The following is a 288,358-nucleotide window of genomic DNA, read 5'->3' on the forward strand; positions in this document are numbered from 1 at the left end:
AACTGTATTCCGCTGCCAATATAGTCCAGAACAATAGCAATCTTCATCTGGAACAGTATCGGCCAGGGCACAAACGGTCTTTTTCTTTGAATTTAAAAAACCTTCCATCAATCCACAGAGCGTAATAAATGAATTTTGAGACATTTGAGAGTTTTGTTTTCATGATTCTCCGTCCGTAAATTCCTTCGAGAAGACTCTCTCCCGCCGGTCTTTCTTTGCTTCAGACCTGCATCTGCTCCGATACATTCTTGGTAGTAGCGTCATGTTTGTAGCGCAATATAAGATCATTTCTTGATGCTGTTTGCTATTCAACATTAGCATAGCCATTAGAGATGTAATATTTCTAATATATGCCGATATTACAGCGGCTATCAGGTGCAACGGAGTTAAACTGTTTATTTATAAGGAGCCGCAGATGCCTGGTGTGACGTCATAGGTCAGGGGTCGGCAACCTTTACCACTCAAAGAGCCATTTTGACCAGTTTCACAAATTAAAGAAAACAATGGGAGCCACGAAAATCTTTTGAAATTTAAAATGAAATAACACTGCATACACTTTTTTTTTTTTGCTTTGTGCTATGTATAAACCAAGGGTCTCAGACACGCAGCCCACACCTTATTATGAAAATTGAATGTTAGTGCGGCCTGCGGGTTTTATATGAATGGCGCTTGACAGCGTCATACTGTTCAACCCTCCCGATTATTCCGGCAGACTACGAATTTCATGGCATCTATTCTCTCGAACGTGCCGTGATGGTACAGCATTTAGCGCCCACTACAACCAGCGTGCCGGCCCAGCCACACGTTGTATGGGGCTTCTGCTTGCTCACGTAAGTGACAGCAAAGCATACTTGGTCAACAACCACACAGGTTACACTGACGGTGGCGGTATAAAAAACTTTAACACTCTTACTAATAATGCGCCACACTGTGAACCCACACCAAACAAGAATGACAATCACATTTCGGGAGAACATCTGCACCGTAACACAACATAAACACAACAGAACAAATACCCAGAATCCCATGCAGCCCTAACTCTTCCGGGCTACATTATACACCCCCGCTACCAAACCCCGCTCACCTCAACCGATGCACGGGGGGGGTGTTGATGTGTGGGGGAGCAGGGTTGGGTGGGGGCGAGGTTTGGTGGTAGCAGGGGTGTATAATGTAGCCCGGAAGAGTCAGGGCTGCATGGGATTCTGGGTATTTGTTCTGTTGTGTTTATGTTGTGTTAAGGTGCAGATGTTCTCCCGAAATGTGTTTGTCATTCTTGTTTGGTTTTGGTTCAAAGTGTGGCGCATTATTAGTAAGAGTCTTAAAGTTGTTTTATATGGCCACCGTCAGTGTAACCTGTGTGGCTATTGACCAAGTATGCCTTGCTGTGCTGTCACTTGTGTGTGCAAGCAGAAGATGCATACAACAAAAGGCTGGGCTGGCATGCTGTTTGTACAGATTGTAGAGGCCGCTAAAAGCTGTACCATCATAGCACGCCCTTATTATTATTGTTAGGGTGAAAATCGGAGAATATTAATCCCGGGAGTTTTCTGCGAGAGGCACCGAAATCCGGAAATCTCCCGGGAAAATCGGGAGGGTCAGCAAGTATGCAGCTGAGCCGCATCAGAGTGATCAAAGAGCCGCATGCGGCTCCGGAGCCACGGGTTGCCGACCCCTGTCATAGGTCAACCGGAAAAGCAATACATTTATTACCTGTGGTTGTCTCTTTAATTGCCTGCATGGCTGCCAGCGTGATTTGAAAGTCAGCGGTTATCACACGTAAGAAGATGAGCAGCTGGGCGGTGTCACGTACATCACAGCTCTCATCCAAAGCCAGCGGAAAACAGTCAAAGTCTTCGGGCACATCAGCGCAACAGAGTCCAATAAGCTCTCCTTAATAAACTCTCCGTCAGAAAACGCCTTACTTTTTCTGGCGATTTTGTGAGAAATGACGAAACTTGTCCTGACGGCTGCATATCTGGGGGTGTGAAATATGGCAAAAATTCCTTGTTGGGTTTGCAGTTTTACCATCAACGCATCAGCCTCCCTTGCGCGCGCTTCATCGCGCGCTTCATCAGACAGATTCCGGTATTTTTCCTCGTGCTTCGTCGTGTAGTGGCGATTCAAATTATATTCTTTAAACACAGCAACCTGTCTACCACAAATTAAGCACACGGCTTTACCTTTAATTTCTGTAAAGAAATACTTGGCAGTCCATGTCTTGTTGGAAACACGGCATTCGTCATCAACTTTTCTTTTTTTAACGTGAGCTGACATTTCGGTGGTAACCGTGCATCACTTGTCGCTGTGCACCTTCACTCACAGGTTACACCCGGACATACGCCCATAAATAACAATTTTCAAAATAAAAGCAGCACAGTTGTATTGCACGCACGACATAGATGTTTTTTTAAATGTATTTTGTAATTTGTGATTGCTGCTGTTCACATTCACTCACAATCACACACGCGCATACGTCCACACGGAAGTAATACAAATAACGCTTTTCAAAACAAAAGCAGCACCGTTGTATTGCACACTCGACATAGATACTTTTTTCAATTTAGTTTGTAATTTATGATTGGCCTCACGCGGGCCGGACAGGGACGCACAAAGGGCCGGATGTGGCCCGCGGGCCGCGGAATGCCCAGGTCTGCTCTAAACAGTAATCCATCAAAAAGCCAGGCGGGACACACTGCCTCAACCCAGAGGTAGCTTCTATCAGTTTGGTCGGGCAGGAGGCCTCTCTTATGCGCCCCTCTGACAACAGTAAAGATCCTTTTGCAAGTTCACCTACACATATCTTGTTACGATTTGTACTTCCTTTAGTCTAGATAGTCAAGTTTGATTGTCTTCTCGCCGCTCCGCCAGAGCCAAAGGGACCGATCCAAGGACCTCACTAAACCATCTAATCTTTACTGTGTTTATTTGAATGTTTTAGCCTTTTTACTTAAAAGGGGAAAAAGGTTCAAATTAGATCTGTGTGTTGTCACATTACCAACGGCTTCCTAGATTTTATAGTTTTTGTTATTCCTGTAGCAGCTACGTCTAAATCCCTGTGATATTACTGACACCTAGTGAACAGTGTATAGTATTACATATCCAAATATGTAACTGTTTTTTTAATTTTTATTTTGGGCTACCCCATTAGCTGTGCTCTTTAAAAAATAAAAATAAAACTAATTGTCGATTATGGACAAAATCTAACGTATCAGTTTTGACTATGCAAAAGTCCTTCGTGCAACATGCAACATTGTTGAGTCACTGGTTTTGAAAACAGGAAGTAAACAAATGTGTTAGTAGTTGCTATGAAACAGAAAAGGGGTATGATTAAATAAGCTTTGCCTTTTCCTACTCCTTTTAAGACATGTTTTAAACTGGAAATATGTGATGTATCATATTGTAACTGTATACATGTTCGAAATAAACGTAAACCATAAAATGGTAGTGTTACTAGTGTACGTTTTGAGCCCTGAGATGGGGATAAAACAATGGCTTTAATTCCTAAATGGTAAATGTCACATTACAGTATTGTGAAATATAAGATGAGAGCCAAAAGTGTTCTATTCCAAATCCATTAGGGTGGTGAATAACGACAAAAGTCAAAACAACTCTTTCATTGGAACTCATACAAAATGTGAGTTCCAACGCTCCTAGCAACAGCAACGTAAACAAAGGATGGCAAGGATCGCGATAACATAGCTAAACACAAAACCAAGGAGAACAACCAACCGAAAACAAAACATGACCTAGCGTGAACAGACCATGACATGTATGGCTGTATTCCATGTAGTCCAACTACTGTAGTTTTGAGCCCCTGAACGTGTAAATATGCTGCATAAAATCCCTAAATAGTAATTTCAGAAAGTCTCCACTTCACTGCCATCTTGTTTTCTTTTCAGATCCATTGTGATGATGTAAAACTATTACTGTGCAAAAAGGCATAGCATGGCAAATAAAAGTAACAAAGTGGAAATTAGCAAACATGATTGAATTGCCAACCTGTTTCGATATCTCCCAAGGCCGAGTGACAGCACCCAAATCACAGGCTGTCATCAGCATGGATCTGTCAAAGGCATCAACTCTCATTAAAGCTATTTATTTCTGCACTGCACAATTTTATTTGGTACAAAATACCTGAGGACCTCTCTGTGTTTTTCGTCCGTCCAGCTGAATCTTCCAGCAAGAACACATTCAAAAAACTTGCTCCTGCGCCTTTCAAAGCAAAGACAGTCAAGGATGTTTGTGTTTGTGTGTGTGTGTAGGGAATAAAAAACCCTTTTCTACACAGCAAGACACGTGGAATAAAAGAATTGAATAGATAACTCAAGCTTTCCTGCCTCTGCAGTGAATTCATTGAATAGACTACTTACTCAAAGTGCAAAGTGAGGTCTGTGGAGAGAATGGCTTGCTTTAACAGTTGCATCAGGTTGCTGTATTCTTTAGAGCAGAGGTTTGCAAAGATATTGTGACCCTGAAAAATAAATAATGGAAATAAATATTAAATCCTATTGCAGGCAAGGATTAGTAACAGCAGCTAAAATGTCTGCTTAAAGCCAATGTATCAACAAAGTTGTCGCTCGCTGCCTAATCAAGTTGTGCTTTGTAATGTTAATTTGCAACAAAGACAGAGCGTTTCTGTGGTATGGTCAAATAAATCCATAGAGGACACTGCTCTTGATAATCAGACGTGAACTGGACATACAGCATCATTGGTGGTCACAGCCACATTTGACTCAAATGCACCTCAACCTCCAATTTAGACTTACTGACCCAATGACTGTCCATAATAAGAATACATTAGGACTCACTTTGTGCTGCTTAGTGTTCAATCTACACTAATGTACCCCAGGACAACAATTAATGGACTCCAATGATATTAGCTGTACCTTTTGCAGGGCCAGCCAGGTACAGATATGGTCCTACAATGCAACGGTCAAGGTAACCTAGACTGAAAACTTTTATGTTCACCTTAGCTTTCAGCTAAATCTTTTAATCTTTTAACGTCCGCACTGTTTTTATTTTTATTGTCTGCATTTTAATTTTGCTTTTATTTTCTTTCATTTCACTTTGTTGTCTGTGAAGCACTTTGAGTCTGCCTTGTGTATGAAAAGTGCTATACAAATAAAGTTGCCTTGCCTAAACACCCCTACAGACAAAGCATAGTACATCTGAAAGTCTGTTACCAGCTTGTGTCTGATTCATCACTAGATAGATATCATGTAAAAGAGAAGAATAACATTTACTCTAATTGCTGTCGATGCCCCTCTATGACTGGTTAACTGCTGTCAACATAAGCAGTTGTCGACATAACCAAAATGGAAACAGGAACTAGCCATTGCTTGCACATTTAGAGTGACGAGAGATTTAGGAGTGGCATAACAATTAAAACAGGGATGCTTTAAAAACACACCGGTCGCATGATAGGGCACTTACCCATCATGTACAAAAAACAAATCAACATTTTCAACATAAACAGTACATTATTTTGAAAAGTTGAAAATCAGGTCTGTACAGAGGAATGCATCTTTCGTATTTTTATCTAGATTAGCACCAAACTAAATTGGTCACTTCTCAGCACATCCTTCATTAAAAACTGGTGTTGTGTTGGCACAATCCAGAGAACAAGAGAGATTAGCACTATGAGATGTGTTGTTCAAATGTAAAGTGCAATATTACAATTATTGGTATTATTATTCTTAAGAGAGAGAAAATGCTATATTTTAGCCACAATTGGTATGCTATGTTATATTTTAGGGCAATTAATCCTGGAGCGTTTTCAACAGCTTGACAAATGTTGTTTTTTGTAGAGTGGTACCTCAAATTAAGAGTGCCCCAACTTAAGAGTGTTTTGAGATAAGAGCAGTCACTTAGCTAACTGTTATGCTTTAAGCCTCAAACATGTTTTTGTTACAAACATACTACATATTAATGATACATATTATTTATTTATTTTATTTAGAAGGACTTTTACTCTTCTTCTACTCAGTGGCCTAGTGGTTAGAGTGTCCGCCCAGAGATTGGTAGGTTGTGAGTTCAAACCCCGGCCGAGTCATACCAAAGACTATAAAAATGGGACCCATTACCTCCCTGCTTGGCACTCAGCATCAAGGGTTGGAATTGGGGGTTCAATCACCAAAATGAATCCCGGGCGTGGCCACCGCTGCTGCTCACTGCTCCCCTCACCTCCCAGGGGGTGAACAAGGGGATGGCTCAAATGCAGAGGACACATTTCACCACACCTAGTGTGTGTGTGACAATCATTGGTACTTAAACTTTAACTTAACTTTTGTAAAATTTCAAAGACACTTTACAGTAAGCATTACTTGGCGTAGCAAATGTTACAGTAAAACCCTTAATATCCACCCAAAACATCTGGTCTTACTCGCTAGCATTAGCTTACAGCTAGAAATGGACATAACTTTGTTTTTCTAGGTATTGGAAGGAAGAAAGTGAGAAGAAAAAGTAGATGATATTCATTGAATTAAAAAAAGAAATTTATGAAAAAACATGACTGAGCGTCTCAACAAACTGGCGAAGCAATTAGAGCGTATCACTGCCATACTGAAGCAGAATGAGTTGATAACGCCAGCTAAAAACGGCGGACATTTATCCATGAAAATGTGGAGAAGCTGCTGATGGTGTTTGACTGAGGAGCAGCTGGAAGGAGATACCGGAGAAGTGCACTGTCCAATGTCAATGTTGTACATTATTATTACATTACTTAAAAAACGTCTATTTATTAATAGTACATTCTATTATATTATTATTATACAAAATTTTTTATCTAAAAGTTAGTTTTTATTTTTTTAAAGGCAAAATTGTGCTGTTTTGGGGGGACAAGCACCAATTAATTAATTTCAATGAGAGACATTGATTTAAGATACAAGTGTTTCGAGTTAAGAGCGTCGTCACAGAACCAGTTCAGCTTATAAGTTGAGGTACTACTGTATATCCTACTGGTACAGTATTTGCATTTCAAGATTTCAAGCAAAGCGCATCTTATATTTACAGCTCATACCAAAAACGTGTCCCTTTGCCCTTCTTTATTATTGATTATCATTTCACAAATAAAGATGTTGGCCTCACCTCACTTTGGAGGATCATAACTGCATGATTGAAGTGATGGTGTTCCAGGGTCGCTGACGTGCCGTAGAGCAATGCCAAAGCAGAACCCGTCCTGACAAAACAGTAGAGTCATCAATATGGATATTTTGAAAAAACAAACATGGTCATAGTCATAGTCTTACTTGGCTTGAAATGCATTATTGGTGCCACGATGGTCCAAATCATGGCACAGACAGCCAACCATTAGAGCCAGAATCTCTGCTTCCGATAAAACGTCCTGGAAGCTGGCTGACTATGAACAAATACAATTAATAGATCCATTATTGTTTAATATTTCCATATATTTTATTATTTAATGTGACATATGACTTGTAGAAAGAAGAAGAGCAACGGAGCATGAGGAGAGACTGGAAGCAATAAAAACAAGATGGGGGCACAAGGGCAAACATCTCATGGGTCAGCTTAGGGTAAGCTTGACGCTGGAAGGTTGCACTGAATCTTAAAATATAGCAGTTTGGCTTGAGTGCATTTATGACTCACCAGTGAATAAGGCACACGGCTTCACATGCTGATTGATAAGTACAACATAATAAACCTGAGAAGATTTAAAGTCAAGTTGCATTGAACTCACTGTGATCATAGCAAACATGCACTGGGACACGTTGAAGGCGTGCCTCCAGTTATGATAGACCACAGTTCTGTAGTTCTTCCTCACAGTGAGAAGCCAGCGGCACAACACCTGAGAAAAAACAAGTTAGATTCACTATAAGTTGTTCATGCAACAGTTATAGACCCCATTTATCAGAGTAGATTATTATTTCATAGCAGAAATATGTGATGATTGATTGTGGCCAGAGTACAGTCTTGATGTGCTTCATGTAATTAATGGTGCCCATGTAAAACATCCAATAAATGATGCATAAAAACTTCACTATCTTCTTTCCACAGATTTGTTGCTACATGTGCTTTTTTATTTTTTTAAATCGCAAAGCAACTTAATGGACATCCTGCATTAACTTTAGCTTGAGCGAAAACTACACTAAGGGCCTGATCTACTAAAGGTTTGCATGTACTAAACATGTGCAAATCTGATCTACTAAGTTTGTGCGGAGAGGTTTGCGTCTCAAATTATCAAAATAACGAGCGCAATCCAGTCAGCGATCTGTCTTTATGTATACAGTATATGCAGAACATATGCTGATTATCAGACCACCTACTATACTGGGAGGAGATGCAAATATAATCATTCCGCACTCTCAATGTGATTTATCAAACTTAAAACTGTTCTTTGGCCGCTGTTTTGCTTCTATATTTAACACGTTTAAAGTGTGTGTGCAAATTGGTACCGTTATGCACAAACGGCTCAGAGAAAGGAGGCAATTGTGCTGCCAAGACAGATGTGGACAAATAATTCTCTGTCCTGCGTGAGTGTGTTGACATATTTGGACTAACAGAATTAAAAAAAAATCTAAGACATATCTGCTGGATGATTCAACAGGATGATTTAAACAAATTCAATTGATTTGTCTGCTGGCGTTATTTTTTTCTTGCAACATGCATTTTCATGCATTCTTGCATGCATTTCTGGATAATTCCAGATCCACTATCACAACACCGGCGCTAAACCAGAGTGCACCTTTGGCATGCTAAAAATAGGTTATTTTGTGTAGATCTCACATCAACAGTAATTCACCCTAAATGTGGTTACTTATATATATGTGAGCTGCATACTCCACAACATAACAAAACAGCATAGGTTGGACCATTGGAGCATATTCTCATCTACACCACTTCTGCATTTTTTATCAATTGCACACGCAGTCTTAGTAGATCACCCGCAACACGCCCATAAATAGTACAGTTTGCACATGCAGTTTAGTGCGTTGCACTTGGATCTTACACAATCAGGCCTAAACGCTAAAAGTTCCGAACTCTATGCGGAGTCGAGGAGCAAAGAAAGATTAACAAAACAAAAACAAAACAATTACAGTACCTGTATTATTTTCTTGTAAATAAACATACCCTCACCTCATAGTCTATTTTGAATGTTTGGACCACCCCAAGTTCCAGGAACATTCTAAGCGAGGCTGTGATCATAGCATCGTTGTCGAGAGAGAAGTCATTAAAATGAAACTCGTCAATTCCCAACTCACTGCTGAGGGGGATTTTGGCTGCCTTAAAAACAGGGGAAAGACAGCTGTCAGTCACAAGGTACCAGGCAAGAACTTGCATTTACATAAAAACATATAATAATATGCAAACAGGCATGTTGTGTGTCAACTGGAATTACCTTCAGTCTGTCAACCTCTACCTTGGAACATGTAGCGTGGTAGGATAACATCTGGAAAAACACATAATCTCAATGAATGCACAATAGATGTATTAAATATTTAATTTCAGCTTCAAACAGGATTAAATATGTGACTTTTGCTACTTTTTCCATCTTGTCCTCAACCAACACAAGGAATGATGTGACAGTAAGTTTAATGTGAGGTGAAGACACGAGCACATGTATTTATTATGAATTACTGACAAAATAGCTGATATATTTAGACAGGAGAGAAGCAGGTTCATGTTTTAGCTGAGGATAAATACAACATTTCAAATATAATCATGTTTCCGATAAACTCAAATGCTACTGTACGGCAATTATGCAATTATTATAGTCAAGCTAGTTTCTAAGTTTTATTTAAGCATTTAATAGAACTAAAGGTAATATTAAAAAAGAAACACTTGAAGAATGTAGACTAAATCTTTTTTTTTCATCACTGGTATTGAAATATTTATGTTTGTGACCAGTATGAGACCTTTTTTCCCTCTATAGTTTACTTTCACATTATTCTGCTGTCATACTCTTGGTCATAAACTGGAGATTATTGTGATTTATTCAGCACTACAGGGTGGCCATAACAACGTATTATTGTGATTGATTTACTGTACTATAATGGCTATATTTCTGCAGTGGTGCGAGACAAAAAAAGAAAGAAAAAATTGCAAAACAGGGGAGGGTTGGGAGCATGGAAACATATTTTAGGTCAAGAAACATGAACATGGATGAAGAGTATGCACTTTACGATGAACATTGTGTTAGCTGTGCTCACATCCAGTGCTACAGACTGCTTGGCCCACGTCTTCTTCACTTGATTGTACATCATAGTGTTGTTGATGCCCAGTCCACAGAAAATCACAAATGCCTTCAACCAAACAAAATGACAAAAAACACAAAGATATGATAGGTTTCACATTTTGTATGTGTTCAGTCTATCCAAAACTGTCAGTGATGTGCGGCCAAAGGATGCAGGTGAGGCAAAGCATTGTGAATATTTCTTTACTGACCTGTGCTATAAATATATTTAAAAATAAATATATTTTCGAAATGATTACATTTTTAACATTTAAGCAAAAACTTGTGCTGAATTTGCACATTTTTTCTGATCAAATACAAGACATAAACCCTTATCTCTGAATGTGCAACCCTTACAAACTCGCTTGCGATGCCCAGTGCACGTCTGATTCCCAGCATGTCGCCAATATAATGTTTGCAAGAAACATTTATAATACACCATGACTTTGTAATCTCTTTAATATAAGTGTGTCATTATTCTTGCTGATCTGATGATAAACTGAAGAGAGAAGTAATAATGTGAAGCAGACAATTAAAGGGGGTGTACTTTTAGATCTGAGTCAGTGCCTCACCCACCATGAAAACCACCGCACATCACTGACAACAATGTAGTGTGCAATCTATGTTTTTGTAGCAATGTTTGTTTGTTTTTTAAACCTCAAACAGTCTCTGATCTGCATCGTTGAAGGTGTTCCTGTCGAGGCGATTCAAAATTTGTGCAACCCCTGCAGAGGAAAATATATATTGTTATTCTATTTTTAAATACAACAAGAGACTTTGGATCAGACCATTTATTTTATGTTTTTTCCTGTTGCTGGGCAGAGTTTATTGGCCTCAATAATAAATGCCACCATTGAAAAAAGGACATACAATCAGGGAACAAATATATACATTGCTACAATAACAGTCTACAGTAATAAAGATTGTGGATAGCTAAATAAAAAAAAAACAATATATATATTTTTTAAATGTGTTAATTGTGGTGAATTTTGTCGTTCTAGCCATGTTGTGAATTCAGCTGTACTTGGCAGCAACCAGCAAAGAACGCTGTTGGTTCGGTCTCAACTATTTTGCTGGCTAAATAATGAATTACCACCAGCTTAGCCAGGTAAGACCCATTAGTTTATAACACATATAATTCACATCATAAAAAATGAAAAACTGCACAATCTTTTGTTTAAAGTGGGGGTAAAGACCTTAAAAATCAATTATGATCAAACTTACCTATTATCTGGTGAGTTCTATTCCAGATAGGCACACACAACACTGATCTAATATGAAATCCTGAAGCTTGATCTGCCTAGAAGCAGAATAAACTATCATAATGATAACCTACAGTTGAACAAACAAAATCACAATAACAGTACAACTATACCATTTTAGCAAAGTTTGACAAACCTCTGCATCAAAGCGTGGATCTTGGCACACGTCACTGATGTTAACTGGGAGTCCTGTGGAGGCCACCAACTCGGCGATGCTGTTATTAATCAGCCAATCAGAGCATGACAGCTTCTCCAGGCTAATATAAGGACACAGTGAGACAAAAAAAACATATTCAAACAATTATTGGTGGTGCCATAGTCACTTCATGTAATCTCAGGAATAATTAACTATTGATCCTTAATGACTGTTTTTTAAACTTTTTGTTCCATTTTGTATGTCACCTTATGTCACGAGACATGTTGCTCAAGGGGGACATAAGTTCAAACGTCTTGGAGAACTTCACAACCTCAACAGAGAGACACCGACGTCGTCATGGTAAGCAGACTGAGGTTAGTTTTTTTAAGTGTGTTTATTTGATGCTCAAGGCCTTACCGGTGAGTGGATATCCTCGAGGAGAAGCACGGAGCAGCGCTCGCACTGTAAGAGGGTGAGCGCTCGCTGCATGATCTTCCGCACAATCTTCTCCAAGTCGGTCTGCTCCTCAAACAGATCGTTGACCACCTCCAGTAAAGCCTGAGGAAGCAGTGGAAATCTGGAACTTATGTCACATTCACTCTCGTAAAAAACTTACATGTCTGCAGATAAATATTATTGGCTTTATGCAAATATGGTTGAAATATTCGCTCACCCTACTTCTTTCATACTCCTTGCGAGACTCAGAAAACAACTTGGCATTGGATATGGATATCCCACAGAAGGGTAGATACATCTGAAGCACCTGATTGTAAATAAAGAAAATTCCATGTATTATGATCAAATATTTAAAATTAATAATAATATATATTTTTTGTTATTGAGTGTGGAATAGCTAAACAGATTTAACTACTTAATGTCAAACAGATTCTCTAGTAAAGTATTTTTTCTAGGTACAATAATATACAATTTGGAGTAGAGATGCGCGGATAGGCAATTATTTCATCCGCAACCGCATCAGAAAGTCGTCAACCATCCGCCATCCACCCGATGTAACATTTGATCAGAACCGCACCCGCCCGCACCCGCCCGTTGTTATATATCTAATATAGACGATGCAAGGCATAAGTGAGGTTATAAAGCTTTTGCCTGTTAAAGAAAGGAGACTGATCCAATGCAGCACAGACATTCGCGTGCCACGCTGTCACGACCCAGACGCACACCAGTGCGCAATCATATGGGAGCCGCGCTGAGCGCACCTCCAAGCGCGTCTCGCTGCCGGCGACGGCCGGGTATGGGCCCGACACTCCAGCGCCATCCATTTTCAGGGCTAGTTGATTCGGCAGGTGGGTTGTTACACACTCCTTAGCGGGTTCCGACGTCCTGCTGTCTATATCAACCAGGGTGAGCCCCACCCCTTTCGTGAGCGCACTGCGCGCGCGGAGTGACCCCTGTTACGCGCCCCCGGCAACAGGGGTGGCGGGCAGGTAAGCTGCGCGGGCGGAGCGCGCGGAGTGACCCCTGTTACGAGCCCCCGGCCACGGGGGTGGCGGGCAGGTAAGCTGCTTACCTGCTGCACGTGACGCCGGCCGCGGCGAAGGCGGACGAGGCGGGGTGTCGGTGCGGTGGGCGCGGTGGTGACCCTGGACGTGCGTCGGGCCCTTCTCGCGGATCACCTCAGCTACGGCTCCCGGTGGGGCCCTCTCGGGGGAAGGGGCCTCGGTCCCGGACCCCGGCGAGGCGTCCCTTCTCCGCTCCGTAAAAGTGTCCATCTCTTTTATTTTTTTCTTCTGTTGTGGCATATGCAGCAGGTGCCTGCTCGTTTTTCGTATGTGGGTAACAACATTTAACTATGTATATATATTTCTGAATTGGTTTAACTGCCACCCGCCTGAATCTATTTAAAATCTAATTTTTTTTTATTTCAACCGCCCGACCCGACCCGACCCGACCCGCGGATAAAATCTAATTTTTTTTTATTTCATCCGCCCGATCCGCGGATAATCCGCGGACTCCGGGCAATATGGACTAAAATCTATATCGCGATATACATAATGATATATATCACAATATATTATTTTGTATATAAATGATCATAGAATAGTTTCAATACAGGTTACAACAGTTCCTAATTAGACTACTGACGTATGCAGTAACATATTGCGTCATTTCCAGTTGTATTATTTTCTCAAAACTATAATTAATCTACTTGTTCTCTCTATCGTCCTCAGACGAGCTTCAATTGGAGTCTAGCTTACTCAGTGGCCTAGTGGTTAGAGTGTCCGTCCTGAGATCGGTAGGTTGGGAGTTCAAATCCCGGCCGAGTCATACCAAAGACTATAAAAATGGGACCCATTACCTCCCTGCTTGGCACTCAGCATCAAGGGTTGGAATTGGGGGTTAAATCACCAAAATGATTCCCGGGCGCAGCCACCGCTGCTGCCCACTGCTCCCCTCACCTCCCAGGGGGTGATCAAGGGTGATGGGTCAAATGCAGAGAATAATTTCGCCACACCTAGTGTGTGTGTGACAATCATTGGTACTTTAACTTTTTAACTTAATCCTTCCGGTTCTCCATACATCCGGCCAGCTCCGAAGAGCTTTCAGCTCCAACATCTTTCTTCAGGATGTCCACGCGATCGATGCCTGTGCGTTGGTTCCCATAGAACCAGCCTGCTGGCTGGGAGATCCAGATGTCTGTGGCAGTGGCCGGCCAGCCTCATCCTCCAAGCTGCTACCTTCTTGCTGAGCCTCGGCAGTTGCCTGATAGGTCCTCGTTAGTGATGTGGATGCTCTCGTCCACATTCATAACAGCTCGTAACATTCTGGTGTAGCACCCATCTAGGGACTTCTGCAGGGTGTGTGTCAGGGTCCAGCTTTCGCGGCCATACAGAAGGACAGACTACACAGTGGCGTGGAATAGGCTCAGCTTTATGTGTCCGGGGAGATTCGAGCACCACACTCTTGACATACAGTGCCCTCCATGTTAGCGCCTTCCTGACCTTAAGGTCCTGTTTTGTGGAGTTCATCCAGGAACCCAAGTATTGGAAGTCATTGGTGGGTGGTTTATGTGTAAGTTATAGGTGATTACCTCAGTCTTCTTTGCATTCGGTCTGAGGCCAATCCTAGCACATTCCACCTCCACTCTGTTCAGGAGCTCCTGTGCCTTCTCTACACGGTCAGACATCAGGCAGATGTCATCTGCGTAGTCTAGGTCTGCCAGGGCTACAGCAGGGTTTATTCTAGACTTCCTTGGTGTAATTGTGAAGCCAATCTCTTGCTCCCACCTGTTGATGGCTTTCCTGAGGGTGTAGTCCAGTGCTTTGATAAAGAGGAAGGGGGCAAGATTGTCTCCCTGCTGCAACTCTGCTAGGATTTTGAACTCCTCGCTGATGCCATCTGGAGTTACCACCTTGGCTCTTGTGCCCTGGTACATGGCCTCTATGGCCTGGAGTAGATTCGGGGGGACACCGTAAGCCTTAATTAAGAATTTTCAGCATTATGCCTCTAATGTCTATTGAATCAAATGCCTTTTTGAAGTCAATGAAACACAGCACTGCTGTCAAGTTGTTCTTCTTCACCTCCTCAATGATTCTCCTCAAGGCCAGGATCTGGCCTACGGTGGTCCTTCCCTTTCTGAAGCCATTTTGGTTGTCCCTCAGGTGTGGGTCAATGGTGTCCTTAATCCGATTTAGAATCATGCGGTTGTACATCTTCGCTATGACACAGGTCAGGCTAATGCCACAATAGTTGTCTGTCTTAGACAGATCTCCAGATTTGGGAACCGGGATGATGTTAGAGAGGGACCATATGTCGGGCTTGATTTTATCTATCAGAGCCTGGTTGCAGATCTCCAGTATGATGTTGTCGGGATCGCAGTTTTTAGGGACTTCTGGTGGGATACCGTGCGGTCCAGGACTTTTTCCTTGCTTGAGGGTGGATTTCACTGTGGCAAACTCCGTAGCTGTAAAGGAGCCATCGTCAATTCCAAGATTTGTGAGGACTGCAGGTATCTCTTCCTCAGCGTTGTCCACTGTTGAGTGGGTGCCTAGGAGATCCCGGAAGTGGGTGAACCAGGAGGTCACTCTCTCTTCTGGGCTGCAGCCTGCCAGCTGTCCCTCTCTCGCCCTCTTGCGCCCACTCATCTTGTTTATGATCTTCTATGACTCCTTTTATTTCTGTTCGCCATGTTCTGCCTCCACCCTCTTAACCTTATCCAACATCTCCTCCCCTTTGATCCTGTCGTAAGTTTTGAACAGCTGTTGTTTGGTGCTGTTCAGCTCCTCCCAGCTCTCTGTGGTTCCCTCTCTCTCTCACAGTTTCTGCGTGCCTCTCACTGCCAACTGCGCCAGCACTCGGACAAATATTTTCAGCCATTTTGGGCGATAGTACAAATTTGGGTATTGATCTAATACCAAGTAGTTTCAGGGGCAGAAGTGGTCATACCGGTGATCATCCTTAAAATTGTTAAGATCATTGAATGATTACATTTTTTATCACAATTATAATCAAACAAAAACACAGATTTGTGATGTAACAAATAATTAAATGAATGCTTATTATCGGCTATGATTTCAATCCTTTAGTGTTTTCCCTTAAGGTTCTCCTGTGTCCACTGACACATTTTCTGAGTTTGTAAACAATAACAAAAACGACAAAAGATTTTGTGATAGTAAAAAATATTGATCTACTTGGTAGGTATCGTTACTGTTGATATTTGTATCAATCCGTTCACCTCTGTTTACGTTCAAGAGCTCTAGCTAAGCGGTTAGCATGGCTTATTGTATCCTCCTACTGTGTCTAGTGTAGCATTTTTAGATTTTCCTCATCCTTCAGTGATAATGGTAATTATAAGAAACATAGTTCTTTTAACACCTTGGAGGCGAGGATGGTTGACTTTGAAGCAGCTTCACACTGTGGTGGGGACTTTAGCTGCTAGCGAGGCTGCTACAGTGCGTCGAGGATGTGGTCGTTTGCTTGTTGCTGACCAATAAGCGGGGCACAGCTATTTCGTCAACCAAATGTATATTATATATCGTTTATATCGCCTAACTCTATTATCTATCTATGGCACATGTGACAACTGAATTCTGGCAGTTACTGGACAAACCCTTGTCGAGACAGGAGGTTACACTTTCTGGAGGGTCTGGAAACAGTTTTTTGCAAAAATAGAATACTCTTTGTTGTGTACTGGCCTTATACTCTATATTCAATAGGGATCTGTCAGGTTGTCATCAACAATAGTATGTATTGTAGGGACAGTATAAAGTATATATGCACTGTATATCTACGGTATTAGGAGCATTCATTTGTGTCTAGTGGAACCGAGGTGATGTCCTGCTAGGCATGTTTAATGTTCCATACATCATTATCTGACTGGCCCACAGGCACCGGATGTGCAAGAGAGTGAGCCTGCAGTGAGTTAGAGCCCACCTTCTCGTCATCTTCAGTGAAAGGCGTTCCGGTGGGATTTTTGTTGATTGCTTGTACAACACCAATGACCTCTCCATCACTGTTACAGATGGCCATACAGAGAATGGACTGGGTCTTGTAGCCTGTTAACTTGTCTATCTCGTCACTGAAGCGGTGGTCCTGGGAGGAAGGGCACACAGGTACATATCATGATGAACCGATCGGAACATAATCTTTAACCCATATATGGAGGACTGAGAGCCTTTATGACCCTTTACGATTGTGCAGTGCAGGCACACTGACATTACACACCACAATGAGCACAACTACTGAGCATGACAAAAATGTGGGTAATTACTTCAGTTATGTCAAAAATAAAGACACTCTACCTCTAGGACTGTAAAAACAAGCATTGAAAAAACTCTACGCAGCTCACCAGTAAGTTAAAGCGTTGCACAGCAACATGATTGTTAGAACATAATAATTGTCATATAATACAATATCATCTATGATACTAGATACATAATATGTTTAACTAAATAGGCTATACATAATTGGCGATACCTGCGATGAGGTGGCGACTTGTCCAGGGTGTACCCCGCCTTTCGCCCGATTGTAGCTGAGATAGGCTCCAGCGCCCCCCGCGACCCCAAAGGGAATAAGCGGTAGAAAATGGATGGATGGATAATTGGCGATACATAATATACATATATACTTTTGCATATACAAAGGACTGACATTTTCCACAGTCTGAACAAAAAAAAAACACAGTTTAGTTTTGTGTTATAGATCAAACAAATCAGCGTAATATCTAATCTAACACCCTGGAGGTATTTAATTTCTTATTGTTATTCATTACAAATAATATTATTATGCCATCTAAAACCTTTTCATGACAGGGCGCATGGAAATGAACAGAGAATATACACAGTAAAACTAAGGGCACCTAATGATTCAGTCTGATTCCGATTCTCAATTCAAACAGATTCTCGCAGCGTATTATTTTGTATAATAGTTATATGAAACTTTTTCAAAATGGGTTCAAGGTTAGAAAAGTTCCCTCTTGTTGCATGGAGATGGCCCAAAAACTTAATTTTAAAAAGTATATCTATTAAAAATAAATAAATAAATAAATATATATCTACACTATAATGTCAAAAGTATTTGGCCACCCATCCAAATGATGAGAATCAGGTGTCCTAATCACTTGGCCCGGCGACAGATGTATAAAATCAAGCACTTAGGCACAGAGACTGTTTCTACAAACATTTGTGAAATAATGGGTCGCTCTAAGGAGTTCAGTGATTCCCAGCAAAGGAACTGTCATAGGATGCCACCACAAATCCAGTCGTGAAATTTCCTCGCTCCTAAATATTCCAAAGTCAACTGTCGGCTTTATTAAAAGAAAATGGAAGAGTTTGGGAACAACAGCAACTCAGCCACCAAGTGGTAGGCCACGTAAACTGACATAGAGGGGTCAGCGGATTCTGAAGCGCATAGTGCAAAGATTTTGTGCACAGTCAGTTGCTACAGAGCTCCAAACTTCATGTGACTTTCCAATTAGCCCACGTACAGTACATAGAGAGCTTCATGGAATGGGTTTCCATGGCCAAGCAGCTGCATCTAAGCCATACATCACCAAGTCCAATGCAAAGCGTCGGAGATGCAGTGGTGTAAAGCACGTTGCCACTGGACTCTAGAGCAGTGGAGACGCCTTCTCTGGACTGATGAATCACGCTTTTCCATCTGGCAATCGGACGGACGAGTCTGGGTTTGGAGGTTGCCAGGAGAACGCTACATTTCGGACTGCATTGTGCCGAGTGTGAAATTTGGAGGAGGAGGAATTATGGTGTGGAGATGTTTTTCAGGAGTTGGGCTTGGCCCCTTAATTCCAGTGAAAGGAACGTTGAATGCTCCAGGATACCAAAACATTTTCTACAATTCCATGCTCCCAACCTTGTGGGAACAGTTTGGAGCGGGCCCCTTCCTCTTCCAACATGACTGTGCACCAGTGCACAAAGCAAGGTCCATAAAAACATGGATGACAGAGTCTGGTGTGGATGAACTTGACTGGCCTGCACAGAGTTCTGACCTGAACCCTATTGAACGACTTTGGGATGAATTAGAACGGAGACTGAGAGCCAGGCCTTCTCGACCAACATCAGTGTGTGATCTCACCAATGCGCTTTTGGAAGAATGGTGGAAAATTCATATAAACACACTCCGCAACCTTGTGGACAGCCTTCCCAGAAGAGTTGAAGCTGTAATAGCTGCAAAAGGTGGCTCGACATCATACTGAACCCTATGGGTTAGGAATGGGATGGCACTTCAAGTTCATATGTGAGTCAAGGCAGGTGGCAAATACTTTTCAATATAGTGTATATATGTCAAAAGATTAAAATATTGAATTGCGATAATTGCCTTTGTTTATAGTTAACTCAAAATTAATTGTGATTAATCGCAGAAAGATATAATTTTTCGTCATTAATAAGTGTATCCTAGACAGATCATTTTTAAGTTTTCAATACCATGACTGGACAATTAATTTGCTTTCATTAAATGTTTTTAAAAAAAAAACGTTTTTGAAACAGCTCAACATGAAAAGGATATAAACACATTTTTAAAGAGATTGAAAAATATCCTTGCAGTGCGTTGGTGTCTTGCTAGATTTTCTATTTTGTAGGAATACAGAATTTGTATTCCTGCTTTAGGAGCACTTGCACTTAGAGGAGAGGAGCTACACGTCCATGTTTAGATAGCAGTTTCACGCATTAATAACACAAAATGGGAACTATAACGATCATGCTTTGATTGTCAAAGATGCTAGGTGATCATTTTTTCTACTACTGTCAGAACGAGGACTTTGGCATGGTTTGTTTTCCCATGGTGCAAAGGAAAGTTGGGGCAAGGCGTGTATGTGAGTACATGTTTAATTTACAATAACAAAAAGAACAAATGAAAAGCGCGCACAAGGGCAGAAGTACAAAAAAACTTGGCTATGAAAACAAAAGACTAGCACAAAGGCAATTAACTAAGAGCGCGAAACAAAAACACTTACTGTGGCATGGCATGAAGTATGAATAACAAAGGTGGACATGAATATCATGGGTAGCATGGATGGATGGATAGATAATGTCACCAGGCCGACTGCCTGGCAACAACAAGCTTAAATACTGGTGACATGATTAGTGAAAACAGGTGTGTGACTCAAAATGAGAAAACATGAGACAGGTGCATGACATGAGGATGTGAACCAGGTGAAACTAATGGTTACTATGGTGACAAAGCAAGGGAGTGAAGACAATAACTAAAAAGTGTCCAAAAACCAAGTAAAACATAACTAAACAAAACATGATCACAGACATGACAACTACATGAATACATGTTTCTGATATTCTGTACTTTACATGTTTTACAAGTTAATAATAGTAGTTGTTTATTTTGGCCATGTTCAAAACAAAGCAAAAGAAAACAATTGAAAAAGGAAATAATTTTAATAACCTTACAGCAAGGTACAGAAATAGAAACAAATATTTCACAAAGAAAACACGAAAAAAATTAAAACAATACATAATTTATAAATCAAATAACTAGCTTTCTTATCATCATTATTATTATATACAATGATACATTTACCGGTCTTATTACAATATATTATCAAATATTATTTGACTCACTTTTCTTTGGCACAAAAATACCGTGCATACGTACAATATACACATACTGTATATAGTCACATAAATACAAGTACTAATTGATGGTTACACCAACCAGTAATAAGTAAATAACTACCCAAATAATTTGAATAATAATAATAATGTAAACACTTTGTGATTGTTAAAAACCCTCATTTTTGTACATATTGAAAATCATGTCTTTGTATGTTTTTTTTGTTTTTTTTAACAAAATTAAGGTTGGACATTCTATTAATTCCGCATTCAAACTGTTCCATAGTTTAACCCCACTTATTGAAAACAAAAGCTTATTTGTGTTATGCATACCTTCTTACCCTTACCCCTTAAATTATAGCCCCCTTCCCTTTCAGTGAAAAACTTTCGCATATTTCCAGGGAGTGAATTGTTTTTTGCGACATACAGTATGTCATTTCTACTGTTTGTAGTTCCACAAGATCTTTAAAGAAAAATTTATTTGTGTGATCTATATATCCTGCCTTATGAATGACACTTACTTGGTTTCTTCTGCAGGGTGATGAGTGGATATAGTGATTGCTCTAAACTTCTGCACAGTAATGCAAGTTAAAGGCCTACTGAAATGCGATTTTCTTATTTAAACGGGGATAGCAGGTCCATTCTATGTGTCATACTTGATCATTTCGCGATATTGCCATATTTTTGCTGAAAGGATTTAGTAGAGAACATCGACGATAAAGTTCGCAACTTTTGGTCGCTGATAAAAAAGCCTTGCCTCTACCGGAAGTAGCAGACGAGTAGCGTGACGTCACAGGTTGTGGAGCTCCTCACATCCGCACATTGTTTACAATCATGGCCACCAGCAGCGAGATAGATTCGGACCGAGAAAGCAACGATTTCCCCATTAATTTGAGCGAGGATGAAAGATTTGTGGAAGAGGAAATTGAGAGTGAAGGACTAGAGGGTAGTGGGAGCGATTCAGATAGGGAAGATGCTGTGAGAGGCGGGTGGGACCTGATATTCAGCTGGGAATGACTAAAACAGTAAATAAACACAAGACATATATATACTCTATTAGCCACAACACAACCAGGCTTATATTTAATATGCCACAAATTAATCCTGCATAACAAACACCTCCCCCCTCCCGTCCATATAACCCACCAATACAACTCAAACACCTGCACAACACACTCAATCCCACAGCCCAAAGTACTGTTCACCTCCCCAAAGTTCATACAGCACATATATTTCCCCAAAGTCCCCAAAGTTACGTACGTGACATGCACATAGCGGCACGCACGTCCGGGCAAGCGATCAAATGTTTGGAAGCGTACTCACGGTACCGTGTCTGCGTATCCAACTCAAAGTCCTCCTGGTAAGAGTCTCTGTTGTCCCAGTTCTCCACAGGCCAATGGTAAAGATTGACTGTCATCTTTCGGGAATGTAATCAATGAAACACCGGCCGTGTTTGTGTTGCTGAAATCGGCCGCAATACACCGCTTCCCACCTACAGCTTTCTTCTTTGCTGTCTCCATTGTTCATTGAACAAATTGCAAAAGATTCACCAACACAGATGTCCAAAATACTGTGGAATTTTGCGATGAAACAGACGACTTAATAGCTGGCCGCCATGCTGTCTCAAAATGTCCTCTACAATCCGTGACGTCACGCGCTGACGTCATCATACCGAGACGTTTTCAGCAGGATATGTCGCGCGAAATTTAAAATTGCACTTTAGTAAACTAACCCGGTCGTATTGGCATGTGTTGCAATGTTAAGATTTCATCATTGATATATAAACTATCAGACTGCGTGGTCGGTAGTAGTGGGTTTCAGTAGGCCTTTAATGGTATTCATATCTCTGCATGACAATATTTTAACCTTCTCTACTACTTATTAATAAAATGTAATTTTCAGCCTGTTACTGCGATGAGGTGGTGACTTGTCCAGGGTGTACCGCGCCTTCCGTCCGAATGCAGCTGAGATAGGCTCCAGCACCCCCCGCGACCCCAAAAGGGACAAGCGGTAGAAAATGGATGGATGAATGGATTCAGCCTGTTAAATATTCTGCAATTGCGGACTATCAATCAGAACATGTTATAAAAGAATATACCATTGCAACGGTATTATTGTGAAGCCGCCAGCCGGACGCGTGTGATTGATATGAGAAAAGACTTCACATGTGTTGACGAAAATCTCAGATAAAAGTGACTTTGGACTTCCTCTCTACTGTCTTTGTTTCTGCTGAGCTTGAATTCCATCTTACTAAAGCAGTTCAAGTAACAATCTACATTTTATGTTTTCAATGCACTTAACTGTAATCTAAACATGGACTTGAAGCTTCTCCTCACTCCGAGCAGCAAATGCACGCTCAGCGTTTGCTCCAATGATGTCATCTCACGGCGATTCAATGCAACAATCTCCTTGTCTTGTCCGGAGAACTACTTGCCATGGCTTTGGATCTGAAATTTCCATAAGGTAACCCTTTCTTTGTGCAGTACTGCTAGCTATTTTTGAGCCTGTCGCTCAACTGTAACTGGATGCCATTACACATTTTTCCAAGCTACGGAACGTGCCGAGGGTCAAAAACGTTAATCGTGCGTTAACAAAATGATCGCCATTAAATAGTTAACACGTTATCTTTGACAGCCCATGTATTGATTGTGAATCATGTTGTGCATCCCTAAGTAAGCTGCACAGGTCGTCGGCCATTTTTGTTTTTAGGGCCCATTTTAGGAAGGGGAAGGGGGATTTGGGCCTTTTCCAACCCTTTTTTCTCTTCAGTGATATATCTATTTTGTCTATAGATTGTGTCGCGGGTCAATACAAAATGAGCAATGGGGCGCAGTTTGGCTTTAGTGTCTCTTTTATGTTATTGTTTCTTACCTATTGGTACCTGTTTTTGTGTATTTGGGATCTGTGCAAGCCCTGAAAATGTAAAATCAAACCATAGAGGCATTGCGGAAACATTTATAAAACAATCTTACCTTCCTTCATGCTCCCTTCAAACAAGCATTTTGGCATTTGCCCAATTTGTTACGTTTTTCCCAAGTGTGACATCAGCGGATAGCTCCTGGAGGTTTACCCCAAAATCTTTGCGTCATTGTAGTCCGATGCTGTAGTCTGTAAGCTCCTTCTTTTTCTCTATCGTCTTGTTGTGGGGCAGACTGGCTCGTATATGCACATGCATCCTACTCGGTTGCCATTTGTCATACATAGTGGCGCATAATTCTAACTTATGATATTACAAACCCCGTTTCCATATGAGTTGGGAAATTGTGTTGGATGTAAATATAAACGGAATACAATGATTTGCAAATCCTTTTCAACCCATATTCAACTGAATGTACTACAAAGACAAGATATTCAAACTCAAACTTTTTTTTTTTTTTTGCAAATAATAATTAACTTAGAATTTCATGGCTGCAACACGTGCCAAAGTAGTTGGGAAAGGGCATGTTCACCACTGTGTTACATGGCCTTTCCTTTTAATAACACTCAGTAAACGTTTGGGAACTGAGGAGACACATTTTTTAAGCTTCTCAGGTGGAATTCTTTCCCATTCTTGCTTGATGAACAGCTTAAGTTGTTCATCAGTCCGGGGGTCTCCGTTGTGGTATTTTAGGCTTCCTAATGCGCCACACATTTTCAATGGGAGACAGGTCTGAACTACAGGCAGGCCAGTCTAGTACCCACACTCTTTTACTATGAAGCCACGTTGATGTGACACGTGGCTTGGCATTGTCTTGCTGAAATAAGCAGGGGAGTCCATGGTAACGTTGCTTGGATGGCAACATATGTTGCTCCAAAACCTGTATGTACCTTTCAGCATTAATGGCACCTTCACAGATGTGTAAGTTACCCATGTCTTGGGCACTAATACACCATCATACCATCACAGATGCTGGCTTTTTAACTTTGCGCCTATAACAATCCAGATGGTTCTTTTCCTCTTTGGTCCGGAGGACACGACGTCTACAGTTTCCAAAAACAATTTGAAATGTGGACTCGTCAGACCACAGAACACTTTTCCACTTTGTATCAGTCCATCTTAGATGAGCTCAGGCCCAACGAAGCCGACGGCGTTTCTGGGTGTTGTTGATAAACGGTTTTCACCTTGCATAGGAGAGTTTTAACTTGCACTTACAGATGTAGCGACCAACTGTAGTTACTGACAGTGGGTTTCTGAAGTGTTCCTGAGCCCATTTGGTGATATCCTTTACACACTGATGTCGCTTGTTGATGCTGTACAGCCTGAGGGATCGAAGGTCACGGGCTTAGCTGCTTATGTGTAGTGATTTCTCCTGATTCTCTGAACCCTTTGATGATATTACGGACCATAGATGGTAAAATCTCTAAATTCCTTGCAATAGCTGGTTGAGAAAGGTTTTTCTTAAACTGTTCAACAATTTGCTCACACATTTGTTGACAAAGTGGTGACCCTCGCCCCATCCTTGTTTGTGAATGACTGAGCATTTCATGGAATCTACTTTTATACCCATTCATGGCACCCACCTGTTCCCAATTTGCCTGTTCACCTGTGGGATGTTCCAAATAAGTGTTTGATGAGCATTCCTCAACTTTATCAGTATTTATTGCCACCTTTCCCAACTTCTTTGTCACGTATTTGCAAAAAAAAAAAATGTTTATCAGTTTGAACATCAAATATGTTGTCTTTGTAGCATATTCAACTGAATATGGGTTGAAAATGATTTGCAAATCATTGTATTCCGTTTATATTTACATCTAACACAATTTCCCAACACATATGGAAACGGGGTTTGTACAGTCGACTCCATATGGAAGCACTAAAAACTACAACATGGCTGGCGGGGGAAAGACGCTGTCAAAGTGGAGGCACGTAAATAAGACCGCCCACAAAACGGCGCATTCTGAAGAGATGGTCTGTAAAACATCATCTTTGCAAATTTTGACCAAAGAACCACCATTACATTTGATGTAGACCACAACGAAGTGTTTTAAATGTAGGGGAAAAACAATTATAATATGACAGTTTAAAATAAACTAACAGTGCCCTTTAACTGTAAAACATTGAAATTTAAACAACGCTATACTATGTAAATTATGTTTTGACAGAGATAACAATGCACATTTAGTGTCATGTTTCTTATTGTGGTTGTAGTTTGCATGGTGTATGCCAGGGGTGCTCATTACGTCGATCGCGAGCTACCGGTCGATCTCGGAGGGTGTGTCAGTCGATCACCAGCCAGGCATTAAAAAAATAGTCCTAAAAATGAGCGATCATAAATCTTCACTATGACGTCACTTTCGTCACTTGATTGACATTCACGGCACCCGAGGGTCTTCTGAGATGACGCTGGCTGCTGCCAGCTCATTAAAATTACCGACTGGAAGGCGAGAAACACTTTATTTCAACAGATTCTGGCGCTGTACCTGTTGTCAAAACTCCAAAGACCGACTGCACAGTTGCACAGTTGCGCTAACAAAATAAGAGTCTCAGAAAGCTGGCGTGCACAAGCTAGCAAGCTACGGAGTTTGCCGACAATGTATTTCTTGTAAAGTGTATACAAAGGAGTATGGAAGCTGGACAAATAAGATGCCAAAAACCAACCACTTTCATGTGGTATTGGACAGAAAGGAGGACTTTTTTCTCCTCCATTCGAAAATGCGGACGTTATCAGCACCACTGTCTGATTCCAATCAATGCAAGTCATCAGAATCAGGTAATACACCAACTTATATTCTTGTCTTCATGAAAGAAAGGAATCTATATGTGTTAAACATGCTTGTATTATCTTTAAACACCTTTAAGTTGTTAACAATATTAATTATATGTATTAAACATTCTTGTATTATCATTAAACACCTTTAATTTATTAACAATATTAACTATGTGTTAAACATGCTTGTATTATCATTAAACACTTTTAACTTGTTAACAATATTAACTATATGTGTTAAACATGCTTGCATTATCTTTAAACACCTTTAACTTGTTAACAATATTAACTATATGTATTAAACATACTTGTATTATCATTAAACACCTTTAATTTTTTAACAATATTAACTATATGTGTTAAACATGCTTGCATTATCATTAAACACCTTTAATTTGTTAACAAAAACATATATTTCATAAATAAGTAAATATAAATTATATATATGAATGAGGTAGATCCCCACGACTTGATCAATTGAAAAGTAGCTCGCCTGCAGAAAAAGTGTGAGCACCCCTGCTGTATGCACTGCACCAGCTGGGAGCTGTTTATAATATTTTGACCGATTAATAGCTAAATAAAAAAATATATAAGAAACTGCAGTCCCTCATAATAAATATCTTGAGCGTTATCATCTTAAAGCGCTTGCATTGGATCTCATTGGTTTAATGTTGTGGCAGGTTGGTGTAGATATTAAATATTGGGTCCTTTAGCAAAAAAATGTTTTTGATTTTTACCTGATATGCATTGGAAATGTTGACAGTCTCTCCGTGCTCTGCCACATACCCAATGATGCCCTTTCCCCAAGGTACCTGCACCTCGTTGGAGTTGAGTGTGCTGGAGGAAGGTCTGACCGTGGTTCCCAAGTGCACATCAAACAACTTGGACACCAGCGTCCTCTTGTGCGCTGGGCCCTCCACCAGGAAGAGGGAGCACCTGTCCGCGTCCACCAGGATGCACACGTTGATCAGGATCTTATAGCTCAGGTTGGTCAGGTCCAGATCATTCGAGATGTCCTTCACCAACTCCAGGAAGAACTCCCTCTCGTTGGTCTCTCTGAGCCGACACTTGTGGTCGGTGGCAGCGGATGCATACTGTGGCACGCTGACTCTGGACTCCAGCAGGGCGCTGAGAATGTGCGCCGTGGTTGGAGGCAGAGAGCTGGCTTTACGCAGGAGCGCGCGTCGCCTCATGCTGGACTGCGGGTCCTGCTGGCCGAAGCTGGCGTGCTCGTCACAGGTTCGGTGCGCCGCGGTGGCTTTGGACCGGGCGAAGTTGCGCCGAAGCTCCAAGTGAGACGACCTGCGCCGGAGAGCGTCCGGGTTGAGAGCGGGGTCCCTGGCTAATTGGACGCGTCTCTCCTCGGGGGTTGACACTTTCACTTTAGGGGCGAGCTGGTGCTCCCTCATCCACTTGCTAATGTGCTCACACTTGGCTTTTCGGACCAAATACTCCTCAAAGAGGTCCGGGTGTTCGTCCAAAAACGCCTCTATGTCAGAGAAGTCAGACGCCGTCATGATGAGAGATGCTGTGAGGAGCAAACGACGCGCTCGGATGCTGGAACATGAACGCAGCAGCTGAGAGGCTGACCTTCTAACGTGAAGCCATTCATGACTTAGGTGAACGCAATCTTCCACACAACACGAGGGGGCGGAGACGCCATTATTACAACAATATAGCAACACATTACGTTCACTCAAGAAAATAAGTTAAATAGCTTCATAAGGTGGATATACGCTTTTTCTACATTTGTATTTGTGTTTAATGCCGTAAAAAACGGCTTAATGAATTCCATTTGGTCAACGATATGACTTTAGACATTAAACAAATGATCAAATCGGAGGTGAGGAACCCGGAAATGGGGAAATAGTTTTGTTTTCTTTAGTTAATTGGCAGCAGCCAATGACATTGAAATGTACATTACCGTCATCTACAGGACAGGGGTGGAATAGTAAAAAAAAACAGTGGTGTCCAAACTGTGGCCCTAGGGCAGTGGTTCTAAATCTTGTTGGAGGTACCGAACCCCACCAGTTTCATATGCGCATTCACCAAACCCTTCTTTAGTGAAAAATAAAATGTTGTTTTTCTCCAAAATCAAGACAAAGTTATATGTTTTTGGTAACACTTTAGTATGGGGAACATATTCTAAGTAACAAAGACTTAATTTAGAGTTATTTGGTTAGGGTTAGGGTTAGGGTTAGAGCAGGTGTAGGGAACCTATGGCTCTCGAGCCAGATGTGGCTCTTTTTATGACTGCATCTGGCTCTCAGATAAATCTTAGCTGATATTGCTTAAACACAATAAGTAATGAATAATTCCGCTGGTAATCACAGTGTTAAAAATAACGTTCAAAATATAAAACATTCTCATGCATTTTAATCCATCCATCCGTTTTCTACCGCACCTATTTTATATATTATTGGTTAGCTTCAGAATAACAATGTTATTAAAGAGTAAGAGACTTATTATACTCTAAAAATGTTGGACTTTCTTAAAAATGCACTTATTTAGTTGTATTCATGGTTAAAAAATATTATATGGCTCTCACGGAAATACATTTTTAAATATTTGGCTTTCATGGCTCTCTCAGCCAAAAAGATTCCCGACCCCTGAGTTAGAAGGTTAGGGCCAGAGTTAGAGGATTAGGGTTATAGTAAGGCCATGCAGAATAAGGCATTAATAAGTACTTAATAATGACTAGTTAAGAGCCAATATGTTACTAATTTGTATGTTAATAAGCAACTAATTAATGGTGAATATGTTCCCCATACTAAAGTGTTACCATGTTTTTTTACTGGTGCACAAAATGAACCGTGCATGAACATCACCTTGTTCAAAGAACAAAACCAACACAGTGCATAAACTCACAACAAATTACACACCTGCAAATCAGTGTGACTTCTGCTGTTGTCGTATCCGTAATACGCCGATAGGGAGAAGTTTGTATTCACACGATGAGTCGGGTGTGTTTTGACCTCCACCGAACCCCTAGGGTTCGATCGAACCCAGGTTAAGAACCACTGCCCTAGGGCCATTTGCTATTTTATGCTCGTAGCTATTTTTAAAAAAAGCGGAATTAAAAGAGCAAACAGGTGAAATGTAACAAGAAAACGTTGCAATATTGATTCTAATAACACAAAGCTGCCATGCAGGCTCTGTCTCTTTTCTTTAAAACTGCCATTGCTCGAAAGATAATAATGAATCAAAGTCAATGTTATGAATTATTGACCTAGTCAAGGCTCCAAATATATCACATCAAATATTCCACTTTGAAAAACTTTGGGGGGGGGGGGAAATATTGCATAATTTGTGTGTTTGTTTTAAAAAACAATAAAAACTTAGAATTGACGGCTAGATTTGAAGTTGATCTAGGGACTTAAGCGTTAAACGTTTGTAAAAAGTGTGTGTGTATATATATATGTATATATGTATATCTAACCCTTTTATGATTGTGGCCCATTTGTATTCCTGAGAATTTTAGTGGGGCTTTTTTTAAACTGTCAATGCTCAAAAAATAATAATGAATTATTGACCTATTTAAAGATCCAGTTACTTTACATCAAATATTCTACTTTGAAATTTCTTGGGAGGGAAAATATTGCATATTTTGTGTTTTTGTGTAAATGACTTATTTTTATCATTTTTATGACTGAGACCCTTCCAGGTCCCTGGGGACCAAACTTTCCCGGCGCCCCAAAGGCAAAAGCAAAAATCCATATATTGTATTGGTTTTGAAAAAGAAAATTATCAAAATGGCCCCCGCATGCTTTAATTTTTCAGTGTGCGGCCCTCAGAGGAAAAAGTTTGGACACCTCTGGTTTGATTGATTGATTGAAACTTTTATTAGTAGATTGCACAGTACAGTACATATTTCGTACAATTGACCACTAAATGGTAACACCCGAATAAGTTTTTCAACTTGTTAACCACGTCAATTCATGGCAAATGGTATTGCTGGGATTTTACTGACGTCACGTCCGGCTCACGTCCCGTCCATTAATTATGCCTGCTGGTCAAGCTAGCTCTTTACTCTGCACTAAGAGCCATTTAGTCTTTCACGAAGAAAAAATGCCCTATGCTTGCGTTGTTTTCGACTGTACAAACTGTTTGAATTGCGAAAAGGATAAACATTTCTTCAAAGTCTTTGAAAGGTAATCAAGAAGGGCAGAAGAGTGCAAGATTTTACTTACAAAGACGAGAAAGGCATGCAGCTCACACTCCAGTCCAAGGGAGCACAGTCGAACAATGCATGAGTTTGCAGTGATCCCTTATTAAAGGTTTGTTTTATATACTTTTAACGTTTATTATTTCCCATTTGAGTATTATTGTGATATTATTTATAATTCTTAAACACACATTCTTAAGTGTTTCGAAAAGCCCCAACTCTGCTAGTTTAAATAAAAGAAAGCAAATGTGTAACCTGAAAGAGTTAAGTTTTTACCAAAGGCAACAATCATAATTGAAGCTTTCAGCACATACACATACACTCTATTGTTGTATTTTGAAACAGATGGGGAAAAACACACTACTCCTAAACAGCGCGTGCAACAGCAACAAACATGGCAATAGACATGAAAATGCAAACTTGTCTGAGCGAAAACGATGCAAATATACCCGGGAGAGTCTTGATACCAATTTCCTTGACCCAGCCACACACAAATAAGTTGTAGGCCTCCATTCTTTTCCAAGAACACAGAAGATTGCGTTCACCTGAGTTTCCACTAATTTCTACAACTAAAATTACTTTGTGATGGAGTGATTAGAGCACATACTTATTTGTCTCAAAAAGCATTCAGTTCGTTTATGAATTTATTATGGCTCTACTGAAAATGTGACCAAATCTGCTGGGTCAAAAGTATACATACAGCAATGTTAATATTATGTTACATGTCCCTTGGCACATTTCACTGCAATAAGGTGCTTTTGGTAGCCATCCACAAGCTTCTGGCAAGCTTCTGGTTGAATTTTTGACCACTCCTTTTGACAAAATTGGTGCAGTTCAGCTAAATTTGTTGGTTTTCTGACATGGACTTGTTTCTTCAACATTGTCCACACGTTTAAGTCAGACCTCTGAGAAGGCCATTCTAAAACCTTTATTCTAGCCTGATTTAGCCATTCCTTTACCACTTTTCATTTCCATTGTCCTGTTGGAACACCCAACCTCCGGGCTGATGATTTTAGGTTGTCCTGAAGAATTTGGAGTTAATCCTCCTTTTTCATTGTCCCATTTACTGTCTGTAAAGCACCGGTTCCATTGGCAGCAAAACAGGCCCAGAGCATAATACTACCACAAACAGCTACATTTTTGTTTCATCTGACCACAGAACTTTCCTCCAGAAGGTCTTATCTTTGTCCATGTGATGTCAGATGAAACAAAAATTGAGCTGTTTGGCCACAATACCCAGCAATATGTTTGGAGGAGAAAAGGTGAGGCCTTTAATCCCAGAAACACTACGCCTACTGTCAAGCATGATGGTAGTAGTATTATGCTCTGGGCCTGTTTTGCTGCCAATTGGACTGGTGCTTTACAGAGAGTAAATGGGACAATGAAAAAGGAGGATTACCTTCAAATTCTGCAAAACAACCTAAAATCATCAGCCCGGAGGTTGTGTCTTGGGCGCAGTTGGGTGTTCCAACAGCACAATGATTCCAAACACACGTCAAAAGTGAAAACGGAATGGCTAAATCAGGCTACAATTAAGGTTTTAGAATGGCCTTCCCAAAGTCCTGACTTAAACCTGTGGACAATGCTGAAGAAACAAGTCCATGTCAGAAAAGCAACAAATTTAGCTGAACTGCATACATTTTGTCAAAAATTTAACCAGAAGCTTGCCAGAAGCTTGTGGATGGCTACCAAAAGTGCCTTGTTGCAGTGAAACTTGCCAAGGGACATGTAACCAAATATTAACATTGCTGTATGTATACTTTTGACCCAGCAGATTTGGTCACATTTTCAGTAGACCCATAATAAATTCATAAAGAACCAAACTTCATGAATGTTTTTTGTGACCAACAAGTATGTACTGCAATCACTCTATCACAAAAAATTATAGAAATTATTGCAAACTCAAGACAGCAATGACATTATCTTCTTTACAAGTGTATGTAAAGTTTTGACCACAACTGTATATATATATACATGTATGTGTATGTGTATGTATATATATATATATATATATATATATATATGTATATATATATATATATATATATATATGTATATATATATATATGTATATGTATATATGTATATACAGGGACGTGCACATGATTATAGAGGGGCAGGGGCTCAAAGTCAGAAAAGGGCAGGAACATTTTTTTTGGTTCTTTGCACAATATGGAAATTAATGTAGAATTAAATTTGCTAATAGGAAGCTAACTACTTAGCTGTGTGTCCTTTGTAGGTAAAAGTGATTGCCACTTCTTTTGTGTCAACAAATTATTGTCATAATGAGTTAATTCACATTATCATAGGCTTGGAAGACATGAAAAGCAACAAAACACTGGTTTATTATTAGGCTATTTATTGTTAAAGATAAGCACTTTAATATTGAACATTGAACAGTGCAACATGAACTTTGAAAAAAAATACAAAAATAAATACTCAAATGTAAAAAAAATTCAATGAGAAAATCTGTCCTTCTTCCCTTAACTTGATGAAAACACCATCAAGTTGTAACTTATGGTCTTTCTCACTTAATGCTCAGTTTAAACAACTGAAACGCAATGCAGGCCCAAAAATATGGACCTTGGCCGGTAGAGGGCTGTAGAATGGAGGCCACCCACACCCAAATATGCTCCTCAATGTAAATTCAGGGCTTCCATGATGCTAGTACTTGGTTTTAGCCATGCATTAAGAGGTCTGCTACCCTTAGCTGCTTCCTGGCGCTCCTTCTCTTTCCTTTTCTGTATCCTTTCTTTTTTTGGCATTGTGCTGCAGGCATAATCAACATGAATCAAGTTTAAATACAGATGGTAATATTCCTAACAGATAACCTACATCTTATATCCCCAGAATGCTGAAATTATTATTATTAATAATAATAATAATCATTATTATTATTATTATTATTACTTTAATTATTATTATTATTACTTTAATTATTATTATTATTATCATTATCATTCTTCTTCTTATTATTATCATTATTATTATTATTATTTTGTTAACCCACACAGTAATAGCAAAGTCACAATAAACTTTATATCTAAACCTCTACTGTGAGAGAAATGTGATCCGCCGTAAACACAGTGCATATTATTTTGAAAATTAACCTGGTGTTTTATTTTGTATTTTGTACACTACTTCCTGTCCCGCACGATCCGCTCTGCTCTGTGCGGACTTGATGTGCCGTGCTCAATTGATGCGCCGTGCTCCGACGTCCGGCAAAAACAGAAACTGACACATTGAATAATACAGCGTTTTTCTGAAATATTACCCATATTAGATGCTGAATAAGTGGACGGCGACTAGACCATAACTCACTGGTTCAAGTTGCTCCACTGTCACGTGACGTCTCCTCAGGGGCGCAGTTGGCTCTCTCTCCTCTCACTTACTCACTCACTCGCCCTCTCTCTCCCTCTCTGGCGGAAGCGGCAGGGTCAAACAACCCGGTATTACAAGAAAACGTGGAGCTTTTGTACCGCTGTTTTTTTTTACATCCCTGACAGGAATTTATTAATGTTATTTAAAAAAAAACAAAAAAAAACACAAACAGGCAAAGGGCACTTTTTAAGACGAGGCGAAAAAGGGCAGGGGCTCAAGCACCCATAGGGCCCTATGTGTGCACGTGCCTGTGTATATATATATATATATATATATGTATATATATATATATATATATGTATATATATATATATATATATGTATATGTATATATATATATGTATATATATATGTATATGTATATGTATGTATATATATGTATGTATATATATGTATGTATGTGTATATATATGTATGTATGTATATGTACGTACGTGTATATATATACATACTTATATATGTATGTATGTATGTATATGTACGTACGTATATATATACATACTTATATATGTATGTATGTATGTATGTATGTATATATATATATATATATATATGTATGTATGAATTACTTTGTTCCAGAAGTTTTGAGGCTTGTCTCTGTGCTGTTAGGCGTAATGTAAGCGGGATACTTTGTGACATTTGCGCAGAAATGGCTTTTTATACACACACATTAATTAAAAACAAACAGGTCACAGGTGAGGATTGGAACCTTGATTAGCCATTCAAACCTGTTTGTGTCAACTTTTGTGCATGTTATCAGATCAAAGTCACTGGCGTATGTAAACTTTTGATCAGGGTCATTTGGGTACTTTCTTATGTATTTTGATTTAAAAAGAGTAAACACAGTTGTTTGCCAATAAATAGCTTCACACAACCATTAAGCATGAGTGGAAGAAAGGTTTTTGTGTTATCATTCATATTCTCTGAAGAATGGCCAAGAAATCATAAATTATCCCATGGTATGTAAACTTATGAGCACAACTGTATACATACATATTTTTGCTATTGTAACCTGTTTTGAGAAGGTTTTATTATACCTTTTATACCAAATAATATATTGCAAGAATCAATTTGAATAGAGAATCTTGTTGAATCAAAGAATTGAATCGTCACCCCAAAAATCAGAATCGACTTGAATGGTGAGTTATTGTAAGATTCATATTATTAGTATACAGTATATACAGTAGTAGATAAATAGATGGATGCAATGAAGGAAAAATGGCCAGTCGGAGACACTCTTCTTAATTGTTTTATTTTCTAATATCAGTCCAAGGAATTCAGATAATTAAAGTGAGATGAAAACGGTAAAATATGTTAACATCAACAGTGAATAAAAAAGTAAAATATTATCATCAATAGTAGTATAATGTTTATGGTTGCCCTGCTGCACATTATTCTGTTGCAGTTGCTGCTGCTACAAATTGCTTGCAATCAATCTCTTATGTACCATACATAACTATGCTGCACTATTGTTGTGGAAGACGAAAACACTGCAGGCTCTTCTCCACATTCCCTGTCAAATCCGCCCCATACTCACCATTTGATCTTAGGCTGCATTGTGTTGGAGATGACTGTTAGGTCACAACAACAAGCTACTGTACATACACGTGAGAATAAACCAATCCACCCTTGTAGATAAAAATATCCAGCTACAATAATTGTTTACTTTATTTTTAAAAATACAAACTTAACCCAAAAGAACCAATGTCACCAACACTTTAAATATGCTAAAATGGGCCCTCTACAACCCCGAATGGAATAAGCGGTAGAAAATGGATGGATGGATGGGCCCTCTACAGCTTTGTGCTGGACCGGTGGTTTTCAAACTTTTTTCACCAAGTACCACTGCAGAAAAAACTTGGTTCTCCAAGTACCACCATAATGACCAACATCAAAATACAGTAGCACAGTAGGCCTAGGTATTCGTTAAAAACAAGGTTTTTGTTTAACAAGTATATTTAATATGTTTGGCTACCGTAACATTACACACGGTAGCCATTACACACATATTCAAACACAGTAACACTGTGTTTGAATATTTGATCAAGTGATTTTTTTTGGGCGTACCACTATAAGTACGCCATTTTTAACCCTGTTGTAGTCATTGAGTTCATTCTTTTTCTCTATCCTCTTGTTGTGGGGCAGACTGGCTCGTACATGCACGTGCATGCTAAAATCCTCTGCTGTTGCCATTTTTAATAACAAGTTCCATAGAGTTCTAACTTATATCTGTCAGTGTCAGTGGACTCGATATGGAAGCACAAAAAAATTCAACATGGCTGACGGGGGTGGAGACGCATTTGAAAGGGGGCTTGGCCTCGAGGTCGCCCACAAAACGGCGCATTCTGAAGTAAAATGTTATGAAAACCACAATGAAGTGTTTTAAATGTAGTAAAAAAAACCATGATATAGTTGGCCTCTTTAACTCGCAAAGTCCCTAAAATGTTTACAAATAATTTTTGGGTGGTAGTCATGTGATTATCCCAGAATATTGCTCTCCCCAGCCACTTCGTCCAGCTCCTCCGGGTGATCACGAGGCGTTCCCAGGCCAGGCGGGAAACTTAGTCTTGCCAACATGTCCTGGGTCTTCCCCGTGGCCTCCTACCAGTCGGCCTTGCCCTAAACACCTCCCCAGAGAGGAGTCTGGGTGGCATTCTGACCAAATGCCCAAACCACCTCATTGTCATCACATTGGGTTGAGTTTTTTCTTGCCCTGATGTGGGATCTGAGCCGAGGATGTCATTGTGGCTTGTGCAGCCCTTTGAGACACTTGTGATTTAGGGCTACATAAGTAAACATTGATTGATTGATTGAGTGTCGTTGCTAATATGAGCGTTGAAGTCACACAGCAGAACACTCTCCAGTACTTTCTCGAGGGAATCCAAAAAGGGTGGGTAGTCTGAGCCACTGTTTGGTGCGTAAGCACAAACAACAGTCAGGACCCGTCCCCCCTTCCAGAAGGCAAAGGGAAGCTACCCTCTCGTCTACGTTCCAAAATCGTATTCTCTATATTTCTTCAATTAATTCATGTGATACAAGCTTGGGAAGTATTGCTGTGACATATACGTGACATCTGGCTTTCAGTGAGGATGGCTGAGACTGCAAATGTGGGCCAACGTGGTCTGTGGTAAATCCCCCATTACTCAGCAAAAAAGGGTCAGGGTTCTTATGGGTTAAATTAAATACTGTTAAATGAGTAGAATGTACCACAGAAAGATCTAAGTCTGTTGGAGATAAGCTGAAGACAACATTAAAAAAACATGAACTCCATGCTTAGCCCCAGTTTCTCCTACTACATGAGGGTTCTGATGAAATAGCAAAGCTGACAACTGATCATCAATGGGAAATCAAAGAGCTCCACAAAATGTACTTTGAATTTGTTATCGGTGACTTAAAGTATTTTGTTAGCACATCTGCATGTTGCTCGTGTGGGCTTAGGCTAGTTCCCACCATTCAGACACATGCATGTTAGGATAATTGGAGACTCTAAATAAGGGGTGTCCAAACCCTTTCTCCAGTGGGCCGCATACTGAAAAGTCCATGCATGCAGCGGCCATTTTGATATGTTTTTAAGTGCATTATATTTATATAGCGCTTTTTCTCTAGTGACTCAAAGCGCTTTATATAGTGAAACCCAATATCTAAGTTACATTTAAACAGTGTTGGGTTAGTTACTGAAAACCATTAACTAGTTACTAGTTACTTTATTTCAAAAGTAACTCAGTTACTAACTCAGTTACTTACACCAAAAAGTAATGTGTTACTGTGAAAAGTAACTATTTAGTTACTTCTTTTTTACTTCTTTTTTTTTAAAGCTCCCATTAATGCCCTTTTAGCCTTCATTTCAGTACTGTTATTGCACTGGAGAATAATACAATCTGTTGATCAACTTGACATGCATTTTTATTTTCCTTTTAACATAATTAATGAAAAACAGTGCAACATAAAAAGGCATTTCTCCTTTCTTTAAACTTGGACCAATGACCATTATTAAAAAACAACTTAAAGTGCAACATAAGAAGGCACATCATCTTCCTTGAAACATAGGTAGTGAAATAAAGCCTGACATCTGGAGTGATGCTGCTGTCTTCCACACTTGGAGCCATGGATTGTAGAATCATTGTTTTCAGTGGCAGGATCATTGACACAGATGGTGAAGTTTCAGTGCTCAGTAGAGATGTAACAGTTTTGAGGGGTTTAAGCACCTGGAGGACCTCCTCTGCCACTCTCACATCATCATCAGAGAGGGCGATGATGTCTTTGACATTTGTTTTCAGGGTCTTGTGGGTCAATGCAGAGTATGTAGCTGCCTGCTGCTCCAACATATCATAAGTGGAGTTCCACCTCGTTGTGTTACGGCTCAGGCTCCTGCCAACGCCGCTCATCCGTCTGTGCGCACCTCGGGACACGCCCACGGGTGCGCACATCCTTGCAGCAGCCACCAGCTGCAATCACTCGCTGGCAATCTTCACACCTGGAACTGATGAGGGCGAGCTGGTTAAAAGACCAGTGGACCCTAGGATCGGCGCGGGAACTTAGCTTTCTCATGGTGTACCTACCCTCCGTCGCCTGGAAAGTGAGATGTGCGTCTCATTTTCCCCTGGATCTCCCTCTGGACTCTGACTGCTTCCTTCGTTCCTCGACCTCTTGCTCGCCCCTGGATTCCGACGCCTCTCTCTCGCCCCGGATAACCTGCCTGCCCCATGGACTTCCTCGTATCTCGTTCAACACGTTGGTAACACTCACTTCAGTTAACTACACACATAGTCTTACACCACACACTCTTGTATTCTAGTTCACACTCCATTTCCTTAGTTTATTAAATTAGTATTGTTTGTTATTATTATATATATATTGAATATATATATATATATATAATAAATTGTACATACTGCCCCCTGGTGTCTGTTTGCCGTCATCTCCCCTTTAGTCTAAACACAACAGTAAGTTCCCGCCAAGATTAAGGACCTGACGGCACAGTTCTTTAGCCCCGCCCCCAGTGACTTTAGTTCCGCCCCTGTGAATTTTTTTTTTTCTGCCTCTTGCCCCATTCACCATGTCTTTTTCTTTTTTTCGCTCCACACCGGAGGAGTTGTCTTGTCCTGCCAAACTGTCGTGGAAAGGCATGTTTAGCAGTGATGTGAGCAAGGAGGAATTTACCCGTCGCCTGGACACCCTCCTCCCACCCTTAGTGACTGTTCCTCAGCCAGAAAGAAGCGTCTGGCATCCGCTTTCGGAGAGGGGGGATAGTACTGGTGGCTGTACTGATGGGGTGGCGCAGCTGCACCAAGACGGGCTACTCCCTGCCAGACTTATTCCACCTATATTTCGCTTTTCCCAGCCACAGCTACCAGCCCCCTGGCTAGCCTCTGAGCTAGCACCAGCCCCTCGGCTAGCGTCAGAGCTAGCACCAGTCCCGAGGATAGCGTCCGAGCTAGCTCCAGTCCCGAGGCTAGCGTCCGAGCTAGCTCCAGTCCCGAGGCTAGCGTCCGAACTAGCACCTGTCCCTCGGCTAGCGTCCGAGCTAGCACCTGTCCCTCGGCTAGCATCCGAGCTAGCACCTGTCCCTCGGCTAGCGTCCGAGCTAGCACCTGTCCCTCGGCTAGCGTCCGAGCTAGCACCTGTCCCTCGGCTAGCGTCCGAGCTAGCACCTGTCCCTTGGCTAGCGTCCGAGCTAGCACCTGTCCCTCGGCTAGCGTCCGAGCTAGCACCTGTCCCTCGGCTAGCGTCCGAGCTAGCACCTGTCCCTCGGCTAGCGTCCGAGCTAGCACCTGTCCCTCGGCTAGCGTCCGAGCTAGCACCTGTCCCTCGGCTAGCGTCCGAGCTAGCACCTGTCCCTCGGCTAGCGTCCGAGCTAGCACCAGTCCCTCGGCTAGCGTCCGAGCTAGCACCAGTCCCTCGGCTAGCGTCCGAGCTAGCACCAGCCCCTCGGCTAGCCTCCGAGCTAGCACCAGCCCCTCGGCTAGCCTCCGAGCTAGCACCAGCCCCTCGGCTAGCCTCCGAGCTAGCACCAGCCCCTCGGCTAGCCTCCGAGCTAGCACCAGTCCCCAGACTGGACCCCACGTCTCCACCAGCTCCCAGGCTGGACCCCACGTCTCCACCAGCTCCCAGGCTGGCCTCGACCTCTGCCCCTCGGCCGGCTCCGCCGACATCTGCCCCTCGGCCGGCTCCGCCGACCTCTGCCCCACGGCCTGCTCCGCCGACCTCAGCACCTCGGCTTGCTCCGCCGACCTCAGCGCCTCGGCCTGCTCCGCCGACTTCAGCACCTCGGCCTGCTCCGCCGACTTCAGCACCTCAGCTGCCCTCCTCGTCTCCGGCTTTGACGTCCGCTGCTTCCACGCCGATGACGACTTCCGCTGCTGCTTCCACGCCTCAGACGTCTCCTCGTTTCCGGCGAGACGCACCATTGCTCTACTCGCGTCTGCCTTCCCGACGGCCAAGATGGTGGCCGTTCCTTGGTCGCCCGCCTCGCCGGCCTCAGCGGCGTTCTACTCGCCGCCGCCACCAGACTCGTCCTCGGTGGATTCGGGGTCATTTGGGTCGGCGACCCACCACCAATTCACCCCTCCGCCCTCCCTTGATTTTTTTTCCTGTGCCTTTTGTGGTACAACCTGTAGGACATCTGGGAGCTGTCCATAAGGAGGGGGTACTGTTACGGCTCAGGCTCCTGCCAACGCCGCTCATCCGTCTGTGCGCACCTCGGGACACGCCCACGGGTGCGCACATCCACGGGTGCCGCCCTGCAGCAGCCACCAGCTGCAATCACTCGCTGGCAATTTTCACACCTGGAACTGATGAGGGCGAGCTGGTTAAAAGACCAGTGGACCCTAGGATCGGCGCGGGAACTTAGCTTTCTCATGGTGTACCTACCCTCCGTCGCCTGGAAAGTGAGCTGTGCGTCTCATTTTCCCCTGGATCTCCCTCTGGACTCTGACTGCTTCCTTCGTTCCTCGACCTCTTGCTCGCCCCTGGATTCCGACGCCTCTCTCTCGCCCCGGATAACCTGCCTGCCCCATGGACTTCCTTGTATCTCGTTCAACACGTTGGTAACACTCACTTCAGTTAACTACACACATAGTCTTACACCACACACTCTTGTATTCTAGTTCACACTCCATTTCCTTAGTTTATTAAATTAGTATTGTTTGTTATTATTATATATATATTGAATATATATATATATATATAATAAATTGTACATACTGCCCCCTGGTGTCTGTTTGCCGTCATCTCCCCTTTAGTCTAAACACAACAGTATGAGCTTTATGTGTAGTCAGCTTTAGCATTTCTTGCTTTGTCTTAAGCACATGAGCAGCTGTTGTGCTTGGGTGGAAGTAGGAAACCTCCTTCCTGATCCTCCCAAGGAGGATTGACTGAGATGTGATGCCAAATTCACTACATGTGCAAAGCACCTATTTGTGGTCCCAGTCCTGCCTCATTCACTGCATTTATTTGATTTTTGGCATTATCATGTGTGACTGGGATATCTTTATCTTCCATTCCTCCACTGCTTGTGTCAGTACCTGCGCAAGGTGACTCTCGTAGAGGGGGCGTGTCTTCTCATCTCCCAGTCTGCTGTGATGAAGTGAGCGCTTATCGTCACATAGTTCCCCTGGACGTCCACCAGTCTGTCGTGAGCGCAACAGATGATGCTCGGGATAGTTCATCCACAACTTTTTTCTTCTCCTGCTCATAAAGATCTGGCACAGTCTTATCACTGAAGTGGGTGCGCGACAGGATGTCGTAACGGGGCTCAAGCACGTTCAGCATGTGTTTAAAACCCTCGTTTTGCACAACGGAGTCTACACCTATAAACACATCGATTAAATGGCGCGGGGCGTTCAAGCTCCTCCGTTACTCCGCTTGCCATGACCACGCTGTGAGTGGACTGAACGTGCGAACAACTTTTTTTTTGTTTCATATATCAAACCGCGGATCACGCCTCTTATCTTCTCTCCGGCTTGTGACAGAGGAAGATTCAGAAGAACGACACCGCAGCGCTTCTATTTCTAGCCGATACTACATAAAAAATAACGTAAAATAACGCAGTAACGCATCATGTAGTAACGGTAACTGAGTTACTGGATATAAAAAATAACGCGTTAGATTACTAGTTACCGCCGAAACTAACGGCGTTACAGTAATGCGTTACTTTGTAACGCGTTAGTCCCAACACTGCATTTAAACCAGTGTGGGTGGCACTGGAAGCAGGTGGGTAAAGTGTCTTGCCCAAGGACACAACGGCAGTGACTAAGGGATCGAACCTGGAACCCTCAAGTTGCTGGCACAGCCACTCTACCAACCGATCTATATCACCCCTTTTGTTCTGTAAAAAAATGGTAAAAACAGAAATTATGCATTTTTAAATACTGCTTGTGTTGTTACAGGTGACAATATTAGTTATATACGATACCAATATTGGAGCCTTGAGTATTGGCCGATACTGATGACACATTGTTGGGAAAGGTTTGATCAAGTGAAATTACTCAAGCAAAGAACACTCATCTGATACGTTGTTGGGAAAGGTTTGATCAAGTGAAAGTACTCAAACAAAGAACAATCATAGGCATGGAAAAGCTCTTACCTATTTATTGTTAACCGTCTGAAATGATGTTTGCTGTCTTTAGGTTGAAGTAGAGTGGTAATTTTTTGGCGACACCTAGTGGCCACATAATGGCCCAACCATAATGAGGGGAGAAGTAGAAGCAGCCATAAAAAGCCTAAAACCTGGCAAGTCCCCTGGAGTGGATAACATTCCAGCAGAGCTGGTAAAGAGCGGAGGTGACGACACCATCAAAGCCCTAACAGAAATATGCCAACGTATATGGAAAGAAAAGAAATGGTCGGAGTAATGGACACAATCACTTGTTACCCCTTCCAAAGAGAGGAAACCTCAAAAAATGTGAGAACTATAGGACCATAAGCCTTATTAATCACCCAAGCAAAGTTATGCTATGAATAATTCTCAACCACCTCAAAGCAAAATCTGAAGAACTATTATCAGAAGAACAGGCAGGTTTCAGAGCAGGACACAGTACAGTGGAACAAATCTTCAACTGTAGGATACTCATGGAAAAACACATCGAACATCAGAGAGACCTGTTCCACAACTTCATTGATTTCAAAAAGGCATTCGAGCATGTATGGCACGAAGGGCTCTGGCACACACTAAAATAATTCAATATTGAAAATGGGCTCATACAAGTCACCCAGGCCCTCTAAGATAAAGCCACCAGCGCAGTCCTCCTTAACAACCAAATAGGACAGATCTTCCGAACCACAGTAGGTGTCAGGCAAGGATGTATTCTCTCCCCCACCTTGTTCAACCTATTCCTAGAGAGTATCATGCAGGAAGCCCTACACGAGCACCAGACTACAATATCAATAAACGGCAGGCCCATCTGCAATCTACGTTTTGCAGATGATATCGACCTCATGGCAGGCTCAAACTCCGAACTGCAGGACCTTACAAACAAATTATGCACAGCAGCTGGTGCCTATGGAATGGAGGTCAGCACAGCCAAATCAAAGGTACTGGTGAACACCTCAAAGAACTCAAGGGCCAACATAATGATGGATGGGGAACAACTGGAGGAAGTGTCCAGATTTAAATACCTGGGAGCAACACTGTCCAAAGATGCCACATGCGATGCAGATCGCCACAACAACAGCAGCAATGACCAAACTAAGCAAAATATGAAAAAGCAACATCAACTTCAAGACAAAGTTCAAACTTTACAGATCTCTAATAACATCAATATTAGTGTATGGATGGGAGACCTGGACACTCCTGGTAGAATCAGAACGAAAAATACAAGCCTTTGAAAACAAATGCCTCAGAAGAATACTCAAGATAACATACCACAAACACAATACCAATGAGTAAGGGCAAGGTGAAGTCTGAAAGACTCGTTGGTCACCAAGAACCCCTGCTCGCAACAGTCAAAAGAAGAAAATTAGCTTGGTTGGGCCACACATGCCGCCACGACACCCTGTGCGAGGCCACGGAAATCCTGGACAGACAACATCAAGATGGACCTGTCAACCCCAGAGCTATTAACGGCCACTAAGGTCCGTGGGAACTGCCGCAGACTGGCTGCTTTCTCAGCGCAGTTATCCCCCCGACAACTTGACAGTCATGGGAAAGACTAGAATAGACTAGACTAGTGGCCACATTAATTTATTAAGCTCATGCTTCTGACACGTTTGTTACTAAATATTTTCTAACATGCTTCTGCCTTGTGTGTCTGTATGTATGACATCCGATATCATTATTGGGTTAGAGGTTAGGGTTAGTGTTCGGGGTTAGAGAAAATATCGGAATGGGACACCCCTATTTATTGGTACCTATTTTTTCAGATACTTTATATAGTACTTTTTATTTGTTTATATTTTTTATTTGCCTTTAACAAAAAGCCAAACTAGGTTTCCGTAGCAACCCTGTGTTGCAGCGGTCTTCAATATGGGGTTTGAAAGGCCCAGGGGCTCTGCAGAGGGGCCGTGAAATTTTTGGTAGATTTTTAAAATATATTTTTTAATAATTCACACCGCAATTTTTTCACAAATGTAAATGTCTTTAAAATACACATGAACATTGAACCAACACACATTTTTTTCATTCAGTGTGAATAAATAACATAGAAAATGTATAAATATATATATATTATTACATTTCTGGTAGCATTTAAGTTAGCTGGTGATTAGCATTCTAGTTGCCAACTAGCGATTAGCATTTTAGTTGTCTGCTAGCGATTAACGCACCAGTAGCCAACTATTGATTATTGCGTTACATGTCAGATAGTGATTAGCACACTAGTTTCCAGCCAGCTATAAGAGGCGTAATACTGTTATTATTTGAATATCATTAGTATTGCACAATAACAAGGTTGTTTGGTTAAACTTTATTTCGAACATGTATACAGTTTCAATATGATACATCACATATTTCACATATTTTCATTTCTCTATACAACAGGTGTGAACTGGGGTAGGAAGAAGCAAAGCTTATTCAATCATTTTCCCTTTCCACTTCATAGGTATTAATAACACATATGTTCACTTCCTAGTCTCAATTTGTAACACAATTTACATCAATGGATTCTAAATACAACTGTTTTTCTTAATAAACAGTTAAGTCAGCTATGATTCACTTAATTAGATAATTAATATCTTATTTCCAATAACTTCAAGACATTTGTCATAATTATTCTTCCTTGTACTTTGTAAACACGTGTAGTTTAAACAGTTTGTTTAAGTGGATCATATTAGTACATTGTTTGACTTATTTGCTTATAATCCATTCCATAATTTAATTCCACATACAGATATACTAAAGGTCTTAAGTGTATGTGCATATATATATGTTTTAAATTAGATTTTCCCCTAAGGATATAGTTCTCTTCTTTAGTTCAGAAGAATTTTTGTACGTTCTTGGGTAGCAGGTTATAGTTTGCTTTGTACGTAATTTTAGCTGTTTGCAAATTCACCAAAATATTGAATTTCAATATTTTGATTCAATAAATAAAGTGTTTGTATGTTCTCTATATCCAACATTATGTATTGTTCTGACTGACCTTTTTTGTAATACAGTTAGTGAATGAACATACTTTTGTAGTTATTTGCCTATATTTCTACACAATAACTCAGATATGGTAACACTAGCGAGCAGTAGCGAATATGGAGGGATTGTTTTTGTCCAATACATATTTTTGCTGTATTTATTATAAAAATATTTCTTGCTATGTTGCATATTTTTGTATGAGATGTATTTTACGCTGTCAATATCTACTCCATCTATTTGTATTTGTGTTTGACTTTCTCTTCTACTGTTACTAAATAGGTTTAGTTTTACTAAAATTCAAGGATAGTCTCTATTTGTCAAACCATCTCTTTAATGTGTTTATTTATTCTGTGATTATTTGTATTATCTCCTGTGTGTTCTCTCCTGAACAGAACACTGCCGTGTCGTCTGCAAATGATACTAACGTTAAGTCCTTTGTAACTTTACAAATATCGTTTGTATGACGATTGAACAATTTTGGTCCCGGTATTGAACCCTGGGGTACGTGGCTATATAGCTCAAGCGCTGTTGACATATTTTCACCTATTATCCTCACATATTGCTTCATGTTGGTTAAGTAGCTTCTCAAGAACAATCCTCTGGTGCCAAGGTACCTCTAGGACCAGTTAAATGTAAAATACAATTTTTAATTCATACAAGATATATAAGGGGGGTGTCCCCACCCTTTCTCTCCATCAGTTTGGGGGTCCTTGGCCTGGAAAACGTTGAAGATCCCTGCTGTATACCTTTTGTACCAGTGGTACAAAGGTGTCACTACAAGTTAGCGTCAGCATCCTTGTAATGGCATAATCATAATCAGTCAATTTTACAGCAGATTTTCCCATCCAGATTGTGCAGAGCACTGTAGGCTACATGTTTTGTTGCATGAGTTCTATGGAGGGTTACCTGAGTAGCTTGCTTGGTCATGTACTCCATGCCCTGCCCTTTTTCGGGTGACATCATCCCCGCATGTTATTATACACTACTCCTGTGATTGAGTCAGCCGGGGTAATGCTCGAGCTCAGCCATCACCCTGAACAGGATACAAATTAGAAAAGTAGTGAATTAATATACTGTATTGTTCTCTTATAATTTTGTGAAGGGAACTATAACCACAGTAAAACTTTATTTTGATCCTCACCGAGCCTCTGGCTTAGCTTTAAGATAGTAAAACACGTCTTCAGGTCCAACTTTGGGAATTACTAAAGTTGAATCCCAGTTTGTTTACACAACCCTGTAGGGATTAAGCTTCATCCTCTCCCTATTTCCATACTGTATTATGAAACCACCGCAAGGTTTGGATGATTTATAGAGGACCGCAGCAGGAATTGAGAGAGTAGCCTTTTTCCCCCCAACTGGACCAAATTGATGGTTACTGCACTAGCGGACATTTGTATTGTACTAAGACTCCAGAGAATCCCAATTAAAAAGCCCAATTCTGCATTGCCTTGTGGGACAAACACAAGACTGCTAGAGTCCAAGGAGCGGCAGCAGCATCACTGATCCATGCAGGGATTGGAAAGCTGTTTGCTATGCACTGCTTTTTGCTCTCGATGTAATGACGTGTACACGTGTTCTACTATGATTGGAAAATGTCAAGTTTTGAATACTTTGAGAGATATTTAGCAGCACAATTAAGGAAAGTTAGTGCACCTTCCAATAAAAAATGATCTAAATAGTATGGTATAATTTATTTCGAATATCAATCAACCAATCAATCAACCAAAGTGTATTTATATAGCCCTTAATAACAGGTGCCTTGAACAACTGCAAAAAGGTACATCACATGTTTCCAGTTTCTCATTACAGCATGTCCGAACGGGAAGAGGCAGATCTTATTTAATCCTAACCCTTTTCTGTTGCACAGAAATGTCCAACACTTTTGTTTGTTCACTTCCTGTGCTCAATCTGTTACACAAACAAATAGATAAATGAGTAATGAAATAAATCAATAATTAATAAGGTTCACAATTAGCATAAATAAATAGTTAAGTAAGTTGTGATTGACATAATGAGACGAATAAGATTAACTCATTGTTTAATATGTTTGTCAGGATTCTTTTTCTTTGTACTTTATAAACATTTTTCTCTAACGTTATGTTTTTCCTCTTTTGTTTGGGTAGAACAGTTGTAATGTTCTTGGGTAGCAGGTTATAGTTTGCTTTAGTGTGTACATATTTTTTGCTGTTTGCAAATGCACCAAATCATTGAATTTAAATATTTTTTATTTGATAAATAAAGGGTTTTAATGTTCTTTATATCCAACATTACGTATTATTCTAACTGACCATTTGTATTACACAATTGGTGAATGAAACATACTTATGTAGTTATTTCCCCATATCTTTACACAATAGTTCAAATATGGTAACACTAGCAAGAAGTAGAGAATATTGAGTGATTTTTGGTCCGAAACATACAGTATTTTGCTTTGATTATTAGTGAAGTACTGAGAGGAGCCAGATGAGGTGGTTCGGGCATCTGGTCAGGATGCCACCCGAACACCTCCCTAGGGAAGTGTTTAGGGCACGTCCGACCGGTAGGAGGCCACAGGGGAGACCCAGGACACGTTGGGAAGACTGTCTCCCGGCTGGCCTGGGAACGCCTCGGGATCTTTCCGGGAAGTCCTGGACAAAGTGGCTGGGGAGAGGAAAGTCTGGGCTTCCCTGCTTAGGCTGCTACCCCCGCGACCCGACCTCGGTTAAGCGGAAGAAGTTGGATGGATGGATATTAGTGAAGTATTTCTTGCCACCTCATGGAATATATTTTTATATGAGATTTCCAGTACATCTATTATTACACCTAGAAATGTGATTTATTTTTACTCTGTCATTGTCGATGCCTGTTTATTTGTATTTTTCTGGTTTCCTAAGTTTTTGTAAGATTCGGTTTCCGATGAAAGTTATTGTCAAAAATATTTCTCGGTTTTTGTCGTGGTTATTGTGCGCCCAAACATTACGCCTATCAAACTGGACTGTTAGTTTACGAGTGGAGTGCCCAAACAAACAATCCCACACCTTGATGTGTTCAAAACCTTTCTTTATTACAAAATGTGTTAACCTGCTCACCAGAATGGGGTAAAATAAAGTTGCAAGTGAGAGCACTTTGATAAAGAAGGTGAGAAACACTTTTGAATTCAAAAAATAACTTTCCTCTCCGCTCATCGCTGTCTTCGCCAATAAGATTTCAATCAGGGTAAAAGTTAACTGTTTGTTTGTCTATTTCATTCATCATTTATATATACTTAATTGTTTTCTGCGCGTAAAACTATACAAATTCTCTATAAGATGTGTTTTTTGTTAATATTATTGGGTGTTTGGGATGCATTCAATAGATTTATGTCATTTATTATAGAAAATCGTACAATTCAGTCTTTGTCAAACCTTTAGAATGGATTAATAAGAAAAAACGAGGTCCAACAGTATTTTGTTTCAATGTTGCATTGCAATGGACACAGTGAAACCCAAACCATTGTAACCAAACACTTATAAGTGTCTGGTGTCAGAATGTGTCAACACCAGAGGTGGGTAGAGTAGCCAGAAATTGTACTCAAGTAAGAGTACTGTTACTTTAGAGATTTATTACGCAAGTAAAAGTAAGGAGTAGTCACCCAAATATTTACTTGAGTAAAAGTAAAAAGTATGTTGTGAAAAAACTACTCAAGTACTGAGTAACTGATGAGTAACATACACACACATATCATATATATATATATATATATATATATATATATATATTTATATATATATATATATATATATATATATATATATATATATATATATATATATACATATATACACACACACATATATATATACACACACACATATATATATATATACACACACACACATATATATATATACATATATATACACATATACATAATGTATATATATATACACACACACACATATATATATATATACATATATATACACTAGTGATGGGTCCGGCAACACCGATGCATCGGCGCATGCGTCGAGCTCATAGAGCGAAACCCTGTGTCGGTGCGCGTACCCCTTTTAGAAAGTCACGTGACCGATCATGAGCTGTTTTGGTCACGTGACCGATACGCGAACTGTGTCGCACTGACGCCTCCTCTGTGCCCTGTGAAAGGGTCTTTTCTACAGCCGGAGAAATAATAACTAAGAAGAGAAAGCGTCTAAAATTGAATACGTTGGAAAAACTGTTTTTAAAAAAAAATAAAAATGTGTAAAAAAAATAAAAAAATTCCAGGTCCACAAGCATCCTCATTCACAACACGTTCTCTTAGATTTCCATGTTATGATGCATGTTCACATTATTTATTGACTGTATCTAAAAAAGACAAAAAATATATTTTTATTTAAATGAAGTTATGAAATAATCCTAAATGAAATACAATGACTTGGTTTATATTATTGTATATATTAGGTCAGTGGTTCTCAACCTTTTTTCAGCAATGTACCCCCTGTGAATTTTTTTTTAATTCAAGTACCCCCTAATCAGAGCAAAGCATTTTTGGTTGAAAAAAAAAAAGATAAAGAAGTAAAATACAGCACTATGTCATCAGTTTCTGATTTATTAAATTGTATAACAGTGCAAAATATTGCTCATTTGTAGTGGTCTTTCTTGAACTATTTGGAAAAAAAGATATAAAAATAACTAAAAACTTGTTGAAAAATAAACAAGTGATTCAATTATAAATAAAGATTTCTACACATAAAAGTAATCATCAACTTAAAGTGCCCTCTTTGGGGATTGTATTAGAGCTCCATCTGGATTCATGAACTTAATTCTAAACATTTCTTCACAAAAAAAAAAATCTTTAACATCAATATTTATGGAACATGTCCACAAACAATCTAGCTGTCAACACTGAATATTGCATTGTTGCATTTCTTTTCACAGTTCTTTTTGACAGACATTTTAGTGACAAACCTGAGCTTGTGCTTCACTGAGTTTATGAACTTACATTCATATTTTGTTTAAGTATTATTCAATAAATATATTTATAAATGATTTTTGAATTGTTGCTATTTTTAGAATATTTTTAAAAAATCTCACGTACCCCTTGGCATACCTTCAAGTACCCCCAGGGGTACGCGTACCCCCATTTGAGAACCACTGTACTAGGTCATAAAATCAGTGTCAGTTGAGTCGGTCCATAGGTTGCCTGTAGGGATTTTTAATGTCCAGCAGATGTCAGTATTTAGTGACACAGTATCGACACAGTATCAATACAGTTTTGCAATGTGTTGAAACGCTTCATGACGCCTCATCAACCCATCACTATACACATATACATAATGTATATATATATATATATATATATACACACACACATATATATATATACATACATTGATATATACAGTATATAATTTATATTTATTTATTTTGCCGTTTTTGTTTACATATTAAAGGTGTTTTAATGAATATACATGCATGTTTAACACATATAGATTCCTTTCTTTCATGAAGACAAGAATATAAGTTGGTGTATTACCTGATTCTGATGACTTGCATTGATTGGAATCAGACAGTAGTGCTGATAACGTCCTCGTTTTCAAATGGAGGAGAAAAAAAGTTCCTCCTTTCTGTCTAATACCACATGAAAGTGGTTGGTTTTTGGTATCTTATTTGTCCAGCTTCCATATTCGTTTTTATACACTTTACAAGAAATACATTGGCGGCAAACTCCGTAGCTTGCTAGCTTGTTTGCGCTGGCTTTCGGAGACTCTTATTTTGAAAGCGCAGGCGCGATGGAGCGGCACTTTTATTGTGAAGACAGGAACTGTGCAGTCAGTCTTTAGGCTTTTGACGGGATGTACGGTTGAAATAAAAAAAGGATCTTTTTTCCTTCACACTTTTGATTGATTGATTGGAACTTTTATTAGTAGATTGCACAGTACAGTACATATTCCGTACAATTGACCACTAAATGGTAACACCTGAATACGTTTTTCAACTTGTTTAAGTCAGGTCATGTGACCGCCTGGCTCTGTTTGATTGGTCCAACGTCACCAGTGACTTCATCTGATTGGTGGAACGGAGTGAACGTCACCAGTGACTGTATTTGTTGAAACGCAGGCACTATGGAGGTCTGTTTGACAGACCAAAACAAACAAAGCGTGCATTAACAGATCGATAAAAATTAGTAGCGAGTAGCGAGCTGAATGTAGATAAAAGTAGCGGAGTAAAAGTAGCGTTTCTTCTCTATAAATATACTCAAGTAAAAGTAAAAGTATGTTGCATTAAAACTACTCTTAGAAGTACAATTTATCCCAAAAGTTACTCAAGTAGATGTAACGGAGTAAATGTAGCGCGTTACTACCCACCTCTGGTCAACACCTGCAGTTTAAGTTTCACTTGGCCACATATTGTGATTTCATCAATCTGTGGCGCTGCCTTATCATTAGGGTCACAGCTTTTTTTGACAACCTGCTGTATTCCGTGGATAACCTTCAGAACCCTGCCTGCCATTGTGTGTTTATCAGCTGCGCCTCATGCTGCAACCCTATCCATCACCTCTCATTCATGTGGACATTTGAAGACTCGCTGCCTCTACCTTGAAGTAACATTTGTGTAATTGCTTAATGTAAATCATATTGCCACTGTGCAGCATGATGCATAAGTATGTGTGCTTCAATCAATCAAATCAAAAATACAATATATTTTATTGTCCCTCTTAAGATAATTTGTTTTGGACTCAGTAAATGTGCCATAAATGCCAGAACTTTATCTTTATAGCACTTTCATTCACAGGTAAGTTGCAACACAAAGTGATTTACACCAATTTAAAAGTATGTAAAATATGAATACGCACGCATGCACACACAGCACCGCTGACAATATATAAGATATATATATATATATATATATATATATATATATATATATATATATATATATACAGGTAAAAGCCAGTAAATTAGAATATTTTGAAAAACTTGATTTATTTCAGTAATTGCATTCAAAAGGTGTAACTTGTACATTATATGTATTCATTGCACACAGACTGATGCATTCAAATGTTTATTTCATTTAATTTTGATGATTTGAAGTGGCAACAAATGAAAATCCAAAATTCCGTGTGTCACAAAATTAGAATATTGTGTAAGGCTAATACAAAAAAGGGATTTTTAGAAATGTTGGCCAACTGAAAAGTATGAAAATGAAAAATATGAGCATGTACAATACTCAATACTTGGTTGGAGCTCCTTTTGCCTCAATTACTGCGTTAATGCGGCGTGGCATGGAGTCGATGAGTTTCTGGCACTGCTCAGGTGTTATGAGAGCCCAGGTTGCTCTGATAGTGGCCTTCAACTCTTCTGCGTTTTTGGGTCTGGCATTCTGCATCTTCCTTTTCACAATACCCCACAGATTTTCTATGGGGCTAAGGTCAGGGGAGTTGGCGGGCCAATTTAGAACAGAAATACCATGGTCCGTAAACCAGGCACGGGTAGATTTTGCGCTGTGTGCAGGCGCCAAGTCCTGTTGGAACTTGAAATCTCCATCTCCATAGAGCAGGTCAGCAGCAGGAAGCATGAAGTGCTCTAAAACTTGCTGGTAGACGGCTGCGTTGACCCTGGATCTCAGGAAACAGAGTGGACCGACACCAGCAGATGACATGGCACCCCAAACCATCACTGATGGTGGAAACTTTACACTAGACTTCAGGCAACGTGGATCCTGTGCCTCTCCTGTCTTCCTCCAGACTCTGGGACCTCGATTTCCAAAGGAAATGCAAAATTTGCTTTCGTCAGAAAACATGACTTTGGACCACTCAGCAGCAGTCCAGCTGGTGTCGGTCCACTCTGTTTCCTGAGATCCAGGGTCAACGCAGCCGTCTACCAGCAAGTTTTAGAGCACTTCATGCTTCCTGCTGCTGACCTGCTCTATGGAGATGGAGATTTCAAGTTCCAACAGGACTTGGCGCCTGCACACAGCGCAAAATCTACCCGTGCCTGGTTTACGGACCATGGTATTTCTGTTCTAAATTGGCCCACCAACTCCCCTGACCTTAGCCCCATAGAAAATCTGTGGGGTATTGTGAAAAGGAAGATGCAGAATGCCAGACCCAAAAACGCAGAAGAGTTGAAGGCCACTATCAGAGCAACCTGGGCTCTCATAACACCTGAGCAGTGCCAGAAACTCATCGACTGCATGCCACGCCGCATTAACGCAGTAATTGAGGCAAAAGGAGCTCCAACCAAGTATTGAGTATTGTACATGCTCATATTTTTCATTTTCATACTTTTCAGTTGGCCAACATTTCTAAAAATCCCTTTTTTGTATTAGCCTTACACAATATTCTAATTTTGTGACACACGGAATTTTGGATTTTCATTTGTTGCCACTTCAAATCATCAAAATTAAATGAAATAAACATTTGAATGCATCAGTCTGTGTGCAATGAATAAATATAATGTACAAGTTACACCTTTTGAATGCAATTACTGAAATAAATCAAGTTTTTCAAAATATTCTAATTTACTGGCTTTTACCTGTGTATATATATATATATATATATATATATACACAGCCATCCATCCATCTATCCATTTTCTACCGATTGTCCCTCTCGGGGTTGCAGGGGTGGTTGGAGCCTATCCCAGCTGCATTCAGGTTACACCCTCAATCCTACACATATATACAATTAAAGTAATGTATAAATAAATAAATAATATAATAGATTATTAACAGAAAATAGTAAGACAACAGTGATAGTAATAATAGCAATAAATAAAACAGAAAATAAGAGAATAAAAATTAAGAACCTTATAAGAGTTTAAAATGTTCTGTAAAAAGTCTGATTAAAAAGGTGTGCCTTTAACCTTTTTTTTTTTTTTTTAATATATCATATTTTAATCTTTGGCCTTCAGGACCTACTGTCATGACCTGTCACAGCTGGTCTGACTTTAGTTTGTGTTTCCTTATTTTGCCATATTTGTATCCTTTCCAGCGCTCTTATTTTTATTCCACTTCCTGTTTGGTTCTACCATTCCTCTGTCTTGAGCGCTGTCACCCTCAGTTGTCTCTGAATGTCAACCTGGGCACACCTGTTCCGGGTTACCAATCAGGCGTTCTTTATGTTAGTAACTCTCGTTGTTTACTTTGCTGATTGCTCCGTATGCTTCCTTGCTGCATAGCGTGCCTGCATAACTTTATTTGCTTCCTGTGCACTTCTCTGTTGCACTATTGTTGAGGAATTATAATATTCTTACCTGCATGTTGTTTCCTGTCTCCGCATCTTGGGGTCACAGCTACAGCAGTAATACAAAACCATGACACCTATACGCTAAAACCTCTTTAGTCTTGGTTGAGCTGTAGGAAACACACTGTCATCAATGAGTTCCATCCATCCATGATGTCTGAAATGCAGTTAAAAAGGGTATCTATTGGGGACTACAGGAGGCATGGCAATGTGCAACTGTGTTTCATTAGCGTTACTGTGGAAAATGTCTGCTGGTTACATCTCCAAGAGGCAGCATGTAAAGATTAAAATGAGTGGGGCCTAAAATTGAGCCTTGAGGAACACTACACTTAGTCCATGCAGGGTTTCCCGTACATGGCGCACCACCACGCAAAAACAATAACTGCCACACCTTTTTGACATGAAAACATATTTTTGACATGAAAACAAGTTTAAATGATATATTTTATGAATGGATATACTGTATATAGTTTATTATTTATGTTTATATCATAAAAACGTTCTTTAATGCTTTATTTTGAAAGGAAAGAAAATGCATCTGAATCGTCTGTCAGCCGCACTGCAGCTGGCTGCGCATCTAAACGTTTAGGAAGCTAAATGTCACAGTCACACTTTTCTAGCAGATATATATTCTCTGATTTAACTCACTTTTTTCACATTTAACTCACTTTCCTCACATTTAGCTCATTTTAATCACATTGAAGTTTGAATTAAATGCTGACTCTAAATATGATATCTAAATGTTAAATCTGAGTCTAAATGTTAAATCTAAATCATAGATATAAGTCTTAAATCTAAATGTTAAATCTAAACCTAAATATTACATCTAAATAAAGATATTAAATCTAAATGTTAAATCTAATTGTTTAATTTAAACCTAATTGTTAAATCTAAGCCTAAATGTTAAATTTAAATCAAAATCTTGAATTTAAATCTAAATCTTTAATGTAAATCTAAATGTTAAAACTAAACCTATAGCTTGAATCTAAATAATACATATACATGTTAAATTTAAACCTAAAAGTTAAATCTAAGCGTAAATGTTGAATTTAAATCAAAATCAAAATTTTAAACCTGAATGTGAGAGCTATGTGTGAAATCCACACCTAAATGTTAAATCTAAACCTAAATGTTAAATGTAAATCTTAAATCTAAATCTAAATGTGAGCACTAAATGTTAAATCTAAACCTAAATGTTGAATCTAAATCTCAAATCTTAACCTAAATGTTAAATCTAAGCCTAAATGTTCAATTTAAATCTAAATCTTGAATTTAATTTAAATGTTGAATCTAATCGTAAATGCAAAATCTAAGCCTAAATATTGAATTTAAATCTAAATCTTGAATTTAAATCTAAATGTTGACTCGAAATCTAAAAATTAAATTTTAACCTAAATGTTGAATGTAAACCTAAATGTTACATCTAAATAAAGATATTAAATCTAAATGTTAAATTTAAATGTAAATGTTAAATCTAAGCCTAAATGTTAAATTTAAATCTAAATCTTGAATTTAAATCTAAATCTTGAATCTAAATCTAAATGTTAAAACTAAACCTTTCGGTTAAATCTAAATAATACATATAAATGTTAAATTTAAACCTAAATTTTAAATGCCAGCATAAATGTTGAATTTAAATCTAAATCTTGAATCTAAATCTAAATGTTGAATCAAAATCTAAAAATTAAATCCAAACCTAAATGTTAAATACAAATCTTAAATCTGAATGTGAGAGCTAAATGTTAAATCTAAATTTTAAATCTAAATCTAAATATTAAATCTAAATCTAAATGTGAGCGCTGAATCTCTCGCCAAGTGCAAAGATGAGTATTTATTAAATGTCAATATTCAACCAATCCGAGGCCTCTGAGCCACAAAGCCTCTCAGTGCACGACACTACATCTTTCTGACTTCGGAAAAAATAAATATTACAGATGCTTATTGACAAATAATGCCAATAAAGTTGTTTCCTTGCTCCTGATGGGTCGTGGTTTGGGCCTTGCATGGCAACTCCCGCCATCAGTGTGTGAATGTGTGTATGAATGTGTGAATGTGAAAATAGGGTCAAAGCGCTTTGAGTAACTTGAAGGTAGAAAAGTGCTATACAAGTATAACCCATTTACCATTTACATTTATTTTCCATTTTCCTCCCTGCAGACACAGCCCTGACGTCTAAATGATAGGCAGGCCTCGGCTCGCAGAGAAGCGTGTTTTAAAAGGAAGTAAGATGAAGAAGAGATGACTTTAATTCACACCCACTATAATCCTGTTTTTACAATTTAGCTCAAAATTTAGAAATATTCTTGTTGAAATAATTGTTTGTAAGTTATCACAAAAGAAACGTTGTATTATGAATGTTGTCTTTCGAGGCCTAACAAGAGGAAGAAGGCTCGTGAAACGCCACTGTGATTTCAACACGGACAGATGGCAGGATCTGCTCAACTCCCAGAGGAACTCTCTTTGAAGTGTTAAACGAACTCTCTTTGAAGTATTTCACAAACTCTCTTCCAACTATTTGGTAACTGAAGTCAACGCTATTTACGACCCGCTGCCCTCTTGAAGTCCCTGTGGTCAGGAGACGGGAGGGGTTATCCATTGTCCTCCAACACCTGCCCCAGCTGGATCCAGGAAGAGCCCAAGCCCGAGAAATCCTCTTCTTGGACTTCAAAGCGACCGAAAACAATGACTCTTTTACACACTTACCATTCCTGCTGTGACATATGTTGGTGCGTGAACATGGAACATCTGAATTAAAAGAGGAGACGAAAACCTTCTTCGTCAGAGCGTGGTGCAGGACTGTGCAGAGAGTGCAGTGGCCATGTCTCTCCTCAATATTGAGTCCAAATTGAATTCTGTCTCTGTTTGATTCCTTGCCTTTTGTCTTGTTTAATAGATGTCCTGTGTTTGAACGTGACATCTAATTGGTCCTTCGAGCCGGATTCCAACACGTCTGACGATTCCAGCATGAGTGAGTGAAACCAGAAAGACCATGGCATCCAAATCCTGATTGAGGAACTGCTTTTTCTTCATTTCGGGCTGGAATTGAAAGACTGACGGAAATCCAAGGACAAGAGGAAGGAAGGCAGAGAGCAGTGAGTACGTTTTGAATTACGAAGAAAGAAACGACTAAGAAAAAGCGTGTGACTGAGGGTTACGACGCATAGACAAACCCTGTAAATCCTAGGCTCTAACAGGTAAAAAGGCCAAATTAGAGGGACGTCGGAGTCCAACGTCCGTGAGTATTAAAATTTTAAATAAAAACTGAATTAAAATAAAAACTGAAGAGGCCAAAATACTGCAGGTAAACGGAACCGCGAAAACTGGAATCCGTAATATCCATAAACAAACATACTAGGGGGTGTCGGAGCCCACAATAATTTGAAATATCCGTGAACCATTATCCTGAGGACGACGGAGTCCAACAGATCTAAAATGGTCTATTCAGAATAAAAACTGAATTTGGCCGTAAAAAACAATAACCTGGAAGGCGACGGGGTCCTCATGTAATAAACATTGAAATTTCCGTAGATCAATATACTGAAAGGTGTGAATGTGAGAGTGTGTGGGAGTAATCGCCATTAGGCTATCACTCCATATTAAAGTTGTGAGAAGTAAATAGTGGGTTATTGTGGATGCTCTAGGCAAGACACCTCCACTGGGGAACCATCTCCAGTAGAAGCGACGTGTACCACAATAATAAATTAAACCACTATCTTACAACAAAGACAAAAGTAATCCTTATAAGTTCGGCTCTGTAGGGGACGACGGATTACTCCAAATTCTCAAAATGGAAAGAGGGACACAAAGAAACGCAGATCTAATATGGTCTATTACAATCTATTTAAACCAAAATAGAAGACAACAACCACGTCAGCGGTTACACCCGACTGCGTGTTGGCGTTGCAGCAGAGAAGGGCATTTTGCAAGAAACTGCCCTGAAAAAAAGAAAACATTTAAATAGGAGACATCCAAATCTCCAAAGACCACACGAAAAGACAAATAAATTGATAATAAGGACATACTAAATTATGAGGACTTAAGTAAAAAAAAAAAAACAGCGAGTAAATTAGAGATAATAATATAAATAAAGGGTAAAGAAATCAAATTTTTGTGTGACACCGGAGCATGTAAAAATTAAAGAAGTTAAAGTAGCAATGATTGTCACACACACACTAGGTGTGGCGAAATTATTCTCTGCATTTGACCCATCACCCTTGATCACACCCTGGGAGGTGAGGGGAGCATGTAGAGAATACAATGACTGTGCTAGGTTTAGTCATAGTATCAGATTATGAAGGAGGAATGAAAAATAGAAAAATAGATGGTAACATTGAGATTGAGTGTGGAGAGAGACAGAGAGAGAGAGAAAAATCAAATAGGAGAAAATCTCGAAAGTGCTAAAGTGAGAGAAAAGTAAAAATAAATGAAGAAATGGGGAAAAATCAATAATAAGAATTAATGCTAAATTAAATAAACTAATGTGAAAGACAGATAATGGGGGGTATTGAAATAAGAGATGAAGAAAAGGTAGACTGAAGATATACATGTATGTTTGGATATATAAAGAGCGCTTTTATATATACAAATATATATATGTATAATTAAATAATGGAACAAATAAAAACCTAGATTAATAACTATAATAAGAGTTGAGATGTATAGTATGATAAAATGATAAAGTGGGTTACATGGTTATTAGCTGAGGAAAGAAGAGAAAAAAAAAAGAAGAGAAATCTCTTCAAGTGTTGCTGACCTTTGCCCTTAAGAGTGCACTCACGCACTTACACATCACCGTGTGAGTGTGTGTGTGTGTGTGTGTGTGCGTGGCGCAGTGGGGGAGGTGTGAAAGTGAATTTATTACATGTAAATTTAAAGTAGGTTTAACTTTGAAGTGTAGTATAACATTCTTAAGTTAGATTATGTTTTAGACATTTGCAACACCATGCATCTGAGTGTTGAGCTAAGATAAGATAAGGACATAACATAGAATAAATAAGGAGGTATGGCAATCAGGAAAACTATCAGCTAGCGATAGACAACTGTTTGCCTTGAATATTATTGAATAGTAATTGCAAATAAAAAATATAAACTATGGGGAGAATGTAAATTCAGAGTTTAAAAGTATAGATTAAGTGGCATATAGACAGTTAAGTGAGTTTAAAACATTACTTAAAAAATGCATAAAGTAATATGTATAACATTTGAATTAGGAGGAAAAATAACATTAGCGTTATTAAATCATCTACATAGTGAAAGACACAAAATAAGCAAAATAAAAGTACAATTATGCAAAAGAGAAGTAAAGAATCTAGGACATTCTCTAAACAAAAATGGACGCACTATTATGGAAAATAGAAAAACTAAGTACGGCAAGTACAAAAACCACAAATAAAGAAGCAAATGATGTAATTTTCTAGGATTAACGAATTATTGTAGAAGTTGAATACCAAATTATGCTAAATAGTAGCTCCTTTAAGTAAATTAATGAAAAAATGAAATCATCTGTAGAGTGGAATTCAGAAGCTAAAGCAGCATTCTGTGAAATAAAAATAGAACAGAATGTGCGATTGTTACAGTAACGAAAATTTTTAAAGCTATCAAATGACCATCAAATTGCTCAATGCAAGCGGCAGAACTAGAAGCACTAATAGAAGCATGTAAAGTAATGAAAGATCAAAAGGTCACAATATATATAAAGATAGCCAAAATATAGGAATGATAAAGTCAACAGGAAAATCTGTAACACATTGGAGAACTGATAAAAAAAAAAGAGAGAAAAAAGAATTAGTAGAAGCAGTACAGCTACCAGCTAAAATAGCAATATGCAAATGTGTGACACACACCAAAAGGAACAGACACAGTATCAATAGGAAATGTGTTTGCTGACAAAACAGCAAAACAAGCAACAGAAAAGGAAATACATATTTCAAATTACAAACTAGTGCATGATATACCAGAGGTGGGACCAAGTCATTGTTTTACAAGTCACAAGTAAGTCTCAAGTCTTTGCCCTCAAGTCCGAGTCAAGTCCCGAGTCAAGACAGGCAAGCCCCGAGTCAAGTCCAAAGTCAAGACTGGAAAGTCTCAAGTCAAGTCCTAAGTCCTGCATTTTGAGTTTCGAGTCCTTTCAAGTCCTTTTAACCACAGACTAATATATTAACACAGATTGTGTATGCTTTTCAAACGCTGTATTTATTTATTAAAACAAGTGCATTTTAAATTGCAGGAAAGAAAATTGTGCTGACATTGCACTTTATAATAGCACTATTAACCAGTCATTTTAAACATTAACTCATTCCTTTACAGAACAAACACATTGAAAAATAAAGTGCAAATGTACTTATTTGTACAAAAGTGTTAACATTGAAAAAACATGACATATACGTGAACATAACAAAAAAGTTGTACTTTTTATATGTCAGGGCCCTATGCTGCATTGCATTTGCAAAAGACCAAATTAGCCAAGAGTCTGTCAGTCATTTGTGCACGATAGGGGCGTAGTATGATGCCACCATGGCTGAAAACTCGCTCCACTGGAGCACTGGAGGCAGGCACTACCAAGACTCTCATGGCCACTCGTAACAGTGAAGGAAGAGTCTTCATGTTCAATGCCCAGAACAAAAGGGGGGAGAGAGTTGTTTTGGGTTGGTGCACTACTTGTAAGTGTATCTTGTGTTTTTTATGTTGATTTAATTAAAAAAAGAGAAAAAAAAAAAAAAGGATTTCTTGTGCGGCCCGATACCAATCGATCCACGGACCAGTACCGGGCCGCGGCCCGGTGGTTGGGGACCGCTGAGGTAAACAACCAACAGTATGTCAGAAAGCTAGCTAAAACGGTACACATATTCATAATATAGTATACATTTTAACTGACCTTTATTTTACTATTTTTGTCTTTTTTTAGGTGGCTAAAATACACGGTGCTGCTGACCGCCGTCTAACGTTATGTGTGATATATTGACTTACGTAACCCTGCTTAAAAAAAATCACTGAACAAAAAGTATGAATAAGGTAGTGAACTGCAACAGATTCCCGTGTTTGCAATAACGTATAACGTTAGCAGTGAGTTTACAGCCTCACTGATTTAACTACACAGCAAATAAAAGTCACGTTACTTAGCCAATAAACGTTATCTTACATTCAAAACTTACCGTTCTTTGTGCAACTTCAAATGCCGGACGAAGTTGGAAGTTGTTGCCTCTCCATCAGTAATTTTCGAACCGCATGTGTTGCATACTGCAAACCGTTTTGTGTTGACCACCTCGTAATTTTTATACCCAAACAAAATTATTTTAGGTATCATTTTTTGTTCACTGGCGTGTGGTTTGGACATGTCTTCTTCGTTGGTTGTCCTGCAATTTGATTGGATGAATGCTGTGTGATGAAAACAAAGTAGATCTAATTTGATTGGCTGTTGTACTGAGACCACACCAGCTGACACACGCAACGCTGATAGACAAGTACACAATGATAAATACGGAGCGCTCCCGAATAACTTTTTCATCTTTGGGTTTTGGGGAAAGTAGCAAGTCATGTCAAGTCATGTCAATTCAAAAGGCTCAAGTCCAAGTGAAGTCACAAGTCATTGATGTTAAAGTCTAAGTCGAGTTGCAAGTCTTTTTACATTTTGTCAAGTCGAGTCTAAAGTCATCAAATTCATGACTCGAGTCTGACTCGAGTCCAAGTCATGTGACTCGAGTCCACACCTCTGTGATATACTAAAAGATATGCAACAACAAAGTACTCCAAAAGAAAAAGATAAATGGATAAAAAAACGGAGTCACGCTGATCAAAGAAGACATCTATGTATGTCCAGACAATAAACTAATCTTACTAAAAAATCTATATAAGTGGGTAGCAGTTTTGAGCCATGGTTGAACTCATGGCTCAACAGGAGGGATATGAATACCCTTGTAGATTCCTAATTAAGCCTTTAGCTTGACGCTCCTCTACTTTCTCCTGCTCCGCTTGCTGCGGCGACAACAAACAAAACTCCAGACGCTCCTCTTCGTTTTGTATCGTTTACTTAATAATTCAAAAACGTAAAACAATAACGATGTGGGAACAAATGAATGGCAAAATAAAGAGAGTTTGTTACAGTAGGTGTTAGAAAAAGCAAGACTAAGAAAAAGTAAGAGTGAGGTCAAAAAACTGTGTGGCTCAATTCCCCCGCACCTGACTGCCATTACCCATAATGCACTGTCCAAAAACCAACCTACCACACAGATCCTTCCGCCATATATGCAATTTACACAGTTACGTCATCAAACTGTTTAGACAAATGTAATAATTATTCTAAGCATGCAAATATATACATTTTCGTATTATGCAAATAAATAGTCCCATTTTGGCTGAATAAACATAAAGCACCTTCCATAAAAATGTAAATTAACTTAAACAGCATTTAGGCTCCTACATTACCGGCCCCTAATTGTTATCAATGTCTTTGAAACAATTACTTAAACATGTTAACTCAAATTCAAGGTGCCTAAATAACCTTAATACTTCTCAAAGAAGCCTGTAGTCCTTTGCCCCATTCAACTTGAGGTCTTTGCTTCGTCTCCATACTTTAATGATCTTCTGCTTCTTGAAGAAGACATAGCTTTGTAATAGGGCGACGAAGCGCGTTAGTCTTAGTTTTCACTTGAACTTGACGAACACGTCCGTCTCCACCAGGAAAAGTTTCTAGAATTCTTCCAAGTGGCCAGGAATTTCTGGGTGAAGTATCGTCCACGATCAGCACCACATCTCCAACACGAAAGTTTCTTCTAGGTGAAGACCATCGCTGACGTTCTTGAAATTGCGCTAGGTATTCCTTACACCAGCGTTTCCAGAAGATATCCGCAAGGTATTGTACTTGTCTCCATCTGCGACTGGCATATTGGTCGCACGGATGAAACACTCCTGGAGGTAGCTCAGGTTTGACCTTCAGCAATAACAGATGGTTGGGTGTGAGAGCCTCCAAGTCGTTGAGGTCTGAGGATGTCTTTGTGATGGGTCTGCCGTTTATGACTGCTTCGGCTTCACAAAACAAGGTATAAAGACCCTCTTCATCCAAAATTTGTTCCTTTACGGTAACACTCAGTATTTTTCTCACTGAACGGATTAGCCGCTCCCAGCTTCCTCCATGGTGAGATCCTGCTGGTGGATTGAAATGCCACTGGATACCTCTTTGTAGCAAGTGTTCGTAAATCTTCTTGGTGTTCCATTCTTTGATTGATTTCCTCATTTCAGCTGACCGAAAGTTGGTTCCATTGCCGGAATACATCTCTTTGACTAGTCCTCTTCTGGCGAGAAATCTTCTGATTGCATTAAGACATGCATCGGTGTCGAGTGAGGATGCGATTTCCAGATGTACGGCTCTTAAAGCAAGACACGTGAAGATGACGCCATACCTCTTTACATGTCCTCTTCCCCTCTTCACTTGGAACGGACCAAAGTAGTCCACACCGACTCTTGTGAAAGGTGGATCGTCAGGTAGGACCCTGCATGTTGGTAGATCTGCCATGAGTTGCTTTCCAGCGGCTCTGTGGAGTCTTTTACAGATGACACACCTGGACAAAAACCTTCTGATGGCTACAATGGCTCCGGGTATCCAAAATTTCTGACGTAGATTGGCCATCATGTGATTCCTTCCGGCGTGAGCTGTTAGGTCATGAATATGTCTCAACACAAGCCTTGTGATGTGTGAATCCTTAGGCAATATGGCTTGCTGCTTGGAGTAGTTAGGCATTGCTATACGGCTCAACCTTCCACCAACTCTCATAGCTCCATCTTGAAGAATTGGATTTAACTTGAAAAGTGAACTACTTTTCTTTACTCTTTGATTTTTCTCCAGCATCGCCCAATCTTCTTTGAAACTTTGTCTTTGACAGAACTTCACAATTTCTGTTTCTACTCTAGTCATGTCATCACAAGTCAGACACTTTCCTTCGACATCTTTCTTGAATTCAAGCATCTTACTTTCTTCTCCTGATGTTCTTAGTTCGTTTCTTTTTTCCTTCAGCTCTTTCAGCAGATCTTTGAATTTTAGAAACCAGGCAACAGCACGCTTCAATGCTGTCCAAGAGGAATAATGGTTCATCCACTGATCCACAAAATCTTTGGCTTCTTGTGTCTGAATGACGTATACATGAGTCACTCTTTTGACCTCTAGGTCGTCCATATCCAGCATTCCAGGATCTGGATTTTTAGGCCACTGGTCTTGTGAGCTGAGCAAGAAACTTGGTCCTGAGAGCCAGCTCTCATTTTTCAAAAATGCTTCCACGGTCTGTCCTCTTGAGACGTGATCAGCGGGATTCAGAGTGGTGTTAACATATCTCCACTGAGATGTCTGAGAGTGCTCCAGGATTGCCGTGACCCTGTTTGCAACAAACGTCTTGAATCGGGTACACTCACTGTTCAAGTACTTGAGCACTGCCGTGCTATCTGTCCAAAAGATAGACTCCTGAATCTCCAGTTCAAGCTCTTTTCTCAGAAGCTTATCCATTTTTATAGCAACTGTGGCTGCAGTCAATTCCATTCGAGGAATAGTTGGAGACTTTAGGGGCGCCACCCTTGTCTTTGCCATGATCAAGGTGGATTGAGCTTCACCTGTTGAAAAGCGCGTCAGCAAGTAGCTTGTGGTTCCGTAGGCATCTTCACTTGCATCAGCAAAGTGATGAAGCTGCGCAAAGGCTGGCACACCAAACTGCTTTAACTTGATGCATCTGTCAACTCCAAAATTTTCAAGCTGTGACAGACTTGAGATCCACTTTTTCCATCTCTCAATCACTGTGTCTGGCAGTTCTTGATCCCAACTATATTTCTGCCGACATAGATCTTGCAGAATTCTTTTAGCAGGCAATATTACTGGAGCCAGAAAGCCCAAAGGATCAAAAATTGAACTTACTATGGAAAGCAATCCTCTCCGAGTGTATGGTTTATCCTTGAGGTTGATCTTGAACTTGAATTGGTCTGATTCGGCACACCACTGGATGCCTAATGTTCTCTCCACTGGCAGGTAATCCTCATCCAAGTCCAGATCTTGAAAACCCTGTGCTTTTTCCTTTTCTGGGATCGAGTTAAGCAACTTCCTGCTGTTGCTTGACCATTTTGTCATCCGAAATCCTCCTTTTGCCAACATTTTTCTCAACTCGGCACACAGGGTAATGGCTGTATCTTCATCAGCAACTGACTTAAGACAGTCATCCACATAAAAATTATTGTTGACAGACCTTGCTGTTTCCTGTCCAAACTCGTCCGCAAAGTCTGTTGCACATTTTTGAAGTGCAAAGGTTGCAACACTTGGTGATGATGTTGCGCCGAAAATGTGAACCAACATCTTGTGTTCAACAAGATCCAGCTCGTAGTTTCCATCAGGCCACCAGAGAAACCTCAGGAGATCAGTGTCTTCGTCGCTTACTCCAACCTGATGGAACATGGCTTCCACGTCCGCCATAACCGCCACAGACTCCTGGCGAAATCTTATAAGGACCCCTATTAATGAGCTGGTGAGGTCAGGTCCCTGCAGAAGCTGTTGGTTTAGTGAAGTACCTTGAAAGCTTGCGCCGCAGTCGAAGACTACACGCAACTTCTGTTTGGTTGGATGTCTTACTCCATGGTGAGGCAGATACCATGTTCGCCCCTCAGTAGGTTTGCGCTCTTCACCTTCAAGCTTTACTGCATAACCTTTTCTTAAAAGGTCATCCATGAACGCCGCGTACTCTTGGTAAAACTTGACGTCTCTGGAAAATTTCTTCCGTAGGTTCAGTGCACGTTGCTCTGCAATTGCCCTGTTATTTGGCATACACAAAGGATTCTTCCTCACTGGAAGGCAAACATTGTAGTGGCCATATTTAATTACTGCAGTTTGAGACACCATACTGATAAACTGATGGTCGTCCTTGGACATCTCAATGTTTTCATTTTGTCCAGCATCAGGAAAGTCGTGCTTGAACTGCAGCTGCCAAAGCTCCTCAAGCTTCACCACTGAGATTCTATTAGCAGTAATTCCTGTCAATTTGTCCACTGCAGTTCTGTCACTTCCACCTCTGAGTGGTCCATTTACTGTCCAACCTAGCATTGTTCTCACAGCGTATGGTCCATTAGCCACACTTTTAACCACTTGCAGTGGCTCCATCGCTTTGGGAACGTTTACTCCGATGAGTAATCCAATCTTGGCTTTAATATTAGGTATTCTCACCTCCTTTAGGTGTGGCCATCTGTCAATATCCTCTTGTCGGGGAATATTGTCCTTAGAGACAGGAATGTCTTTCTGTGTATAAACTTCCTTTAGTTCCACAAACTCTTTTCCGTCCAAGCTGCTAATTTCCAAGCTAGTCACGATGCTTGTGTTCACGACTGTGTCGTTTCCCATTGTTCGCAGCGAGATGCTTACATTGCGTCCACTCACATTCAGTTGGTTTAGCAGTGACTCTGTGGCAAAAGTAGCTGAACTACCTGGGTCCAGGAAGGCATACGTGATCACTGTCTTGGTTCCTTTTTGTGCCTTGATGTACACGGGAAGGATCGAAAGAACACAATCTTCTCTACCGGCCCCAGTGACACCACGGGTTTCAGTTGTTTGTACAAGGGCACTTGATATTGATTGCTGTTCAAAATTGTCCTTTGTGGTTTCTTCTCTGGAGTCTTTATGACCAATGTGTAATAATGTGGGATGCTGTCTAGAGCATTCTTGACATTTAAGTTTTTGTTTGCAACTACCGTATTTTCCGCACTATAAGGCGCACCTAAAAACCACAAACTTTCTCAAAAGCTGACAGTGCGCCTTATAACCCGGTGCGCTTTATATATGGATAAATATTAAGATTCATTTTCATAAAGTTTAGGTCTCGCAACTACGGTAAACAGCCGCCATCTTTTTTCCCCGTAGAAGAAGCGCGCGGTACATGCTGGGATATGTGACGTTTCATTCCCATTTGTGTGTTTATGTAAAGACCCCAAAATGGCTCCTATTAAGTGTGTTGTCTGTCTAATTATAAATAATGCAGACGAGGCGTGTTAACTGAGTTCTCAACGTTTTCTCACAGCGTGCTCATAACCACATTCGAACTCCCAGCATACAACAACGCTTCTCAGGGCTACCGCGCATGCTCGTAACTATCGTTGCATGCTGGGTAGTGTAGTTGTTATATTTGCTAGCTCATAACAGCACATTGAGAGACACGCTTACGCGCTTAATTCAATACTCGCCGTCATTCCGGGTGGATTGACAAAAGACCTCCAGCCGCTAGATATTGGTGTCAACAGGGCATTCGAAGCTAGACTGCTAACTGCGTGGGAACTTCTCAGGGCTACCGCGCATGCTCGTAACTATCGTTGCATGCTGGGTAGTGTAGTTGTTATATTTGCTAGCTCATAACAGCACATTGAGAGACACGCTTACGCGCTTAATTCAATACTCGCCGTCATTCCGGGTGGATTGACAAAAGACCTCCAGCCGCTAGATATTGGTGTCAACAGGGCATTCGAAGCTAGACTGCTAACTGCGTGGGAACAATGGAAGACAGAAGGCGAACACACCTTCACTAAGACGAGGAGGCAGCGCCAGACGACGCCAACATCTGCCAGTGGATCGTAAATTTGCCCAACTTTTCACTTCGGACACCGAAGACGAAGGATTTACGAATGAAGAATAACTTCAGAAAGTGAGCGCTATGTTTATTTTGTGTGTTGTGACATTAACGTTCGAGCAACATTATGTTGCTATTGCTCTGCACTATTTTGAATTTTACTATGTTTGTGATTGCACATTTGCGTACATTTTGGGAGTGAACAGAGTTGTTAGAACGCTGGTTTTTAATATATTATTAAAGTTTGACTGACCTATCTGACTGTTTTTTTGACATTCCCTTTAGCGCAGCGTAGGCGCGGCTTATAGTCCGGGGCGGCTTATTGGTGGACAAAGTTATGAAATATGTAATTCATTGAAGGTGCGGCTAATAATCCGGTGCGCCTTATAGTGCGGAAAATACGGTACTACTCATATGTCCATGCTTTAAACATGCAAAACATACTCCTTTGCTTCTCAAGAAGTCAATCTTGTCTTTGTGTAGCTTGCTCTTGAATTTCTTGCAAACTGTAAGGCTGTGTTGCTCTCCGTTACAATAAACACAAGGTTTTCCAATAAAGTCCACCGAAATTGTGCGTGTTTTTGTTATGATGTGGTTATCATTTTCTGTCTTGGGGGGCACAACGACTGTTGTAAACACCTTTTTTGGTTTGAGGGTTTCTACATATTGTGGTTTTATTTTCTGTCTCACAGAATCTTTCGTGTTCATGGTGGTTTCTTTTATGTTCCCATAAAGCGGATTCAAAAGATACTTGACTTGCCGGTTTACAAAGTCCACAAAATCCTTAAACTTAACTCTTGTCTTTGTTCTTTCTTGCAAGTCGCATGCAAACTTCCTCCAAGGTTCCCTGAGTTTATATGGAAGTTTGTTTGTCAGTGCCTTTATATTAGCTGTGTTGTCCAAGTCCTCCATGTAGTTAATGTCTGTCATTGTGTTAGAGCAGCCTGTGAGGAATAATGCGAAGGACTGAAGGGCAACACCGTCTTCTGGCTTGATTGTTGGCCACTCCATGGCTTCTGTTATGTAGGCTTCGGCTATCTTAAAGTCATCACCAAAAAACTCCTTTAACATTTGTTTTGCTTTAGTGTAGCCTGTTGATGATTCCATATGGATGTAACTCTTAACCAACTCATGTGGTTGTCCACTTGTATACTGTAGCAAAAATTGAAGACGATCCCGGTTGTCACTAGTCCACGTTAGCATCCTCCTCCATTAAGTGCTCAATCTGCGTCATCAAGCAAGTCAATTGAGCCAGTGCGCTCCTGCGTGCCTGCATCTTTCTCGCCTTGTGCTCTTCTACAGCCTTCTCGGTCATTTTTACTGTCTTTTTTCCACTGTCTTGTGCATCCATAACAAGCCAATATTTCCACAACGAGTCAATAAAAAATGCCGATGTGCAGCAGCATCGCACCCGGACGAGCTTCTCTCTCTCTCTCTTTCAAGCAGCGTGCACTCACGTACCTGCTCGCGTCCTCTTGCAGGCTTGTTCCTCTGTTCCTTTTCAGTCAGGTGGTTCCACGTTCCTCTTAATCCACAAAGAGCAAGTTTTTTGACTAAAATGTAGATTCCTAATTAAGCCTTTAGCTTGACGCTCCTCTACTTTCTCCTGCTCCGCTTGCTGCGGCGACAACAAACACAACTCCAGACGCTCCTCTTCGTTTTGTATCGTTTACTTAATAATTCAAAAACGTAAAACAATAACGATGTGGGAACAAATGAATGGCAAAATAAAGAGAGTTTGTTACAGTAGGTGTTAGAAAAAGCAAGACTAAGAAAAAGTAAGAGTGAGGTCAAAAAACTGTGTGGCTCAATTCCCCCGCACCTGACTGCCATTACCCATAATGCACTGTCCAAAAACCAACCTACCACACAGATCCTTCCGCCATATATGCAATTTACACAGTTACGTCATCAAACTGTTTAGACAAATGTAATAATTATTCTAAGCATGCAAATATATACATTTTCGTATTATGCAAATAAATAGTCCCATTTTGGCTGAATAAACATAAAGCACCTTCCATAAAAATGTAAATTAACTTAAACAGCATTTAGGCTCCTACAACCCTTATACAGAAGTACTATACTTCCTATAGTTTAATTCTTATTAAAAAAAATTGTATAAAACATCTATGCAAGTAACTAAATAAGAGTGAAGGAAAACATTATTGTCTGGTCATAGTAGATGCATTTTCAAAGTAGGTAGAAATATTTCCTAAAGGAAAAGCAGATGTGCAAATATTTAGTAAAAATGTACATTAACATTACAAGTACAACAGGACTAACACCATTTGAAAGATAGTGGAAAGACCAACCTGGGTACACTTAGTACATTGTAAAAAGGTCATTTCTGTTGAATCATCCAATAAGGAAAGGGAAGCAAAGTCTGGTAATAGTGTGGACGCACACGATGACTAGAGTTGAGCCAAACCACTGACCTTGGTAGAGGAGTGAATCAGCAGAAATGACACCCCAATGGCTCAGACGGTCCATAACATATGGGTTAACGATATTGGTACTGGTCGGCCCTGCCCCCCTAATATGGTTCACTTGGGAATCTGAGGAAAATGTAGAACTCAGGAAACAAAATGATACTGCACCCATAGTAAACCCAAACCACTGGCAGAATCAAGAAGTAAAATACACTCACAGGGGAGGTCGTATTAGAAGACGGGCAATGGGAGGATTCGGAGTAACCCCATTAGTGGAAAAAATGCCAGAAAATCCTTGCCAGAAAAACAGTAATGGACAAAAGTATTCGGGTTTCTATTTGTGTTATCAAAGGGACATGTTCACCAGCACACTGCAAATTCCACTGTCACAATTAGAAATAGGAGGACACAGGGGGATTGAGTGGCAAAGCTATCCGTGGTACATAGGAGTGAGCGGATATACTTCTGATTGGGGATGGGTTTCTCATACCACCGACTCGTGGGACACATCCACTTATGGGTGGCAACCAGAGGCAATCAAATGGAAATCCCGATTTAAATTGACTAAAACAGGCAATAGTCTAGTAATGAAATTCAATACTACAGAGTCTCCACTCAACTCCACTCCACCTGTTAATAGACATGTTGCCCCTAAATGTTATCCTCTGGCTATTTGTGTCTACAAGACTGGTGAAGATCCCTGTGCTGTCATATCACTCTGCCCAAATGTGACCATTAAAGATAGAAGTAAACAATTTAGGAACCATATTGGGAAAACACACACAGGTCTAACAATAGGACCCCTGACCAAAAGCACTCTCAAGGTCCACATTGTCAATGGACCCTTATCAAAGGATGAATGGTTTACTATTACCACAGGAGTATCAGGGCAAAACAATAATTGGTTGCTCATGGCGGAGCAAGCGGGTAAGGCTGCTAAAATTGATTGTGTGGTATGCATGAGTCCTAGGCCATTACTCAAGATCATCCCGGCACCTATGAGTGAAAAATGTTTAATTGAAGTAATGAGCAAAACAACTCCTGAAAGGAATTGCACTACATGGGACAAAATCTACCCTGTAACTAAGGAAACAAAGCAGAAACCAATATTTGATAAACATGTGACAAAAGCTAATTACACCTGCATTAACATGCTAGGCTCTGGACAACAGTTAGGAAATTTATCATTGGATAACTGCTTACACATAGTAAATGTATCAATATTTGTACCAGTATCACGAGGAGATGTGTGGTGGTGGTGCGGTGAGGAAAGAATCTATAACCGATTACCGCAAAATGTAACAGGATATTGTGCTCTGATCACACTGCTCCTGCCCACCTCCATATACCCCACAACAGCACAAGAATTGTTAACACGCCTGAACAGTTTGATACCTAAACATTGGAAAATAACTAAACGTGATATGACCTGGCAAAGTGTTGGAGATCCAACTTATATTGATGCAATAGGTGTCCCAAGAGGTGTACCTGACAACTATAAATTGGTAAATCAAGTTGCAGCTGGATTTGAATCATCCGTCTGCTGGTGGTGTACGATTAACAAGCATGTTGACAGGATAAACTATGTCCACTACAACGTACAGAGATTGGGAAATTGGACACAGGCCGGACTTGAAGCAGTCGCTGATCAACTCGCCGCCACCTCCCTTATGGCCTTTCAAAACCGTATGGCGCTGGACATGTTGTTAGCGGAAAGAGGGGGTGTGTGCGCAATATTTGGTGAACAGTGTTGCACGTTCATACCAAACAACACCGACGCAGAAGGTAGCCTGACCAAAGCACTGGAAGGCCTTCGCACCCTCAACGGTAAAATGAAAGAGCACCCAGGCATAGATACATCTATGTGGGATGGGTGGATGGACGGTTTCGGCAAATACAAGTCTTTGGTATCATCAATTCTAGTATCTATGGCCGTGTTTGTAGCAATACTGACGTTGTGTGGATGTTGTTGTATTCCCTGTCTGCGTTCTCTGCTTAACCGTCTGATTACCACAGCGATTAGCCAGGCAGATGATAAAGCTGTTCAGATGCACCTCCTGGCGGACGATAAGGAAGATGAATCTGATGATGGGGATACCTACCTGGATGGTGTTCCTGATCTGTTTCCAGACCCGAGTAACGATGAGAAAAATTGATGTTGAACTCTGAGTGTAAACATAACTTGGCCCTAGGAAAATGAACCATTAACTGAAAATCTTAAGAAGAAGTTATTGGGGATGAAGAGAGTCTGGGGAAGTTTTTGCGATAAACAGGAGGGAAATGTTGGAATAATTGTTTGTAAGTTATCACAAAAGAAACGTTGTATTATGAATGCTGTCTTTCGAGGCCTAACAAGAGGAAGAAGGCTCGTGAAACACCACTGTGATTTCAACACGGACAGATGGCAGGATCTGCTCAACTCCCAGAGGAACTCTCTTTGAAGTGTTAAACGAACTCTCTTTGAAGTATTTCACAAACTCTCTTCCAACTATTTGGTAACTGAAGTCAACGCTATTTACGACCCGCTGCCCTCTTGAAGTCCCTGTGGTCAGGAGACGGGAGGGGTTATCCATTGTCCTCCAACACCTGCCCCAGCTGGATCCAGGAAGAGCCCAAGCCCGAGAAATCCTCTTCTTGGACTTCAAAGCGACCGAAAACAATGACTCTTTTACACACTTACCATTCCTGCTGTGACATATGTTGGTGCGTGAACATGGAACATCTGAATTAAAAGAGGAGACGAAAACCTTCTTCGTCAGAGCGTGGTGCAGGACTGTGCAGAGAGTGCAGTGGCCATGTCTCTCCTCAATATTGAGTCCAAATTGAATTCTGTCTCTGTTTGATTCCTTGCCTTTTGTCTTGTTTAATAGATGTCCTGTGTTTGAACGTGACAATTCTTCAGAACCGATTCAAAGCGAGTGTATCAACTGGCTGCTGAAGCAAACTTATATGACAGTGATCGTTTGTTTACATTGTTTACAGCAATGTAATGTTCATATGGGACACAATCATGAAGTAACAGCGCAGCTAAATGATAAAAGACACATATAAATAGAACCACGACCATCATCCCTCGCCTGTGACGGGAAGTAAACAAGCCAAACACGAGAGTCCGTGAACATTGCTCCAAAGTACGGATTTTGTGTTAATTTATTGTGCATAGGGCTGGACGATATGGCCTTTTTTTAATATCTCGATATTTTTAGGCCATATCACGATACACGATATATATCTCGATATTTTGCCTTAGTATATAGTTACAGGAATAAATCATCTAGTTTATTAAAACTATTTAGCAAGGTCTTTATACATTTGGTTTTATTCAAGTTTAGCGATCATTTATTTTTGTCAAACCAATATTTTAGTTTACATTTATTTGACCATTCCAAGAGCTACTGCAATTTTGCTGCAAGTTCTCCTTCGGAACAGAAAATATTTATGTCATCAGCAAACCACAAACTTCAATTAAATATACACCTTACAAATGTGCATAATCAATACTTTAGGACCCAATACTAGCCTATGTGGGACACCACAGATAATACGCAGTTAATTTTTACCAAAATTTAAAATGCCACAATAACACAAAAGAAGTAATAAGTCCACATTAATGTAGATAAATATTTGTTTAGAAAACTATAAAAAATGTTTGTTGACATAAAGATGTTAATCAAAGGTGTTTGATAAACACATTAAAGGGGCTGTTTGCTACTCCCTCAAACTCAAAATATAATAAGAACACCACCGACTAGTTTACATTACCATTAGTGGTTTAACAGAGCATATATATATATATATATATATATATATATATATATATATATTTTAAAGGTCTTTATTTTACACAAGTAAATTATAAATGATAAATGGGTTATACTTGTATAGCGCTTTTCACCTTAAAGGTACTCAAAGCGCTTTGACAGTATTACCACATTCACCCATTCACACACATTCACACACTGATGGCGGGAGCTGCCATGCAAGGCGCTAACCAGCAGCCATCAGGAGCAAGGGGTGAAGTGTCTTGCCCAAGGACACAACGGACGTGACTAGGATGGTAGAAGGTGGGGATTGAACCCCAGTAACCAGCAACACTCCGATTGCTGACACGGCCACTCTACCAACTTAAATGAGTCAAAATTACCCTTTGGAAAGTTGGCGCCCTCGGGGCAGCCTCATAAGTAGGGATGTCCGATAATATCGGACTATCGGACTGCCGATATTATCGGCCGATAAATGCTTTAAAATGTAATATCGGAAATTATCGGTATCGGTTCCAATAAGTAAAATTTATGACATTTTAAAATGCCGCTGTGTACACGACGTAGGGGGAAGTACAGAGCGCCAATTAACCTTAAAGGCACTGCCTTTGCGTGCCGGCCAAGTCACACAACATCTACGGTTTTTCACACACACAAGTGAATGCAATACATACTTGATCAACAGACATACAGGTCACACTGAGGGTGGCCGTATAAACAACTTTAACACTGTTACAAATATGCGCCACACTGTGAACCCACACCAAACAAGAATGACAAACACATTTCGGGAGAACATCAGCACCGTAACACAACATAAACACAACAGAACAAATACCCAAAATCCCTTGCAGCACTAACTCTTCCGGGACGCTACAATATACACCGCCCGCTACGGTGTCACCGTTTGTTTTTTACTTTCACTTTTTGTGACGATGTTGCAAAAAGTGCTGTTGATGTAATCCCAGGATGCAGAGAAGGCAAGCGATTTGCAACACAGGTGTAGCAGGAAATCAGACAGCAACAGAACACTTTAACATACAGGCCATAATGAACTAGCACTGAAAGACTGAAAAATGTGGAACTAAGGCCTTGTTCACACTGCATCTCAATTCCAATTTTTTTGCCCATACGTGACCTGTCTTTTTTCATGTCAGTGCAATTCCGAGTTTTTCATATGTGGATATAAATCTGATATGTATCCAATTTGACTGTAGTCCAGTGGTTCTTAACCTGGGTTCGATCGAACCTTAGGGGTTTGGTGAGTCGGCCTCAGGGGTTCGGCGGAGCCTCTGCCGCGGAGGTCAAGACACACCCGACTCATCGTGTAAATAAAAACTTCTCCCTATTGGCGTATTATGGATACCTCCAAAGAATGTTCCCTCTAATTTTCCATCTGATTTTCAGGCGTGTAATTTGTTGTGAGTTCATGCACTGTGTTGGTTTTGTTCTTTGAACATGGTGATGTTCATGCACGGTTCATTTTGTGCACCAGTAAAAAAAACATGTAACTTTATCTTGAATTTGAAAAAAACCCAACATTTTATTTTTCACTAAAGAAGGGTTCGGTGGATGCACATATGAAACTGGTGGGGTTCGGTACCTCCAACAAGGTTAAGAACCACTGCTGTAGTCTGAACAACCGGGTCACGGTCATCCGACCAATACGTCATTAAAAACCGACAAGCATCCAAAAATGGTTGACAAATGAGCAGAAAGCAGGGGAAAATAATTTTTTGGGAACTCATGTCAATGTTCCACCTCTCCTTTCTCCGACTGCTCGGCCACACGCTCTTCGGAGCAGACATCGAAGCAAATGTCCCACAAACTGCTAGAGACAAAATGCTTGCCTTCTAAATCTTTTACTCGCAATAATTCGCTTCAGAAAATGTTGACATTGATTGTACAAAATCCTTGATATTGCCACAAATGCGCCGCCAGGACTGAGAGACCAACTAGAATTGGAGCCATGTTTACTTCCGTACACACTGCATTACATGTGTCTGCATGCCTCGTCAGTTTACGTTTACATTAGACATCCCTTTTTTGTAATGTGAACAATTACATAAAAAGATGGGATTTAACAAAAAAAAAATTGAATTGGACATCGGACCCTGTAGTGTGAACGTAGCCTAAATAGAAGTAATTGAGAATGTGGAACAGGTGTGCTCGAAGGACAAGGAACAGAAAGTAAAGGTGCTGCAAAACACAGTCCAAACAGGAAACACTATAAAACAAGAGCACCAGGACTGGAAATGGTACTAAACACAGGAAAAGTCCAAACTGTCATGTCAGATCATGACACCTTTCCTGTTTTTACGGTCAATTGTATTTGTCACCGGACAGCAGAGTCATTTGCACGGCAAGTTTCTGGAATTTCCCCACCACTTTTTAATTTAATCGAACTAATTAGTGTGGTTGTTGTGGAAAAATCTGTTCTCCTGTTTGATATTCTCATCAATGTTTCTCATCAGATGGAGTCCCCCTATGCCTATCACATCATACCAAAGTGAGCATATGGACACACGACACACAAAATCAAATGAAGTAAAACTATCCTAATTATTGGATTCCTTTCCTCCTTTCACAGGGGAATTATGGGTCCCTGTGACATCAATGAGGTCACAAAGAAAAGTGATGCGCGCCTCAATGATCAGCTGTGGGTAACCTTGTTTGTGTTATTATTGTAACATAAAATGATGAAGATGATGATGTGTCTTTTCTCAGCGTACCAAAACCCACTGATGTAAATGTAGTGTGAGTATGGATATTAAGATGATTCCTTGTGTCGAAATATGTTTGCCCCTGACACACAACTTGAAAACTGAATGATCAGGGAGAAAGCAATAAAGACTGGCGCTCCAAGAGAACATCCCTATGCATCCCACATCTCCCGCTTTGCCATGTTCCCGTCCAGTCGGTCTTCAGGTGGTCCTGGGGTCACGGTGGCACCGTTCCCATTTGTCAGCCCCATTGTCCCAACTCTACCATGCAATGTTACTGTACGCAGCAAAACTAAAGGTACAGTGAAATCATTTGGAGACATAAAAGGCTCAGGGGACTCTGTCAATAAATTCCATGTCCTGATACAGGTGGTCCATATAGGCATGAGGTCTTGGAGACACCAACAAGGGAGAAGACAGCCAAATTGGCAATGCTGCCCAACCCCAAAGAGGTGGGGAATGTGACGTCATCTGAGCGGACCAACGACATGGTGAAAAGTTTGGATACAATGCGCTGGGTTACCTCTTATCAGATGCACTACAAAGGTAATTGCTTCATTTTTGTGCCTTGCAAGAAGCGGAAACAGACACTGAATTGCAACTATGACAGCACAGCGTCATAAATGTTAGCATCAAATTAATATACAAACCCCGTTTCCATATGAGTTGGGAAATTGTGTTAGATGTAAATATAAACGGAATACAATGATTTGCAAATCATTTTCAACCCATATTCAATTGAATGCACTACAAAGACAAGATATTTGATGTTCAAAGTCATAAACTTTTTTTTTTTTTTTTGCAAATAGTAATTAACTTAGAATTTCATGGCTGCAACACGTGCCAAAGTAGTTGGGAAAGGGCATGTTCACCACTGTGGTACATGGCCTTTCCTTTTAACAACACTCAGTAAACGTTTGGGAACTGAGGAGACACATTTTTTAAGCTTCTCAAGTGGAATTCTTTCCCATTCTTGCTTGATGTACAGCTCAAGTTGTTTAACAGTCCGGGGTCTCCGTTGTGGTATTTTAGGCTTCATAATGCGCCACACATTTTCAATGGGAGACAGGTCTGGACTACAGGCAGGCCAGTCTAGTACCCGCACTCTTTTACTATGAAGCCACGTTGAAGTAACACGTGGCTTGGCATTGTCTTGCTGAAAAAGCAGGGGCGTCCATGGTAACGTTGCTTGGATGGCAACATATGTTGCTCCAAAACCTGTATGTACCTTTCAGCATTAATGGCGCCTTCACAGATGTGTAAGTTACCCATGTCTTGGGCACTAATACACCCCCATACCATCACAGATGCTGGCTTTTCAACTTTGCGCCTATAACAATCCGGATGGTTCTTTTCCTCTTTGGTCCGGAGGACACGACGTCCACAGTTTCCAAAAACAGTTTGAAATGTGGACTCGTCAGACCACAGAACTCTTTTCCACTTTGTATCAGTCCATCTTAGATGAGCTCAGGCCCAGCGAAGCCGACAGCGTTTCTGGGTATTGTTGATAAACGGTTTTCGCCTTGCATAGGAGAGTTTTAACTTGCACTTACAGATGTAGCGACCAACTGTAGTTACTGACAGTGGGTTTCTGAAGTGTTCCTGAGCCCATGTGGTGATATCCTTTACACACTAATGTCGTTTGTTGATGCAGTACAGCCTGAGGGATCGAAGGTCACGGGCTTAGCTGCTTATGTGCAGGGATTTCTCCAGATTCTCTGAACCCTTTGATGATGTTACGGACCGTAGATGGTGAAATCCCTAAATTCCTTGCAATAGCTGGTTGAGAAAGGTTTTTCTTAAACTGTTCAACAATTTGCTCACGCATTTGTTGACAAAGTGGCAGAGGTGGGACCAAGTCATTGTTTTGCAAGTCACAAGTAAGTCTCAAGTCTTTGCCCTCAAGTCCGAGTCAAGTCCCGAGTCAAGACAGGCAAGTCTCAAGTCAAGTCCTAAGTCCTGCATTTTGAGTTTCGAGTCCTTTCAAGTCCTTTTAACCACAGACTAATATATTAACACAGATTGTGTATGCTTTTCAAACGCTGTATTTATTTATTAAAACAAGTGCATTTTAAATTGCAGGAAAGAAAATTGTGCTGACATTGCACTTTATAATAGCACTATTAACCAGTCATTTTAAACATTAACTCATTCCTTTACAGAACAAACACATTGAAAAATAAAGTGCAAATGTACTTATTTGTACAAAAGTGTTAACATTGAAAAAACATGACATATACGTGAACATAACAAGAAAGTTGTACTTTTTATATGTCAGGGCCCTATGCTGCATTGCATCTGCAAAAGACCAAATTAGCCAAGAGTCTGTCAGTCATTTGTGCACGATGGGGGCGTAGTATGATGCCACCATGGCTGAAAACTCGCTCCACTGGAGCACTGGAGGCAGGCACTGCCAAGACTCTCATGGCCACTCGGAACAGTGAAGGAAGAGTCTTCATGTTCAATGCCCAGAACAAAAGGGGGGAGAGAGTTGTTTTGGGTTGGTGCACTACTTGTAAGTGTATCTTGTGTTTTTTATGTTGATTTAATTAAAAAAAGAAAAAATATATATATTTCTTGTGCGGCCCGATACCAATCGATCCACGGACCAGTACCGGGCCGCGGCCCGGTGGTTGGGGACCACTGAGGTAAACAACCAACAGTATGTCAGAAAGCTAGCTAAAACTGTACACATATTCATAATATAGTATACATTTTAACTGACCTTTATTTTACTATTTTTGTCTTTTTTTAGGTGGCTAAAATACGCGGTGCTGCTGACCGCCGTCTAACGTTACGTGTGATATATTGACTAACGTAACCCTGCTTAAAAAAAATCACTGAACAAAAAGTATGAATTAGGTAGTGAACTGCAACAGATTCCCATGTTTGCAATAACGTTATAACGTTAGCAGTGAGTTTACAGCCTCACTGATTTAACTACACAGCAAATAAAAGTCACGTTACTTAGCCAATAAACGTTATCTTACATTCAAAACTTACCGTTCTTTGTGCAACTTCAAATGCCGGACGAAGTTGGAAGTTGTTGCCTCTCCATCAGTAATTTTCGAACCGCATGTGTTGCATACTGCAAACCGTTTTGTGTTGACCACCTCGTAATTTTTATACCCAAACAAAATTATTTTAGGTATCATTTTTTGTTCACTGGCGTGTGGTTTGGACATGTCTTCTTCGTTGGTTGTCCTGCAATTTGATTGGATGAATGCTGTGTGATGAAAACAAAGTAGATCTAATTTGATTGGCTGTTGTACTGAGACCACACCAGCTGACACACGCAACGCTTATAGACAAGTACACAATGAAAAATACGTAGCGCTCCCGAATAACTTTTTCATCTTTGGGTTTTGGGGAAAGTAGCAAGTCATGTCAAGTCATGTCAATTCAAAAGGCTCAAGTCCAAGTGAAGTCACAAGTCATTGATGTTAAAGTCTAAGTCGAGTTGCAAGTCTTTTTACATTTTGTCAAGTCGAGTCTAAAGTCATCAAATTCATGACTCGAGTCTGACTCGAGTCCAAGTCATGTGACTCGAGTCCACACCTCTGCAAAGTGGTGACCCTCGCCCCATCCTTGTTTGTGAATGACTGAGCATTTCATGGAATCTACTTTTATACCCAATCATGGCACCCACCTGTTCCCAATTTGCCTGTTCACCTGTGGGATGTTCCAAATAAGTGTTTGATTAGCATTCCTCAACTTTATCAGTATTTATTGCCACCTTTCCCAACTTCTTTGTCATGTGTTGCTGGCATCAAATTCTAAAGTTAAAAAACCCTCGACTAAAGTCAGAAACCGGAGCGTCAAAACCAGGGGGAGCCTTAACTCAGAGGAGATGCACTAATTATAATATAACATTATAATAATGCAGTATTGGCATGGTTGGTTTTATCCAATGTTGATAATCTTAAATGTATCAGTTAATCTTTACTTTACAGTCTGAAGGAAAGGGAAACTTGACAGATTTAAAATTACATTTTAGTGAATAATGACAGGTTTTATAATTATTGCAATTCAGAGTCTTACCACTTTATGTTGAATATGTTGTTGACTTTTTTTGTAGAAAAAAAAACACAACTTTTTTTTCAAAACAAAACCAAATTATTTATCTAGATACTTTACGTTCTTTAAAAAGATGATTTCATTCAAATCCATGCAATAATTTGTTTTTTAGTGCATGTAAACATATCAAGTGTGTATGGGGATTTTTAGCATAACACATATTAATTTAATACATTATAATAATGTTTTTTATATTATGATAAATAAAGATGTATAGCCAAGAACTCTCCACACTAATAATTGTTGCGTTCAGGTCGCATGAAAGCGATAGTTGTAATCCCAGATGCAGAAGATAATTGGACACAGCGTGCAGTGCAATGTATTTAATATAAACCAATACAAAAACAATAAAACACTTGTGCAGGGAGGTGCACGCCGAACAAACACTAGTGCATTTGGGAATGCACAAAAAACCTAGACTATGTGGGAACTAACTTACTTGGAAGTCTCAAATAAGCAAACAGTGTTCAGCAGCATACATCTGTATACAATGCCACGGCTCAACTTAAATAGTCTTAATTGTTCATTTGAAACATGTGTGTGGAGGGGTAAAGTGTACAGGAAGTACAAAACACAAAACCAGTTAAGTTGGCATGTTGTGTAAGTCGTAAATAAAAACAGAATACAATGATTTGCAAATCCTTTTCAACTTATATTCAATTGAATAGACTCCAAAAGACAAGATATTTAATGTTCGAACTGAGAAACTTGTTGTTGTTTTTTTGGAAATAATCATTAACTTAGAATTTAATGGCAGCAACCCATTGCAAAAAAGTTGGCAAAGGGGCATTTTTACCACTGTGTTACATGGCCTTTCCTTTTAACCACACTCAGTAAACGTTTGGAAACTGAGGAGACCAAGTTTTTAAGCTTTTCAGGTGGAATTCTTTCCCATTCTTGCTTTATGTACAGCTTAAGTTGTTCAACAGTCCGGGATCTCCGTTGTCGTATTTTACGGTTCTTAATGCGCCACACATTTTCAATGGGAGACAGGTCTGGACTCCAGGCAGGCCAATCTAGTACCCACACTCTTTTACTATGAAGCGACACTGTTGTAACACGTGGCTTGGCATTGTCTTGCTGAAATAAGCAGGGGCGTCCATGATAACGTTGCTTGGGTGGCAACATATGTTGCTCCAAAACCTGTATGTATTTTTCAGCATTAATGGCGCCTTCACAGATGTGTAAGTTACCCATGCCTTGTGCACTAACACCCCCCATACCATCACAGATGCTGGCTTTGGAACTTTGCGCCTAGAACAATCCCAATGGTTCTTTTCCTCTTTGGTCCGGAGGACACTTCACTGGTTTTGGGGTTTGTACAACCAAACTACAGTAAGAGTGCCAGACAGGAACTACAACACCAAACATAGGAAATGCGTGACAGAACCCCCTCCTTAAGGGACGGATTGCAGACGTCCCAAAACAAAAACAGAACAAGTCCAAAGTCACAGCAGGGAGGAGGGAGGATTAGGTGGTGGGTTGCCTGGTTGCGTGTCTTTGCAACCAGTGGGTAAGAGTCAGATGCCGGCGGCGAGTAAAACGGCAATGCAGCTGGCGAGGCGGGCATCCTCGAACCGCCCATATCTGTGGACGACGAGGAGGAAGACGAGCTACGCCGCGCTTGAGCTGTATTGGCTTTTAGCCCAAACCGTGAATTGTGAGGCAAAGTAGGAAATGGGATTACAATATTCGACCACAGTTGGAGAGGATCGGTGCGCGATTGATCCACCTACAGCAGAGGGACCTGAGCGGCTTGCGCGTCTTGCCGGTGTTTCTAAGCTGCCGGGGTCAACTTCCGCCTTCGTCTTCGCCGCGCAAGATAGGCACTCTGCCAAAAAGTATCGATCGGAGTCATCTGGCCCCCACGCCATAGTCTCCAATTCCTGCGGTGAGTACTGCTGGGCCTCTGCTTTCATCTCCTCAAACATTCTCCTCACAAACTCCCTCATTTCCTCCTCGCTTTATTGTTCTGCTGGTTCACTTCTTGGTCGGGACATTCTGTCGCGGTCAGGTCGCATGATAGCGATAGTTGGGATTCCAAGTTGGCTGTGAAACTCAAATGAAGGAGAGAGGCTGGGTGTTTCCCCCTCATAGCCCGCCTGAACAGGCGAGTCGCGCCGCGGGTGTAGGTAATGCCAACACTCTGTTCGCTATCTCTCAGGTGGTAGTGTGCGCAAAGCACCTTATGTGCGGGTCCAGCCAGTCGCACACGGCCAGAAGGATATGTAAAAAAATACTTCTGACTGCATTCTTCTTGCGAGACAGCTATTCTGTAAAAAAAAAATATATATATCCATGTTTTAATCTTGCGAGAATTTTTTTCCTTTTTTTTTCATTCAGTCAATATCAAATAAAATACCGGTAGTTTATACAAGACTAAAATAAATCATGAATGAAAAGGAACAGAAAGAAGTATTAACTAATAATATCCTCCGCCGAGTCACACAAATACAAAATTTGCTGTTGAACTCAGAAGACTTTTAAGGCTGTACTTGTTATGGTACAGGGGGAAGATGACGGCACAGAATGCAGGACGTCGTTTTAGCTTTATTTATTTATATATACAATAAGAAATGAAGTGTGAAACTAATCCAAATGTGTGTGGTGTGCGACTATGTATGGTGATTAGCTGTTGAGTGTTACAGGTAGTGTTGAGCGAGGTGTGGAAGTCCAAGGGGGCAAGACAAGCTCGGAGGTCCGTGAACAGGCGTGAGGTCGAGGGCAGGAGCGAGGCGTCAGAGTCCGTGTCCAGGCGGCAGGTCGAGATGCAAGAGGCAGCCAGGTTATTTAGAGGGGATACAGGGAGACGAGACACACAGCTCGTGACGCTGAAACGGAGGAATGCTGCTGGATAACGACAAGGGACACGAGACAAATGAACACGGTGGGGGAGAAACACAGAGAGAGAGTGTGCATAGAGCTAGAGATTTTCGGCTTACTGTACTGGAACAGGTCGCTACGTTCTGGCCAGGAACGCAGGTCTGCACTGGCTTAAGAAGCCCAGGGAGCTCATCAGCGACAGGTGTGAAGATTGCTGATTGATTGCAGCCGCTGGCTGCAGCAGGAGTGGCACGCGCAGGAGCTCACTTGGAGGTGCGCTCAGCGCAGCACACAGATGAATGCGCCCAGGCTGTGACAGTACTCCCCTCCTTATGGACAGCTTCCAGATGTCTTAGAACTGGAAACAGAAGGACACTGAGATCAAGAGTCAAGGGAGAGTGGAGGGGGTAATTGGTGGTGGGTCGCCGGCCCAAGTGTCCCTGAATCCACCGGGGACGAGTCTGGTGGCGGTAGTAGAACGCCGCTGCCCATGGACGCGAGTGGCGCCAGAACCACAGCAGCCTAATAGTTCCACCCCTATATCCTGGGCGTCGCTGCTGTAGGCGCAAAAAAGTGTGCGGGCGTCTGATGGCCCCCAGAGACGCAGTACAATCTGCCTTTTTTTAATTAAAAATGTTAATTTAATCCCACCTTCTAAACCCTTTACCCCCTAAGGTGTCTGTATATTTTTATAGCTTCTTGTTCTATGCTGTAGTGTTCACGTTTAGACCTTTTTGTGGAAGTGTTGAGATATAGCCATCCATCTTTCTTTTGTTTTTTTGTTTTTTTAAATTCCAAATGTTGTTTTTTTCGTTAAAGAGTGGATGGCAGAGGGGGGGTTAGAAAAAAGGCCTTCAGACTGTTAGCTGTTCAGCTAACAGTCTGAAGGCCGCCTGTGTGGCTGGCCAGCCAGAGGTCGCGGGAGCAAAGATGCTGGAGACGAGGGCGGCGTTGTGGTACAGCCCGCCGGAGACGAGGAGGATGACGTCGTCGGACTCAGAGAAGAGGAGGACGATGTCGTCGGAGCCAGAGATGAAGAAGCAGGCTGAGGAGCTGAAGCATGAACTGGCCGTGGTGCTGGCATGGGGACCAGTCTGGGTGCTGGTACGGGAACCAGTCTGAGTGCTGATACAGGGACCAGTCTGGGTGCTAGTACGGGAACCAGTCTGGGTGCTGGTATGGGAACCAGTCTGGATGCTGGTACGGGGACCAGTCTGGGTGCTGGTAGGGGGACCAGTCTGGGTGCTGGAATGGGACCAGCCATGGAGCAGGTGCTGGTACGGGGACCAGCCTTGGAGCTGGTTCTGGTACGGGGACCAGCCTTGGAGCGGGTGCTGGTACGGGGACCAGCCTAGGAGCAGGTGGTGGTGGTCTGGCTGGAGGTTGCGGATTGGTCTGCCGAAGACTAGGTGGTGGTGGTCTGGCTGAAGGTTGCGGCTTGGTATGCCGAAGGACAGGTGGTGGTGGTCGAGCAGGGGGTAGCCATTTTGCTAGTCGCAGCTATGCCACCCCACCAGCACAGCCATCAGTACCATCCCCCCCTCCGAAAGCGGACGCCAGACGCTTCCTGACAAATCTGGAACAGTCACAAAGGGTGGGAGGCGGGTAGATTCTTACTCCCCTCTAGATAGGCGGAACAGTCCATCCCTCTTTCCCACAGGAGACTGTCGAGGAGGACCAGAAAACATTTCCAAAGCGGTGGGCGGAGCAAGAGTTATTGGGGGTGGGGCCAATGTCACTGGGGGCGGGGCTAGAATCACTGGGAGTGGAGCTTGAATCATTGGGGACGGGGCGTGAGTCACTGGAGGCGGAACTAGTCACTGGGGGCGGGGATAGGGTCACTGGGGGCGTAGTCCTCTGACGAATGCCACGACGGCAACGAATCAGCCTTCAACTGTTCAAAAATCTTCTCTTTTTGACGGTTCGAGAGAGATATTCCACCTGGTCGGGTCAACTCACTGCGTCTCGGACGCATGGTGACAGGTAGGGAACCGTCGAAATCGAGAAAAGGGGCTGGGACTAAGGTCTACTGTGCCATCTGGTTCCTATTCTTTTGGCCAAAATGTACTGTTACGGTACAGAGGCAAGAAGACGGCACAAAATGCAGGACATCGTTTTAGCTGTATTTATTTATTAAACAATAAGAAATGAAGTGTGAAACTAATCCGCTGGCTGCAGCAGGAGTGCCGCGCGTAGGAACGCGCGTAGGAACGCGCGTAGGAACGCGCTTGGAGGTGTGCTCAGCGCAGCGCACAGATGAATGCGCACTGGAATGCGCCCGGGCTGTGACAATACTTCTATTTCGTATCATACTCTACAACCAAAATATCAGCCCACTCAAAGTCATATATTTTCATCATCATGATTTTTACATAATTTTTTAAATACAGAGAGATTTACATTGTTTTGCTCCAGTGTCACGTTTGTTCCATAAACTAACTTGTTTGACTGACATGTAGCTTTCCATTGTCACAGTTCTTAAGCTACATTTATTAAAAATTTCAGTTGTTCTTAAGGTTAAAAATAGCAAAAGTTATACCATTTATAAGTTTGGAGACAAAAAACAACTTACAAATTATAAACCTGTTTTCTTACTTACACAATTTTTTTTTTTGGGGGGGGGGAATTGTTTAACAACAGATTGGACTAATTCATAAATAAAAGAGGAACACTCGCTGACAACCAATACAGATACAGAGCTAACATTTCAACATGGATGGCATTAATCGATATAACTGAAAAAGATTACCAACACAATTGATGGTAAACAGTGTGCAGCAGCAGTGTTTATTAATCTAACAAAATCATTTGACACAAATAATCATAATATCCTAATGAACAAATCAGAGCTATATGGCATGAGAGGGTCTTTTTTTAAACTGGGTAAGAAGCTACAAACCCTGTTTCCATATGAGTTGGGAAATTGTGTTAGATGTAAATATAAACGGAATACAATGATTTGCAAATCATTTTCAACCAATATTGAATATGCTACAAAGACAACATATTTGATGTTCAAACTGATAAAAAAAAATTTTTTTTTTGCAAATAATCATTAACTTTAGAATTTGATGACAGCAACACGTGACAAAGAAGTTGGGAAAGGTGGCAATAAATACTGATAAAGTTGAGGAATGCTCATCAAACACTTATTTGGAACATCCCACAGGTGAACAGGCAAATTGGGAACAGGTGGGTGCCATGATTGGGTATAAAAGTAGATTCCATGAAATGCTCAGTCATTCACAAACAAGGATGGGGCGAGGGTCACCACTTTGTCAACAAATGCGTGAGCAAATTGTTGAACAGTTTAAGAAAAACCTTTCTCAACCAGCTATTGCAAGGAATTTAGGGATTTCACCATCTACGGTCCGTAATATCATCAAAGGGTTCAGAGAATCTGGAGAAATCACTGCACGTAAGCAGCTAAGCCTGTGACCTTCGATCCCTCAGGCTGTACTGCATCGACAAACAACATCAGTGTGTAAAGGATATCACCACATGGGCTCAGGAACACTTCAGAAACCCACTGTCAGTAACTACAGTCGGTAGCTACATCTGTAAGTGCAAGTTAAAACTCTCCTATGCAAGGCAAAAACCGTTTATCAACAACACCCAGAAACGCCGTCGGCTTCGCTGGGCCTGAGCTCATCTAAGATTGACTGATACAAAGTGGAAAAGTGTTCTGTGGTCTGACGAGTCCACATTTCAAATTGTTTTTGGAAACTGTGGACGTCGTGTCCTCCGGACCAAAGAGGAAAAGAACCAATCCGGAGTGTTATAGGCGCAAAGTTGAAAAGCCAGCATCTGTGATGGTATGGGGGTGTATTAGTGCCCAAGACATGGGTAACTTACACATCTGTGAAGGCGCCATTAATGCTGAAAGGTACATACAGGTTTTGGAGCAACATATGTTGCCATCCAAGCAACGTTACCATGGACGCCCCTGCTTATTTCAGCAAGACAATGCCAAGCCACGTGTTACATCAACGTGGCTTCATAGTAAAAGAATGTGGGTACTAGACTGGCCTGCCTGTAGTCCAGACCTGTCTCCCATTGAAAATGTGTGGCGCATTAGGAAGCCTAAAATAGCACAACGGAGACCCCCGGACTGTTGAACAACTTAAGCTGTACATCAAGCAAGAATGGGAAAGAATTCCACCTGAAAAGCTTAAAAAATGTGTCTCCTCAGTTCCCAAACGTTTACTGAGTGTTGTTAAAAGGAAAGGCCATGTAACACAGTGGTGAACATGCCCTTTCCCAACTACTTTGGCACGTGTTGCAGCCATGAAATTCTAAGTTACTTATTATTTGCAAAACAAAAATTAAGTTTACGAGTTTGAACATCAAGTATCTTGTCTTTGTAGTGCATTCAACTGAATATGGGTTGAAAATGATTTGCAAATCATTGTATTCCGTTTATATTTACATCTAACACAATTTCCCAACTCATATGGAAACGGGGTTTGTAATTAACCAACAGGAAGCATTACGTGAGGATAGGTGAACACACACCTACAACGCTGAATATACCTTGTGGCATACTCCAGGGATCAATACTGGGACCAAATTTGTTCAATCCTTATATAAACGACATTTGTAAAGTTACAAAGGACTTAAAGTTAGTATAATTTGCAGACGACACAACTGTGTTTTGTTCAGGAGCAAACACACAGAAGCTAATACAAATAATAACACAATAAATGAACAAATTAAAGGGATGGTTTGACAAAAACAGACTCTCTTTGAATCCCAGTAAAACTAAAATAATGTTATTCGGTAACAGTAAAAGACAGAGTCAAACACAGATACAAATAGATGGAGTGGACATTGAAAGGGTGAATGAAATCACATTTTTTGATGCAATAATAGATGATAAAATAAACTGAAAATCTCATACAAAAGTATACAACATAAAGTAGCAAGAAATACGTCAATAATGAATAAAGCAAAATATTTTTGTCGACCAAACGTCCCTTTATGTTCTGTACTGTTCTTGCTCCCTAGTGTTACCATGTCTCAGTTATTGTGTAGAAATATGTGGAAATAACTACAAAAGTACACTTCATTCACTAACAGTGTTTAAGAAAAGACCAGTTATAATAGCACATAATGTTGGATATAGAGAACATTCAAACCCTAACATTCAAACCCTATTTATTGAATCAAAAATATTGAAATTCAACGATATAGTGCACTTGCAAACAGCTAAAATTATGTAAAAAGCAAACTATAACCTGCTACCCAAGGATGTACAACATTTCTTCTCAACAAAAGAGGAAAAATATAATCTTTGATTATTTATTTTTTTTTAAACATTTATGTGCACGTACAACTCTTAAGAATGGATTTGGCAAAGAAGTCAAACAAAGTACTAACCTGATCCAGTTTTAAAAAATACTATTCAAATTTAAAGTGTTTACAAAGTACAATGAAGAAGAATCCTGATAGACATCTTAAACTTTATTAAAAAATGAGATAATCTTTTTCATCTGGTTGTGTGAATCACAACTTTACTTTATTCATAAGAACTTTATCGATTATTTATGTATTTTGTTTTGTTTGTGTTCTAAATTGGGCACAGAAAGTAAACATGTTGTGTTTATAAAATTGAAAAGGGGTAGAATTTGATAAGCGCTGCTTTTTTCTACCGGTACTCCTTTTCCAACATGTAATGAGAAACTATAACTATGTGATGAACCACATTGTAACTGTATGCATGTAAAATAAAACCTTAACCATAACCACTTTCTTTTAGGTTATAAATACTTTCTCTTTTGACAAATCTGTTTTGAATGTTGTTACCGGTATGCATCATTTTTAGAATATAGCACTCTACCATACCAGTTCAATAAATTTCAAAATGTTTACTGTTTAATCGCGTAATAATAATGCAACTCATTAATAATTAATGTATACTATTTGAAGAAAATGCCAAGAGTCAATAAAAACGAGTACTTTCCGAAATTTTTAGACACCCCTAACTTACAGCCTCAATTCTAGCAAAATAAAAATGCCAAATGAATCATGCTGCCACCACCACAGTCACTATGTTGTTTTATTCATTTTAAAGGACTGCAGATGGGTAGTAAATGTCCTAAAAGTGATGACTTCAGGGAAAATTTGAGCAACACCACTGGGAAGACTGCATATTTTGCACCACTAGTCACAGAGGTGAGCAAATATCCAGTAAAAGATGAAACACAAGAACTGAATTCCTCCTAATGGTGGTGTTTTCTTGCAGAGAGATAGGACCCGTCATGTGTATGTTCCCTCTAAAGTGAGACAAGTAATGAGAAGAAAACCGGAGAGAAACCTGAAGAGCACTTCTGCAGGCGTGTATTCAAACCCATATTCAGCTATGTACCAAGGATCTGCTAGAGGCCAGCACAGCGCTCGTATAATTACAGGCGGCCACGATGACACAACATGTTCGCACAATGTTGACCCTCATCCTTCTGTGCATCCTGCAGCCGAACATAGCAAGGTCTTGCACATAAAACTAAAGGCGGAGAATAGTTGTATTGATTATGACAGCAAAAAGGGAGGCAAAGTGCAGTTTGACGAAAGCCAAACACCGGCATCAACAAACAAACAAGACGTCAAACCTCCACAAAACCTGCCTCGCCCTCGTGTGCTGCCTGGGATTGCACCTGTTCGGAGAGCTGCTGGCAGTCAGCAGGGTGCAGCTGGCAGCCTTCTGGCCGTGCAACGTTCTTTTACACGGACAAAGGCCCATCAGAACTTCAACAACTCCATCACGTATGAGTCACTCGACCTGAGGGACAATGTGTTCACTGGCAAGAGACACAACTTCTTTGGAATCAACTGTAATTACATACACGGATGAACTACTGCAGTCGCCATCCACTTTGGCACTCCGTCATTGTCGGAAATACACTACAAAAACTACAATCAAGGCCCGAAACACTTTATTCTAGAGATGTGCCCGTGGATCAGCACCAATCCGTATCGGACGATTTTCGTAAAAAAAGTGTGCGATCACCATTGCTGATGAATGCCTTTGAAAGTTGGTCACAAACGTCAAAACTCTCTGGATGATATATTTTATTTTTTATTTTGTCTTGGGAAGTCAGAATTTCCGAGTTCCTATGCGGAAATGACCTCCCTGGGTCAGATGTTCTACTCAAAAAGTCAGAGAGTCCTCAACGCCCCCGCTAAATTGGCTTCAAAGATGGCTGCTCTGAGTGTAAACAATAATAGAATCTTCTTAATATTCCTTACTCGCACGTCTGACATTTTTTTGTCACACTAAATCAGCCGTATGTGTACAATGTATTGTTTGTAAAGACCAAAATGGGGTATAAGGAACATCCTATTTAGGTTGGACTAGTCCTCCCAGATTATTTTGTTCTACGGCTGTACAAAATGATGAGAGGTGACTAGAATTTAAGTTGAACAATTTTCTCTACAAAACAGGCGTCAGTACAAACAATTGCGATGGAGAGAGAGAACCGAGCTATATAAAGGCACAATTTCTTACCGCCATAACCACAACACCAGGGGGAGCTCCACTAACCACGTTAAACCCAGATTCCGATCTAACAAAGGTCTTAACTCATTCTCTTTCTATGCCACATCAATGTGGAATGCGCTCCCAGCAGGTATAAAAGAAAGGGCATCTCTATCCTCCTTCAAAACCGCAATAAAAGTACACCCCCCTCCACACCCCGAATTGTAAATAATTCAATGTATACACCCTGATGATTATCTTGTGTGATGACTGTATTATGATGATAGTATATATGATAGTATATATCTGTATCATGAATCAATTTAAGTGGACCCCGACTTAAACAAGTTGAAAAACTTATTCGGGTGTTACCATTTAGTGGTCAATTGTATGGAATATGTACTTCACTGTGCAACCTACTAATAAAAGTCTCAATCAATCAAATCAATCAAACTCTCAAATGGACACCCTCCTCATAGGCTTTTGTCCTTCTTGGTTGACTCGCCTCGGCAGGAATCGACACTGAAAGTTAACTTGACGTGTGTGCCCAGCGCACACACATTTTCCTCCTCTCTCTCTCTCTCCTGGCTGGTACTTTATGACACCATTAATAATAATAGATGTGTGTAAAAGTGCATATATAAAAACGGTACATTCATTGTGTTTGTCTTCTTCGAGCAGAACCAAGGCCAAAGCGAGTCATTTCTGTCCAATTTCCCAAAAGACAGAAAATATTCTCTTAAAAGGGGCCACAAACAAAACTTGTTTAGGGCCAAAAAGAGCTGTTTGAAGCAAATGAAAACAACACTATCTTACATAAGGTTTCCAGTGGCCTTAGCTGACTGCAGTGTTTGTCTTTATACAACTAACTCCTGCTGCAATAACCTTGTATCCTAACATTCTGATCGGGGAAAGAAAACATTTTTGTACACGCCACACTCACACTGCTGTATATTCTGCTGCTTTCAAACTGACACTGCGCAAATCACTGCTTTGTGACACAAAGTCCTTGAGGCCCCCGAGCTTCAGCTTTGAGTGGTGTAACAGTATGTGCTTTCAGAATAAAACACAAAACAGTCTGAGGTTGCAACATCTTTGAGGCTTCAACTTTTTAGACATCAATTTGTTTGCTTTTCACCTGAAACTGTTGCCAGCCTTTGTCTGTATACATACATGTATATTATATTTGAATTTGGCGCCATTCTGATATTTTTCATTTTCAAAACCATTACAATATATAATTTTTTTAACCTGTAGGGCTCCCCTCAAGTTTGGTCCAAGGAACCTGGAAGGGTCAAAGACTCTAAGTTACAAAAACCTTAAAAATGTGTCATGTATTATTTATTTTTGTCAATGCTTGAATATCTAGATTAGGGGTGTCAAACTCATTTTAGCTCAGGGGCTGCTTGGAGGAAAATCTGTGCACACACGGACTATTGAAATCATGGCATTGAAACTAAGAAACAAAGACAACTTTAGGTTGTTTTCTTTGTCTTACTTTGGCAAAAATACAACAAACACATTCTGATAATATTACAATAAAAATATAGAGAAAAATACAGGCAGCGGTAAAGTTTAGATCTATGAAGGAAAGAAGAAAGTGAACAAATGTTTATAACTGAATACATTTACATATGCATAAAAATGTGTTTTCTTTTGTATAATTTTTTACAATGAATTAAGTAACGTTTATGACAACCTTTTTCCAAAACACAATATAGAAGGTGAGATATAACAGCATAAGGCATACATTTATCATTTGTTTTCAAAACGGTTACAAAAAAGTGGGACCCCAAACATTTACTGTGGGACCCCATTGCAATGATTTGATGGGGTCCCTGCGACCCCATTTTTATGACTGACCATTTTGAAAATTCCTAGCGCCAACACTGATGGAGTATTGGTGCGTGCAAAACAGCAACAGGCGGCTGTGGCCTACGGGCCGTTTCTAATACTAATCAAATATCATCCCGGGGTCCATAGATAATTTATTCGCGGGCCGGATCTGGTCTGCGGGCCTTGATTTTGACACCCCTGCTCTAGATCAACTTCGGATCTATCTGTCGATATAAAGTTGACATTTTGTGCCCTTTTTTGTCAAAGGAAACTTTTTCCCCACCATCTTGAGGGTTCCAGGTTCGATTCCCGCACCATCCTAGTCACTGCTGTTGTGTCTTTGGGCAAGACACTTCACCCACCTGCTCCCAGTGCCACCCGCACTGATTTAAATGTAATTTAGATAATGAGTTTCATTATGTAAAGCACTGTGAGTCACTCGAGAAAAGTGCTATATAAATGTAATTCACTTCACTCGTTCTTTTAGTAGCAAAAACACAAAATATGCAACATTTGCCCCCCAAAATTGTCACAGTAGAATATTCAATGTGAAGCAACTTAAATAGATCAATAATTCATAATAATAACAACCAATCAATCAATTCCTTTATTGTCATTATCATAATAACACTTAAGTCATACATGAACAACAAGATTTTGTTTGAGCTTTGTCCAGCGGCATAGAAACTGCATTAATGTGCGCGTTGACAATAGTTTACATTTTAGCATTTTAGCATTGTCAGGAAGATGGCGAATAGAGGGACGTGGGGGTGGGAACAGTTAGATGTCTGATGGGTGTTATGTTGATGTTGCAGCAATGCAATGTCCAGAGCACAATTATTGAGGTGGTGAAGAGTGAGGTAATAAGATGGTCCGGGGCAGCAAAGGGGCAGGCTGTTCATTTAGCAGTCTCACAGCCTGGGGATACAGACTGTGAGACATTCTGGTGGTCCTGGCGCGAATCGATCTATACCTCCTTCCAGAGGGTAGCAGGTTGAAGAGGCCATGTGCTGGGTGGTATCTGTCCTTCAGGATGTTGTGTACTCGCTTTAGGCAGCGAGTTGTGTACATGGCACTCATCTCTGGGAGTATCGTCCTTGTAATTTTCTCCGCCGCTTTAACCACTCGCTGGAAGGTCTGTTGGTTCGCTTTAGTGCAGCTAGCAAACCACACTAAAAATCCGTAAGTGAGGACACTGCTGATGGCACAGTTGTAAAAGTTGACCATTGATTTAGTAGAGGGGAATTGCTTTTGATGCATTATTATATTTAACCAATGAAAATCCCTCTAAAATGATTTGAGATCCAAAAGGGTCCCACTCATAAGTGTTAAAAATAAGTCATACATTATTTATTTGTATTTATTTTTTCAACACTTAAATCTGTAGATCAATTTCAGATCAATTCGTTCATTTAAAAGTTGTCATTATTGTTTTATGGTTTCTTTTATTCCCTTTGTGTCATAGAAAACTTTTTTTATGGCAAGCACACACAATTTGCAATATTTTCCCGCCAAATATTTCAAAGTTAAAAAATTAGCTGCGGATCTGAAATGGCCCCCGGGCCATACTTTGGATACCCTTGTATTAGACTGGTTTTTTTTTTGTATTAAAACTGTTTCTAAAGTCAATAATTTTTTTGATTGATTGAAAGTTGTACTTGTAGATTGTACAGTACAGTACATATTCCGTACAGTTGACCACTAAATGGTAACACCCGAATAAGTTTTTCAACTTGTTTAAGTCGGGTCCAGAAAGGTCCTAAAAAAGTGCAGTGTAAACTCGGACCGCAATACTAAACATCTGTCCCACTCCCACCATGACTTTTATGTCACACGTTGTTATCATTGCAATATTAGAAATTGTGTTGCATTCAATTAGGTGTACCTAATGATGTGGCTATTCGCTGTTTTATGATTGGAAGTCAGCATTTGGAGTGTTTGTGTCTCTCAACTCTCATTACCAAGAGTAATTCATCACAAGTGGTACTACATGTATCAACTAAAATTACAGTATGAGATAGGCTCCAGCACCCCCCGCGACCCCAAAGGGGACAAGCGGTAGGAAATGGATGGATGGATGAATTACAGGATGAATACAGGGCATCCAGCATCTGCGATTCCGCAGTGTGGCCAGCAAAGGGCAGTATAACTTCATATTAGAGCCCCACTTTCATACGTCCAGCTCGCTCGTTTTTGTTACGCGCCCTTCCTCGTTAACAAGCCCACGAAGTACGAATACGTAAATTAATATTTAGACCAATTTAGCGATGGGAAAGTTTTAGTTGCCGTGTATTATAACCGTCATCCGGAGCCCCCAAAATACGTCACGAAACAACACCATCGAGTCCAGCCACAAGCCCCGCCTCTCTGACGTCACTGTAGTTCTTATTTCTAATTGGCTGCACGGGGCAGTGGGCAAATGAAGGGGTTTTTGTTTTTTTAAATGAGTAGAAGCTCGGTTTATATGTGCGAGTCACGCTTCATGAGTGAGTCGGTTGTAATTATTCCATTTTATTTCTCCAATGGCTGTCTGTCGCTCTTAAAAACGCAATTAGTAATTCCGAAAACGTTATCACCTGAAAATCAGATCTGTAACTGTCAAGGTGAGTACTGTATCCTCTTTTTTTTTTTTTTTTTTTTTTTTAATCTCGCGGCATTGCTTCCGGTTTAAAAAAGACAAGCACAAAGTTGATTATTGTGTCATTTTAGCAGACACACCGCACGTCTTATCACCACATCACGCCGAAGCTTCGAGTTAATTAAAGAGAGTGGTCGTGCTGAGATGCCCAGTTAAGTGAGTACACGTCACAGCCACTACTGGCACTACAGCTAAAGTCAGACATATTTCACGTCTCTTTGGATTAGTCACGTGCACACGCCATCTTTTTGTAGATGCTCTACACAACTTTTAAAGTCAGAACAGAAAGATCAGTGTTGGCCTGACTGACGTTCTCAGATGCTGGAATGTTATGTTTTTTGGGGGGGATGTAAAGTTGAACAGTGATGCCTTTCAGGTGGTGCTGGTCAGGTTCTGTTTACATGATATACCTGTGTGAAGTTGCTGGCTGCCTTATAATTGCAAATATGAAAATACCGCATTCGTTATTCCAAAATACAGTTTCGGACTAGTGACGTCATCCATGTCAAAATCACCCCAAACTTGTCCCATTCATTTGTGCTGCAAACATTTTTCGTCTAATTGTCCATCCATCCATCCATCCATCCATCTTCTTCCGCTTATCCGAGGTCGGGTCGCGGGGGCAGCAGCCTAAGCAGGGAAGCCCAGACTTCCCTCTCCCCAGCCACTTTGTCCAGCTCTTCCCGGGGGATCCCAAGGCGTTCCCAGGCCAGCCGGGAGACATAGTCTTCCCAACGTGTCCTGGGTAATTGTTATATTTTTTATTATTCAATCATAACCAGCCCCATAACATAAAAAGTATATAAACATTTTTTCCAAGCACAAACGTAGCGCAAACAATTGGGATGAGTTTGGAGAGAATTTGACAAGGGGTAGAGGTGGTCATGAATTATAACACGTTTATGACGTGCAAACCATGAAACGTTAGCAACAATAAAACTATAACATATTAGAGATGTCCGATAATGGCTTTTTTGCCGATATCCGATATTCCAGTATTGTCCAACTCTTAATTACCGATTCCGATATCAACCGATACTGATATATACAGTCGTGGAATTAACACATTATTATGCCTAATTTTGTTGTGATGCCCCGCTGGATGCATTAAACAATGTAACAAGGTTTTCCAAAATAAATCAACTCAAGTTATGGGAAAACAAATGCCAACATGGCACTGCCATATTTATTATTGAAGTCACAAAGTGCATTATTTTTTTTAACATGCCTCAAAACAGCAGCTTGGAATTTGGGACATGCTCTCCCTGAGAGAGCATGAGGAGGTTGAGGTGGGCAGGGTTGGTTGGGGGGGGGGTCACAGGGGGTGTATATTGTAGCGTCCCGGAAGAGTTAGTACTGCAAGGGGTTCTGGGTATTTGTTCTGTTGTGTTTATGTTGTGTTACAGTGCGGATGTTCTCCCGAAATGTGTTTGTCATTCTTGTTTGGTGTGGGTTCACAGTGTGGCGCATATTTGTAACAGTGTTGAAGTTGTTTATACGGCCACCCTCAGTGTGACCTGTATGGCTGTTGACCAAATATGCCTTGCATTAACTTGTGTGTGTGAAAATCTGTATGTATTATGTGATTGACCTACTGATCTACTCAGTGGCCTAGTGGTTAGAGTGTCCGTCCTGGGATCGGTAGGTTGGGAGTTCAAACCCCGGCCGAGTCATACCAAAGACTATAAAAATGGGACCCATTACCTCCCTGCTTGGCACTCAGCATCAAGGGTTGGAATTGGGGGTTAAATCACCAAAATGATTCCCGGGCGCGGCCACCGCTGCTGCCCACTGCTCCCCTCACCTCCCAGGGGGTGATCAAGGGTGATGGGTCAAATGCAGAGAATAATTTCGCCACACCTAGTGTGTGTGTGACAATCATTGGTACTTTAACTTTAACTTTTATTGGGCCGGCACGCAAAGGCAGTGCCTTTAAGGTTTATTGGCGCTCTATACTTCACCCTACGTCCGTGTACCACTCTGTACAGCGGCGTTTTAAAAAGTCATACATTTTACTTTTTGAAACTGATACCGATAATTTCCGATATGACATTTTAAAGCATTTATCGGCCGATAGTATCGGCAGCCCGATATTATCGGACATCTCTATAATAGACGATAAAAATTCTGCACAAATCAGAACAAACATACTGTAGCGCAAATGATTGGCACAGTTTTTAAGAGATTTTAGATTTTGAATTATAAATAAATGATCAATGGGTTATACTTGTATAGCGCTTTTCTACCTTCAAGGTACTCAAAGCGCTTTGACAGTATTTCCACATTCATCCATTCACACACACATTCACACACTGATGGCGGGAGCTGCCATGCAAGGCGCTAACCAGCAGCCATCAGGAGCAAGGGGTGAAGTGTCTTGCCCAAGGACACAACGGACGTGACTAGGATGGTAGAAGGTGGGGATTGAACCCTAGTAACCAGCAACCCTCCGATTGCTGGCACGGCCACTCTACCACGCCGTCCCCATAAAACATTGATATCATAAACCTGTAATAGTTAATGACATCCATCCATCCATTTTCTACCGCTTGTCCCTTTCGGGGTCGCGGGGGGTGCTGGAGCCTATCTCAGATGCATTCGGGCGGAAGGCGGGGTACACCCTGGACAAGTCGCCATCTCATCGCAGGGCCAACACAGACAACATTCACACTCACATTCACACACTAGGACCAATTTAGTGTTGCCAATCAACCTATGCCTGGTTGCATGTCTTTGGACGTGGGAGGAAGCTGGAGTACCCGGAGGGAACCCATGCAGTCACGGGTAGAACATGGAAACTCCATACAGAAAGATCCCGAGCCCTGTATTGAACCCAGGACCTTCTTATTGTGAGGCACACAAACTAACCCCTGTTCCACTGTGCTGCTCCAGTTAATGACAATTACAAACTATAATAGTTAACAACATGAACACTAAAATAGCTATCCCAAAAACTTGCAAAACAAACAAATGGAAAAAGTTTGGAGAGATTTTGACATAGGCCTGTTATAAATTAATTAAGTGGTAGTAACATAAAAAACGTAAAATGGTAATAACATCAAAATTATAATAGTTAGACAGACAAAATTGTTTAGCACAAACATAGTGCAAAACATTTGGGACAAGTTTGGGGAGATTCAGACATGTTTGAGGGGCTGGTAATGAATAATAACACAACAAACACGACAAAAAAAGGTTTGCAGCACAAACAATTGGGACGGATTTAGGGAGATTTTGACAATGTGGGGGTGCTGGTTAAAAATCATAAAACATTAGTAACATGAACACTAAAATAGTTAGACAAAAAATTTTGCAGCTCAAACCAGCACTATCGAATAGGATAGGTTTGAGGATATTTGGACATGGTTGGAGGGGCCATTCATGAATAAGTAAGCGATAACACACATAATGTAAAAACTATATAGTATATAAAAATAATTTGCAGTACAAACGAATGAGACAAGTTTGGGTAGATTTTGACATGGTGTGCGGGCTTGATGATGTCACTAGTCAGAAAATGTATTTCAGAATAACGTAAACATCCTAACTCAGAAACGAATAGCAGTGCTATTTCAAAATGTGTAATGTGAGTGGGGCCAACTTCACACAGGTTCTTTACCTGCATGTATGGTCTTCATTGATGCAGGATTTAACGTGAAGCCAGTTTCAGCCTAGAATGATGCAGAACTGGTTTGTCGTTTATCTATTTGGAAAGGGTTCTTGACAAGTTGTGTATTTAAAAGTAAGGTTTACTCTCATGAGGAATTAGAGATTAGCACCCATTCTCTAACTTCATTTGGTCCTTAGCAATTAATTCCGGTGGAGAAGATTAGTGGCTGCTGAAGATTAAGATGTGGAGATATTTTTGGTGTCTCCATCCTCAACACTAGAATAAATTTTTTTACATGAATAATGATTTTAGAGTGCATGAGAAAGTATATTGCACAACACAGCGACAATAGAGCCAATGTTTTAATAGCGTAGTGCTTCTCAATTATTTTCTGGTACGACCCCTTAGGAAAAAGAAAGCATTTCGCACTCCCCACCAATTCTGCGGCGCGTATCGTTTGTCTATAAAATTGTTGTAAATACACCTCTGCATAGCATTGTATCCTTATTAACATTAAAGAAAACAAAAAAGAAATATAGATCAAATTACAATAAATAATAACTTTATAAACATTGCTTTTTAGTCTGTAAAAGAAGATATTTGAAGTGCATCAATTTGCCTGAAATAAAAAAAAACAACACTTTTTAAACTGTATTTGATACTGACATTTTTTTTGATAAACTCAATAAATAATGATAAATTCAAATTGATCAGCTACATTAACACAATATATAAAAAAACGTTAAGCAACAAAACAAAAATGAGTAAAACAATTTGTGCTGATTTTGTTTTTTCTGTGAGGAATTCAGAATTAATGGCTACAATGAGCATGTTTTGTAGTGCACAGCCTTTCGAAGAAGGGTTTGAAGCATGATACTGATAAAGCATTTACCTGGGGTCTCATATACACACACACACACACACACACACATATCCCGGCATGCTTTAGGTTGCCAGCGAAAATTTTAGTTACAAACATCCTCGCCATTAGTCAGTGTAGCAAAGGTCACAGTGAACCCCATACGATCTGACCAAAACATCTGCTCTTACTCGCTAGCATTGGCTTATAGCTAGAGATGGACATCATTTTGTTGTTGTGGTTTGTGCAGCCCTTTGACACAGTTGTGATTAAGGGCTATATAAAAAATCTTTGATTGATTTATTGATTTTCCAACCATGAGAAGGAAGAAAGTGAGTGTGAAGGACAGTGCTGTGAAGAAGAACTGGATGATATTAATTGAATTAAAGAAAGAAATCATCAAAAACACGACTTTGTGAAGCAATTTGAACCTATCACTGCTAGTCTGCACCATACTGAAGCAGAATGAATGTATTGCCAGCTGCAAATGTTCAAATAATATCCAAACGATGGACATTTATCCATGAAATTATGTAAAAGCTGCTGATGGTGTGTTTGACGGTATTTGTAAGTAGGTACCGTAGAAGTCCACTCTCCAAGGTAATTATTTTATACCATAAAACTACTGTAGTTGTTATTAGTACACTTTATTGTGTTATTTTTATACAATATTTCTTATCTAAAAGTTTATTTTTCTTTTTGAAATGCACAATACATGTTAAAATGTTTTGGGGGTTGAGCAAGCACCAATTCATTTGATTTCAATTCATTTCAATAGGAGACCTTCATTTGAAATACAAGTGTTTTAAGTTAAGAGCCCCATCACAGAACCAATTAAGCTTGGATTTAGACTAGACTTCCTTTTTATTGTCATTCAAGTTTTAACTTTACAGTACAAATACGAACGAAATTTCGTTACATAAGCTCATGGTAGTGCAGGATAAAAAAGCAATAAGGTGCATATATAAATAATTAAATAGGTTACTGTACAGATAAATATATTGCACTTTTTCACATGCGTCCACGTTTATGGATGTATGTTATATTGTCTTTTTTATTCCAGCGAGTTAATCCATTTTGGGGGGAGTTGAGGGGATAATTTAATTATGATGCGTTCAAGAGTCTTACGGCCTGAGGGAAGAAGCTGTTACAGAACCTGGAGGTTCTGCTTCGGAGGCTGCGGAACCTCTTTCTAGAGTCCAGCAGTGAAAACAGTCCTTGGTGGGGGTGGGAGGAGTCTTTGCAGATTTTCTGAGCCCTGGTCAGGCAGCGGCATTTTGCGATCTCCTGGATAGGAGGAAGAGGGGTCCTGATGATCTTTTCCGCTGTCCTCACCACTCTCTGGAGAGACTTCCAGTCTGAGGAATTGCAGGCTCCAGTCCAGATAGAAATGCTGTTGGTCAGCAGGCTCTCTATAGTGCCTCTGTAGAATGTGGTGAGAATGGGGGGAGGGAGCTGTGCTCTTTTCATCCTGCGCAAAAAGTGCATGCGCTGCTGAGCTCTTTTTACAAGAGCTCCGGTGTGTAGGGACCAGGTTATATTGTCAGATTGTAGCTTGAGGTACTACTACAGTATTATAGAACTGAAAAATTGACTAGAAAAGAGATCTACACGAGACCCTGTCTCCAAATAGTATTTAATCCTTAAAAAAAAAGTGAATCCAAATGATGATCTGGATCACCGCCAAAATCTAATCCCTTTTTCCCCTATCCCATTTCTGACATTTCCTGAAAGTTTAATGCAAATCCGCCCATAACTTTTTAAGCTATGTTGCTAACCCACAGACAAACAAACAAACCCCAGCGAATCGATAAATAAAATTGCCAAGTGCGTTCGTGTTTGTTTTGTTTGTCTACCGCTTCCAAAGGCTGCCAGAGGGGTCACTTTTTGTGAGGTTTACTGATTTAGAAGCAACATTGCACTGTGATGGGATGTTAGCCGCTAGCGAGGACACTACAGTGCATTGAGGATGCGTTGTTCGCGTGTCACTGTTGAGATAGAATGTGTCATCAACATGCATTGTCACGATACTATTAAAAGTTCTATCGTCAGCCAAGATTATATAGTATATATATATCATCTATATTGCACAACCCTACTTTGCAGCAGTTCAAGACCCCTAAGTGGTAACTCAATTCAGTGTTTGTTTGTTTTTTTGCTCCACTGCAGTCTTGAACGATTTAATGCGGAACACAGATCCAGCTGTGTATTTGCTTCCTCTTTGGTGTTGTGTTTCAAAACACAGCAGTGCCAAAGCTGTGACGACCAAGCAACTGTGGAGTTGACGGCATGCGCTCAAAGCAAATTTAGTTCAAAAGTGTACAATCTGGCACAATCAGTGTGTTTAGACTGATGCGTTTGTAGACACCATGTTTCATTTCCTTGGAGATTTACAATTCAAGTGATTTATCCACTGGGGACCGTGCCAACACTCGGCTTCCTCCTTTAATGCCCGCCGGGCACAGCATTCTGCCAGGAAGTTCTCTTTTTTTGGCACAAATTGTCGACCCCCGTGGAGTTGTTTATAATAAATCCATTATTCACAATCAGTGGAAACATACATTACAACTTGTTCTTAGGTGTGTCGTGATGAATTTACCAGGCTTACCTTTATTTGGACGCCCACAACGACATCATTTGTCATTGGGGATACAATGATGTTTGTGTGCAGCGTCACACAAAACTAAGTTTTTCAGCGGGGGTTGGAGTAAAAGTCAGTGATTGTGAGATCAGGATAAAGGTAAGGGTAAAATAATTTAAACATTTTTTATTGCAGAAACTCAGATTAGGGACATGCCTTATTCTATTGGAAGTAGGGATGTAACGACAAACGGTAATAATGATAAACACAGTAAAACTCCCGATGGTTAGTACTACTGTTTTAAATTACAATTATTGAAAAACCATGTTTGAACTCACAGACTGACTGGCGCCAGCTTGCTATCTTAAATGCTGTCATGAAAACAAGAGGCATTAATGTATATCCCTATTGAAAAAGGATATACCCCAATCTAAACTTAAATCAACTAGAGATGTCCGATAATGGCTTTTTTGCCGATATCCGATATTCCGATATTGTCCAACTCTTAATTACCGATTCCGATATCAACCGATACCGATATATACAGTCGTGGAATTAACACATTATTATGCCTAATTTTGTTGTGATGCCCCGCTGGATGCATTAAACAAAGTAACAAGGTTTTCCAAAATAAATCAACTCAAGTTATGGGGAAAAAAATGCCAACATGGCACTGCCATATTTATTATTGAAGTCACAAAGTGCATTTTTTTTTTTAACATGCCTCAAAATAGCAGCTTGGAATTTGGGACATGCTCTCCCTGAGAGAGCATGAGGAGGTTCAGGTGGGCAAGGTTGGGGGGGGCGGGGTTGGGGGGGTCACGGGGGGTGTATATTGTAGCGTCCGGGAAGAGTTAGTGCTGCAAGGGGTTCTGGGTATTTGTTCTGTTGTGTTTATGTTGTGTTACGGTGCGGATGTTCTCCCGAAATGTGTTTGTCTTGTTTGATGTGGGTTCACAGTGTGGCGCATATTTGTAACAGTGTTAAAGTTGTTTGTACGGCCACCCTCAGTGTGACCTGTATGGCTGTTGACCAAGATTGCTTGCATTCACTTGTGTGTGTGAAAAGCCGTAGATATTATGTGACTGGGCCGGCACGCAAAGGCAGTGCCTTTAAGGTTTATGGCGCTCTGTACTTCTCCCTACGTCCGTGTTCCACTCCGTACAGCGGCGTTTTAAAAAGTCATAAATTTTACTTTTTGAAACCGATACCGATAATTTCCGATATTACATTTTAAAGCATTTATCGGCCGATAATATCGGCAGTCCGATATTATCGGACATCTCTAATATCAACACATTGCTGTCTAGGCAACTAAGCTGTTAAATTGTGCACATTGAATCTCCAAGCTGTGGTCTCTTAGAACAGAGTGATTGTTCTTTACTGAGGTGTTTTTCGATGCGTTTGAGGACCGCCAAACACAGAAGGACGCCATAACCCCCACCAGAAACAATAAATAATAACCATAGATTTTATTTGTTACGTACTTTTAATGTAACTAAATCTTAATGTCAAACCGTACAAACCAATATTTAAAACAATAAAAAGCTTAGCCACTAAAACAGATAAAATACTACGACTGAAACACTATCAGTGAAGCACAATAAATACATGCAAAATGACAGTGTCTATTTATTTTAGTTATTAAAAAAAAAAAAGAGAGGAAAAAAAGCTGGTTAAAAGATTACAGTGTGTGTACAAGTACTTTTTGAGCACATTCAACATAATAATGATAACCCTAATTTTGGTCACGATAACGGTGAAATTAAATTTTCATATCGTTACTTCCCTACTCATATTAAATTTCATGTAGTTCTTTATATCGTTAACTAGTTGGGACTGAATCAACAACGCCTCAGACGACTTAACTCATAAGACATGGTTTCTAATTATGAACGTAAACTAACGATAAGACGTTAAAAACAAGCAATATTGAAGAAAACATTCTCAAATGTCACTGTGTTGTGCTTTCAATATAAAAGAACTACTATAGTCGCAATATATTTTTTTGGGGTGTGGGACAAATTAATTTTTCTGCTCCAGGGGGTGGGGGGGCCTACTCTTGTGTCTGACAAGAAGAAAATATGTGATTTGTTGGTGAGCAGAGCAAAGTATAAAATTGAGTGTGCTCTTGGTGGGTGTGTTGCGGGTGATCTACTAAGACTGCGTGTACAATTGATAACAAGTTCAAAAGTGGCGCAGACTGCCCTATTTAAATGAGGATCATGCTCACGATCATGCTCCTGATCACGCTCTCCAACATGTGGGGCTTTGCAATGTTGTTAAACAAACAGCTCACATCCATAATCTGTTCCACCTTTTCTGCAGTATAGAATCACAATTTGTACAACAGAAACTCAAGAAAACGCATATTGCAAGAAATTTTTTCATAAAGGTAGTATGTTAATATTTCCCAAATTAAAAAATAAACAACATTATAAAAAACACCATACCTAAAAATGTATAATAAAACAATACAACTATAAAATAATATTGCTGAATAGAATAGACATATCTATCATTTTTATTAATGACAGTTCAAATATATGTTGACACCCACACGTAGGACAAAGTATTGTTTGTCCAGCTGTCTTTGCAGAGCGGTTGCCTCCTTTCTCACAGCCATGTGTTTAACTGTGTCATTTTGCACTTACATTTCTAAATAAAGACACAAAATAGCAGAACAGTTTGAGTCTTGATAAATCACATTGTGCGTCATTTCTTCCCAGTATTGTGGCCCTTTTGCTAATCAGCATATGTTCTGCATTAGGGATGTATCGGTTCCTAATTGGAAGACCGTTAAGATTCTGGACAAATGATACGGCTATCGGTATTTTTTATTTTTTTAATCCAGCTGACTTTCGTAATTATGACACGCTGTCACATTTCACTTTCACGTTTACTGCCGCAACGCATAAAACTAGACTTGGGTTAAATCTGATAATTAGCTTGGAATAATCACAAATAAGGAAGCAACACCACACAAAAGTTTGTAACACAACAATATTTCCTCCTTAAAGGTCCCTCAAAGTCACACACGCTAAAAAGAGTTAGTGTCAGTCTGAAGTGAACGTGCTTTACTTACTTACTGCCACTACCGCTAGGCCAGGGTCTCCTAAAGACCCCTGTGGAGATTGCCCTCCCGTGGGTTCCTTAGACCACCAAATAGTGCCACGAGAGCCCGGATCAGGGGTATAACACTGTTTTATTTTCACAAAGTCTTCCAGTGGTTTTGCTTTCCCGCAACTGTCTTTTCCCTGTCCGTCTTTCTCGTTCTCGCTCCAGCTCCCACAACCTCTCTCCTCCTGGCTGCTGTTTATACAGAGCGACAGGTGATTAGACAACAAGGCCCACCTGGGCCATCTATGCACTTGTCGCTGACTTTGAGGCCGGTCCTGGCACACCCCGTTTCGCTGCAGGTCCGCAGGCCACGCCCCCCTCCAAAACCCCAAAACCTCATTCAAAACCCTAAGAGACCTGACATTCCAGGCTGTAGACCCCAGACTCTGGAATGACTTGCACCAGTCCTTCCGTGAGCTTGACTTAATTTTTTAGAAAAGCTTTTAGTTCATGGACTTTGTACTTTTTTATCCACTTTTTTAATCTGTTTTATTCTTTTTATGATGTTGCCCCTGTTGATTTATTTAAATGTCCTCTTAAACTATTGCACTTTATTTCACATTTTGTTCTTTTTGTGTTTTTGTTAACTTAAGAGTTGAGCATAGCTGAATTTTTTTTTTAAGAAGATTATATATTACATTTGACTTTTCTTATAATATTTTCAAGGCTTTTTCTTTTTTCTTATCTCAAAACACCTCTTAAGTTGGGATCCTGTTATGCAAAACCTATTTTTCTTACTTGTTGATACCTGTTTTTGTGTATTTGGGATCCCCATCAGTCCTGAAAATTGAAAAACAAGGCATGGTGGAGATATTTAGTTACGTCAGTTAATATTTCCATTTGTGAGTTAGTTTATGGGCCAAACGATATCAAGATATAAGTTTTGATCCACTACACTCGTGTTAGCGACAGTGCGAGCACAGTTTAGGGATGTTGTCTGTTTTGAATTGAGTGTTGCAGTCGGACATATGATGACATTGGATTTATACGTCTGAGGGCACATGTGTACAAATTTATGTGCTACAAAAAAATTATGTGCTACTGAATTTTTTCATTTGGTATCACCAGTGCAACTGGTGAAAAAGATAAGCGTACAGCACTGACATTGAAGGTAATATAATAATCCATACATTTGCTCTGAAGCAAGATAACATCCGCTGACAGGTCTCTAGTCGTCGTCTGACGTCACTCGATCGCACCGCGTTTGCCTGGCACCAAAACACACCTTGCTTAAAAGCCCACCCACCTAACGTGCTGATTGATTGTATTGGTTTATATGTGATTATTTTATATTATATATCATGTAAAAGGGTTGTGCTTTGCACATGAATCCCATACATTATATTATTATAGAAACACAGTGATGGATCTGTGTGGTCTTTACAAAATGATGACATAAGGACTGCATGGCACCTTGCACTGCAAACATAGTTGACTTGTTTAAGACTTAAAAAGCAGGTGTTGGCAAAGTCCCTGTGGATTTATTCTACACTGTTCATTACTTTAAACTGATCAGTTAATAGTATTTATTTTTGTCACTGCTTTGTAGAGCTGTATATGACTCACATTAGCTGCATATTATACATAGAAAAGAAAAGAAAAGAAGCAAAAGGTGAATAGTGCAAGAGATAAATACAACTGCTGAGTTCTCATCCATATGGCAGGTGTTGCCTCCTTTTGTGTCATCTCGGATAAATAATTCACACGGTTTTATGAGGAAACTTTGTAGATTGCACTTATTTAGTGTCACGTATAAAGCAACAGTTAAGTCCCGCTGTTGACTTGACATAACAGATTATTTATGATCGTTATTAGAAGACGTATTATGCAATTTTTTTCCTGCATGATTGTTTCTCAGTCCGTTCATAATAGTGACATGCTGACATTTTTAACAGCAGCTTGCTGCGCCAGTCTGCAGGTCCCTCCAGGCGTCAGAGAGGCAGAAGGAGGCTCAAACATACTCTACCGCAAACCAACATTACATTTTTAACAGAGGCAGCTCTCTCAGATCTTTTCGATGCACATGCAGAGAAGATTTAAGGAATATCTAAATTTGGTGGTAGCGGGGGGGTGTATTTTGTAGCGTCCCGGAAGAGTTAGTGCTGCAAAGGGTTCTGGGTATTTGTTATGTTGTGTTTATGTTGTGTTACGGTGCGGATGTTCTCCCGAAATGTGTTTGTCATTCTTGTTTGGTGTGGTTACACAGTGTGGCGTATATTTCTAACAGTGTTAAAGTTGTTTATACGGCCACCCTCAGTGTAACCTGTATGGCTATTGATCAAGTATGCGTTGCATTCACGTGTGTGTGCGTACAGAAGCCGCACATATTTGTGACTGGGCCGGCACGTTGTTAGAATGGATGAAAGCTCGTAGAGGACGTTAAAGGCAGTGCCTTTAAGGCACGCCCCCAAGACTGTGGTCCGGGTGGACTACGAGCATACTTGCCAACCCTTCCGAATTTTCCGGCATAGATTTTTGTAAAAAAGCTTTTATAATATGACTTATTTTATTTTTGTGAAAATATTGGACACAGTGTGTTGTCAAGCTTATGAGATGCGATGCAAGTGTAAGCCACTGTGACACTACTGTTCTTTTTTTTTTTTTTTTTTATAAATATCTAAGGTATCTGGCTTGGGCACATCAGATTTGATCAGTTTGTTGCAAACTGAGCAGTTTAAAGTCCTGAATGGTTGGTTTATTCATTATTTTGTTTTAAAATTTATTAGCCTGTGGAAAAATTTACTGTTCATATTTACCTCAGAAAGCTGCAAATAGAAAAAAGGCATTCAATTTTTATTTGAATTGTATTTGATATGCCATTGATATTTTTTAATTATTATTATTATTATTTGAAACTTGATTTTGCATGTCACTATAAAGTTATATAAGCCTTGCTTGTTCAATATTCAATGCAAAACTTGTTTGGGTCCCTATTAAAATGTTAATTTGTTCAACCTTGGCCCGCGGCTTTGTTTAGTTTAAAATTTTGGCCCACTCTGTATTTGAGTTTGACACCCCTGCTTTACATCTTGCGTTACGTTTGGTCTGTCTTGAACCTAATGATGCAGAGACAGAAGATGGCGTTCAGGTAGGAATCTATTTATTGTCAAAAACAAGGTAGGAATAGTGCAGTTGGGAAGTGCACAGGGGACATGCAATTACAAGCAAATGCAAAACAACAAGTAACAATGTGTGCAGGGCAGATTGGCATATAAAAAAGCCTGATTGGCAACCTGGAACAGGCGTGCCCAGATTACCAATCAGGGAGAGGTGAGGGAGACAGCGCTTAGGCCAGAGGAGTGATGAAGACAAACAGGAAATAGAACTGAAAATAAGAGCGCTGTGGAGGAAACACGAGCAATCTATCCATCTATCTTCTTCCGATTATCCGAGGTTGGGTTGCAGGGGCAGCAGCCTAAGCAGGAAAGCCCAGACTTCCCTCTCCCCAGCCACTTCGTCCAGCTCCTCCCAGGGGATCCTGAGGTGTTCCTAGGCCAGCCAGGAGACATAGTCTCCCCAACGCGTCCTGGGTCCTCCGCATTGCCTCCTACCAGTTGTACGTGCCCTAAACACCTCCCCACGGAGGCGTCGGGGGCATCCTAACCAGATGCCTAATCCACCTCATCTGGCTCCTCTTATTGTGTTACAGAGCTGCGGCTTTACTTTGAGCCCCTCCCAAATGACAGAGCTTCTCACCCTATGTCTAAGTGAGAGCCCCTCCACCCGACGGAGGAAACTCATTTCAGCCGCGTGTACCCGTGATCTTCTTCCTTTTGGTCATAACTCAAAGCTCATGACTATAGATGAGGATGGAAACGTAGATCGACCGGTAAATTGAGAGCTTTGTTTTCCGGCTCAGCTACTTCTTCGACGGATTGTTACAGGGTTCACATCACTGCAGATGCCGCACCGATCCACCAGTCAATCTCACGATCTACTCCTCCCTCACTCGTGACCAAGACTCCGAGGTACTTGAACTCCTCCACTTGGGGCAAAACATCCTCCCAAACCCAGAGATGGCACTCCACCCTTTTACGAGCGAGAACTATGGACTCGGACTTGGAGGTGCTGATTCTCATCCCAGTCGCTTTACATTCGGCTGCGAACCGATCCAGTGAAAGCTGAAGATCATGGCCGGATGAAGCCATCAGGACCACATCATCTGCAAAAAGCAGAGACCTAATCCTACAGCCACCAAACCGGATCCCGTCAAAGCCCTGCCTGCGCCTAGAAAATGCTGTCTATAAAAGTTATGAACAGAATTGGTGACAAAGGGCAGCCCTGGCGGAGTCCAACCCTCACTGGAAACGGATCAGACTTACTGCCAAGCTCTGACACTGATCATACAGGGAGCGGACCGCCACAATCGACGGTCCAATACCCCATACTCTCTGAGCACTCCCCACACAACTTCCCGAGGGACACGGTCGAAGGCCTTCTCCAAGTCCACAAAGCACATGTAGACTGGTTGAACAAACTCCCATGCACCCTCAAGAACACTGAGTGTGAGAGTTGGTTCACAGTTCCACGACCAGGACAAAAACCACACTGCTCCTCCTGAATCTGAGGCCTCTCCAGTACACCTGAATAGACCTGAAGAGTGTGATCCCACAATAGTTAGAACACACCCTCCGGTTCCCCTTCTTAAAGAAAGGAACCACCACCCAGGTCTGCCAATCCAGACACTGCCCCCGATGTCCACGTGATGCTGCAGAGTCTTGTCAACCAAGACAGCCCCACAACATCCCGGGACTTAAGGAACTTCGAGCGGATCTCATCCACCCCCGGGGCCTTGCCACCGAGGAGTTTTTAACTACCTCGGCAACCTCAGCCCCAGAAATAGGAGAGCCCACCACAGACTCCCCAGGCACTGCTTCCTCATAGGAAGACGTGTTGGTCAGATTGAGGAGGTCTTCGAAGTATTCCCTCCACCGATCCACAACATCTGCAGTTGAGGTCAGCAGCACACCATCCTCACCATACACGGTGTTGACAGTGCACTGCTTCCCCCTTCTGATGCGGCGGATGGTGGTCCAGAATTGCTTCGAAGCCGTCTCGAAGTCGTTTTCCATGGATTCACCGAACTCCTCCCATGTTCGAGTTTTTGCCTTTGCGACCACCAAAGACGCACGCCGCTTGGCTTGTCAATACGTGTCCGCTGCCTCCAGGGTCACATGAGCCAAAAGGACACAATAGGACTCCATCTTCAGCTTGATGGCATCCCTCATGGCTGGTGTCCACCACGACAGGCACCAACCACCTTGCAGGCACAGCTCTGATTGGCTGCCTCGTCGACAGTAGAGGTACGGAACATGGTCCACTCGGACTCAATCTTCAGCGCCTTCCTCGTGATATGTTCAAAGTTCTCTGACGGGAAACTCTGCCAGATGTTCCCAGCAGACCCTTACAATGCGTTTGGGCCTGCCAGGTCTGACCGGCATCCTCCCCGCCATCGGAGCCAACTCACCAACAGGTGAAAATTCAGCCCTTCTCCTGACCCGAGTGTCCAAAACATGAGACCACAAATCCGATGACACAACTACAAAGAAACACTAGCAAACAACAGTAAAATAAATAAACAAAGTCCAAAACTGTCACATTTTATTCAGTCAACTTGAACAATGACGTCTAACTAATTAAGTTTATTTCATATCGAGAGATGTTTCATGTGCCCTTCTACTCGTCTCACATGACAGGATAAACTATCAGGAATCACGACTATGATAAACGCTAATGAGGGTTGCTTGGAATAGCTCAGTGACTCGCGGTCAGAGAAAGCACAGCCCTATTAGTCATGACGAAATTATAAAAAAACCACAAGATAAATATTAATATTTATTCACTGAACTGTGTTGTGAATGTATTTTTTTATGAATGCGCAATGTGTCATAACTGGATGGAATTGTAAACGCCTTGTTGTCAGCATGTTGGTAATGTAATGTTTGCAGAAACATTTTTTATATGCCATGACTTTCTGCAGCCTGTGTAATGTCTTAAAGTAAGTGTGACATCAGTATTCTTGCTATGTTAGCAAGCAGGTGCTTGTCGCTGCTGTCTTTCTACAGAGAGGGAAAAACTGCTGAGAAACTTTTAAACCTTGGACCTACTCAGTGGCCTAGTGGTTAGAGTGTCCGCCCTGAGATCGGTAGGTTGTGAGTTCAAACCCCGGCCGATGCATACCAAATACTATACAAATGGGACCCGTTACCTCCCTGCTTGACACTTAGCATCAATGGTTGGAATTGGGGGTTCATCATCATCAGCCGTTGTCAGTCCACTGCTGGACGAAAGCCTCAGCATGTTTCTGCCATAGTGAACGATCTCTAGCTGCTCCCTGCCACTGCACTGTTCCCCAATATTTGTCTATTTCATCTCGCCATCTCACTCTCTGTCTTCCTCTATTTCTGCTCCCATCCATGGGTCTCCATGATGTCATTAGGGAAGTCCATCTATTATCTGTTCTCCTACTGATATGTCCAGCCCACTTCCACTTACTTAATTTGATAGTTCTCATAATGTCTTGGACTTGCGTTTGTTTTCTCACCCATTCATTTGTTTTTCTGTCTTTATATGTGATTCCGAGCATATTTCTTTCCATGTTGTGTTGTGCTGCTGCTATTTTCTTTTCCATTTTATTTGACAATGCCCAGGTTTCAGCTCCATATGTCATGGTTGGTAACACGCATTGATTAAAGACCTTTCTTTTTAGGCTTAACGGTATTTCTCCTCTCATGATGTTGCTCAGTTTTCCATATTGGCACCAGCCCAATCTGATTCTCCTCCCTATCTCCTGTTCTTGACTCTTTTCTTTCAGGCTAAATCTCTGCCCCAGATAGATATATTCATTAACTTCATCATTTTCATTTCCATTAACAGTCACAGGTCCATGAGGTACCATGGAATTTGCCATAACTTTTGTTTTCTTCATATTCATTTTCAATCCACACCATTTGCTGGCATTTGCAAGGTCTTTAAGCATATCTTCCTGGAGAAGATATGCTTAAAAGATGAAGATATTGGGGGGTAAATCACCAAAAATGATTCCCGGGCACGGCACCGCTGCTGCCCACTGCTCCCCTCACCTCCCAGGGGGGGATCAAGGGGATGGGTTAAATTCAGGGACACATTTCACCACACCTAGTGTGTGTGTGACAATCATTGGTACCTTAACTTAACTTAACTTTAAACTTAAAGAAAGTAAAAAGGTGTTTTACAACAATGATGTATGAGTTGTTTTTTTTGCAGAGGGATATGCACATTATAAAAAATGAAGGTGAGACCACAAATAGTTTTTAAATGGGAGTAAGACATATTTAAAAGATAACATTTTTACCTCAAGTGAATTATTTCGTTTTTGTCCTGTTATCTTCTTGCTAAATAATCTCCTCTTAGCTATGGTTAGAGCACAAGAAGCACAACAACTCACATCACCACATTGTTTGGCTAAGCCCACACAGCTAATGCAGATTATAAATAACAGCAGAATACATATTAAACAACCTTTTACCTAAACATTTTCTGTATAATACCATAAACACTGAGAAGTAAGGTTTTAAACTGAGCTGATTGCTGATAGCTGTTTAGTAGCAGTCTAGAGAGACTGAGACTTCCTTTTTATTGTCATTCAAATTTGCACTTTACAGTACAGATAAGAACGAAATTTCGTTACATAAGCTCATGGTAGTGCAGGATAAAAAAGCAATAAGGTGCATGTATAAATAAATAAATAGGTTACTGTACAGATAAATATATTGCACTATTTCACAGGCATCCACGTTTATGTATGTATGTTATATTGTCTTTTTTATATAGCATTAAGGTAATTAGAAATGCTAACTTTACCATTGGCATTGTTATATTTAGATTACACACAATTGTGTGTGATGTATTGACCAAATGTAAAAAAAAAAAGATGAGGACAACAAACAATTAGAATCGCAACATTGTCAGATGAAACACTTTGAAGTATTTCAGGCTGCATTGTCTAATTTCTCACAGTAAAAAGAGATATTCATGATTTATTCATCATTCCACTTTAACAAACTAGGAACACTTTTGTTGTTGCAGCTGTATGAATTGAGGAATCAATCAAATAAAATGACTTTAGATGTGATATTTTATTCTGCTCCTCTATCAGTGTTTGTGGAAGTCTTTGTGGGGTTTTGTTTGGATGTGGGGGACTGGGTTGTGGGGGCTGGCCTCCTGGCCATTCGTCTCGGTTGCCTCCAGCATGGGCTGGCTGTCCACTTTTCCTACTCACAGCACACACAGCTGGACTTTGAGGGATCGACCTCGGGGGAGGCGTGACGGGGGGTTGAGGATGCCTCTATGCGGCTCCAGTCTTCCTGACTTGTCCTGCTTCTCCATCCCTCAATTGTAACTGCATCTTAGACACTTAGGGTTTGGAGGGGCTCGGCATGGGAGAGACCCACCATGCCCCAATTTTAATCGCATCATTAGCGTCCACTCGCATACATACTGTATCTCCTTCACGCTACAGCCCACACATCAATACTGACTAGAGGTCGGTTGTGAAGGCTGACCTCCTAATTTTAACTTCACAGTAGGCACTCTGGGGGCCTTATGCATTCCCACATGACATTCATGGGTGCGATGGGGTGGGGGGGCGCGCCCCTCCGCGCCTTTTTGACTGGCGTAGACTCCGTGGTCTACAGTTTGGTGGCCTGCCAATCCCGTGCAGGGACCGCGCTGATGGTGTGAGGGTGATCGTGCTCTGTCTGTGGGTGGGGTTTTGCGCCTGGGTGGAGATCACGGCCAGGAGCATTAGGGTGAGTTTTGTCTCGGTTGGGGGGGGGGGGTGAGGGACCCTCAGGTATACGCGGTCGGGGCAATGGCAGGAATGGTTCGGATGGAGTTATTGTGGGAGGGGTGGTCGCAGTTGTCGTTTTGGTTGTGGTGTTATTTTGTGTACTCGGGGGTTAGATGTGCACACGCTGCGGCCTTTTATTTTTTTATTTTTTTGGGGGTGACTGGGTTGAGTGGCCGTGCGGCGGACTTTCTTGGCGAATGGGACATCGGGTGTTGTTTTGGCTTAATGGTGTCTGTGATGTTTCTGTCTGTATTTGGATGTGTTTGTCTTCCTTCATTTTGTTTTGTGAACGTATGGGGGGGGGGGGGGGGTTATGGATGTGGATTAGGGCTGGGCGATAGGGCCTTTTTTTAATATCTCTATATTTTTAGTCCATGTCACGATACACAATTTATATCTCGATATTTTGCATTAGTCTTAAATGAACACTTGATGATGCATATAATCACACCAGTATGATGATTCTATGTGTCTACATTAAAACATTCTTGTTCATACTGCACTAATATATGCTCATTTTAAACTTTCTTGCAGAGAGGGAAATCACAACTAAGTCAATTGACCAAAAATATTTATTAAACAGTTATTAAGCAGTGGCACAAACATTCATGTCATTTCCAAACAGAAAGTGCAAGATTGTCAGAGACATTTTAAAACAAGCTATGAGTGCACTTTTGTGCATGATGTCACTAAGATGACATATCAAAACAACACTAAGTTAAAGTGCACTTTTTGTACAGATCGCCACTACAATAGTTTAAAACAAATAAAGTGCAATTTTGTGCATGATGTCACACAAGATATTTCAATAACTGAGCTGCATAATAGGAAATCAAATAGTGTATGTCCTTCGCTGTGTGGTAGGTTCCTGCGGAAGTTACCTTCTTCTGTTGTTGACTATTTTTTTCATACGGTGTTGATGTGGAAATGGTTGCCTCGGCATTTTGTTGGTGTGGCACCGAACGGAGATGTTGACATGCGAAGTTTCAAGCACTCTTCATTCTCTAGCGGGTGACTTTTCAAATGATGCTACATATTAGCAGTAATGCTGCTTTTTGTAGCAACGCTTTTGCCCCACACTTGACAAATTACGGTTGTCTGTTCGACATATTCCCACTTGAAGCCAAACCACCACCAGACGATGGACCCCTGCTGTTTTTCTTGGGAATGAATTCTTCCTTCATTTGTTACCAGATTCGCACCTTCTTTCTCTTGTATTACCATTTACACCACAGCTAACGTTACCATGCCGCTACCTCTCTGCTCCACGAGGGCGTATACATATGTGACGTATGTAAGAAGGTGCGCTTGTTTATGTCTCTGTCAGAAGGAAAGACAAGAAAGAGTGAGAAGAGCCTGTAGTGTAATGCCCGCAGCTAAAAGCAACTGCGTGAGAACGTATACTCGAATATCACGATATAGTCATTTTCTATATCGCACAGAGACAAACCCGCGATATATCGAGTATATCGATATATCGCCCAGCCCTAATGTGGATTGGGTGGTTCGTTGTTTAGCTTCCGGTTTGCGTGGCGTCGCGCAAGTTCGCTTCCTGTCGGGTGGGGTCCGTGTCCGTCTGTTTCAGGTTGGCGCTGTAGGATTTGATTTGCAGGCTTTCGGGTGATGTCCCTGGGGGGTGTGGGGACGGCACGTGACCAGACCTGTGGGAGCGGAATGGGATTGGTTGATTCTTGGTGGACGGTGGGTTTCGGGGCTGAATTGCTGCCCCGCCGGCTTATGTATGTATGTGTATGTTTATATATGTGCAGTGTTGGGTTAGTTACTGAAAACCAGTAACTAGTTACAGTTACTAGTTACTTCATTTCAAAAGTAACTCAGTTACTAACTCAGTTACTTAAACCAAAAAGTAATGTGTCACTGTGAAAAGTAACTATTTAGTTACTTATTTTTCTAAGGCTCCATTTAATGCCCTTTTAGCCTTCATTTCAGCACTGGAGAATAATACAATCTGTTGATCAACTTGACATGCATTTGCATTACTGAACTCTGCTAAGCAATGTGGTCTACATTGTCATGTCTGTGTGATCATGTTTTGTTTTAGTCATGTTCGGTTTTGTTTTTGGACTTTTTGTGCATTTTTGTTTGTTTTGTCACCATAGCAACCATTAGTTTTCACCTGTCACGTCACGCACCTGTTTCACGTTCAGACTCACACACACCTGTCACCAATCATGTCACTGTTATTTAAGCCTACCTTTGTTCATCACTCGTTCTGCCTGTATTGTCTTTGTGTCACACCGGCTTATGTCTCGTTCTGACCATGTAAGTTTCCCTAGTCCATGCCATAGCTTCTGCTAATTAGCAGCTTCACTTGTGTTTTAGGCACGCTTGCCTTTTTTTGTTGTATTTTTGTGTTTGTGGTAGTGAGTGATTTATGTCAATAAATCCAAGGCTACCTTCACGCTGTCGTCCGGAGCCGTATTTTTACGTTGGAAGAACAACCCCGCAGCAAGCTTCGACCCCCCAATGTGACAGAATGCAGGCAGCAGACGTTCTTCCGCAGACCGGCCACGAGGAGGTGATGGAGACGCGCTGGCAAAGATGGAAGCCAGCCAGAAAGGCTTTTTCTCGCCAGCATGACGCGTTGTTCCCCCAAAATCCTCCCCCGGACAACAGGATTCCCCAACCAGCCCAGTCTTCCTCGCCGCCGCAGGAGACCCGTGCTGATGACGTCATCCCGCCCACTAGTGATGACGTCAGATTTTTTTTTAGATTCCATTTACTCCCTCTGTCAGCCGCCCACTAAGGACTTTGTTTAAAAAAAAAATCCTTTTGAGAAGATTTTCTCTAAATTTAGATTTTTTCAGACCCAGTCTAAAGTGGGGGTGGGGAATAGACATTTTGGACAATTTAATGGGGAGGATTCTGCCCCCCTCCTGACCTCCCTCCACCCACCCCAAGAAACGGTTCCAGACTGCGGGGAGCGCGTCTGGTATCCGCCCCTTGAGGGGGGGGGGGCTGTGGCCGGGAGCTGTGCTGGTGGGGTGACTCAGCTGCACCCAACCAGGCAGCAACCTCCATCCCGGCCGCCACCACCAGTCCGTTGGCATGCCAAGCCGCAACCCCCAGCTAAGCCGCCTGTACCTGCACCACGCCAAGCTTTGCCGCCTGTACCTGCACCACGCCAAGCTTTGCCGCCTGTACCTGCACCACGCCAAGCTTCGCCGCCTGTACCTGCACCACGCCAAGCTTCGCCGCCTGTACCTGCACTACGCCAAGACCCAAGCCAAGACCCAAGCCAAGACCCTCCAAGCCAAGACCAAGACCCTCCATGCCAAGACCAAGACCAAGACCCACGCCAAGACCAAGACCCGCCACGCCAAGCTTCGCCGCCTGACGCGCCACGCCAAGCTTCGCCGCTTGACGCGCCACGCCAAACTTCGCCGCCTGACGCGCCACGCCATGCTTCGCCTGCTGTTTCCACGCCTGCCACGATGACGACGCGCCTGCCTTCTCGTCGGCCACGGATATGGCCGCTACCTGGTCGTCCGCCACGCCAAGTGCGCCTACCTCCTCGTCGGCCACGGATGTGGCCCTTCCCGGGTCGCCCACCTCGCCTGCTGCAGCGGCGTTCCACTCGCCGCTGCCACATGACTATACCTCGGTGGATTCGGGGCCACTTGGTCTGGCGACCCACCGCCATGTTTCCCTCCCGCCCTCCCATGACTCTTGTTAATTTTTTTTCTTTTGGACATCTGGGATCTGTCCATAAGGGGGGATTCTGTCATGTCTGTGTGATCATGTTTTGTTTTAGTCATGTTCGGTTTTGTTTTTGGACTTTTTGTGTACTTTTGTTTGTTTTGTCACCATAGCAACCATTAGTTTTCACCTGTCACGTCACGCACCCATTTCACGTTCGAACTCACACACACCTGTCACCAATCATGTCACTGTTATTTAAGCCTACCTTTGTTCATCACTCGTTCTGCCTGCATTGTCTTTGTGTCACACCGGCTTATGTCTCGTTCTGACCATGTAAGTTTTCCTAGTCCATGCCATAGCTTCTGCTAATTAGCAGCTTCACTTGTGTTTTAGGCACGCTTGCCTTTTTTTGTTGTAATTTTGTGTTTGTGGTAGTGAGTGATTTATGTCAATAAATCCAAGGCTTCATTCACGCTGTCGTCCGGAGCCATATTTTTGCGTTGGAAGAACAACCCCGCAGCAAGCTGCGACCCCCCCCCATGTGACATACATACAACACACAAAGACAAAGATATGTTTCAAAGGGCCAATTTGTTTCAGGCCAGAACAAATTGACAAAACTACAAACCCCGTTTCCATATGAGTTCGGAAATTGTGTTAGATGTAAATATAAACGGAATACAATGATTTGCAAATCATTTTCAACCCATATTCAATTGAATGCACTACAAAGACAAGATATTTGATGTTCAAACTCATAAAAAAAAATTTTTTTGCAAATAATAATTAACTTAGAATTTCATGGCTGCAACACGTGCCAAAGTAGTTGGGAAAGCGCATGTTCACCACTGTGTTACATGGCCTTTCCTTTTAACAACACTCAGTAAACGTTTGGGAACTGAGGAGACACATTTTTTAAGCTTCTCAGGTGGAATTCTTTCCCATTCTTGCTTGATGTACAGCTTAAGTTGTTCAACAGTCCGGGGGTCTCCGTTGTGGTATTTTAGGCTTCATAATGCGCCACACATTTTCAATGGGAGACAGGTCTGGAGTACAGGCAGGCCAGTCTAGTACCCGCACTCTTTTACTATGAAGCCACGTTGATGTAACATGTGGCTTGGCATTGTCTTGCTGAAATAAGCAGGGGCGTCCATGGCAACGTTGCTTGGATGGCAACATATGTTGCTCCAAAACCTGTATGTACCTTTCAGCATTAATGGCGCCTTCACAGATGTGTAAGTTACCCATGTCTTGGGCACTAATACACCCCCATACCATCACAGATGCTGGCTTTTCAACTTTGCGCCTATAACAATCCGGATGGTTCTTTTCCTCTTTGGTCCGGAGGACACGACGTCCACAGTTTCCAAAAACAATTTGAAATGTGGACTCGTCAGACCACAGAACACTTTTCCACTTTGTATCAGTCCATCTTAGATGAGCTCAGGCCCAGCGAAGCCGACAGCGTTTCTGGGTGTTGTTGATAAACGGTTTTCGCCTTGCATAGGAGAGTTTTAACTTGCACTTACAGATGTAGCGACCAACTGTAGTTACTGACAGTGGGTTTCTGAAGTGTTCCTGAGCCCATGTGGTGATCTTCCTTTACACACTGATGTCGCTTGTTGATGCAGTACAGCCTGAGGGATCGAAGGTCACGGGCTTAGCTGCTTACGTGCAGTGATTTCTCCAGATTCTCTGAACCCTTTGATGATATTACGGACCAAAAATGGAGAAATCCCTAAATTCCTTACAATGGCTGGTTGAGAAAGGTTTTTCTTAAACTGTTCAACAATTTGCTCATGCATTTGTTGACAAAGTGGTGACCCTCGCTCCATCCTTGTTTGTGAATGACTGAGCATTTCATGGAATATACCTTTATACCCAATCATGGCACCCACCTGTTCCCAATTTGCCTGTTCACCTGTGGGATGTTCCAAATAAGTGTTTAATGAGCATTCCTCAACTTTATCAGTATTTATTGCCACCATTCCCAACTTCTTTGTCACGTGTTGCTAAAGTTAAAGTTAATGATTATTTGCCAAAAATAAAATGTTTATCAGGGTGAACATCAAATATGTTGTCTTTGTAGCATATCCAACTGAATATGGGTTGAATATGATTTGCAAATCATTGTATTCCGTTTATATTTACATCTAACACAATTTCCCAACTCATATGGAAACGGGGTTTCTTTTTTAAATAGCTGCAACATAACATAGATAAGTAACATACAGCATAATAACAGAATAGCTGTAAAGCAAGGAAGGCACACACTGCATACACAAAGCCTAACCAGGCGTTTTTTTATCTCAAGGAATTCTGAAATAAAATCATGTCTGAAGCCCAGAACACTACACATTTCCCCACTTTTAGTTTAGAGAAAAGGAAAGATTGGCCTGGCCCACTAGCATCCCTCTTTATGTTTGTGAACTTTATAGTCTAAACATTTAGAGTGATGTGATAATCAAACACTCTAGAAGTCTAGAATGAAAGAGTATATAAGAGAATTGACAGAGTGTGTGTACCTTCAGTGTGCAGTCCATCCATCCATCCATTTCTACCGCTTATTCCCTTCGTGCCTCGTTAAAATCTAGCCGCTCGCTGTTAGAGGTGAAGGTGAAGTGTGTGTCTCTTTACTAGCTTCGTCGAAGCATGTTGTTTTTGTAGCGGTTTCAGCATATTTTGAATTGCTAGGATAGGATCTTTGATCCAAGACACAACTTACATTCAACTAAAATGTTCTTTTCTTTGTGGTCGACAAAAGAAAAGTATTGAAAATATCTCCATTTTAAGAAACTCAGCTTCGGGATTCGCCATGACGTCTTGTTAGTAAACACAGACACGCCCCCTCCCAGACACACACACACACGTACACACAGACAGCGCGCGGCGCGCCTCTTTCTTGTCGCGTCTTCCGCAGCGCTGCAATAAAACACTCAGATCTTCTCAGTTTCTAGCCGATACTACATACAAAATAACGTAAAATAATGCAGTAACGCATCATGTAGTAACGATAACTGAGTTACGGAATATAAAAAATAACGCGTTAGATTATTATTTACCGCCGATAGTAATGGCGTTACAGTAACGCGTTACAAAGCAACACTGTATATGTGTATGTGTGTGTATGTATGTAATCATTATTATTCCCCCAAACAGTATTGTTATTTATTTGATTTACGTTGGGAACTGGTGTCAACTTTGCTAGCTGACAACTGATGTTCTAAATGCGAGCTGGCAGCTTGCACCGCTAATGATAGCTGGCAACTGGTGCACTAATTGCTAGCAGGTAACTAGAATGCTAATCGCTAGCTAACTCTGCAGAACTCTTGGGGGCCCTGTTGAATATACCTAGCATTTAGTATTTATGCAACGGGTCGGACCTTGACACCGCATTAAAATGTGCACACAGTGACTTCCAGTTCTGTGCAAAGTAAGCGTCAAAATAAAAGCATGGCAGTATTAACCTTGATTCTACCCCACAAACTCACAAAATGCACCAATTTTTTACCATATATTAGCCACCAGAATAAAAAGTTTTGCAAGTATAAAAGCTTTATTGTCATTGTAGTGAAGAAGTACATACTGTAGTTACTTGCTTAGATCAGTGATGTGTGGTGTACCTAATGTTGCGGTTGACAGTTGTGTCTACAATTCAAGGCCAAGGAAATGACTTAACATTCTCCTTTCATATCTCATTCAGCGACTGTGTCCTCTCTCCTGAGGCTCAACACCCTTTTATCAAAATGTCAATAGAGGACGACAGCAAGGCGTCATTAAAACGGCAGTTATTGTTTTGTTGTATTTGGATGGAATAAGACTTTCTGTGACGTTTCCAGTCTTGCACATAATGAAGAGCACTTTGCACCAACTCACCACGTTCATGTTCTTGACTGCTCTCGGCTCACGAAGGTTCTGACTCTCCTCCGAGTCCTAATGAGCTGCTGTTGAGCTATGAGGCTGTCACAATCCCACACATATGCACTATATTACAAAGACAAGAGCCACTAGGGTGTGTGTGTGTGTGTGTGTGTGTGTGTGTGTGTGTGTGTGTGTGTGTGTGTGTGTGTGTGTGTGTGTGTGTGTGTGTGTGTGTGTGTGTGTGTGTGTGTGTGTGTGTGTGTGTGCGTGTGCGCGATGTGTGTGTGTGTGTCTATGGTTTAGGATGTGGTTAATTAACAGGATGTCAAGTAAGCATGTGTGTCTATGTGTGTCATATTTCTGACAGCATGAATGAAAGCATGTTTTCTTATTATCACCATAACTGTTCAGGCTTTAAGGTGGCGATTTACAGCTCATTTTATACTGCTGAAATTGTAAGATTACTAAAGATTTTAAGCAGCGTAAGTCTGTTGTTTGGATTTTCTCCCACTGACTTTGGCAGCCCAAGACCACCATGCCTTAAGCAGATCTTGGCCAAGCGTTACCATCTGTGTGGCTTTTTCTTTAAAGGTACAACCATGCATACTAAAGGATGACCTTGCAACAATTGTACCCAAATAAAGACATTCATATAGGCCATGTTGGTGTAGGGCTGTGTTTAATATGGCTATAATTAATACAACTAAGATTAGTATGACTATGATTAATATGACTACAGTGGAGTGGAAAAACAAGTTGAATGTATATGCTTAATTGTATTTCAGTGTTAAACCATATCCAATTGTATTTACAATCCGCAAAGTATGTCAAAATACTGTCTAAAATGTCACGAAAAGACACAAATTCAGTCAGCCATTTTGAATATTCCACCCCGAATACCTTTGGTAATTTCCGTAGATTTTACGTCACTGGAGTAAGGCTTCTGCACTCTGACCATATTATCAGATTAGTCATACTGGAAATATGCAAAAATTGTAAAGAGATGTGCTGTTTATCATTCACAATCATTATGTAAGACAAGACCACATATGCTTGGCTTTTTTATGCATTCAAAATCGTAAATAAGTAGCTAACAATTGAGTCAACAGATCGACGGTCCTCGGTTGCACTCATTATACTCTCTAAAACACATCCAGAAACTGCCAACAATACTCCATTTACATGTCGTCACCTAAAAATTAACCAAATATGAGTGATATTGTTATTATAAGTGTCAACGCAGACAGACTATTTTAGTAGCGCATTGATAGCAGTGAGCTAATGCTAGCCTACGCTGCTATTGTTGGCACACTGAGCCGACGGCTGCTTTTGCTTCGTCTCAAACTTGCTAAAAGTAAATTCTAGATTATACTTCATGCATCTCTCACCTGGTCATAGACAAATGTGGCCATGGACCGAGAGGCTGTTTGACTTTCATGCCCCTAAGGTGGCGTAAAAGACATAAAAAGACGCTTGTTGCAGCAACTTTTTTTTAACCCTTTGTGAGGATTGCGATTGATTCTTCATTTAAACCAGTGGTTCTTAACCTGGGTTCGATCAAACCCAAGGGATTCGGTGAGTCGGCCTTAGGGGTTCGGCAGAGGTCAAAACACACCCGACTCATCGTGTAAATACAAATTTCTCCCTATCGGCGTATTACGGATACGGCAACAGCTGACTGATTTGCAGGTGTGTCATTTGTTGTGAGTTTATGCACTGTGTTGGTTTTGTTCTTTGAACAAGGTGATGTTCATGCACGGTTCATTTTGTGCACCAGTAAAAAAACATGGTAACACTTTAGTATGAGGAACATATTCACCATTAATTAGTTGCTTATTAACATGCAAATTAGTAACATATTGGCTCTTAACTAGTCATTATTAAGTACTTATTAAAGCCTTATTGGGCATGGCCTTATTATAACCCTAACCCTCTAACCCTGACCCTAACCCTCTAACCCTGACCCAAAACCCTAACCAAATAATTTTAAATTAAGTCTTTATTACTTAGAATATGTTCCCCTAGTGTCCAAATAACTCTAAATTAAGTCTTTGTTGCTTAGAATATGTTCCCCTAGTGTCCAAATAACTCTAAATTAAGTCTTTGTAACTTAGAATATGTTCCCCATACTAAAGTGTTACGAAAAACATATAACTTAGTCTTGAATTTGAAAAAAAAAATTTTTTTATTTTTCACTAAAGAAGGGTTTGGTGAATGTGCATATGAAACTGGTGGGGTTCGGTACCTCCAACAAGATTAAGAACCACTGATCTAAACGGAATTATGTGAGCGTCTCGTCGGTCGGAATCCTAGCGAGAGTGGAAATTGTACAGTAAGCTTTTGCTTTATTATAGTTTATTGTGGCTAGTTTGTATGTTTAGCACCTAGCAATGCTGCGGATGCTAGTGTCACAATAAAGCTGTATCCGGGTAGCAGTCAGCTTCTAAAACTCGTCTTTCATCCTCTTTGTGTTCAAGCTCAAAAATATAAGGTCCTAGATCATAATTTTTCCTAAAGTAATCCTTGTTGGCTCTCACAATGTTTGCTTGATTGGCATTGTTGTTGATGGGGAAGGGATCTGTGGTTCCTAGCCCGACGTCACACGATCATGTGACTGGCTTCCTCATTATCTCTCAAAATGGCTTGGGAATCTCCATGAGATTGATACTATTTTGATCATATCCATTTATTCTGAACTTTGGAAGTCTTTTGATGTCATAAATCAGATATATATGATAATAGCTTCAATATAGAGGCAACATGTTTTTCCACTTTAGCAAGTCCCTCATGGCCAACGCCATGTTTGTTTACTTTTTTACAATGTGAGGTCCAGTGAGCTTAAAGGAGAACTGCACTTTTTTTTTATTTTGCCTATCATTTACAATCCCTATGTAAGACAAGAACACATATGTTTTTCTTTTTTTATGCATTCTAATTTGTAATATTCAACAAGTACGAGGTGACTAGCAATGCAAATTATAGGAGTACACTATTGTGCCCAAAAATCATTTTAAAAAAAATATCCAAAAGCCGCCAATAATCAATCAATCAATCAATCAATCAATCTTTATTTATATAGCCCTAAATCACAAGTGTCTCAAAGGGCTGCACAAGCCACAACGACATCCTCGGTACAAAGCCCACATAAGGGCAAGGAAAAACTCACCCCCAATAATAATACTACGTTTACAATCTCGTCACCTGAATATTAACCAAGTATTAGCAATATTGTTATAAGCACTAATGCTGAGGAACTACTTTTAGCGGCACTGTGATCCCAGAGAGGTAATTAGCTTATAGAGCTAAGCCGGTGAGCTGCTGCATCACCTCTGAGTTGGTAAAAGTTAATTCTAGATTATAAATCATGCCTCTCACTTGTATAGTAAGAGGATCCATCCATTTTCTACCGCTGGTACTTCTCGGAGTCGTGTGGGACTGGAGCTTATTCCAGCTTCACTCGGGCGGAAGGCGGGATACACCCTGGACAAGTCGGCACCTCATCGCAGTGCCAACACAGATAAACAGACTAGGGCCAATTTTATAGTTGTCAATCAGCCTATCCCCAGGTGCATGTCTTTGGAGGTGGGAGGAAGACAGAGGAAACCCATGCAGTCACAGGGAGAACATGCAAACTCCACACAAAAAGACTCAGAGCCCGGGAATCAACATTCCCTCTAAGGTGCGCGCCTGCGCAATTGCGCACTGCTCAAGCGTCCTCTGCGCACAGCAAATATACTGTATGCCACGCACCAAATCAAACCCATCTGAATTCTAAACAAAATAAACACATTTATTCTGTGTAATTTTGCAATGCAACTCTGAGTGACAGTGACAACAAGCGGCCCTAACGGTGTTCGTCAACACCGTTCAATTGAACACCGTTCAATTATTGTAACGTCTATCGAGATGCTTCGAGGCCAGGAATTATATCGATCACTTTATTGAGCAAAACTGTTTATATTCGGCCATAACCACACCAAAAACATGAGTAAAAAACTTATTTCTCGAAAAACTAGTCATTTTCTGCCGTACAAACCAGGCCAAAACCAACTTGTCATCTGTCACCAACACGCATAGCACTAAGCCACTGGTGCGTTAATGGCCACACAAAAAGTCGGACAACTCAAACACCACACAAAGTTACACTATGACTCCTCAGTCATACGTGTGCTTATTCTACTGTCATTTATTATTAATGTTGATTTTTTTATATTAATCGTGGAATGCTGTTACTAGAGAAAGTTACAGGAATGCACATTATGCATGCACAAATAGAGCTGTTCTCTGCTTTTTATGTTGTGATTATGTATGGGTTGCCGCGCGTTACCACTTTCTGTGTACGTTTGAGGCTAGCAGTTAGCAGTTGGAGTAACTGTAAGGTTGTGAATAAAATAGCTCATTAAGACGACAACTGGATCCCTTTTTTTATTGTTACATCGACACATGACACTCCAGACACTACATTTGTTTTTGCTAGTCTCGTTTTAAAGCAACAGACTCAACAGTATATAACGTTACAACAGTATACAACGTTACTTCTGTACCTTCACAGTATATAACGTTACAACAGTATATAACGTTACTTCTGTACATGTTGAAAAGGGGGAGACAGAATAAATGTTTTCATGCATGCGCGCCAATCTGAATGACTATCAGCATAAACCACTCGTCTCGATCGGAATTAAATTTTGATCGAAACGTGTGTGATCGGGTAACAATATCCCAAATTGCGTGTTCGCATGAAGCATTTTTGTTACGGTAAGGATTTGGATCCGATTAAAATGTGCACTTTGCTTCTTATGTGCATTAGATTGCACTAGTCAGGTCTGCTTGGGCCCACTAGGTGGTGCTAATCTCATTCACAATACATCTGCTATATTGTAACTTTGGTAAATTATAGAGGTATCCGATAATGGCTTTTTTGCCGATATCCGATATTCCGATATTGTCCAACTCTTAATTACCGTTACCAATATCAACCGATACCGATATATACAGTCGTGGAATTAACACATTATTATGCCTAATTTTGTTGTGATGCCCCGCTGGATGCATTAAACAATGTAACAAGGTTTTCCAAAATAAATCAACTCAAGTTTTGGAAAAGCAGCTTGGAATTTGGGACATGCTCTCCCTGAGAGTTGTTTATACGGCCACCCTCAGTGTGACCTGTATGGCTGTTGACCAAGCATGCCTTGCATTCACTTGTGTGTGTGAAAAGCCGTAGATATTATGTGACTGGGCCGGCACGCAAAGGCAGTGCCTTTAAGGTTTATTGGCGCTCTGTACTTCTCCCTACGTCCGTGTGTACACAGCGGCGTTTTCCATCCATCCATTTTCTACCGCTTGTCCTTTTCGGGGTCACGGGGGGTGCTGGAGCTTATCTCAGCTGCATTCGGGCGGAAGGCGGGGTACACCCTGGACAAGTCGCCACCTCATCAAAGGGCCAACACAGATAGACAGACAACATTCTCACTCACATTCACACACTAGGGCCAATTTAGTGTTGCCAATCAACCTATCCCCAGGTGCATGTCTTTGGAGGTGGGAGGAAGCCGGAGTATCCGGAGGGAACCCACGCAGTCACGGGGAGAACATGCAAACTCCACACAGAAAGATCCCGAGCCTTGGATTGAACCCAGGACTACTCAGGACCTTCATATTGTGAGGCACATGCACTAACCCCTGTTTCCACCGTGCTGCCCCAGCGGCGTTTTAAAAAGTCATAAATTGTACTTTTTGAAACCATCCATCCATCCATTTTCTACCGCTTAATCCCTTTGGGGTCGCGGGGGGCGCTGGAGCCTATCTCAGCTACAATCGGGCGGAAGGCGGGGTACACCCTGGACAAGTCGCCATCTCATCACAGGGCCAACACAGATAGACAGACAACATTCACACTCACATTCACACACTAGGGCCAATTTAGTGTTGCCAATCAACCTATCCCCAGGTGCATGTTTTTTTTGGAGGTGGGAGGAAGCCGGAGTACCCGGAGGGAACCCACGCAGTCACGGGGAGAACATGCAAACTCCACACAGAAAGATCCCAAGCCCGGGATTGAACCCAGGACTACTCAGGACCTTCATATTGTGAGGCACATGCACTAACCCCTCCTCCACCGTGCTGCCCCAGCGGCGTTTTAAAAAGTCATAAATTGTACTTTTTGAAACCAATACCAATAATTTTGAAACCGATACCGATAATTTACGACATTACATTTTAAAGCATTTATCGGCCGATAATATCAGCAGTCCGATATTATCTGACATCTCTAGTAAATTATATACAGTTGATATACAAACAAAACCTTATAAAAAAACTATACATTGTAATAAAAAAATAAAGACAAATATTAATACTCTCACAATATTATGTCAGACCCACTTGACATCCATTGCATTCGGTCTCCCCTAGAGGGGTGGGGTTACCCACATATGCGGTCCTCTCCAAGGTTTCTCATAGTCATTCACATCGACGTCCCACTGGGGTGAGTTTTTCTTTGCCCTTATGTGGGCTCTGTACCGAGGATGTCGTTGTGGCTTGTACAGCCCTTTGAGACACTTGTGATTTAGGGCTATATAAATAAACATTGATTGATTGATTGATTGAATATTAGCAAGTGGAATAATCAACCCCCCACACACACAAAAGTCCCTTTAGCGCTCTCAAAAACGTCAATGATCATGTTGCTACATTTAAAAACAGGTAAAAACATATTTACTTTGCTGTCCCTAAATGTTTATGGCATGCAAAGAGACTTGATGGCAGAGACTTTTTGCGGCGAAGGGGAGAGGAGACATAGAGAGGACGGGGCGGGGAGGAGGGGCAGCGAGTCCTCTTCTTACAGGGGTTCACTCCTGTCTCTTAAGTCCACAGCAATTCCCTCCTTCTTTCCAAGTTGGTTTGTTGCCTTTTTAAACCCATATTGACCAAGCAAAATAGACAAAACTTGGTAAATGGCAAGAAAAGAAACACACGCTAAAGCACTAAGAAGTGGCCTGCCTCTGCAAAATGGTTGTGACCTGTGTGTCTTGTACTGCGCAGAAAAGGATGTCATCAAAATGGCAGCGCCCTAAAAGGCTTCCAGCGGCACACAAATTAATGAATGAATTAGGCGTTCGCACACAGAGGCATACTCGGCGCAATCTAAAGGTTTGTAAACCGAAAAGTTGGTAAATAGAAGTGTTTGAGGTTTTACTGCATAGCCCTAATCACTAGTGCAGGGGTCGGGAACCTTTTTGGCTGAGAGAGCCATGAAAGCCAAATATTTTAAAATGTATTTCCGTGAGAGCCATATAATATTTTTTAACACTGAATACAACTAAATGCGTGCATTTTTAAGTAAGACCAACATTTTTAGAGTACAATAAGTCTCTTATTCTTTTTAATATTGTTATCCTGAAGATAACCAATAATAAATAAAATACTTCTTACCTTTAATGCGACTTCTTGAACAGGTGCGGTAGAAAACGGATGGATGGATTAAAATGCATGAGAATGTTTTATATTTTGAACGTTATTTTTAACACTGTGAATACCAGCGGAATTATTCATTACTTAAAGTAAAGTTAAAGTACCAATGATTGTCACACACACATTAGGTGTGGTGAAATGTTTCCTCTGCATTCAACCCATCCCCTTGTTCACCCCCTGGGAGGTGAGGGGAGCAGTGGGCAGCAGCGGTGCCACGCCCCGGGAATCATTTTTGGTGATTTAAACCCCAATTCCAACCCTTGATGCTGAGTGTCAAGCAGGTAGGTAATGGCTCCCATTTTTATAGTCTTTGGTGTGACTCGGCCGGGATTTGAGATTGATCTGAGAGCCAGATACAGTCATCAAAAGAGCCACATTTGGCTCTCGAGCCATAGGTTCCCTACCCCTGCACTAGTGTCTCAAAGGGCCTCACAAACTCACAACGACATCCCCATATCTAAACTCACATCTGGGCAAGGAAAAACTCAAAAGACTAAAACTAATTTCAACATAAACAGATAAATTTTTCATAGAAAGGACCTCTTTGGCTCTCAAATCTCATGTCATGAAAAGCAGTCGACCGTATATGTCGATGTTGACTTAGGATGGCATTCTTTCTTTTACTCTGAAAAGCGGAATTGAAAATATGCATATTTCATTAGACCAACCTAATTGCCCTGGTTTTAATGAAAAGGCTATTTGCCCATTGTGTTCGCCTTTGACAGAGAAAATGAGAATTACTTGTTGGCCTTTGAAATCGCCCGTGTTTCCCTGAGCTACACTTCAGCCCAGACGAGAGCTACTACGGTGGTGTGGTGGGCTGTCTATGCAACCTCATTAAAGCTGTTCCTTTTCTTTTTGTAATTTGAAGTGCGTTGATCTCTGGTTGAAGAGTATCTGCTTCTTGCACCATCTGAACTTAGGAAGAACAATAGATAAAGCAGTGCAATATAGCTTTGCTGGCACACAAAAAGAAGATATGACACAGTAAGGGGAAAAAAGTGGAACTAAAATATGTTGTGTCATGAAAAAAAAACAATTACTGTGTTATGATGACGCCAGCTAAATGTGTCAATACCTTTTTCTCGTCTTTTTGCATCGCTGTCCTGAGAACTTTAGATTGTCTTTCAAAGTCACTGTGCTATTATTCTTAGAAGGGGTTGCTTTTATTGAATGTAGTGATTTGATTTGATTTACCGTGGTGGCTATCAGTGCAAGACTGTTTTTAAAGATTGCATTGCGACGAGAAGGATCACTGTTAGCTGGCCTTAGGCACATCTTGCAAGAGAAAAGTCACACTAAATTAAGCGGAGGCTTGTGACTTTATCCCGATGAATGTGTGGCCATCAGCACGGCGAAGACGAACAACAATTAACAACAATAGGAGGAGCTTTGTTTGCAGAAAGATGACCTGTCAAAGATGGGGTCTGTGCATGCAGTGATAAGGCGTTCACACAACGCTGCCTCACATTTATTCACGTCAAGCTTGAAGCGATTGAAAGTTTCAGACATCTGCGCTTCCAGCAGCGGTGTGGCGATGATTTAATCACCATTGATTTTCTTTCAAGCTGTTATGTCGCACATGGTACGGATTCATTACATAATCAAATTAAAAGACATTCTTTAATCAATACTCAGGGGTTTTACACAGTGTGAGCAAACATTGTTTTAAACTGGGATTAACAGATCACAAAATTCCCTCAACTATGTAGAAAATACCCCAAAATCAGAAGGTTTTTAAAAAAATATATTTTTAATGGCAATTGGGAATCACTGACGCTGATATTGCCACACATCAGATTCTCTTAGAACCGTATCCTACCAGGTGCTTAAATGAAAAAAGGTGCACAACTGCACGCTTTGGGTAGAAAAAGCCTTAAAGGCATCATATTATGTGTTTTTTTTCTACATATAAAACACTTCCTTGTGGTCTACATAACATGTGATGTTGGTTCTAGGGATGTCCGATAATGGCTTTTTGCCGATATCCGATATTCCGATATTGTCCAACTCTTTATTAACCGATACCGATATCAACCCATACCGATATCAACCGATATATACAGTCGTGGAATTAACACATTATTATGCCTAATTTGGACAACCAGGTATGGTGAAGATAAGGTACTTTTAAAAAAATAAAATAAAATAAGATAAATAAATTAAAAACATTTTCTTGAATAAAAAAGAAAGTAAAACAATATAAAAACAGTTACATAGAAACTAGTAATTAATGCAAATTAGTAAAATTAATTGTTAAAGGTTAGTACTATTAGTGGACCAGCAGCACGCACAATCATGTGTGCTTACGGACTGTATCCCTTGCAGACTGTATTGATATATATTGATATATAATGTAGGAACCAGAATATTAATAACAGAAAGAAACAACCCTTTTGTGTGAATGAGTGTGAATGAGTGTAAATGGGGGAGGAAGGTTTTTTGGGTTGGTGCACTAATTGTAAGTGTATCTTGTGTTTTTTATGTTGATTTAATGAAAGAAAAAAATAAATAAAACATTTTAAAAAACGATACCGATAATAAAAAAAACGATGCCAGTCATTTCTGATATTACATTTTAATGCATTTATCGGCCGATATTATCGGCAGGCCGATATTATCGGACATCTCTAGTTGGTTCTTTGGTCAATGTTTGCCTAGATTATGTTTTACAGACCATCTTCAAGCCGCTTTTCTGACCGTCTCTTCAGGTAGTGCCATTTTTCTGGGCAGTCTTATTTACGTGCCTCCACTTTGACTGCATTTTCTCCCCGTCATTCATGTTGTTGTTTTAGCGCTTCAATGTGTAGTCTACTGACAGATATAAGTTAGAAGTATACGCTACTGTATATTAGAAATGGCAACAGCGAAGGATGCATGTGCATGTACGAGCCAGTCTGCCCCACAACAAGAGGACATGGAAAAAGAAGTAGCAAAAAAAAGAAAAAAGGTAGGCGCAAACAAGCGAACAGTATTTTCGTGGTTTTTTTCGCCATCTCCAGGTGTAAGTTCAATGTTAGAGTTGACCAACTTCTCGGCCACATCCATCTACTATACAAGTGAGAGGCATGATTTATAATCGACAATTCATTTTTAACAACTCAGAGGCGATGCAGCAGCTTACTATTTCAATACTGTAGCTGCAAAAGCGAGTTACCTCTCTGTGATCAAAAGTATTGCTCATACTTGTTAATTTCCAGGTCACAAGTTATAAATGGAGTATTGTTGTTGGTTTTCCCACGCAGTCACGGGGAGAACATGCAAACTCCACACAGAAAGATCCCGAGCCCGGGATTGAACCCAAGTCTACTCAGGACCTTCGTATTGTGAGTTTTTGGATGTTTTTTAGAGGGCTTTATAAGTGGAATAGATTACTCACATTGGCTACATTGTTAGCCACCTTATAGTTACCGTATTTTACAAATTAGAATGCATAAAAAAAGAAAAACATTTATTTTTGTCTCACACAGGGATTCTGAATGATAAGCACAATTAAAAATAAAAATGCAGTTCCCGTTTAATCTACGGATTAGAATTATAATAACTGTCACACTATTATGCTAGAGCCACTCGACGTCCATTGCACCGGGGTCCCCACATTTGCGGTCCCTTTCAAGGTTTCTCATTGTCATCCCATTGGGTTGAGTTTTTTCTTGCCATGATGTGGGATCTGAGCCGAGGATGTTGTTGTGGCTTGTGCAGCACTTTGAGACACTTGTGATTTAGGGCTATATAAGTAAACTTTGATTGATTGATAATTCACATTCAGCAGGAAAAAAAGAAGCTGTGTTCAAGAGCAAACAAAAAAACACGCGTTCACATGACAAGCACTGCTTGGATTGATAGGGACTTTTCGAATCTAAAATGTTGTCTTTTTCATGAATTTTTACTGACATTCACAAGTGTTAGTAAAACTCCATGCTCCATACGCTCCATAGTCACGGCATAGTCTGCCTCATTAGTAATGAGTCCGCCCGCCTTCATTCACAACTTCAGCAATTTTGCCTAACCTAGGGGTGGCCGTTTTCGCAGGCTGGATTGGAGAATACGAATGACGAACATGCCTAACCTCAAGTGTGTAAAAAAAAAAACAACAACTAGGCACAAACAAGACAGAATGGGGCCCATTTTGCAGGATGGCATGTGGTGAAAAGTTACAGGCCAATTAATGTGTTCTCTGCTATCACAGCTATGATTTTGTATGAAGTCTGGGAGAGGCTAATATGAGGAAATCAAGTATGATTATACAGTACCAAAGTATCGTTGCTTAATTATAGTGCAGCGGGTGCTGCTAGTCACTTAAATGCTGTCATTTTTGGAAACATGACTCCATTTCCTCACTGCAGGGTCTCATCCATGAGATGTTTAGTCCTGTGACTCACATCCTAATGATGCTTAAAAGCCTGTTGGGCCTGTCAGTCCCTTTGGCAGACGGTGGAGTTAGTGGAAGGACGTAGAAACATCTCGAACATCCAGTGCAGAATGTAATAGAGGGCTTTCAGCTTTTGTCAATTTAGTTAGTGCGGCTTAAAAAGACATTACGCCATCTAAGCTGAGATCATTAGCTGGGCATGATCTGCTGAAAGGTCTCAGAATAAAGTAACAGACTGTAGTCAAAGGTTTTTACAGTCTCTTTCTGCCTTGCTGGTGTTTCCATGGCGGCAAGAGCTGGTGAGAATGTCCAATCCTTATGGCTCAAGGGCAGGTGTCGTAGCTCTCGCCAAGTTACCACACATCATTGTCAAGTCCTTAAGTGAAGGCTCTTGTGGTGGAAAACTCTGATGTCTAATTGGACCGTCACCCTGATGAAAGCCTAGGAAGTGGCCATGTTGGATGAGATAAAAGGGTTCCCTCTTGGATGATGGTGTGACAGACCTAGCGCAGCGCTGGTGTGATCAATAGAAAGTGGATGAATAAATCATAGCAGAAAGGGAGGCAGTGCTGTGCTGAACTGCCACATTGATAAGCACAATAGGACGAGATGTTGCTGATTGGTGCGTTTACATACTGTATCCGTGTGAGACCTTGGCTTAAAAGAGGTTCCACATAGAGCCATACAGCACAAGTCTTGCAAATGCAGAGCAGGTAATGTAGTTACTCGATATTGGTATCAATCTGGTACCAAGTTAATACCATTGACCAAAAACTAGGGATGTTCTGATCAGGATTTTATGCTGCCAATTCCGATCACCCATGAGTCAGATCAGCCAATACCAATACCGATATTGATCACATGTATTAACTGTACATTTTTCAGTGTATTTATGGTGAGTGCTATCAACGGTTTACCAATATCAACACAATATTTTAACTAGTTCCTTTTTTTTATTTTATTACATACAATTGTTTGAGCAAAACAAAGTCAATAGTACACAATAATTAAACACAATCAAAAACTACCATCTACTACTTTGTTTAAATTATTTGGGTTTTGCCCTCAAAGTCCTCCTGTGTCCAGGGAATTATTCCCTGAGTTTGTAAACATTAAGAAAACAAAAAAAAAATATTTTGAGGGGAAAAAAAACGTATCACTCTAGTTCAATCACATACTAATATTATCCTTGGTGTAGACCAGTGACGTGCGGTGAGGTTGATGGCTGGTGAGGCACTGACTTCATCACAGTCAGATTTACAAACATATGAACCCTAAAGAGTGTCTTATTCACCATTTGATTGGCAGCAGTTAACGGGTTATGTTTAAAAGTTCATACCAGCATTCTTCCCTGCTTGGCACTCAGCATCAAGGGTTGGAATTGGGGGTTAAATCACCAAAAATTATTCCCGGGCGCGGCGCCGCTGCTGCCCACTGCTCCCCTCACCTCCCAGGGGGTGATCAAGGGATGGGTCAAATGCAGAGGACAAATTTCACCACACCTAGTGTGTGTGTGACAATCATTGGTACATTAACTTAACTTTAACTTTACACATACAAACTGTAGCACACAAAAAAGCACATTTAATTAAAAAAAACGTTATTATGGTCTTACCTTTACTTATAAGTGCGGGAACAGTGGTGTTCGTGTTGGAGGAGTTGTGAATGAATGAAATATGAAATCCGTGCTGCAGTCTGCAGGTGTACCTAATGTTGTGTCCCTGCAGTCGTTCACGGCTCCTCCGGCGCGAGCATTGTTGTTTTTGCACTTTTTGGCTTCTTGTTAAGTGACTTTTTTTGGGTGGATTCGGTCTTGCATGTGGAGGGTTTGAGTGTGGGCTTTGGTTGGTGTGGCGCTCCTGTCGGGGGTGCATTCTGCGGCGGGGGTGCATTAACCGGCACTAGGAGGCGGGATTACTGCGAGCCTCACACAGTGCGTCTTCGCAGCCGTTTTATGATCGCTCAGCACAAGAAATACGTTACACACATACAGTTGTTGACAAAATACACTCTACATTATATACCTCAGATAACTAAACTATGGAAATGTATAATATAATTCATATAGCAATACGGTCTCACTGCACAGCAGGCCAGCAGTTAGCCGAGTCCGCAATCCAAGTTGAGGCACAACTGAGTGACGTGCCTCAACTGGCTGCTGATCACCGCAAGTCTCTTCTCAGTATTTGAACGGCAAATGTGAAAATTCAGCGATTTTAAATAAAAATAATCTAAAACTAAGTTAAATGGAAAATAACTTTATAGTATAATCACTGGATATATATAACAATTTAATACATTTTTTTTGTTTTTACATTTTTTTTCTTTTCATGACCGCACGTCACTGGTGTAGACACCACTAATATATGAATCGATCCTCGTTTTACGTGTCATGTACTGACTGTGATAATGCTGACACACCAACAGTTGTTCTGATCTTATCCCTCTCGAGACTCTTAATAAAATGTACTTGTTCATTTCCTGTTAATAGTTGCTAATCCCTTTTGCACCGAAAGCCCTCCAATGTCAAATGACTTTCTGTGAACAATATAACAAAATACAAACAATAGCAAAAATATAACACAACAAACGACACAACAAAAAAACTCAGATATTTATGGAAATAAACATAGAAGAGAACTGTAAAATACAGATCTTATCATGCTAATATCGATCCAATACTGACACTACCGTACTACCTCGGGATACAAGTTTAATTCGTTCTGTGACGCAACTCATACCTCGAAAACCCTGTATTGCAAAACAGCGTCACCCACTGAAATGAAATAAAATCAATTTATTCCGTGCTTGGCCTTGTCGAAACACAACCATTTTAACATGGTATTAAATTTTTTGGAGCTTCACCTGTACATCAAATGTACAAACAACTACAGTTTTATCAATTATGCAATAATAATGTAGAGCATTTAATTTGGAGGGCAGATTTCTGCGAATCGATTTTCATCGTTTACGTAAAAGAGCCGTTCCAAAGACTTGATTCGTTCACGAACATCTCATCTCCAGTAGCCGTCCATCTGTTACAGTCCAGTAGAAGGAAAACAAACAAAGCCAATTTGCTTCCCTATAAGTTGGACTCTAGCTGATACAGCCTGCTTTGCCAGTCCAAATGCATTCGCTGTTTTCCGTAGTCTTCCCTCGTCGGCCAGGTAATACAACGAACCCGCTACCTTTTTTTATCACACCCACAGGGGCCGCATTCTCGTCGACTCTCCTTCGACAAATGAACAAAATTTTTCCATAAGTACAATCACAGCTGACCTGGACACAACACAAATTTGTTGACAAACATATCACACCAGGCTGCCGTTCTTCCAGGGCTTATCCAAAACCGTCGCTCAACATTGCTGTGTTACATCCGAAATAGCTGCAATCGCGCGTTTTTTTCTCTTATGGTATTCATGTGTGATTTCCTCAAGCATTGTACTTGTAGAAGAAGGAGAAACACGAGCATGCTTGGATTACTCGCCACCATCTTTCCAGTCGTTATCTCCGAGTTACGATACCGCTTATTATGATGCAGGCTGTGGCGCGTTCTTTCTGACGTAACTTCATCACTGAACTCAGTTTGTAAATGATCAATAATTCGAGCCGGAGATTCAAGAAATAGACTGCGCACTTACCCGTGTAAAAAATTATCCAAGGAGGTGAACCTTAAACCAGTGGTTCTCAAACTTTTTTTGTCATCCCCCACTTTGGACAAGGGGGAGTTTTCAAGCCCCACCTGCCCCCATCGCCCCAACAGAACGCTAATGCCAAGCTTAACATTTTCAAATTTATTGAACATCAAGTAACATCAAGTTGTATACATTCAAACTCAATAACATAACATAACATCAAGTTCAATAATAAATAAGATAACTGTGCAGCTGTGGTATAACTTGCATCAAGTTCAATAATAAATAAAATAACTAAGCATGACTGACACCAGGTCTATTGCAGCGGGGAGAATGAGCTGCTCAGCAATTGTGTGAGGTGTCATGTACTGTTTTGTCATGTCCGAGCCACCGTAGCATGTGTTCAGTGTATGACGTCACGGGAGGGAGGGAGAGTTTGGACTCTCGAAGTTGTTAATAAACGGGAGCGATCCGAGGCATTGAGTTGAAACGTGTTGCCTGATTATTATTAAATTAAGACACCTAAATAAGCACATAGGTGAAACCGAGGACATAACATGTGTTTTTTTGCATTGTGCAATTCTGTATGCAACTCTATATGAAGCCATTTGAGCGTTACTGTTTACTGATGTAGCTTTTACCATGCGCTTCTCCTGTTGACGGTACTCTGTCAGTTTTCTTTGAAAGAAATCAAGTGGCTTATTGACGTGATTGGGGTGTGTGGTCTCGAGGTGTCTCTTTAATTTGTTGGGTCTCATGCTGTCTGCTGCTAGCGCTTTTAGACACAGAACACACAGGGGTCTCTCCTCTGCCTCCACCACCACTGCCGTGAATCCAAGAGCAAGATACCCTTCATCATATTTTCTTTTCGGTTGGCTTTATGGTTGATTAGGCCCGTCAGATTTTTGTTTTTCTGCAGGCGCTGGCTCTGGCTCTGGTTCGACGACCTTTGAGGTGCCAGTCACAAATGTATCCATTTTGTGTAATTGTGGTCCACACATTAGCCTGCTACCCATCCGCGCGAAAGTTTGATCCGCTTAGCCCCGCCCCTATTAGTTACTGTTGCTATGTCTGTCAAACTTTCGCTCCTACCGAAAAATTTAAAGCCTACAGGAAAAATAAGTAATTTACATTTATTTATATAGCGGATTCCACAGACAGAATCACAAAGTGATTTACAGTGTGTATAGAAAATGAAAGCATAGTAAAAAAAAAAATCTAAGAATATAATTTTTTTTAAATAATTAAAGTGAAATGTCCTCCCGTTCCTCGCGCCCCACCTGTCATGTCTCTATTCCCCACCAGTGGGGCGCGCCCCACACTTTGAGAAACGCTGCCTTAAACGATGGGTTAGTGTGGCTGACACGGGGCCTAGGCTAAATAATTATTCGTTTAAGGAGTTATCCGGCTTAATGTAGACAGGGCCTAAGTCTTTGTGTTTAGGTGTCTCCTCCCTGCTTTGATCACTATAACCTGCAGTGGGCCAAACAGCTGTTAGTTCCCTAGTGGGTAGAGTAACAACCAATTAGTGCCTGTTGTTCATAAGTCCTCCTTAGGATAACAAGCCACTACTGTGCCACTGACGGCATCAACCGAATGTGGTTTTTATATGTTGACATTGTAAGCCATGCAAAAACATACTGTTAATGAGTGTGTGTGAAGTGCAGCAGTTAACTGAAGGTTGCCATCTCCTGAAAAGGCCCCAATTATTTTTACACTCTGGTGAAGTGATGATGTGGTTTTCCACTGTTGATGGCACGCCTCACGACATCCTGACATCTGACAATTTGCCAGTTTGAGGATGCAGAGAAGCGTTTTGTTACACTGCCTATTTCACCCAAAAGAGAGAATTTGATTGCTCAGTTTGTTTATTGTACATAAATGCATGTTTGCATGTCTACACCTGGTTCAGTTGGTTCACTAAAAACGTTTCCAACATCATGTGTATGTAGCTATTGCATTTTATGGGACTGCCAATCAGCTACAGTGAAAGCAATCCACTTCCATTAATGGATGGTTAGGGCTTTATCTTCTGGATAGTTGCATATCACATACGCACAGATAAAATCTATTGTTTTCCACAAGACTGCAAGCTAAATGTGTGTGTGTGTGGCGGGAGATGGAATGGTTGGGTGTAAGTAATTAGTGTTTCCGTGTTAAAGTGTCCAGTAACACCAGAAAAGTACTCAGATTCTCAAGGGGTACTTTCAAGGTTTTCCCCAAATTGCCAAAATGCGATGACATCATATTGACCGAGGTCAATATGATGTCATCATATAATTAATGACGCATTTATTTTCTTTAAACAGGCTTAAAAAAATGTCTACATACATTTAAAAACAAATCTGTGTTAACTTATTAGTAATTAGTAATAACATTTAATTGATTTTATTTTATAGTTTTGCTCTATTTTCAATTGTAGCTGCTTATATACTACAATGTACTTTGTTGAGAATTTTTCAAGTTTGTAGAGACTTCTCCAATTATTTTAGTGACATTTTCATCATTGAAACGATTAGCAACAAATCTAGCATCTTTTTCTGGTGTTATTGGAGGCTCGTGTTTACAGACTTTTACTTCTGTCGCTCGATGTCTGCGAGGAACAGCGAGAGCTGCAGCGAGCCTGACTTTACACTTGCTTTGCTGCAGCCTTTCTCTTCCTAAAAGCTGCCACTGTCCTCATTTTGTAGATCTGTGTCGCGGGTATATCTCAGATATATTAAAGTACGTCCACATTGCATACATCCTGCATCCGCTGCAGACAATCGTGTGAGTCTTGCCTACGTCATCCCAACATCCGGTTTCGGCAGCGATATTTCGGGGATCAAAGTCTTTTTTGGCGGCCCGATTTTCGTTGTATCACTAGTTAATAGTTCGCAAATAATTCGCTATATACATACAAATTAATACAATATATTACTTAAATTTGTTTTCACGCAAAAACCTTCAGTTTTAAGGTATGGCGGCTTGGTGGTGAAACCCTAACTTATACACGCTTAACCATTGTGCACCCCTAGGGCCCAAAATGTGCATTACATCCCTATGTGATATGATATTTCAGTTTGAAGGATATCAAATTTCACTTGGGGGTTTTCCAAATACTTTTTTTTCATGAAATTGCATTGTGGTTTTGATTGCAACGTTGTTAGAATAGGATGTAAACAAAGTATACACACTTTTTCTTAAAAACTCCCATTATAACTGCTATTATTAAACAAACGGTAACCTTAAATTACTATGAAAACCAAGTTAGTCTTATTGTTGCTGATTAAAAAAGAAGAAAATATAGTTTTGGTGTAAATGCGCCCTTTAATCACCAGATAATGGCAAAAAACATGAACATAATTCTCAGGGCTTTGATTAGCATTAACGAGTTCAATTACTATTAAACCGCTGAGATGCAATACAAATTGGGCAGTTATACTGTATATAACATGGCATGTGTATATTAAAGGACAATAAATAAAACCGAGTCTTGCCTGCTTTCGCTCTCATTCTAGCTGTAAAAAAAATGTTTTTTTTGTCTACTTAATGTATCAAAGTCAACTTTGTCATGACCTTACCCAACCTCAAATACTCCATTCTGCAACTTATTTTACAAATATTGCATATATTTTCAATTTCCCAATATAGAAAACGTTAAAAAAATTAAAATAAATCTATAAAATTTCAATCGTTGAAAGTAAAAACTTATTACACTTTTTAACAGAGGTGGGACCAAGTCATTGCTTTGCAAGTCACAAGTAAGTCTCAAGTCTTTACCCTCAAGTCTCGAGTCAAGTCCCGAGTCAAGACAGGGCAAGTCCGAGTCAAGTCCAAAGTCAAGACTGGAAAGTCTCAAGTCAAGTCCCAAGTCCTGCATTTTGAGTTTCAAGTCCTTTCAAGTCATTTAACCACAGACTAATATATTTACACAGATTGTGTATGCTTTTAAAACGCTGTATTTATTTATTAAAACAAGTGCATTTGAAATTGCAGGGAAAAAGATAGTGCTGACATTGCACTTCAAAATAGCACTATTAACCAGTCATTTTAAACATGTAACTCATTCCTTTACAGAATAAACACATTTGAAAAAAACAAGTGCAACTGTACTTATTTGCACAAAAGTGTTAACATTGTATTTCCATGGCATATTGCATTGTAACTAGTTCCACAGCAGTTTCTATCCTGTTCTTACCTTATCTCATTGATCTCATCTCATACTGTATGTGTGTTTATGTGTGCGTACACATGAAAAACATAACAAATATATGAACATAACAATGAACAGAGTTGTACTTTTTAGATGTCAGGACCCTATGCAATATGTACACATATTCTTAATATAGTATACATTTTAACTGACCTTTATTTGACTATGTTTGTCTTTTTGTAGGTGGCTAAAATACGCGGTGCTGCTGACTGCCGTCTAACGTTACGTTACTGTGTGTGATACATTGACTAACGTAATGTTACTGTGTGTGATACATTGACTAACGTAATGTTACTGTGTGTGATACATTGACTAACGTTACGTTACTGTGTGTGATACATTGACTAACGTAACGTTATGTATAAGTACCTCATGAAACCCTGCTTAAAAAAAAATCACTTGACAAAAAGTATGAATAAGGTAGCAAACTGCAGTGGACGCAACAGATTGCCGTGTTTGCAATGACGTTATAACCATAGACATCTTATAAGTAGACGCAGCATTGGTTGCTGTGACGTGAGCAATTTGCCCGCCATCTTGAAGTGCTGATGAGGAGCCGGCGAGCAGCCTAAACTGACAGTTGAAAGGTAGAAAACAAAGATGGTGTTCAGCGTTTTCCTGCTCAAATGAGCGGACTGTTGAAAATAGGAATCGGGGGATTACTTTTCACAAGTAAGATTTAACATTAACGTACTATTGGTTGTATTTTATGAAAATAATATTACCACAGAGTTGAGAAGGATCAAAGATCTTCAATATTTGTATGTGAAAATCACAAAGAAATCTTCTGGGGGAGGATGACGTCCCTACAGGGGTTTGGTTTACAAACTTTCAGTCCCACCTAAAACAAAATTCACCAGCCACTACTGATTATGATGCATTCTCATTTTAGGCAAAGTATAAGACAATACTTTCTTAACAGTATAATTGTAACCAGGAATCAGTCTTCAAGTAACAATATTCAAATACTAACATTGTTGGGTTAAACAGAATTTGGTTTTATTCTGAATCCAGTGAAACAGATTGGTGGTGTTAGCTGATATGAAGACTTTCAGGTGTTTATATATGTTTAAGTATTTGGCAGACGCTTTTATCCAAAGCGACTTACATAAAATAATACATATAAAACAATCACTGCAAACATTATCATTTAAGGGAAGAATGTAATAGAAAATATCAATACAAAGTGTCAAGACAGAATAAACTCTCTGCTGCTGAAGCAACAGAGATACAGTCTATAGGTCCCTAAGATATATAGATATCTAATGTATTCATACATTGTTTATGTAGGATACACGCATATGTATATATAACCTAATCATATTGTTTCTTCAACTTAAAAATAGCTTACCGTTTTTTTTCCCCTTCTCTGGGATTATATTCCCAGTTTTGATCTCGGACGTCTGGTCACTTATAGCGTATAAGAATATTATATTACTGTTAAGCAAACTATGAATAATAAAACACGCCAAAACATGTGTCTGTTACACACGTATGACAAAAAAGCGCGTGAAAATCAGTGGTATTCAGTGAGGTAAAATGAATTAAATGCGCTGACAGTTCATTGCTCCTGCCAAATGAATTGCACTGAGTGGAGCGGATCACCACTCCAAGATGGCGGCCCCGCGCCTCGTCTGCGCCAGTAGGAGTAGCGCTCTATGCTGCGTCTACTTATAAGATGTCTATGGTTATAACGTTAGCAGTGAGTTTGCAGCCTCACTGATTTAACTACACAACAAATAAAAGTCACGTTACTTAGCCAATAAACGTTATCTTACATTCAAAACTTACCCTTCTTTGTGCAACTTCAAATGTCGAACGAAGTTGGAAGTTGTTGCGTCTCCGTCTGTAATATTCGAACTGCGTGATTTGCATACGGCAATTCGTTTTTTGTTGACCAAGTCGTAGTTTTTATACCCGAACGAAACCAACTTTAACATAATTGTTTATCACTGGCACGTTGTTGGACAACTCTTGTTCATTGGTTGTCCTGCAATTTGATTGGATGAATGCTGTGTGATGAAAACAACGTAGTTCTAATTTGATTGGCTGTTGTACTGACAGCACACCAGCTGACAGGAATAACACGCTGATAGACAGACGAAGAAAATGAAAAATACGGAGCGCTCCCAAATAACTTTTTAAGCTTTGGATTTTGGGGAAAGTGGCAAGTCATGTCAAGTCATGTCAAGTCAAAAGGCTCAAGTCCAAGTGAAGTCACAAGTCATTGATGTTAAAGTCTAAGTCGAGTTGCAAGTCTCTTTACATTTTGTCAAGTCGAGTCTAAAGTCATCAAATTCATGACTCGAGTCTGACTCGAGTCCAAGTCATGTGACTCGAGTCCACACCTCTGCTTTTTAATGAGTGGTTTCCATTTGGATCCTAAGAGTAAGTGTGTATAGTCAATCTTAACCTTGCACAAGGTTTAATATAGCAACAACCTTGTTAAGTTGGCAACACATTCTCTGTCAGACCAGGTGTCTCATCTTTAAAACTGTGTGTGAACTACTGCCTAAAAGTCTGCAGAAAACGAAAACTATTAATTCCAATGAGTGGTTGTGTTATCATAGATCACATACTTTGCGTGGAAAACAACTAATGAAACTTTTTGGCCCTCGTTTTGTGCGTATGCAAGCTTTTATAAATGTGACCACATACGTTGTCTACTGTACAGAGTTGGAATGAAAAGTTACTCTCACACACAGTCCACTTATAATGTGTTGTTTATGAGCGAGGGCAATCGGCAGCACCAAATGTATTTGTGGCAGACCACTTTATATAAATTAATGTATGAGAAACACTGCAACTAATTATACATGCACATATCTTTAAATGCATAATAAATTAATAATGCACACAAAATCTGAGATCCAACTAAGATGCACCTATAGCTTTCTGCACACTTTTGAGAATTACAAAAGAATATGATAAAAGCCTAAGACCTTTTGATTTTTTAACGCTTAGCACTCTCTGTAAGTGTGCAATATGAATAATTTAGACTGCAGTTGAACACAACTTTACGACCGGACTTGTTTGTCAATTTCATTTTCAGGTCCCTCATTGCACCCCATATTGGAGACACAAAAACAAATCACTCTAAGTAAGCTAATGTATTTTTCAGTGAGACTCAGCTGAAAAGCTTTTAAGAGCCCTGAATATTAAAGCCATCTTTTTTCTTCCACCTTCGCCCCCCATGACCTCGTGTCCACTTCTGTTTTCTCACTCGCTTCACAGGAATGTTGCTGCTACTCCAATCATAGTGTATAGTGAAATGGGCTCAGAAGAGCGCATCTCAGCCATGTCGCAGAAGATTTCAAACTTGTCACGCAGCAACAGCAGCTCCTCATCGAAACTTGACAGCCGACAGGTAATATGAAACTTGATTGTGCCCATCATGCACAGCTTCTTTTTCTGGTGTGTTCATTCAGAGTTTGTGCTTCTCTTTATTTATGTAATGTATATACAGTACTTGCATGACACTATGTTTGCATGCGGGTCAGTTTGTATTCACATTAGATGTTGCATTTTTTTGTAATGTGAACAGTTACATAACGAGATCGGATTTGACAAAAAAAAAAAATTGTACATCCTACACTGCAGTGTGAACATAGCCTTAAAGGGGAACATTATCACAATTTCAGAAGGGTTGAAACCATTAAAAATCAGTTCCCAGTGGCTTATTTTATTTTTCGAAGTTTTTTCAAAATTTTACCCATCACGCAATATCCCTAAAAAAAACCTTCAAAGTGCCTGATTTTAACCATCGTTATATACACCCGTCCATTTTCCTGTGACGTCACACAGTGATGCCAATACAAACAAACATGGCGGATAGAACAGCAAGGTATAGCGACATTAGCTCGGATTCAGACTCGGATTTCAGCGGCTTAACACTGTCTGATAAGATAATTACTAACAACTATGAACTAGGTTTACAGCATATGAAATACATTTGGCAACAACATGCACTTTGAGAGTGCAGACAGCCCATTTCAGGCGCGCTAAGAACATATATTTTTCCACAATTTCAGCACTCAGGTTAACCATACCTAAATAGACACAAAATACTGCATTACACAAGACTACCCGAATGTACTCGAATGATTGAAAAAAATAAATGTTTTTAAGCTAAATTATTGGTAAACACAGTTTATGTATAATAATTTACGTAAAACCGCGAGTAATGAATAAAGTTTTCATCAATTAATATATTCTGTAGACATACCCTCATCCGCTCTCTTTTCCTGAAAGCTGATCTGTCCAGTTTTGGAGTTGATGTCAGCAGGCCAGGGAAGCTAGGGTAGATATCTTTCTTCTCTTGATCATCTTCGGTGGCATAAGGGACGGTGTGAGCCAAGACATCCAGGGGGTTTAGCTCGCTCGTCTGCGGGAACAAACTGCCGCCATTGCTTGCCGTGCTACCGAGGTCCTTTGTCCCTGAATAGCTCACACACTCCGGCAGATTCAATGGGGGTCTGGCAGCAGATTTCTTTGACTTTATAGTTGGAAATGCATCTGCTTTGAGTGTCGCAGGATATCCACACATTCTTGCCATCTCTGTCGTAGCATAGCTTTCGTCGGTAAAGTGTGCGGAACAAACGACTGACCATTTCGTCGGCTTTCCCCACACCCTCGTATTTTGAACAAATTTCGTCCAATTTCTTGCCACTTTCGCATCTTTGGGCCACTGGTGCAACTTGAATCCGTCCCTGTTCGTGTTGTTACACCCTCTGACAACACACCGACGAAAGTGAGAAAACGGCGGATTGCTTCCCGATGTGACGTCATCGGCAGCGAATAATAGAAAGGCGTTTAATTCGCCAAAATTCACCCATTTAGAGTTCGGAAATCGGTTCAAAAAATATATGGTCTTTTTTCTGCAACATCAAGGTATATATTGACGCTTACATAGGTCTGGTGATAATGTTCCCCTTTAATTACGTGTCGAAGTCCTCCTCCAGGCTAAACGCCCTTCAACTGCAACGCCTATGTTTTAGTTTTTAGCACTTCCATATCGAGTCTACTGATAAATATAAGTTAAAATGCCTGTACAAGCCAGTCTGCCCCATAATAGGAGAATAGAGAAAAATAAGGAGCTTATTGGTTACTATACAACTTTGGACTACAACTGAATAAAAAATGCCGGACACGCACAAATTTCTTCGGGTAAACATCTACCATATAAGGAGATATCCCCAAAATACGTCACTAAAGTCTCAAATTCTAATCGACTCGTTTGGAGCAAGTTTGAAAGACAAGATTTTTTTAATGGATATACTTTGCTATGCCTCCATGGTTTGATTCCAATTTCTCAGGATTTATGGCGATCCCAAATACACAAAAACAGATATGAACAGGTAGGACAAGTTGGTTTTGCATAATAGGACCGTTTCAATATTAGCATGTCAATTTATCACCAAACATAACTCTGGTTCCACTGCTACCCCCATCAACCAAGGTGTGCCACAAGGCTCTATACTTGGTCTCCTTCTGTGGAAAATTTACATTCTAGCCCTCGCTCAACTTGGTCAACTACTATGAGAGCGCTCTGGTGTACTGAGCATGCCTATGGACACGGTCATCACCCTAACCCTCATCCACCTTAGCTGTTTCAGTTCAGGTAATTAAGTTGATAAACTCCTTCTACTTACCTTGAAAATCACTCCACTCAATCTTTCCTTTGCCTCACGTACATGGCCTTTTGTAGCATTGCAGTCTTTTGACACCAACCCACTCTTATTTGTGAAAATGAAAGTAATTGTACCAATAAACTTTTTTTTTTTATAATTATGTCCCCAACTAACTTCCTCCTTTAGAAAGCAGTGATTAAATTACTGAATGACCTCAAACTGAATTTTCCACTATTGCTATTGAACCATCTACTCAATTAAGTTTTATATTGCATCGTTCTTTTAATGCTATTCCAATCTGCAACGTCAGCTTCACCTCTCATGCTGCCACAGACTTCTGAGGACTTTGGCACCACGAGCTAACTGTTACGGTTGTTGCGCCAACTCGTATGTCATTAATTTTTCATAGCCCACAAAAGCTTTTCCGTTTGTAAATACAAGTAGTAGGAGATTGTAACTGCTGTTTGCCCACAAGTCATACCACCAACATGAAACAAGGTGCTCGTGCAGGTTTTGGCTCCTCAATACTCGCAGGGCCATCATGATGTAACCTGTATATGTCCCTGTGCAAGGCTGGAGACATCTATATGTGTAAATTGGCATATTTTCCTTTAATCTACGTCACTGCTGTCACTTTCGACCTGGAAGACAAGTGACTCACGACGTGACTCTGTCATGGGGGCATATGACAAACCCTCAAACGAAAAGAAAACGTCTCCTTTTACTCCTCCTTCATTGGTTATTTTAGACAGATTCACTCCCACTGGTTATTTTTGTACACTGGAGGTTTTCAAAATAAGTTCTTAGGACCACCAAACCACAGCCATGACAATGTCATCATTTGTATGTGAATACTCACTGCCCCGATTTACATTTGTATTTGATTGATTGATTGATTGATTAAGAAGTTTATTGACATCTTAAAGAATTGAATCCATGTAATGCTTTAAAAAGGCAAATGGATGGCACAAAAAGCCAAAAGGCTTGTTTCCATTGTGGTCCATTAAATATTCATCACGTTTGATACATTCAATATTAAAAGATATATAACCTGTAACATGTATACAAAAAATTACGTTAAAAAAAAAAGGATAAATTATGTACATATACACAGTATACATGTCAGGTGATTTGAAAAACAATATATACAAAAAATGGGGGCAAGGGGTGTATGCACTATGTACATGAAGTATTAAGTATCACTATGGCAAATGTAGGTTCAGCTATCGTGTACAATAATAGTTTTCATCCCCGTCGTCCACTAAATTGCTTATATTTCACCCACAGGACAGCTGGGAATTTGTGGAGGGTCTGCGTGGAGGCTTGGGCGGTGCCCTGGAGCCCCAGAAGCAGGAAGGTTATGTGCTAAAGAAGAGAAAGTGGCCCCTCAAGGGCTGGCATAAGGTATCCACCTCCTGTTTGATGTTTGAATACAGTATGTATCTTTCCCACAGTGTAGCCATGCATTCAGAGTAATTCTTAAGGCTTTAGTTATTATCAAACAAAGTGGCTGTGTGCGGGAATTAATTTGCTTGGTAGGTGCATAAGTCGGGATGTAACAATATTAAAATGTCATACCATGGTCATCATGACCAAAATGATCACGGCTATCATTATTATTGCGGTAGTGTTGAATGTGCTCAATAAGTACTTATACATACACTGAATAACTACAATAAATACAATACAATACAATAAATAGACACACTGTTAGAAACACCACTATTTTGTATGTTTTGTGTTTCTTATTCTTCACTGATAGTGTTTCAATCTTAGTATTTAATCTGTTTTAATGGCTAAGCTTCTATTGTTTATACGTATATTGTTTTGTACTGTAGCACTTTAAGATTTATTTAAATGAAAAGTGCGAAACAAATAAAATCGGTTTTAAGTTTTTATTATTTCTGGAGGGCTTTGTGCACCCTTACTCTGTTCAGCAGTCCTTAAACGCACCTTAAAAACACCTCCGAGTATAGAACAATCACTTTGTTCTAAGAGAGCACAGCTGGTAGGTTGAAAGTGCATGATTGAATATCTTAGTTCCTCAGACAGTATTGTGTTATATAAGTTTGGATTGGAGTATGTCTAAGGATGGGTACTGTTAACATTTGAACTGATACGGTACCAATTTCCAGTACCTGAGAATTGTTTCCGGTCGGTACAATTTTTCAGTATTTTTTAGGTGTTGATAAATATTTAATTGTTGAAAATAAAGTAAAAAATTGTATTGCAACATTTAAAACATGACCTTATTTACCTGCAGTCCAGTTTTTATATCTTGTTTTTTTATACGATTCCTGAATTTCAATTAAAGTTGTAATTCCAAGACGCGAAATGTCAGCAGTGTACAGTTTGTGTGTTGGCTAGTCAGTTCAGTCTGTTGAAATGGTCATGTAAAATCGCTAATGCTAATTAGTAGCGTGTCAATAGCAAAACCAATGTATATTAGCATGAAGCCAGTGCATTTTTGTAAAGGGGAGCCTTACTTAACTTACGTTGAAAAACGTTTTTTGAGTCAGTTACTTTGTTGGTATTAAAAATTGCAACATTACCTCGAGGTAGTTTAGTTGAGTCGGCTCTGAATCAGCAACCAGGTGTGACGTCACGCACAACCCAGGTACTGTATCATGGCATTGTTGGATTTTAGGTAAATCAATGCCTAGTAGAACCATCAGGATTTGTTCGGTGCCAAAAAAGTACCGGATTCGGTACCCATCCCTTTGTATGTTGTTTCTTTAATGTGGAAATATGTTAATGTCTCTTGTTTTTGGACAATCATTGGTACTTTAACTTAACTTAATGTTAGCATTTAAGTTGGCGATCTAGCACCAGTCAGTCTGTCAGTTTATCAAAGTGCAGTTATCAATCACAGTTTTTTGATCATTTTTATCTAAAGAGTAACAAAATAATTAGTTTAATCATCCATCCATCCATCCATCCATCCATTTTCTACCGCTTATTCCCTTCGGGGTCGCGGGGGGCGCTGGAGCCTATCTCAGCTACAATCGGGCGGAAGGCGGGGTACACCCTGGACAAGTCGCCACCTCATCGCAGGGCCAACACAGATAGACAGACAACATTCACACTCACATCCACACACTAGGGTCAATTTAGTGTTGCCAATCAACCTATCCCCAGGTGCATGTTTTTGGAGGTGGGAGGAAGCCGGAGTACCCGGAGGGAACCCACGCAGTCACGGGGAGAACATGCAAACTCCACACAGAAAGATCCCGAGGCCGGGATTGAACTCACTACTACTCAGGACCTTCGTATTGTGAGGCAGACGCACTAACCCCTCTGCCTCTGTTTAATCATTTCAATCTAAATCATTACATATCTATGCATAAGTGACTTTTATGCAGCTTTAAAAGCATGTGGTAGACTGCCTGAAAAGATGGATGGATGAAAATATTGGTTTACTAAACATACATTTTTCATTTTAAACAAATCTGCAGATTGTCTTTTAACTAATGGAGCAAGCTTTCTGCATGCAGTTAATGATCCTAGCCGCCAAAGAGTCGCATACGACCTGTTGATGCACCGCCTCAGAGCTGCATCCTGGTGTTCCTCTCAGATGCATTAACTGATGGCCTGCTGGTTAATTGAGCTGTATATATTTAGTATTGACATGCAGTCTGAGCCCATGTTGTTCTTGTGCACTCACTAGTCACATGTACAAGTAAAAGCTTCAGCGCTTAAAGTCATGTTGGGGAAGTGCTTGAGGGAAATGGTTATAATGACAGAGAGTTAAATTAGAGGTTGACATCTAATAAGGTTGTATCTTACTACAATATTGTCTTTCTGTGTTCCGATAGAGATATTTTTCCCTGGACAAGGGCATCCTGAAGTACGGCAAGTGCAATGCTGACGTGAGTGTCTACCGGCTGAAAATGATGTGGCCTTGTCAGTTACTCATGAATAAGTCTCAGAGTGTGTTTTTACCTGTCAATCACACTAACAATTTATTGATTTTTAAAGCTGTGATCTAGTGTAGTCTGCATGTTTTGACTTGCAGATTGAGAAAGGGAAGCTCCATGGCTGCATTGATGTGGGCCTCTCTGTTATGGCCATTAAGAAGAAAGCGAAGTGCATCGATCTCGATGCTGAGGAGAACATCTATCACCTGAAGGTAAACCGCTAGGCTAGTTAATAGCTTCCATCCAGTGATTTATGGGAAATTGGGTACAGGAACATGCAATATTCACATTATTTTCCTTGCTGGACGTTACGGTACTTATATGTCTTCAGAATGTCCTTGTGTTGTGTATGTGTGTGACAAGGCATTGTTTGTGCCACCTCACTTGTCCTTGTGCTCATGCCTTGGGCAGATCAAGTCACAGGAGCTGTTTGATGAATGGGTGTCCAAGTTACGTCACCATCGGCTCTATCGGCAAAATGAGATTGCCATGTGTCCCAGTGACAAGTCCTTCCACTTTCCCCACTACCCCTCCCCCACCTCTCCAGGTTTTGCTGACGGCGCTTCTGTTAGAAAGGTATACATATTTGAATTCATCACAGGACTTGTTCTTGTGTTGTCATATTTTTAAATTAGAAAAGTATGCAGATGTAATACTTATTGCGCTGGCCTTTTGGTATTTTTGTGCAGTGTGTGCTTTCACGCAGGCAGTCCACAGTGTATTCTGCATTCGGCTGCAACGGTCAAGCCAAGGTAGCAGCTTGGCTGCAGTCGTCTGACGACATGGATAAGTGCTCCAAAGGTGACAAAACACAGCAGCTCTTTGCCAAAATGATTTTAAAATGTTTTCCTATTTCTGTGTGATGCCAGCCTGCCTCCCATTAAGGGGACATATGATGATTTTATTTTACATTTAAAACATTTCCTGTGGTCTAGACAATATGTCTTGGATATGCGTGAAAATCTGCGTGAATTTTGCTCCACAGTCACTTTTATAACCCATTTTGTGAGTCTGTCTGCGAGTATGTATGATCCTGGAGGTGTTCCCAGATTGCAAATGAAACCACACCCCACTCTCTCCAAAAGTGTCATCATTTATCTTATGGAAATGTACACCGTTTAAATATATATATATAAAATTTGTCACGGTTAATTATTTTTCTGACAGTCGAACATAATAAACTGCATGAACAGTACATTGATTCACCCAGTCACCACAATACCTGCACACTTGCTGATTGATTCAAAGACTGCATTAAAACAGCTGCTTTAAGCAGCATTTATGTTACTGCTTGTTTATACATGTTTTTCATTGGACAATATTACAGTCACTTATGTTTCAAGGGTGTTGTCAAATGAGATGCTCCCCAGTCTACATACTGTCGCTTTTTCTTTATTTAAAGCTAAGCTTTGCTTTTGATGACAACTGTTGCCAAAAGGAGTAATTACATGATTGTGCTATATAATAAGGTAATCTATGAATATTTTTTGTCAGTGTTGTTCTTGCCAAAAATAATGCATTTTTAGCTGTGGTAAAATTGTCTAACACTATACAATGTATGAATAACTGAAAAAGATGATTACAGTAGTACGAAAAGTTATATACAGTCACAGGGCGTGTATCTTTGGACACCTAACGATACAATCCGATTCCGATTCTTGGGGTGACGATTTAATTCAAATTAGATTCTCAATTCAAATCGATTCTCAGAATGTATTTGGCAGTGAAGGGCAGTATACCGAGCTACATGTAGCAAAGCTACATAGCTTAACTACATTTTCCAGTGGCTTGGTGGTAGTTTCACTACTTTTTGAACGAGTAGCGATTCCTGTAGCTTGGCTATTTTTAGACCCATGTAGCAAGGTAACTTGGATCAAAGGTACAAGCTACAAAGAGAGAAAACGGACTACAAATCCAGGCCCAAAAAAATACGGTGAAAATACAATGACCTGGATGAATGAGAACATTCATACATAGAGAAAAAATCCATGATGATCGGTTGGTGTTCGTATGATGAGTCACAATTAGCTAAGGTTAGGGCGAAACATTACGGACTGGCCAATCAGAGGCAACATACGGCTCGTCACCGAAACCAGGAAGCACGCATTCATGTCACATGACGACGAGGGGGTCGGAGATAAAGGGACACTACAAGCTGACGACTGAAAAAAAAAAAACATATTTGAAAATGGCAGACAAATTATCTCCTGCAGATTCGATTAATGCATGTACTTGGCCATTTTTAGACAAATGTATGTGTATAGAGAAAACAATGCCCACAACTAGAGATGTCCGATTATATCGGCCTGCCGATATTATCGGCCGATAAATGCGTTAAAATGTAATATCGGAAATTATCGGTATCGTTTTTTTTATTATCGGTAATTTTGTTTTTGTTTTTTTAATTAAATCAACATAAAAAAACAAGATACACTTACAATTAGTGCACCAACCCAAAATATCTCCCTCCCCCATTAGACTCATTCACACTCATTCACACAAAAGGGTTGTTTTTTTCTGTTATTAATATTGTGGTTCCTACATTATATATCAATATATATCAATACAGTCTGCAAGGGATACAGTCCGTAAGCACACATGATTGTGCGTGCTGCTGGTCCACTAATAGTACTATTCTTTAACAGTTAATTTTACTCATTTTCATTAATTACTAGTTTATATGTAACTGTTTTTATATTGTTTTACTTTCTTTTTTATTCAAGAAAATGTTTTTCATTTATTTATCTTATTAATTTTTTTTAAAAGTACCTTATCTTCACCATACCTGGTTGTCCAAATTAGGCATAATAATGTTTTAATTCCACGACTGTATATATCGGTTGATATCGGTATTGGTATTTAAAGAGTTGGACAATATCGGATATCGTCAAAAAGCCATTATCGGACATCCCTACCCACAACCTTAGTTTTTAGTTGTTTACTCTGTAAACCAAAATCATAACTTCTCTCTTCATCCAAGGCGTCCAACACAGATTTATAAACACACATTAAGGTGAGTTGAGTTCATGAAAAGTTTTACTGCACAATAACCATTACCAAACAACACACAAGTCATTGTTGTTGTTGTTTTCGTCAAGATATAAATAGATGCTGTTTTTATTTACTGTAGGAAGAGCTAATCAATAACATTATAGGGGTGGTCTAAAGAAAAGGCAAACTAAAGTAAATACATACATTGGTGTGCGGGGAGGGGACCCTTACAGGTAGTTGTTATTGGGCCTGTTTGTACACTCTCAGTTATATTACCATTGATATATACATGTGGGCCCATAGATATGAATGCTGTTAAATGGTGATCTGTAGCTTAAAGTATATGTATATGTATATTTGATGTCGCAAGTTACTTTTGCTGTGCCGCTTGTAGTGTAGCTTGCTACAATTCCCTGGGGATAGCTTCCCTTGCAGCTTAACTATATTTAATCGGGTAACTTGTACCTTAGCTTATTACATTTTCCAAGTAGCTTTCCCATCATTGTTATTTGGTACAATAATTACAATTAAACTTTTTCAAAACAGGTTACATGTTAGAAATGCTCCTTCGGTTGCATGGAGATGGCCTAAAAAATTATTTTTTTGAAATAGATTTTTCTATATAGAAAACAAATAATGATTTTAATGTTTTTTGTTGTTGTTGTTTTATCGATTTTTGAAATTCATAAATTAATTTAGAATCGGGATGAAGGAGAATCGGAATTTGCATGTGAATCTTTTTTTTTGTGCACCCCTATGCAGTAGTGGGTTTTAGGTCCATGAAGTTTGGAGACTATTAGGTCTACAGGAGTAATTCTCAACTGGTGGGTCTGGACCCAAAAGTGTGTTGCGGATCTATTCTATATTTTAAACACATTTTAATATAGTAACAATGTATTTCATTTTGACATATTTTGATTTGACTTCCTACTTGATGTGTACTCAATGTAGAAAAGTAAAAACATTGAAATTGTCGGGATTATTTAGTGCAATTTTACTTTATTTGTTATTTATTTATGACTTTATATTGTTTATCCTCCTTTTTACTTGACGTTTAGTACTGAAATGCATGTTGGCAAGTACTGCATGACTAGAGATGACATTGTTTGGTCTAACTTAAAAGCTGTTGGGTAAATTACTTTTAAGAAGTAATTAGTTATAGTTACTTTCTAAAAAAAAGGAATTGATGCACAAATGGAATTACGGTACTCTTTCATGACTGTAATTAGTTACCGGATAAGATCATTATTGTATCACGTCGAAATATCTTCGACATGGCCTGTAACGTTGAGAAACCTTTGCATTAGGTGAGAGCTGACGGCTGAACTCATGACTTGATTTCCTGAGCTTTAGCAATCGCAACGCTTGTTGACTCCAACTGATTAGCAGTGTTCGGAATAACAGTGTTATCAAATAACGGAGTTACTAACAAATTTTTACTAGTAACGTTTAATGTTATTAATTTTATGTACATTACATCGCTGTCACCAATTTGTTGTAATGTGGCATGCCACTTTTGATGTGGTTGTATGTCAACATGACAGTGTCAAAAGCACAGCAAGTTCAATGCAGAAATCTTTTTACACTAGTAAAAAGATATAACCAGTACCACACTAAAATAAACTTGAGATTAAATAGAAGGAGGCCACATCGCACAGGGAACACAACACAACTTGTAAGTACACGCACACATAAACACATTCTACTAGTATTCGGTGGGAATAATGAACAGATCAGTGATTGAAGTTACAAGTTTACAATCCTACAATACCCGTTTGTGGACAAGAAATTAAGGCAGCCATCAAAACACATTCAATCTCCGATTAGCCAGAGGTAACACAATCCAGTGAAAAGATTAAACAAAGCTGCCGTTCCCGCAAGCGCAACAAACACAGCTGATCAATTGCTCCTCTGTCTGGCTCTCTCGCTGACGTCACATAGCAACAGGCACCGTCTTTTAAAGGCACACACTGTGCTTTCATTAAGCGTCTTTATTATTTAATTATTATTTGTATTATTATTATTTAATTATTATTTAATTTATTAAAGAGTATTTATCTTACTAATTCAGTTACTTCTTTGGCAAAGTAACAAATACTTATAATTATTAATTTTCTTAAGAGTAATTTTCCAAACACTGCTAATTAGCTTGCTGTAGTAGTAGTGAACAGTGGTGACTGAAGCAACATCTAGAGATCATGTACCACTAACGTTACCACTGTTAGTAACATTGACGCTATTTAAAATGGTGGTAATTAGATTACTAATAATTACTAAAAAACAATAATGCCGTTCGTACTCCCAACACTGGTCACGACTTAAAGACCCATAGTGTCCATAGATGACGGGAATTTCACTAACAAGTTCACTTGATGTATTATTTGCTCCCAATGAATGAATCCAGCAGTCATTTTCCATCCATCCATTTTCTACCGGTTGTCCCTCTTGCGGTCACGGGGGTGCTGGAGCCTATCTCAGCTGCACTCGGGCGGAAGGCGGGGTACACCCTTGACAAGTCGCAGGGCCAACACAGATAAACAGACAACTATTCACACACACGGGCCAATTTACTGTCGCCAATCAGCCTATACCCAGGTCCACGTCTAACCGGAGATAACCCACACAGTCACGGGGAGACAATGCAAAGTCCACAAAGAAACACAGGAATTGAACCCAGGACCTTCTCGCTGTGAAGCACGTGATTTCCCATAATATGAATTTGTTTTTGCGTAATCGGTAGAGACATAACTGTACTCGGAACGCCCCCTTTCCATCGCCAGACTCGATGTGCCGCCCCCTGTAGGTGTGACGTCATCCACAGAACTGGACCCAACTTCCTTAAAAAAATCCCTTGTGTGTCTGTTTTGAAGGAATTTTACCTGTATACATAATATTTAGGTTCGGAACTATGAAATAAATGCTAATGTTGTCTTGGGGCCGTCTAACCTTAGTCCGCAGTATCAAATGTTTTCTTTATCCAAAGCTCCTCCAACACTTAAGTAAGTGCAAATTGCAAATCAACAACAGTACAAACCTATGTATATAGCGACTAAACACTAACAAATCATTTCAGAATGTGGTCACTACTATGATGGTTAAATGTCAAATGTGTTCAAATGCACATTTTCTCACCTTCCTCTCTTTAGACTTGTCTGTTTGTGAGGCACATCTACTAGAGCTGAGCCACCTCCTTCAAAGTATGGAGGTCATCCATCGTACCTATTCTGCCCCATCTATCCAGGCTCTTCAGGTAGTTTGCTCATCATAATTGAGACATATTTACTTTATGAATGAAGCATATCTTCTCTGTGAAATCAGTTGCCCGTGTTCTGCTCAAATCACTAGGCATCTACATTTGACAGCCCCAAAAAGGAAAAGAGACTTCAGAGGAAATGGCGCACAAAGAACTACAACAAAGACGCGAAAACAACACTTCAGGTAAATACAATATAGTAGATTACCGCTATTCACTGGAGTTACAAAAATGCGTAAGCAAATGCATAAAAATATTTATTTTCCTAACCTACCAAACCGTACTGCTAGCTTGACCAATTTTAGGTCAACATTTGCAATAAAAGTGTTGTGATTATAAGATTAAATTCATTTCCAGAATCCTATCTCTTCAATTGTTAGTTCACTTGTGACGGAAGCTAACAAGAAAAATGCACACTACAGGTTTAAGCCCGAAATATGCCTCACACACTTATTAAACATATTTTAAATGAGGAAATTTATAGGAACTGACTACTAACAAATGATAATGATCAGGGCTTTTCTTCAAATAGTCGAAGAGTTCATGATTCGATTCGGTGGAGTCTGATTTGGCTATCAACCTCGCAGTCAAATCTTCGGACGTTATTGCTTCAGTTTGCCATCGTGCGTCTCTGGCCGGCTTGAGTCAAGGAACTGATCGATCGCCCAGTGATAAAATAGAATAGAATAGAAATTCAGCACCACAGTTCGCTCACAATAGACAATAAATACCATGATGCACCACCTTGCCCGGAAGGTGTAGCTCTCCTTTCGCAGAGGTAATAATCCTTCTACTGGTTCACATACAGAAACTTTGTTGCAAGTTTTACTTCCTCTATTTAGTCAAGTTTGATGTCTTCCTGGCCCTGCACAAACTGTGGTTTAGCCTTTTTATGAGGTGGAAAAAGTCGCAAATGAGATCTCGGTTGCGTTCATTTTAATGAAAGACAGTATTCCTTTCATACGAACCTTTTTTAATTAAATTTGGAATATTCACGTTTAAGTGCTTGCGCACATCCATGAGACCTTACTGATGTCAGTATACACTACTACCTCTCATAATCTATTTCTCTTAAAAAACAACGCCATAGAGTCGACTGATCGTCGACAATGGGCAAAATCTAACAAATCAAATTTGACTATAAAAATTGCCCAATTAATAATAATTGATAGAAATGATGGGCTAAAAGTTAAGATAATAGGCCCCTGGATCGTCCTGGCTATCTGAGGTGTTTCTCCAAGCATCGTCTACATAATCCACATGATATTTACTTGTGTTCACCTCGCTGCAAGTTTTTAGGTCGGATTGTAACGAGTTGCATGTCGTAGCCACACTACAGACGGTGCCATAGCTAGCAACACCGGCTAGCCACGCTGTTTGACTCGTAGAATTCTAGTCAAAATTTACGGTCAATATACTATCAATACTGTGTTTACCTTGCTGCAAGTTTTTAGGCCAGATTATACCAGAGTTGACTGTAGCTTCGGTAGCAACATCAGAGCGCCATTCCTCACCTCATTATGACGTATTTATCTAATGTATACTTTAAAAAATAAACACATTTTATGATTTATTATCACAAATGTTTTCATTATTACTGACTTAGGGTGAATGTTTCTGCAGAAAAAACAAACTATTTTTAGAGAAAAATATTGCATCGCAAATGCTGAAACGTGAAAATGTGAGGTTCCACTTACTATCTACTTCGCTGCTTTTGCTATTTACGATTGTGATATCGGTCTCCAATTCTGCAGGTTCCCAGCTGCATCTCCTCGGCCTCTGTCCGCCTCCATGCTTCTAACCCCAACCTCTCCTCTGCTGCACTGTGTAACGACAAAGTTGACCAGGAATCTGTAGATTCTCCTTTTGACGTGGCCAAGCTGCAGGAGGAATTCTGCCGCGTCGCGACTAACCGTGAGTCAAACATTCCAAAAGCTTTCTTCTCATCATTTCACAAACAGTAGGCTACTGCACAAAGCTAACTCTAAATTGATATTTTAGCTTGGCTTTGCTATGGGAAGTCCTTTTGACAGAGTAAAACAGTAATTACAGTTGAGCTAGAGTTGCGCGATAAAGAGGATATAAGATATAAGTGATATAAATTTGGCTGACGATCGAGCTTTTAATACTATCGTTATATCGTAATAATGCATGATGATGATGACACGTTCTAGCTGCATCCCAGAATTTTGAAACCGACATGCGAACAAACACGTCCTTAACGCAATGTAGCATTTTTGATAGCCGCTAATGTCCCTCCACATTGCTAACCATTATCACTGGAGGACAAGGACTAGCTAAACATGCTACACTACACATTGTAGGAGGATATGCTAACCGCGAACCACAAGCCACGACTCTTGAATGTAAACAAAGGTGGGTGGATCGATACAAACATCAACACTCAACAGTAACGATACCAAGTAGTATAGTATCAGGTCAAGGGCTTTAAGACAAAAAACAAAGGATTTAAATCAGAGCCAATTGTAGGAAATAATTTTAATATTAGTTGATATTGTTACGCCGCCATTCTGTGTTTTTGTCTGATTATAATTGTGACAAAAAAATAAGTCATTCAATGACCTCGAAAATGTGAAGTATCAGTATCAGCATTGGTGTGATTAATACTGCCCCTGTAACTACTTGGTATCGGATCCTTACCACAATTTGTAGTATTGCCCAAAACTAATGTTTCAAGTATTAACCCCAAGAATAATGGTTTATTTCGTTTTCACAGAAGTGTAGATCGAAACATTTGACAACCTTATTTTTTTAACAGGTGATATTTTTGCATTGTTGCTGTTCTGTTGAGTGAAACTATGATATTTTATCGGGCGGGGGTAAGATGTGATCTTCAGGTTGGGGTGGTTGAAAAATCCTCTCAGCCACAGGGCCCCCCCTTAGTTTAAGTCGATCCTGGTGACAAACAGAAAGTAACCAGATATTAACAGCAAATTAACAAGTGGGTTAATAATAGTTTTATGAAAATAACACAAGTGGAAATGACGCAATGTGCTACTGCATATGTCAGCAGCCAAATCAAGAGCTTTTGTAACTCGTTATGAAATTATTCTATTCTATATGCCAAATAATATATTGTGATTTGTATCGTTAGTGCAATGTACAGTATATCATGATACAGATTTTAGGCCATTTCTATTTTGATCAGTTACGAGACACAATCCTCTGCCAGGAGCTTAGTAGATCTGCTTTGCGTGCGCTGTCAAGTTTTCCCGTGTTTTAATACTCGTAAAACTTTAGTAGATCAGGCCATTTGTCTTGAATACATGAGTTCATAGTGGTAAGTACCAAGATGTAGCGCTCAAAACGCCCCGAATAGTGAGCATGTACAGCAACACACCAGAAGATGTCTACCTTATTTTTCGGATTATAAATCGCTCCGGAGTATACGTCGCACCGGCCGAAAATGCATAATAAAGAAGAAAAAAAACATATATACGTCGCACTCAAGTAAAAGTCGCATTTTTAGGGGAAATTTATTTGATAAAATCCAACACCAAGAATAGACATTTGAAAGGCAATTTAAAATAAATAAAGAATAGTGAACAACAGGCTGAATAAGTGTACGTTATATGACGCATACATAACCAACTGAGAACGTGCCTGGTATGTTAACATAACATATTATGGTAAGAGTCATTAAAATAACTATAACATATAGAACATGCTATACATTTACTAAACAATCTGTCACTCCTGATCGCTAAATCCCATGAAATCTTCTTCCTCGTTGTCGCTCCTGGTATGCGCCGCTAGCGTCCTTTCTTTCTGCTGCTCGATCGCCGTTTTCTGCTGCATATTTCACTACGTCCAGCTTGTAATCTGCAGTATATGATTTCGTTTTCGGTGCCAATTTTGTTCAGCCCTTCTCAGTTTTGATAAGTTACCGCCAATGTTGATATAATCCATTTTAATAGCTACGGCAGTAGCATATAGCATATAGCAGTTAGCCTCCCATGACCCACAATGCACTTCTGCCATGACCCTCCCCCGCCGAATTCTTATTGGTTGACGTGTGTGTGACGATTGCTGACGTGTGTATGACGATTGCTGACATTTGCTTCGTCTCTTCCGTGAATTAGATAAATAATATTTTTTTATATTTTACGGTAATGTGTTAATAATTTCACACATGAGTCGCTCCGGAGTATACGTCGCACCCACAGCCAAACTATGAAAAAAACTTCGACTTATAGTCCGAAAAATACGGTAGTCTACATAATGAAGTGTACTGATGGAAGTATTTAATTTGAGACACAGCAAAAGGGTTTTATTCGGTGATGTGCAGTACTACTGATTTTCTTTCCTATCCAATACAGAGTAAAATTCAGGCTGGTATTGGCGAAACCGCTCTGATACTTTGTGCAAATATACCTAATGTATCTGGTAAAATGTAAAAAGTAGTACATTTCAAGTGTTGCGGCTCTTGGGGAATCATATTCAAACGATATAAAATCACAGGGCGAAACAAATGATGGCGTTATCCTGCACTGAATGTGTTATCTTTTTTTTATATTCAACTCTGTATGTATTGTCTCCTAATGTCTACAATAAAATGATACATACACTTGCTGTTTTATGATACTGAGTGACTCATTTTAATTGCCAGTAATATTCTTAAATAAACAAATGAGCGCCTGAATGATGTGCCACTGCGCGTGCGCATTACTTACTTACCTAAGCGGAAGAAAAAATAGTTCCCACCAATAGTGTTTCATTTGGACAAGATCTAAATGATTTAGTTATTGTTAATGGTATGCATTATCTTAAATAACTAAAGTATTGATATTTTGATTTGAGAATTGATATCAGAGCACACAGATCTGGTATCAGTGTTTTTGATATTTCAGTATCGATCCGCACATCACTAGTTTTATTGGTTTGCCACTTGAAGTGGCAAACTTCTTTTTACACTTGAATAACTGTCAGTTATGCAAAGATGTTACTTTAGAAAAAAAAAAAAACATGATACAACGGTTTGACTCGTATTATCTATATTTATATTATTTCTGATGGCAAAAATTCAACTGACAAACAAATTGGAGGTTAGGCCAGCCTTCTGGAACATATTTTATTTGTCCACTATATTTGGCAATATCATTTATTAGGGTTTCTATCCTTTTGAAGAGGCAGGTGTACTGTATGTGTAAGGGGAGGTTACACAAACTATTCAAGCTGTTTTTATTCAAAAGCGAGAATACAGAGATTCATTGATTATTACGTATTGTCAATATAGCATTAGTAAAGCAACAAATCTAATATTTGCACAATTCTCTATCTGACATCAAGGGGATCATCAATGCTCACTGTTAGTTGAAATAAACGTGTTTCTGTGTTTCTCCATTTTCCCCAGCTGCTACTAAGTGAAAAGTTTCGGTTCTCCCTTATACAGTATTTTAGCAATTACAAAAATTGCCCCCTGTGGGTCCTATTCTGTCAAGCCCCCATGCTAAGTCATCGTTGTGGTGAAATGCTTCCAATTTGCAATCTCTCCTATGCAGTGCACACCACTCTGAAGTACGCCCTGAGCTCACTAACGTCAGAGAGGGAGCGATTGAAACAATGCATGGACCACGACACCTGCCCCCCTACCTCGCCGCAGGTGGTCGGTTTGAAGAATGCGCTGACAACGGTACAGTATGTGGGATCCATTATGATGAGAGACATTCTCACTCTTCTTGAGGGATTCACCAGCTGAAGTGCACACACCCACCTGACTGAGATCAGCAGTGACTTTTTTCTGCGTTAACATTGATCGTCACGATGACACAGTGGAACTTGTCCATTCGCTACTCCAACACAACTGACACTAATAGCTTACTGTCTGTTAGCTTTTCCTCCTGATGACTCAGAGTCTACCTACGCGACCACACAGAGGGAAAATAATAGACTCAATAACGTGGGTTTCCTCTGCTTCCGGTGATAACATTTTGCACAAAGCAAGAACTGATTCCCCCAAAATTTTGAATTTGTGATACAGTACAGCATAAAAAATGTAACTTGAATATAAATCACAAGAGTGCATTTTGGAACCACTTTCTGTTCATAATTGAATTTTGACATGTTTGAAAAATGAACAGAGGTTGTTAGTGGAGCTAAAAATGTACTCAAGTAAGCATACCTTTACTTTAGCACAGTATTTCTTAACAATTTGGCTCATTGCTGGGCTGTGAGCGCCTATGGAGGGCCCCCAAAAAATGTGTGTTTCTCAGCTGTGGTTCGTATAAGCCACACCAATATTCAGTTGTAATACACTTCTCCACCACATGTGGCAGTAATGACAATCTTAAACAAACAGAAGAAGTCTTGAGCTAAAGAGTTTCTTAAAGAGGAACTGCACTTTTTTTTTTATTTTGCCTATCGTTCACAATTATTATGAGAGACATGTATTTTTTAAATACATTCTAACGTAAATAAACATATATAAAAGTCAATTTACAGCGGCGCCAATGGGAGGTCCTCTAGTCTGCCCTTAAAACCCTCCCAAAAAAACATCAAAAAAATTCCAATAATTCACCATTTACATTTTGTGACTTAAATATTAACCAATTATTAGTGATATTGTTATTATAAGCACTAACGCAGATGAACGATTTATAGCGGTGCCGTGATCTCAAGCTTGTGTGCCAATGTTGACATGATCGACTCATCAGCCACCTCCTCGTTTCTTTGCTCGTCAAACATTATTCTACATCATAAATCATGCAGTTCACCTGGATAGTAGAAGGACTAGGACATATTCCAACAAGTTGGTACATTTTGCCAGCCAATTTAGACTCGGCAATAACAAGAACGACACAAAAAGACACAAAGTTCCATCCCCATGTTCTTTGCAATTATGAGTCATTCTTCACCTAAACGGGAACATCTGAACATCCCAGCAGTCGGCATCCGAATGACAGTAGACATTATACAGTAAGGGATGTTTTATTATGTTTGTTGGCTTTCACAAAGTCTGCAGTGAGTAATAATCAGTGATGGAGTTGAAAAAAAAGCAAATGTTGCAATGCGTTTTTTAAAATGAATACGCCACGTAAATATTCAATGTTATTGTAAATGTGCCCTTTACTACATTATATATACACACACACAGCATGTATATAACACTTAATGGAGGTGTTTGGATGTTTATTATGGGCTTTATAGGCAGAATAGAGCAACTCCATTGTAAGCGGACTTTTGATCGCATTTATTTACTATGAATGCATTAAAAAAAAAACATCAGTCGTCATGTCTTTCATAATGATTGTGAATGAATTCCAACAAAAGTGCAGTTCCCCTTTAAGTACAAAAAAATTACTAAAATGGTGGAGCTGTATTTTAATTTGCACTTTAATTGTATTGATAATTTTTTATTTTTTATTTTAGCACAACATAATTGTATGTAAATGTATTTTTCATCTCTTCTTATGCAGTATATTTGGATAGTACTTATTTTTCTAATCAGCCTTACCTAAAGTTTATATGTTAAATAAATAATAATCCCTGTGATTAACACATGTTTTCATATAATTTGACAATGTTATAAACTGTTAGTTGATTATATATAATTACTGAATACTATTAAAATCAAGAGTGAGATTTCTAATTCAGTGTTTTAATATATGAGTGGGCCCCAGGCCCCTCTGCACTGGAAAAGTTGGGCCTCAAGCAAAAAGTTTAAGGACCCCTGTTCGAGAGTAATATGACTCGAGTAAAGGTAAAAAGTAGTCATGCAAAATGATTACTTGAGTAAAAGTAAGCGATAAAAACTACTCAAGCACTGTGCAACTAGTGAGTAATTTCTGATTCATATAGTAGCGATTTTAAATGGCACTTGCCCTACAACTGTAGTGTGTGTGTGTGTGTGTGTGTGTGTGTGTGTGTGTGTGTGTGTGTGTGTGTGTGTGTGTGTGTGTGTGTGTGTGTGTGTGTGTGTGTGTGTGTGTGTGTGTGCGTGCGTGCGTGTGTGTGCGCGTGTGTGTGTGTGTGTGTGTGTGTGACAGAGAACCTCTACTACAAAATATTACAAAAGATGCACATTTTACACTAACTTATGATATTATAACGAGGGATGGCTGAGGTGTATGGTGCAACAAATTTATTCGCAAATGCGACTAAAAATAGACCTTGCGACTCTCAAGAAAAGACCTATCGCACATGTGCGAAAAGGGATTTTAACCATTTCATCGCATTTTACTCCTAAAAATAAATCCATCCAAGTGTGATACAACTAGAGTAGAATTTTCTGAATATCTGTATTGCAAGTTTGAAATAAATTCAAACCATAACCAAATGATTGATAACTCGCGCTGAGAGCCGTGTGTCGGCTGCTACTCCTAACCCACAAACTTGTTCCACCATGGATGAAACAAGATCTTAGTTAAAGGAACTGGTCAGTAAAATAAAACATTTTTTTCACTACCAACTGGCGCAAACTGCACTGCAAGCTAGTAACTACGGGGGTTGAAGGGAACATTGAACAACAAATCATTGACAGAAGTGATACATTTGCCATCCAAGCAATACCCTGTTTGTTGACAAGAACATGGAAGCACATTCAATCTATTTATTAAGCAGAGGTAACACAAACCAGTGAAAGATTCAAAAGAGCTGCCGCCAGAGCCAACAAACTGCTGCTGCTAGACTGCTAAGCTAACAAAACAGCTCAAACAAGACTATTGAGTGGACTCGCTGATGTCACACGTCACTAGGCAACAGGTACCGCCTTTTAAAAGACGCACAGACTGCTGTCGTCCATCCATCCATCCATTATATATATATTTATACAGTATATATATATATATATATATATATATATATATATATATGTATATATATATATATATATATATATATATATATATATATATGAAACGTATCTTAGCTGCATTATGCCAGATATTTGACGTTTTCTTTAAGTAACAAATTAATTAATTTCCCTAGTACTTAATTACATTTATTAAAGAGTAATGTTGTTGGTAATTCAATTACATTTTTGGTAAAGTATCAAGTAACTATGATTAATGACTTTTTAAAAGTAATTTTCACAACACAGCCTGTCACACAGCATCATGAAGCAGTTGCCAGGTTGATGTTCCTGGCAAACATCTTTGTGTGTATGTCTTATAATAGCGTTTACCTTTAAAAACACCAATGCTAAAGGTCAATTATTTTCATGTTGCTGCTGACCTTTAAACATGTCCTTTTAAACCAGGGCACTTTATTTCAAATGTTTTTGTTTGTGTTTTTGTTAGCTGAAGAATTGATCACAGTTAAATGTTTTTGAAAGAAGATTGGAGATTATATTTGACTTTTCCTATATTATTTTCAAGGATTTTTCAGTTTTCTTATCTCAAAACACTTCTTAAGTTGGGATCCTATTATGCAAAACCTACTTTTCTTACTTGTTGGTACCTATTTTTGTGTATTTGGGATCCCCATCAGTCCCGAAATTTAAAATCAAGTCATGGTGGAAATATTTAGTTACGTCAACGAATATTTCCATTCATGGTTTAGTTTAGTAGCACCGTACAGCACTGGATGAGTATTGTTTACATTTTAGCCAATACTAGCACCAAATCGGCACTTTGAAATTATGCTTAAACGGTGCCCAAACTGGTACTTGAAACATTTTAAACATGCACATTTCTGTAGAAATGTTTTTCTTTTAATAGAATTCAGTGTCATTAAAGTTGGACAGACTGGTAATTGAAATACTTAAGTGACATAAATTAAATGATAACTAACTAGTACATTCAAAAATAATAAATACAATCTACAACTAATTGGCACAATTGTTGCAGCAATATAGAACATAGAGCATGTGCAAAAAAACAACTTACTTGAGTTGTAATGTTTGATGCTCAAAATGCTGAAGAAGTACTGTGTTGTTGTTGCTGGTGTTTGAGTCTGCATTCATTTACACTGGAATAAGGCACCGATAGCTTCTTCTTTTTTCGGGTTTCAGTGCCCATCCCTTGTTATAACAGGGCTAATGTTAGCATGACATTAGCTAAAACATAAGAAACTTCTATAACTTATGACAATGTGTTTCCTCCAGTTGGAATCGAAATTTTGTAGGCTAAAAGGGGAAAAAAAACATTTCTACTGACACAGATGACAGCGCATGATATAAATGTTCCTTTTTCTAGTTTGTAGGTAAACATCGAAGAGTTGTGCTGCCTCGTCTGAGGTCATGTCACTTTTTACAGTGTGTAGTTCGAGTGAGGTCATGTGACTGCCAGGCTCCGTTTGATTGGTGAAATGGAGTCAAACATCACAGTGCTTACGTTTAGATCGATGTCATGTGACCGTGACCGCTGGAAAAAGTCTCTCTAATGAGCCAAATAAATACATCTTTGCAAGCACATAAGTATAGCGATCAAAATTAAACTCAATATAATGAAGTAAAAGTAGCGTTTCTTCTTCGCAAAAATACTCAAGTAAAAGTAAAAAGTATGTTGCAGTAAAACTGCAATTTATCCAAAAGGTTACTTAAGTAAAAGAGTAAAGGTAGCACATCACTACCGACCTCTGACGAACACCAGAATGTTAACAAAAATGGTGGAACATTATAAATAAATTGAGTAAGTAAAATTGAGACACCTGTGTGAGATGCAATTTTTTATGCTGGATGCAGTAAATATTTCAATAGACACTATATGCAGGTTGGAACACACATTTTCCTCCATGAGTCAGGAACAAGTCAAACACAAGTAAGATATTTAAACGTTTCAGTCGAATGAATGAATGAATGAATTGCCAAGGTAGAGAATGATGTCCAAGCTCAAAAACTTCTCCAAACTGAACTTTCAGACAAAACAGAAGGTGATCATACTTTTACAACAACGTAACATGTTTCCTTGGAGAAGGATAGGCACATGTGCTTCAAATACAAAAGGAAATACCACAAATGTCTTTCAATTTTATAAAATTAAGTAAATAATATAAATAAAAAGTACAAGAGGACCACAACTTACAAGTTTAATTGGTTTTGTGACAGAGCTCTTAACTCAAAACACTTTTTATCTCAAATCAACATTACCCATTGAAATAAATTTAAATCAATTTAATCTGTGCTTGGCCCCCAAGCACAGATTAAAACATCACAATTGAAACACATAATATGCCTTTCAAGAAGAACAAATACTGTAAATACGGAATATTGTATTGGAGAGCGGACTTCTGCGGTATCTTGAGCTGCTTCTCTGTCAAACACATCAACGGAAGCTTATCCATATTCTCATGAATAAATGTCCGCCATCTAGAACTAATTTTGACATCCTTGACTGGCATTCTGACTCCTCCTGTGTCAATATGGTGTAGACCAGCAGTGATACGCTCGAATTGCTTCGCCAAGTCAACTCCACGATCGGTCATATTTTTGATGATTTGTTTCTTTAATTCAGTTCGTATCATCTGCTTCTTCTCAGCACTGTCCTTCACACTCACTTTCTTCTTGCCTATGGTTGGAAAACAAAGTGATGGCGATCTCTAGCTATAATGTTAATGAATAAAAGTATATATTTTTTTACATTAAGTCATTTTAATTAATTAAAAAGTATTTGAAAACTAAATTTTTACGCCACCCTTTTAACGAGCAACCTTTGTTAGTATCGATTACTGCACAAGAATTTAAAGTACCAAACAACGACTCCAAAAGCGTCACTGGTTTCTTTCAATATACAGCCTTTTTTTTTTTCAGTTTAATTGGTTCTAGACCCAACCGCGTTAAGTAAATCGTATAAATTCTTATTCATAAATAGAACATTTTTATAGTTAGATACAACACCCCTATACACTTGTTTTACCTAAAATAGTAGACATAATAGTAAACATACCGTATTTTTCGGACTATAAGTCGCAGTTTTTTTCATAGTTTGGCCGGGCTCCAGTGCGATTTATATATGTTTTTTTCCTTCTTTATTATGCATTTTCGGCAGGTGCGACTTATACTCCGGTGCGACTTATACTTCGAAAAATACGGTAATCATACAAAATAAGACATATACTGTACTGTAATACATGTAAGACATACAGTAAATTACACTTAATGTTATTAATAGATATATTTTCTATGTTTGTGTCTGTTCCTAAATTTAGAAAGTTAGGCAACAAGTTCAATTCTCAATTTTAAACAACTATTATTATATGCTGTGGAGGAATTACCAAAATTTTAACTTGTTGTTGTAAAAAATTAGGGATTTCTGGCAAAAATATCTTCATAAGAATTAGCTAGATATACTTTCTTAATATAAGATACATATATATATGTATATATATACATATATATGTATATATATATATATATATATATATATATATATATATATATATATATATATATATATATATATATATAGATATATATATATATATATATATATATATATATATATAAAATAGTATAGGTAAGAGTTGTTTTTCTTTTTAGAAAAAAAAAAAAATATTGTTCAATATGTGACTTTTTGACTTAGATTTTCTTAACATATCCACATTAGATTGATCGGTCACCTTTTCCGATATTGAAAACAACAAAACGGTCTTCACATCCTTTGATTTTGTTTTTGAATATGTGGCCGTCGGTGGAAAAAGTTTCGACATCCCTGGTTTAAATGTTGACACTGGTTATTTCTTCCAGGCTTTAGCCCAGAACTCAGAGCTGCGAGAGCGTCTGTGCAAGATTCATGCTGACTCGCACATCGTAGAGCCCACACTCCTAAATCTTACTGCCCCTGTGCAGGTGGGTGTGGGAATGCAGCGCCGCCTAACAAGCCCCCCGCATCCCCATGCTCCCCACTACCAGCATGATGATTATTATGGTTATTACCTCCGTCTTTATTTGCCTCCCACAGAATAAATATGCTGTCATTTATTTCATTGTCATCCACATTCACGCCACTTTGCTCTCCTCTCGCCCCCTCGCTCGTGACGAAGAACACATTGTGGATTACAGCATTGTGAATCATTTGCATAGCCGCCATGTGTTTAGCGCGTTCACACGGCAATCTGGCATGCGGTCATCTCCACACGGAGCTTCTTGGCTCACATAATCACAGAGTGTGAGCTGATCAAACTAATAATGTCTCAGGAAATGTACTTAACACACAACACTCATGCACATCTTCTGAGTATCTACTGGGAAATGAATAATCAAAATGTTTTGATTGCGATCATCCTGGGCAGTTAAGTAACTCGTAATATAGTCCAAATGTTTTTACCCTTCAACAAAATACATTGTTAACCCATGGATATTTAAAACAATAAACTTTGTTGCCCTTTGTGTCACACCTGTGGCTCATTAGTGTTATCAGCATGTTGTAACTCACTCGTATAACCTTTAGCTTCCACCATACGGCCATTATCAGCATAGTGTTGTGACGAACATTGTCGTCCCCCACCGCCTCTGACAACGGTGAATGGACCCCTTTCCTCTTGTGTATTTATAGATGTAAATGTTGTGTTTCCTAGAAACAGGAGTCTGCATCTGAATCCCGTCCGTTGGTGCATCAAGTGTCCAATGAAAGCAGAGCGTCAATCGCAGAGTCGCTGTCCGAGTTCTTTGATGCCCAGGAGGTTCTGTTGTCCAACAGTTCCTCTGAAAATGAGGTACATTTCGAAGCAGCATTCAGTAAAACAGATCAGTGTAACAGTTTGGACACTTTCATCAGCAGTTAAGGTCTAAATGAGTCATATCCTGGCAAAATTTGGAGGTAAAGTGGATTTATTTTGGTGTTTGGGTATGTTTGAAGTGCAAATGACACAAGAAAGTAAAGGTGCTCCAAAAAAATGTATTCACATTTAAATAAAGGTTTTTATGTATTCCTAAATAGATTCTCAAAAATTATGGATTTAGGAAAAAAAATTAAATTGTTTTTTTTATTTCCACTCCATTTTAAAATTTTGGATTAATAACATTAAACAATTGATACTTTATCTTTTATTAATATTTATTTTTTTATTTTTTTAGTATTGTATTCTTATGTCTTCTCAATCACAAAATTTCTATCCTAGGTATTGTAAAGCTGCTTGCTTGCTTTGAAGTTGGGGTTGCTCTATTTTCTTTAATTAGATTGATTAACATTCTGTGATTTTTGTAAATAAAATTAAAAACATTTTTATGCCAGCAGTATTAGTCATAGGTCAGCAGCCAAGAGAAGTTTTTGTGACCTGTAACCTGATTTGAAAAGGTTTTATTTGAATTTGTATACCAACTAATATAGTACAAGTTGAATTGAGAATCGATTCTGAATCGAATTGTCACCCAAGGAATCAAAATTGAATCGAATCATGAGGTCCCAAAGGATTCCCACCTCTACAAGATAGTGCTTAATATTACGGTAGAAATGACCAGAACCATTTTAGAATAAACAAAATTAGGGATATTAATAATTTTCCAAATTTAAAAAAATATATAAAAATGTGAAACATATCTAATACAATTTCCTACTGTCACTTCTAGCTGAAAGATAGATAGTCCATCACAAAATAAAAATTCACTTTAACTCAAAATGTGGCCAGACTATAAATTATTTTGGGCTTAACTGTAAACAAGTACCTGTATTTGTCATTGTGTATTTACACATAAATAAACTGCAAATAAAGTCATAATTAAAACACTAATGCATCATATTAATACGCTATACAATAGGAAAATGAATGCTAAATAATGTGCTATTGACATAAGTAAATTAATCATTAAAGGTTCTTTAGGTTTTAATATAAAAGTAAAATGTATCTCCTTTGAACAATATACAGTGTTGTGGTATTTCAACTAACTAGAATACAGTGTGTTTATTGTAGTGAATCACACCTGAGACATCATAAATTATTCAAATCTTTATTGGACACGTAAACAATGTGATAAAGAACATTTTACAACAATTACAACAATTAATCTAGACAGAGAATACCCAAAGTATTGTTGTTGTGGACTGGGTTGACTCCGTCGTTGGGGTATTCTTTTGTGAGATATGGCGTCAGGGGATAAGCTGGGTCACCCAAAATAAAAACAGGGAGCGGATCTTCATCTTCCATCAGTTGTTTGGGACACGAGGGGGTGGTTCCATCTTTCAGCTGCGCGCTAATGGCAGAGTTACGAAGATGCGGGCATCATGCACGCTGCCTTGCCATTTCACTGTCACACCCATAAAACAATATTTGTAGTCACACACTGCCTATCACGATCACATCCACGGGAGGAAGGGACAGCGTTTTTCGGTAAATAGACTCACAGCTGACGCGGACATTTGAAAGTTTTATGGCCGTCTGAGAAGTGTTGTATACGAAATAGCTGCAATCGCCCGTTGCCTTCTCTTAAGGTATTCATTTGTGGTTTCCAAAAGCGCCTGTACATGTAGAAGAAGGAGAAACACGGGCATGTCTGGATGATCCGGCTCCATCTTTGTTATGAAGCTGCCTGTGGCGCATTCTTTCTGATGTATTTTCCTGTGTGGAGCGCAGGCTTTCAGACGTCACTTCCTCTCCGAACTCAGTTTGTAAACCATCAATGAGTCCATACAAAGCTAAGTGCCGGAGATTCAAGAATTACACGGCTGACTTACCCGTGTAAAAATTTGTCCGAGGAGGGAAACCTTAAACGCTGGTTTAGTGTGGCTGAAACGGGGCTTCGGCTCAATGATTATTCGTTTAAGGGGTTAAACGACTTAGTGTAGACATGGCCTGAATTGCAGTCTTTTAGAAATGGTAGAAAGGAAAGTGTTGTATGTGGGAGACAGGTGATGTCGCAGACCACCTCCTCTGTTCAGGGATGGTTTTTCAACCTTGACATAGATGGCTTCCCTCACTCCTCTTTCGTACCATCCGTCCTCTCTGTCCAGAATCTGTACATTTTTGTTCTCAAAGGAGTGCTGTTTCTCCCTGAGGTGCAGGTGGACAGCTGAGTCTTGGCCTAAAGAGTTTGCCCGTCTATGCTGTACCATGCGTCGGCTTAGTGGCTGTTTTGCTTCCCCAATATATGAATCAGTGCATTCATCATTACACTGGATAGCATACACCAGATTGTTTTTGTGGGTGTGGGGCAGAGGTGGGTAGAGTAGCCAGAAATTGTACTCAAGTAAGAGTACTGTTACTTTAGAGATTTATTACTCAAGTAAAAGTAAGGAGTAGTCACCCAAATATTTACTTGAGTAAAAGTAAAAAGTATGTTGTGAAAAAACTACTCAAGTACTGAGTAACTGATGAGTAACATACACACACATATCATATATATATATATATATATATATATATATATATATATATATATATATATATATATATATATATACACATACATATATATATATATATATATATATATATATATATACACATACATATATATATATATATATATATATATATATATATATATATATAAATATATATACATACACACATATATATATATATATATACAGTATATATACACACACATTTATATATATACATTATACATACCTGCCAACTACTCCGGTTTTCCCGTAATTAGTACGGTTTTCATCAACCTATTCCGGGTTACGGTTGCAGTGATAAAAAATACGGTTTTTCATTAATTAAAAAAATATATTTTTTTAAAATGCGCGAGGCTATTTATAGCACCGCTGCCAAGCACGAGGCACCTGTTGCCATTGTTTCCAAACGAGCGAACGATCATGGAATCAGCTGGAGAAAAATCGCAAACGAGTCTTAAACCGAAAAGAAAACTGCAGTCATTCCGTGAAGAATATTCAAAAGCCTATCCGGGAATAATTATCCGTTCCAAAAAGGGTGAAAACTACGCGAATTGCACCTTGTGCAGACAAGATTTTTCGATCGGACACGGAGGAATTAGCATGTAAAAGACCACGTTGGGACAAAAAAACACAAGTCTAATGCCGTTGCTAGCGATACAAGTGGAAAACTTTCAACGTTTTTCGGATTTTAGCCACAAAAAGGTAATGACACCAATGTTATCTATTGGAATTGTTTAGTACTGTTATACTGTTAAAAGTGTTTATACTATTTATGCTTTCAAGTCCAAGTTGAAGAAATCTTGTTAAATGTTGACATCATAACTACCAAAATACAGAAGTATGTCCTTAATATTTTTGCAGTGCTATTTCTGTTGAAAAGTTAAAATGATTACATTAGAGATGTGATGTGCCACTTTTCAAGTGTCTGATGGCTTAAATTAATTTTCATTAATTTTTCATATTTTGAATTCTTTTGAAAGGCTTACAAAAAAACTACATTTGAATTGTAATTCCATGCTATTGACAGGACTATTAATTTTAATGAAGTTAGCTTACCATGTTTACAGTATGATAATTGTGATAGAAATGTGAATTTTAGGCACAGAATATTTTATACAATTGAACAAGGCAGTAGATTATACAAGCTTGGACAGAAAGTTAATAATGACACCAATTATTTTTTTTATGGAATTGTTTAGTACTGTTTTACCATTTGTTTACTGTAAAAAGTGTTTATACTGTTTATACTTTCAATTAACAAATTGAAGTCTTGTGAAAGGTTGACAGGATAACTGGCATTAACTGTCAAAATAATTTCAAACTATTGAAGTTAGCTTACAGAATAAACATGTCAATCAACCCATATGATTTTTGCTGTAATATTTTTGTTTTGAAAAGTCACTGTGACTGATAGAAAAGTGATGGTTTTAGCAACATTTTAACCTGTCTGAATGCTAATAATCATTTTGCGTCGGGGGGCGAAGCCTGAACCCCCCACCAGGACTTTGTCCTGGACCTACCGGGGCCTGCGGCCCCTGGACCCTGGCTACTAGGTTTTTCTGATTTCAAAAGTTGGCAGGTATGCATTATATATATATATATATATATATATACACATATATATATATATATACACATATATATATATACAGTATATAATTTATATGTATTTATTTTGCCGTTTTTGTTTACATGTTAAAGGTGTTTTAATGAATATACATGCATGTTTAACACATATAGATTCCTTTCTTTCATGAAGACAAGAATATAAGTTGGTGTATTACCTGATTCTGATGACTTGCATTGATTGTAATCAGACAGTAGTGCTGATAGCGTCCACGTTTTCAAATGGAGGAGAAAAAAAGTTCCTCCTTTCTGTCTAATACCACATGAAAGTGGTTGGTTGTCGGCATCTTATTTGTCCAGCTTCCATATTCGTTTTTATACACTTAACAAGAAATACATTGGCGGCAAACTCCGTAGCTTTCGGAGACTCTTGTTTTGAAAGCGCAGGCGCGATGGAGCGGCACGGCACTTTTATTGTGAAGACAGGAACTGTGCAGTCAGTCTTTAGGCTTTTGACGGGATGTACGGTTGAAATAAAAAGGGTCTTTTTTCCTTCACACTTTTGATTGATTGATTGAAACTTTTATTAGTAGATTGCACAGTACAGTATATATTCCGTACAATTGACCACTAAATGGTAACACCCCAATAAGTTTTTCAACTTGTTTAAGTCAGGTCATGTGACCGCCTGGCTGTGTTTGATTGGTCCAACGTCACCAGTGACTGCATCTGATTGGTGGAACGGAGTGAACGTCACCAGTGACTGTATTTGTTGAAACGCAGGCACTATGAAGGTCTGTCTGACAGACCAAAACAAACAAAGCGTGCATTAACAGATCGATAAAAATTAGTAGCGAGTAGCGAGCTGAATGTAGATAAAAGTAGCGGAGTAAAAGTAGCGTTTCTTCTCTATAAATATACTCAAGTAAAAGTAAAAGTATGTTGCATTAAAACTACTCTTAGAAGTACAATTTATCCCAAAAGTTACTCAAGTAGATGTAACGGAGTAAATGTAGCGCGTTACTACCCACCTCTGGTGTGGGGTATCCGGTCTTTAGGATGCACCAGTCTCTGTCTCAAGGTGTTGCCTGGTTTGAAGTGTATCGGGATGTTGTGTTGGTTAAAAAGTCTCTCAGATAGACCTGATACATATGGAATGACAATACCGTGAAAAAAACATCCCCGAACAGAGGAGGTGGTCTGCAACACCACCGATCTCCCACATACAACACTGTCCTTTCAACCATTCTTAAAAGACTCTGCAATTTAGCCTCAAACAAATAACGGGAGTTACGAAACATTCTGGTCACAGAAGGTGACACACTCACAATTGTTTGGCCACATAATACCTCAATGCTAACGATGGGAAATTACACTTCAACGACTGTCGTTGGCATTGACAGTTAGGATTGCTTGTTTGCATCTCAACAGATGAAGCCTGCGTGGATGAGAGGCAAAACGTCTTTTAAGACAAACCAAAGAGTCCAGTTGCGATCGATTGAACGCCCTGAGAATGTAAAAGTACGTTTGTACATTTGTAAGAGTGCAGTTTTAATAAAATGCTTATAAAGTTAAAAAAAAAAGTTGTAGTTCAATTAAACAGATCTTGTAGTTCCCTTAATACTTATATATTACTTTTATAATCCTCCTAGTGCTTCATAGGGTTGTGTGGCATTCAGGATTCAAGAGTTTTGATTGTCAATTCACCACCATGTGTCCAAGACACACATATTTACATACTGTAGGCATATGTAGTAGATATACATTACTAGAAACAAAAAGTAAAAAAATACGAGGTAGTAAAATAAATGTATTACACAAATGTAATGTTATAATAATAACATAATACTGTAGTGATGGTATGTGTTAACAAATGTCTTTACTCGAAGATGTCAAGAAATACTAACGCGCTGTACGATCATTACAAAGTTTAATGATCATGTTAATTTCAGGCACTCACACACACAAGTGAATGCAAACATACTTGGTCAACAGCCATATATGTCACACTGAGGGTGGCCGTATAAACAACTTTAACACTGTCACAAACATGTGCCACACTGTGAACCCACACCAAACAAGAATGACAAACACATTTCGGGAGAACATCCGCACCGCAGCACAACATAAACACAACAGAACAAATACCCAGAACCCCTTGCAGCACTAACTCTTCCGGGACGCTACAATACATACATTAATTTAATTGAAGGTAAAGTTATGCTCAATGTTAAGTTGTCTAGTTTTAAATAGAACATTTGAAGTGAAGGGCAGCAAGGATCATTCTAAAAAAATAATAATATAGCTGCACTATCCTATTCTTTGTCATCATGATGCGCAGTGTGTTTAAACCCGCTTTGACAATTTACTGTCACGTCGAATACATTCTTAACTCAACTAAATCCTTTCCTTTAGTGCAGACGGCTTCTTGAAGCCTTTTCAAATGCTGCATCATGAAATAAACCTGAACTCTGCCACTTTATTCTCTTCCCTTTTATTTTTCATGTGGCTGATCAGATAGCAGCAGCAGTAGCGGAAGCAGTGTAAAAATGGAAGTTAATTACTTTTATCCAAAAATACAGCTGGAGCTCAGATTTAATATTGTTAGCTGGTCCTAAGGGACATCCATCTCCAAATAAAGTGACAGTGTGTTGAAAGACACTACCTGCTGTCTTTTATCACAACGTGTCTTTTTTTAGGTATCCGAGGATGACTCGTACATCAGCGACATCAGTGACAACAATTCCATGAACAACTTTGGCAACGACACAGAAAGTGAAGGACAAAATTTAGGTAAAAAGTGTGGAAACACTTTAAACAGTTAACAAGAAACCAACTACAGTCCCACATGTGTCGTGTTGTCAGATTCTGGAGAGGGCGGTGCTGTCCTTTGTCGGCGTAGATCCCGTCTGTCCTCTCCCAGCCCCAGCAGTAGCACCATCAGCCTGTGGAACATCCTCAGGAACAACATCGGCAAAGACCTGTCCAAAGTGGCCATGCCGGTGCATCTCAACGAGCCGCTCAACACCCTGCAGAGGCTGTGTGAGGAGCTGGAGTACAGCGAGCTGCTGGACCGGGCCGCCAACACGCAGGACGCCTTGGAACGTATGGTGAGTTGTTACTGGGTGAAGTGCTAGCTTCAGTGGGTTGGCATCTGACTGCAAGATTGTCTGTCTATTACATACTGTACTGTAGCCAACTAATTGAGGTTTTTTTTAAATGTGCACTTAATACAGACTGGTCATTCAATTTAGGAATGAATGTCTCTAAACAAATGTGTCTTATTCTTATAGTACCCTATTCTTTTGTTTGCACTGAAATGTTTATTCATGTGCTTGAAGTTATGCACGTTCCTATAAGTCGTATTCTGCCATCCAGCGTGGAGATATGCCTACCCCATATAAGTTGCTTAAATTGTTGATGAAGGCTGGCTTGTTACTAATAAAGTGGACTTTGTCGTAATGCCCTATGTTTTATGCTGTGTGAATTTCATGTGAAAGCATGTTGTCATGGTAATGTAGTGGGTGTATGAACGCTAAAACAGCTTCTTCTCACTGGCTGGATGTAGACTGTAGATGAAACATTCTTCAATCTGAGCTATTCTGTTGTCATGTGTTTTATAATGATTGTGAAAGAAAGGCAAAATTCCACAAAAAGTGCAGTTCTGTTTAGTACAAATGCTTGTCGAGCTGGGACAAATCAGAGGCTTAACAGCTGTTTGTGTGTTTTTAGGTGTGTGTTAGGACCTTGACAGTTTGATATAACTATCAAAAAAATCTAAGAAATCAATTGATAGACGCTACATTATTTATTTATTTCCTATTAAATAGTCACATAGTTCAATGATCACAGTCCAGATGAAATAGTTGGATTGACCATGATGTTCAAACACGGCAGATATACGTACGGTCCCTTTCCGCTGTGGTCGCACTGAGCAATGTGCATTTTGATTTATGGTGCTTTTATCCTCAGCTCAATGGAATTTTTCAGGTGAGTCGATTGAAGCGATTTGATAGTTTTCTGGAAGTTTATTTTTACATAGTATTATGTGTGGTATGCACTGCCTACAAACTTCAAGTGCAGTGTAATGGTTCACTTTCCCAAGGGGCTAAACTTATTCCAGCCTCATAGGTGTGTAAGTGAAAAAGTACTTAAGTTGTCGGGAGAATACGCGGAAGGCCAGATTTGACAGGTAACGCCCACATTTAAAGGTCGATCCACTCAGAGTGCGCATCTTGGATGAAGGCGCTCTCTGACAGACTTAAATCGAGGGAGAGAATACCGGGCAGCCAGAATCCACACAGTTGTGCGCACATTTATTACTCTTTATCACACGGGAAAATAGGGCCCATTCTAAGGAAGTGGGGCTTTTTGTCTTGACTGGAATTATATTATTTTTGTATTGCTTGACGGAGCAATTGATTGAGTATGATTGAATATGTTTGGCATCAAGCCTGACTAGGAAATGCAATCTGAGCTATTCTGTTGATTTACTCGGTTGTGTATGACAGACACTTTCAATTAAGAGTTTCTTTGTTAATGTATGATTTTTTTTTTTTTAAATGGAAGTTTGAAAAAATACATGAAGCAGATTGCGCGATATAGACAATACAAAATATAACTGATATAAATTTGGCTGGCAATTTTTGAAAAGTTTTATCATGATAATACAAGTTGGTGAATCCATCCTAGCTGTCTCCTGCAAATTTGACGGTGACAAGCGAACAAATGCGTCCTCAAACGTAATGTAGCATTCTTGCTAGCCACTAATGTCCTACCACAGTGCAAAGCCACTTCTAAATCAATAATCCTCTCCTCCAAGGCAGAAAATAAACTATGTTATTTACAAATATCATCCCTGGAGGCGAGGAATAGCTAAACATGCGACACTATACACACCGTGGGAGGATAGTCTATCTAACCGCTAACCGCACGCTAGAGCTTAATGTAAACAGAGGTTGGCAAAATTATACAAATATTGACAGAAACGATACCAAGTATATCATTATATGGTCAACGCCACAGTGGTTACATTGAAAATGTTTATTATATAAGTCCCTGGACACTGAAGGGCTTTGAGGTCAACAAAACAAAGGCTTCAAATCAGAGCCAATAGTAGAAAATACTTTTAATGTCTAATTGGTATTGTAACACCGCCATCCTGTGGATTTGTTTGAATATAATTATAATCAATATTTGGATAATTCTATAATCTTAAACATTTGAAGTATCAGTGGACTGGTATGACAAATACTGCCCTTTTCACTACTTGGTATTGGATCGATACACAATTTTGTTGTATTACCCAAAACTAATGTAAAATATCAAACAGAAGAATAAGTGTGACGGGACAGCGGGACAAGAAGACGGTAGAGAGACGATGACGTCGTTAGCTGTCAGTGTGTTTAATGACAGCTTATTGTGTAAGTGCGGTGTGTAATTACAGTTTGTAGACCAAAGAGATATACTGGTAGTGTGACTAAGTGTGAGACTTATCTGAGCGTGGTTGCCAGAGGGTGTTGATGGTGTATGTTGAGATTCAGGTGGAAGTCCAATAAGGGCAAGGCAGGCTCGAGCATCGGAGGGCAGGCGGATGGTCGAGGACAGGAGCGTGGCGTCGTGGTCGGTGGGCAGGCGTGAGGTCAAAGTCCAGGAAGGCAAGGGGGACACCACAAGAAGTCCAAGATGACGAGACACACAACTCGACGACAAGGAAGGATGACGGGAAGCTGGAGGACGACACAACACAAGAGACAATGAGCACGACGGGGAGGGAGACAAGGAAAGAGTATGCATATGTGGGAGAGCTAGAGACGTGTGGGCTTACTGTACTAGGTACGAGAAGCTACGTTCTGGCAACAGATCTCAGGTTGCGCTGGCTTATGAAGGCTGATCGCTCATCACAGGCAGGTGTGTTGATTGCCGATTGTCTGCAGGCGCGAGGAGGCGTGCCCGCAGTGGAGAGAGAGAGCGCCCGTGGCCGTGGCCCGTGGTGCGCTTGTCAGGACGCACAGCAGGAGTGTGACCCATAACAGGACCCCTCCCCCCCTTATGCGAGACTCCCGGCGATCTTCGGGGTGCCTCGGGGTGAGCCCTGTGAAAGTCTTCGATAAGGGAGGGGTCGGCGATGTAAGAGGCCGGTACCCAGGACCTATTCTCAGGTCCATAGCCCTACAAGTCCACAAGGTAGACCCATCCCCTCCCCTGTCGCCGGACCCTGAGAATCTCCGGTCCAGACTTGGTCCCCATCCTCGAGGACCCTAGGATGAGGAGGAGCAGGGGTGGTGGGGGACAGGGAACTGCTAACTACTGGTTTGATTTGGGAGACATGAAAGACAGGGTGAAATCTCATTGAATGTGGAAGGTCCAAGTGTACTGCGGCAGGGTTGATTTTGGATTGGACCGTATAAGGTCCAACAAAACGTGGTGCAAGCTTCTGGGAGGAGATCGGGAGGTGGAGGTCCTTGGCGTAAAGCAGCACCTGCTGTCTGGGCTGGTAGTCGGGAGCCGGGATGCGCCGCCGGTTGGCGTTGTGCCACATCCTTTCAGACGCCTTCAACAGGGCAGCGCGGGTGGACCTCCACACTCTGCGGCATCGTCTCAGGTGGGCCCGGGTGGAAGGAGCTGCCACCTCAATCTCCTGGGAGGGAAACAAGGAATGTTGAAACCCCAGCCAGCACTCAAACCAGTAGCTGCGCAGATCATGGAGTTAAAAGAGTACTCCATCCATGGAACAAATTTAAAACTTGTTACAACACCAAATAGTAACACCAGATATTAACAATGAATTAACAAGCAGATTAATAATAGTTTAAAACAGGGGGTCTCAAACTCGCAGCCCGCGAGACTATATTTTGTGGCCCAAACCTTAAAATGAAAGTTTAATATTAGTGCGGCCCGCAAGTTTTATATGAAAGGCACTTTACTGTGTTGTGTGCGGAGCTGAACGGACCAACCAATCAAAGTGGGTGGGGTAAGTGGCTTTCAGGGGCGGGACATCGACCGAGCTTGTTGCATGTAGGGAAACATGCTCAATTATGAGTGAAAGTGACAGAGAGTTTTCTTCCGTGCCTGGCTGGCTGCCTTGTTTCTATTGGGCACACGCGCACATTCGTCCCAGCACGCTGCGTTCCTCAACACTTCCAAAAAAAAAAGTTTTTCAAGTTGCTGCGCAGCGGTACATAATATGTACTGTATATACAGTAGGTCTCTCTCTGACAAAATAAATCAAAGTGATGCGTATTCGACGTAATAAAAGCTAATTTAGTCTGCACTCACGTAGCGACACCTGTCTGTCGGCAATAACGCTAGTACTCAGGTAACCCAGACCAATTATAGGGTTGCACCGTTATTTGTGGGTCATTGTTTTTTATTTGCATCGTGCTATTTCATTGTATTTGCATTGCCTCACATGATGAACAGTACATGTGATGTCAATTGCTTTTTGTTTCTATGACTACGTTTACAAAAACAGCACGGCAGATAACAAACACTGCCGTACCAGTCTCCTTCTTTGCGCTCACTATCCCGGTACTTTGTACCATCTACAAATGCCATGGTGTTCATGTCATGAAATACATGAACATCGAGCGGAAAAACTATTATCCTCCGACCGCCGTACTGCTGCTGCAAGCAAAGACGTTCTCTGTGCAAAGAGACGTTTTCCATGCACTGGCTTAACACGACAGTGATTTCAAGGGGAATTAAAATGTATTCCACAGCCCCAACAATTATTTACTTTTTCCTTGTTAATTCCTATTGTGTTAATGTAAGTTTGAGACCCCTGCTTTAGAGAAAATAATACAACCAAAAGTGATGCAATATATTAGGCCATATCGCCCATCCATATCCGGCAGTATGAGAAAGTGCTGTAATTCTTAGGTGGCCCACTATGGTTAAAAAAAACACATTTTCTAATATTTTTGGTTGTCAAACCAGCATATCTTGGGTGAATATGAAAACCCAAGTATGTGCCTGTGGTCATGCTCTTTTTTTACGTGTGACCTTTAACTTATCAAATAAGAGTGAATGTGTACTAGCTTGGTTTTTGTTTTTGTTATCGATTCCAAAAGGTCAAAAGAAGACCTACTCATACAAAACCAGAAACACATTTTCACATAAGAAATCATGTCACATGTTATTGAGAATAATTGTAGCTTTATATGTCAAACAATGTGAATTACGGTAATATCTCAATTTACAAGCTCAATTGGTTTTGTGACGTCACATATTGACGGATGTACACATTGGGGATTCCAAGTATATGTTACCGACCAAATGATAACTTCTGATCCTTTTGGAAAGGGCAGGGCGTGGAAAACGAGCATCTTGCAAACCAGGCCTGCATGATTAAGCGACATTGAATCAACATCGAGGTTTTAATTAGTGGGATAAATAACCGCAAAAGGCGCAGGTTTTTTTTACTCCGCTGTCACCGCCATTTGTGTGACAGACATGTTTGCTAAACAGAATTGTGGAGCCTTGGCGTCCTTTGGCTCCTGGCCAATCAAAAGTGTTTACAGTTAACCACAAGTTTGTGTACGCTAATAACACCACTTTCTGCTTGAAAAACATTTTTACTGGTGACTGGGCCTGGGTCAATAGTCAACAAGTCATTCAATCGAACAATAAATGAAAATAAGTCGAAATACTTTCCCGGCATCGATAAATTGCTATGTGAGTATGCTGGTTTTCTTAGTCTTCTGCTTCAAAACAGGGTGAAAGAGGTGTCACTCACTGGATTTCTCTTGGCACCTGAGCGTGTTTATTTAACAGTAGAATTAACTGAGCAGAGTGAGCCTTCTTTACGCTCAATTACAATCTTTGTCTTGGTGGGAAGCACGGCCATCGTCTCCCCACTCGCAACCCACTAGTGAGAAGTTCTGCAAGGTAACAAAATTAAGAGGAAAATAAAATTAAAAGTAAAATGTCCTGCTGTGGTAATATTTCCGCTTCAACCCGTATGGGCAATATAAACCTATCAACACGAACGAACGAGGGAAATGTCGTGATCACTTGATGGAAACAAACCACAAAAAAAGACAACCTAGTTTTTTAGTTTAATGGCTATTTAAGTTACCTTTTTCCTTACAGAGATGAGAGTCCTTTTTTTTTGTTGTTAATCTATTTAGGATAACTAAAAGTTATTTATCTTCCAATTACAGTACAATGGTAAACAATTCTACAGTAATGAAAAATAAAAGTTTTTATCATTTTAAATAGTTACTTGCATTATTATTTTATGTTATGATTACATTACATTATAAACACTGCATAGTTTTTATCGGTTAATTCTTCACTTTAAGAGCATGATGTAGACAAAAGCTTTGAGTCTGTCTGCATAAAGCCGAATATTTTTTAAAGTAAATTATTGTCCTAATGTGTGACACCTTGATTTGACAGTCTGAAAAGTCAATCAATCAATCAATGTTTATTTATATAGCCCTAAATCACAAGTGTCTCAAAGGGCTGCACAAGCCACAACGACATCCTCGGTACAAAGCAAAAGTAACATGTCTTCCTTTACTTATTATTTTCTCAGGTTAAAGCAGATATATATATATAAAATATGAAAATAGCAAATCGAATCGCACTCGCAATTTTGGACAGAAAAATCACAAAGAGGTTTTATCACAGAATTGTGCAGCCCTATTGCAGACATTCTCAAAATGTAGGTTATAAAAGTGACTGTGGGGCATACTTGCCAACCCTCCCGATTTTCCCGGGAGAGTCCCGAATTTCAGTGCCCCTCCCGAAAATCTCCCGGGGCCACCATTCTCACGAATTTCTCACGATTTCCACCCGGACAACAATATTGCTAAACCATCCTTCACTGGGCGCCGTTTCCGGCCGTACAATAATAACGGTTACACCTCGAAGTCAAGCGCGGCAATCAGAACAGAAGACGAAGCAGAAGAAGAGACATGGCGACGACTAGTAAGAAGAAGTACGCTTGCAAGTTCCAAAATGATTGGAAAAAAGAATTTCAGTTCATCCAGGACAGCTCAAAGGCGAAGGTGTATGCTGCCTGCAAATGTTGTAGATCAGACTTCTCCATTGAACACGGTGGCCGAACGGATATAGTCACTCATGAACGGTCAGAGAAGCACAAGGCTGCGGCAACGCAGCACCGGTCACAGCCCAGTATTATGGACCACCTTGCTAAATGGAGACCCCAGGGTGTAACTTATGCAGAGACAAAGATGGCTATGCTGATAGCTGCAAGCTGATAGCTGCAAGCAACATCCCGTTCTCATTTGCGGATGTTTTCAACAAATTACAGCTATATATACATATATATATATATATATATATATATATATGTATATATATATATATATATATATGTATATATATATATATATATATATATATATATATATATATATATATATATATATATATATATATATACACACCCCGCCCTATATATCTATATATATATATATATATATTAATGACTCATTTTTAACGTTGTCACAAAATTAAGTTGTACGCTAATTGAGGAATACACTTTTTTAGCCAAGACTTTTGACACTGTGTGTGTGTGTGTGTGTGTGTGTGTGTGTGTGTGTGTGTGTGTGTGTGTGTGTGTGTGTGTGTGTGTGTGTGTGTGTGTGTGTGTGTGTGTGTGCATGTGTGTGTGTGTGTGTGTGTGTGTGTGTGTGTGTGTGTGTGTGTGTGTAGGTCTACATCGCTACATTTGTGGTATCAGGTTACGCATCCAGCTACTACAGAACTGGTGGGAAACCTTTCAACCCACTCTTAGGAGAAACGTTTGAATGTGACCGACCGGATAAAGGCTTCCGGTTTGTAGCAGAGCAGGTATGGTTATATCAAGCAAGTTTATTCACGACATATTGCACAAAAATTCAATGAATCCATTTTGTTTTGCAATGCTTTTATTTACTGCAGGTTAGCCATCATCCACCAGTCTCAGCTTGTCACGCAGAGTCTAAAAACTTCATCTTTTGGCAAGGTAGGTGGTACAGCATAAACCTGTGTGTGGTTTGAAGTGAAAATAGTCCATTTTGATTCATTTATTTTACAGACGTGAGGTGCAAGAACAAGTTTTGGGGGAGGTCGATGGAGATTGTTCCTGTAGGCAGCACACACGTAACTCTGCCTGGGTAAGCTTCACACTAAAGTGTCGCACGGAAAAGTCTTTTTTTACGATGTGTTTTTAACATCTGCAGTTTCGGAGACCACTATGAGTGGAACAAGGTGACGTCGTGCATTCACAACATCCTGAGCGGACAACGCTGGATCGAGCACTATGGCGAGATCTCCATCAGAAACTCAAACAGCGACGCTTGCCAGTGCAAGATTACTTTTGTTAAGGTGGGCCAGGACTGCACATTACTCACACTTTTCACTCTATGAGAAATAAGTGCTGTGAAAAAGGTCAAAATAGACCGTATATGCCACAAACTACATACCAACCTGAAGACTTCCATATTAGGGTGTTTATGACTGCATGACATTTGCACACAGTAGGTGTTCTGAAGCCAATAGGATGTTCTCAAGGTTTGATGTATGGAAGCCTTTCCTGAGCCGAGAAGGTTAATTGCTTTAAGAGTTCTCCTTTGAAAGGTCCCTTGAAGCCGGTGTGAGGGTCAAGGAAAAGGTGATTTATCCATCGTCACCTCACATTGAACACACCATCCAAGCAAGAGGAACCAATATTAAAGAAAACATATGAGTGATGATGAATGAATCCAAATGTTGTCCTGATGACGGATGTTCTCCAATCTTTGTCACAGGCTAAATGGAACTCAGGTGTCAACGAAGTGGAAGGAACCATCACGGATCAGAAGGGGAATGTCGTGCACAGGCTCTTTGGGAAGTGGCATGAGGCGGTTTACTGTGGGGACCCGCCATCAGCCACATGCGTGTGGAGAGCAAGTATGACCGCTTTCTTTTATTACAAAACATGTCTTGCATAATTAGTTACCCTATGTGATTCTTGTACATGCAGATGCAATACCACTCGACCACGAGCAGTACTATGGTTTCACCAAGTTTGCAATCGAGCTCAATGAGCTGGACACGTCCCTAAAACCGCTGCTACCGCCCACTGACACCAGACTGCGTGTGGACCAAAGGTGAGAGACGAAAACACACCACTTGGCCTTAATCCTTGCAAAATCTTAAGATTGACTATAAATACTTACTCTTCGGATCCAAAAGGGACCCGCTCATGTCATGGATCAGCAATTAATTAGTTTTTTTTATTTTACTTTCATCCATCCATCCATCCATTTTCTACCGCTTATTCCCTTTTGGGGTCGCGGGGGGCGCTGGAGCCTATCTCAGCTACAATCGGGCGGAAGGCGGGGTACACCCTGGACAAGTCGCCACCTCATCGCAGGGCCAATATAAACCAAGTCATTGTATTTCATTTAGGATTATTTCATAACTTCATTTAAATTAAAAAAAATGTTTTAATCTTTTTTAGATACAGTCAATAAATAATGTGAACATGTATCATAACATGGAAATCTAAGAGAACGTGTTGTGAATGAACGCTTAAAATATTTTAATACCTTCAGATTTATCTATTGATATAGAGTTTTTATTATTTTGGGTGTTTTTTGTACGTTTTATGGCCTTAAATACATCGATAATTCATAACAATGTTGATTTAGATAGGGTAGACAAAAACATCATATTTTTACAGTGCCTACTGAGCTACAACAAGAGAAAAAGCATGCAGTTTATTGAGTTCTCACAAATATTTTATATATAGGTGCTGTGTTGTATTTTAATTGCCCAAGATCATTTCCATTGCATTTCAGTGGCTTAATGCCAGTTATTCTCATTTACACTCATCAAAGCTCTGAGAATTATGCTTCTGATTGTCTGGTGCCAGTTAGTGGTTAAGAAGCGCAATTACACCAAAGCAATATTTTCTTGTTTTTCAATTGGCAAGAATGAGATTTATGTGATTTTCATGGGAAAAAATGTGTAATATACCAAGATTACAGACTGTTTAAAATGAGCAGTTATAGTATTTATTATAGTCAACTGGGCCGAAATAATTTTTAAGAGAAAGTGTGTATACTTTTTGTTTATTCCAACAACGTTAAAATCAAAAATGCAATTGTCAAAAACAATTTATTTTTTTTACACTCCCTCCTCTTAACCCTAATTTAAAATTTCTGACCACTAACCTTCAAACTGAACAAATATATCACAATAAGGAACACAGGTATTACCTGATTTAGGCCCTAGGGGTTTAAAGGGTTTTATTCATCCATCCATTCATTTTCTACCGCTTGTCCCTCTCAGGGTCGCGGGGGCTGCTGGAGCCTATCCCAGCTGCATTCGGCCGGAAGGCGGGGTACACTTTCACACTTGCATAACAGCTGAGAGAATTTTACTGAAAACATGTACCGGTACAGTACATAAGAGTTTTCATGATTTCCATCCATCGATTTTCTACCGCTTGTCCCTTTCGGGGTCGCGGGGGGTGCTGGAGCCTTGGGAAATCGCTTCAAAATCAGAACAATAAGTCGACCAGCAGCCCATTGTGTTCACCCTCACAGCTTCCACTGTTTAAAAGCATTTTTTTTTTTTTTTTTTTTTTAAAGTGATAAGCTGTCAACGCTTAAAATTATTTTGACCTCAGTTGTGTGCTCTTGACGCCGTGCTCTGCGCAACTGATCAAACCTCTGAGGTAGACGCAAGGGCTAAAAATAGTAACTGCACGTGTCGCTTCAGTACATTTCTTGAAGCTAATTTTCTAAGGTTTGTACGTTGAATAGTGAAAATTTAGGCCAGACTAAAATAGAATGCCTATTTTAATCCTGTAAAGATTCAGGGAAGACAAATGTGTGAATAATTAAATGTTAAGACAGCAGTGTGTTTTCTATTCTGGTAGTTCATTACTAATCCAACGCAACATACAAACCCCAAAAAAGATATCATTTGGATTTGTTGTGCATGTAAACTGCCTATAGGGAAAAGCAATGCTCAGCTATCAGCAGATTTGATGTGAAGTTCTATACTGTATTGGACCTTTGACATTTGCGCCAATGTTTTCTTTGTCCGTGCTGCACATACAGACTGCTGGAGGAGGGGAAGTTAGAGGCTGCTGAGGAGCAGAAGCAAAGGATTGAGCAGCTGCAGAGAGAGAGACGGCGAGTCCTCGAGGAGAGCAGCATCACACATCAACCAAAATTCTTTAGGTAGCCTAGTTTGGTTGCATGGGCGATTATTAGGAGCTTAAAAATAAGTATTTGGTTTGTGATGTTGTTGTTTTTTTCTGTTTTTTCTTGTTGCATCTTTTCAGAAAGTCAAAAGATGATACGTGGGTGAGCAACAACACATACTGGGACTTGAGGAGAGAGCCAGGCTTTGCCCACATTGATTTCCCCACTTTGTGGTGACATGACCGACAGCATTCGCAGCTGAAAAATCCACATTCAACGCCGAATTTCTGTATTTCTATTGCCTTAACAACAAGTGCTTCTAGAAGTTGTGTGAACATGTTATGCACCATGAGAATGTTGCTGTATTTAAGCTCATATTTGGAGAAATGTGAAAAAGGTGGCCAGTCCAACTCATGACCGGCGTTCTTAAAAATAAATATTAAATGGGAGCTCATCTTCTTATAGACAATCTCTACCTCAGAGATGTATATATATATAGTAGCCTTGATATGCCATTGATTAACATTCAGTGTTTTATTCTGCACATACCTGATGCCTTATCAAGTGTACTGTCATCATTCATTTGTTGCATATTTTGATGTATAATTTGTAAGGAGATCTGAACATCAAGTGAATCTTGCTGAATGTTACTTTTTTGTTTCATTTTATAACACCAATGATAATGATATGTTTTTTCAATGTGAATAATGCAAACATGAGGAGCTAAATATTCTTTTGTTTTCCACCTCATCTGGTGTACCCTTGTTTACACCTGCATCATGGTGCATCATGGTTCAGACTGTGCTCCCTCAGCTCAAATAAATGCTGCAATGCTTCCATCTGGTGGAGTCTTGTGTCTATTTAAATTAGCCTCAAGAATAGTATTACATTTAGGACTGATGTCCTTACACAGAAATATTTGATATTCTTTGTCTTGTACCTTCTTATTAAACAATCCAAAAAGTTATAGATAAAGCAATCTATATAGTGCTTAAAAGGGGACTGTTCAAGTGTAATGTCTGTAAAATGTCAAATATATGAAATGTTTGGCTGTTTGGCTTTGTGCTAAAATCAAAACCAAATGATTATTAGATTAGATAAGATGAGGTAGAACTTTGGTGTCCTGGGTGTGTGCCCTTAGGGAAATTGAAGTTCCAATAGCAACAACAGCGTAGCATTGCATATTATGCAGTGTACATGATGGTGGTAATAGCAGCACAGCACGCAGAGTAGTAGGCTAACCACAGGTTGCGTAATAGCTTGAAGAAATATTATTGCACAATGACCTGCATGTGTATGCATGTCTTTTTTTTGTTTTTCAGTGTTATGGTTATGGTGGGAGTTTGTTTCGAACATGCATACAGAAACAATATGATACATCATGTAATATACATATTGTCATTTCTCTTCACATGTTCGAAAAGGAGTAGGAAGAAGCAAGGCTTATTTAATCATACCTCTTGTCCAATCTATACCAATTAGGGTGGTCCTATAATCTTAATTGTATTTTGTGACCGTGCCATGGGCCTCAAAGGGCCCCCAGCCCACAGTTTGAAGAGCCTAACTAAAAACTGCTGGATATTAATATATTAACCAATTCTTCTTTTTTTATCCTTAATTTCAATCACAACAACCCAAAATACTCTCTGTCTATACAATTTCAACAAAATAAAAAAAATTAATAAAGTGTGTCTGAAAAGGAGCATGGGAATCAGCAACAGCTTATCACTTGGATATATTAATCTGATTCTTAATGAACAACAGAATGTATCATGTATGATGACCTTATATATTCATTTAGTAATATCCATCCATCTATCCATTTCCTACCGCTTGTCCCTTACGGGGTCGCGGGGGGGCGCTGGAGCCTATCCCAGCTGCACATGGGTGGAAGGCTGGGTACACCCTGGACAAGTTGCCATCTTATGGCAGGGCCAACACAGATAGACAGACAACATTCACACTCAGATTCATTCACTAGGGCCAATTTAGTGTTGCCAATCAACCTAATTTAGTAATATGGTATGCATTATATTATTATTATTATTATTATTATCATTATTATTACATTATTGTAATTTATTTTGTCAAACTGCAACGTCTTGTTTACTAGAACCAAAATAGAAATAATATGAATTGAATTTGGTTTTAATGATCACAATGTTACTCAGGGTCAAGGAGTTAACTTAACAATATTTAAAAAATTCTAAAATGTGAACAAAACCTAAATACAAACAAGTGTGAGTCATAAAGAGACATGTTTGTGTTGTTCTCCAGGTTCAGAAGGACTGAGTTATTTACAAGGGCGAGGCACAACATCAAAATCATCCACACCCTTACTTACCCATTGTAAAATGTTCCGTATTTAAAATGAAATATGCAATTGTATCACTACAACTAATATTAATATGATATATAAATGAAAAAATACAATTATTATAATTTTATTAAACCATTTTTATATTTGTTGTTGTCTTTTTCCTAGGTGGGCGGGGCCAACGTGTCTTTGTGATAGGAAGTGACCTCTTTATTGTTGACTCTTTGCAAGTCGTGTTTTGTCTTGCCAGAGTCAGTCCAAATCTTTCGTCCGATTCACCGATACGACGACGACTTTGTGAAAACGGTAACATTTTTTTTATGCCCCTGTGTGTTTTCAACGACATTTTAAACATTTCCATTTTAACCGCGAATGATGCTGCTGGTCTGTAGCAGCTGTTGTAGCACACGTGACACGGCTAATGACAGGAAATAACTGCTTTTTTAAAAACGTGGCTTTAATCTTCGCGCTTCACACGCAATAATAGAAGTTATATATTTCAAGTAACGTATTCATTATTTTCAAAAGTAAGGAAGAGCCGAGCAAACCTCTTTCAGACGGGAGATGTTTGCTACAGCGACCAGAAACTTCGTGGAGGAAGTGGACCCTGGAGGTGTGTTGATCCCAATGAGAAGCCTCAATGACTCCATCACTTTGCTCACTGTGGTCGCAAGGCAGAAACGTGTGTGGTTCTGGCAGAAGCCCAAACATCTCCTAACTGACTTCACTCTCAATGACATCCTCACAGGAGACGCCATCACCCCAGGTAACAATGCACAGTTCGTACTACAGTCGTGTTCAAAAGTTTACATGCACTTGTAAAGATCATAATGTCAGGGCTGTCTTGAGTTTCCAATCATTTCAACAACTCTTATTTTTATGTGATAGAGTGATTAAAGCACATACTTGTTTGTCACAAAATACATTCATGAAGGTTGGTTCTTTTATGAATTTATTCAATCAATGTTTACAGCCCTAAATCACAAGTGTCTTAAAGGGCCGCACAAGCCACAACGACATCCTCAGTACAGAGCCCACATAAGGGCAAGGAAAAACTCACCCCAGTGGGACGTCGATGTCCCCCCCCCCCTCTAGGGGAGACCGAAAGCAATGGATGTCGAGTGGGTCTGACATAATATTGTGAGAGTCCAGTCCATAGTGGATCTAACATAATAGTGAGAGTCCAGTCCATAGTGGGACCAGCAGGAAACCATCCCGAGCGGAGACGGGTCAGTGGCGCAGAGATGTTCCCAACCGATACACAGGTGAGCGGTCCACCTCAGGTCCTGACTCTGGACAGCCAGCACTTCATCCATGGCCACTGGACCTGTGTAACTCCCCCTCCACAAGGGAGAGGGGGGAGCAGAGGAGAAAAGAAACGGCAGATCAACTGGTCTAAAAAAGGGGGGCTATTTAAAGGCTACAGTATACAAATGAGTTTTAAGATGGGACGTAAATGCTTAAATTATGGGTTTACTGAAAATGTTACCAAATCTGCTGGGTCAAAAGTATACATACAGCAATGTTAATATTTGGTTACATGTCCCTTGGCAAGTTTCACTGCAATAAGGCACTTTTGGTAGCCATCTACAAGCTTTTGGCAAGCTTCTGGTTGAGTTTTTGACCACTCCTCTTGACAGAATTGGTGCAGTTCAGCTAAATTTCTTGTTTTTCTGACATGGACTTGTTTCTTCAGCATTGTCAGCAGGTTTAAGTCAGGACTTTAGGAAGGCCATTCTAAAACCTTAATTCTAGCCTGATTTAGCCATTCCTTTACCACTTTTGACGTGTGTTTGGGGGTCATTGTGCTGTTGGAACACCCAACTGCGCCGAAGACCCAACCTCCGGGCTGATGATTTTAGGTTGTCCTGAATAATTAGGAGGTAATTCTCCTTTTACATTGTCCCATTTACTCTCTGTAAAGCACCATTTCCATTGGCAGCAAAACAGGCCCAGAGCATAATATTACCACCACCATGCTTGACGGTAGGAATGCTGTTCCTGGGATTAAAGGCCTCACCTTTTCTCCTTCAAACATATTGCTGGGTATTGTGGCCAAACAGCTCAATTTTTGTTCCATCTGACCACAGAACTTTCCTCCATGTGACCAAATTTAGCTGAACTGCACCAATTTTGTCAAGAGGAGTGGTCAAAAACTCAACAAGAAGCTTGCCAGAAGCTTGTGGATGGCTACCAAAAGCGCCTTATTGCAGTGAAACTTGTCAAGGGACATGTAACCAAATATTAACATTGCTGTATGTATACTTTTGACCCAGCAGATTTGGTCACATTTTCAGTAGACCCATAATAAATTCATAAAAGAACCAAACTTCATGAATGGTTTTTGTGACCAACAAGTATGTGCTCCAATCACTCTATCAGAATAAAATAAGAGTTATAGAAATTATTGTAAACTCAAGACAGCCGTGACATTATGTTTTTTACAAGTGTATGTACTTTGCGCACTGTTTTATTCCTCGCTGTCTGTAGATGTAACAGAGACAGACTTCATCAAATACGACGGGACGTACGGTGACAACATTCAAGGGACGGTGGATGCACAGTTCATCCAATCCAATATGAACATGGAGGGCAAAGACTCTTCCAAACTGCAGTCGTCATTTGGCAATTTGAAGAAGGATGAAGTGGATGTCCAAAAGCTACTCAAAGACTCTAAAAACAGGTGTGCTCCCTAAATAATCCGACTGTGATGGTTAGGAAGCCTCTCGAAAACCGTCCGTAAAACATAATCTATATGCAAATTTTGACCAAAGAACCACGGTTACATGTTATGTAAACCACAAGGAAGTGTTTGAAATTTAGAGAAAAAAAAATCATAATATGACATTTTTAACACTCACAACAAGGAAAAAAAAGTAGACGGGTGCTACTTAAAAAGCCCAGCACAGTTCTAACATTACATAACTCTGCTTCAGTCCACAAGACTTAAATATGTTGTAAAACATGCCTCCTGTCAACCTCTAAACATTTTGAAAAACTGCAGTTTTTGGGGAATTTTGTCCCTTTTGTCTTTCTATTTTCTGTGCGTCTTACGTAGTGAAAAGCTGCTAGCAGGAGGCGGCTAATAATGCAGAACATTGGAAGTTGTTTATTATGCCTATAATACACTCTAAAAAACATCCAAAAACACAGGTATAGTGACATTGTTGTGTAAGAACTAACACCGACGAACTATGGACCCTGTTTCACTCTAGTCCGTTATGTTCCCAACCATAAAGAGTGGACGTTAGAGCAGTATAGTTGCTCACTTCAGCTTTATTATCAACTTCAGTTGAGGTTACAATCCAAGCTGGCTCACTCACACTAGCCCGCTTACTTTCTGTACAGTGTGTCTCCTTCTAAACGTTCCTCCCTGCAACATGTATTAATATGCTGGAGTATTAAGGTAACAATTATATTGTAACAGACCCTGCTCACACTGCTCCTCCTATTATCTACTAGCTAGCTTGAGCTGTACCTACTCAGTGGCCTAGTGGTTAGAGTGTCCGTCCTGAGATCGGTAGGTTGGGAGTTCAAATCCCGGCCGAGTCATACCAAAGACTATAAAAATGGGACCCATTACCTCCCTGCTTGGCACTCAGCATCAAGGGTTGGAATTGGGGGTTAAATCACCAAAAAATGATTCCCGGGCGCAGCCACTGCTGCTGCCCACTGCTCCCCTCACCTCCCAGGGGGTGATCAAGGGTGATGGGTCAAATGCAGAGAATTATTTCGCCACACCTAGTGTGTGTGTGACAATCATTGGTACTTTAACTTTAACTTTTTACTATGCTGCTGCTGTATTGCCTTTGAGTTAGGAAAAGTTAATGCTACGTTATAAATTATGTCTCTCACCTGTATAGTAAAAAGTTGCAACACCAAGCCCGAGAAATCAGTTTACTTTGAAACTTTTTCTGAAGCATTTTTATATCAGAGGATGAGGATTATACTGAATTTAGCAGCTCTATGAGCGCTGTATTGCTGAAAAACACAACCATCCCATCAGTCGGCATCCCACTGAGCGCGGACATTGTAAGTTACTTTTTCGTTTTCTTATTTGAAAGGTTTAGCAATTGTGCTTCAAGACGCGCATCAAGTCTGTCATTAGTGGTAGCAAACACAGAAAGTGCTGTCTTCGCCGTTGTTGTTGACGGAAGTCGCGTTTGTTGCTATGCCCTATGTGAAATCAATGTGCCCAACAAAGAGCTTACGTTAATGCTTAAAATGACCAGTATCCTGTATATATTGCATGTTATGGTGCATGTTCCTGTTACCACATTACATAGATACTTACAGCATGTTTATAGCATTGTTAGTTTAAAAACATTTTATAGAGAGATGGATAGGCGGAATCGATGAATGCCCATTACAAGTTAATTACGGATTGCTCTCCTCAGGGGCGTTTATTTATTCAACTGCAGACAGTTATATATAGTATAGAGAGTATTTATTATGTAGTGCTTTATTAGAGAGAATGCCTTAGAAACTAACTTTTACAATATTTTTTTATTAAATATCCATTCAAGAAGCTGGAGCCTATCCCAGATGACTTCATAATAAATATAATGTTACTCGGGATGTAACGATATGAACATTTCATTTCACGGTTAACGTGACCAAAATTATCACGGTTATCATTATTGCAATTTTGTTGAATGTGCTCAAAAAGTACTTGTACACGCACTGAAATCTTTTGACCAATTATTTTGTTAAATAACTAAAATAAATGTAGACACTGTTAGAAGCGTCACTATTTTGCATGTTTGGTTTTTCTTGCGATTCACTGATAGTGTTTTAGTCTTAGTATTTTATCTCTTTAAATGGCTAAAATTTTATTGATTTAAATATCGGTTTGTACTGTAAGATTTATTTACATGAAAAGTGCGTAACAAATAAAATAAATTACTATTCTTTTTTATTTCTGGCGGGCATTGTGGCATTATATTCTGTTCAGTGGTCCTTGAACACATCGCAAAAACACCTTTGTCAAGGATTCCTCTGAATATAGAACGATCACTCTATTCTAAGAGAGCACAGCTTGTAGGTTAACTGTGAACGATTAAATATCTGAGTTGCTCGGACAGTAATTTATTTATATAAGTTTAAAATAGGGTATGTCGTTGCTTAATGGGGAAAGACGTTAATGCCTCTTGTTTTCATGTTAGCATTTAAGCTAGCGAGCTGGCAGCAGTCAGTGTGTGAGTTATCAAAGTGCAGTTATCCATCACATTTTTTTCGATAATTCCAATTAAAAATAATACTTACCGTCGAAGTTTAACCACGGTTATCAACACCGTTTATCATCCCAATATGTTATGTCATTCAAGCAGTATTGAACAATACAATGTATTTTTTTGCAGGCAAATCAGTCAAAATAAAGATTAATAGATAAAATAAAAAATGGTACAAATGCATTTGTATTTATTTGAGGCCAGGTGTTCATTTAAAAAAATGAGGCACGGCATCCAAAATCTTTCTGATAAAGACAGGATATTTGAAAAAAAGTTATAAAATATGCTGCACCATTGGAAAGCTATTTTTAGCTTGTGTTCACTCAAAAGCACAGATGTACTGTTTGCTAATTACAGTGGGAGAGATTGAATAAAAATAAGTTTATTGACTCAATTATGGATTTATGGGTCAATGCTTTAGTTTCAATTATGGTTCATTACGATTGGGATTTTTTTTGTTCTTATTGTTGTTATTTTACAAACCAATGTCCCACTAGGATCCTGGACATGTCCCATTGTCTGATCCAGCAGACCAGGAAGAAGCGTCAGGTGTTTGGCATCGTGAAGGAGCGCATTGTGACCAGCCAGCCTTGTTATGTCATAGAAGAAGTGCAGCAGACAGGACAGTGTGCGGGGACATTCAGCCTCTGTGGACCCAAGAGTCCGAAGGTGCAGCTGGAACACTCCCACATATTTACTACTTATTCCTTTAAACTACTGTGGGAGGACTTGAGAACAAATTGTGCTTTTCAAAATAAAATATCCACACATAACTTTGTGTTTCTCATGTGCAGGTCATACTGAAAGACAATGGCAGCCTGAGCAAAGACAGTAACATTTCCATGGAGATTCCCACTAACACCACCCTGGCCTATGCCCTCATTGAGCTCGAGGTCAAGCACGACGGTCGCTATGGTAACTGTCAAAGAAATGACCTCTTGCAGTATTGCTGGCTCTTAGCGACGTGTTTGTGTCCTTTTAAACAGATCTCTGTCTGATGTCAAACATCAAGGGGGGCTTCGAGGTGGACAGTCCTTCTGAAAAAGTTCCCCTGAGTGTCACCGGCGCTTCTGTGTCAAACAACTCTGAAGTCAACCGTCTCAGGCAGGGTCAGCCTTCAATTTGTATTTCTTCTAAAATACATTTAACAATACTTAAATGTTTGCAGTTCTTGTGTAAGTTTCACTTACTCTGTGGTTAAAATCACTGAAATCTTTATAGGACTTTACAGTTTACCCTGGTAACCAAATTTAAAGAGCATCTTCAGAGTTTCCCCTAGATTGCCACTATATACGTGGGGCGTGGTCAATATGACATCATATATATGATGATAATTTTGATTTACAATGTTGCATATATTTTCTTTAAAAAGGCTAAACAAATGTTTTATTTATATTTAGTAACCTTATTAGTGTTATTAGTTATTAATAATACCATTAATGATCTTAACATTAAAAAAAATCTTATCTCATCAGCACAATCAGGTTTTAGACAAGGAATTTGACTTGGTAGACTGTGCTCTCTTTGTTCAATGCCGTTTCAATTGTGCACTGCATTATAAACCAGGGATGCCCAAAGTGAGGCACGGGGGCCAAATTTGGCCCGCTGAGTCGTTTCATTTGACCTGCCAAAGAGTGGCTTTCAAAATGTAATACATAAACATAGTGACCTCCTTTTAAACTCACACAATCATGGATGGCATTTCCACAAGGTTAGCAAGTTGCCATCAATCCATACGATAAAGGGTATTAATGATAACTGGGGATGTCCGATAATGGCTTTTTGCCGATATCCGATATTCCGATATTGTCCAACTCTTAATTACCAATACCGATATATACAGTCGTGGAATTAACACATTATTAAGCCTAATTTGGATAGCCAGGTATGGTGAAGATAAGGTCCTTTTTTAAAAAATTAATAAAGTAAGATAAATACATTAAAAACATTTTCTTGAATAAAAAAGAAAGTAAAACAATATAAATTCAGTTACATAGAAACTAGTAATGAATGAAAATGAGTAAAATTAACTGTTAATGTTAGTACTATTAGTGGACCAGCAGCACGCACAATCATGTGTGCTTACGGACTGTATCCCTTGCAGACTGTATTGATATATAATGTAGGAACCAGAATATTAATAACAGAAAGAAACAACCCTTTTGTGTGAATGAGTGTAAATGGGGGAGGAAGGTTTTTTGGGTTGGTGCACTAATTGTAAGTGTATCTTGTGTTTTTTATGTTGATTTGAAAAAAATAAATATAAAACGATACCGATAATAATAAAAACGATACCGATCATTTCCGATATTACATTTTAAAGCATTTATCGGCCGATGATATCGGCAGGCCGATATTATCGGACATCTCTAATGATAACCATGGTGAAACTCTCGACGGATGGTATTACTGTTTTAAATCAAAATGATAAAAAAAAACTCATTGATAACTGCATTCTGATAAACTCAGGGATTGATAGCGCCAGCTTGTTAGCTGATTAATTTCCTTCTACTATTGCACTCCGGTGCTGCGAGGAACCCTTGGCACCGTGTTTGAAAACGACTGACGAATAAAACAAACACAGGAACATGGCAATGTATTTATGCCGGCAAAATGAAAGGGTTCATTCTCATTTATTGTTTGATGGATTATTATCGGCCCAGTCCTCTCCCACTGAGAATAATCCTAACCCAGCCTCCTTAAACCAGCCACGCATTTCATTTTCATGAATTTAAAAATATGATTGTTTTCTTCTCACTGCAGAAGTGGACCAGCTGTGTGGTCATTTCCAACTGCTCTCATCTCTTCCTGCTGCCACCAAGTCATCTCTGCTGCAGCACATCACAACAGTCCTGGAGGACAGGACAGCTCTCAGTGGCCTTCAGAGCGCGGTGAGACGTCGCCTCTCTGTCACGTTGTGTGCACGTCCTGCCCCATCACTCAATCACGGCCGCTCCTTTCTCTGTCCTTCTTCAGCTGGACCAGATGCTCCTGGGTAAGAGCGTCGACATGGCGAATGTTCCAGCGGCACACAAAGACAACATTCAGGCTGTACTGGACGTTCTGGAAGAGTCAGCTGAGACAGAGCTTACAGCATTTCACCTTGTCATCAGTGCTTTGGACGGTGAGGATTCTTTCATTTGATTTAAACACAACTTTATTAGCACAAAAGGATCAAGTACAGAATGTTTTTTGAATAAAAATAATGACACCACGAGAAATAATCTTAAAAAATACCTGACCTATAACCTGTACAAATCAACTGAAAAACAATTAACAATTCAATAATAATAAAAATAGAGCACCTATTCCCCCCCCCAAAAAATGTATACTGGAGTCCGCAGATGAATTGCTGTGGGGGAGAGGTTGTGATATTTTTTGTTGATTACACTTGTCACAAATATACTTCTTCATATTTCCTCTGCAGTTTTTCCACAAATAGAAATGTAATATTCCAACATTGTAGTGTACTTTAGAAATTGAATTAAATATGAATATATACCGTATTTTTCGGACTATAAGTCGCAGTTTTTTCATAGTGCGACTTATACTCAGGAGCGACTTATCTGTGAAATTATTAACACATTACCGTAAAATATCAAATAATATTATTTAGCTCATTCACGTAAGAGACTAGACGTATAAGATTTCATGGGATTTAGCGATTAGGAGTGACAGATTGTTTGGTAAACGTATAGCATGTTCTATATGTTATAGTTATTTGAATGACTCTTACCATAATATGTTACGTTAACATACCAGGCACCTTCTCAGTTGGTTATTTATGCCTCATATAACGTACACTTATTCAGCCTGTTGTTCACTATTCTTTATTTATTTTAAATTGCCTTTCAAATGTCTATTCTTGGTGTTGGGTTTTATAAAATACATTTCCCCCAAAAATGCGACTTATACTCCAGTGCGACTTATATGTTTTGCCCTTCTTTATTATGCATTTTCGGCCCGGTGCGACTCATACTCCGAAAAATATGGTATATTCATGTTGCCATATAAGATAGCTAGCGATTAGCACTCTAGTTGCAACCCTTTGATTAGCATATTAGTTGCGCGGTAGTTGTCAGCCAGCGATTAGTGGCCTTAGCTGCCAGCTGGCGATTAGCAAGCTAGTGGCTAGCAACCCTAGTTGCCAGCTAGCAATTAGCACGCTGGTTGCCGGTCTTCTATTAGCCATGCTATACTGTATTAATATTAAATATCTTATTTCACATTGGCCTGGAGAAAGTGGAAGTCTCCTGATATACAGATGGATATAGAGCGTGAACCACTTTTAAATATTTTTTAATATTTAAAACTTATTTATAACCACCATAAATAATTATTTAAAATATAGTTTAAAAAAATGATTTGATCTATATCTTGTAAAAATCTACAGAAAAAGTATTACAGTAATATATTCAAAGCTTCTTAAGCTGTGTAATAGCGTGTGCCCCCCGAGATATGCCTTTTTTCAATTGAATTGTACAATTTATAGGTCACATTATTCTTATTTATTGTAGTCTCATTTGTATGAATACTCATATTAGTTTTAATGTGTCCACTTTTCTTTCTTCACTAAAACATATCATTTTTCCAATGTCATTCTACACATATTAATGAATAAATAAATTAATACATTCTAAATAACATTCATGGTTCACCTTCTCTATCCACTGTAAGAAATACTTTCCAGTAATTTGGATCCTTCTGAAGTTTGAAATGTTTGTGTTGTCCTTTCAGAGCTAACAAGTGATTGTCTCGCTGCACTGAGAGTCTGTTGCACTTCTCATGTGTTAAAAATCCTGGAACTTTTGGTTTGTCAGCAAGCATCAGCACCACACTACAACATGTGTGTCCATCACAAATGGTTGTTCTGGTTCTTTCCTAGGTGCGAAGCGTATCTGCAAGCAGGGAGTCACCAGCGAGCAGCGTTGACCTGGCTGCGCTGGCAGACCACGTCTTGTCCAGCATTGAACATCTGTTCGCTTCCTCTAACGTGACCCTGAGGAGAGACGGTGACACATTGAGGACAGAAATAAATCATCAGCAGGGTAACCGTCCTCTCATTATTTGCATCGCTCTCAGAGGCCTTTACTCACTGGCCCACTGAGTTTGACCTACAAACTCCTCTTTAAGCTCTGAAATACTCAAGACCGTTTTGCTGCAAAACATTTTTGTGGTAAATAACTTTTGTTTATGCTACTAAGGTACAACGTCCTTCACTTTTTAACACATGATTTGTGTGTAAATGTTTTATCAATGTCATTGTTCATTTTTAAATGATCAAAATGATTTGTTCCTGCATTAGCTGTCACACTCCCAATTAACCCGTTAGTGGATTAATTGAAATATTTCTATTATAACCTCAATTTAACATGTTATATTGTTGCTTTCATTGTAATGTATGCTCTCTCATTCCCCACTGATTGGCTGATATAAATCACAAGGTTTGACTGCCTTATGAGTTCTGTTGAAATTAAGCCTCATTCTGGAACAAGCAAAAAATGTAATGGCATGTTTTATTCCGAACTACATTTCTTTGTATTTTTTACCATGTCTACCTTGTATGTTTATAAAATATGGAAACAAGTGTCTATTTCAAGTCCAAATGTTTTTAATATAAAAAAAAACAGCACAGTTTAATAGAGAAAAACACTTGACATCTTGAAAATAAATTTCTCTGAAATAAGTAAAATTCACTAAATATGATTTTGTTTTAAATTACAATTTTTAATCAGATCACATCAAAAGGGACGTTTTAGTGAGGCGCAGCACCTTGTTAAAACTTCTTGTGGAACGTTAAGTCTTAAACTAATGCAGCGGCACATGGAAGGTTGGACTCACACACAGATGATCTACATGGATGAGACTAGTGAACACATTAGTTTCACGTCTTCCTTCCCATGTAGAACCACACACTAACTGGCTGTCAGGTCACCTTCTATTGCCTTGATGTAAAGACAAAGAGTCCAAACAGTAGTAGTGGCAAAATGAGATGACAAAGAGTGTAAACGCACACACTGACTGAGGTAATGAGCAAGCCCTCATTAGTAGAATAAATACATACTCCAACTTACATAAGTGTAACATTAAATTAAAGGACATGGTAGCAATAGTTCCTTTTCTAAATTTAAACACTCAATGTGTGTGATGAGAATATTAAAAGAGTTCTGCCAATAAATAAGTACACTTCCTGTGTGCGCTGGCTTTGCATAGTGTGTGCAGTGCAGTGTTGAGTCCTCCAGGTGTAGCAGCTCAGGACAGTCCCTTATCAGTAGACCCAGCTGACTGGGACCCACTGGGGTTCCACAAATAGTCTCTCTACTGTCTCCTGCAGCTCCTCGAAGGCCTTGTCCAGGTTGTCATTGACAATAATTAGGTCAAAGAAGTGGCTGTAGGTGCGGCGGATCCTGGCGCTCTCCTCCACTGTCTTCTTTAAGTCGTTCTCCTGTTGGAGTCACATCCAATGTTACCTGCCAATTATTATAGTTAGATTTGATACACTCACAGTTAATAGTTTGGTTGTTAGTCCAGCATCCACCACAGCCTTGTGCATGTCTCTTAAGGTGTCCAGCTCAGGAGCCGCGATGAAGACCACAAAGGGCATAAACTCGGCAGTCTTCAGCACTTTCAAAGCCTGGAAAAAACAAACTGCTGTCAAACACTGTTGTGCAGTTATTCCCATAGCAAGCAGGACGAACGCTTACCTGGGGGTTGACGTCCAGGATGCAGGTGCGGCCCGCCCCCACCACCTCATGGATAGAGTCGATCTTGGTGCCGTAAAGGTTGCCGTCGTACTCGCCGTGCTCCAGGTAACGACTGTCCTTGATATCCTGCTCCATCAGCTGCCGCGCCACAAAACAATAGTTCTGGCCGTCTCTTTCTTCTTCTCGGGGGCTGCGGGACGTAACTGGAATAGATGGCGTACAAATAAGAACTGCAGCTGCACTACACTTCAGTGGTTCAAAGTTAGTAAAAACCACTGCACAGTATTATTGCAACCTACCAATTATTTCACAGGTACTAAAAACATGATTTAAGAAAAATGTATGTAAATAATTATAAAAAGATATCATTGAGAATGTCTCCCAAATTAAATTCAATGAGATGCAAACCAGAAGAATTGCAACAGGTGGGGGCTTTTTCCCAACAATTCAAATGCGATTTGAAGGATTGAAAGTCAAGTGAATAATTTTGGCCTGCACAAAATTCAATATTCCATACATGAGTGTTTTATATTCTATATAGAAATATTACCATGAACTTCATGTAGACATTCTAATTACAGCAAATGTTTTTCAACAACTAAAAATGAAAACAAAACGGATCCTTTCATTAGGATTATTTACTTAAAAATTCTGTGGTGTGGAACTATTTTGATTCAGAATCCAAATTTGGAATTTTGCACAAGCTTAAAACATTATATACTGTATTCATTAAAGTGTATCTCTTTGATTTTGTGTTTCAAATAAAAAAGGAAAGACTGGTTCTCTTGCATTTGGGTGAGTATGGTATATAAAAATATAGATAATTTTCACTTTTTTTTCTCCACACCTTTTTCCATAAAGGGTCTTCACAGCAAGTCAATTGCATGCATGTTAGATTAGGCCTAACGTATTTTTCGGACTATAAGTCGAGGTTTTTTTCATAGTTTGGCCGTGGGTGCGACTTATGTGTGAAATTATTAACATATTACCGTAAAATATCAAATATTATTTATCTCATTCGCGTGAGCGACGAAGAAAATCGTCACACACATGTCTGCAATCGTCACTCATCCACCAACCAATAAGAATTCGGCGGGGGCGAGTCATGGCAGAAGTGCATTGTGGGTTTTAGAATGCTAACTGCTATATGCTATACGCTACTGCCGGAGCTATTAAAATAGACCACAGCAACATTGGCGGTAACTTATAAAAACTGAGAAGGACTGAACTAAAATGGCACCGAAAAGGAAATCATATACTGCAGATTACAAGCTGAACGTAGTGAAATATGCAGCAGAAAACGGCGATCGAGCAGCAGAAAGAATGGAAGCTAGCAGCGCATACCAGGAGCGGTACCGAGGAGGAAGATTTCATGGGATTTAGCGATCGGGAGTGACAGATTGTTTGGTAAACGTATAGCATGTTCTATATGTTATAGTTTTTTTAATGACTCTTGCCATAATATGTTACGTTAACATACCAGGCACGTTCTCAGTTGGTTATTTATGCCTCATATAACGTACACTTATTCAGCCTGCTGTTCACTATTCTTTATTTATTTTAAACTGCCTTTCAAATCTCTATTCTTGGTGTTGGCTTTTATCAGATAAATTTCCCCCAAAAATGTGACTTATACTCCAGTGCGACATATATATGTTTTTTTTCTTCTTTATTGTGCATTTTCGTCAGGTGCGACTTATACTCCGGAGCGACTTATACTCCGAAAAATACGGTACTTTTTTCCCTGGTGGAACCTTACCATTTATTCACGATTGGGAAAGCAAGTTTCACCATTTTTTATTTTTTTTAAATACAAAAAGTGACTTACAATTTGTAATAAGAGTTTAAATACATTTTTTACGTATTTTATGGGAAAAAGTTTGTGATTTCTTGTTGGACAGCATCAATTCTATGCTGTGTGTGACATTTATCTGTTCATCCAAATAAACAATGTATAAATACTTCATTTGACAGAAGTAAGTCACTTACATGGTACGGTGGTTCCATATCTCAGAGGATTCACCACAATGAGTCTGTTTTTCAGGCTCCGCCTCCCAACACCCTGAGCACCAATTAGAACCAATGTTTTCCTCTGGAAGGGCGGCATCTTAACCATTTCCTCGTAGATCTGAAGTTCGTAGCGGTCAAATTCTGCAAAAGCAGGACGTTATCTTTCCCTATGTTGTGTGTGAGGAGACTGAACAATCTAAAAGGTGAAACACAAACACCTGCATTCTTTGCAGTCAGGTACATCATTTTCTTCTTCTTTTTTTTCACGGTGATGTTACCACACAGCATGCCTGTGTCGAACAAAAATGGTGTCAGCTCACAGGTCACATAGCGATAAAGACTTGTTACATGTTACTGACCTTTACCCGAAATATCCCATTCTTTTCTCACAAACGCTTTCCTCTTCTCCTCTAAGAACTGACTAGGAATGAGACCGGTCGCTCCGCCCACAACACTGCATGCCTACAGGGGAAGCAGAGCGCATGTTTGGTGAGAATATAATATAATATAATACTAGTGAAAGTTGAAACAAGTAAATACGTAATATGTCTTGTAGAGCTGATCCACAATCCAAGTTAGCACTTAACATTTGTCAAAGCAGCACGCAAGATAGTACGGAATTTAGATGACAGAGGTAAGGAAAAACTTCCATAAGGATTTTGAAAAGACTATTATGTGCTTTTAAACTTAAAAACGTTTAAAAAGATACTTGCTGCACACTTTCACTGATCATTCCACCTTGGTATTTTTGACAAGGGCTGCGCGGTAAAGACATGCATTAAGTGAGGACATGATTGACTTTTTTTATGACATTTTCATATTTGTAGAGTATCGTTGCTGCACGTATGATAAATATCACATTTGTTTGATGTTTTCAGTCTTTGTACGATCAATAATTCCACAAATATTATAGATCAATTCCATCCGTCAATACATAGTTGTTGGAAAACAAACTGCCTATGCATTATTTGTCTCACATGTTTCTTTACAGCCAGGTGGGATGTAAGTTTAATTAAAGATAAAACTGCATTACAAGCTTGTGGCGGGGCTGCAAGTCAGGTATTTTTTGTTACAAGAACAAAGTGCAACGACAACAAAATAGGGTGCAAAAATGGATAAAAGCCAAAAGAACAAAAATAGATTTAAAATGGACAATAAATGAAATTAAGTTATACTTTAACTTGCTGGTCCATCAAAGTCCAAAAAACAATCAAGTACCGGTAACTAAGACTTCATTGTAACTTGGTAGCTTCCCAAAAAAATAATCCTTCAATCAATAATCAAAAAGTCACAGCTCATGTTACCTTCTTGTAACCTGTGGATTTTGTGCCTGGCAGCACATCCATTGTGAGCGTTTGAGCGTGCTGATTGCTGTCTGGTTCTTATTGTCAGCTCAGTGGTGCTGTTAGCTACTGTGCTACTTTATAAGTGGTTTTTTGCCTTTTTACGGCAGTTTTCTTAGCTCAAAATGAGTTTAAAAAAAACGGACAAGTGATATGTGATTTTAAAAATATGGGAAGTATCCACAGCGTTGTCAACACAGCCCGCTCCATTCCACTACACAACAAGATAATTCACTGACAAGGTCAAATTGATTGCAGCTGAGATAGGCTCCAGCGACCCCAAAAGGGACAAACGATAGAAAATGGATGGTAAAGTATATATATATATTTTTTTTTTTCTTATTCCTAATCTTTGTAGCGGCCTGGCTTTTAAACTTCAATGAGTTTTGTGATTTTCAACTGTGAATGCACCACAAAGATAGTGCCAGTGTGTGTGCGTGTCCACAAGGCGGTTGCCAATGAGGACACTTCAGCTTGTTGTTTTGACTTCGTTATTAAATAGGCAGTTGATTCCTCACCCCTTTGTTATGTTTGTTTGATATACAGTAGGGATGTCCGATAATGGCTTTTTGCCGATATCCGATATTCCGATATTGTCCAACTCTTTAATTACCGATACCAATATATACAGTCGGGGAATTTTCTTGAATTAAAAAGAAAGTAAAACAATATAAAAACAGTTACATAGAAACTAGTAATTAATGAAAATTAGTAAAATTAACTGTTAAAGGTTAGTACTATTAGTGGACCAGCAGCACGCACAATCATGTGTGCTTACGGACTGTATCCCTTGCAGACTGTATTGATATATATTGATATATAATGTAGGAACCAGAATATTAATAACAGAAAGAAACAACCCTTTTGTGTGAATGACTGTAAATGGGGGAGGGAGGTTTTTTGGGTTGGTGCACTAATTGTAAGTGTATCTTGTGTTTTTTATGTTGATTTAATTTAAAAAAACGATACCGATAATAAAAAAAAAGATACCGATATTACATTTTAAAGCATTTATCGGCCGATAATGTCAGCAGGCCGATATTATCGGACATCTCTAATATACAGTCATGTATAGCACTTTTTACTTCCACTAAAATATGGAGACTGGAACCAATTATTCATGTTTACATTTTCTTATGGAAAATTAGATTTAATATACAAGCTATTCTATGCAAAAACCCTGTTCAACAACAAATTAAGTTTGTAAATGGAGGTTTTATGTCATTTCTACGTGCTTTTTAAACTGCTCTATGCCTTTCGATCTGTGTAGTCGTCACATTTGAGTTGCAGCACATCAGAGTTGCTTGAAAGCAGACCAAGACCATCTTAAGCAGTCTGCGTATTTGATTCGCACCTCGGTTGAGTAGCATTCACACTTAAAAACCAACCGCACTAGAATTCCTTTTAACCGAATAAAAGTAGCAAGTGATGACTCGGCATAAAAATTCATGTAAGGGCTTGGCTCTCGTGTGCATAGATCAAGATCAGTACGTCACCTGCCACCAGTTGGGGTCCTCCTTGTTGACGATGTGCAGGATATCGCCTCTAGAGAAGGCAAGGCCCGCCTCTTTACAGGGAATCAGGTTGTCTGAGGCGGGGTTGTAGTTGAAGTGCGGCTTTAGATAAACCTGCCAGAAATGACAGCGACTAATCATGTGTAGGATGACAACATCTTGAAGCTAACTGTTAGGAGTTGCATTAGCAGGTTAGCAAACTTTGATAATCTGATCCATGCCCTGCAAGAAGATCACATGCTGACAGAAAGCCTCAGCTGCCGTGTTACAGTAAGGAGGTTATTAATAGAGCGCCACTGGGCTCGGTTTACAGAGGTTTGGTATTCTGAGACCACACAGGTCAGGAGACAACAGGTACCAGCTTCATGTGCTCACCTCAGGAGGCGCTGGTGAGTCTCTGTAGCTGGGCAGCACCTTTAGGGTGACGCTGCCGCTGCAGTCCCTCAGCAGTTCCTGCAGCTCGTGCGGGTCGCTGCCCACCTGGCGCCCATTCACCTCACGGATGATGTCGCCGGTGTGCAGCATGCCCTGGCGGTCGATGTAGCTGTCATGCAGGATCCGCGCTATCACCATCTCCCCTTGCTCCACACGGAATGTCACCCCCTGGAAGAAGTCTTCGATTATTATCTGGGTCTTTGGAGGTAATTGGTGGAGAGAGTCATGTCCTACACTTTTTACCTTCTAAAAATATTGTAACTATTAATTGGAGACAAGTCAAACACTTGTGCCAGGTGGAAAACAGCCACTCACACTGAAGCCTGTCCCTTAAGAATGCCCACAAGCAGCAGCTGAGTTATCAAAAGTCAGAAGTGATTTAAGAGTGTGTTGTGATCATTCACAGGATAAATATTTGTGATATAAATATTATTGTATTATTGCTGTATAAACTGGTGGTTGAGATCATAAACTTCTGTAATACTACGGCTGTAGTTTACAGTACATTTATGTATGGGACCAGGAAGAGAGCAGGTTACCGGGTGGACTTGCAATTGAGAGGTTGTTTTTTTGCTCTATATGTGCCACTCCCGACATGTGAGACACAGTTGAGATGCAAAAATAACTTGTAAAGTGTCAAATAATAAATGACAGGGTGCTTTACACTAATAATAACTTCTAATGTATTCTTTATAGTTGAAAACAAGTTTTGCAGTGTAAAGATTTTCGAATTGAGGTTTGAAGCATGATACTGATAAAGCATGTTCCCCCGGGGTCACACGGTCCCCTCCCCCGGGCATCGCACTTCACTGCCACACTATTTGAGAAGGACTGATTTAAGACAACTTCAGAAATCCAAATTTCATCCCTGGCCAGGTCACACAGGTGATGAATAAATGAGGACATTTATTTTTATTTTTTTAACTTACCAGCGGCTCTCCTGCTTTCTTCTGGATTCCGATCATCCTGATGGCGTCGGTGGGCACGAGACAGCTGGCCAACAATGCGGTGCAGTTTGTGGCGGCGTTGGGCATCTCGTAGCACTTTGCAGCCACTTTGTCATGAGCCTCTATCAAAGACTGCAGCAGAGACAATTCCAGATGAGAATTACTAGAAAACTACACAATCTCTCTCCCTCATGAATATCCATGTTCTTACCCCAGCAGCCACACAAACATTGCTCAGATAAAACAAACTGCATTAGCGACTCCGAAGATTCCCTCAGACTGGAGGTGACGAAGTGCTGTCTTTCTCTCCTTACCCACAAAACCAGGCCTGCCATTGGTCAGAGGAAATACACCCCCCCACCCCCGCCACAGCATATAAGCAATGGAGGAACAGAAGGAAGCAGGTCCAACATGCACTTCAGTAACTGAAGTAAAAACATTCTGACAAGTGTTCTCATGTGCTGAGACTACAAGCCAGTGTTGCATCTCTCATTTCCCCGTGTGTGTGTGTGGTGGTGGTGGTGGGGGGGGGTTTACACACAAACAAGGACCTTGAAATGAGGCTCCTGGAGGATTTTGGAGAGCTCAGCAGAGGCAGTGTCTTTTTCAGGGAGCGTGTTGAGCGAGTCGAGGATCTCGGAGATCAGCTGGACATTGTCGTCTCGCACGGCTTCTAACTTGACCTCCTCGAGGCACTCGTGAGCCTATGGACAGCAAAAACAATATTTTCTCAACATGGACCAAAAATTATACACCCTTTATTTGAGCTCACCTTATTACTAGAACAACTGATGGAAGCAGTATCAAACTATTTCAGAATGCCCAGTGGAATACACTGTGGTTTTATTTAGTAATAGATGTGTGCATTTTGAAAGGCTCCTTTAAAAAAATACAGCAGTTTTCCTGGTAGTGTTAAAAGGCACATAAATATATTTCAATAAATATTCAAACTGAATATGTGAAAATCTATTAGGAAGGAACTGCTTTTCTTACAAGTAGGGGAAACACCTTACTTAGCGCAGCATGCGCTATTGTTCTATTTATAGATATGAACGTGATGACCTCAATCTCCACCAAATACAAATAGACGGAATAGAAATTGAAAAAGTAAATAAAACCAAATTTCTCGATATAATGATTGATGACAAAATGAACTGGAAATTTCATATAAAAAATATACAACAAAGTGGCAAGAAACACGTCAATAACGAATAGAGCAAAATATGTACTGGACAAAAAATCCCTTCATAGTCTCTACTGCTCGCTGGTATTTCCATATCTGATTTATTGTGTAGAAATATGGGGAAATAACTACAAAAGTACACTTCATTCATTAACCATGTTACAAAAAAGATCAGTTAGAATAATACATAATGTTGGATATAGAGAACATTCAAACACTTTATTAATGGAATCAAAAATACTGAAATTCCACGACATAGTGAATTTGCAAACAGCTAAAATTATACACAAAGCAAACTATCACCTGCTACCCAAGAATATACAACAATTCTTCCCAACAAAAGAGGAGAAATGTGTACAGCTCTGGTAATGGGTACACTCTCACCCACCTGCACAAATGTACTTCAAAATGTAACAATCAAAATAAATATGACTTTTTTTTTTGTTTACTAGGGCATGCATATATAATATGCATTAGTTTGAGCATTTAAAATCAACAATAATAAAAAGGAGATGCTTGGAAATACAAACCCCGTTTCCATATGAGTTGGGAAATTGTGTTAGATGTAAATATAAACTGAATACAATGATTTGCAAATCATTTTCAACCCATATTCAGTTGAATATGCTACAAAGACAACATATTTGATGTTCAAGCTGATACATTTTTATTTGAAATAAATTCAGAATGTTCAGCATGGTTCTTCTTCTTTGTATTTTGTAAACACTTTAAGTTTGAAGAGTTTCTTGAAGTGGATCATATTAGTACATTGTTTGATTTCTTTGCTTAATCTCTTACATAATTTAATTCCACATACTGATATACTGAAGGTCTTAAGTGTTGTACGTGCGTGCAAATGTTTTCAATTATATTTTTCTCTTAATATTGTATTTGTGTACAGCTCCACTAATGGACATTGGAGTGTTACTTTCAACTTGGATTTGGTGTAACCATCATGAGCGTTCTGTTCAGGTATATTTCTTTTATATTTTGATAAATCATCATATTTATGTATTACTAAATTTAAATAGGTATTGATCAATCTTTAAGCTGTGTGTATTTGATTTCAGTTTGCTTTTGACATCTTATTTAGAATTGTAGTTGAAACTTTTACAACCTTGTGTTGCGCTCATGATGGCGTAACCAAACTAGATTTTATTTAATGATCTTATTTTGAATATTTATTCCCTTTTTTACATTTAGTATATTTAAATATTAATTTATAAACATTGAATACATTTCAAATATCAATAAAATGCAATTGCCTTCACCTTATAGGGTAATGTTTAGTTACACCAAGTCATGAGCGTAACACTAAGCTTCATCACTTTGACTTGTAATATCTCTAATTCTGGTGGTGTTTTATGCTTCTTTTTTTTTTTGGAACATGTACTATACATATCATACAATAAAGTCCCATATAAAATTATGTTTCTAGCAATACTTTAATTTTGCCTTTGAAAGTAACACTTCAATGTCCATTAGTGGAGCTGTACACATATGTATAGTACATGTTCCAAAAAGCAAAAAGCATAAAACACCACCAGAATTAGAGATATTACAAGTCAAAGTGGTGAAGCTTAGTGTTACGCTTATGACTTGGTGTAACTAAACATTACCCTATAAGAAGGCAATTGCTTTTATTGATATTTGAAATGTATTCAATCTTTATAAATGAATATTTAAATATACTAAATGTAAAAAAGGGAATAAATATTCAAAACAAGATCATTAAATGAAATCTAGTTTGGTTACGCCATCATGAGCGCAACACAAGGTTGTAAAAGTTTCAACTACAATTCTAAATAAGATGTCAAAAGCAAACTGAAATCAAATACACACAGCTTAAAGATTGATCAATACCTATTTAAATTTAGTAATACATAAATATGATGATTTATCAAAATATAAAAGAAATATACCTGAACAGAACGCTCATGATGGTTACACCAAATCCAAGTTGAAAGTAACACTCCAATGTCCATTAGTGGAGCTGTACACAAATACAATATTAAGAGAAAAATATAATTGAAAACATTTGCACGCACGTACAACACTTAAGACCTTCAGTATATCAGTATGTGGAATTAAATTATGTAAGAGATTAAGCAAAGAAATCAAACAATGTACTAATATGATCCACTTCAAGAAACTCTTCAAACTTAAAGTGTTTACAAAATACAAAGAAGAAGAACCATGCTGAACATTCTGAATTTATTTCATTCATCCATTCATTTTCTAGATAATCTTATTTATCTCACCATATAACATAACTTACTTCACAAATTATCATTCATTTATTTTTAATGTTATTAGTTTTGGAGTATATTGTGAATAAATTGAGAAGAGGAAGTGAACAAAAGTTTTAGCAACTGCTACATAATGGAAAAGGGGTAGGATTAAATAAGCTCTGCTTCTTCCTACTCCTTTTCGAACATGTTGAATAAAGAAACTGGAAATTGTGATGTATCATGTTGTATGCATGCATGTTCCAAATAAACACAAACTCGAACATGTTTTTTATGCCACCTTATCTAGCTCAGTAAAAAGAATTTAACTTGATTAACAAGTGCAATGCTCACGTGTGTGTTGCAGCTCTTATTGCTGTGTTTACAGTTACGAGGATGACTTTCACAAATTAGCTTTCCTGTATTTTGTGTACCGGTAATCTGACTGTTCACATCTGGTTAAAATTAGTTTCATTAAATTGTTTTTTTGTAAAAACTACACAACAAACATTTAAAAAAACATTATGAAGGTTGTGTCTGTGAAAAAGACATTACATTTAGGTGTTTATCCAAATACAGCTGTGATGTAACATTATCATGGAATGAGAAGTGACTTATTTTGTAGCGTTTTTTCTCCTAGGTGCTGTATGCATGCATACTAGCTTCAACACAGGAGCATGGATTCAAAGTATGTACTTTATTTTTACAAGGGCCAGATGGTGCAGTGACCACTCACATCCAGCAGATGGCACTATAACTACAGGGCTGTCATTGAGTCGTGTATAAATAGTTTGGCCAACTAAACGAGAGGCGCCATGTTTGCTACCAATGACCTGGCAGCTGTGCTTGGAAAAATGCAATTGCAGTCGTTTTGACATACGTTTTCCTGACAAAACAACCAAAATAATAAGTCTAAATATAGTTCTAAACAATCTCCAGCTCATAAATTGCCAAAAAGACATGCTTTTATTTCTTGAAAGTAGAATTTTGCGGCCGTATTTGACGCACTCTGCTGCTACATTCCTGCAGTGATTTGTGACCAGCCGGCTCTAGAACACGCACATGTTAAAAAAAATACATAGAACAGACAAAAAATAACTTATTTCTCTAATTTTGCCAAAATAATGTAATGTAATCACTGTACTTGCTATGCCTGTTCTTTTAGATTTAGACAAACTTTATGGATCCATTATCATCTTATTATTATTACACCCAAAATGTGTACTTCGTCTTTCTATTTGTGTTTGACTTTCTCTTTTGCTGTTACCGAATAGCATTATTTTAGTTTTTCTGAGATTGAAGGATAGTCTGTTATTGTAAAACCATCTTTTTAATTCATTAACTTCTTCTGTAATTATTTGTATTAGCTTCTGTGTGTTCTCTCCTGAACAAAACGCAGACTTTGTGTCGTGTGTTTACCTGGCACAAGACACTGTAATCGGTGGCTCTGCAGTGTTGTTCATGAACCTTCACTTCCCATACTTGGTGGGAAAGCGATGTAAAAGCATTCCGCAATTCTCACAGGTGGAGCAGACCCTTATTGCATAACAGGGTGTTTTTACATGCTGAAAAACTAATGAGGAAGTGCCGCAGACACATAGCATTAGCCAAAGTAGGGAAGAGTCATGGCGCCCTGGAGTCACGTGAGTGCCTTTTGACCAATCATTGAAGAGATAGCCTGAAACCGTATATTCACCATATTCACTCTGTGGGCTGTAGTCTTGCATATTGTGTGGGTTTTGTTTGAATAAAAGCCAATCATACGATTGGTCTGATCAGCTTTGCGTTGCCTTCAGAGCGTCATTTTAATTTAGCACGGTGTTGTTTTTTGGTCCATTTATTGTTCAAAGAAACCAACAACTTTTAAAGAGGTCATATGTTTTTAAAATACTTTTAAAACACTTCCTTGTGGTCTACATAACATGTAATGGTGGTTCTTGCATAGATTTTGTTTTACAGACCATCTTGAAGCCGCTTTCTGTGGGCCGTCCTATTTCGATGCCTCCACTTCGACCACGTCTTCCCCCCGTAAGCAATGTTGTAGTTTTTAGCGCTTCCATATGGAGTCAACTGACAAATATAAGTTAGAACTATACGCTACTTTGTATTAGAAATGGCAACAACAGAAGATGTATGTGTGGCCCCAAAAAATAAAGATGTTATTGACTACAACGTCAGTTAAGTAATGTACAACTCTACCTGTGCCTACATGCTCAAAATTAAAGTGTAACTTCAGTATATTTAGTAAGTATTTGTTTGTTTAATTTAACTTGGATATTTAAAAGTTTACAATTCAATTACAATGTTAAAACATACAATAAATACAAGTTAATTGAAATTGAAAGTATATGCGTGCAGTATTGTTATTACATCAGTGGTTAAATTGGTTAAAAACAAATTAAAGCATAATAGTTTATCTGCAATAATTTGTTGGTCAATATATCGTCGGGCAAAATTGTCATCAACAGGAACATCTTAACAAATTGGGCACATTCCAAACAGCTGGTTTGGAGGAAGAATGAAAAAAGGCAAGTTTGTTTTATAAATATCTACGCCAAGCCTGTTTAAATGAGACATTTTAGGGACTTAAGCAGATCCCAAAAACAGGTACCAATAGGTATGACAAGGATAGTTAGGTTAATTAATTTGCATCTGAAGACTAGCTGTTAGCCTTTTTTTTGCTTTTAATACAACCATACATTTTAAGTAACATTTTTAAACATCAATTTTAATATGGCAAGAAAGGTGTCCTTTTATACAATCAAACAAATACAAAAACATGGGAGAGAAGAAAAAAAATCGCAAACAAAAAAATAGTTTTTGTTTCCAAATCAAACAATTTCTCTCATGAAACTATACATTTTGTTTTTGTAAAGTTTGCTTTTAATGACGTTTTGGTTGAATACAAATTGTTAGTATCGAGTATCGGATTGATACTAGCATGATGTGATTGATATTTTTTAAAGTGGGCCGAATATGCAAAAATAACTTTTCTTACCTATCGGTACCTGTATTTGTGTATTTGGGATCAGCATAAGTCTCAAAAATGTGAAATCAAACCATGGAGGCATGGCAGAGATAAATATAAAACAATCTTGCCTTCCGTCAAACTTCAAACATGTGATGTCGGCAGATATCTCCAAATATCTTATATATTTACCCAAAGAGCTTTGTGCAAGTACGCCATTGTAGTCTGATGTTGTAGTCAATAAACTTATTTTTCTCTAGCCACTTGTTGTGGGGCAGACTGTCTCGTACATGCACATGCATCCTCCACTGTTGCCATTTCTAATACCAAAAAAATCGTATAGTTCACTTATATCTGTCCGGAGACTCCATATGAAAGCGCTAAAAACTACAACATGGCTAACGGGTAGAAGACGTAGTTGAAGTGGAAGCACGTAAATAAGACCGCCCACAAAACGGCGCATTTTGAAGAAAGTAAGAGGCTTGGAGATGATCGGAAAAAAATCTATGCAAAATTTTAACCGAAGAACCACAATTACATGTTATGTAGACCACAAGGAAGTGTTTGAAATTAACAAAAAAGTCATAATATGACCCATTTAATAGATTGCAGTTTACAGCCAACCACCACCATTAGTAGGAGTCATTCATGAGTCGTGGGATGGAGTATAAATTATACCTTGGCGAGGGAGCGGACAATGCGGCTCTCCATGATGCCACGGAGGAAGATGAGGTCAATGTCTTTGGCACCCATGCCCGAGGGCATGTCTTTCAGGTTGTCCAGAACCTGCTGCATGGCTGAAAAGGTAAAAAAACCTATACATTTCCTGGGTAATCAAATGCCTTGACATGTAGTGTTTTATGATTGCAGGGCCAATGAAAACAGCATAAGAATGTGGGACAGTCCATCAATGGACCAGTTCACATTCCTCTCATTTTTTCGCAAACTGATTTTGTGGGAGAAATGTGCTGTGGTGATGAAGCACATGCCAGAAAGTCTGCTTTTGTATGAACAGCTTGCAAAATGCAGGAACTGGTAAGTGGTTTCATCATAGTGTTTGCGCGAAAAGGCTTTCAACACTAAAATACAAGTGGACAGCTGAATGTCTGAGGAGGAAATCAAACCCTTACTCGGGCCCGATAACACATTTTCCTCGACGTTATATTGACCTACAAATTATTGCCAATAATTATTGTCAACATTATTTTGAGACCAAATTAACGACTGATGAAATGATAATACATAACACTAATAATGCAAGTATACCCTTCAAATAAAATGATAAAATATTTTAACATTGGTATTGGAATGCCCATCCATCCATTTTCTACCGCTTATTCCCTTTGGGGTCACGGGGGGCGCTGGAGCCTATCTCAGCTACAATCGGGCAGAAGGCGGGGTACACCCTGGACAAGTCGCCACCTCATCGCAGGGCCAACACAGATAGACAGACAACATTCACACTCACATCCACACACTAGGGCCAATTTAGTGTTGCCAAAACTTTTAAATATCCAAGTTAAATAAAAAATAAATAATACAAATAAAATATACGCTGTCTATTAGCAAAATTTTGCACTTGAATTAAAAAAACATCCAAAAGCAATACAATAGGTTCTGTCTCTGTTAAGGAGGGACTTGGGGACCCTCAAATATACACAACCAAAACCCATCCATTTTTCTACCACTTGTGCCTCTCGGGGTCACGGGAGTGGCTGGAGCCATACCAGCTGCATTGGAGCAGAAGGTGGGTTACACCCTGAACAAGTCGCCACCTCATCGCAGGGCCAACACACAATTAATAAAATGGCTAAATGGCGGTCCAATCCTCGGCTGCAGATGCTAGCTCTTGGGACGTGGAACGTCACCTTGCTGGAGGGGAAGGAGCCTGTGCTGGTGCGTGAGGTAGAGAAGTTCCGGCTGGATCTAGTTGGTCTTACTTCGAGGCACAGCAAGGTTTTAGGAACCAGTCTTCTCGGGAAGAGCTGGGCTCTGTTCCACTCTGGCGTTGCCAGCAGTGAGAGGCGACGGGCAGGGATGGCAATACTTGTTGCCCCGAGGCTCAGAGCCTGTACGTTGGGGTTTGGACGAGAGGGTAGTTTCCCTCCGCCTCCAGGTCGGGGCACGGGTCCTGACTGTTTGTGCTTAAGCACCAAACAACAGTTCAGAGTACCCGCCCTTTTTGGAGTCCCTAGAGGGAGTACTGGAAAGTGCTCCTTCAGATGATTCCCTTGTTCTACTGGGGGACTTCAACGCTCACGTTGGCAACAACAGTGAAACCTGGAGAGGCGTGTTTGGGAGAAACGGCCGCCCTGATCTGAACCACAGTGGTGTTTTGTTACTGAACTTTTGTGCTCGTCACAGATTGTCTATAACAAACACCATGTTCAAACATAAGAGTGTCCATATGTGCACTTGGCACCAAGACACCCCAGGCCGCAGGACGATGATCAACTTTATAGTTGTATCATCGGATTTGCGGTCTCATGTTTTGGACACTCGGGTGACGAGAGTGGCGGAGCTTTCAACCAATCACCACCTGATGGTGAGTCGGCTCTGATGGTGGGGCAGGATGCCGGACAGACCTGGCAGGCCCTAATATATAGTGAGAGTCTGCTGAGAACGTCTGGCAGAGTCTCCTGTCAGAGAGAGTTTCAATTCCCACCTGCGGAAGAACTTCGAACATGTACGAGGGAGGCACTGGGAGGAGTGGACCATGTCCCTGGCCTACATTGTCGAGGCAGCTGATCGGAACCGTGGCCGCAAGGTGGTCGGTGCCTGCCCTGGCGGTGATCCCAGAACCTGCTGGTGGACACCAGGCGTAAGGGATGCTGTCAAGCTGAAGGAGTCCTATCGGGTCCTTTTGGCTCATGGGACTCCAGAGGCAGTGGACAGGTACCGAGAGGCCAAGCAGTGTGCGGCTTTGGTGGTTGCTGGGGCAAAAACTCGGACATGAGAAGAGTTCGGACAAGACATGAAGAACGACTTCCAGACGGCTTCAAATCCAAAAGCGTTGCTTTTGGATTTGATCAAATATCCCCGCTGTCCACACCGTGTATATTGGGGATGGTGTGCTGCTGACATTGACTGGGGATGTTGTGGATCGGTGGAAGGAATACTTTGAAGACCACCTCAATCCCACCTAAATGTCTTCCAGTGAGAAAGCAGTGCCTGGGGACTCTGTGGTGGCCTTTCCTATTTCTGGGGCTGAGGTTGTTGAGGTAGTTAAGAAGCTCCTCGTGGGAGGGCCCCCAGGGTAAGATGAGATCCGCCCGGAGTTCCTTAAAGCTCTGTATGCTATGGGGCTGTCGTGGTTGACAAGACTCTGCAGCATTACATGGACATTGGGGGCGGTACCTCTGGATTGGCAGACTGGAGTGATGGTTCCTCTATTTAAAAAAGGGAACCGTAGAGTATGTTCCAACTATTGAGGGATCACACTCGCCTTCCCAGTAAGGTCTAATCAGGTGTACGGGAGAGGAGGCTATGCCGGATAGTTGAACCTCGGATTCAGAAGGAGCAGTGACGTTTTCGTCCTGATCGTGGAACTGTGAACCAACTCTATACTCTCAGCAGGATCCTTGAGGGAGCATGGGAATTTGCCCAGTCTACATGTGTTTTGTGGACTTGGAGAAGGCATTCAACCGTGTGCCTCGGGAAGTCCTGTGGAAAGTGCTCAGAGACTATGGGGTATCGGACCGCCTGATTGTGGCGTGGTCCGACAGGTAGAAGACCACGGTGGAGAGACTATGTTTCCCAGCTGGCCTGGGAACGCCTCTGGATTCCCTGGGAAGAGCTGGACGATGTAGCTCGGTAGAGGGAAGTCTGGGTTTCTCTGCTTAGGCTGCTGCTCCCGCGACCCAACTTCGGATAAGCAGAATAAGATGGATGGATAAAAAAAAAAGTAATTGCAACCAAAATCACCACGTTTATCATCATCGCAGTATCGTGTGCTCAAAAAGCACATGTAGACACACTAAAATCTTTTAACAAAGTTGTATTTTTTTTTAATGACTAAAATAAATTGACACAGAATATACTTTCTTGGCAGATAAACTATTCTGGCTTCATAAGAGCCATATTATTTTGTATTTGTGTGTTTAAATATATTAATATTCTTACATTTTAATTTGCTAACATTTTAGAATGTTCTTTAATAAATGTAAATTGGGTGATCACTTTCAGTTTGTGACGTCAAGCGAGTTTGCTTCCTATTGAACACACCTCCGTCTGTTTCAACTGGAAACTGACGAGTATGTATCGATCACTTTGTGCTAACACAGCACAGTCTTTATGTTCATTGCCAATACGGTATCTCAGTTGTTTGGACAGTAATGTATTTATACAAGTTTAGATTGGGGTCTGGTGTTTCTTAATGGGGAAAGATTGGCTCTTGTTTTCATGCTAACGCTAGTCGGTCCCTAATTTTATCAACGTGTGGTTATCAATCACGGTTTTTCGATCATTTGTATTTAATGCAGTAATACTAGCCGTCGGGACTTTTACAGTGGTTATCTTTATTACCATTTATGTGCATTGTAGTACAAACGCCTGCAGCTGCTAAAACCAACGCAAAGAGTGACCGCTTTGCATCCCGCAACAACACATGCAGTTGGCGATTATCGAGGCTGGCAAAGTTATCGAGTTCATTTTCATTGACTGTACGATTAATTGACTTGTTGAATATTTGCCCAGGTCTACCCTTACTTGCATTTTTTCCAAACGTTCAAATTACAAAATATCAAATCCAACCCATAAAAAGGAAAGTGTGTGAACTAGCACCGCTTACCTGAGCCTGAGTTTGCATTGGCCACAGTCATTTTGTGTGCTCTTCAGTTAGGGATGATGAAACCCTCTTTGCTCAGTCAAACTCGGTCAAACTGCCTGCCTACAGCGACCAGAGCAACCACAGTGCTAAAAAGAAGGTAGCAAAAAAACACACTAATCTGACACGGTGACATGAATGGTAGCAGGAAGTATTCTGTCACTACAGAAGAAGAGATGACATTGGAAGTTGTTGTTGCACTAAAGCGGATGGGAGGACAAGGAGTGGCTCTGGATGACAAATGATTTCTCTTTCTCTGGCGACATACAGTAACCTAGCAAGTACGCATGTAGCAAAGCTTCCTAGGGAAATTCTACAAACAGAGTGGACCAAAAAAAATGCCCAGCAAAGCCCAGAAGGACACTGAACAAACAAGTATGGATTTTTTTAACTCAACAAACTTGTCTATTATGCAAAGAAATACCACTCCCGCCCCCAAAAAATAAATATACTACTACTATAAAAAAACAGGAGCTCACCCTCAAACTGTGTACAAATCATCTGGACAGCATTCCAACATGGAGCCTTACATCTTCTACATCCATCTGGAAACTAGATGACGGAAGGAGAACATACAAGTATTTTAGCATTCATTAGGGAAGTCTTTGTTTTGTTGTTTTAGAAAACAAACATTTAGATGGACAGTCAAACCAGGAGCAATAGGATTACACAACAGTAGTATAGAATACATTTCTATTCTATTCCATTCTATACACGTTTGCATTTTTATTTTATTCACTCAATTTTGAATATAAAAATATAAACACAAAATTCTAATAAATTATGAATGAAAAGGAGCAGAAAGAAGTATAAACGTATAATATATGCCCCCTATTCACACAAATACAACATTTGCATTTCAACTCAAGACTATTAAGGCCGTAATTCTATTTCATAACATTCAACAAAAAAATAAACAAAAAAAATCTTACTAAAAACTCATAGCTTTTCATCATGATTTTAGAGGGGTTTTTCTACAGAAATGCACATTGTTTTGTTTCACTGTCAAGTTTAAAGTACAATAAGTTCAGTCAGTACTACAAAAGAATATAAAAACATACATATTATTAGCAATGGGCAATATGGCCTAAAATCTATATTGTGAGATATATTGCAGCCTCCTGTGATAACGATATTTATCACAATAGATTATTTGGTACGTAAATTATAATAGAACAATTTTAATTATGATAGAACCATTTTAAAATGAGTTGTAAAGGCTCTTAACTTAGCTGCTGATGTATGCAGTAAAATATTGCATCATTTCTATTTGTTATAAATTTGTCAAAACTATTTTTTATTTACTTGTTTATTAACGGTTAATATCTGGTTATTTTTGTTTTAACATGGTTCTATCTACACTTCTGTTAAAATGTAACAAACAATTATTCTTCTCTTTGGATACTTTACATTAGTTTTGGGTGATACTACAAATTTGGGTATAGATCTAATACCAAGTAATTACTTGGTCATACCAATGTCGATACTGATACTTCAAATTTTCAAGATCATTAAATCATTAAATTTTTATTACAATTTATTTAGACAAACACAAAGAATGGCGGTGTAACAAACCAAATTTATTTTTTTATTTTTTTATTATGACCTATTATTGGCTCTGATTTAAATTATTTGGGTATTTTGCCCTTAAAAGTCCTCCTGTGTCCAGTGACTTATTTCCTGAGTTTGTGAAGTGAAGTGAATTATATTTATATAGCGCTTTTCTCTAGTGACTCAAAGCGCTTTTACATAGTGAAACCCAATGTCTAAGTTAAATTTAAACCAGTGTAGGTGGCACTGGGAGCAGGTGGGTAAAGTGTCTTGCCCAAGGACACAACGGCAGTGACTAGGATGGCGGAAGCAGGTATCGAACCTGGAACCCTCAAGTTGCTGGCACGGCCACTCTACCAACCGAGCTATACCGCCCCACAATAAACAATAACAAAAATGAAAGGAGTTTTTGATGTAAAAAAAAATAATCTAACCACTGTAGTATCGACTATATACTGATAATTTACTTGGCATCGTTACTGTTGATATGTATATTGATCCGCCCCCCTTTGTTTACATTCAAGAGCTCTCGCTTGCGGTGAGCATATATCTATGGTGTGTAATGTTTCGCTATTTTTTGCTCTCAGTGCATAACACTTGTAAGAAAATGACTTTTTGCCACCATTGAGGTGAGGATTGCTGACTTAGAAGTGTCACTGCTGAACTCTGCTGGGACTTTAGCCGCTAGCAAGGACGCTGCAATGCACTGAGGACGCAGCGTTTGTTGGCTTGCCGGACAAAACTAGAATTTTTCATCAACATGCATTATCACTGTATAACGATAGTATTAAAAGCTCTATCGTCAACCAAATTTATAAATCATCTAAATTGTGCAACCCTACGTATTATAAAAGCAGGCAGACTAGAGTAAAGTAGAACGATACAGTAAAAAAAAAAAAAAGCCTCCATTAGGTTTATTATGTCTTCATATAGCAAGATTCACAAATTTTGGAAAGAACAAGACTTCTATGCAAAGTGCTAATTGGATTTAATTTATATTATTGAAGTAACAGTAATTAAATTACTAGTGTGTTCAACTTGAATGTCAAAAAATTTCACGAAAGTAAAAATGTTTTCCAATTTTTAAGTATCGCTTCAGGCAACATTTATTCACCGGCACCGTTTTAAATGTACCGTTTTGTGCTAGAATGGGATGAAATGTAAACGGTACCTGTAAAAATCTAATTGCTGGACATAAATGGCCCTGAGGCCCCATTTTGGACCCCGCTGCTGCCCTGATAGATTATGTTGCAGTGCCACTCCCTCCTTTAGCCACATAACTATCTGGAACTTAGCAAGGTAAATTTAGAAGTTTATAAATGGGGAAGTCAGACAGAGACCATACAACACTCACTACACATTCAAACCCTTTAAATGTAAACTAAGGAGCGCTTTTGTTCAAACATACCGACACAGCACACATGAATGACTATTTCAAACAGGTTAAACACCCGCCCTCAGCTGTAGTGAAGAACCTAACACATTCATGCAGCCGGATAGATTGAGTTTGAGTTCATTTGGAACATGCATGCATACAACATGATACATCACAATTTCCAGTTTCTCTATTCAACATGTTCCAAAAGGAGTAGGAAGAAGCAGAGCTTATTTAATCCTACCCCTTCTTTACAAGGCAGTTGCTAAAACTTTTGTTCACTTCCTGTTCTCAATTTATTCACAATACACTCCATAAGTAATAACTAGAGATGTCCGATATTATCGGCCGATAAATGCTTTAAAATGTAATATCGGAAATTATCGGTATCGTTTTTTTAATTATCGGTATCGGTTTTTTTTAATGTTTTTTTAATTTTTTTTATAATGAAATCAACATAAAAAACACAAGATACACTTACAATTAGTGCACCAACCCAAAAAAACTCCCTCCCATTTACACTCATTCACACAAAAGGGTTGTTTCTTTCTGTTATTAATATTCTGGTTCCTACATTATATATCAATATATATCAATACAGTCTGCAAGGGATACAGTCCGTAAGCACACGATTGTGCGTGCTGCTGGTCCACTAATAGTACTAACCTTTAGCAGTTAATTTTACTCATTTTCATTAATTACTAGTTTCTATGTAACTGTTTTTATGTTGTTTTACTTCCTTTTTTATTCAAGAAAATGTTTAATGTATTTATCTTATTTTATTTTATTAATTTTTTTAAAAAGGACCTTATCTTCACCATACTTGGTTGTCCAAATTAGGCATAATAATGTGTTAATTCCACGACTGTATATATCGGTATCGGTTCATATCGGTATCGTATTTCACCACACCTAGTGTGTGTGTGTGTGTGACAATCATAAAGAAAAAATTAAGAAAAAAGGAATTAAGAGTTGGACAATATCGGAATATCGGCAAAAAAAAGCAATTATCGGACATCCCTAGTAATAACAATAAAAATAAATAAATGAATAATAAATGGTGAAGTAAGTTATATTTCATATGGTGAGATGAGTAAGATTATATAGAAAATGAATGGATGGAGGATATAAATTCAGAATGTTTATCATGGTTCTTCTTCTTTGTACTTTGTATACACTTTAAGTATGAAGAGTTTCTTGAAGTGGATCATATTAGTACATTGATTTATTTGCTTAATCCATTCCATAATTTAATTCCACATACTGATATACTAAAGGTCTTAAATGTTGTACGTGCGTAACATTTTTTTTAATTATATTGTTATACTAATAGTAGGTGTGTTGAAGAATGTTAAATTAGCTGACAATGAAGCTACAAAATAAATAAATCTACATGTCCTACAAGCGAAGTGCGCGCGTTCTATGGTTTAACACCGAGAGTTGACCTCATCTAAAGTCACTGCTACCATGAACTACTACTTATAATAGGTAGAAACAAGTCTGCCGCCATCACGCAACACTTTAAAAAAACAGCTTGTTGTTGGTGTTTGAATATTGGCGAGTCTTTTGGGTTAGCAATGTGTTAGCTGGAACATGTTAGCCTTGCTAGCGAACACTCACGTGCGGGCTTGCACACCTTTTCCTTATCACGTCTTAAATATGTCCTTAAGACAAACTGACGACGTACATCGTCCATGTCTCGTACAATTGTTCATAAAAGCACAGGTGACTTTGCAATTGTTGTATCGACACGTAAATGAGCTGCTAGCAGACAATGTACAGCGTGTGTGAGAGAAGCTAACCACATGCTAACATGGATGCTAAATGAATGACTACCTGGCGTCTTCACTGGAGTCCTCTTCTTCTTTTCCTTCTGCACAAAATGTCCATTATTCGCCCAGTTATTGTCCACTAGTTTACGCTGGTTAGTGATGGTGTATTATGTCCAGTTAGTGTGCCTGCCAGGCTGCGCCCCCTTTCTCTCCCTCCCTCCTCCACTCAGCCCCACTGTCAATGACTCTATTCTACTTTCATTTTTACTTGCAACAATCCCTCAAAATGCGAGAAAACATCGATCTATTAGTTACGTTTACTGTAAATCCGAACGTTGCACAAAAGGTGCTATGTACTCTGCATCAATTCATCATCAGTCGGTCAGTCATGTCGAGTTGGGACGTTCGATCCAATACCTGGATTGTCGATATTAAAATGGTATGTTATAAGATTGATACTTTTCAGTTTTCACTAGGGATGTCTGATAATGGCTTTTTTGCCGAAATCTGATATTCCGGTATTGTCCAACTCTTTAATTGCCGATACCGATATATACAGTCGTGGAATTAACACATTACTATGCCTAATTTGGACAAGCAAGTATGGTGAGGATAAGGTCCTTTTTTTTAATTAATAAACGAAATAAGATAAATAAATTAAAAACATGTTCTTGAATAAAAAAGAAAGTAAAACAATATAAAAACAGTTACATATAAACTAGGGATGTCCGATAATGGCTTTTTGCCTATATCCGATATTCCGATATTGTCCAACTCTTTAATTACCGATACCGATATATACAGTCGTGGAATTAACACATTAGTATGCCTAATTTGGACAAGCAGGTATGGTGAAGATAAGGTCCTTTTTTTCAAATTAATAAACGAAATAAGATAAATAAATTAAAAAAGAAAGTAAAACAATATAAAAACAGTTACATAGAAACTAGGGATGTCCGATAATGGCTTTTTGCCTATATCCGATATTCCGATATTGTCCAACTCTTAATTACCAACACCGATATAAACCGATACCGATATATACAGTCGTGGAATTAACACATTATTATGCCTAATTTGGACAACCAGGTATGGTGAAGATAAAGTCCTTTTTTTTTTTAATTTATAAAATAAAATAAGATAAATAAATTTAAAAAAAATTATTGAATAAAAAAGAAAGTAAAACAATATACAAACAGTTACATAGAAACTAGTAATTAATGAAAATGAGTCAAATTAACTGTTAAAGGTTAGTACTAGGGATGTCCGATAATGGCTTTTTGCCGATATCCGATATTCCAATATTGTCCAACTCTTAATTACCGATACCGATACAAACCGATACCGATATATACAGTCGTGGAATTAACATATTATTATGCCTAATTTGGACAACCAGGTATGGTGAAGATAAGGTCCTTTTTTTTTTAATTATTAAAATAAAATAAGATAAATACATTAAAAACATTTTCTTGAATAAAAAAGAAAGTAAAACAATACAAAAACAGTTACATAGAAACTAGTAATTAATGAAAATGAGTAAAATTAACTGTTAAAGGTTAGTACTATTAGTGGACCAGCAGCACGCACAATCATGTGTGCTTACAGACTGTATCCCTTGCAGACTGTATTGATATATATTGATATATAATGTAGGAACCAGAATATTAATAACAGAAAGAAACAACCCTTTTGTGTGAATGAGTGTAAATGGGGGAGGGAGGTTTTTTTGGGTTGGTGCACTAATTGTAAGTGTATCTTGTGTTTTTTATGTTGATTTAATTTAAAAAAAAAAAAAAAAAAAAAAAAAAAACGATACCTATAATAAAAAAAAAACGATACCGATCATTTCCGATATTACATTTTAAAGCATTTATCGGCCGGCCGATATTATCAGACATCTCTAGTTTTCACTACTGCTGTTTGTTTTGTTGTGTTGATAAAACATATTCATTATTTTTAATACAATATTATATTATTATAGGACAAAGGAGGAATCTGGGGGGGGCAAAATGACAAAGGATTTGAATGCCAATAGTAAACATGCACCTGGGGATAGGTTGATTGTAGGGGTGTGGGAAAAAATCGATTCGAATTCAAATCGCCATTCTCACATTGTACGATTTAGTATCGATTCTCATTTTTCAAAAATTGATTTTCTTCTTTTTTTCTTTTTTCTTTTTTATTAATCAATCCAACAAAACAATACACAGCAATACCATAACAATGCAATCCTATTCCAAAACCAAACCCGACCCAGCAACACTCAGAACTGCAATAAACAGAGCAATTGAGAGGAGACACAAACACGACACAGAACAAACCAAAAGTAGTGAAACAAAAATGTATATTATCAACAACAGTATCAATATTAGTTACAATTTCAACATAGCCGTGATTAAAAATCCCTCATTGACATTATCATTGGACATTTATAAAAAAAATTAAAAAATAAAAATGAACATTAGTATCACAGTGGCTTACACTTGCATCGCATCTCATAAGCTTGACAACACACTGTGTCCAATATTTTCACAAAGATAAAATAAGTCATATTTTTGGTTAATTTAATAGTTAAAACAAATGTACATTATTGCAATCAGTTGATAAAACATTGTCCTTTACAATTATAAAAGCTTTTTACAAAAATCTACTACTCTGCTTGCTTGTCAGCAGACTGGGGTAGATCCTGCTGAAATCCTATGTATTGAATGAATAGAGAATTGTTTTGAATCGGAAAAATATCGTTTTTGAATCGAGAATCGCGTTGAATCGTGACCCCAAGAATCGATATTGAAACGCATCGTGGGACACCCAAAAATTCGCAGCCCTAGTTGATTGGCAACACTAAATGGTCCCTAGTGTGTGAATTTGAGTGTGAATGTTGTCTGTCTATCTGTGTTGGCCCTGCGATGAGGTGGCGACTTGTCCAGGGTGTACCCCGCCTTCTGCCCGAATGCAGCTGAGATAGGCTCTAGCACCCCCTGTGATCCCGAAAGGGACAAGCGGTAGAAAATGGATGGATGGATAGTCAATTGATTGGATTCAAAATGACGTCACATCCGGCTGATAGAATACTCATGGTGGTCAAGCCAGTGCCTCTTCTCAAAAATGCCCGATTGCTGGTGTTGGTTCCCGGCTGTACGAACCGTTTGAATCGCAAAAAGGATAATAGTTAAAAAACGGGCAACCTTACTATAATCGATAAAAGTTGCTTGAGAGATAATGAAGAATGGCGGATGATTGCAAGATTTTATGAAAAAAAGACGACAAAAGTTCCACGCACTCCATTACAAGGGAGCAGAGCCGAACGCATGAGTTTGCAGTGACCACATTAAAGGTGTGTTTGATATGCTTTTAATGTTTAAGTGTTTCCCATTTAAATATTATCTTGCAATTATTTGTATTTCTTAAGAAACTTTTTTGCTACGAGCACCACCCCGGCAAGTGTAAATAAAAGCAATCAAATGTGAGCACAACCTAAAAGAATTACGTTTTTACCAAAGGCAACAATCATAAATGAAGCTTGAGCACATACACAATGTTGACATTTATTGTTTTATTTTGGAAAAAGACAGGGAAAAGCACTACACGTACTCATAAACGGTGCGCGCAACAGCAAGGGCAGTCAACAAACATGACAGTAGACGTGAAGTTAAATCACAAAATGCAACCTTACCCGAGCAAAAACTATGCATATTTATTTGGGAGAGTCTTGATACCAACTGATACCAATTTTCTGAACCCAGTCACACAAAAATAAGTTTTACTTATCATTGGTTTTGTCGTGTAGAGTGATATCTGGAGCACACCATAGTTCGACAGGCCGGAACTCGACCGAAGAATAATCCTCGATATCACTCGACAAATCTTTTTTTTTAAATAAATTATAGGGGTCTATTACATTGTAGAGTTTTGTTTTTTTTTGCTCATATCTGCTTTTTGCAGTAAGATTTAAGCCTCTTTTGTGCTCAGGTTGCTGTACAACAGCCATCTTAGCTGGGTTAACCAGTGCTGGTTTTCACTTCCGGGAAGAAATCACATGTCGAAATACAAGCAAGGTACGTTTTGTTTACTTATTTTGCCCCATTTTTATTTTGATCAAACAAATTGTATGGGAATTTTGGCACCTCGTTTTTTGTAAGTAATCCACCCCAAGAGGTTCTACAAAGACTAGAGATGTCCGATAATATCAGCCGGCCGATATTAAATGCTTTAAAATGTTATATCGGAAATTATCGGTATCAGTTTCAAAAAGTAAAATGAATGACTTTTTAAAACGCCGCTGTACGGAGCGGTACATATCCGTTAAAACACGGACGTAGGGAGCAGTACAGAGCAGTTGCGTCTTCCAGTCAGCAGCCCCTCCCCTCTCTCACACACAACACAGGAGTTGACGACTGCAGCATGAGAGGTTTACTGGCGACGCTTGATGACCTCATCAAACCGCCGCGAGCGCAGCATAACAACAACAAGAGTGTGTTGTTGCCGGTGCTGTAGCCGTGGCTAACAAACGAGCTCGCCTGGTGACTGACTAATGACACCATGTCTATGGTTTGGGATTATTTTAAAGTGTGTCTGACGGATAAAAAACTGGCAATTTGCAATGACTGCAAAAAGTTGGTTATGCGAGGAGGAACCAAGATGTCTTCCTTTATATAAGCAATTTGATCTCCCACCTCTTCAAGAATCATAAGGAGATACACGATGAATACAAGTGGAAGATGGATGAAAAGCCAACACGGAAAGCAGCTTGCAGTGAACAGAGGTGTCCTGTCTCAACGCAGCATTTCAGAAGCTCTGGCTGACTGGTAGGCCACTTCAAGCACTCAGCACTAGCTTGCAGCACATTTGTGTTACTCATACAAATGCGTTAGAGCAGGGCAGATTGAGCCCAGTTTATAATTTCCTGTTATACAGTATGCCAGGCAGTCTACTAAAGGAGGACTATGTTATTAAAAGTTAAAAGTTAAAGTTAAAGTACCAATGATTGTCACACACACACTAGGTGTGGCGAAATTATTCTCTGCATTTGACCCATCACCCTTGATCACCCCCTGGGAGGTGAGGGGAGCAGTGGGCAGCAGCGGTGGCTGCGCCCGGGAATCATTTTGGTGATTTAACCCCCAATTCCAACCCTTGATGCTGAGTGCCAAGCAGGGAGGTAATGGGTCCCATTTTTTAAAGTCTTTGGTATGACTCGGCCGGGATTTGAACTCCCAACCTACCGATCTCAGGACGGACACTCTAACCACTAGGCCACTGAGTATTGTTTACTTTATTACTCTAGTATACTCTGGACTGAAGCTGTGTGCCTTCATTGTTTTTGTAGCTGTAGTTTTGAGGCATGTTTAAAAAAAATATAAAAAATAATGTCAAAGTATAGTATTTCCCATAGTTGTAGTGGGTATTAGGATTATCTCAGGGAGAGCATGTCCCAAATTCCAAGATGCTGTTTTGAGGCATGTTAAAAAAAATAATGCACTTTGTGACTTCAATAATAAATATGGCAGTGCCATGTTGGCACTTTTTTCCATAACTTGAGTTGAAGTTGTTCTCATATTTTGGAAAACCTTGTTACATTGTTTAATGCAGTGGTTCTCAACCTTTTTTCAGTGATGTACCCCCTTTGAATTTTTTTTAATTCAAGTACCCCCTAATCAGAGCAAGGCATTTTTGGTTGAAAAAAAGAGATAAAGAAGTAAAATACAGCACTATGTCACCAGTTTCTGATTTATTAAATTGTATAACAGTGCAAAATATTGCTCATTTGTAGTGTTCTTTCTTGAACTATTTGGAAAATAAGATAGGTTTTTATTTATATTTATAAAGGATTTTTGGATTGTTGCTATTTTTAGAATATTTAAAAAAAATCTCACGTACCCCTTGGCATACCTTCAAGTACCCCCATTTGAGAACCACTGGTTTAATGCATCCAGCGGGGCATTACAACAAAATTAGGCATAATAATGTGTTGATTCCACAACTGTATATATCGTATCGGTTGATATCGGAATCGGTAATTAAGAGTTGGACAATATCGGAATATCGGCTAAAAAGCCATTATCGGACATCTCTAACAAAGACCAAAGTGTACAAAAACCAAAACAATTTTTCCATAAGAAATAATGAAAATCCGATTAAAACGTTCTAGACACCCCAAAAATATATCTTGTAGAGAATAATTATAGTTTTACATTCCAACAACAAAGTAAAATACATACAAACGATGAATGAAATTAATATTTTATATCAATTTTACCGTTATTGAATGCTCTTGTTGGTAAATCAGCCATCAGACTGTATAATGCATATGTTCCTTTTTGACTGTACTTAAATGTATAATAGACTGTATTTATATTATTCACATGTGAATAATGCTGTATAACAGACTGTATTTATATTATTCACATGTGAATAATGCTATATAATAGACTGTATTTATATTATTCATATGTAAAAAATACCTAAGTATTTATTGTGTATTGTGAGCGAACTGTGGTGCTGAATTTCCCCCAGGGATCAATAAAGTACTTTCTATTCTATTCTATTCTAAAGATGCCACTTTTGTACTTTACTACGAGTTCTTATTGGGATTCAATAGAGCAGCGATTCTACGCCAAAGAATCACGTAATTGAATATTGTAATGTAACAGTTATCCATCCATCCATCCATCCATCCATTTTCTACTGCTTGTCCCTTTTTGGGGTCGCGGGGGGTGTAACAGTTATATTTTCCTATATTCAAACACAATGTTACTGTTCAAATTGTGTGTAATGTCACAATATACCTGCGATGAGGTGGCGACTTGTCCAGGGTGTACACCACCTTCCGCCCGATTGTAGCTGACATAGGCTCCAGTGCCCCCCGCGACCCCGAAGGGAATAAGCGGTAGAAAAAGGATGGATGGGGTCACAATATACATGGTAAATAAAACCTCTGCCTTGTTTTTGATTAATACTTAGGCCTACTATGACATTGTATTTAATGTTGATCATTATGATGGTACTTGGAGAGCCAAGTGTTTTGTGAGGTGGTATTTGATAATAAAAAAAAAAGTTTGAGACCCACTGCAATTGTGTTGTGCACCTTCCATGTCAAAGTGCTGGCACTTGCAACTTTCTTTGGTATACTCCATTTACAGGTAGCGGCGATACTGGCTCTGTGTTCACTGGGTATGGAAGAGATGCCAATATATGTTTTGTAGTAAACACAAACTGGATATCATTTTTACATTTTCACTTTTATTTAAACAGGAAACTCCTTGACAAAGACACTAAAAATGACAATAAAAAAAGTACACAGAGACAGTTATTAAACATATTCACAGATTTTTAGAAAATAATAGCAATATAAAATAAACGCACTTATTCTTCCTCAAAATATAGGTAATATTTTCTCTTGTCCCAATCATCACAAGTCACACGATACCAAAATAAGTTTGTACCGGTGTTCACCGCTAGAGAACACTGTTTAGTAAGGAACACCACATAAGCAGAAGACGTTGATAGACATATACAATACTTTGCACCTAAATGACACAACATACAGTATATATCACATGCAACATAGGTCCATTTATTAGCCACAAATGAAAAGTTAAGGCAACTCCAGCATCATCATCATCATCATCAACATCACCAGATGGGCAATTCATCATACCTATAATGCATGAAAGACAATAGGGAAGTCATTAAAACATCATGAAATATAAATAAAATAAACGAAAAATTATGAAAAACAATTTAACTGGTATTTGGTAGCAGAATATTATCAAGAGGCACATGCACACCAAAACAGAAATACTATTTTAATTCATATACATTTAATATGCTCACTAATACTACCATTAGTATACTACTAATTATAATAGAAATATCACCGTATTATCAAAATAAAAAAAAAACAGACATGCAGCAGACCATAACAAACAACAGAATCAATTTCTGGATTTAAACAAATTATATTTTAAAAAGTATTAAAATAAAAATAAAATAGACATAATATTATATTAATTTGTATTTACAGCAAAGTAAAAATAAATATGCGTTATTACAACGATGGTCTAATATTGTATATTTTTAACAAAATCATTTTAACTGCTGTCAAAATAATTCACTAACAACCGATCATGACAGCAATTACCTGAAATAATATGACTTACAAATAAATACATTTACTTTTTTTACTTTTTCAAAATACTGCTGAATTGTAAATCATTTATATTAAAGAATACACTTTGAAATATGTTTCTCTTTGCTTATAAAATAGACGATTCTATAAATTTTTATTTACGGAAAAAAAATAAACCTGTGTAATAAGGTGACCTGGTATTGTTTACTTTGAACAAAATTATATATATATATATATATATATATATATATATATATATATATATATATATATATATATATATATATATATATATATGTGTGTGTGTGTGTGTGTGTGTGTAGCAGAGAAACCTGCAAAACAGGCTTGTATGGATGAAATAGCCTCTGTTTTTTCCTGACCTAATGTATATATATTTATATTTATATATAATTGCTGTAATAGTGGTTTACTAACCATTTATGATAAATGCAGCTAAAATACAGTCGATAAAGAGTAAAAAAAAATATTTAAGGGGATTTTTCTTTTTGTAAAAAATAAATAAGATCTCAATTTAAATAATATTTCAAAATTATACATGTAGAAATAGATTATTATTACCTCAATAGATAGACATATTATTAGATTAATTTGCATTTTCAGCAAAATAAAAATAAATAATTAGACATACAATAAAAAGTAGATTAAAATGAAAAAGTAGATTAAAATGGAAAAACACCAATAAATTGTAGATAAATTATTTTAAAAAAAAATAAAACTTGGAAAGATGTATTTGTATTTTGTAAAATAGATTAATAAACATATTATTAATTAAATGTTACATGTGAAATAATTTGGAATAAGTCAATAATGAATACAATTTAATAATAAAGTATTACATTCCTGCTTGCACCAAATAGATAATGCAAATGATATCAGGCTAATAATTATCCATACAAAACTGTAATCAAATCAGAAGGATGTTGTTGTTTTTTAGGTCCTACCTGCCATAATTTGATCCAGGGATACTCTCTGTGCTCTCCTTTACAAAAAAATCAGAAAACAGTGTATCTGGACTGTCTCTTTTCCCGTACCTGTGGATGGAAAAGAGTGTTCACTCCTGTTAATAAAAAGAACAAGGATCAACATCGCTGGCTCACCTCTGCCTTGTGATGAGGTTGATGTAGTGTCTGAGTGCACTATAGTATTTAGCAAGCTCCTCAGGTGGTGCTCCTTCTTTGGGGCTGACAGGCTTGCGTGGATATGCTTCAATGCCCGAGTGAACACAAGCCAGCAGGCACAGAAGGACAACCAGAGACATCACAGCAGTGAATCCTAGAAGGGGGGGGAAAGAGATCAAGTTTTACTGTATAATAACAAGCGGTGGTAATCATCCAAAACCTACAAAAAAAAATTAAATTCAACTTAAAACCCCCCAAAACAAGGCACATACGTTGTTAAAGGCTGGAAATGCTGCTTGTGAGGCGACTTCCACTCTGTTCAAAGCTCCTCTGTATGCCTCGGCTGTTTTATACAGGGTGTGTCACGTAGTAGGAAGGCAGGCGTTCACTTGTACAGCTCCCCTGAGAAACATCCACCGCCTCATTAGATTAGTAATCTCTCCCAATGATACAAATGATGCTATTTCATTACACTTATGACTAATGAAAACACGCACAAGCTACGAAATTAAGCACAAACTAACTTTAAAAACTCAATTTTCAACTGGAATCACAGTTGTGATTCACACAGTCTAGTAACGCATGAGCAAGGTTTACGTCATTTTCATCTTCTACAGCAGGGGTCTCAAAAGTGTGGCCAAAGTTCTTTATTAGCCCTTACACAAGACCTACACAAGACCTGCATCAGAACTTTATAAAGGAGGATTGAGGGCAGAGATATTCAACTAAAATGTTTTGGGGGCCACATTCCTAGAAAGCTAACGACTGAGGGGCCAGACTTCTCCCTTCACTATTAGTAGAGGTACACAAAAAATGGTTTCACATCTGAATCACGATTCTTATTCATTCTGATTTTTCAAAAGACGTTTTGGGCCATCTCAATGCAACCAGAACGGGCTTTTCTAACCTGCTTGAAAAATGTTCATTACAATTATTATCACAGTGGTTCTTAACCTGGGTTCGATCGAACCCTAGGGGTTCGGTGAGTCGGGCTCGGGTTCGGCGGAGGTCAAGACACACCCGACTCATCGTCAGACTGATTTGCAGGTGTGTAATTTGTTGTGAGTTTATGCACTGTGTTGGTTTTGTTGTTTGAACAAGGTGATGTTCATGCACGGTTCATTTTGTGCACCAGCATAAAAAACATGGTAACACTTTAGTATAGGGAACATATTCACCATTACTTAGTTGCTTATTAACATGCAAATTAGTAACATATTGGCTCTTAACTAGTCATTATTAAGTACTTATTAATGCCTTATTTGGCATGGCCTTATTATAACCCTAACCCTCTAACCCTGGCCCTAACCCTCTAACCCAGTGTTTTTCAACCTATTTTGAGCCAAGGCACATTTTTTTGCGTTGAAAAAATCCGGAGGCACACCACCAGCAGAAATCACTAAAAACGAAACTCAGTTGACAGTAAAAAGTCGTTGTCGCAATTGTTGGATATGACTTTAAACCATAACCAAGCATGCATCACTATAGCTCTTGTCTCAAAGTAGGTGTACTGTCACCACCTGTCACATCACGCCCTGACTTATTTGGACTTATTTGCTGTTTTCCTGTGTGTAGTGTTTTAGTTCTTGTCTTGTGCTCCTATTTTGTTGGCTTTTTCTCTTTTTTTGGTATTTTCATGTAGCAGTTTCATGTCTTCCTTTGGGAGATATTTCCCGCATCTACTTTGTTTTAGCAATCAAGAATATTTCAGTTGTTTTTATCCTTCTTTGTGGGGACATTGTTGATTGTCATGTCATGTTCGGATGTACATTGTGGACGCCGTCTTTGCTCCACAGTAAGTCTTTGCTGTCGTCCAGCATTCTGTTTTTGTCTTCTTTGAAGCCAGTTCAGTTTTAGTTTCGTTCTGCATAGCCTTCCCTAAGCTTCAATGCCTTTTCTTAGGGGCACTCACCTTTTGTTTATTTTTGGTTTAAGCATTAGACACCTTTTTACCTGCAAACTGCCTCCCGCTGTTTCCGACATCTACAAAGCAATAAGCTACCGGCTGCCACCTACTGATATGGAAGAGTATTACACGGTTACTCTGCCAAGCTCTAGACAGCACCGACACTCAACAACAACACATCATTTGCAGACTATAATTACTGGTTTGAAAGAAATATTTTTAACCCAAATAGGTGAAATTAGATCATCTCCCACGGCACACCAGACTGGATCTCACGGTACACTAGTGTGCCGCGGCACAGTGGTTGAAAAACACTGCTCTAACCCTAACCCTGATTGATTGATTGATTGATTGAAACTTTTATTAGTAGATTGCACAGTACAGTACATATTCCGTACAATTGACCACTAAATGGTAACACCCGAATACGTTTTTCAACTTGTTTAAGTCGGGGTCCACGTAAATCAATTCATGGTAAACCAAACCTAACCAAATAACTCTAAATTAAGTCTTTGTTACTTAGATTATGTTCCACATACTAAAGTGTTACCAAAAACATGTAACTTTGTCTTGAATTTTTTATTTTTTTTTTTTATTTTTTTTTTCACTAAAGAAGGGTATATGAAACTGGTGGGGTTCGGTACCTCCAACAAGGTTAAGAACCACTGTATTATCACAAATAATACAATGAGAGAATCCATTTGAATTGAGAATTGTGTTGAATCGAGAATCGATTCTGAATCGAATCGTCACACCAGGAATCATAATCAGATCTAATTATTAGTTGCCCAAAGAGTCTCACTCCGAACTATTAGTCCTATTTTGTATATTCACCAGCGTCCTCTAAAGTAGACTTTTGATTTTGGTGTATTTATTGTGTCAGAGTTACAGGAGCACTCTGCTGTTTTTACGGACCTTTTGCAAAAACGTGAGTCTCTCACAAGTTTTATATTAGAATTAGATTCGGATGTGAATCTATCTTTTTCAGCACCCTTACCATTAGATGGGGAAAAGACAAAGGGGGGTGATTGTGATGGGGGGCACAGTAGGACCCGCTCCTCGTGGAGAAGAGCGATATGTGCTTTCTTTCATGTCAAGAGTCTCCAAAAATGTTCAACAAAACCTGAAAAACTCGCTAGATTTGTCACTTACTCGCTAAATATAGCCAACAAGTCTCTAATTTGGCAACAATCATCCTTCCTGCTACACGTCTCATTCTTTGGCAGAACATGTGTGTAGTGAAGTGAAGTGAATTACATTTATATAGCGCTTTTTCTCAAGTGACTCAAAGCGTTTTACATAGTGAAACCCAATATCTAAGTTACATTTAAACCAGTGTGGGTGGCACTGGGAGCAGGTGGGTAAAGTGTCTTGCCCAAGGACACAACGGCAGTGACTAGGATGGCGGAAGCCGGGATCGAACCTGGAACCCTCAAGTTGCTGGCACGGCCACTCTACCAACTGAGCTATACCGCATTGTCCGCATAAGTTGATGTAAAAAGCCACTGTTCATAGTTCAGCACTGAATTTTTCTACAGTTCTTTTTTTTTAACACATCATTTTTAAACACGGAATTTTACATATTGAATTTTTAAACACAAATTTTGCCCACAAATATTTATTCAAATAAATTGTCAGCCTAAATTCATGTAAAAAATTTAAGTTCACAAAATTCAAATGCAAAAAAATCAGTTACATAAATTCAGTCTCCAAAGAAAGGCACAAATTAACCTCCATAGCTCTGTGATTGCCGGGGATCGAACCTGCAACCCTCAAGTTGCTGGCACGGCCGCTCTACCAACCGAGCTATACCGCCCCGACCGAGCTATACCGCCCTGTATGTGAATGTGCGTTAAAGTGTTACTGTGTTAAAAAGAGTTACGACACATAGTCCCATTATAAATGTTTATGAGTGGCAACTCTTTTTTTAAATTATGGTTTTGTTTATTTGTAGCAGGCCGCCATTTTTAGCAGAGTATCTTTCATGTTTAGGGGCTCAAACTCACAGAGTAGTGACCTAACTGTAAATATAACACAACTCAAGACTTTTGGGAGGTAAAGAAATGGAATGTTGTCCAATGATGGAGTCAGTGTCCTGATATCAAGACAATTTTAATTAGCGAGGACAAACGTGAAGGCAGCAGGAGCCACATACAAGCAGAAAGTGAAGGCCTGACAAAACAATATACTACTTTTGAGACCCACGTAAAACGGTTGTGATTGAAATATTTTATTTTCTAAAACACCTTAAGTCTAAACTTTAATCACATCTTGGTAGTTTTATTTCCAATCCATCATGGTCATATATAAATCCCACAAGGTCCCTCACCGTCCAAATACTTCTGCAGGCCATTGTATCTGCCATACAATAATATGTGGATATGCTGCAGGGTATAAGTGCATTAGAGTGCAGTGTGCTTCAGTAATCAATACCTTCTGAATGTTGTTGTTTTACAGCATGATCGGCTCCTTAGCAACCAGAGTTGACTTCCATTAAGACGTTAAACTTAAACGAAATGCATAAACACTCACAGGCCGGCTTAAAATTGATTTCAGTTTGCAGTCTTTAAATAATAAATAAGACTAATGAATGGACAGACTCAATCATTTTCAATGTTGACAAGACACAAATAACATTGACAATATGAAATAATTCAGAGTGGGATTGAATTACAAAATAGGAAGCATACTTTGTAATAATAAGTGTCATATATTGTACGTGTGTGTCACATGACTTAAACAAGGGCAGCTTTTGAGTGCACATTGCTCCTAAAAAACAGCCAATCGCTCCAACCTTTAAACTTGGGAGTTATTCGTAATGGAGGACTCTCAGGCCCTAAATGATGGGAACACTTTAACACCACTTTCTGACAAGAACATTACAGTAGATTGGGAAGAAAAGTCTTTGCAGGGTGTGCAAAAACAAAACCCTTTTGCCATTTATGTATGTTTTACAATAAAATGTATGTTGAAATAAACACTATTGAGTTGCAAACATGTTGATTTATTTGATTTAGAATTTTAAACGGATGATAGACCATTAAAAAAGAAACGACAGAATCTGCAAATGGAAGGTTTAAGGAGGGAATTATGAAGATTTAATCAAATGATTGGAGAAACTACACTGAAAAACGTAGAAAAATAGAACGGCCTACTACTCATCTTGCAGTGGACAGTTATTCAAAAGCTGTTTTTTGCATTACGCATGAATCTTCACGTCTTCGCATAAGTCGCTACAGTGCACGCCATTGTGTCTTGCCATATACTGCCCCAACCATTGGTCAGCTGTTGTACTGCAAAAAAAACAAACAACAATTCTAAAACAAGATGGCTGACAGATGTGCAGAGCACGGGAGGAACGTCTTGTCCGTTCCTTCTCGACCCGTAGTGCTAAAAAATATATGTGGACTTCAAGCAACAAATAAAGAGTAATATAATTACTAGGGATGTCCAATAATGGCTTTTTGCCGATATCCGATATTCCGATATTGTCCAACTCTTTAATTACCGATACCGATACCGATATCAATCGATACATGCAGTCGTGGAATTAACACATTATTATGCCTAATTTGGACAACCAGGTATGGTGAAGATAAGGTACTTTTTAAAAAAAGTAATAAAATAAGATAAATAAATTAAAAACATTTTCTTGAATAAAAAATAAAGTAAAACAATATAAAAACAGTTACATAGAAACTAGTAATTAATGAAAATGAGTAAAATTAACTGTTAAAGTTTAGTACTATTAGTGGACCAGCAGCACGCACAATCATGTGTGCTTACGGGCTGTATCCCTTGCAGACTGTATTGATATATATTGATATATAATGTAGGAACCAGAATATTAATAACAGAAAGAAACAACCCTTTTGTGTGAATGAGTGTAAATGGGGGAGGGAGGTTTTTTGGGTTGGTGCACTAATTGTAAGTGTATCTTGTGTTTTTTATGTTGATTTAATTAAAAACAAAAAACAAAAAAACAAAAAACGATACCTATAATTTCCGATATTACATTTTAACGCATTTATTGGCCGATATTATTGGCCAATAAATGTAATTTGAGGAAGTTGTGAATAATCATATGTCCACTAAATTGGACTGTAGGCATCACCAGTGTTGGGTTGGTTACTGAAAACCAGTAACTAGTTGCAGTTACTAGTTACTTTATTTCAAAAGTAACTCAGTTACTAACTCAGTTACTTACACCAAAAAGTAATGCGTTACTGTGAAAAGTAACTATTTAGTTACTTATTTTTTAAATTTTTTATTTAAGGCTCCCATTAATGCTCTTTTAGCCTTCATTTCAGTACTGTTATTGCACTGGAGAATAATACAATCTGTTGACACGCATTTGCATCACTGAACTCTGCTAAGCAATGTGGTCTACATACAACACACAAAGACAAAGATATGTTTCAAAGGGCCAATTTATTTTGGGCCAGAACAAATTGACAAAACTATTTTAAATAGCTGCAACATAACATACATAAGTAACAACCCGCATAATAACAACATGTCACCACATAGCTGTAAACCTGGCTTCACCCAAGGAAGGCACACATGACTTGATTATATGTCATGTCACTATGTACAGCACACATACTGCTATACACACGCCTAACCAGGCTTTTTTCTCTCTCAAGGAATTGTGAAATAAAATCATGTGTTCAGGAGATCAACACTGTACTGAAGCCCAGAACACTCTACGCATGTCCCCACTTTTAGTTTAGAGAAAAGGAAAGATTGGCCTGGCCCACTAGGATCCCTCTTTATGTTTGTGAACTGCATAGTCTATACATTTAGAGTGGTGTGATAATCAAACACTCTAGAAGTCTAGAATGAAAGAGTATATAAGAGAATTGACAGAGTGTGTGTACCTTCAGTGATGAATGATGAGCAGAGGCAGAGTTTGGAGTGTCTTCTTTAGCTTGCTTTCCATGTTTATGTACTCAATGTCCACTGTGTCCAGGAACTTGGAAACTGGTTTCGTGCCATATACATACTTTGTAACGCGTTAGTCCCAACACTGGGCATCACTAGCTATATTTTGGCTGCCATTTTAGGATGTTGTATGTCACTGTTTAAAAATGTATTTACATGTCATGTCATTAATATTGGTTGGTGAACAGGTTTAACACATAAATGTCTATATATGTCACAATTTAATTTAATGTATTGGTATTATTAGCAATGACAGTTGTCTCAATGTGTATTATTGTGATTCTCCTTTCTCCATATACTGCAGTACATAATGAGAACATTTCTCATACTCAACTTATTTAGCAGAGATGAGAATATTTGGATTCAGAATCGATCCTCAATTCAACAAGATTATTGCAATATAATATAGGGTATATAAATGATAATAAAACCTTTCAAAAAAGGTTACAGGTTACAAAAGCTCCTCTCGGCTGCTGGCATAAGACTTATGCACACAGTGTTGTCCTGAAAAACGTTTTTTTAAAAGTGTATTTTTACAATAATAAAAAAAAAATATCACAGACTGTTAATCAATTTGATAAATAAAAATAGAGCAACCCCAACTCCAACTCAATCCCTGCTGCAATTGAGAAGACATACAAATACAATACAAAAAAGGAAAAACAAGAATGAATAAAAGCAACAATATCAATAATAATAATAATAACATCATTAATAGTTGTTTGAGCACAAAAAAAACCTTATTTTTCAAAGCAGTGGTTCTCTAACCCAGTGGTTCTCAAATGGGGGTACGCGTACCCCTGGGGGTACTTGAAGGTATGCCAAGGGGTATGTGAGATTTTTTTTAAATATTCTAAAAATAGCAACAATTCAAAAATCCTTTATAAATATATTTATTGAATAATACTTCAACAAAATATGAATATAAGTTCATATTATTATTATTATTATTATTCAGTGTTGACAGATATATTTTTTGTGGACATGTTCCATAAATATTGATGTTAAAGATTTATTTTTTTGTGAAGAAATGTTTAGAATTAAGTTCATGAATCCAGATGGATCTCTATTACAATCCCCAAAGAGGGCACTTTAAGTTGATGATTACTTCTATGTGTAGAAATATTTATTTATAATTGAATCACTTGTTTATTTTTCAACAACTTTTTAGTTATCTTTATGTATTTTTTTCCAAATACTTCAAGAAAGACCACTACAAATGAGCAATATTTTGCACTGTTATAAAATGTAGTAAATCAGAAACTGATGACATAGTGCTGTATTTTACTTCTGTATCTCTTTTTTTCAACCAAAAATGCTTTGCTTTGATGAGGGGGTACTTGAATTAAAAAAAAATTCACAGGGGGTACATCACTGAAAAAAGGTTGAAAACCACTGCTCTAACCCACTCAGTCCGCCAAGTACAACCATGATGACCAACGTTAAAATACAGTAGCATAGTAGGCCTAAGTCAGGGGTCGGCAACCCAAAATGTTGAAAGAGCCTTATTGGACCAAAAATACAAAAACAAATTTGTCTGGAGCCGCAAAAAAATAAAAGCCATATTACATACAGATAGTGTGTCATGAGATATAAATTGAATTAATACGACTTAAAGGAAACTAAATGAGCACAAGTATAGCTACAAATGAAGCATAATTATGCAATATGTACATATAGCTAGCCTAAATAGCATGTTAGCATCGATTAGCTCGCAGTCATGCAGTGACCAAATATGTCTGATTAGCACTCCACACAAGTCAATAAAATCAACAAAACTCACCTTTGTGGATTCATGCACAACGTTAAAAGTTTGGTGGACAACATGAGACAGAAAAATAAGTGGCATAAAACACGTCCTAGAAAGTCACAGAAAGATATACATGTAAACAAACTAAGGTGAGTTCAAGGACTGCCAAAATTAGTAGGACAAAACGACGCTCGCCAAATACTCGAATCAGTGAAGCATGTTTAATATAAACAGTGTGCTTTATAACAATTAGGGAGGTTTGTGTCATGTTTGTCCTCCTACAGAAACCATATTAAAACAAAAAATATATTTTTTTCCCCTCAACTTTTTCCATTTTTCATACATTTTTGAAAAAGCTCCAGAGAGCCACTAGGGCGGCGCTAAAGAGCCGTATGCGGCTCTAGAGCCGCGGGTTGCCGACCCCTGGCCTAAGTAATAACAAGGCAGAGGTTTTATTTAAGAAGTATATTTAACATTTTTGGCCACTGTAACATTACACACTGTTTGAACAGTAACACTATGTTTGAATATAGGAAAATAAAACTGTACTGATTATTTGGCGTACCACTAGATGGAGCATGTGTACCACTAGTTTAAGAATCACTGGGGAACAAAAAATGCAGGGACAAGACAATAGTAAAATAACATACATAAATAGTAATTAATGAAATTAATATGACTAAATATATCAAATTAGTACAAATAAACAAATACAATTGTAATAGTTTTTGGTGTGCACTTGCACTTCAAAGACATGAAGCAGGAGGAAGCAGGAGTGGGAGTCGGCCGGGCCCTCCTGAGTCCACCGCTACTTTTGGGACCCCGGAGATGGCGCCATCGGAGGAGACGACCTACCACGCCTGCAATGGACCACGCTGAATGGTCTACAGACTGGGGTCGGTTGCTTTGGGTCATTAATGCAGACGTGGGGCTTGGCGGACAGTGCGGCATGCGAGTGCGGTGACCCTTAACAGACCGCCGACCATATAATCAACATCTGCCCCTTATATGGACCGCCCTCGGAAGCCAGCCTCTTCCACCTTGGACCAGAGGTATGGCTAAGCGACACTGAGTTGGACATCTGACGTTACACAAAAGAAGAAGAAAGACATGATCTTAGAAAAGGTTTTAAGAACGCGTGCTATGGTTGTTACATTTCTATTGAACTGCTTTTATATCATAACGTTCTCCTTTCGTTGTGTGTATTCGTGCGGCACAGATGACACGGTCGCACCAGGAAGAGGAAAGTTCTATACTGTAGAAAGCTCTAACGCATGTCGTCAACCCTAGTGGACATTTCACCAACTTCTTGAAAATCGTACCGCATCAACATTGTGCGCATTTGGATGAGCTAAAAGTTTAAAGCTGTGACAAACAATCGCGCGCATTTGTCTTTGTAAAAGTAATGAAGTGTGCAGTCCACAGAGAGCTCATCATTCTTTCACAGTGTCTTGGCTTGATGCTCATTAGTGGTCACATGACTCCGCTAATGACAGCGTCGACCACAGCGGCAGAAAAGTTCAACCAGCAAAAGAAAAAAAGTGCAGCACAAATGACCAGTGACAAAATATATGCAATAAAAATAATAACCTGTTATCCCTGATTGGTACAAATAGGGAAAAGGGGGAGGATTAAATAAAGCTTGCTTCTTCCTACCCCTTTTCCAACATGTGAAGAGAACATGATGTATCATATTGTTTCTGTATACATGTTCGATATCAACTTCAACCATGACCATGTTTTTGAAGATATTATTCATCTTGTATGAAAGCACAAACTTTAATCACCTTCTTCATTAGTTCTACATTTGGTCCGTGTTGTGATCTGGTGCGGCTTGCAGAGAAGGTCAATGACACAGAACGCTCACTTGCTAAGTCCATTAAGACCAAAAATATTCAAACAAAATGTATTTCATCGCTAAATATCACAGAACTACGCAAACCATTTTGTTCATATTAACTGAAAACCTAGACTCCTTAATGAACCACAACTCCCCAGTGCCGGCAGCACTCATGCACTCAGACAATGGCGCTGCCACCACCAAAACACATGTGCACTAGTACTTCTTCGTGTTGCCCGCCGTCACAGTGAATGTGGTCCTCAATGAACCACAGCTCTCCAGTGCCGGCAGCACTCATGCAAAGTCAGACAATGATGCTCCCACTACCAAGACAAAAAAAATATGGTCCTCAATGAACCACAGCTCCCCAGTGCCGGCAGCACTCATGCAAAGTTAGAAAATGATGCTACCACTACCACGACACGTGTATATTGGTACTTATAACTTAACAGCTGTCAAAGAAAATGTGGTCCTCAATGAACCACAACTCCCCAGTGTCGTCAGCACTCATGCACTCAGACAATGATGCTGCCACCACCAAGACATGTATACTGGTACTAATTTGTGTTTCCCGCCGTCACAGTAAATGTGGTCCTCAATGAACCACAACTCCCCAGTGTCGTCAACACTCATGCACTCAGACAATGTTGCTGCCGCCACCAAGACACAAGTATACTGGTACTAATTTGTGTTTCCCGCCGTCACAGTAAATGTGGTCCTCAATGAACCACAGCTCTCCAGTGCCGGCAGCACTCATGCAAAATCAGACAATGATGCTCCCACTTCCAAGACACATCTAAATTGGTCCTTATAACTTAACAGCTGTCAAAGGAAATGTGGTCCTCAATGAACCACAAGTGCCCAGTGTCGTCAGCACTCATGCACTCAGACAATGTTGCTGCCACCACCAAGACACATGTATACTGGTACTAATTTTTGTTGCCTGCCATCACAGTAAATGTGGTCCTCAATGAACCACAACTCCCCAGTGTCGTCAGCACTCATGCACTCAGACAATGATGCTGCCACCACCAAGACATGTATACTGGTACTAATTTGTGTTTCCCGCCGTCACAGTAAATGTGGCCCTTAATGAACCACAGCTCCCCAGTACCGGCAGCACTCATGCACTCAGACAATGTTGCTGCCACCACCAAGACACATGTATACTGGTACTAATTTTTGTTGCCCGCCATCACAGTAAATGTGGTCCTCAATGAGCCACAAGTCTCCAGTGTCGTCAGCACTCATGCACTCAGACAATGATGCTGCCACCACCAAGACACATGTATACTGGTACTAATTTGTGTTGCCCGCAGTCAGAGTAAATGTGGTCCACATCTCCCGAGTGCCGGAAGCACTCATGCAGAGTAAGACAATGATGCTACCACTACCAAGACACTTGCATACTGGTGATCATTTGTGTTACCTGCCATCACAGTAAATGTGGTCCTCAATGAACCACAACTCCCCAGTGTCGTCAGCACTCATGCACTCAGACAATGATGCTGCCACCACCAAGACATGTATACTGGTACTAATTTGTGTTTCCCGCCGTCACAGTAAATGTGGTCCTTAATGAACCACAGCTCCCCAGTACCGGCAGCACTCATGCACTCAGACAATGTTGCTGCCACCACCAAGACACATGTATACTGGTACTAATTTTTGTTGCCCGCCATCACAGTAAATGTGGTCCTCAATGAGCCACAAGTCTCCAGTGTCGGCAGCACTCATGCACTCAGACAATGATGCTGCCACCACCAAGACACATGTATACTGGTACTAATTTGTGTTGCCCGCAGTCAGAGTAAATATGGTCCACATCTCCCGAGTGCCGGAAGCACTCATGCAGAGTAAGACAATGATGCTACCACTACCAAGACACTTGCATACTGGTGATCATTTGTGTTATCTGCTGTCACATTATATGTTATCCTCAATGAACCACAACTCCCCAGTGTCGTAAGCACTCAGACAATGATGCTGCCACCACCAAGACATATGTATACTGGTACTAATTTGTGTTGCCCGCCGTCACAGTAAATGTGGTCCTCAATGAACCACAGCTCTCCAGTGCCGGCAGCACTCATGCAAAGTTAGACAATGATGCTGCCACTACCAAGACACATGTATATTGGTACGGATAACTTAACAGCTGTCAAAGAAAATGTGGTCCTCAATTAACCATATCCCTCCGGTGCCGGCAGCACTCGTGCAGAATAAGCAAATGACGCTGCCACCACCAAGACACTCGCATGATAATCATTTGTGTTACCTGCTGTCATATTATGTAATCCTCAATGGAGCATAGTTCCCCAGTGCCGGTAGCAATCATGCAGACTCAATGTCGCTGCCACCACCAAGACTCGTGTATCTTGGTACTCACAACTTGCCAGCTTTCACAGTAAATGTGAGCTTAAATGAACCACATTTTTTCTGTTCCGGCAGGATTTGTGCAAATTCAGACAATGATGCTCCCACTACCAAGACACATGTTGATTGGTACTTATAATTTAACAGCTGTCAAAGAAAATGTGGTCCTCAATGAACCACAACTCCCCAGTGTCGTCAGCACTCATGCACTCAGACAATGATGCTGCCACCACCAAGACACATGTATACTGGTACTAATTTGTGTTGCCCGCCGTCACAGTAAATGTGGTCCTCAATGAACCATAGTTCTTCAGTTCCGGCAGGATTCGTGCAAAGTCAGACAATGATGCTCCCACTACCAAGACACATGTTGATTGGTCCTTATAACTTAACAGCTGTCAAAGGAAATGTGGTCTTCAATGAACCATAGTTCTTCAGTTCCGGCAGCACTCATGCAAAGTTAGACAATGATGCTGCCACTACCAAGACACATGTATATTGGTACGGATAACTTAACAGCTGTCAAAGAAAATGTGGTCAATTAAACATAGCTCTCCAGTGCCGGCAGCACTCATGCAGAATAAGCAAATGACGCCGGAACCACTAAGACACGTGTATACTGGTACTCATTTGTGTTACCTGCTGTTACATTATATGTGGTCCTCAATGAACCACTGCTCCCCACTGCTGGCAGGTCTCATACAGCCCTAGCACATGACACTACCACCTTGACTGTGGGCAAGACACAATTATCTTGCTACTCACGCGTGTTGACAGCGTTTTAGACACAACCAAATTAGTGTTATGTCATTTTCAGTGGGTAGTAAAGCTGTACTGCTGTACACTGGCTACTCTAAGGTATATTTAAGTTTAATTTCTATAGTATTGTCCTCTGAGAAAAGGGTTGTACTGTTTGGTAAATAGACAGATTTGAGCTGAACTCACTTTAAGAAAATATCACTTTATTTTAAACATGATTTGACAAAGTTCCCATGGCAAAGTGAAAGACAAATATACATGCAAGAAGTTATGCTTATAATTTATCGTCTCCAAGATCAAATATAAAATCTTCTGGAAGCTTCTCATCAGGCATTCTCCTCAGTTGTTCGTCGTAGGAGCGCAGAGTCCACAGTTTCTCCAGTTCATACACGTCTCTTGTCTCCGGAAGCATGAAGTGGACGACCATATTCCCTGCAGGATGGACTGACATCATTTATTTGTGCCACACTGGAAATAATCGACTTCATGCTTGGAACTCAATGTTTTACATACCAAAGTCGATACACAGCCAATCTTCCGCAGCCTTTCCTTCAATCTTCACGTGAAATTGGTAATCTTCCTTCAGGAATTTGTACTGAAAAAAAGAAGAAGAAGCGTGTTAAAGATAAAGAGCACAGGTTTGCAGGTGTCAAGGGGACACAATTGCAGGTCACTTACCACTTTGACGGCATAAAGGGCCATAGCGCGGAGGTGTCTGGGTGATACGCCGCTCACCACGATGAAGTACTGGGCGTATTTGATGTGCTCTGGTATTTTAATCACACAGATTTCTTCTGCGTTCTCCTGGCGCAGCAGAGACACCAAAACATCCAGGGTGAAAGTCTTGGTCGGCCCTGGAGATGAAAAACAAATGTACTTAAGACCGCACCAGTGGCTATTTTTTCAAATAAGACATTTGCTGAATTCCTACATAAATTATAATACACAAGTAGATTACTGTTTAAATATTTACAGTGGAACCTCCATTTACAAACTTAATTGGTTCTTGAACGGGGTCGTAAATTAAAAAGTGTGTATAGTGAAGCAAATTTCTCCATAAGAAACAATGTTAAAAGTTAAAGTACCAATGATTGTCGCACACATACTAGGTGTGGCGAAATTATTCTCTGCATTTGACCCATCACCCTTGATCACCCCCTGGGAGGTGAGGGGAGCAGTGAGCAGCAGTGGTGGCCGCGCCCGGGAATCATTTTTGGTGATTTAACCCCCAATTCCAACCCTTGATGCTGAGTGCCAAGCAGGGAGGTAATGGGTCCCATTTTTATAGTCTTTGGTATGACTCGGCCGGGGTTTGAACTCACAACCTACCGATCTCAGGGCGGACACTCTAACCACTAGGCCACTGAGTAGGTAAATATATATATATATAAAATGTAAATATGAATAATGAGTTCTAGCTTTTACAAGCGTCCCTATTTTAGTAAAAGTTAGTACACGCAACATAAAGTACTATACAGCACTGTTTATCAAACAAACATGAATCAACTGTCTCTTTATTAACATGCCAAAAAAACGACAAACTGAACTGTCCTGTATGCGCTGCTCTACCACACACACACACACACACACACACACACACACACACACACACACACACACACACACACACACACACACACACACACACACACAGACACAGACACAGACAGACAGACAGACAGACAGACAGAAGTCCCTTTGGTGCCCTCACAAACGATCAGAAATTACAAAAATCTTTAACAACTATATTGCTACAATAATAAACATTTGTTCAAAGTAAAATCCACTTACAGTACACTAACATCGGCAAAGGTCCTCTTGTGAGCTGCTCCTTTGGCTCACAAGAGTCTGTATGTGTGTGTTGGAAGAAGCGCCACTGAACGAAAGGTTGTCTTCTCCTCCGCTGTGAAAGAAGTTTTCTTTGGCGTCTTTTTTCAGAAAAGTCTGTTCTCTTCACAATTAAAATCTTGGTACGAAGTCGGCAAAAACTAAATGGATGCCAGCAGGACACCAAAATAAATGAGTGAAGCGTTGGTACTTAGAGACATGGTTTGCACACAGAGGCATATTTGGCGCAATCTAAAACATTGTAAACCGAAAATCTAGCAAATCGAAAACCGAGGTTCCACTGTATATATAGTTACAATCGACTAAAAATGAGTCAATACAGCCATTGTTGTTGAGTGCCGCCGGCACTGGGGAGATGCAATTAATCGAAATATTGGATGAATTCCATCATCTACTGTGATGTTGTGAAGCAATGAAATGTGATGGATTTATGTACTTTTGTGAGATACTCTATCGTTAGTCAGTTGGTAGGGGTGTCCTGACACAACTTTTCCCCCTCCGATACAATACCGATATTGGAGCCTTGACTATTGGCCAATATCAATATAAATCTGATACGATAAGCCTGGGCAATAGATTGACTTTATCAATAAAATTGATAAATTTGTTGCAGATGATTAAAAAAATTATAAAAGCTATGTTTTTTCTTCTCCTGCTCTGGCATATTTTTGCCCACACGAGCTTCCTTAGCTTCTGCCTGCCCCCTTACTTCCTTAGCAGCGTTTCACACACTTAGCAAAACATGGCTAATGCTAACACGAACGAGACGTTTGTTTCAAAGAAAGAAAAGTGTTGTCAGTTGTCTGTATAAGCATCTGAAACCGACGCCTCTCGCCATCGTCTGGCGGTGGTTTGGCTTCAAGTGGGAATTGATTGATTGATTGATTGATTGAAACTTTTATTAGTAGATTGCACAGTGAAGTACATATTCCGTACAATTGACCACTAAATGGTAACACCCGAATAAGTTTTTCAACTTGTTTAAGTCGGGGTCCAATGGGAATATGTCGAACAGACAACCGTAATTTGTCAAGTGTGGAGCAAAAGCGTTGCTATAAAAAGAAGCATTACTGCTAATATGTAGCATCATTTGAAAAGTCCCCTGCTAGAGAATGAAGAGTGCTTACTCTGCATGTCAACATCTCCATTCGGTGCCACACGCCCACACCATCAAAATGCCGAGGCAAACATTTCCAGATCAACACCGTACGAAAAAAATAGTGATTCTTTTACTTGTGATTTCCTTCTCTGCATGAAAGTTTTAAAGTAGCATATATTAATGCAGTATGAAGAAGAATGTTTTAATGTAGACACATAGAATCATCATACAGCTGTGATTATATGCATCAAGTGTTCATTCAAGGCTAAGGGAAAATATCCACATATATATTGTGTATCGCGATATTAAAAAAAGGCCATATCGCCCAGCCCTACTACCATGTTTATCTTTTGTAGATGACTTGAATAAATTGCAAGAAAAGACTCAACTTGAGTGCTTATTGGAGGACATTTAGATGTTAACTGGCCATTCAAGTTTGCACAAGTAAACATGCTGCATGACTGCTTGTATCAGAGTTTTTAGATGCAAGCCGAAATCATCCAATTGTGTTTTTATTGATGAAATCGGACCGAAACCCGATATCAATACCGGATCAGGACACCCTTACCAGTTGGTGTGTGCATTTGTAGTTTTTACATACAATTCTGCTGCTATGTATAGTATTTATTTCATAATGTACCGTTGTCTGATTTAATCATGCAAGGTATTCATACTTGATACTGATTCTTTTGTACTGCTACTGTCCACTTGGCGTCTGTGAAACGTGATTGTCATACTTGCCAACCCTCACGATTTTCCCGGGAGACTCCCGAATTTCAGCGCCTCTCCCGAAAACCTCCCAGGACAAATTTTCTCCCGATTTTCAGCCGGAGCTGGAGGCTACGCCCCCTCCAGCTCCATGCGGACGAGGAAGATACAGCAATGGCGACGCCGACGACGAGTCAGATGAAGAAATACGCTTGTAAGTTCCAAAACGAATGGAAACAAGAATTTCAATTTATCCAGGACAGTTCGAAGGGGAAGGGGTATGTTGCCTGTAAATTTTGTAGAACAGACTTCTCCATTGAACACGGTGGCCGAACGGATATACTCAGTCTTGAACGGACAACGAAGCACAAAGTGTCGGCAGCGCAGCACCGGTCCCAGCCCAGTATAATGGGCCACCTCGCTAAATGGAGACCCAATGGTGTAACTTATGCCGAGACAAAGATGTCTACGCTGATAGCTGGAAGCAACATCCCATTCTCATTTGCGGATGTCTTCAACAAATCCGTGAAGGATATGTTCCCGGATTCAGAGATCGCTCGCCAGTACGCAAATGGCAGAACAAAGGCTACTCAAATAGTGAAAGGTAAGTGTTGTTGTTTTTTTTATTAAGTAAGCAGCAAGCACAGTACAGTTAGTATAACAACTGTGTTTTCATTACTGTGTATTTAGTATGTATGTAGTATATAAGGCTGTGCTTCTGGCTGCAAAGCATTGCACTTTCAAGTGCAACAATGAGTAGATGAGTGTTATGTGTGTGTATATGTGTAAATAAATGAACACTGAAATTCAAGTATTTATTTTATTTATATATATATATATAAAAAATGAAATATACATATATATATATATATATATATATATATATATATATATATATATATATATATATATATATATATATATATATATACCGTAAATTACCAAAACACCTTTGGGCAAATAACCGCTCATGTCCTAATAGCCGCCCGGGGTCTGACCCCATTTTGTGAATTAACCACCTCTTCCTAATAACCGCCTCTGTCCAAATAGCCAATGAGTAGATGAGTGTTATGTGTGTGTATATGTGTAAATAAATGAACACTGAAATTCAAGTATTTATTTTATTTATATATATATATATATATAAAAAATGAAATAAATATATATATATATATATATATATATATATATATATATATAAAAAATGAAATTATATATATATATATATATATATATATATATATATATATATATATATATATACCGTAAATTACCAAAACACCTTTGGGCAAATAACCGCTCATGTCCTAATAGCCGCCCGGGGTCTGACCCCATTTTGTGAATTAACCACCTCTTCCTAATAACCGCCTCTGTCCAAATAGCCGCCCATGGGCTGTTATTTGCATAATTTGGATTAAAATGCTACTGGGGTTGCGTTCGCTGCAGTATTATTGTTTTGATGGCTTTATAGAGTACTTGGTACCATACTTTTATTTTTCCTGTATGCTGCTTTATTTAAAACTTTGAGTACTGTAGCCTTTATTTTATTTAAGTGACAGTATTATTGTTCTGTTTTGATGGTGGGTTTTATACTGACCCCATTTTGTGAATTAACCACCTCTTCCTAATAACCGCCTCTGTCCAAATAGCCAATGAGTAGATGAGTGTTATGTGTGTGTATATGTGTAAATAAATGAACACTGAAATTCAAGTATTTATTTTATTTATATATATATATAAAAAATGAAATATATATATATATATATAAAAAAATAAATTATATATATATATATATACCGTAAATTACCAAAACACCTTTGGGCAAATAACCGCTCATGTCCTAATGTCTCGAAGACCTCCATGAATAATAAAAAACAAAGACCCAGATTTCCCTCGCCCGGACGCGGGTCACCGGGGCCCCCCTCTGGAGCCAGGCCCGGAGGTGGGGCACGATGGCGAGCGCCTGGTGGCCGGGCCTGTCCCCATGGGGCCCGGCTGGGCACAGCCCGAAGAGGCAACGTGGGTCCCCCCTCCAATGGGCTCACCACCCATAGCAGGGGTCATAGAGGTCGGGTGCGATGTGAGCTGGGCGGCAGCCGAAGGCAGGGCACTTGGCGGTCCGATCCTCGGCTACAGAAGCTAGCTCTTGGGACGTGGAACGTCACCTCGCTGGGGGGGGAAGGAGCCTAAGCTAGTGCGTGAGGTGGAGAAGTTCCGGCTAGATATAGTCGGACTCACTTCGACGCACAGCAAGGGCTCTGGAACCAGTTCTCTCGAGAGGGGCTGGACTCTCTTCCACTCTGGCGTTGCCGGCAGTGAGAGGTGACGGGCTGGGGTGGCAATTCTTGTTTCCCCCCGGCTCAGAGCCTGTACGTTGGAGTTCAACCCGGTGGACAAGAGGTTAGCTTCCCTCCGCCTTCGGGTGGGGGAACGGGTCCTGACTGTGGTTTGCGCTTACGCGCCAAACCGCAGTTCAGAGTACCCACCCTTTTTGGATTCACTCGAGGGAGTACTTGAGAGTGCTCCCCCGGGTGATTCCCTCGTGCTACTGGGGGACTTCAATGCTCATGTTGGCAACGACAGTGAAACCTGGAGAGGCGTGTTTGGGAAGAATGGCTGCCCGGATCTGAACCCGAGCGGTGTTTTGTTATTGGACTTTCGTGCCCGACACAGATTGTCCATAACGAACACCATGTTCAAACATAAGGGTGTCCATATGTGCACTTGGCACCAGGACACCCTAGGCCGCAGTTCCATGATCGACTTTGTAGTTGTGTCATCGGATTTGCGGCCTCGTGTTTTGGACACTCGGGTGAAGAGAGGGGCGGAGCTTTCTACCGATCACCACCTGGTGGTGAGTTGGCTGCGATGGTGGGGGAGGATGCCGGACAGACCTGGCAGGCCCAAACGCATTGTGAGGGTTTGCTGGGAACGTCTGGCAGTCTCCTGTCAGAGAGAGTTTCAATTCCCACCTCCGGAACGACTTTGAACATGTCACGAGGGAGGTGCTGGACATTGAGTCCGAATGGACCATGTTCCGCGCCTCTATTGTCGAGGCGGCTGATTGGAGCTGTGGCCGCAAGGTAGTTGGTGCTTGTCGTGGCGGTAATCCTAGAACCCGTTGGTGGACACCGGCGGTGAGGGATGCCGTCAAGCTGAAGAAGGAGTCCTATCGGGTTCTTTTGGCTCATAGGACTCCTGAGGCAGCGGACAGGTACCGACAGGCCAAGCGGTCTGCGACTTCAGCGGTCGCAGAGGCAAAAACTCGGACATGGGAGGAGTTCGGGGAAGCCATGGAAAACGACTTCCGGACGGCTTCGAAGCAATTCTGGACCACCATCCGCCGCCTCAGGAAGGGGAAGCAGTGCAGTGTCAACACCGTGTATGGTGGGGATGGTGCTCTGCTGACCTCGACTGCGGATGTTGTGGATCGGTGGAGAGAATACTTCGAAGACCTCCTCAATCCTACCAGCACGCCTTCCTATGAGGAAGCAGGGCCTGTGGAATCTGAGGTGGGCTCTCCTATTTCTGGGGCTGAGGTTGCCGAGGTAGTTAAAAAGCTCCTCGGTGGCAAGGCCCCAGGGGTGGATGAGATCCGCCCGGAGTTCCTTAAGGCTCTGGATGTTGTGGGGCTGTCTTGGTTGACAAGACTCTGCAACATCGCGTGGACATCGGGGGCGGTACCTCTGGATTGGCAGACCGGGGTGGTGGTTCCTCTCTTTAAGAAGGGGAACCGGAGGGTGTGTTCCAACTATCGTGGGATCACACTCCTCAGCCTTCCCGGTAAGGTCTATTCAGGTGTACTGGAGAGGAGGCTACGCCGGATAGTCGAACCTCGGATTCAGGAGGAACAGTGTGGTTTTCGTCCTGGTCGTGGAACTGTGGACCAGCTCTATACTCTTGGCAGGGTCCTTGAGGGTGCATGGGAGTTTGCCCAACCAGTCTACATGTGCTTTGTGGACTTGGAGAAGGCATTCGACCGTGTACCCCGGGAAGTCCTGTGGGGAGTGCTCAGAGAGTATGGGGTAACGGACTGTCTTATTGTGGCAGTTCGCTCCCTGTATAATCAGTGTCAGAGCTTGGTCCGCATTGCCGGCAGTAAGTCGGACACGTTTCCAGTGAGGGTTGGACTCCGCCAAAGCTGCCCTTTGTCACCGATTCTGTTCATAACCTTTATGGACAGAATTTCTAGACGCAGTCAGGGCGTAGAGGGTATCTGGTTTGGTGGCTGCAGGATTAGGTCTCTGCTATTTGCAGATGATGTGGTCCTGATGGCTTCCTCCGGCCAAGATCTTCAGCTCTCACTGGATCGGTTCGCAGCAGAGTGTGAAGCGACTGGGATGGGAATCAGCACCTCCAAGTCCGAGTCCATGGTTCTCTCCCGGAAAAGGGTGGAGTGCCATCTCCGGGTTGGGGAGGAGATCTTGCCCCAAGTGGAGGAGTTCAAGTACCTCGGAGTCTTGTTCACGAGTGGGGGAAGAGTGGATCGTGAGATCGACAGGCGGATCGGTGCGGCGTCTTCAGTAATGCGGACACTGTATCGATCCGTTGTAGTGAAGAAGGAGTTGAGCCGGAAGGCAAAGCTCTCGATTTACCGGTCGATCTACGTTCCCATCCTCACCTATGGTCATGAGCTTTGGGTCATGACCGAAAGGACAAGATCACGGGTACAAGCGGCCGAAATGAGTTTCCTCAGCCGAGTGGCGGGGCTCTCCCTTAGAGATAGGGTGAGAAGCTCTGTCATTCGGGGGGAGCTCAAAGTAAAGCCGCTGCTCCTCCACATCGAGAGGAGCCAGATGAGGTGGTTCGGGCATCTGGTCAGGATGCCACCCGAACGCCTCCCTAGGAAGGTGTTTCGGGCACGTCCGACCGGTAGGAGGCCACGGGGAAGACCCAGGACACGCTGGGAAGACTATCTCTCCCGGCTGGCCTGGGAACGCCTTGGGATCCCCCGGGAGGAGCTGGACGAAGTGGCTGGGGAGAGGGAAGTCTGGGCTTCCCTGCTTAAGCTGCTGCCCCCGCGACCCGACCTCGGATAAGCGGAAGAAGATGGATGGATGGATGGATGGTTTTATACTTGAGTACTTGGTACCATAATTGTATTTTTCCCGGTAGGCTGCTTTATTTAAAAAGTTTATTTATTTTTAGTATTGGTATTCTATTTGACAATTGTTGCACTAGTGCCATGTTGAGGCCTTGTTGATCTCTTGTCTTTTGATAGCCTACCTCATGTTGATCTCTTGTTTTTTTGTTTGTATGTTTACAATAACTTTTACATTTAAAGTTTTTTTGTACGAAAAAAAAATACTGGACAGTAACCATTGTAACCAAATAATGGCCTGGTGCAGGCTGGTGCAAAAATAAATAAAAGCCTTGTGCAAATAATCGCCTGCTTCTTTTAAACGCCTGTCTCCAAAATCGATTTTGTGAAATAAACGCCCGGGCTACTATATATATATATATATATATATATATATATATATATATATATATATATATATATATATATATATATATCAGTGACGTGCAGTCACTAGAGGCAGGTGAGGAAATTTTTTTTTTTTTATTAAATTGTTATATGTATCCAGTGATTATACTATAAAGTTATTTTCCATTTAACTTCACCCGTTTTAGATTATTTTTATTTAAAATCGCTGAATTTTCACATTTGCCGTTCAAATACTGAGAAGGGACGGTGCGGTGAACAGCAGCCAGTTGAGGCACGTCACTCATTTGTGCCTCAACATGGATTGCGGACTCGGCTAACTGCTGGCCTGCTGTGCAGTGAGACCGTATTGCTATATGAATTATATTATACATTTCCATAGTTTAGTTAGCTGAGGTATATAATGTACAGTGTATTTTGTCAACAACTGTATGTGTGTAAAGTATTTCTTGTGCTGAGCGATCATAAAACGGCTGCAAAAGACGCACTGGCTGAGGCTCGCCTCCTGCACGCCCGCCGTAGAATGCACGGCAACCCCTGACGGGAGTGTTATATCAACTAAAGCCCACACTTAAACTTTCCACGTGCAAGATTGAATCTATTTAAAAAAGTTATTTCATAAGAAGCCAAAAAGTGCAAAAACAATAATGTTCGTGTTGGAGGAGTTGTGAATGACTGCAGGCCACAACATTAGGTACACCTGCAGACTGCAGGTGTACCTAATTCACAACTCCTCCAACACGAACATTATTGTTTTTGCACTTTTTTGCTTCTTATTAAATAACTTTTGTAACCTATTTTTATGGGCTTTCCTCTTTGTGATGTTAAGTTCCTGTTATGCGCTGTTATACAGTATATGCCTTGAGCTCTTATTTTGAAGGCGCTAAGAGCGGAAGTGATGACACATTGGAATTGAGCGGAAGTTTTTGAAAGAAGGTAAATAAAGTGGTCCTCGTGTAAACTGGAGCCTCCGTGTTTGTTATTTTGTAGTTTCATACAGTATAGGCGACATTTATAAACCCTCGGTTACACTTTTTTAAATAGATTCAATCTTGCACGTGGAAAGTTTAAGTGAGAGCTTTAGTTGATATAACACTCTCGTCAGGGTGTGCATTAATCCAGCACAACAGCGGCTCATGGACTTATTTTATAAGTAAAGGTAAGACCATAATAACGTTTTTTTTAATTAAACGTGCTTTTTTGTGTGCTACAGTTTGTATGTGTAAAGTTAAAGTTAAGTTAAAGTACCAATGATTGTCACACACACACTAGGTGTAATGAAATTTGTCCTCTGCATTTGACCCATCCCCTTGATCACCCCCTGGGAGGTGAGGGGAGCAGTGGGCAGCAGCGGTGCCGCGCCCGGGAATAATTTTTGGTGATTTAATAACCCCCAATTCCAACCCTTGATGCTGAGTGCCAAGCAGGGAAAAATGCTGGCATGAGCTTTTAAACATAACCCGTTAACTGCTGCCAATCAAATGGTGAATAAGATACTCTTTAGGGTTCATATGTTTGTAAATCTGACTGTGATGAAGTCAGTACACGTGCCTCACCAGCCATCAACCTCACCGCACGTCACTGATATATATATATATATACATACATACATACATACATACATACATACATATATATATATATATATATATATATATATATATATATATATATATACATATATATATATATATATATATATATATATATATATATATATGAAATACTTGACTTTTGGTGAATTCTAGCTGTAAATATACTCCTCCCCTCTTAACCACGCCCCCATCCCCCATCTCCCGAATTCGGAGGTCTCAGGGTTGGCAAGTATGTGTGATTATGCACAATGCGGGACTAAAATTCATTGTATTCGATTATATTCTACGTATGGCGTTTAGTAGTGGCGAAATCTAGCGGTTAATTTTGTGCATTACAGTTTCACGTAATTCAATTCAAGTCAAATAGGAGATTTGAACTCTTTAACACACAAAATATGAATTGCACAAAAAGCCTTACTTGCTTCAGAAAACTTTGCAATTAATGAAAATATGAAATTTGGAAAAATGACTTTGTTATTAACACAGCAATTTGCATGATTTATCCACACCCACAGAATGATTATTTGCGAAGCTGCTTCACTGTCTAGCACACAAATTGACATGATTTTGCTATCACGATCATATTGCCTTCTTCCACTTGATGTAATCTAATAAAACTGGTTTAACTTACTTTGGCTCAGGTGACGGTTGTCATTAAAGTCGCTCTCCGGCTTCCGTGAGTCATCTGGGATAACATCAGTGCTCGTCGTCGAGTTGCTTCTCCCGACGTCGACGTCCGAAAAACATATTTTGCTCAAAATATGACAAACGGATGTGCGATGCATTAGCGGACGTGAGGCTAAATTAGTACTAACATGTCGGTCAAGAACTTTATGGCCAGAACATACTCTGGCTAAGACACTAGTGTGTTCTAGTAATACTCTACTTTGACATAATAGTGCGTTTATGCGTGTAAAAATGTTCATTATTATGAATAAATACAATTCGGTGGACGACACCTTCAACGAGCAACGCCAAGGTCTGGAAACCGGAAGCATAAAAGCGTCTAAGATTGTTATTGGCTCTAATTTCTTCTTCGTTTGATGAGTGACACAGTAGATGCGCACGCAGATGCATATCGCCTCCTAGCGATTAGGTTCTGATAATGACCGAAACTGAAATAAATATATATATATATATATATATATATATATATATATATATATATATATATATATATATATATATATATATATATATATACACACACACACACACACACACACACTACTGTTGTACTATAACAATTTATAATGTACAAAACATGCCCCCAAAATTGTGTTGCTTCTAAAATAAATATAGGTATAAAGGGAGGTACAGCACGTCAGTTGGTCTTATATCACAAATGAAAATATCTGTAGGTAGACTTTGCATATTTTCTGTTTTCCTCACTGCTTGGCAAAGATAAGAATGGTTTAGTCTTTATGTGCTCTGTATGGAGGTTCATTTGTGTCTCAATTTGTGTAACTGATTTTTGTTGGTGTTTTTGTGTAAACTGATTTAGTTTTTTACATCAAATTATGACAATTTCCATCCATCCATCCATTTTTTACCGCTTGTCCGTGAGCACAATTTGTGTGTACAAAAATTATGTTTTGTTGAAAAAGTGTTTATATATATATATACACATATATATTTAAATATAAATTAAGACTGAAGCTCCTCATTGGCTTTTCTGAGAGGATCGTTAGCTTCAGTTTTAATTTACCGTGAGTCTTGAAGCAACAAATATTTGAGTACTGAATTTTTACACATTTCATTTTTTTTTACACTAAATGTTTTATACACTGAAATTTAAATACTGCATTTTTAAACACAAATTTTCCCCATAATTCTTTATTCAAATAAATTGAAGTGAATTATAGTGAAGTGTGAAGTGAATTATATAGCGCTTTTCTCTAGTGACTCAAAGCGCTTTACATAGTGAAACCCAATATCTAAGTTACATTTAAACCAGTGTGGGTGGCACTGGGAGCAGGTGGGTAAAGTGTCTTGCCCAAGGACACAACGGCATTGACTAGGATGGCGGAAGCAGGGATCGAACCTGGAATCCTCAAGTTGCTGGCACGGCCACTCTACCAACTGAGCTATAGCGCATTGTCTGCATAAGTTGATTTAAAAAGCCACTGTTCATAGTTCAGCCCTGAATTTTTCTACAGTTCTTTGTTTTAACACATCATTTTTAAACACGGAAATTTACATATTGAATTTTTAAACACAAATTTTGCCCACAACTTTTTATTCAAATAAATTGTCAGCCTAAGTTGATGTAAAAAATGTAAGTTCACAAAATTCAAATGCAAAAAAATCAGTTACATAAATTCAGTCTCCAAAGAAAGGCACAAATTAACCTCCATAGCCCTGTGATTGCCTGGTGACCAGAAGTTAGCTGGGACAGACTCCAGCTCCACTGAGTGAGGACAAGCAGTATAGAAAATGGATGGATGGCACAAATAAGAGTAGAAACCAGGATTTTTTGGGGGTAATTCAGCCTCATTAAGAATAATTCATGCATTTAAATGTGCTTTGTAAGTGTTAACTTTAGCAAAAGAGAATGGCATTGTAAAAAAAATGGTATGTTTATTCCCGTAGTGAATTATAAAAACAGTACATGTACAAAATCTAGAAAAAGCCTTAATGTACAACATTAGATACATCGCGTACCCAGACAAACCCATATATTATTAATACCACCTGAGATGTTTCACATAGGTTTGATGTGTGAGTGCATCAGCAATAATTCTCTAATCAAAATATGTAAACATCAAATTATTGTGGCTTTTCAGCAATGTACATTTGTACATTTTGTTCCCTTTTCTGAACATGACATGGTGTTCTAACGCCATCAGGAGTCCATTGTTACATGTAGTCTTAAGCCCACAGGGATATGGTCTGTCAGGCCAGCCAGCTGGGTTATAAACGATACCTCTTCCACTTCCTATAAGGAGAAAGTTCACACTTTATAAAACTCATCCGTTTCATGACAACATGCAAATGTGCTATCACCAAGTATTGTTACTTCAATTGACTGGTTTAAGAAAAGAAAAAAACGCTAAGTGCATCGACTTACTGTTTGGCAGTGCTTTGAAATGGACTTTTCCCGGAACAGGATATAATCAATCCTGCGACCAATCCACGGCTGGTCAGTTTCAGGGTAAACCAATGGTGAGCCTGTGGCAGGAACGGGAGGGGAGATGTAACTCTTTCTGAGCATCTCACTCTCTAAAGTTCTGCACAAAAACACAGAATTAGACAAAGGAAGTATTTCTGTTGGCATTTTGGTACCTCGGTTTGCATTAGTAATCAGTTCCACAATGTCAGACAAAAAATAAATAATTTTTTTCCATAAGAAATCATGTCAATCTAATTGATCCGCTCCTGACACCCAAAAATATAAATCATTTTATAGAGAATTATTAGTTTTACGTTCAGAAAATGGTTATTGGAGTTATTTCTCGAATTAAATAGTGTTTTCACCTTCTTTGCTTGCATTAGCTACTTTCTTTGGTCTCATACGGACTTATTTTCCAGTCGTACTCAATACAAAAGAAGCATAGAGACATTGCACGCAAAAAAGCTAAACTAGCTCGTAGGGATTTATTTATCTATTAATTCATATCACAGTTATCCTGACTAAAATGATCATGGTTACCATCATTATTGCGGTATTTTTTAATGTGCTCAAAAAATACTTATACACACTAAAATCTTTTGACCGAGTTATTTCTTTTTTGGAAATAACTCAAATAAATAGATGACACACTGCTAGAAAAGCCACTATTTTGCATGTTTTGTGTTTCTTATGCTTCACTGATAGTGTTTTAGTCTTAGTATTTTATCTTTTTAATGGCTAAGCTTTTATTGTTTTAAATATTGGAGCACTTTTAGATTTATTTACATGGAAAGTACAAAACAAATAAAATGTATTATAATTATATATTATTTCTGGCGGGCGTGGTGGCGTCCTACTTTGTTCAGCGGTCCTTGAACGCACCTTAAAAACATTTTGTCTCGTATTCCTCAGAGTATAGAACGATCATTCTGTTCTAAGAGAGCACAGCTTGTCGATTCAATGTACAAATTTGAGTATCTTAGTTGCTCAAACACCAATGTGTTTATATAAGTTTAGATTGGGGCATGTCTTTTCTTAATGGGGAAAGATGTTCATATCTCTTGTTTTAATGGTAGCATTTAAGCTATGGTCAGTTCGTGAGTTTATAAAAGTGCAGTTACTGCATCGATCAGTTTTAAAACAGTAATATTAACCGTCAAGTCAGTTTTACCGCGTTTGCCAATAATACTGTTTATCGTTACATCCTTACCAGCTTTTTACATGTAATAGTTGGTGGTCCGAAAACCAAATCATACGAGAAGTGGGGCGTATGAAAACCGAGGTACCATCTTATTGATATTCAGAGAGTAAACAACTTAATTGTACCTTTGTAGGTTTTCTGGAGTGTTTACACACTCATCATACAGTGTCGGCTGCTCTAGTAGAGTACCTGTAACACAGGAATTACCATAAAGCAATAGAATACAGTTGCTTCTTCCATGCTCTCATAATACCGTACTAAAATAGTTAAATGTACGCACCAATGACCCAGGGCTTCTCTTTCCCTGGTCCTGCCCTGCAAGGGTCTTTGTATTCCTCAAAGAGGCAGTGGTTCTGTTCCAAAGTGTCATCTAGAAAGACAGAAAAACAGTTCTACACTCAAGTGGATTATTTGGGGGGCGGAAATGGAGAATAAATTGCGCAAGGAGACAAACACCTACCTGGTGAGCAGTTGTCAAAGTTAAAGTCGCCACAGAGTACATCAAAAGCCACTTCCTCGTCGGACTGCCTGTTGGCTGCTTGGAAGTCCCCGATCCACTTGGTGACCATGTTTAATTGCTCACAGCGGATCTCTCCTTCACCTGATTCATAAAGACTCTCAGCACGTCTCGCTTGTGTTGATTTCTGTTGCAGTTCAGTGATGATGAAAATGTACCTTCTGGTGCATGGAGGTGTATACAGTTAAAATAACCAACTACTTTCTTCTGCTTCTGGTTCTTCCCGATCACCACCTAAGGATACAAATGTTAGATTGTATTGGTATTAGTTTGAGTTTATTTCAAACATGCATACAGTTACAACGTAACACATCACAATTTCCAGTTCCTCTTATCAACATGTTTAAAAAGGAGTAGGAAGAAGCAGAGCTTATTTAATCCTACCCCCTTTCCATTACATAGCAATTGCTAACACTTTTGTTCACTTCCTGTTCTCAATTTATTCCCAATATACTCCATAAATAATAACATTAAAATAAATAAATAATAATTAGTGAAATAAGTTGTATTTCATATTGTGAGATAAATAAGATTATCAATAAATTCAGAGGTAAGTCCCAATAATTTTTTGGGCATTGAGCACATTCTAAAACAAAAATTAACTATTGAGATGTTACACTAATTAGTTGTGTCACCTATGATGCAAGGACAAGATATCAACAGTGTTTTCCATACATTCATTTAACCCTGGCGGCCCGCCACAAGTACATTTGGACCAACACATATGACTTTAGAGGTTGTTTTTTTTATTTTTTTTTATTTGACATGTTCACACTTGCTAACAAAACACATCATAATGAAACTGTCTATATAGTTCACAGGTGTCAAACTCAAGGCTCGGGGGCCAGATCGAGCCCGCCACATCCTTTTATGTGAGTGTAAAAGTTACTAAAGGGTGTTATTTCATGTCGAGAGGGCTCTCATAGTGTTAGAAAATGCATTTAGAAGGTCATAAACACTTGTATATGCTGCAGCTATGAAAACATTTGATTACAATTAATGATTTCTACTTCGCAAAAATTCATTTAGCACGGTCATGTCCGGAACCAATTAACAGTGATAAATGAGGGATTACTGTAGTTTGTTAGTAAAAATATATGTAGTAGTATAAGGGATGAGCAATATGGCCTAATATCTATATTGTGATATATATTGCAGCCTCCTGCGATAACAAAATATATCACAATATATTTGGTATGTAAATGATAATAGAACCATTTCAGAATGGGTTACAAAGGCTCTTAATTTGGCATCTGACGCAAGCAGTAACATATTGCCTGATTTCCGGTTGTATTACTTCTTAAAACTATTTAATCAATCTACTTACTAATTTACTGTTAATATCTGGTTACTTTCAGGTATAACATGGTTCTAACTACACTTCTGTAACAATATAGTAAGCACTTATTATATCTGTTTGGATACTTTACATTAGTTTTGGGTGATACAACAAACGTGGGTATTGATCCAATACCAAGTGGTTACAGAGGCAATATTGGTCAAACCAATGCGGATACTCCACATTTCCCAGATCATTACATGATCACATGTTTTATTTATCACAATTATAATCAGACAATGTTTATAAGCAATCCAAAAAAAAAAAAAGTATTTTGGATAGTAAAAACTATGGCTCTAACCACTGTGGTATCTACCCAATATTAGGAAGAATAAGAATATAGTAAGATGAACACAGCTGACTTGGTTGATATCTGTTCTCTAATATAGTGGCATAAGACAATGACGTGTAAATGATCTTAAAAATCAGCAGGCGGTTATTTATACAGCGTTTTAAATTGCGTATTCAGGGTAATTCTATTATTTCCTGTGGGATCATGTTTTTATTAATACAAATACCAACCACAGGCCCAGAATAGTGTGGATAAATAATCCTGTGACTTCTCCGACTAAAGTTAACAAAAGATGCTTTCGGTAAAATCGTACCTTAGCGGCGAGGAGGCCCTTGGCAGCCAGCGCGTCTTCCCCTCGGCTGTTCGGAAAGCAGTGGTACTCAGCCTCCTGGATGGGAAATCGGCTGGCAAGGAAGAGGCCGCTATTGAAGAACTTGAAAGTGGAACAGCTGCACGGTGGTTGGCAGGCGTATCCTCCAATGTCATAGAGTATGTGCCCAAAAAAAGGACTCAGCGTACAGGTGAGTTTTTGTGCGGCCCTTTTATCGAACACCTCCTCTAAGCAAAGAATGTCCACATTGGCAGGAAACAACGTTGACACTTCCCAGGGCACATCACCCTGTTGGCCAAGACCCTGGGAGAGTAAAGCACGAGGTGCCCTGCGCTGACCTGTTGGCCCCTGCTGGTTAGCGTTGTGGTTGGAGTTGTGCTGGATGGATGGTAACTCAGCAGACGGCTCCTTTGTATCTCCACAAGGTACATAAACCGCTCCGTTGCAGGCCTTTACTCCAAATACATCACTCTCGGGGGGCGCAGTCTGTCTGTCTGTGGCACTACATGAGGAGGAATTAAGCGCGCGGACAATACTGTTGGAGGGGCTAAGAGTACTGCAGCTGCTGGGGGAGTCGATAAAGATGCGGATGTTGGGACGGCCCACGCCCTGCGCTATGCACTCGCCAATAGCAAGAGCCCTGCGCTGAGTGTGTCCCAGGTTGTTAAAGCGAGCGAGGCTGTCGGGGAGAAGACACAAGTTGGCTGATGCAAAGCCAAACGATGCCTTTCCTTCTAGCTCAAAGCCACTGTGGGTCTCACACTGCAGCGACGTCGCATCTCGGTGGTAGCAGAAGGGTCTGCGCCACGCTTGCAGCGGTGCCCACAGCAGAAAACCCAGCAAGGCTATGGGCGCCGTCAAGAGAAACAGAATAAGGAAGGTGATAGAGCCGAAGACGACCTTGAGGGGGTGGAGGTAGCATTCCTCCTCTTGTCTGTGCGTCTGCTCCAGCGTGGTCGACTTGCACACGGCGATGAGGCGGTCAAGAAACCAGAAGCAAGGTAGAATCAAAACCCATCCCGCCGCATGGACGCCGGCAGCACACCGGTTGGGAAATGGGGACGTCTCCAGGGCCATGCCACGGGACACTTTGTCTAAACTAAACCAGAAATCAGGTGTCGCTTCATTCCTGGGTTATACTTTGTGGACCCAACTCGGGACTGGAAACAGGAAAAAGAAGCTGCACGTTACATCACCACTCCACAATGTGGATTTACAAGAATGACAGGGGCTTCATGTCTGCACATGCACTGACATTCACTGATTTACAGCAGACAAATACAGAATGTAGCACAAACTCACACCAATGTGTTTCATTAGCTTACAGAAGAGGCGAAAAGAAAAACACAATAACAAATATATATAATGCTGGAAAAGAGTGCAGTAAAAAATAAACTGTCACACCCTCAAGTGCATGAACAGATGAGATATGTAGTCTAACAGGAAAAAGGTGGGGTACGCTACAAGGTATATTCAAGAATGATGATGTTGCAACTTCACAATTAAAAACCATCCTCCTGATGCTATGTTCTAGTTTATGGATTTAGATTAGGGACGTGCCTACTGATATCGGATGATTTTCGTAAAAAAGTATGTGATTGTCCATTGCCAAGCTATATATTTTAATGCCGGTTGTTGACAGACAATTTTCATTTTTTGTCTCCGGCTGACAGGCGGCTAGCAGCTAATTGTGTGTCTCAGTCACAGTACATTTTGTAGTCCATGTATCCCTCAAGTGCCGGCAGCACTCATGCAGCCCCAGGCCATGACACTACCAATGACATGTTTTAACATAGAAAGACAAAATCATTTTTGTAATCACTTGTGTCCCAATCTATTTAAGCAATAATTGTTTTTTTTACTCAATTCCAGTGGTGCAGCAAGGAGAACGAGTCCGAGTGCCGCCGCCGTCCTGACTCCGCCCACTGCGGCGATCGACGTGTCGGACACCGCGGCGAACAGTTTGTACTGCTCTACAGCTGTACACTGACTACTTAACAGTATAGCCAAGTATATGTTTTAAAGTATTGTCTTGGGATGTACATTTTTCAACAACTCACGATTCAATTCCAATTTGAATGGTGACGAGGCTTTTCAGAATCGATTCTCGGTTTAACAGCAACCTCGAATCGACCCAATTCTTGCAAAATATTTATCTAAATTATAATAAAGCATTTATAAAACAGGTTAAAAAAAAAAGCTCCTCTTGGCCGTATACGCGCACTGAGTAAGCGTGGAGGTGGCCTGTAAAATATATATTTTTTAAATTGATTCTTGAAAATTTTTAATTGATTCAGAATCGTAATATATAAGGCTTGCGATTCGGAACACCCCTAGTAGGATATGATAGTATCAAATTTATTTATCCCACAATGGGGAAATTATGTGATTGCACTGCAGATTTTTACATACAGTAACAAAAATACAACTTAATAAAACTACTAAAAATGTATAATAAATAATACATTTTGCACACTAAACAATTGCACTATGTATACATAAATACTCACATTTGTGACATACTGTATTTTAAGTCTTACTAAATTGATTACCCCTGAAGTCAAGTCATACCAGTGTTTCAGACACATTCATGATTCACCACTAAGACATTGACTGCCGCAAATTGATCTGGTGCTACTCGTTCACGCTCGCTCATAAACACATTAAAACGCAGCTGGCCTGCCAGAGAATAAGAGGGAGCAGGAGGATTAGGTATCGCTAACTTCGCAATGTATTTAATGAGTAATCAGACACCTTAAGATACTCTTTAAAAAAAAAACAGGAAAAAAAAACAAACGTGTTGAAGAGAAATTTGCTCCGACGTGAAAAAGCACTTCCAGGCGGCTATGTCTTGTGCAAGCAACCCACCGCTGCCATAAAATAGACTGCTGTCCGATGGGAAGCCCATCCATCTATCCATTTTCTACCGCTTGCGTCTTTTTGGGGTCGCGGGGGGTGCTGGAGCCAATCTCAGCTGCATTCGGGCGTTAGGCAGGGTACACCCTTGGACAAGTCGCCACCTCATCGCAGGGCCAACACAGATAGACAGACAACATTCACACACTCGGGCCAATTTAGTGTTGCCAATCAACCTATTCCCTTTGGAGGTTACCCGGACGGAACCCATGCAGTCAACATGCAAACTCCACACAGAAAGATCCCGAGCCCAGGATCGAACCCAGGACCTTCGTATTGTGAGGCAAATGCACTAACCCCTGTTCCACCGTGCTGCCCTCGATTGGAAGGATTGTGTACATCCATCCATCCATTTTCTACCGCTTAATCCCTTCGGGGTCGCGGGGGGCGCTGGAGCCTATCTCAGCTACAATCGGGCGGAAGGCGGCGTACACCCTGGCCAAGTCGCCACCTCATCGCAGGGCCAACATAGATAGACAGACAACATTCACACTCACATTCACACACTAGGGCCAATTTAGTGTTGCCAATCAACCTATCCCCAGGTGCATGTCTTTGGAGGTGGGAGGAAGCCGGAGTACCCGGAGGGAACCCACACAGTCACGGGGAGAACATGCAAACTCCACACAGAAAGATCCCGAGCCCGGGATTGAACTCAGGACTACTCAGGACCTTCGTATTGTGAGGCAGACGTACTAAACCCTCTACCGCCGTGCTGCCCTCGATTGGAAGGATTGTGTACAATTGGGATTAAAATACACTACAAACATAAATACTTCAGCTGCACTGATTTTAAAACGGTTGCTCTATATTTGTATTCGTTGTCTTATGAATATGACTTTATAAGAGCTGTCCCAGATCATTTTTCAATATTTCAAAAAATGAGAGACAATTCATACGATTTTTTAAAAGAACATAACAATGAGTCACACAAAAAAAGACATGCTTTATAAAGAGCATAACTATCATTTTAGTGTTGTTGATGTTGTCTTTAAAATGAGTCAGCTGGACTGAGGGCGGAATGTTCAAACTACCAACCAGGAAGTAAGTTCCATATTCCCTGACCGAACATCTAGCGTTCATTCATCATTTTGAAGATAAAAAACACATAGGAAACTATATTATAAACTGTATTATATCATGGTAGCAACACGAATATGAAGTGCTTGTTCGAACAATTGATGACATGCTCATTGAAGGTGCTTAATGTCGCCAGTGTGTTGGCATGCTAAGCTAGCAATGTTCACAACGAATATAAAACACACTTTTATAACACGCACTGTATATATGTGACCATATGCTGGTCATTATAACATTAATAATGCCCACGAACAGTATATTGTCATTATTGTATTGTTATGTCAATATAGCATCGCATAGCTAGCGTCAGACAGCTAACTCAAACAGTCGTATTAGTACCCTAGCAAAGAATCCGGGGAGAACTCATTAATTAGTTAGTTGCAAACATATTTACGTCACAGTTTAACGTGTAGTCACAACACACGTTAAATAATCAAACTACATCTTAAAAACACAAAAAAACGAGTCAATGAGTCCAAATAAACACTTACCATGTCATCTGTCTTTCAATAATATTTAAGGCAGCCTAATCCGTTTGACGTCACGGTCTGTCATGTGACCCACCTGTGTGACGTCACAAAAAACAAAGCAGCTCAGCTTTGATATCAATTTACCAATTCATCCCGTATAATACTACCTCAATAGAATATTATTTCCAAAACTATTTAATGTAACATTTGATGCAATTCATTTTGTTTCACTGTTCGTATACATGCTTGGCCAGGAACCACAAAGTTTGGGCAATCTGTGATTAGAGTTAGCTCCAAAGTACAAGCTGATATCTGAACCATCTGTCTTTTTTCACACACACTGACACCGGATAAGTAATAAGGCTCATATAGAGGAGATGATAATATTGCAATAATATACCACTTTTTGGAAATTATATCTCATTCTCACAGAAATTAGAAGAGACAACTTGACTTATCAGCAAGGTGAGTGGGAATGTGAACATGACACATATACGTTTCTTTAAGTATGTGTGATAGTAGGTCACCTTGACATAGGTTTATCACTGGACTCTGCAAACATTTCAATAGAAATGTATTTTCAACAAGATGTATCAAAAGTTTAACAGGGCAAATGATGACAGCACTCACTTTATGAATATTTCTGCATATGCGCAGATCACACCGTACAAACATCTCAATAGAACATTATTTTTAACAAGATGTATCAAAAGTTTAACAGGGCAAATGATGACAGAACTCACTTTATGAATATTTCAACATATACGCAGATCACACATTGTGCGTAGGGCCCTGACATCCGTTTGGAGCCTCATTTTGTATGAAAAGGCGCATGCAAAATGTCAACTAATGAATGACAAGGTGCTTAATATGACATTTTACCACAAACATATTCCTAGCCTCTTCCTGCTCTGTCACTGATAAGAATATATTAGTAAATTTCCCTAAACTTGTTGGGTTCGATCCCATATTTGCTAATTCATATTACATTTGCACCAAAATTGACTAAAAAAATTAATTATTGAACAATGTATTCCCCAAGCGCTATATACTGTATACAATATAGATTTGGCCAACAATAGAGCAGATAATACTATTGATTACCCCTGAAGTCATGTTATGTCAAGCAAATTTGACAGTGACAGCCAACGAACGCATCCTCAACTCAATGTAGCATTCTAGCTAGTGGCTAATGTCACTCGCTTTCATGGCAGCAAAAAAAACTCAGTTTCTCACAAGTTTCATTATCACTGGAGGACGAGGAATAGCTTAACACGCTACACGACACACACTTGCTAATTGCAAGCTACTGTAGAGCTCTTGAATGTAAATATAGACAATATAGGATCAGGTCGATAACACAGTGGTTAGATCGATATTTTTTACTATCAAATAATCTTATGTCGTTTTTGTTATTGTTTGCAAATTCGGGAAAATAGTCCCTGGACACAGGAGAGCTTTGAGGGTAAAAAACCCTCCAAATGATTTAAATCATAGCCAATAGTAGGAAATCATTTAAATATTTAATTGATATTGTTACACCTCATTCCTGTGTTTTTGTCTGATTATAATTGTGATAAAAAAATGCAATCATTCAATGATAATGAACATTTTTAGGTATTAGTATACAAACCCTGTTTCCATATGAGTTGGGAAATTGCGTTAGATGTAAATATAAACTGAATACTATGATTTGCAAATCATTTTCAACCCATATTCAGTTGAATATGCTACAAAGACAACATATTTGATGTTCAAACTGATAAACATTTTTTTTTTGCAAATAATCATTAACTTTAGAATTTGATGCCAGCAACACGTGACAAAGAAGTTGGGAAAGGTGGCAATAAATACTGATAAAGTTGAGGAATGCTCATCAAACACTTATTTGGAACATCCCACAGGTGAACAGGGAAATTGGGAACAGGTGGGTGCCATGATTGGGCATAAAAGTAGATTCCATGAAATGCTCAGTCATTCACAAACAAGGATGGGGCGAGGGTCACTACTTTGTCAACAAATGCGTGAGCAAATTGTTGAACAGTTTAAGAAAAACCTTTCTCAACCAGCTATTGCAAGGAATTTAGGGATTTCACCATCTACGGTCCGTAATATCATCAAAGGGTTCAGAGAATCTGGAGAAATAACTGCACGTAAGCAGCTAAGCCTGTGACCTTCAATCCCTCAGGCTGTACTGCATCAACAAGCGACATCAGTGTGCAAAGGATATCACCACATGGGCTCAGGAACATTTCAGAAACCCACTGTCAGTAACTACAGTTGGTCGCTACATCTGTAAATGCAAGTTAAAACTCTCCTATGCAAGGCGAAAACCGTTTATCAACAACACCCAGAAACGCCGTCGGCTTCGCTGGGCCTGAGCTCATCTAAGATGGACTGATACAAAGTGGAAAAGTGTTCTGTGGTCTGACGTGTCCACATTTCAAATTGTTTTTGGTAACTGTGGACGTCGTGTCCTCCGGACCAAAGAGAAAAAGAACCATCCGGATTGTTATAGGCGCAAAGTTGAAAAGCCAGCATCTGTGATGGTATGGGGGTGTATTAGTGCCCAAGACATGGGTAACTTACACATCTGTGAAGGCGCCATTAATGCTGAAAGGTACATACAGGTTTTGGAGCAACATATGTTGCCATCCAAGCAACGTTACCATGGACGCCCCTGCTTATTTCAGCAAGACAATGTCAAGCCACATGTTACATCAATGTGGCTTCATAGTAAAAGAGTGCGGGTACTAGACTGGCCTGCCTGTAGTCCAGACCTGTCTCCCATTGAAAATGTGTGGCGCATTATGACGCCTAAAATAACACAACGGAGACCCCCGGACTGTTGAACTACTTAAGCTGTACATCAAGCAAGAATGGGAAATAATTCCACCTGAGAAGCTTAAAAAATGTGTCTCCTCAGTTCCCAAACGTTTACTGAGTGTTGTTAAAAGGAAAGGCCATGTAACACAGTGGTGAACATGCCCTTTCCCAACTACTTTTGCACGTGTTGCAGCCATGAAATTCTGAGTGAATTATTATTTGCAAAAAAAAATAAAGGTTATGAGTTTGAACATAAAATATTTTGTCTTTGTAGTGCATTCAATTGAATATGGGTTGAAAAGGATTTGCAAATCATTGTATTCCGTTTATATTTACATCTAACACAATTTACCAACTCATATGGAAACGGGGTTTGTAATTTAGCCAGGGGTGGTCCTGTTACAGTATTTACATTTTATAAAACAGCCCACAGGTGAAGGATATGTGCTACTTTGCTCAGTGAATGCTACAAAACACAACAATGACTAAAGAAACATGCCTTAATGCACACAATCGGCAACAACAACATTTTGATCCAATAGTTTCTATCAGTTCCTTTCGCTCAGCTATTTATTTTTCTTTGTAATAATAGAAATAATGTAGAGTAAGTGGTTGACAAAGTCCAAGTGCATCAGAAGTGCGATAAAAGACGTATTCTTCAGGGTTCAGGGACAGCTCCTTGTTGCCGAGCAGCAGCTGTGTCCACTGCCAATAACTTCAACACAACAGCCAATTAGAACTCGTTAAATGTGGTAAAGGATGAAGAAATTCTCATTTAGTGGGGATTTTAAATCACGGCCTGTGTTTTTAATGTTGAATGAGGGCATATTACAGTCTTTCCCACACTATTGGTCGGGGAGCTGGATAAAGCCATAGTCTAATTTGCATAATTGGCCATGACGCATGTGCTTGTAATATTTATGTAAATTGTAGACGAGAAAAAAAAATACAAAAAACATATCAGGCAAAACAAGTACAGTATGTTTAAAAATACAAACACACATTTTCTGCTTTGATTTTGTCTTTTTTATGCCAAAAGCAATATGTGCTTTAATTTCTATGCGCAATCACTGACTTGATTGTGGGCTGTTTTTTAGCCTTTGTTTTAAGTTGCTTTTACTCAATTTGCTTTAACAAATAGGTTTAAAAAAAAAATCTAACTCATGGTAGAATCTCTAAAGTGTCCAATAAGACCCTAAAAAATGCTAGATTCGTCACCAGTCGTAAACCCCCCCCCCCCCCCCCCCCCAAATAATCTAAAGTTGTCAGTTGAGAAAGTGGCAACACTGATCTCTGCTGTTATGTCTTGTAATTATTTGGCAGACGAAGGTCTTTATCCATAAAAGTGCATGGATTTGAAACATTGCATAACTACAAAACCTCAGAATGTACAACTCCTGGCATAGCATACACGGGGGGTGATCATTCAGTTGTTTAATTTTGTAGAAAAAAAGCAGATAGCAGACATGACACAGAACTATAGACTTTTAATATGGCTACCTACTGGCTTTAAAAAACACTAAAAGAAATCAGGAAAATAAATTGTTGTAGTCAGTTTTATTTTTAGATCAAGCAAAATGAAAATTATGGGATCACCCAATCCTAAGGTAAATTTTATGGATTAACCCTGTAAATATTAATTTGCAAAGCTAACACCGGCATCAATTAAATCTGTTCATTAGTCTGCAGTTAGAAAGAAGTGCGTACACTTAACTGTTGCACAAGGTGGGTTGACATAAATCATGGTTTCAATCATGGCTAAACGCTCAAGTGTACATTGACATTTTGGACACATCTCCTATTCCATCAATGGAAAGGTTTGTGGATGATGACATAATTTTTCAAGATGACAATGCATCTTGCCATAGAGCAAAAACTGTAAAAACATTCATTGAAGAAAGACATATGAGGTCAATGTCATGGTCTGCAAATAGTCTGGATCTCAAGCCAATTGAAAAAGTGTGGTGGAAATTGAAGAAAATGGTCCATGACAAGACTTCAACCTGCAAAGGTGATCTGACAAGAGCAATCACAGAAAGTTGGTGGAAGATTGATGAAAAGTTGTATTTGTCACTCATTAAGTCCATGCCTCAGAGACTGCAAGCTGGTATAATAGTCAGAGGTGGTGCAACAAAGTGCTAGTGGTGTGTTGGAGAGTTTGTTTGTTTTTCATGATTTCATATTTCTTTCCTTAGAATTCAATGATTACAAATATTTTTCCACTCTGCTTGATCTAAAAATGAAACTGTTAACAGCTAACACCATTTATTTTTTTGGTTTAATTTAGTATGTTTTAAAGCCAGAAAGTTGCCAGTTGAAATGACTATTTTTGTGTCATGTCTGTTATCTCTTTTTTTCCCCCCCGACAAAATTAAACAACCGAATATGAACATCTTCCAAGACTGCTGATTTCATACTCCACCGGTAGTGTCCACTCTTGAAGGGAATGTCATAGAAGTGGTGCATGCATATAAATACCTTGGTGTTTTAATTGATGATGACTCTCTCACTTTTAAACCTTTTATTGATAAACTGGTGAAGAAACTAAAACTTACATTGGGGGGTTTCTTCCGTAATACAATATGTTTTTCTTTTTGTGTAAAAAAGCGCCTTGTCTCTGGTGATCTTTTTTTATATGAATGCTACTTGTTCCTGTCTTCAGATGGTCGACTCTGTTTACCATGCTTTTTTGAGGTTCATCACAAACTGTAGAGACGTGACTCACTTTACCATGAATTGATTACGTGGACCCCGACTTAAACAAGTTGAAAAACTTATTCGGGTGTTACCATTTAGTGGTCAATTGTACGGAATATGTACTGTACTGTGCAATCTACTAATAAAAATTTCAATCAATCAATCAATCAAAAACCACTGTGACTTGTACTCTCGGGTGGGATGGCCTTCTCTGTCCACTAGGAGACAGTGTCATTGGTACACTTTTATTTACAAGGCTCTTCTGGGACTATTGCCCGATTACATTTGTACATTGATTTCACAAAGAAGTACAGACTTTTATGCTCTGAGATCCAACGATCACCTGTTGCTCTCTGTCTCTTTTGCTCGCACCGAGCTGGGGGGAAAAAACTTTTGTTTATGCAGCTCCTTGTGCTTGTAACATGTTACAAAGAGACTGGAAGCTGACTGAATTTGTTATCCTTAAATGCTTTTAAATCTAAACTGAGTGCATTTAAAGGAGCCTCAATTATCTGTAACTGTTTTACTTGATGTCCATCCTGTCATTTTAATGTGTAATGTGAATGTGATTTTATGTGTAACTTTGCTGCCTCTTGGCCAGGACTCTCTTGAAGAAGAGGTTTTTAATCTCAATGGGATTTTTCCTGGTTAAATAAAGGTTGTATTAAAAAAAATTAAAAAGCATTTTTTCCAGGGGTTTCATTTAAGTCAACATGGTAAATCAACAAAGTGATCTGTGTCATTTCACAATACACAAGCTTTTACATTTGTGCGTGAGCTCATTTATTTTCTTTGCTATTGACTGCCTTGTTCTTGTCAGAGCGTAAGATGCAAATTGCATAAACTGCTGCAGCTGCTCTTTATCAAACTCCTTTTTTGATGTTCCTTAATTTGGTTTTGATGTACTGTACCGTACTGAGCACACCTTGTTGTAGCAATACTTTGCGTGTCACTAAGTAGCGTGCAGAGCTCCACAAAGGCTGATTTGTTAACAAACGCAGTGGAGTGTGTTTGTTTTACAGGCTAATTGCTCGTTAATGGAGGATGACAAAGAGAAGGGGGCGATACAACTATATGTTTGAGGTTGCACCGTTCCTTTGATACAGCAGTGACTCAAACTGCAATAAAACATGCCTGTATTAGCCTCTTTATTAAAAATCCTATCTAAAATGTAATATATTATTTTTTGTCCATCCCCCCTGCTACAAAAAATGTTGGCAATCGAGTTCATATTTTAAATCTTAATTGTTCATCTGAGGATTCAGATCAAACAAAAACGTCTCTCCCCCAACACTGTTAGAACGCAAACAGAAAAAAAAAGCTGGTACTTGCTTACTAATGCCACAAAGTTCCATGGACGTTTCCGTCTGAGGTTGCCACAGCAACTGATCAGGCAGTAGGACATATAGAGGGGTCACATGTAGTCTTGGACAAACGCCTTGATAATGTCCACAAAGGTGAAAACGGTTATAGAGAAAAAAAGTCACGACTGCCTGACCAGTGAGGACAAGAAAGGTCTGGAGGGATACATGGAAGGTGAAATCAAAAAAGGCGGGCTTTGACGTTTCAAATACATAGAGTAGATTTCTATGGTCACTGATGGGGAAGTGGTTCAACTGTGAGTGGTTGTTTGCCTACTTTGTATCCTGCGATTGACTGGTCACCAGTCCAAGGTGTCCTCCGTGGTGAGCCGGAGCCTATCCCAGCTGTGTGAGGTATGAGGTACAATCAATCACACCGGACATATAGACATGCAGCCATTCAAAACCACAGGAACATGCAAACTCCACTCACAATGGCTATTACAATTAATTCATAACTGTCATACATACACTAATAATTATAACAAAGACATGCCATGTTAAACACATAACTACTTGAACCAAGATTGGGTTTTTTGTGCTTCCAGTGCCTAGACAAAATGCAGTACAAAGAATTCTAGCAACATCCATACAATACCACTAGGTGGCAGTCCAGCTCTTAAAACACGTTTCATTTCTATTCAAATGGCTTACGAGTTTTACTCTAATTTAGTATTATCAAACATTGGGTGACTTTGTGTTAGGTAAAAATATTCAATCTCACTTACAATGCTACGTGTGCCATTAAAAAAAGAGTAATTCAACAAAAAGACAAATAAAAGGTGAGATTAAACACCTACCCTACATCAAACGTCATGTCGATGAAGCTAACTTCCGCTTCTCGTGAATTTGCGACTTCTATTAAAAACAAGGCAAGTCACCTTCAAAACCAAGTTATTCTTGAGTACAAATATGTCATCACGTTTACAGTGATAGAAAACAATGAATTAGCACGATAAATGATACAAATGTTTCGGTGGTGGATTAAAATTCAGTTTTTCGACGACTGGGTTACCTTTGGTCACCTTTACAACAAAAGTCCACACTTTACGGTAGCCAGTTCCTCTTGTTGGGTAATACTTTACAGTATAGTCCATATGGCGATACTATGGGGCGACACATACATTTTTATATCGATTCGATACCAACAGACAAATAGAAAAAATATATCCAAAGACATGCACCTGGGGATAAATTGATTGGCAACACTAAATTGGCCCTAGTGTGTGAATGTGAGTGTGAATGTTGTCTGTCTATCTATCTGTGTTGGCCCTGCGATTAGGTGGCGATTTGTCCAGGGTGTACCTCGCCTTCCGCCCGATTGTAGCTGAGATAGGCTCCAGCGCCCCCCGCGACCCCAAAGGGAATAAGCGGTAGAAAATGGATGGATGGATAATCTGTTAAAAATATATAAATACATCAATATGGGATAATTTAGCAATCTCAACAAAAGTATTCCCACTTCTTACATACAATTGTACAAAATAAAGTGTGGGGGGGAAAAAAGTGTAAACTATATTTGTTGGCTCTGCTTGAAATGTTGTATTTTTGTCTCGTGTCCAGTGACTTATTTGGTGTTTATAAACATTATAATCATCAATCAAAATAAATGTATACAGCCCTTAATCACAGGTGCCTAGAAGGGCTACAGAGGCCACAATGACATCACTGGTCTGAATCCGCATCCTGGGTGACCGGCTGCAATGGTAAATGGTAAATGGGTTGTACTTGTCTAGCGCTTTTCTACCTTTTTTAAGGAACTCAAAGCGCTTTGACACTATTTCCACATTCACCCATTCACACACACATTCACACACTGATGGCAGGAGCTGCCATGCAAGGCGCTAACCAGGACCCATCAGGAGCAAGGGTGAAGTGTCTTGCCAAATGGGAACAGTTTTTGCAAATTATTAATGATAATGTGAGAGTCCAGACCATTGGGGGCAAGCAGAAGATTGTAGGGGGTCTCCATCAGACTTGTATCTCTCCAGGGATTACCCGTAGCCTTTTCCTTGCAGGAGAGGGTGCAAAAAACGAGAAGCGACAGGTCAAATGGTCAAAAAGCTATAGTATACAGATTAGTTTTAAGGTGTGACTTAAATGCTTCTACTGAGGTGGCATCTTTAACTGTTGCTGGGAGGACATTCCAGAGTACTGGAGCTTGAATAGAAAACACTAGAGCCTGCAGACTTTTTGGGGGCTCTGGGTATCACTAATAAAACAGCGTTCTTGGACATAGGTTTCTGGACGGAAACGTTGGGTACAAAACAATCAGCAAGATAAGATAGTGCTAAGCCGTTTAGTATTTTGTACGTAAGAGATAAAACCTTAAAGTCGCACCTTAAGTGTACCAGAAGCCAGTGCAGGTGAGCCAGTACAGGCGTAATATGATCCAATGTTCTTGTCCTAGTCAAAAGTCTAGCAGCCGCATTTTGAACCAACTGTATTCTAATAATGCTGGACCTCGGGAGCCCCAAAAATATTTACGTTACAGTATTTGAGACGAAATGTAACGAACACATGTATAATGATCTCAGTGTCACTGGTGGCATTTCCGTTTTCTTAGCGTTAAGATGTAGGAAGTTGCCAGGCATCCATTGTTTAATTTCTTTAAGACACACCACCAGATGACTACAATCTGGTATGTTGGCCAGCTTTAGGGGCATGTAGAGTTGGCTGTCATCATAACAGTGAAAACTAACCGTATTTGCTAATGATGTTGCTCAGTGGCAGCATATAATTGCTGAAGAGAGCGGGGCCAAGCGCCGAACCCTGTGGGACTCCGCAAGTTACCTTAACATACCACAAGGTCACGGTATTATGGGGATACACAGTGCATCCTTTCAGTGAGATAGACCAAAAAAAAGCTAAGTCTGACATACCGACACATGATTTCATGCGTTTTTAATAGAAAGTTATGAGCAACGGTATTGAAAGCAGCACTGAGATCAAGTAGCAGCAACATGGATGACGCATCTGCATCCATAGTTAAGTTAAAGTTAAAGTACCAATGATTGTCACACACACACTAGGTGTGGTGAAATTTGTCCTCTGCATTTGACCCATCCCCTTGTTCACCCCCCGGGAGGTGAGGGGAGCAGTGGGCAGCAGCGGTACCGCGGCCGGGAATCATTTTAGGTGATTTAACCCCCAATTCCAACCCATGATGCTGAGTGCCAAGCAGGGAGGTAATGGGTCCCATTTTTATAGTCTTTGGTATGACTCGGCCGGGGTTTGAACTCACAACCTACCAATCTCAGGGCGGACACTCTAACCACTAGGCCACTGAGTAGTTAGATAAAACTAACAACAAATCATTAGTCACTTTTGCGCGGGCCATCTCAGTAGAGAGATTTGCCCTAAACCTCGATTGGAAGGGTTCTCAAAGATTGTTAGACGCTAAGTATTGATTTAGTTGTTGTGCACCAATTTTTTGGAGGATTTTAGAGATAAAGGGGAGGCGCGACCAGGGCCGGCCCGTGGCATAGGCCGTATAGGCAAATGCTAAGGGCGCCGTCCATCAGGGGGCGCCACGCCAGTGCCACAAATGTTGGGAGAAAAAAAGAAAAGAAAAAAAGTTGGTACTATTATTTCTAAATACAAAAAATAATCCCACGTTAATTAAAATGCAAAGTAAAGCCTATTTATAGAAATATTATTTGTTACAACATTACGCCCCCCCTCCTCCCCCGCACGGTGCGCCCCCTCCCTTCCCGTATCGTGACTCTTTTTGGACGTCCCCACATCAAAAAATCAACACAAGATGCCAAAACTGTCAGGTGCCCAGGGAAGAAAAAAGAGAAAAGAAGAGGAGGAGAAACGAGAAAAGACAGAGGTAGCAGGTAGGTAACGTTAGCCTACATGAAATTATTTGTCTGTTACAGAATGTGATAGTAGCTGGCTTTTTAGCATTAAGCTAATGTTACATGATTCGGCAATTGCTAATCAATAAATAGCTAGTTCTGTTTTAACGTCGGGTTAATATTGTGGAGGGGGCTAAATTGTTATGGAAAATAATAATGTAACGTTAGGTAATTACAGTACTCCCACTTTACATTCCTCAGGGACATTTCTTTCTTTCTTTAGTTTCTTTCGAACATGAACACACTTACATCATAATACATCACACAATTTCATATCATTTCATTTTACATCATGCCCGAAAAGGAGTAGGAAGAAGCAAAGCTTATTTAATCCTACCTCTTTCCTACTTCAAAGCGTTTACAAATATATAGAATCATTACTGACCTTTTTATATAATAAAATAACATCTATGAGTTAGTATACAACAGTTTTGTAATATGTAATTAATTAATTAATTCAGTCATTATTAACATACTGAGATGAAGAATATCTTATTTTCAATAAGGTTGAAAGTATTTCTCATAATTCTTCTTCTTTGTACTCTGTAAGCACTATTATTTTGAACAACCTCTTAAACTGGATCATATCAGTACAATTTTTAACTTTTTTACTTAATCTATTCCATAATTTAATTCCACATACTGATATGCTAAAAGTTCTAAATGTTGTACGTGCATATAAATGTTTGTATTAGGTCTCTCTCAAGCAGGTGTTTTTTGTTTACATTGTTATTGCCTTCTGGTTAGCTAATGTTTGCCCTGCAGGTAATAGTCACTTTTCCACCCCTTTATATATTAGGTATAGTTGTAAGTAAAAAAAAAAGGTCAAAGACAAAGCTATTCGGGTTCTTGTGAGTATATACACTTCACTGCCGATGTGGGGGGGCGCCACCTAAAATCTTGCCTAGGGCGCCAGATTGGTTAGGGCCGGGCCTGGGCGCGACAGCAGTCTGTAGTTTAGCAGGAGGTCCGAATCGAGGTTAGGTCTTCTGAGCAGAGGATGAATAACCGCTGTTTTGAATTCTAGTGGAATAGTACCAGAGGAAAGTGATAAATAAGTGATATTTAGCACTGATGGTCCTAATATTACAAACAGCTCCTTGATGAGTTTCCCAGGAAGCGTGTCAAGTAGACAAGGTGTTTGTTTTGTCCCATTAACAAGTTCCAAGAGTTCCTCTAATGTTAATTCATCAAAACAAGTTTTTTGGAAAGCATTTTGCATGATGCATTATGCATACATTCACATCTATGTTTATGAAACCCAGTTGAAGCTTGGACTTTGTGTCTTTAATCTCCTTTCTAATGAGCTCAATTTTTTCAGTAAAGAATTGCATAAAGTCATCAGCCGAGTGGGTGGAGCTACTGAGAGAAGACCCTGGTTGGGTTAGTGATGCTATGGTGTTAAACAAAAATGTAGGCTTGTTCTTATTAAGACGAATAAGATTATAGTATTCAGTTTTAGCTACGGTAAGAGCGTGTTTGTAGGTTATTAAACTATCACTCCATGCTTGATGGAAGACCTTCAGTTTAGTCGCACACCATTTGCGTTGCTGCTTTCTACAGGATTATTTAAGAGCTCTGGTTTCTTCCGTAAATAAAGGAGTGCGTCTCTTAGGGGCCTTTATTAGTTTTAATGGTGCAATACAATAAATAGGCATTATTAAAGTTGTTGGTGAGGCTGTCAATGGAGCCCACATAATATGGGAATGCCGCCATAACCGAGGGCAGTACGCCGGAGAGTCTTGGTTGTAGCTGCAAGACAGTGTATTAATATATTTTATTACTGGTTACTGGTAAGTGCACTTCGTAGCATCGCCCTCCTGAAAGAGTCACTTATCAAATATGAAGTGTTATGAAGTATCGTCATGTCCGTTGTGTCCTGAGCAAGACACTTCAACCTTGCTCCTGATGGGTGCTGGTTAGCTATACAAGTACAACCCATTTATCATTTATTTATCATATATATGCAAACCTAAAACTATGAGCTGGCTTTTCTAGTTTGTTTTGAAACAAGAGTGATTCAATAAAGGTCAAAGTAAGCCAATAAAACGCTGCTATAGCAGTAGCAACTCATTCATCATCACTGCACATATACACATTTGGTGCTTTATTATTAATGCAAAACATTGACATCAAAATGTGTTGCGAAAAATACACATATTAGAACATTTTATTTGTAGATTTTTATTTTATTTCACACCGAACTTGTAGTCATGCATTAGAAAATGCAAGGTATTGTAAAATGAACCCCTTGCATGTCAGATATGACATCAAACAGCTGAAAAAACTGCTTCATCAAACAGGTCAAGTATAAAAAGCTACATTTAGGAGTCTCCAAGACAAATATTATAAATCTCCACAAATTATTGCTAGTTTCCCCACTCATATTCTTTATACAAGTTATAGTGCTTTATCATCCACCGTATGAATGTTGCAATGGACTAACTAAACACAAAAACACAAAAAAATAGAGGGTTTATTATTCTAAGTTTCCATAATAAATACATACAGTATATAATTTAAAAGGCACATTTGGAAAACAAAATGAAAATATTTCACATTCAACATTTTTTTTTGTTGCTAGATTGCTTTTGGGGTGCATTTAAACAAGGTGATTTGTTTCCCCCAATGTCTTATATGCTATGAAGACTTTTTTTGGAGTTTTTATTAGAATAGGGACTTAGAAGTTGTCTGCATAGATTCTCTGGACATAAATACTGGTCCAAAACTAAGAAATACTGAAAAAAAAATGCACTTTATGCTTCTTTTGGTATATAGTGGGGAAGACACCTGATCATAAGACATGAATGCAATTGGGAACACATAATATACACAAAATATGAGGTCCAGTTTGTAACTTTTTTTTTATGGTATGTATAAATATTAAATATTTGACAGTGGAAAAAATACTGATGTAATTTGAATAAAATGCAGTATTTGTTTGCACTTGATTTTCTTCACTTTTCAAGTTAAAAGCTGGTGCTGACAACCCTCATTCTAGATCCTTCCGCCTCCTATAGTAACATTCCATCAACTTTTCTTCAGAGTTCTTTTTTTTTTTTTTACTGCATACGATCTGTCTGGAGCTGCTGAGGCTGGTACTGGCTGAAGGCAGCGGCGGCAGCGGCAGCACCGGGGGTGGCAGCGGTAGCCAGTGGCTGCTGGACGGCATAGCCGTACCCGGCTGCTGTCATGTAGCCCGTCGGCGCCGGGGAGGCAGCGTAGGGATACTGTTCATAGGCGGCGGCAGCTGCGGCTGCGGCAGTGGCTGCTGCGGAGTACTGGGCGTACGCTGCTCCAGTGTAGTCGAGATAGGGTGAGGTGGCGGCGGCGGCAGCTGTTGCCGTGGCGGAGGAAGGCTGCACGTGAGGAATCATCATACTGGGTTGGACAAACGCCTGAGGGTAGACATAGTGAGCCGGGATCCTGTCAGACACAAACACACACACTGGGGTCAAAGGTGAGCCACGGTGAGTTATTCTTCCAACGAGCAGGTGCAAAAATACATCAGAACACAGCAAATCCATTCATTAAATGAACAACCTAGATAAGAAAAGTTAAAAAAGCAGCACAAGGAAACAAGCGCAATAAAACAAAATCAAACTTTAATCCTAAAAAAAAAAAACCCACAGCGCTGAAAACCGTTGTGACAAAATGCGAGCTGATCGCACAACACCGCAAGGTCAAGAAAGGAAGTGGACGTAATTGTGTCCACCAAACAACAACACACGTACAGGCATGCCCACACATGTTAGGTCCTTCATCAACACAAATAAAAACAACTGCACACAAGTCCACTTCTCTACCGTGTCAACTGTGGTGAATGGAAATCTTGACATTTGCGTGTAATTGAAATAATCCGTTACAGTGTCAAACTGTCCCTATAGCGAAATTGTATACTGTACACAATATAACATTTCAAAATAATATGCCCCAGCTTCGCAGTCAACACGTCCTCCTTTTATTACAGATGAGTGACTTGTTGACACCAGGGGCCTCATGTACAGAGTTGCCTAGCTTTCCTACTAAATATGGACGTGCGATCAAATCCAGTAAAAAGAGTAAAAGTTGGCACTTTTTTTCTGTGAACTGTTAGCAAGCATCACTTAGGTGTAGCGTAAGTATCCACACCTGTAGAAATGTGCGTACGACACCTATGAAGTTCCCTTGAGGCAGCGCACATTTCCACGTCAAGGTCAGTTTTGATGCATCTTAACTCTGCCGTAAAGAAGGGCGTACCGCAGGTATCCACACCTGTAGAAATGTGCGTACGACACCTATGAAGTTCCCTTGAGGCAGCGCACATTTCCACGTCAAGGTCAGTTTTGATGCATCTTAACTCTGCCGTAAAGAAGGGCGTACCGCAGGTTTTTGTGCGTACGCAAGCTTTGTACATGAGGTCCCAGGTCACTGCTTTAGTCCTTGCTCTATAGGCGCCATTATCTTTTCTATGGTCATCATCAACATCTTTGGTGGCATCACACAACATAATTAAGCCAAAGGAAAAGCACGCACGCGCACACACGTAGAGTTAATCCCCACAAAATTGAACGCAAGGTTAGTTTTTGTGTGACTTCCCTGAATATATATACATTTTAGTCGATAGTCAATAGCATTCAGATGTTGCTGTAACACCGGTAGAAGGAGCCAAAGAGTATATTCGGCCCTTCTTTGAACTGTTAGTCACTTACAGAAAATATATAGAGGAGCAGGTGTGCACGGATTATATCTGTCCCGCATTTGGACATACAACTGCAACCTCCATCCCCCCCTCTCTCTCACACACACACACACACACACACACACACACACACACACACACACACACACACACACACACACACACACACACACACACACACACGCCAAGTTGACTGACAGGGGAGGCTGGAAGCAAAGCTATTTTTGCTGCAGTTGTCATGTCCAAAGGACACGCTGATCTACTTCAGTAACACATGGCAGGGCACTCGTCCGCTACAACCACTTTGCCCGAGTCTCTGTGACCTCCCTACCATTGATATCACGCCGTAAGGGTCGGACAAAATAACGGCAACGTTGCTATTAGGATGAATATCTACATCTTTATTATGTAAGGAGACGTTCTAAACGAATTACAATGCCTCGTTCATATTTCTATGGGTCAACACTGAACCGTACAAACATGAGTGTACATTGATACGTTTTATCAATTGCTGTATTGTTATCCTTTTATTATGACAAAAATTATATCGTATATTGTTATTTTGTGATTGCTATCCCTTTTAGACTTGTAATCACTCATATACTGTACATCACTACTATCGCACAAATGCCGTATCGCAATACCATATGACTTATGTGACAATTAAAATGTTGTGACGATATCAAATGATACTTTGTTATTCACGTTGGTGTGAATGTTCATTCGCCGTATCCTGATACTAATGTGGGCAAACTGTTGTGATGATATTGCATGACCCCTAATAGGTATGTGTTTTTCACCCACAATTACTGCATGTTGAGACAGTAGCTATGTGCACATGGACACATTTAATCGGATTAAAAACCTAACCAGAATAAAAATGCTTCATGTAAACACTTCAGTCGGAATATTCTCACCCGATCACACGTTTGGATCAAAATGTAATTCCGGTGGAGACGGGTGGTCAATGCCAAAAATAGTTCACATTGTAGCGCATGAAAACACATCTTCCGAAATTTGGGTTAGAATTATCCTTACTGCGCATGTCTTTGATGTCAGATGTACTTTGTTGGTGGAGAGGGACTAAATGTAATAGTCTCGGAATGAAGCGATTGTCTTGCTGCTGTCACCCCCTCAACATGTACAGAATTAGCGTTGTATACTTTTGAGTTCGTATCTTTAAAACGAGAAAAACAAAAGAATGGCTTGGAGTGTAATGTGTCGATGTAACAATAAAAGTCTTAACAAGCTCTTTTAGCCACGACATTATAGCTAATTCAAGTGCTAACTGCTAGCCTCAGACACATACACAGACAGAATGACATAACATGAAGACGCGCGGCAACCTGTACATAATCACAAGGTAAAAGGCACTGAACAGCTGAAAAAAAAGAGGTAAAACAAAAGTAGTGAACAGAAGGAAAAAATTATAAATTAATAGTGATAACGTTGAACAAGCAGAAATGCGCAAAGCCATGTTTGTTTACAGAGAAAATCACTGCTTAGTCAGCACCTACAGTGAGCAAACTCCTCCAAAAGATGGCACCCGTGGCACAAATAACACAACTTTCTGTTTGTTAGGTTCTCCGCATGTCAAAGTAAAATATTCCGATTTAAGGTGTGATGCATGAAAACGCATGTCATAATCAGATCATTTTTTTCAGGTTCCATGTACACAGTAACATTCTAATCCGAATGTCGATCAGATTAAATAAATGTTGTCAATGTACATGTAACTAATGATTATTAATTGATTAAATATATTGCGTATTGATTAATATACAGTTTCACTGTCGCTGTATTGTGATATTGTT

The 288,358-nt window shown here is 39.7% G+C and overlaps 9 protein-coding genes across 21 annotated transcripts in view; 3 read left to right on the top strand and 6 right to left on the bottom strand.

Moving 5' to 3' along the window:
• pde11al (phosphodiesterase 11a, like) overlaps nt 1-27,829 on the bottom strand; it is a 39,321-nt gene extending 11,492 nt beyond the window's left edge. Inside the window, 17 exon segments of the mRNA XM_072913012.1 lie at nt 4,000-4,063; nt 4,135-4,212; nt 4,371-4,471; nt 7,087-7,177; nt 7,248-7,357; nt 7,697-7,804; nt 9,094-9,240; nt 9,356-9,406; nt 10,167-10,259; nt 10,847-10,914; nt 11,414-11,489; nt 11,588-11,708; nt 11,854-11,918; nt 12,005-12,145; nt 12,261-12,350; nt 16,979-17,137; nt 27,050-27,829. Of these exon segments, the coding sequence (XP_072769113.1) occupies nt 4,000-4,063; nt 4,135-4,212; nt 4,371-4,471; nt 7,087-7,177; nt 7,248-7,357; nt 7,697-7,804; nt 9,094-9,240; nt 9,356-9,406; nt 10,167-10,259; nt 10,847-10,914; nt 11,414-11,489; nt 11,588-11,708; nt 11,854-11,918; nt 12,005-12,145; nt 12,261-12,350; nt 16,979-17,137; nt 27,050-27,829 (2,343 nt within the window).
• Nucleotides 27,830-76,864: 49,035 nt separating this feature from the next.
• On the top strand, nt 76,865-92,542 carry LOC133594229 (sperm-associated microtubule inner protein 4). Its single transcript, XM_061946979.1, has 7 exons — nt 76,865-76,899; nt 76,981-77,049; nt 77,118-77,147; nt 77,227-77,411; nt 77,483-77,659; nt 90,087-90,187; nt 90,258-92,542. Exons 1-7 carry the CDS (start codon nt 76,865-76,867, stop codon nt 90,861-90,863), a joined length of 1,203 nt encoding a protein of 400 aa, XP_061802963.1. The 3' UTR covers nt 90,864-92,542.
• Nucleotides 92,543-95,778: 3,236 nt separating this feature from the next.
• Nucleotides 95,779-190,720, top strand: osbpl3b (oxysterol binding protein-like 3b). 8 transcript variants are annotated; one of them, XM_061953952.1, is made up of 25 exons: nt 95,779-95,926; nt 96,033-96,117; nt 145,216-145,263; nt 145,398-145,530; nt 149,081-149,197; nt 151,609-151,662; nt 151,809-151,922; nt 152,122-152,286; nt 152,400-152,511; nt 157,848-157,951; nt 158,047-158,139; nt 159,709-159,868; nt 163,477-163,607; nt 170,598-170,699; nt 171,428-171,565; nt 178,458-178,551; nt 178,624-178,868; nt 186,445-186,582; nt 186,673-186,736; nt 186,809-186,887; nt 186,954-187,098; nt 187,521-187,662; nt 187,736-187,862; nt 189,825-189,947; nt 190,052-190,720. In XM_061953952.1, exons 4-25 carry the CDS (start codon nt 145,435-145,437, stop codon nt 190,146-190,148), a joined length of 2,640 nt encoding a protein of 879 aa, XP_061809936.1. In that variant the 5' UTR covers nt 95,779-95,926; nt 96,033-96,117; nt 145,216-145,263; nt 145,398-145,434; the 3' UTR covers nt 190,149-190,720. The 8 variants fall into 8 exon arrangements, with proteins under 8 accessions (XP_061809936.1, XP_061809915.1, XP_061809922.1 ...); XM_061953931.1 differs by lacking the exon at nt 145,216-145,263; XM_061953938.1 differs by lacking the exon at nt 145,216-145,263 and having other exon boundaries at nt 96,036-96,117.
• Nucleotides 190,721-192,407: 1,687 nt separating this feature from the next.
• Nucleotides 192,408-203,050, top strand: gsdmeb (gasdermin Eb). 2 transcript variants are annotated; one of them, XM_061953829.1, is made up of 10 exons: nt 192,408-192,534; nt 192,757-192,994; nt 194,719-194,911; nt 197,957-198,128; nt 198,254-198,374; nt 198,446-198,568; nt 200,223-200,350; nt 200,436-200,583; nt 202,197-202,270; nt 202,345-203,050. In XM_061953829.1, exons 2-10 carry the CDS (start codon nt 192,793-192,795, stop codon nt 202,564-202,566), a joined length of 1,383 nt encoding a protein of 460 aa, XP_061809813.1. In that variant the 5' UTR covers nt 192,408-192,534; nt 192,757-192,792; the 3' UTR covers nt 202,567-203,050. The 2 variants fall into 2 exon arrangements, with proteins under 2 accessions (XP_061809813.1, XP_061809822.1); XM_061953838.1 differs by having other exon boundaries at nt 192,418-192,534; nt 192,786-192,994.
• A 2-nt stretch (nt 203,051-203,052) lies between these two features.
• pals2a (protein associated with LIN7 2, MAGUK p55 family member a) lies at nt 203,053-226,723 on the bottom strand. 2 transcript variants are annotated; one of them, XM_061953817.1, is made up of 14 exons: nt 226,379-226,723; nt 222,096-222,168; nt 221,581-221,679; nt 217,470-217,588; nt 210,964-211,116; nt 210,395-210,544; nt 209,406-209,633; nt 209,013-209,144; nt 206,533-206,635; nt 206,392-206,463; nt 206,153-206,314; nt 204,164-204,366; nt 203,965-204,093; nt 203,053-203,904 (listed from the first exon to the last, which is right to left on the bottom strand). In XM_061953817.1, the coding sequence occupies exons 3-14, from the start codon at nt 221,609-221,611 to the stop codon at nt 203,728-203,730; spliced, it is 1,659 nt and encodes a 552-aa protein (XP_061809801.1). In that variant the 5' UTR covers nt 221,612-221,679; nt 222,096-222,168; nt 226,379-226,723; the 3' UTR covers nt 203,053-203,727. The 2 variants fall into 2 exon arrangements, with proteins under 2 accessions (XP_061809801.1, XP_061809792.1); XM_061953808.1 differs by having other exon boundaries at nt 221,581-221,705.
• A 6,819-nt stretch (nt 226,724-233,542) lies between these two features.
• On the bottom strand, nt 233,543-244,276 carry LOC133592949 (peptide YY-like). The gene is made up of 5 exons (XM_061945642.1): nt 244,221-244,276; nt 235,860-235,989; nt 235,567-235,741; nt 235,411-235,500; nt 233,543-233,977 (listed from the first exon to the last, which is right to left on the bottom strand). The coding sequence occupies exons 3-5, from the start codon at nt 235,725-235,727 to the stop codon at nt 233,953-233,955; spliced, it is 276 nt and encodes a 91-aa protein (XP_061801626.1). The 5' UTR covers nt 235,728-235,741; nt 235,860-235,989; nt 244,221-244,276; the 3' UTR covers nt 233,543-233,952.
• Nucleotides 244,277-249,348: 5,072 nt separating this feature from the next.
• On the bottom strand, nt 249,349-260,861 carry malsu1 (mitochondrial assembly of ribosomal large subunit 1). Its single transcript, XM_061945651.2, has 4 exons — nt 260,490-260,861; nt 249,841-250,016; nt 249,676-249,757; nt 249,349-249,594 (listed from the first exon to the last, which is right to left on the bottom strand). Exons 1-4 carry the CDS (start codon nt 260,854-260,856, stop codon nt 249,437-249,439), a joined length of 783 nt encoding a protein of 260 aa, XP_061801635.2. The 5' UTR covers nt 260,857-260,861; the 3' UTR covers nt 249,349-249,436.
• A 1,219-nt stretch (nt 260,862-262,080) lies between these two features.
• Nucleotides 262,081-279,099, bottom strand: smpd5 (sphingomyelin phosphodiesterase 5). 3 transcript variants are annotated; one of them, XM_061953851.1, is made up of 11 exons: nt 279,016-279,099; nt 278,801-278,858; nt 278,278-278,345; nt 271,138-271,210; nt 266,633-267,810; nt 264,847-264,922; nt 264,632-264,772; nt 264,452-264,541; nt 264,297-264,360; nt 262,929-263,088; nt 262,081-262,796 (listed from the first exon to the last, which is right to left on the bottom strand). In XM_061953851.1, exons 5-11 carry the CDS (start codon nt 267,725-267,727, stop codon nt 262,704-262,706), a joined length of 1,719 nt encoding a protein of 572 aa, XP_061809835.1. In that variant the 5' UTR covers nt 267,728-267,810; nt 271,138-271,210; nt 278,278-278,345; nt 278,801-278,858; nt 279,016-279,099; the 3' UTR covers nt 262,081-262,703. The 3 variants fall into 3 exon arrangements, with proteins under 3 accessions (XP_061809835.1, XP_061809843.1, XP_061809852.1); XM_061953859.1 differs by lacking the exon at nt 271,138-271,210; XM_061953868.1 differs by lacking the exons at nt 271,138-271,210; nt 278,278-278,345; nt 278,801-278,858; nt 279,016-279,099 and adding an exon at nt 270,986-271,125.
• A 4,996-nt stretch (nt 279,100-284,095) lies between these two features.
• rbm24b (RNA binding motif protein 24b) overlaps nt 284,096-288,358 on the bottom strand; it is a 21,470-nt gene continuing 17,207 nt past the window's right edge. The window contains exon 5 of one of the 2 annotated variants that reach the window (XM_061953985.1): nt 284,096-285,289. In XM_061953985.1, coding sequence (XP_061809969.1) covers nt 284,926-285,289 — 364 coding nt within the window. In that variant the 3' untranslated portion in view covers nt 284,096-284,925. The remainder of the gene's footprint in view (nt 285,290-288,358) is intronic. The other variant, XM_061953993.1, reaches the window with a different exon arrangement.

The sequence above is a fragment of the Nerophis lumbriciformis genome, linkage group LG04 (genome assembly GCF_033978685.3).
Source record: "Nerophis lumbriciformis linkage group LG04, RoL_Nlum_v2.1, whole genome shotgun sequence".
In the NCBI taxonomy this organism is placed as follows: Eukaryota; Metazoa; Chordata; class Actinopteri; order Syngnathiformes; family Syngnathidae; genus Nerophis; species Nerophis lumbriciformis.

Coding starts and splice junctions, on each gene's coding strand:
- LOC133594229 (XM_061946979.1), top strand. CDS start 76,865: ATGGAGTCCCCCTATGCCTATCACATCATACCAAA. Junction 77,148..77,226: donor CCCACTGATGTAAATGTAGT/GTGAGTATGGAT, acceptor CTGAATGATCAG/GGAGAAAGCAATAAAGACTG. Junction 90,188..90,257: donor TTGCACCACTAGTCACAGAG/GTGAGCAAATAT, acceptor GTTTTCTTGCAG/AGAGATAGGACCCGTCATGT.
- osbpl3b (XM_061953952.1), top strand. CDS start 145,435: ATGGGCTCAGAAGAGCGCATCTCAGCCATGTCGCAGAAGATTTCAAAC. Junction 151,923..152,121: donor AGAACATCTATCACCTGAAG/GTAAACCGCTAG, acceptor TGCCTTGGGCAG/ATCAAGTCACAGGAGCTGTT. Junction 187,863..189,824: donor AGACTGCGTGTGGACCAAAG/GTGAGAGACGAA, acceptor CTGCACATACAG/ACTGCTGGAGGAGGGGAAGT.
- gsdmeb (XM_061953829.1), top strand. CDS start 192,793: ATGTTTGCTACAGCGACCAGAAACTTCGTGGAGGAAGTGGACCCTGGA. Junction 200,584..202,196: donor TGTCATCAGTGCTTTGGACG/GTGAGGATTCTT, acceptor TTGTCCTTTCAG/AGCTAACAAGTGATTGTCTC. Junction 202,271..202,344: donor TAAAAATCCTGGAACTTTTG/GTTTGTCAGCAA, acceptor GTTCTTTCCTAG/GTGCGAAGCGTATCTGCAAG.
- pals2a (XM_061953817.1), bottom strand. CDS start 221,611: ATGACTGTGGCCAATGCAAACTCAGGCTCAG. Junction 206,464..206,532: donor ATGGGATATTTCGGGTAAAG/GTCAGTAACATG, acceptor TGTTCGACACAG/GCATGCTGTGTGGTAACATC. Junction 206,315..206,391: donor CCTGACTGCAAAGAATGCAG/GTGTTTGTGTTT, acceptor CTGCTTTTGCAG/AATTTGACCGCTACGAACTT.
- LOC133592949 (XM_061945642.1), bottom strand. CDS start 235,727: ATGTCTCTGGTTGTCCTTCTGTGCCTGCTGGCTTGTGTTCACTCGGGC. Junction 235,501..235,566: donor AACCTCATCACAAGGCAGAG/GTGAGCCAGCGA, acceptor TTCCATCCACAG/GTACGGGAAAAGAGACAGTC. Junction 233,978..235,410: donor CCTGGATCAAATTATGGCAG/GTAGGACCTAAA, acceptor CATGCATTATAG/GTATGATGAATTGCCCATCT.
- malsu1 (XM_061945651.2), bottom strand. CDS start 260,856: ATGCTTCCGGTTTCCAGACCTTGGCGTTGCTCGTTGAAGGTGTCGTCC. Junction 250,017..260,489: donor CAACCGTCACCTGAGCCAAA/GTAAGTTAAACC, acceptor TTTCATCTCCAG/GGCCGACCAAGACTTTCACC. Junction 249,758..249,840: donor CCCTTTATGCCGTCAAAGTG/GTAAGTGACCTG, acceptor TCTTTTTTTCAG/TACAAATTCCTGAAGGAAGA.
- smpd5 (XM_061953859.1), bottom strand. CDS start 267,727: ATGGCCCTGGAGACGTCCCCATTTCCCAACCGGTGTGCTGCCGGCGTC. Junction 264,923..266,632: donor AGGGCCTCCTCGCCGCTAAG/GTACGATTTTAC, acceptor TTGTATCCTTAG/GTGGTGATCGGGAAGAACCA. Junction 264,542..264,631: donor CTTTGACAACTGCTCACCAG/GTAGGTGTTTGT, acceptor CTGTCTTTCTAG/ATGACACTTTGGAACAGAAC.